The sequence below is a fragment of the Mytilus californianus genome, unplaced genomic scaffold, assembly GCF_021869535.1.
Source record: "Mytilus californianus isolate M0D057914Y unplaced genomic scaffold, xbMytCali1.0.p SCAF_1, whole genome shotgun sequence".
Classification (NCBI taxonomy): domain Eukaryota; kingdom Metazoa; phylum Mollusca; class Bivalvia; order Mytilida; family Mytilidae; genus Mytilus; species Mytilus californianus.
Window position 1 is genome coordinate 92307897 of NW_026262581.1, and position 275054 is coordinate 92582950.

General features: G+C 32.5%; 7 protein-coding genes and 1 long non-coding RNA gene across 25 annotated transcripts; 6 read left to right on the top strand and 2 right to left on the bottom strand.

Annotated features, from left to right (window-relative positions):
* Positions 1-13569: 13569 nt before the first annotated feature.
* On the top strand, positions 13570-55063 carry LOC127726179 (dihydropyrimidine dehydrogenase [NADP(+)]-like). Of its 3 annotated transcripts, XM_052233452.1 has the most exons (23): positions 13570-13637; positions 18458-18568; positions 19097-19179; positions 23364-23451; positions 25141-25302; positions 26224-26420; positions 27240-27321; positions 27680-27767; positions 28078-28185; positions 28583-28752; positions 29648-29858; positions 30125-30309; positions 32878-33093; positions 33614-33778; positions 35486-35554; positions 35756-35839; positions 36513-36633; positions 37280-37542; positions 39001-39180; positions 41555-41701; positions 48449-48532; positions 49508-49619; positions 50260-55063. In XM_052233452.1, exons 1-23 carry the CDS (start codon positions 13599-13601, stop codon positions 50400-50402), a joined length of 3108 nt encoding a protein of 1035 aa, XP_052089412.1. In that variant the 5' UTR covers positions 13570-13598; the 3' UTR covers positions 50403-55063. The 3 variants fall into 3 exon arrangements, with proteins under 3 accessions (XP_052089412.1, XP_052089421.1, XP_052089431.1); XM_052233461.1 differs by lacking the exons at positions 41555-41701; positions 48449-48532; positions 49508-49619; positions 50260-55063 and adding an exon at positions 41226-41500; XM_052233471.1 differs by lacking the exons at positions 41555-41701; positions 48449-48532; positions 49508-49619; positions 50260-55063 and adding an exon at positions 41273-41500.
* LOC127726265 (uncharacterized) lies at positions 42343-44367 on the top strand. Its single transcript, XM_052233580.1, has 2 exons — positions 42343-42604; positions 43174-44367. Exons 1-2 carry the CDS (start codon positions 42520-42522, stop codon positions 43686-43688), a joined length of 600 nt encoding a protein of 199 aa, XP_052089540.1. The 5' UTR covers positions 42343-42519; the 3' UTR covers positions 43689-44367.
* Positions 55064-57490: 2427 nt separating the features above from the next.
* LOC127726190 (uncharacterized) lies at positions 57491-135268 on the bottom strand. 15 transcript variants are annotated; one of them, XM_052233483.1, is made up of 21 exons: positions 134662-135268; positions 121315-121344; positions 120550-120594; positions 119635-119655; positions 78077-78219; positions 77297-77429; positions 76875-76904; positions 74813-74839; positions 72408-72437; positions 70708-71301; positions 69810-69940; positions 69199-69219; positions 68068-68227; positions 67142-67236; positions 66223-66394; positions 64981-65094; positions 64684-64791; positions 64121-64237; positions 63634-63741; positions 59135-59246; positions 57491-58707 (listed from the first exon to the last, which is right to left on the bottom strand). In XM_052233483.1, exons 1-21 carry the CDS (start codon positions 134914-134916, stop codon positions 58526-58528), a joined length of 2628 nt encoding a protein of 875 aa, XP_052089443.1. In that variant the 5' UTR covers positions 134917-135268; the 3' UTR covers positions 57491-58525. The 15 variants fall into 15 exon arrangements, with proteins under 15 accessions (XP_052089443.1, XP_052089438.1, XP_052089474.1 ...); XM_052233478.1 differs by lacking the exon at positions 72408-72437 and having other exon boundaries at positions 69151-69219; positions 134662-135267; XM_052233514.1 differs by lacking the exon at positions 64121-64237 and having other exon boundaries at positions 69151-69219; positions 134662-135267.
* An 18399-nt stretch (positions 135269-153667) lies between these two features.
* LOC127726266 (uncharacterized) lies at positions 153668-162374 on the bottom strand. Its single transcript, XR_007993463.1, has 2 exons — positions 162313-162374; positions 153668-153914 (listed from the first exon to the last, which is right to left on the bottom strand). It is a non-coding gene; the product is annotated as an uncharacterized LOC127726266 (long non-coding RNA).
* Positions 162375-210167: 47793 nt separating this feature from the next.
* Positions 210168-211437, top strand: LOC127714353 (opine dehydrogenase-like). Its single transcript, XM_052220420.1, has one exon. It carries the CDS (start codon positions 210168-210170, stop codon positions 211383-211385), a length of 1218 nt encoding a protein of 405 aa, XP_052076380.1. The 3' UTR covers positions 211386-211437.
* A 6431-nt stretch (positions 211438-217868) lies between these two features.
* On the top strand, positions 217869-222032 carry LOC127726270 (opine dehydrogenase-like). Its single transcript, XM_052233582.1, has 2 exons — positions 217869-218031; positions 220698-222032. The coding sequence occupies exon 2, from the start codon at positions 220718-220720 to the stop codon at positions 221921-221923; it is 1206 nt and encodes a 401-aa protein (XP_052089542.1). The 5' UTR covers positions 217869-218031; positions 220698-220717; the 3' UTR covers positions 221924-222032.
* An 18809-nt stretch (positions 222033-240841) lies between these two features.
* Positions 240842-249220, top strand: LOC127726287 (opine dehydrogenase-like). Of its 2 annotated transcripts, none has more exons than XM_052233607.1 (2): positions 240842-240994; positions 247537-249220. In XM_052233607.1, the coding sequence occupies exon 2, from the start codon at positions 247546-247548 to the stop codon at positions 248758-248760; it is 1215 nt and encodes a 404-aa protein (XP_052089567.1). In that variant the 5' UTR covers positions 240842-240994; positions 247537-247545; the 3' UTR covers positions 248761-249220. The 2 variants fall into 2 exon arrangements, with proteins under 2 accessions (XP_052089567.1, XP_052089576.1); XM_052233616.1 differs by lacking the exon at positions 240842-240994 and adding an exon at positions 242582-242678.
* A 110-nt stretch (positions 249221-249330) lies between these two features.
* On the top strand, positions 249331-253536 carry LOC127726278 (uncharacterized). Its single transcript, XM_052233595.1, has 2 exons — positions 249331-249609; positions 251335-253536. The coding sequence occupies exon 2, from the start codon at positions 251353-251355 to the stop codon at positions 253276-253278; it is 1926 nt and encodes a 641-aa protein (XP_052089555.1). The 5' UTR covers positions 249331-249609; positions 251335-251352; the 3' UTR covers positions 253279-253536.
* Positions 253537-275054: the final 21518 nt, after the last annotated feature.

The following is a 275054-nucleotide window of genomic DNA, read 5'->3' on the forward strand; positions in this document are numbered from 1 at the left end:
TTTAAAAAAGCATGAGTTTAAACGGAAGACAAGACTACAGCTAGGAAGAACTCATAAAAAGTAAAATAACAAAAATACCGAACTCCAAGAAAAAATTCAAAACGGAAAGGCAAAATCAAAAGATCAAACACATCAAACGAATGGAAAACAACTGTCATATTCCTGACTTGGTACAGGCATTTCCTTTTGCAGAAAATGGTGGATTAAATAAACCTGGTTTTATAGCCAAAATCACCGAAATAGCATTTTCATAAGACCCTTTTTTAAAGACCCTGGCTATTCGTAATATGGGTTTCCCCGATTTAGACTTATCACCGGGTTTGTACTTACATGAGCAACACGACGGGTGCCACATGTTGAGCAGGATCTGCTTACCCTTCCGAAGCACCTGAGGTCACCCTGGTTTTTTGTGTGGTTCGTGATGCGCATTCTTTGGTTTTCTATGTTGTGTTTTGTATGCTGTTGTTTGTCTTTTGGTCGTTTCGCGTTGAGTGCCATGGCTTTGTCAATATTAAAATAAAAAGATGTGGTATGATTGCCAATGAGACAACTCTCCACAAGAGACAAAATGATACAGAAATTAACAACTATAGGTCACCGCACGGCCTTCAACAACGAGTTAAACCCATACCGCATAGTCAGCTATAAAAGGCCCCGGAATGACAAATGTAAAACAATTCAAACGAGAAAACTAACGGCCTGATTTATATACAAAATAGTGAACGAAAAACAAATATGATATAGGTCTACAGCAGTTTGTTTTCGATTTGAATGTTCCTTTTGGTATATTTCGTCTCTCTTGTATGTTGGGCGTACAAGCCTGCAGCTGCACACATCGTTGTTTGTACTGTTTTAAAAGAATAAGAAATGATACCATTTTTTGCCAATCTCTTACTGATCAAACGGGACCTTTTATATGTTTATCAATATTGTTTTTATCTGCACGCAAGATAAATTTTCGTCGAAACTCTAGTTTTCGAAAGTACCTAATCGCCTAAAATATTCGTTAACATTTGGGGAAAGATGAAAATGTGGAATTTGGATATCTTCAGAAAATAATGCATTATTTTTAATTAAGAGAAAACCGAAACCGTAATACTTGTTATCAATTATGTACGAATTATAATATATTTAGTTCGTTCATAGAAAAGCAGTCGATATATAAAGTTTCAATGTAAGAAAGAAATGGGGTACACATCAATGAGTCAGCAACCAAAAGTCATCTAGAAGTCAACACATAAGTCTTCAACAATAGACAGCTGTACAATATGTCAAGCTCTAAATCTGTCGGCGTAAAATAAATTGGACGGATTTAACAGAGACTATCAAAGATGTACCATAAACACCAAACTCTCCAAATATAAAGAAATTATTTAGATATGACAAAAGACAAACACTAAGAAGTTTCTGTATACCGGTGTATATTACTTCTGTGTGCATTGTTTTCTTTAAGTTTATCTACCTCTTTTAATAATGGGTTTATGTTTTATAGACGTATAGTAAAGTTGGAGAGTACATTGTATATATACCTATGCGCGTGACTTGCAGATCTGCCTATAAAGTGTACAAAACAACACCAATATTTAAAAAAGGAAACAGTAAAGTATCAATAAATATTTCGTTTCGAATCAGTATGATAATACAAATTAAAAACGAACTCTAACGAAGGTTAAGTAATTACAACAGAGACTGCGTATATATGCATCCAATTGCAAAATGAATAGCATTGCTCGATTTGAACCCAGGTACTTCTAACATTTAAAAGTTGACGCGGGTGACGTATTTACATCTGCAGACTCAGGGCCGTAACTAGGTATCGAAAACAGACGAGGCAGGGGTTTGGGGGCCGCCAAGTGAGGCCCCCAGGTTAACAGGGAGGTTACCCGAAAATTGCAATATTAGGGTCACTATACAAATCCTTGTCCGTACAATGGACGTGAAGCATGGCTAATTCACATAATCTGTCCTCGGTCATTGTTGACCTGCACCATGTCTTTAAAAAACGCCGAAGGGCAGAAAAAGATCTCTCACATGAGAAAGAACCGACTTGAAATGTCAATAGTAGCTTCTCCTGGAAAACCAAAATCTCTGACGTTCGAACTTGTTCAAGAGACTTTTTAGCGGGAAATAAATAATTGCAGAACCAAATGCCGGTTTACAGGGGAATGGCGATGGTAATCAGGCAGAGAGTTCGATACCTAACGTGTTGAAATAAAAGTACAGAAGCTGCACGTCAACATTAATTACTATTCGAAGTATGCATTACTTAATCCTTGATATGAAAATGGAAGGATGTTTTCTACCCCTGCATGCCTAGCTTTCTCCATTTTCTTTTTTTTTTCTTATTATCATTTTTTTGCTAGAAAATCAGACGAGGCAATTGCCTCGTCTGCCTCATCGTTAGCTACGGTCCTGACTGACTGCGTTCTTATGCATCCAAAAGGAATTTATATATTTATAGCACTGTGCGATTTGAACTTTTATAATTCTGAAATTTCAAAGTTGACGCGCAGGTAATGTATTTATAACAGAGACTGCGTACTTGTGCACCGAAAATTAATAGCTTTTCATTTTAGATGCGTAAGTACACAGTCTGTGTTATAAATACTTAACGTTCAGCCCTCCAATAACCTGGTACAGTGATAACACAGTACAACATGAGAACAAATGTAAAACTCAGTTGGAAAAGGCTTGACTCGTCAGATCGGTACTAAGTATATACAAAACTCTAACACATAGACAAAAAACAGAAGGTACCAATCCTAGAGTACTTCCATTTACTGAAAGTTAGTTCAAAGCCATTTCCAATCAACAGATAGGCCCATTTTCCCAGATGTAAACTTCGATCAGTACACATCAAATGGATTTAGTTTTTCAATAGTGACACGTCAAAAATAGTTTGAGAGAAACATGGCCTTGTGCAATGGCAAAACATAAGCATCGACAGTATGTAGGACCAAATGTGTTATCATTTTGTATAAAGCCATACATATTTAGTTATGAAAACAAAATCAATGTCACTCATTGTACCGATGAAGACATTATTAAAAGATCCAAGTATACAGTGTTAAATCAGTGACCTTTTTAATGCAAGTTATTCAATTTTCCATATTGTTTATATAGTACGACATTTGCGAAAAATTTAAACATTGGACTATTCCTTTCTGAATTTGACGGTATTTCAAAGGAAAATCACTTATAAAATCTATCATTTCATACTTAAATAGTCTGAAGGCTCAAGAATCCGAGTGAAAACTGTTAATTTTCCGAATTCCAGGGTTATTTAACGGTCCGGCGGGTTTTTCAAAAAATCTCGGATGAGAGGTGTATTAAATTTACGGGTTCACCCGCAGAATACGGGTTAGTTGACAGGTATGCTTACATATAAAATGTAACTCTTTCTTTTTCTGTAATATTGCATTTCTTCTGGATAAAGGGAGGTAACTTTGAAATATCACTACGATATGATGGTTTTCTAGGAGAAATTATCTATTTTAATGTTTGAAATTTTTATTATCATTATTCTTTTGTCAGAAAAAAAATCACATATATTAATATTCATATCGGGAACAATATAAATAGAATTATGTTAATATAACATTTCAAATGATCATATTTACACCAAATTGAGGTACATCAGCCAGATAAGATCTCTATAAATTTGAAAGGTCCAGATAATGCCACAGTATTTATATATGTCTTAAAAAATCATAATAAAACTACTTCAAATGTTTTATTATCTTGTTTTCTTACCCAACGAAGTTCAAATATTTTCCTTACAAGGTGAAACATCATATTGTCATGTATGTTACTTTTATTACTTCCATTTAAATATTTGTGTAAATTGTAGAGAAGTCGAATGTTTTATACTATATTGCAAGAGAAAAGAGGCTTAGATTGAATGTACTCAAACAGATCTTTCGATTATTTAGTATCCACATCTGATTCACACCAGATTAAGTAGTTTCACAGTAAATCTAAAACCCGACTTTGATTGCAGATTCAATTGATGTTTATAGTTTGGAAGGAGATTTCCTGGAGCACTTGGCAGACCCAACAACTTTGTTTTTAATGATACATATGTAATTTTGTAGTACACAGTACTGTGAAGGAAGAACCAGTTTTTCATGTTTGGTTGAAATTCCAAAGGTACATAGTATAGACCTATAATTTGTTCATGATTTCCTCTTTAAAAGTGTCGTCGGGAGAGGAAATGCTGAGTTTCCCAGTAAATTATCAATACCTAATTTCGCTATCAATATGAAAATATGTGGTATGGTTGCAAATGAGACAAATATCCACCAAAGTTCAAATGAAGTGGATGTAAGCAACTATAGGCAACCGTACGGCCTTCAACAATAAGAAAACCTCATACCGTATAATTGGATATAAAAGGCTCCGACATGAAAAATATGAAACAATTCAATTGAGAAAACTAACGGCCTAATTTTTAACAAAACAATCGACGAAAAACAAATATGACAGACATAAACCAAGGACAACCGCTGAACTATAGGCTCCTGACTTGGGACAACCACAAGAAGAATGCGGCGGGGTTAGATATGTTTGAAGGCGCCAACCCTCCCCTAACCTTGGACAGTGGTGCAACAGTACAACATAAGTACAAACTATTAAAATCAGTTGAAATGTCTAAACAAAGCAGAAAAACATCTAACAAAACACATACCGGACGTGGCAGGGTACTATAGTATTTATAAATCCCTTACATAAAAAAAAACACAAAGTACAGATCTCAGAGAACTCGCAGTTACTGACAGCTAGTTCAAAGCCAATAACAACTAATAAAATCTAAGACTAAAATTTTAATCAGTACACATCCAACATCCAATGGATTTAGTGCAAAGACGTCATTAACAGTCAGAGAAAAACGTGACCTTGTGCAATGCCAAAATATAGGTATCGACATATTTGTATAACAATAATATGTAGTATGCAGTTTATGTAATATGATTTTCACACAAAAGCGATGTTGTTCGGGGTTTTATCTGCGGGGACAACATATTTGTCATGGAGGCAGGACAAGTGCTTCGAAACATTTCGGTCTTTGAAGATAGATGTAGCATTAGTGTTCAAAGACCTATCGGGAAGAGTATTCATGTTTTTAACGCTTTTAGCATATTGACTGGCACAAACCTCGACTGAATCCATTTAGTATTCAAAGTTGTGTTTTCGATTTATAGATTTACGCTCACAGTATTTCGTTCCTTTGCATGGTTAACACATTTCGCAGAGAAGTGTTGTTGACAATGTTCAGATCAACAGTAATAACGTGGCGAGCCGGATTATATACGAATGAGACACTAGTACAATTGCAACCACGAGGTTAAGACTTGCAGTCGGCAATCCTACAACACGCGATTATACTTCTAAATGACATTTTAGTCGCAATCGGTGTGGTATAGATATAACATATGATAGTACCCGACTGATGATGTTTAAGTAGGGAGGTATTTTTTTATTGAATTGATCTATGATCAATGATATTGCCTAAATTAATGCATCGAGACCTTTGTTGGCAAAGAAAAAATTTAGGGAAGATCGTTTCTCCCTAACATGTTTTTCCAATGTCAACCGGTCTGAAAAGTCTGTGACGGGCAATATCCGAGATGGTATAGAGCTGTAAGATTGCATTGATTTGAATGGGGATTTGTAAAAGTGGTTTCAAAACATAAGTGTACAGAGAGTGAAATTTCGAAAGGAGTAGGGACTATAGCTTTGTATGGATGTATTCATACCCGACGAATTCTGTATAAATGGCAAAAAGCATCAAGATGATTATTTAATTCATAAATTCATAATGATGGACATGACTGCGTCTACGTCGAGGAGCAGAGTTGAATATTCATAACATCCACCGTGCTATAGGTTTATAAATAGAACATCGTTACCATCAATTTTGTCATTGTAACTATATGGTGTCGCAGTTCCCAGTTCTCCAAGCTGTTAGTCATCCTTTGGTCTTCGGAGAGGTGGTGCACGATGAGGACTGTTAGTCTTGTAGTATAGACAGCAATGTTTGAAGAACGGGTGGGTTATAAATTTTAAAGAGATTCGTAAATGTATTAATTAAACCAAAGTTTCATAGAAATTGGCCTTTCAAATGATTTTTTCGAAATTGCGTGGAAACATTTCCCCAGAGTTTCTCATTCGCCCTTTTTCGGCAATTGTTCCATTGTAGAATCTTTCAGAATTTGTTTACTTAAAGATTAAATACCTAGTTATTACATACAGTCAAATCTCAAATGGGACAAACATATCTTTAGATGACATAACACTTAAAGGTAAAAAATCACTGGGTTTTCTAATATGTAGCAGTAAAAAATAGCAAATCAACAGACATAAATACACAGGCATACCTAGAACTCGTAACGGTTCGACTCAAACTTGAATATTCTTGTTCTGTGCTGGTCTTCATACAGCCGAATCGGTATCAAAATTGAGATGGGTTAACGACAAACTGCTCCATATGTATGTAGGACTGGTCACGCTGAAATGCGATGGTTTGACGCTGAAGTGCGTTTTTGATCACGCTGAAGTGCGATGGTGGCATTGTGACGCTATCTTGTTTGTAACTACGCCGAAGTGCGATGGATTACATAAACTATATTTTCGATGTCGATGAAAAAGTCAATTTGTTTGTTAAAAGCAGCTTTTCATGTTTATTAAGTAAATCATCAAGAATATTAACCCGTTTAATTAAACACAGTCATGATAAATATTTCCAGTCCTAATTGTAACGTTGAAGTTTACTTTGGACAAAAATAAGCCAACGTTCATGCAATTTTTCAAGACGCTACATACAAAGGTTATATTCTATAAAAACCAGTGCTAATTTCAATAGAATATAAACCAGTGCTAATTTCAATGACTAAAAATGCGATGGTTGTTTAAAAATTCAATATAATAAGGGCCTTATAAACTTATCACCGTCAGTGGTTTTTACTGCAACTGGAGAAAATATGGAATGTTTTATGCATACTAGTATTCGACATGAACACAACTTGTAAACAGATTTTAATACTACCGGAAAAGGGAAATAATTAGTAGACAGGGTAAATTTAGATTATTTAGATCCTTTTTCAAAATCTACAGAAGTTCCGTTTTTTCACTTAATATGGAGCTTCAAATTCTCTAACTACATATGGGTCCGGAGAGAGACTTTCCGTATTATGACATTACGGTAAACGTGGAACTCATGAGAGCTGAGATTACGTAAAGATAAACTGTTAAAGCAGGATAATGTCCCCATGCAGCTAAATTTAAAGAGAACGATCTCTCATTTAGTATGAAACTGTAACTAATGACATTTATAGACCATCGCACTTCAGCGAACATACCATCGCACTTCGACAAAGACCATAGCACTTCAGCGTGACCATCGCACCTCCGAGTCCTACATATATCTGCAACAGATATCACAGTATACAAGTAGTCTTTAACAAACATACTACAATAAAGTTACCATCACTGGCATAAAGTAGGCTACGCACAAGATTGGTAATGATGTACAAGATAACATACTGTCTGGTTGCTATGATTCTATCTGACACCCTCGATCATGGACCGACAGGAAAACCCATACTCTCAAATTCAGACATGCACATATATATTTACATCCAATAACTCATGCAGACACTCACTGCGACTTTCTATGCACAGTACGCATACCACAGTGAAATTGGTTTCATGTATTACTTCTTCGTGCAACAACAGTTGATAGCTTGTACTATTGTCTAAAAGCTATATATATACATCAAGATTTTATTTTGTTTTGATCACAATTTTTTTTTTAATTTTCATTACACATTTAAAAATTTTATTTTCTGATTAATTTGGGGTTAATAGTCCACATATGCAACAGTATGTATAACCACTTAATTTAAATAGGTTTGCATGCGCAACTAACTGTTGTCTATACTCGGGGGGGGGGGGGGCACTTCCAACAAGGTGATAGGACGTGCCGCTGGAATAGGTCACATTTTCGAGCTTGAAAATATGCGAATGGGTTGGGAAAACTATCAGAAATATATGATGAGGTCAATAAAGTTTCCGGTTGGGAAAACTATCAGAAATATATGATAAGGTCAATAAAGTTTCCATTACTTGTGATATGAAAAGCCCTGTCATTTTTTTTCATATCCGAAAGTCTCGCCGTAAGTAAACATTACTTAAGGAATCTTAGCCTCAAATATTCCCCTTTTCAACACACTATTCAAACCCAACCAATATGGGAAAAGGGTACATTTTTACCTACGCAATATATGAAAGCATACATTTTTAAGATTAAATTATATGAAAATGGTGGGGTAACAGAACCCCAGAGGCACCCCCTATCAATTAAGTTTTGAAGTGGCCACCCGAGTGTTTATAGTAATCGGGCGTCGAAAGTACAGTGGCGTAGGAGTAGACTGAAATGTGTGTGCCTGTGAGGGGGCAAACTTCTGAAAATGCAATGACAAGAAATATAATAAAGAAAAAAAACTTCGTCTAATAGTCTAGGAGACATATGTGTAGTCTAATAGGGCTTATTCTCATTTCGCCTTAGCTGTCAAAATAATTATATAAATTAATCCCAGTTTGCCTTAGTACAAATTTTCAGGTACACAAGAATTAACTAAGGCGAAATGGGAGCTTCTGTAAACATTGTAATTAAGTTATGTTTTGTTTGTATTGCAATAAGTTGATATTTGTTATTTTGATGTCAAATTCTACCATGAAATATTTTTTAAAAGAAGATATTTTTTTTTTATTTTTGGTGTCCCACTTTTTAAATAATTCTTTTTTATAGTTGCTCTTCCTTTTCTGAAATTTTTTTTTATTCATGTGTTATATTTTGTAAATAAAGTCTTATTAGAGATGACAAATTGGATATGGATATTCCATATTTTAATGAATAAATAAAGATAATTATCATACTATCATAACAAATATTTTATTTCTGAATCAGCACTGAATTCAAAGCACAATTTTAAATTAGCATACTAATAGAGAAAATGTACATTTTATAAATAATAGCATGAGAAAAAAGCACTAATACATAAAACATAAGAATTATTTCCATATAGTTCATATTGTGAAAAACAAGGCACTGATGTACACATTTGAATGTTCAAAGTTCATTTTGTTTCCAAGTTTGAGGATGTAAGATGCTGCATCACCATACTGAATATAGTCAGTTGTACCATTGTGTAGGGTTTCCTTCAAAGTGGTGAATCTTTCTTCTATTTCTCTATACTTCTTTGCTTTTCTCCTCATCTTGCCACCTGCTGCATACTGTACTTTCTTTACCTCGTTAGCTGCTTGCTCTTTCTTGAACACATTGATAATTTCAAATATGTTTTTTTTTGTCGGGACAAGAAAAGGGGTGGGCTTATCTCGCCCTGTTAACACAAAGATAACAAAGGATATTTACGGGGGGTTTGCATGGGCTTATTATCGCCTTTATTCTATATAAATATTTATTATTTTATTAAAGTTTCTGTAATATATGTAAACCAGGTTATGGGAATACATTTTTTTTCTTTCTTTTTAACTTTTTGTGTTGCACAATGTAAAGGATAATTGAATTATTAAGAATTTTCTAATTGCATAAAATTTATACAATTGAAACTTATATTAAATTAAGCATAAAAGAAGCAACTTTCCTACTGACTAATGTTTAATTGTAGATTTTTTTCTGATTTCACAACTTTTGAAATCATAAAAATGGTCACTTTTATTAAAAATAATAATTCATGAGAAACAATTCCCTACTTAAATGTTGTTAAAATTGCTATAAAAACACAGAGGTTTAATTTGTTTATTTAATATTTTTATCTAATTTCACATTTCGCCTTAGTTCAATTCCCATCTGGCCTTAGTATATTTTTGGAATTTCTTTAAAACAAAAACAACAGAAAGTATCCAAAAGCATATACCAACTAAGCTAATAGGTAATTAAACCCACCTACCATGGATAGATTCAAAATTGAAAAAACTTATAAATAAGAAAAACAAATTATATAAAAATTATTATTATTATTATTATTTATTTATTATTACAATTTTTCTATAGCGCTAAATCTAAAACAATATTACTCAAAGCGCTTTACATCACATGTTAAACGAAATATACACACAGACAGTGATAAAAATATAAAACATGAACACACAAAATAAATATTTAAGTGTTAAAACTTTTCTAGATAAAAGGATTAATAATGTGGAAATTTTTACAAAAAAGTGGAATATATATATCAATGAATCAAAATAAAATTATACTGAATAAAGTTGGTAAAATAAATAGCCAAAAAAGTCTAAAATAAGATTGCTATTATAAATTATCAAATATAAGTTAAAAATTTGAAAACATATTCAAAAGATGAAAAAGGAATATTACCATGTAAAAATATAATTACTGAAATGAAAAATATGTGTGCTACTAAAAACATACAATGTACATATTATAAATGAAACATATCTCCAGTTAAAAGAAAGGTTCGATAAATCAAAAGCAGGTTAACGTCTATGGCACAATGTATCACAGAAACGAATTTAAGGGATTAAAAATGCTTGTCGAAAAAAGTGAGTTTTTAAGTTCTTTTTGAATACAGGCACCGACTTTGCATTTTGAAGTTTTTTTGGTAATGCATTCCAAAGGATGGCCGCTGCTTGATCAAATCTTCTATTGCCGTAGGTTTTGGTTCGCACAGTAGGAGTTACGAGTGTTAAGTTGTTTTCAGACCTTAATGATCTTGATGGCCTGTATAAATTTACAAGTTCACTAAGATATAATGGCGCTTCATGTTTCACGGACTTGAATACATATAATAATATTTTGTATTGCACCCTGTATTGCACAGGCAGCCAGTGAAGAGACTCCGAAGTGTCGAAGTAATGTGTTCGTATTTCTTTTTTCTTGTAACCACTCGCGCAGCAGTGTTCTGAACCCTTTGTAGAAAGAAAAAACATGATAGCAAACATATTAAAAAGTTCAAACAAATTAAAACACAATTACAGAAAGAGATGAGAAATGCCTATTGGAATTATATCGAAAACATGATTTTTGACATTGAAATACAAGAGCCTGAAAATCCGAAATTTAACAAACAACCTAAAAAAACTCTTTTCATACATAAAAGGCCAAAACAATGAAAACACTGGTATTGCACCTCTTAGGAGTGAAGGTTTACTTTATACAGATCCCTTGAAAAAAGCTAATATATTAAACGAACAATTTAAATCAGCTATTACATCTGAGACTAATACAGTAATCACTGACAAAGGTCCATCAAAACATCCAATAATGGACAACATAGACATCAACAGAGAAGGCATCTTTAAATTAATTAAAAATATAAATCCAAAAAAGGCAACAGGACCAGATAACATTACTGGAATAGTGCTAAAAGAAAACATCAACACATGCACAGACATACTCACTCTAATTTTTACAAAATCAATGCAAACAGGAAAAGTACCTCACGATTGGAACCACGCAAATGTAACACCTGTTTTCAAAAAAGGAGACAAACATCATCCTGGTAACTATCGTCCAATTTCATTAACATGTATTTCCTGCAAATTATTAGAGCACATAATTGCAAGCAACATCATGAAACACCTTGAATCCAACAACATACTTTATGACTTGCAACACGGCTTCAGGGCAAATAGATCATGTGAATCCCAAATAATATCACTAATTCACTAGCTGTGTTCAAATAACGACAAAAACATACAAACCGATCTAATCATCATGGATTTCGCAAAAGCCTTTGACAAAGTTCCACACAACCGTTTACTATATAAACTTAAATTTTTCGGTGTATCAGATCAAGCTACAAACTGGATAAAATCTTTCCTTTCAAATCGTTCACAAACAGTCATGCTAGAAAACCATTCCTCTGACAACATACCAGTTACATCAGTCAGGTGTTCCTCAGGGCACTGTATTAGGTCCAATACTATTTTTAATATACATTAATGACTTACCTGACTATTTACATCACAGTCAAATCAGGCTCTTTGCTGACGATAGCATCATTTACCGACAGATAAAATCAACATCAGATTGCCTTAAACTCCAGGAAGACCTAGAAGGGGCAATCAAATGGGAACAAGACTGGCTAATGCACCTTGACAAATGCAACATACTTCGAGTGACCACAAAGAAAACACCTATCCATTTTTATTATAACATGCACGGTCACATTCTTGAGTCAGTTGAAAATGCAAAATATTTAGGTATAACTATATCATCAAATTTAAAATGGAACAAATACATTCAGAACATGACATCGAAAGCAAATAAGACCCTTGGATTCATCAGAAGAAATTTAAAATAAACTCAGTAACCATCAAAGACCGAGCATACCAAGCCCTTATTAGACCAAAACTTGAATACTGCTGCACTGTCTGGGACCCTTACACAACAGAGAACATTAACTCCATAGAAAAAGTCCAAAGACGAGCAGCGAGATATGTATGCTCCAACTACAAATATACTGAAATTGTAACAAACATGATTAACACACTTCACTGGCCAACATTACAAGAAAGGAGACTCAAAAGCAGATTAAATATGTTCCATAGAATAACAAACAACAAAATTGCCATACCACATACTGACTTACTAATTAAAAGCAAATCAAACACCAGGTCTAGCCACGAACAAACATACCGACAAATTCGATGCAGCAAAGACAGTTACAAATTTTCATTTTTCTGCCAAACTATAAAAGACTGGAACAAATTACCTGAACCAATAGCCTGCAGCAACACTACTGAGTGCTTCAAGGAGAAACTCACTAGAGAGATGCTCCTTGACACTTACAAACACCTACATGTTTAATATGTATCTTGTTTTTATCTTATGCCAAAAATTAAAAATAAAAATTGAAAAATATTACTTACATATACTTGTTTATATAAAAATTGAAAAATTATTATGAAATCAAAATATATTTTTAATCATTAACAATATTGTTAAACCAGGCATGCGCCAGAAAGTAATCATCAACCAGTTGATGTTTTTCTGTATATCATTGAAAGAAGAAGACTAATAGGAAATACGTAAAAAATTGAAAAATATTGATTAAAAAAATTGAATGTGCTAACAGAGTCCCTGTGGAAAAAGACTTCCGTATTTTGCTATTTTAATTAATAACGGACACATGTCATGCATGTACAGGGACTCCGTAAATGGAATATTTACAGTCTATTTTTACCGACTGTTGTAAAGTACCACACAACGTTTACTGCTAAATCTGAACGATTATAAGGTATCCGTAAGACACAACATTAAATCGATTCATTGGGATTGTGTAAACATCCTAAATGTAATACTGAAAATCGCACATTGATAATAAACGTTTAAATCTTGGTGATTCGGGTAAAAATTAAAATAAAAATATATAGGAAATAAGACAAAAATACAATGTTTTAAAGTGCATGTGCACTGGAATATGTGCACTTGAATAGTTATCTAAAGGAACAGAAAAATCCTACTTCCCCTCTATGATTAACACGAGAAAATGGACTAGCTCAATGACTGAAGGGTGACCTGACCGCATTTATATGTAAACAAGTTCAGCATCATGGCCACGTTGTTGAGCAGGGATGTGCAAGATATAGAGGTAGGACTGAATTGACAATACATACAGCAATATAAATATATTCATATTGTAACATTCTTTCGTTTATTTTAACGTTTATTTGCACGCACGGACTTCATAGTTAAATGCGTTTACTTCTTGGACACAACTGACCCAGATGATGGACATTATATCAGTGTTTGCATAATCTTAAAATGATTTGACATTGAAACAGCAACCCATGAATACAAATGAACCAAAATTGGTCACGCTTTTTAATGGACTAGCCCTGGGAAGAATAGATTATGTCATAGACTAACCTTACATATTTATTTTTTTAACCAGTCATATGAAATTGATCCCTTTTCGATAGATATTGCATTCTGTATTCTGTAGCCAATATAGGCACACCTTCAGTATGATTGATTTTGCAAAGATTGATTGTGTAATATTTATGTCAGATAAAATGGGCAACCAAACTCAAATCTCAAAACTGGGTTAAAATTAAAGAAACATTAACCAAACCACCAGGAATAAATCTTAAATGAAGTGCTTGGTACAGAATAGGGCCATTTACTGATATATATTTACTGCATAAACAAGTCTCCAAACAAAAATATTTATTGTGTAAAATACTAAATTGTAAACCATATTTTCAATTCATTCTGATAAATACAGTCAATATGAAAAACAGAAATATATATATATATATACATGCAGAACAATGAAAATACTGAAAACATAAAATGCAGAATAAAAGTAGCAAAATATAATGTATATTAATGATTTGTTGGTGCAAACTCATTAAAAATAAATGGTTTATATAAAAATAAGAAGTTGTGGTATAATTGCCAATGAGACAACTCTCCACCAGAGACCAAATGACATTGAAGTTTAACAACTATAGGTCACTGTACGGTCTTCAACAATAAGCAAAACCCATACCGCATAGTCCGCTATAAAAGGCCCTAAAATGACAATTAAATGTAAAACAATTCAAACGCCTGATTTATGTACAAATTAATAAACGAAAAAACAAATATGATATACAACAACAAACGACAACCACTGAATTACAGGCTCCTGACTTGGGACAGGCACACACAGAATGTGGCTGGATGAAACTAGTTTGAAGGCGCCAACCCTCCCCTAACCTGGGACAGTGGTGTAACAGTGCAACATAAGAACAAACTATAAAAATCAGTTGAAAAGGGCTTAATTTAACTCATCAGATCATACAAAGCAGATATACATCTAACAAAAAAACAGACTGGACGTGGCAGGGTACTTATACATCCCAACAACAAAAAAAACATTCAAGTACAGATCTGAGACAGAGAGTACTCGCAGTTACTGATAGCTACAATGTAGTTCAAACCCAATAACAACTTACGACTTATTGTATATATATATATATATGAATCTTTCCTTTTTAACAAGATAGTTTGTTTCATTATTATATATTATACTCATTTGACTTTGGATTGGCAGCTTATTTTTGAAAATACATGTAAACTGAAGAAAATTAATATATTTTATCAGTATTATATATTGTCTCATCGTGATATAACACATATGCTTTTGAGCATGCATAGACAGTGGACCTTGGATATGCATTTAAACTACATGTATGTATCTAATTAAACAAAGTCAAGATGAAGCTGAGGAAGAGAATTGTGGTTAATAAAATAGAGTTGTATGTGTCCAGCTTTCTCTATGTAGGGATGTCAGTTGAAGTAACTGTTTCATTCTGAACAGTGGTAAAGAATGCAATCAATACATTTTTCTAAGCTGAGCAATCTGGTATTGCATGTCTGATTATCTGGCTTGGTTCAACGTCTCTAAAATCAAGAATTCTTTGTACTCTTTGGCAATGACCTAAGGTTATTTGCAATTTAGTGCACCTTTGGTGATATACACTTTTTTCCCCTTTTCTAACATGTCTATGGCTTGTACAAATAAATTTATATTTATTTTTCTACAATTTATGCATAGAACCTATATTAAATGCAATTAAACTCTTACGTATGTCATGTATGTAGGCTTAAACGTTTACAACGTTCAGTTTTTACTTCCCAATATTTGTCTTTAAATTTAATGAAATCAACAATTTGCTTAACCGCAGAACCTGTATAAAATTCAAAGGGACTGTGATGTTAACAGTAATATTTATATACAAGTTCACTCAGCAGTAGGACAACATCATTAATTTAACGTGTTAGACATTTATAACAGTTATAAGACAGTAAAGACACATCATAATTTTCATAGAACTAAATTTAGTACAATATTGTTGGTCAAGTTTATTTGTATACTGAATTCCTGTAAAAATGCTACACCTACATTAATTTTATTGAAATTACAATGGACGTGTCTTAGTAATTTGCATTAGTTTTATATATAATCATAAATTGTCAATAAACAGAAAACTTTCCTGTAATGGTGTCTCCTTTTACGATTTAATATTTTGACCATTCCTCCATGTACAATGATGTAAAAAACATGTTATCCAGTGCTTTCTTATTAGAATGTTCGGTGACAGGTAATGTCTCCTTTTTTTTGTGAACTTTTGGGGACATTAAGGATTGTTAGATTTAGCTGTCACCAAGGGATAATGATTTTGTCCCTAGTCATGATGATCACTTCCCACCAGTGCAATCATCACCTTTGAAATGGAATGTCAGTTCCTGGTTATATCCTTAAAATGTTTTTTTTGTATAACATGTATAATGACATTGATGTACTGAAGAACATATAGTGTTGTTATTAGACATATTAAGTACAACATCATTAATTTAACATATTAGACATTTATAACATGTATATATAAGACAAATTATTATTTCATTGGACTAAGTTTAGGACAATTTTGTTTGTCGGCCAAATATGTATACTGAATTTCCTTTAAAAAGCCTCATCTACTGGTTCAAAATTTTAATGAGTTCTTATTAGACAATCATGTTCAAAATTGAATACGACCGATGAACTTTCCTAGTAACTTGCATCATTTTGCTTATTATGCAAATTTTCTGTCCTTTTTGCATTTAACCTTATTCTAAGGAATTGTAGAATTGAACATTTATTTACAGCTTTAATTCAAAAACTTTTAGCATTAAAATATCTGTACCATATTATAATTTCAATGTTTTATATATAAGTAAATAGCTAAAATGGTGGACATCAAGTCATATTCTGTGTGTGCTAGTCCCAAGTCATGAGACTGTAATTCAGAAGTTGTCGTTTGTTGCTGAATATCACATTTTTTTTTATTTATTTTTTTGTACATAAATCAGGCAGTTAGTTTTCCTGGTTTTAATTGTATTACATTTGTCATTTCTGGGCCTTTTATAGCTTGCTATACAGTATAGGTTTTGCTCTTTGTTGAAGGCCATATGGTGACCAGTAGTTTCTAACAGTTCTACATTATTTGATCTCTGGTGTAGAATCGTCTCATTGGCAATCCTACCACAGCTTCTTATTTTTATAATAAACATATACTATACTTAGTCAGTGGTTTTCCTAAGTCATATCTTTATTGTCCCCAGTGCAACACGTTGCAGGGGACAAAGAAATACAGGGCGTCTGTCTGTCCCCATATTGTTACCACTCTCACTCGTACAATTCTTGCCTAATTTTTATAAAACATATCATAGGTTTTATATCAGCATTGTCTCGGACAAGTTCGAAAATCAGTGCCGATCAATAATTTTTTAAAAAGTTGTGCCCCTTGTAAATATTGATAATATGGAAAATTGCATTGTTAGCGCTCTCATGTGTACATTTCTTGCCAGATTTTCATGATACTTATATCATAGATTTATATTATGAATGTCTCAGACAAGATTGAAAATCTGAGTGCCGATCAATGATTTTTCAAAAGTTGTGCTCTTGGAAATTGCGTTGCATTTGCTCTCAAGTCTTCATTTCTCTAAGATATTTATAAAAAAGTTTTTGTTTTAGTTATTGCCCTTTGACAGATAAAATATGTGCAATGGGGAGAATATTGAAACTCTGTTTTTTTATTTCCTCTGTCATTTTGGGATTTTGATGTTGATAGATATTTGATTGTGTCTTAAATTTATTCACAATTATTTTAGACTTCTGGTTGATTTAAAGCTTGACATTCTTTGTAAATACCTGTCTACTTTTATTAAACCTACATGTATGTTAAGGACTTCAATAGTGCTATACTAAAAATTTCTGATCTCTAACAGTGGTTTTATCTTGAAAACCAAAATAGATAGAGAAAATCAGATGCGATCCAGGATTTTGAAAAAGAGGGGTCCCACAGGCCCCCGAACTAGACAAAATTTGTAGTTGAACCGGTAAATAGTCTGGATTAACCATAAATGAAGCTCCATAAAGGGGGCGGTCACCCCCTAAATCCGCCCCTGAAAATCTGACTGGCAAAACATTTTATACACATGCATGTAGTTCCATTCAATACATATAATCTTGTTGCATTGTATCAATTTATTTTTGGCCTGGGTGCCTCTTGTTATTGGAGTTCTGGGAAAAATGGGACTTTTAACTATTTTTTCAACTGTTGTACCATGATAACATCATATTCAGTGTAACAAATACAAAGCTTAAATTCAATTTATAATGTAATTTATGATCCTGTTCTTGAATTCTATACTGTACAAATGTATTCCTCATTTACACATTGTGGGGGAAATTTCCATGGACATAGCAATATTGAAGTCAATAATAATGAATAAACCCACCTGCCCCATAACCAGTTACTAAAAAAAATATAGCTATAGATACATGTGATATAAACATTTAGTTTAATATCTTTCTAAGACCTTGAAACCTGCATTATTTTATGATAAAACAAATCTTAAAATTTTTTGTTCCAGAACATATTGGCTCTCAATCCTAAAATTCATCAAAATGCCAATCTGGTTCCAAGTGCTTCCACCAAGAAGAACAAACAACACTGGAAAAGGAACCAGGAAAAAGGATGTAATGTAAGTGACTTTGATATGATTCATTAGTGTAAACAAATTCCAGTAGTTTTGATGGGTGATGTTAACATACATGTAGTACATGTATTTAAAAGTATGTCATCATGGTCATTTGACAAATTATTTTTATTGTAACAGAATTTTTTTTTAGTTCAAAGCCATAAGACACATTTGAAAGGCAGCCATTTTTAATTTGATAAAGCACAATGTTTTGTTTAAACCAAGTGTTTCACAATTTAAAGTGTATGTACGAATACATCTAGACTTCCTTTTTAAAGATTTCTTCGAATTTCACAGCAAGCAGCTCCCACAGAAATGTCCATTTTGATCTCCAGCAACATTCAAAATACAACTGACTTGGTTATTCAATTGTGATGTCAAGCACACACATGCACCTTATTTTTGAATTAGATTTGTTTACAAATGAAAAGAAGAGTGTCATATAAGAATGTTTTATAAACATCAAAATATTGTAATTACTTCTCATAAACTGATTGAAAGATGTCTATATCATGTATATATTTGTCGTAGAGTTGTGAAACAAAGGAGAAGAACTTTGAAGATATAAAACATACAACATTGAGTGAAAGAGGTGCATTAAAAGAAGCATCTAGGTAAGTTATAAGTATAGCTCAATAGCAATCCATCATTACAGTTCTAAATGAAAATTGTTTAATAAGATTATTAGTAAATGGAAGGTAAATGTCAATGAGAGAGGTTATCATGATTGTTATCTTCCATATTCACCCATATCAACCCTGAAGCTTCCAGGTTGAAATAGAAGTTTTTGGCTGATACAATAAGTTGTATGGGAAATTCTGTATAATGATTTACAGTTGGTAACAATTCATACCTGAGCAAAACATTAAGCAATCTACTGTTTTTATATATTGGCATCACGTTGTCGTCGTCGTCCATAGACATTTGGTTTCTGGACAATAACTTTAGTGTTAGTAAATAGAAATCTATGAAATTCAAACTTAAGGTTTATAACCACAAAAGGAAGATTGGGATTGATTTTGGGGGTTATGGTCCCAACAGTTTAGGAATTAGGGGACAAAAAGAGGCCCAAATAAGCATTTTTCTAGTTTCATGGCAATAACTTGTGGAATAGTGTATGGATTTCTCTGAAATTATACCACAAGTTCCATACCACAAAGGGATGGTTAGGATTTGCTTAGGGGGTTATGGCTCAAACCGTTTAGGAATAAGGGGCAAAAAAGTGAGAAAAAACAAGGGTGTCCTGGTTAAAGGACAATTACTTAAGTACAAATTACAGTGTAAGGGAGGTAATTCAAACACAACTTTGAACTTCCTCCCTTACACTGCTTTTAAATTATGTATTAAGAAATGTTGTATTGTCTTGAGGTGATTAGCTGTCAATTCATTTTTAGAAGTTACTATTTTAATATTTTTTAAAATGCTGATTAAGGTTAATTAATTTTATCTATGATTATGTATGTCATTTTCTATTTTAAGAATTTTATGATGTATTTAAATGGGTTATTATGGTTGCAAGCTCCATTGGAAATTTGAATTGAGATTATGACCATGTCTGGAGGGAAAGAATATTTTTTTGGAAAAAAGGGGGGGGAGGTTAAAAAAAATTGGGGGGGGGGGGGGGTCTTGACTGAATTGTCGTCATTTAAAACTGATAAAAATTGAATGTATTGAAAAAAATTAACAATTGGAATACTTTTTATGCAGAACTTTTAAACACCTTATTCAAATTAACCAATTTTGTTGTTTTTATGCACTGCCTACACCTGGGAACATTATGTATTCCATAATGTGGATGAGTTTGTCTGTTCATCTGTTAGTCAGTTGATGTCCGTCCTGTATCAGGGTAAAGTTTTGGTTTGTCTGTTCATCTGTTGGTCAGTTGATGTCCGTCCTGTATCAGGGTAAAGTTTTGGTTTGTCTGTTCATCTGTTGGTCACTTGATGTCCGTCCTGTATCAGGGTAAAGTTTTGGTTTGTCTGTTCATCTGTTGGTCACTTGATGTCCGTCCTGTATCAGGGTAAAGTTTTGGTTTGTCTGTTCATCTATTAGTCACTTGATGTACGTCCTGTATCAGGGTAAAGTTTTGGTTTGTCTGTTCATCTGTTGGTCAGTTGATGTCCGTCCTGTATCAGGGTAAAGTTTTGGTTTGTCTGTTCATCTGTTGGTCAGTTGATGTCCGTCCTGTATCAGGGTAAAGTTTTGGTTTGTCTGTTCATCTGTTAGTCAGTTGATGTCCGTCCTGTATCAGGGTAAAGTTTTGGTTTGTCTGTTCATCTGTTAGTCAGTTGATGTCCGTCCTGTATCAGGGTAAAGTTTTGGTTTGTCTGTTCATCTGTTAGTCAGTTGATGTCCGTCCTGTATCAGGGTAAAGTTTTGGTTTGTCTGTTCATCTGTTAGTCAGTTGATGTCCGTCCTGTATCAGGGTCAAGTTTTGGTTTGTCTGTTCATCTGTTAGTCAGTTGATGTCCGTCCTGTATCAGGGTAAAGTTTTGGTTTGTCTGCTCATCTGTTAGTCACTTGATGTACGTCCTGTATCAGGGTAAAGTTTTGGTTTGTCTGTTCATCTATTAGTCACTTGATGTACGTCCTGTATCAGGGTAAAGTTTTGGTTTGTCTGTTCATCTGTTAGTCAGTTGATGTCCATCCTGTATCAGGGTGAAGTTTTGGTTTGTCTGTTCATCTGATGGTCAGTTGATGTCCGTCCTGTATCAGGGTAAAGTTTTGGTTTGTCTGTTCATCTATTAGTCACTTGATGTACGTCCTGTATCAGGGTAAAGTTTTGGTTTGTCTGTTCATCTGTTAGTCAGTTGATGTCCGTCCTGTATCAGGGTAAAGTTTTGGTTTGTCTGTTCATCTATTAGTCACTTGATGTACGTCCTGTATCAGGGTAAAGTTTTGGTTTGTCTGTTCATCTGTTAGTCACTTGATGTACGTCCTGTATCAGGGTAAAGTTTTGGTTTGTCTGCTCATCTGTTAGTCACTTGATGTACGTCCTGTATCAGGGTAAAGTTTTGGTTTGTCTGTTCATCTGATGGTCAGTTGATGTCCGTCCTGTATCAGGGTAAAGTTTTGGTTTGTCTGTTCATCTGTTAGTCACTTGATGTACGTCCTGTATCAGGGTAAAGTTTTGGTTTGTCTGTTCATCAGTTAGTCAGTTGATGTCCGTCCTGTATCAGGGTAAAGTTTTGGTTTGTCTGTTCATCTGTTAGTCAGTTGATGTCCGTCCTGTATCAGGGTAAAGTTTTGGTTTGTCTGCTCATCTGTTAGTCAGTTGATGTCCGTCCTGTATCAGGGTAAAGTTTTGGTTTGTCTGTTCATCTGTTAGTCAGTTGATGTCCGTCCTGTATCAGGGTCAAGTTTTGGTTTGTCTGCTCATCTGTTAGTCACTTGATGTACGTCCTGTATATGGGTAAAGTTTTGGTTTGTCTGTTCATCTGTTGGTCACTTGATGTCCGTCCTGTATCAGGGTAAAGTTTTGGTTTGTCTGTTCATCTGTTAGTCACTTGATGTCCGTCCTGTATCAGGGTAAAGTTTTGGTTTGTCTGTTCATCTGTTAGTCAGTTGATGTCCGTCCTGTATCAGGGTCAAGTTTTGGTTTGTCTGCTCATCTGTTAGTCACTTGATGTACGTCCTGTATATGGGTAAAGTTTTGGTTTGTCTGTTCATCTGTTGGTCACTTGATGTCCGTCCTGTATCAGGGTAAAGTTTTGGTTTGTCTGTTCATCTGTTAGTCACTTGATGTCCGTCCTGTATCAGGGTAAAGTTTTGGTTTGTCTGTTCATCTGTTAGTCAGTTGATGTCCGTCCTGTATCAGGGTAAAGTTTTGGTTTGTCTGTTCATCTGTTGGTCAGTTGATGTATGTCCTGTATCAGGGTCAAGTTTTGGTTTGTCTGCTCATCTGTTAGTCACTTGATGTACGTCCTGTATATGGGTAAAGTTTTGGTTTGTCTGTTCATCTGTTAGTCACTTGATGTCCGTCCTGTATCAGGGTAAAGTTTTGGTTTGTCTGCTCATCTGTTAGTCACTTGATGTCCGTCCTGTATCAGGGTAAAGTTTTGGTTTGTCTGTTCATCTGTTAGTCACTTGATGTCCGTCCTGTATCAGGGTAAAGTTTTGGTTTGTCTGTTCATCTGTTGGTCAGTTGATGTCCGTCCTGTATCAGGGTAAAGTTTTGGTTTGTCTGTTCATCTGTTGGTCAGTTGATGTCCGTCCTGTATCAGGGTAAAGTTTTGGTTTGTCTGCTCATCTGTTGGTCAGTTGATGTCCGTCCTGTATCAGGGTAAAGTTTTGGTTTGTCTGTTCATCTGTTGGTCAGTTGATGTCCGTACTGTATCAGGGTAAAGTTTTGGTTTACGGTAGTTTACTATGTCATTGCGGTCACATCAATTTGAAAGCACACCCAATGATGATGTGAATTTTTAAAAATATATGCCAAATGAGGGGTATAACCCAGATTCCACTATTCACTGAACATGGAGACAAGACAGTGCTAGCAACCCATGGTACTTTTTTTTATTTAAATTAAATGTCCTAGTCTTTGCTGTCAGTTGAACATTTTCAATACCATAAGTAGAAATTTTGCATTGTTATTTAAACCAGAAGAATATTATTAGTAAACTGTCAAAAAATTTAAATACATACAGAACTTTAGCATTTTGATGCTTTTGAAGGGTCAACCTATACAATTGTTGTAAAACAGGTTTTCTTAGACAAAGTAAATTGCTGAATGTGTAAAATAACATTTTAAAAGTGATGGAATATTTGTCTATTTAATGAACTGATTTAAACTTTACAGATGTTTGAAATGTGCTGATGCACCATGTCAGAAGAGCTGCCCAACTCAGCTTGATGTCAAGGCTTTCATTACTAGTATTTCTAACAAGGTATGGTACATGTTTTATTTTTACTTGTACAATCTGAAGACAAATTTTATAATAAAGTCATTATGCCTTATTTTGCTTGGACCCATACTACAATAAGTCACAATTAGTTAGTTGCACACTTTTCTCTGACATTCACAAATGAATACTTTATGCGGTGAAATTTATACATTGAATGGATTACTGTTTAAAACTTTTTTTGTTAAATCTTTGTCACAAAAAATTGACTCGATCAATTAAACATTTTTGTTGTGTTCAGCAGTCAGGGGCGTTACTTAAACAAGTGATTTTGTTAGTTACTTACATAGGTAATTTCTGTTTTAAAAAATTATAAAATTACTTAATAGAGTTCTTTTAAATTTTAATAGAAGCATGGACTAGATGTAGTTTTTATGAATTTTTACATTGTTTTGTTACATAAATTTAAGAAATTATTATATTTGAGAGAAGCATAGAGATACTTTAAAAATAATGACAAAAATATTATCTGTATAAGTTATTTTATACATCTTTGAAAAAATTAGTTATTACAATTATTTAAGGAACATATGTAATTGTTTTGGGTTACACATGATAAATAACTTCAAGTCCTTTAATTAAATCACAATTTTCAATATATTCATATCTGTCTACCTTTAAGATTTTCAAGGAAAATGATATTTTAATAGTCCCAAGAGACCAATTTTTTATACATAAGCTTTGATATGAAATCTAAGTGCATCAGAAAGGCAATTAGTGTTTCAGGAGGATTAGTTTTTATATTTTATGGGAAAAATAACCAGATGTCTGTGAAAATTTGTTAAATGTAGTAAAATCTGTATAAATGGACACCTAAAAAAATAATGTTTACAAAAGTTACTTATATAAGTAATATTTAGAATAGCCTCATTTTCAACATAACTTGTATGGGTAATTTTGAAAGTTATTGTTTAATTAATGCCCTTGACTGTTTAGTAGCATTTACAGATAATGCTTGGCGGGAAAAGGGGGATAATTATATTTTAGAATTTTTTGTTATCAGTGATGGGCAAATTCTGTATTCTCATGCTTTCTCAGCACTAGTTGGTTAATCAATGTCTTTGAGTACGGATATACAGTCAATGAAGTTGTATAAATACATATGATCAGGTTAAGCTATGCCTCTAAAATTCATCTTTCAAGTTGAGATGCATTTACCAGGGACATTAAAAAAATTCTTGAAAACATAGCTTAAATACTTATGGAGAATGCTTTGAATACATGGGAATTTTCTTAAATTTTCCTTTTGTGCTTCCAAGTGCGACAGTTGTATTCTAATAACCAATGTTTTCCCTATGTATATAATGAGATGAAAATCAAGTGTTGCCTCCTGTACACCATATATTTGACAATTTCAAAACTAATTGGAAGTAAATTTCGGCAGTCTGTGTGGCGGTTCATATTTTGTGTAAGCTATATTTTCATCAGATAACAGTAAAACACAAAAATTAAGTGAATTTCACCCAGTTACAGACTTACAAAACTGTGCATGCCAATACATTGACTGAAATAAAAAAAGATAAAAAATTGGTGATAAGGCTATGTGTAATAAGAGTGAAATATCTATAGTTAGTACTTGATCTGATCATGGACGAATTATCTCAATAAATACCACACTTTTTTTTGCACACGAAGTGAAAGCATATTTGTTTGTGATATTTCCATTTTTTGCAGAATTATTATGGATCTGCTAAATACATATTTTCTGACAACCCTCTGGGATTGACTTGTGGTATGGTATGTCCTACATCTGACCTTTGTGTAGGAGGATGTAATTTATATGCCTCAGAAGAAGGTCCCATAAACATTGGTGGACTACAACAGTTTGCTACAGAGGTAAGTCATGTTTTGGTAATTGACATTTGACCTTTGTTTAAGAGGATGTAGTTTATATGCCTCAGTAGACAGCCATTATCATCATTGATTTCAGTTTGCTGCACAGGTACGCTAACAGGAGAAATGGTGAAGAAATCTTGGATATTGCGCTCAAACTTAAGAGATATATATTTGAAGAAACATGATCATTGAAATATACCTCAATACCACTCATACCATATCTACTTGAATATTTATCGCATGTGTAATTTCTACATTTCTGTAGGTGGATGTTATTTATTACTATTAGAAGGTACTGTTAGAGATAAGTATGAATAAAAGAAGATGTGAGGTATAAGTTAGTGATATTGCAACAATACTAAAAAAAACATGACATCTAAAGGTCAATTTATGGTCTTCAGAAATAGGTAGGTTTGTATACAATTTGTCAAGCTCTTAATTGCCCTGAGTGTAGATATTAAACTGATATCAACAAAGGTGTGCTATTAACACCAAATTCCCCAAAATATCCCATACTAATACATAAAAAAAACGGACGAAAGAGGAGAAAAAAACCACCAACAATGTTCCTGAGTTGGAGTAGGCACATGAATATGTATTGGGGTTAAACTATAGTAATAATGAGTAACAACCTTCCCCCTTTTAAAATTGATCATTGATAAAATCGATCAGTCAACTAACAAAATGTACATAAGAGTGAATACAAACAAAATCAGCATAGAAACAACACTTCACTAAAAAAATTATGATAAAATAGATAACAGAAACAGAAACAAAAGTACAAACAAAATGAATAATAAACAATATTATATAGTTATCAAGGCTAGAATGCTTGCTCTTACTGAAAACTAGCACACAGTAATTAGCCAGCTAACATGATGTCATGTAGATTTTTTTAAAAAGATAACAATTTTGTTTTAGGTGTTTAAGCAGATGAAAATACCTCAGATAAGAGATCCATCATTACCTCCTGTTGACCAACTTCCTGAGAGTTATCAGGCTAAGATAGCTTTGATTGGTTGTGGACCAGCAAGTATTAGCTGTGCTACCTTCCTAGCCAGACTTGGGTACACCAACCTGACTATTTTTGAGAAACAAGAATATATAGGTGGACTAAGGTAGAGAAAATATATATAAGGCGATTTGAAAATTATTTTTCTGGTACTCAGACTTAGGAAAAAGTTATATGTGAAGGAAGGTATTTAATTTGTCTATTAATAACTTTTTTGACATCAGCAAGTATTTTATTTAACACTGCATCTATATCCCTGTATTAAAATTAGACACAAAAAAGGCAGAAATCACCTAAGTTGAAGAACAGATAACACTGAGGGCAAAAGACAAAAAAAATAAATAAAAGTAGCATTTGACTTCTTTGGTCATGCGCATAGTGCTTTCATAGTTATCTGAGCCCATATATATCTGGTTGTAGTTGTTCTCTTTAGATATATTAGAAAGTCTGCTCAATCCAATTACTCCCTTGAGAGAATTCTTTTGCACAGATGATTTATAGTTGTTCCTCTTTTATCTTAAAGCATCCAGAAATGATAGCAGAGTTTCCTGTAAGTTAAGTTTCATTAAAATTTGTGGACTCTGATGTCTGTCAGAGTTATTGCACTTTGACTAGTGTGAAGACAGCTTAATATGAACCACTGTGTATTCTCTTATTTTTATGGGTCTCAATTTTAGTTGATTGAAGAAATAGAATATTTTTCTTGGATACTTGATTTCCTGTTTAAACAAATTCTGCATACAAGCCTATAGGAAATTTGCATTTTGTCGAACCCTTGAATTTGTGATTAATACTTCCCTAAGAAATTCTATTACATCTTCCTATTAGAACTTAAGCATCTTAGTCTCTTTAGAGATCACATGTTCAGTTTTGGTATGGTTAATTTTACACAATTACTCATTAACTTGTATTTTGTATATCTCAGCTCTTCAGAAATTCCACAGTATAGATTGCCATACAGTGTTGTTGACTTTGAAGTCCAATTGATGAAAGATTTGGGAGTTAAGGTAAATTAATTGGTGTGAAAACCTGAGAGATGAATATTAATACAAAGAGATGTGGGGATAACATCAATGAGATAGCAATTAAAATTTTGTGGTTTTTGCCTCTATTTATTGAAACAAAATTGGGGAATGAAATTGTCCTTTCTAGTATGAGAAATTAATGCTCTTTATAGGTTAATTGTTCATTTTGGTTTTAATTTCAAGGATAATTTGTGTTCACAAAATATACAAAATTAAAACCTCAACAAAAACATCTACGATTACCTAATGCACCTCCATGATCAGTGCAAACAAAATTTAGCACAGTCTTTATACATGGAAACGTGATTATATATGTTACTGAATTTTATTTTAATTTCAGATTGTGAATGGTAAAGCATTGGACAAAAATGATATAACCATACAGAAGTTAAAAAATGATGGTTATGAAGCTGTTTTCCTTGGCATAGGTAAAATATTTTAGGCTTTTATAATAAACTATACTTGTTTTATAACATTTTTCTCAACAAATTTTTATTGTATATTCCAGTTGACTGAATATTAAATTATTGATTTGTTTTAATCATTCTCAGTTCTTGACATATGGAATCTTATTTCTTGGCAATATGTATATCTATGGTTTCCTCTAGCAAAGAGATTTTATACAACAGATTCTATCCAACCAAAATCTTTTTAAATGCTATACAATAGTTGTTCCTTTTCAAGGAACTGTGTTATGATATTTGATAAGAGTATAATGTAACAAATGTATTATTACAGGTTTACCGGATCCAAAGAAGATACCTATATTTGAAGGCCTAACAGAGGATATGGGATTCTACACATCAAAAGACTATTTACCAAAGGTTACATCAAGTAGCAAAGCAGGTTAGTACAAAAACATGTGATATACTTTATAGGTACATGTTACTTCTGTACTTTTGATAAAAGATGATATGGGGTATTTGTTAATAAGTCACCTGATTTAAAAGTTCAATTTTGTTTTTGATTCTATTGTGGGGCTTGGATATAGTATGCATAAAAAAGCACATTTTTGCCGAATTCTATTTGCTTTCTATACAAATGCTTACCTAGGTTGAAAAAATTCACTAAGTAATATTTCAGTGCATTCTTTTTTTCGAATTTCAGTTAAAATTCAACAAGCCAAAGTTGTATGCAAAATTTTACCAAAATCTGACATAACTCATTTACTGTACTTTGACCTAAAATATAAAAAAAGACTTTGTTAATCAATTACGCAAGTTTTTCTGATAAAATTTTACAGGGATGTGTGCTTGTAAATCACAGCTTCCTCAGATGTATGGAAAAGTAATAGTTCTAGGAGCAGGAGATACAGCCTTTGACTGTGCTACTTCAGCCCTGAGATGTGGAGCTAAGAGAGTGTATGTTGTCTTTAGGAAAGGCTTTACTAATATCAGGGCTGTTCCTGAAGAGGTACGTTACTAGATACTGTGGATTCACTATTATTCGTTGGATACCAATTTTCGTGGATTTCGTGGTTATAGGTTAACCACGAACTTAAATGTTCAACGAATGGCAAATTTACTATAGGCTTGTATGCAGACATTGTCAAAAACCACGAAATTAAATATCCACGAACATGTAAGTTTTCCTTAATCCACGAAAATTGGTACCCACGAAAATAAATGAATCCACAGTAAATGATGTGTTTGATTCCTGTAGTTTATGTTAATAAAGAAATAATATTGTAAATTCAGAAATTATTGCGTGCATTCATTATTTCGATTTGTAAAGAATGGACAAAAATGCGAGATTAATTACCACGATTTCAGGAAAAGCTGCATACAGATATATGCATCAGATATCAGAATGAGAGTTTTTATTATTACGATACTCACCAGGTCACATTATTTACATTAATAAAACCTTGCAATAATTTCTGAATTTACAGTATATGAAAATTTTGAAATCAATTCAAGGTAGAATTAGCAAAAGTAAAAAAATCTATGGTCTCAGTGAAAAAGATCTGTGCCATCAAAGCTGACACTAGAAATGTTTACTGAATTGAATCTTTTTATTTAAATGTATTTGCATTCATTTAGAACATATAAATTAAAACTGAAACAAAAATCTACTTACAATGAGAAGCACTTGAAATAGGTTCTTAATATTCTTAGAAAATCAAGTTTTTTGCAATATGAGAAAATTATGTTTGAAACCAAAATGAGACAGCAACACACAATGAAAAACACAGAGTTGTTGCTTTTATGACAGAGTTATTTTTAAAATTTTTTTAGCTTTTATAGAGCTAAAGATTTAGTTCTTGTGACATGTATATTGGAATTATTTCAAATGATAATGTTTTCAGATGGAACTTGCCCGGGAAGAAAAGTGTGAATTCTTGCCTTTCATGTCCCCAAAGAAGGTCATGTCTAAAAATGGTAAAGTATCTGGCATGGAGTTTGTAAGAACAGAACTAGACGATGATGGTAATTGGGTAGAAGATGAAGAGGAGATTATCAGGATTAAGGCAGATTATATTATATCTGCATTTGGATCAGGATTAACTGATTCTAAAGGTTAGATTAATAGTTGCCTGGTATGATACATGCGTTAGATTCAGTTCTTGATATTTTTTAATATCATATTTTCTATGGCATTGCTCGAAAATATGCATGCACTCCAAAGGGATAAAATTAAATCCTGAATATGGTGCCTATCTTATAAAAAAATCTTTCATATACAAATCTTCAATTTTATTTTTATATGTCTTTAAGTGTTTTGGTTTCAGTTATATGACAGAGTTTGTTCCATTTTAAAATATATACATATCTTTTTCTTTTAGTTGTTGAAGCTATGAAACCAGTTAAGTTGAACAGATGGGGCTTACCAGAAGTGAACAATGAAACCATGCAGTGCAGTGAACCATGGATATTCTGTGGAGGGGACATTGCAGGTGTGGCACAGACAACTGTAGAATCTGTTAATGATGGCAAAACAGCATCATGGTATATCCATAAATATTTACAGGTACAATAAAACTGTAGACAGTTATGGATTGTTTTATGAGAGATATCTTATTGTTATACTTATATTTTAAAACTTCATGTTGGGCAAAGTTAAATTATTTGGTCAGACACCTCTTTTAATTTCCTATTTCTATCATCATTTCTTTTGTCAATTCTTCTTACCAATATTTTGGTGATGACATATAAGTGTCTGTATGTTTACATTATTTTAATAGTATATTGTCAGACAATGAATATTAGAATTTGTGTTTCAGGCTTACCAATTGTTTGTGAAATTTATCGTTTGTTCCTGCACACATGTAACTTCTAAAACATATGTTACATTTATTTATCAATAACAAAGAGCACAACTGATATCAATGCTAGAGGCCACTTGGCTAATAGTTGAAGGCAATACCTTTCAATAAGAAAAATGGTTTAACTTATCATATGAACTCAGAAATTTACATAGAACAATCAGGCTGCAGACAGGAGTATTTGCGTCATACCAACACATCTGGTTTTGTTTGATAACTTGTTAAAATCTGATACAACTAAAAATATGAATAAAGAAGACAGTGGACTATACCTGTGAGACAGTAACCTAACAATAACATACAAAGATATGACATTTAAAGGTCAACATACAGTCTTCAGTGTGCAGACAAGTCACTATACCATATATCTTGACAAAAGTTCAGTTTGAAGTTGATACTGACTAGCAAAGACATATTCTAGGAACACAAAAATTCCTTAAACAATAAACTAAAATATTATTGATGACTTCACAGTTGAAACTACTACTGGAACTCTGTTGAAAGAAGAGTTAGATATCATGTTATGTAATACAATTTCTATGTCTGCTTTATTATACCCCTGCTTTAAAAAAATGGGGGTATACTGCAAGGCTTCCAAAACGGTCATTTGTATAATGTCCGGTAAAAGTCTGGCTGGGCAAATCATGAAACGGTCATATACTTTTTAGTTTTCAAGGCTTTCTTCAGAGACGGTCATTTTAACATAATTCACGATCTTTTTGACCCAACCTTTTGCCTTTAACAGCAACACATTTCCGGTCATAAAAGTGACATGATCATTAAGTACTATCAAAACAACCCCTACTTTAATACCTTCTCATTTTAATCAAGGCTAATAAGTTGTCGAACAGCTGAAATTTACCTGTTCAGGTGACAGGTAAACTATTTTGAACCGGACATTGATCGGTCTATTCAAAGTTATTTTTTTACATTTCAGCGGTTTGCATCTAATTAATTTAGTCAAAAAGATTTAAATTATCAGAAATACGTTTACAAATATGATTTGATGATAAAAATAAAAAGGTGAATATGAAAAATCGTCATAACCACGTTGTTTGAACCAGAGACATGTCTCTGTTTGAACTAGTACACGTGTGCGCATGTGCGCAGGTATGAAATTTAATTATGCATCCTAATTTCTTCAAAAAATGCTTAAATTGTCATTGATACCTTTGTCTCACGTTTATTTCGAATATTTTCTTGAAGAAATAACGTAGAAAGAGCTACGTACACTCATTCATGCTTTGCAAACGTACACGGAATTTACGTATCCGTCTCTGATCCATGTTTTACCATTGTCAAGATAACATCCGGTATAAGATTTTAACGAATGTAAAGTTTTTGACAACGTTATTTTGCACAAATAAAGAGTCTAAAGCAGATATAAGTACGCTGATGTTGCACACTTCGAATGATGCACTGCCAATTTAACAGTTTACGTCAGAACTTCGAATTTGAATCAAAGAAAGTTTAATATCGTGTTTTTTTAATGTCAATCATTGGGATGGCTAACTCAGCAACTGAATACCATAATTGCCTTTTGTTTATTTAGTCTTAAGGGATTAAAATCGGGATAATATATAAAATGTCCGGCTGGCTAAAAATAATTTTGGAAGCCCTGGTATACTGTTTTATCTCTGTCTGTCCATCTGTCCGTCCCATGAATATTTTTCGTAGCATCTTTCTCAGGAACTACATCATAAGGACTTCTGAAATTTGGTTTCAGGGTTTATATAAGTCAGCCATTCTGTGTGATGCGTTTTCAGATTCATCACTCAACAACTTCCTGTTTACTGAACACTTACATATTTTTACACTATTAAAATTATTCATTTTTACACTATTAAAATTATCCAGTTGCGACGGGGGTATCATCAGTGAGCAGTAGCTCACAGTTTCACTTTTATACCCCCGCTTTAAAAAAGTAGGGGTATACTGTTTTATTATACCCCAGCTTAAAAAAAGGGGGGTATACTGTTTAACCTCTGTCTGTCCGTCCGTCTGTCTGTCTGTCCAATGAATATTTTTCGTCACAACTTTCTCAGGAACTGCATCATAAGGATTTCTGAAATTTGGTTTCAGGGTTTATATAAGTCAGCTATACCGTGTGATGCGTTTTCAGATTCATCACTCAACAACTTCCTGTTTACCGAACACTAACATATTTTTATACTATTAAAATTATCCAGTTGCGGCGGGGGTATCATCAGTGAGCAGTAGCTCACAGTTTAGCTTGTTAATTTATAATGTCTGTATCTAATTACTCATTTCAGTCACTTCATGGAATACCTATACCATCCGAGCCAAGCCTACCAACATTCTTCACTCCTATTGACCTTGTAGACATCAGTGTTGAAATGTGTGGATTGAAATTTCCTAATCCATTTGGACTAGCCAGTGCTCCACCAACTACCAGCAGTCCTATGATTCGTAGGGCCTTTGAAGCAGGTTGGGGATTTGCTTTGACTAAGACTTACTCTTTAGATAAGGTGAGTGATATGTCTATAGTTGTAGATTTTAAGTCTTTGTTTTACTAAAGAAAAAAATGTTATTTGTACATGAATATAAAAGCAAGCACTTATGGTAAAAATTTCATGAAAATTCTAAAAAAATTGTAAACATTGCACTGGTTTCAGATTTCAAAGGGATTATGATATCATAACTGTATTAGATAATAGTTTGATATAATTGTACAATTATAAGATTTTGATAAAAGTTTTGTTTTTTAGATTATAGTTTTTAATCCTTATTTAAAGTGAAAGTGATGATATTTGTAGATTTCTTTTTTTTTGTTGAGTTAATGGATTTCTGAAATTATGACATTTTATTCACAAAGAAATATAATATTTTTTTTATGTTCTTTGCGAAGTGGAAAAACCAAGAATTCTGAAACCAATGAACTTTATGAATAAGTATGTTTTTTATTAATATTATTAATTGCATAGTATCCATTCAAGTCCTAGCTTTGCAGCATATTTCATTTAGTAATAATAACAAAAATCTTTACAGGACATAGTGACCAATGTATCTCCCCGTATAGTGAGGGGAACTACATCAGGACAGATGTTTGGACCAGGACAGGGTTCCTTTCTCAATATAGAGTTGATCAGTGAGAAAACAGCAGCCTACTGGTGTAACAGTGTTACAGAACTGAAGAGGGATTTCCCAGAAAAGGTACTGTGTATTTCTATAATAATGGTCATTACTAAGTTTTAGGGTTTTGATTTATAGTGTAAGTTTCTTATATTAAAAGGCAAAAAAGAGTCAGATACTTTAATTATAATACTGGATCATATGAAAATCATAACCAGTCTTTACAGTGTGAAGTATTTTTGTTATTGTTCATGGCAGTGCATAGTAGAATTATTAATTAGTTTAGATAAGATTGTTAGAGACAAATTTCGTAATTTTTTCTGGTTAATGGAACTGTATTTAATATTTTCTCTATAATATCTCTGGATGCTTTAATTAATAGGTTATACAATATATAAAAAAAAAAGAGAGCACAATTAATCTTCCTGAAATTTCAGCTTAGAAAGCAAAGGATCCTATCAAAAACAAATTCTCTAATAGTTTACTAAGTATATTATAAGTTATATGGTTTGCTACTGACCACCTACAGATCCATAGAGGGTTAGTAAAATCCATAGGGGTGAGACGAAGGCCGAATCACCTTTGGATTTTACTAACCCTCTATGAATCTGAAAGGGTCAGTAGTGAATCATATAACGAATTTATTGCACACAGACTTTTCCTGCAAGTTTTGTATAGAAATAAACACTGAAATACAATAATATTAATAGATGACGTCACCATTAATAATTCTAATGCAATTTATATATAATTTTTTTCATTGGCTTAAATTACCATCAAATCCACGGTTGACATGTCGTAACTAAGGAGTGAGCCGCCATATTAAATTGCTTGGCCACCATATTAAATTGCTTGGATCAGCAAAAGTTTGATTAAAACAATATAGTCAAAAATAAAACAACACGTTCCCCAAAACAGCCATTTTGATGTGATTTAATTCAAAATTGAATCCTAGAAGTAACATAATAACCTTCAGTTTGAATGTTGTCATTTGTATTACATCACGTTTAGCCATGACGTTTATGCGCCAAAATCATTCATAAAATTTCGTGGCATTTTATTTTATTTCATATTTATAGATGTTCAAGCATACAAATCTGAATAGCAGTATTGTAGTTGAAGAGTTGCAGATGTGTAGCGGAGCCAGTAAAACTGCATTTGCGACCATCCAATCGCCAATTGATGACGGCAGCTCCTCAACTACAGTTCTGTTATTCCTTAATAGAAATGACGTCATGAACCCCATATGAAATCTACTGATCCCATACAGTTCCATGGGGGGTCAACATGTGACGGCGTTAAACTAATTACAACATCATAAATTACCAGAGGTGCCATAAATATCAATATGCCTGATGCAGTAAACTTTAGCAACAAGAGACTAATTCAAAATTTTCTTTGTTCTTTTTTTTATAATTGACACATAACATTTTTATTGTACCTTTTAGCTGATTTAATCTAGTTATCTCCCTTTGTAAGCCAACTATTGATAAGAATCTCATGTTTTTATTTTTTTTCTCAATAAAACTTCATCAGAATTTGAGCAATAAAATTGTTTTATTGATTTTCATGACATTTACTTTTCCTGATTTGTTTCCCTCACAGTAACATATTAGAGTGAAGTATATTATGATATACAGTTTGGAAAGATACTACTTCATCCTCTTTCTAAAAACTGCCAAAAATATTTTCATTATCATAAAAATTTTGACTTGCATGCATTAATCGCCAATTTCTACTTAAGACTTTTACTTTTTCTAATTTGATACCTATATTTTGTGTATCTAGATTTTGATTGCCAGTATAATGTGTAGCTACAGTAAGGAGGACTGGACACAACTAGCACAAATGTCAGAGGTTTGTAGTAATAATTTACTATGTAGTAGTTTTGATGATGTTTAAATTATTGATTTTATGATATAAATAGAATTTGTCGAACAATCGAAACAAATGAAGTAAAAAACTTAAAGTTCAGTTAAATCTGCACTAACTATGATCATTCATAATATTTTTTTTCCAATTGACATATTTATCTATTTTATTATATTTTGTCAATAGAAAGCTGGTGCTGATGCTTTGGAGTTGAATCTGTCATGTCCTCATGGAATGGGAGAGAGAGGAATGGGACTGGCTTGTGGACAGGTAAGATCGTAAAAGTTTTTTATATTGTGTTGCAAGAAATGACACAGAGGGATCATATGTCATTTTGCTTTCCTGCATTATCTGTCGTCTGCACTATTCATTGACGTCACAGTTTTGTTAAACCAAAATCCTGCTAGATCACTAAAGGGTAATACAGTAAATTCTTGAAATTTTGCATGTACTGTTTAAATTTATAATTGATTTGATTCCTTATGTACATTGATGCATATTTCTGTTAATTGACAGTGCGTCATTTGAAGTGTGGAACATCAGGTGATTTACATTTCCCCTTTACTCTTTATTATTTGCAACCACATATCGAGAAGAAACTTTTGCTATTGTTGTAAAACACATGTTTTCTAAAACCTTATGTTGACTTTAATAAGGATAAAGCTGTGAATAAGACAGAAAATAAATCAGTGTATTTTTGTCAAGCATTGTCAAGTTTAAATCATTCTCTCCACATTATTTTTTCAAGCAAAAACATGAAATGAACATATGATAAATGGTATAAATTATTTATATAATTGTATTTTTCTTCATTTAAAAAGCTTTAGAATGCATAGTTAAATGAATTGATTTAATTGTTATTTTAAAAGATATTGCTCTCGACATGAATTTTACAAAATTATTAGTTTATTGTCAAATTCATAATACATATTTAATTTTTCAGGATCCAGAGTTAGTTCGTAATATATGTAGATGGGTCAGGGAAGCTGTGAAGATTCCATTCTTTGCTAAGTTGACACCAAATGTTACCAAAATAACTGATATTGCAAAGGCTGCTCATGAAGGTATAAAGCCATATAATGAAGCCACTATTATTAAATATCAGTTGTTAATGAACCTTATTTGACCCTGACGTGACTATAGTTAGGAAGGTGTCTAATTGAAATTAACTCCACATGTTATATATATCAAAAAATGCTCACAGTAACTTAGCATTGCCTAAGTACTTAACCTGCTGATATAAAATCATGGTGTCGTACACTCTATATATAGATTGCTTTACTTCAGAGAAGATATACAGCAACGTCATAAACAATACAGGAAGGCATAATAGAATGATAAACCTGGTATAGTGGAATATTCATCGTAAAAGTATAGGAAATACATAACAAATCAAGGATCTCCATGGATGTAAAGATAACCATGGAGAAGCAAATTCTCCAAAACAGCACATGATGCTTCAAGTTATATAATGCACTTACCACTGGAAAAATAGTGCTCAGTCTCAGATAATTATTCCACTGGTATGGAATTAATTGGTTTAACAGAAATAAATATGTTGAAATTTAATTCTCTTGAAAGCTTATCTTTGATATCAGTCAAAATTAGTTTTTAGACTGGTGTAAAGAATGCAGCCAAAAAGGAAAGACCTATTCAAATTGATTGTACTAGTATAGATGTAAAAAATATATATAACTTTCCATTATAAAGGTCATGCTGATGGAGTAACAGCAACCAACACTGTATCTGGATTAATGGGTTTGAAAGGTAATGGAGCAGCATGGCCAAGTATTGGTAAAGAGAAGAGAACTACATATGGTGGTGTATCTGGTAATGCTATACGACCTATAGCTCTCCGTGCTGTGTCTGCTGTGGCCAATGCTATCCCAGGATTCCCTATTCTAGCCACAGGAGGTATTGACTCTGCTGAGGCTGGGTTGCAGTTTCTGCAAGGAGGTGCATCAGTGTTACAGGTATAAAAAACAACAAATTATACATCCAAGAGCCGATAAAAGGCATAATCAATATTTGTTAGGTATATATCCTACACTAAAATTATTAAAAACTTCATATGTCCATCATTTGAGCTGACCCTTACAGTTGTGCAGAATATTATGTTGTGTTTTAGTCCCCTACCGACGAAGTTGAAGGGGACTTTAGGTTTGCACTCTGTCCGTCTGTCTGTCTGTCCATCTGTCTGTCTGTCCATCTGTCAGTCCGGCAAATCAGTTTTCCAGACTTTTTTTCTTCGTGCTTGAAGATATTGATTTGATATTTGGTTGATTGATTTATCATGACAAGTTACAGGTCAAGTTCAATTTTCACAATTTTAGCTTTTCTCTTTGTTCAGTTAAAGCCCTTTCCCTAGAATTAAATTTTTGATGAAATACTTATTAATTAGTAGATTTCTGTTCAAAGGGAAATAACTCATTTTTTAAAAGATTTTTAAAAGACAAAATTACATTTTGGATTTTTTTCCTTTTCTTTGGTAAATTGTTTGAAGAATTTAGTGATAGGTTTGTTTGTCATTCTTGAAGATTGATTTGATAATTAGTATATAGATTTATCATGACAAGTTACAGATCAAGTTGGAATTTTGTTCCAGTCTGATAATTTTGTGCAGAGTTATGGTTTTGGACATAGAAAATTCACTTAAATAATCAGTTTTCAACAGTTTTTTCATCATGCTTGAAGATTTTGACTTGATATTTTTATGTAGTTTACACCATGACATGTTATAGATCAAGTTAGAATTTCGTTCCATTATAATGAATTTGTAACCAGTAGGGGACTATGTATTGCCATGCAATACTCACAGAATGCTTGTTTTAATTGAAATCCTTTTGCATGCCATCACCACAAGAAATAAAAGTCTACTTGATTAAAAATTACTGCCTGTACTTTTCCTTTTGTGAAAAAAAAAATGTGTTGTTTTTTATCGGTTATTTTTATTTTTTTTACTCCAGCCAGATTATGAATTGAAATGCTTGAATAAATTTGAGTGCAATGCCTTCCCTAATACAAATAAATAATGACATCATACAACTGTACATTTCATATTTAAGTTGTCTTTCTTTGGTCAAACAACAATGTTTAGAATTTGTTTCATTCATACCTTAAGCAGTCTCAGTTATGCTACTAGTTTCTACCAATCATAACACACATTTAACTTCCAATTTCTTTAGAATATGCAGTTCATCAGTAATGTTTATAAAAATCATGAAAAAAAAACAAAAACTTCAGGTTGTTTGCATTGATGTTTGTTTGGAATTTAGAAAACTGCTACCCAACAAAAAAAGTTTTTTCTAGTTTTATGAATTTAATCACTTTTGAGTTCTATCAAGATTAAATGGTTGCAAGAATATTTGTTGATTGTGTCAGTTGTTAGGTTGGTGGTTTTTTTTTCAGTTTACATTTAATTATTTTTTTAGGTGTGTAGTGCTATTCAGAATCAGGACTTCACCCTGATAGATGATTACATCACAGGATTGAAGACACTTCTCTATCTGAAGAGTATTGATGAGTTACATGACTGGGATGGACAGAGTCCTCCAACAATCAAACACCAACTAGGAAAACCTGTACCTAAATTAGCAGATATTCTAGGAAAGGTTGGTATTCCTCAATAATCAAACACCAACTAGGAAAACCTGTACCTAAATTAGCAGATATTCTAGGAAAGGTTGGTATTCCTCAATAATCAAACACCAACTAGGAAAACCTGTACCTAAATTAGCAGATATTCTAGGAAAGGTTGGTATTCCTCAATAATCAAACACCAACTAGGAAAACCTGTACCTAAATTAGCAGATATTCTAGGAAAGGTTGGTATTCCTCAATAATCAAACACCAACTAGGAAAACCTGTACATAAATTAGCAGATATTCTAGGAAAGGTTGGTATTCCTCAACAGTTTAAAAAGTATTTAAAGAAAACCTGAAGCAGACTTTTATATAAAGACAGAATCGGTTTTTGAACATACAATATATAGAACTGTTAAGTTAGACACTACAGATGATTGCAAATTTCAATATATTAATTTATTTTCCCAATTAAGCAAGTTATAGCTGGAAACATAGATTTAAGAAGTCTTTTTAAATTCTCACTATATAACTGTATAGCTATTAATTTTTACAATACTTTGTTTTATTTTGTGGTTAGCTTCAGGAAAAGTCTGCCAAAAATTTATACCAACTTTTATTGGTATTTTAAAAAAAATTTGGATCTAGTTGATTTAATAATGATTAAAAAGTAAATCATGTTAATACAGAGCATGCTCTTAGTACATGTAATTGTAGCAGACGACAGTCAACTATATTGTTGAGTTTGAAGATCAATTATTAATAAGTTTTCTTCTATATTGATTAAAAAATCACTCGTCTTTTATTTTTAAATATTGGTATAAATATACTGAGTGCCGTATGTTTGGGGTGTAACAATGATGTGTTTACTTCATTTGACATACTTCCTTCTCTTCTCACTACACAATAGCAAAATGTTACTTTAATGAAAAGATTAAATGGACTTTTCTATGATTTAGTGAGTGGATAAATAAGTGATGTGAACTAGACTAAGTCCTCATACCCATAACATCTATAACAATCACTATAAATAAAGGCAACTGTAGTATACCGCTGTTCGAAACTCATAAATAGATAGAGATAAAAACAAATCTGGGTTACAAACTAAAACTGAGGGAAACGCATCAAATATAAGAGGAGAACAACGACACAACAAAAACACAACATTAAAATGTAACACACACAGAAACGAACTATAATATAACAATGGCCATTTTCCTGACTTGGTACAGGACATTTTAAGAAAAAAATGGTGGGTTGAACCTGGTTTTGTGGCATGCCAAACCTCCCGCTTTTATGGCAACGTCAAACACAACACCAAAACTACAACATCACATGACAGGACCACAATACAAATAAATGGGAGAACATACAGGACAAAGAAACACACGAATAATAGCTAACAAAAGGTACTAGGCTTAAAATTCAATACGCCAGACGTGCGTCTCGTCCACACAAGACCAACCAGTGACACTCAGATGAAAAAAGTTTGAAAGCCAAAACAAGTACAAAGCTGAAGAGCACCGAGGACCAAAACTTCCAAAAAGTTGCGCCTAACACGGCCAGGGTTTTTGCCTGGGACAAGAACATCCTTATTATTTAGAATAATTTATAATTTTGCAAACAGTAAATTTTATAAAATGACTATATAATAGATATACATGATAAAACCGAAGTGGGGACTAACTACAGAATAAAAAACAGATACATTACATAAAACAACTTAATCCAACACATAAAAATACACAGCCGAGTTAGCCAAAGCCTAAACGCACAAAGTGATGTCACATTTGAAATTCTAAAAAAACACACAAAGTGAAGTCACATTTGAATTCGTAAAAATATTTCCCAAAAAAAAGATAGGATTAGGATTGATTCAAGATAAAATTTGTAATACTGACATTACATTTATTAATAACAATGAAAATTACAATACTTATTTATATCAAATTGTGGTAGTAATTAGATAATTAATTGTATTATCTAGATATGTCTGTGTTTCTTCTGAATCAAACTGTAAACCAAATATATCGTATAAATTTCGTTGAACCAAACTATGATTGTTTGTTTTACAGCACTTACCATCCTTTGGACCACACAAGTATGATTGTTTGTTTTACAGCACTTACCATCCTTTGGACCACACAAGTATGATTGTTTGTTTTACAGCACTTACTATCCTTTGGACCACCCAAGTATGATTGTTTGTTTTACAGCAATTACCGTCCTTTGGACCACACAAGTATGATTGTTTGTTTTACAGCACTTACCGTCCTTTGGACCACACAAGTATGATTGTTTGTTTTACAGCACTTACCATCCTTTGGTCCACACAAGTATGATTGTTTTTTTTACAGCACTTACCATCCTTTGGACCATATAAGTATGATTGTTTGTTTTACAGCACTTACCATCCTTTGGACCATATAAGAAGAAGAAGCAGGCGGTAATAGCAGACCATTTTAAGAAATCTGATCTTTTGAGCGATGAGAACAAACCAGAATTGTTACGTCCACCACTGGAACCAAAGAAACCAGTTCTTGCTATCAAGGTTAGTGTGTAATGGATAAATGTTTTAACTGTTTTAAAAAAACATTGCTTTGTTTAGTTAACATGTTATTTTAAAATTATCATTTACAAATCAAATCCAAAAACTATTCTCATAGTTTTTAAAGGCAGTGCTTTAATGCCTTTCTGGTTGCCGGGTTAATCCTTCCTTCCGCAATATCCAACTTATCTACGTGGGGGGTCATTAGGCTCCAAGTAGATCCGGAAATGTTGAATTCTCTCCTCTTCTTATTGTGATATAAAATGTTTTTTGTTTCATTTCATTTACATTGGGAAATAGAGAAACGATCATTGTGTTTTGTTAGTTTTAAAAACTTTTGATATATTTGTATTTTGCATTATAAGCAGTCAACTGATTGACCAACTAGAATTATTTAAATCCCGTGTGGAAAGAGGTCGGGTTAATTTCGAGTGTTATCTGCAATCTAGATGTTTATAAATCATTTCAGTCGTTGATATAATAATTAAAGGTCGACTGAACATGAATTATATTATAAAATTTAAAGCGCATTTCTGTTTATGCACGTGAACCCGTCTAACGTTATTGTTATGTCGCAGTTATATAAAGTAGCAAATTATCGTTCCTGAATAGGTGGCGCCGTGGTAGCCGATCCTGTTCCTCAACTTCCGGTTTCTGCACTGTGCAACTATTTCAGTTACATTTTTATTTAACGATGCCAAGTACTTGTTGTTGTGTACCTGGATGTCATTTAAGAGGAGGACATGCATTTCCAAATGACTTAAAAAGAAGGAAAAGTTGGATCCACGCCATGGCCCATACGCAGATTGGACGAGAACACGATGAAATCGTGGAGTCCATCTCAATCAGCTGTTGTTTGCAAGGCACATTTTACTGAAAAAGACTACGTGCAGGAAACTATTCATGGTAAAACTCTATTTTCTTTTTGAAATATATAGTTATATATGTAATCGCCATGCGAATAAACAAAGTCTGTTTACAACCGCAATTATCGTTTTAGAATAAAAGGGGGTGGTTAATTCAAGACGTCATAATTTTTTGAATTACGATTCAATGTGATCTGTTTGAGATTTTTTGGTGATTGCTACAATTATAATGATTTCTTACAAGAGGTATATCATACTGAGAATTATTTTAGCAGTAATTATGCTAATGTAGTAATGACAGGAATGCATAAGCTATGCCTCATAGACTTTCTTGAAAAATATCAATGACAATGTTAACAGGAACAAATCAATGACATGCTCTCATCTATATTATAGTTATTTAGGTACAAACAATGTACACTTGTTGCATAAGTCTCTCATTGTTTGTCCTTTGGATTTACATAACATACATTGAATCAGGCAAACATAGTTTTATCCAGATTGTAATGAATAAATCTAGTTAATATTTCGCCAGGTAATACAAAGTAAATATTGCTAATGGAAGTTCATTTAATTATCAAAAAACTAATGTTTTATAACCTTTTTCAGGGCGCAAACCCACCATACAGAGACTTAAGTCTACTGCCATTCCCAGCCTATTTTCCTGGACCAAGCAAGAGACTGAATCGTCCACAAAAAGAAAAATCAGGGCAGTTTCCTGTGAAAACAAAAGAACTAAACTTGATGAATATTGTAGTAGAAATCTAGAGGAAAGTTTTGATTGTAAAGTTGGTTTTCCTGAAGAAGTCATTCATACTGCAGAAAGGATTTATGACTGTCCACCACCAACTGCCGAGCTAATGTTGAGCTTCACAGATGGAATAACGCAAACACCATCAATGCCTATGTTTTCAGCAGAGAATTTTGAAATGAAGACACGTGACACAGCCATGCATTTTTATACCGGTTTAGAGTTGTATACTAAATTTTTATTTGTTTTGACCACACTTGGTCCAGCGGCACATTGTTTGAGATACATATATTTTCAAATTGATAGGGTGTCAGTTGAAAATCAGTTTTTTTATGACTTTGATGAAATTGAGGCATTATACAACCAACTTTGAACTTTCTAGATTCTAGATTGAATCTAGTGTTAAGAATATTGTGTATACATGGATTGTTTTTATGTCTAAACAGTGGTGTGAGACTAACACTTGGCCATCTAGTGGTTTAGTCAGGTATTTTTCGCCATCCAATTGCAACTTCAAATTAAAGTTTCCTACGACTTGGATTATTATTGACAGCACAGAATATCCCGTGATAAAACCTAAAGCTCCTAGAGCTCAGGCAACCTTTTCATCATATACAATGTAAAAACAGAAACACTGAAAATACTTGTATGTTCGACACCTGGTGGTTTAGTCAACTATGTCTCTAATGCATAAATGTATGTTGGTTCTACCAGTGACTATGAAATAGTTGAAAGATGTAGAATAGTTCAATTATGTGATCCAGGTGACAGTGTGATGGCAGACAAAGGTTTAAATGTGCAAGATTTGTTTGTAACTTTTTTAAAAAAAAAGAAACAGAATTAGTTCCAAAACTCTTATACGGGATAGAAAAGTCTCCAATTAACATGTGCACATAGAGCGAATTATTGGACTTGGCAAAACATACAAAATTCTAATAAATCCTATGAATGGAACTGAAACAAAACTTTCATCTGAAATAACATTTAGTTGTTTTATGTTGTGTAATTTTAGAACTTGTATAATATTGTGCCAAAGGATGCATAAATAAAAGTGACGCAATGAATTTTGTTCTGATATATATATAATTATAATTACATGCACATGTAAATTGTAATGCATATAAAAATAAGGAGATGTGGTATGATATTCAGTGAGTTTATCGAACTAAAGTGCATAAGAAATGGGTTTAAGCAGTTACAGGTGTTACTGTCACCGTACAATCTCGGAGATTCTCCAACAATGAGAAAAACTTGTACCGTGTAAAAAATTTCAGAAATCTTACCACTAAGTTTTGTTGTCTCACCTTGACTTGGGTGAATTTTTTATATCTGTTGATGTAAATATAAAAAAGAAGATGTGGTATGATTGCCAATGAGACAACTCTCCACAAGAGACCAAATGACACAGAAATTAACAGCTATAGGTCACAGTACGGCCTTCAACAATGAACAAAGCCCATACCGCACAGTCAGCTATAAAAGGCCCTGAAATGACAATGTAAAACAATTCAAACAGGAAAACTAACGGCCTAATTTATGTACAAAAAATGAACGAATATAACAAATATGCAACACATAAACAAACAACAACCACTGAATTACAGGCTCCTGACTTGGGACAGGCACATACATGTACATACAGAATGTGTCGGGGTTAAACATGTTAGCGGGATCCCAACCCTCCCCCTAACCTGGGACAGTGGTGTAACAGTACAATATAAGAACTATAAAAATCAGTTGAAAGAGGCTTAACTCATCAGATGGATAAATACAAATACAAGTGGACGTGGTCGGGTAGTTGTACATCCAAACAACAAAAAGACACTAAGTACAGATCTGAGAGTACTCACAGTTACTGACAGCTAGTTCAAAGCCACTAACAACTGATAAAAAAATCTTGCATCTAAGACTAAATTATCAATCCGTAAGCTCCCTTTAGAACTTTATAAATTTTAGATTTTACATTTCTGAGTTATGGGGTTTTATTCATTAAAAAAGGGGGGATTTTCCAGTTTTTGTCGAGCCTGCGACTTTTGTCGCAGAAAGCTTGACATAGGGATAGTGATGTGGCGGCGGCGTTAGCTAACTTCTTAAAAGCTTTATATTTTAAAAGGTGGAAGACCTGGATGCTTCATACTTTGTATATGGATGCCTCATGTTACGAAGTTTCCGTCAGCCACATGTCCAATGTCCTTGACCTCATTTTCATGGTTCAGTGACTACTTGAAAAAAAAGTTAACGTTTTTTGTAATGTTAAATTCTCTATTATTATAAGTAGTAGGATAACTATATTTGGTATGTGCGTACCTTGCAAGGTCCTCATGCCCGTCAGACAGTTTTCACTTGACCTCGACCACATTTCATGGATCAGTGAACAAGGTTAAGTTTTGGTGGTCAAGTCCATATCTCAGATACTATAAGCAATAGGTCAAGTATATTCGGTGTATGGAAGGACTGTAAGGTGTACATGTCCAACTGGCAGGTGTCATCTGATCTTGACCTCATTTTCATGGTTCAGTGGTTATAGTTAAGTTTTTGTGTTTTGGTCTGTTTTTCTTATACTGTATGCAATAGGTCTACTATATTTGGTGTATGGAATGATTGTAAGGTGTACATGTCTAGATGGCAGGTCTCATTTGACCTTGACCTCATTTTCATGGTTCAGTGGTCAAAGTTAAGATTTTGAGTTTTGGTTTTTTTTTCTAATACTATATGCAATAGGTCAACTATATTTGGTGTATGGAAATATTTTATGATCTATATGTCAGTTGCGCAGGTTTTATTTGACCTTGACCTCATTTTCACAGTTCATTGCTCAGGGTTAAGTTTTTGTGTTTTGGTCTGTTTTTAAACTATAAGCAATAGGTCAACTATATTTGTTATATGGAAGAATTGTTAGCTGTACATGCCTGCCTGGCATGGTTCATCTGACCTTGACCTCATTTTCATGGTACATTGGTCAATGTTTAGTTTTCTTGGTTAATGTTAAGTTTATGTGACAGTTGTAATAAAGCTTTATATTAAGGACTATCAACATGATATCAGTGATTAGTAAAGAAGGCGAGACATTTCATCGTGTGCACTCTTGTTGGACAACAACTCAAAAATGCTTTAAGCAGTTCGCATGAAACTTTGGTGAATTATTTATAGCTATTGATGTAATCTCCCTATAGATTTTCATAAATTTCAAATATGACATTGAGAAGAAATTGAACTTTATATTTGTTTATAGTCTGGCAACAGATTTATTAAGTATTGCGCAACAGCACAGTGTATTGCACAACAGCAAGAAATCTTTAATTGAATATAAATTCAATTCATATAACCGATTTCAAGTTCTTTGACTACATTTATGCAGAAACTATAATATGTCAAATATTTAATTACAATCCAAATTCAGACCTGTATCAAGCTTGAATATTGTGTCCATTTTTGCCCCAACTGTTCAGGGTTGGACCTCTGCGGGTGTATCCAGCTGCGCTCAGCGAATCAGTTTATTTCTTAATTAAGAACTCCTTTTTTCATTCATAAATTACTTTAAACTTGGAAATATAATTTTGCTTGGAGTTATAGTTTCTAAAAAAAGTATTGTCATTGAAAGAGTTGACATGTTGCAATGTACATTTATTCTACATAGTTCTATGGTACCAAATCAAAAGTTTATATAAAAGAAAGAAGTCAAAGGTTTCCCATCAAAGTTTAGTTACATACATTTTTTTTGTACCTGATGTCGTTGAATATAGATCATTATATATATATAAATAAGGAGATGTGTTATGATTGCCAATGAAACAACTATCATCCATACTTAACAGTAACAAACCACATTTGCAAAGTACAGTTGATAACATTTACTTATTACTAAAAAGAAAATGCCTAACTATTTTAAACAGTATTTGAATATCAATTATATGGTCATTTTTATAAACTTCCTGTTACAAAACTTTGAATTTTTCGAAAAAACTAAGGATTTTCTTATCTAAGGAATAGATTACCTTAGCCGTATTTGGCACAAATTTTTGGAATTTTGGGTCCTCAATGCTCTTCAACTTTGTACTTGTTTGGCTTTATAACTATTTTGATCTGAGCGTCACTGATGAGTCTTATGTAGACAAAACGCGCGTCTGGCGTATTAAATTGTAATCCTGGTACCTTTGATAACTAATTTGACTATAAACATAGATAAAAAAAGGTACAAACTGGACATAATGCACTAGTTCATAAACAAGTGAGAACAATTGCCTTCATATAGTGCTCAAAATATGACATTCATATAACTTGTTCAATATCATTAGAGAACTCTAAATCTTAAATACTGAAAGCCACCTCTGACAAGTACACTGTACTATGCAAGATAATGATATAACTGGACTAAAAATACACACAACCTGTAATTAACTGCCTTTACAGCGCTTTCACGCTTTGATTATATAAATATGTATGTAAACCATTTAAACCTACATGACCTAGATTACCATAAAGATCACAAATTCCAATGTGTTAAAAAATGAAAAATGATGCTGTCAAATTGATTATTCACAAAAATATTAGTTTACTAGTTTCAGATATCTTACACATTTTTCTATGGATATAAATCAATAAGCCACAAAAAGTACCCAAACAAAAGTACACATTTACAATTAAATTGAACCTGTTTTAACTAATCTCATTGTGTCAGACAGAATCAGGTTAGAACTGAAAGTTTTGTAGTAATTTAACTTTTTCAACAAAAGACATCCAACTTTTCAATAACAAAAGGAACTTAGGTTAGACAGAATTTTTCTCTAGATGCTTGATCAAATGAATAAGGATTTACAAGTAAGACTCATCACATAAGGATAGTTTTACCTCATTAGGACTGCATTTACATATGTCCTGCATTTTTGAAGATAAAATGAAGCAAAACTATTAGAAGTCAACACTTATTAGAAAAGTCATATGAGGAACAGTAGTTTGTTAAGTTTTATAGGGGAGACAACTTAAGTTTTCTCCCCTATAAAAGTAAAAAGAAAAAGACTTAGTTATCTCCCATTGTTTCTTCATAGATAATTGACCTTAAACATTTCTCTTTCAACTTGCATGCATTTGTACAGTATATAATATACTTTATAGTAATTATTGTATATTTTCCAGGATATAATAGGGAAGGCCTTACCAATGATTGGGACTTATGGTCAGTTGGACAACACACAACAGGTTGTGGCCTTGATTGATGAGGTCAGTGTTTAAATGTTTATCTTGTGTTGATATTTGTACAAAATAATGGTAAAACAGATTTTTTGATATCTAAAAATTACATGATTTGTATCTGTTTTGTCAATTAGCTGGAAATTGAATCATTTCAAATTATTTAAACATGCCAGATGTTCATCTTCCAGACAATAGTCAAGAACCTTGACAGTGACTGTCTTTTGTTATATCTTACTGGTTTTTTGATTGTCTTTTTGTAAGCTCCTAGAAAAATCCTAAAAGATTTGTTGCAACCAAATGTTGGTAGTTATATATGTTTGGTCCTCTTTAACAATTGTTGTTAACCACAACTGCTTCTAACCTTGATTGCCACTTTACTAAATATAGAAAATTTGTCTAATGTAGAAAATGTTGAAAGCTTTTGAAAAGATCATTTTCTTTACAATCTTTGGGTAAGGTTAAATGACTACAACCATCATCAAATATAGTCATTACTGTTATTAAAAAAATAGAAAAAATACTATTAAAAATTCATTAAAACATTATGAAAAATCTGGTAAAGTGACAGTTGCTACAATTTTTGGGAAATGAATGATTTGTGATCCTATTAAGAATCCTGACTGCTAACAAACATCTCCATTACTTTTATATGCCCATAGCCAGAGCAAATCTGAAAAATCCTGTTCAGGCCAATTTGATTCCAGATTTGATGGGAATTAAAGCATTTATTTGAAAAAAAATCTTTGTAAAACAGTCCTAACCATTATTAAACATGGTTGCAACCATTACTGAAAATATAAAATTTGACACACAATTATTTGGAATTTTGAAGCACCTGTAAAGGTCCAATCTCTCTTGACTTTCTGAGGAGATGAAAGAAAGTTATTATTGTGTTATGTCATTTTTTAAAATCATCTGAATTTTTCAATAAGATTTCATCATGTTCTTTGAAGTTGCCACTTAAAAACTATTTAGTGATATTTAAATGGTTTGAATTTGTAGGAGATGTGCATTAACTGTGGCAAATGTTACATGACATGTAATGATTCAGGCTACCAGTCCATCAAGTTTGATCCAGAAACACATCTTCCAACTGTTACTGAGGATTGTACAGGTTAGTATTTATTTAGGTACAAGATAAAAATAAAAATTTGGTGTAAGGTTACAAAAAATAATGTAAATTTTATTGCTTCTTTACTGTAGTTCTAATGAATAGTTCCAACACAGATTTTATAGAAACATAGTTCAGTGAATTGACATGATTTCTAGCTACCATTACATATTTCTTTCCTATAATGTTATCAATAAATACAGTACCATTTCATTATAAGTTGTTTGCTTTGAGCATAATGAAGGGTAATGCAGAAATGTTACATTTTGAGAAAAAAATGTATGTATTTATATAACTGCAAGTCCTTTCCCAAGGTATCACAGACATATCTTAATAGATTACTTACGGTATGCATACCTTAATGGAAAATATAGTTATATTAATGATAATGTAAGGGTTCAACATAAATAATCATATTACATTTCAAATGAATATTTAGACATCGTACTAAAAAATACTAATTTTTATGCTGTTTCTAAAGTTTGCCATAGAAATCAGAATTTTACCATAATAGTATACTGACATTTAAATAATCACATGGTCAGTGGTAATAAAGATATTGTGATTACAAAGTCACACAAATTAAACTATGTGATGCCAAAATTAAATTATTTATTAAGTAAAAAAGAAATATTTCTTTTAGGATGTACTTTGTGTTTGTCTGTCTGTCCGATCATCGACTGTATCACCATGGTCAAGAGGACAACACCCTACCTACCCAAGAGAGGAATCCCCATTCAGACAGGCTTCAATCCCATGCCAGCTGTTTTGTTGGAAACCAACTAGACTATGTTTTATCAGTTTAAGATGACCAGAACTATATTCATTGCAGATGACAATGGGTAGAGGGGATTGTTTGTATATATAAGCTATAGGGAAAGTATCGACTTGACATCATATAATATAACTTTTTTTATGCCCCCGCCGTAGCATTGGTGGCATTAATTTTTACCCTTGTCCGTCTGTACATACATACGTACGTACAAACGTACGTCCCAAAATTGGTTTCCATTCTCTAACTTAAGTTTGCCTCAACCGAATTTTATGAAACTTATACACAATACTTATTACCACAAAACACAGATCAAGTTTGAATTTTGGTGGCGTCACTTTAACCTTCTAGAGTTATGCTCCTTTTGAAATGGAAACATTGCAAAATTTTTAGTTTCCGTTCTCTAACTTAAGATTGCCTCAACCAAATGTTATGAAACTTATACACAATGCTTATTACTACATAATACAGATTATGTACGAAATTTGGTGGCGACACTTTTACCATTCTTGAGTTATGTCCCTTTATAAACATAAAAATTGCTGAATTTTTCGTTTCTGTTCTCTAACTTTAGTTTGTCTCAACCAAATGTTATAACACTTATACACAACTGTTCTAGAGTTATGCGTGTTTACAAATAAAAAAATTGCTGAATTTTTAGTTTCTGTTCTCTACTTAAGTTAGCCTCAACCAAATGTTATGAAACCTACACACAATGCTTATTACCACAAAACTTGGATCAAGTTCAAATTTGGGTAGCGTCACTTTTACCGTTCTTCAGTTATGTCCCTTTATAAGTATATGATATGCAAGCGGGGGCATCATCTGTGTCCACATGTGGACACTATCCACATTTATTTGGATGTTATTTCCCAAACTTATTTTCATATTTTTTACCAATACAGACACTTTCCTCATATTCTATTGATAATCATGCTAAAAGGTTTATTCTTAGATACTATGCAATGAAAAGAAGTAATGTACATTTTACTTCTTATTCACTTCAAAAAATTGTTGGAGGCAGCCATAAACACTATAACATCAACATGTTTTTGCCTTTTTAATGTACTTTTCTGCTTTGATACTTTCTCATATCAACAGCTGATAATTTCTTTCTATAAACATATCAGTGTTTTATAATTCGCCATTTCAGAATCTAATGGATTATGGGTCAATTTTATTGTTCATACCCAAAAATTAAAATAGTGTAACATGGTTGAATTTCCATTGGTTAGGATGTTATAAGTCAGTCACAACATTTTTGTGAATGCTTTTTTAAATATTACCGAGGATTCATTAAATTCTGAAACGGCAAATGATATTTTTGCAAATATGTAGTTCACAAAACAGGGTTATAATCTTTTATAGTCACAATGTAATATTCTTTGTCAACAGAATTTTCAGGGGGAATATCTAAATTGTTTTTTTCATTTATACAATTGTTATACATTTTATACTTTTTTTTTTTCCTTGTCTCTTAATCTGTTAGGACTGTTTCAGACAATTTAGAAGAGACAACTGACAAAGGTGCTCACTTACATATGAATCTTTATGCATCTGAATGTGCTCACTATGACAGTTAAAGCCAAAATGGTAAAATTGTAGATATTTTATTTACTATTTCAGAATTCTACTCTGGTTTGTTATGAATATACCAGTGAGCGATAAAGCCTTGCTATAGTTGAAATTAAATAAGATAGTTTCAATGTAGATCTACCAAGATTGCTACTTTTACCCTTATTTCCCAGATTGCATCAGTTTCATTCAGTATGATGTCTGGCTAGCTCAGCATAGTATACTAAAGATAAGACCTAAGAACATTGCCAAAAAGATAACAATAAAAACATATTGCTACAAAAATTAACTGTCAATACTAAGATAAAATGGGTTATGCCATTGAGAAATCAAAGAAAAATTGATAAATTGTCACAATAAAACATAACTACATTGTAATTATAAAAGTAAGATAGCAGCTTATGATTGGAAAGTCGGTTACAAAATATTTCATTTTTTTTTTCATTTTATGATTATTTTTTAGTTAAACTATACATGCCTTTAGAATAGATTATTGTATTAAAAATGATTAACTTTGTTAATTTTATGATGAAATATGTTTTATATATTAAATTTATATTGTGATGAACATTTTGTTATATTAAGATCATATATATTTCTACTCAAATTAGATCTACATATAGTTTTTGTTATAATTTACAAGAATTTCAGGTACCACTATGATAACAATCAGTGAAATCTATGAATTATTATGTGATTCTACTAAAAATCTATATGTTAGTATCATATATATGTTCTTATAATATATTTGTTATTCTGAGATTTAAATTATGGTGATGTATGATAAAAAAACCTAGTCATTGTTGACCTTTGTTTGCTTCTAATACTTGTTGGTAGGTTAACTGTGGACTTGATTACAGTAATTGTTTTCTTTTTTTCAAGTTTGTTTTAGTTTTCTTTTCCCTTTTCACCCCTGTAATGAGTATTTTCAAGTTATTTTGCTTGAAAGTTAATTGTGCAATAACATATTCAGGAATATATACCTAAATATCTCTATCGGTATTATCAATCCTAGTCACAAACTACCTTTTTGTTAAGTTAAAAGATGAGTTTTTGATTTTGCAAATACTTATTCCTTATAGTAATAATCCAGCAGACTTATACCATGACACTCAAAAATATTGATGAATTTTGCATAATATTCAAGTTCAGCATATTATTTTTTGTTGGCTTTGTTTATATACATGTGAAATAAAAACATTTGATATATTTACTTTGTAAAGAAAAAAAGGTTAATGTGGTATTTGTAGTAAACTTATTTAGAAAGTTATCAGACAGACACATATCAAATATTCTGGTTTTTCAGATTGTTGTACAACTTTTTTTTAATGATATTTGTATTTATTCTCATGAAATTTTATATCCAACAAGCATCATCTGAAATTTAATAAATTAAGCTCAATTTGCTCTTAAAAATTATTTGTTATTAACATGTGAGAGCAGATTTTCTGTTTTGCTAGTTTACTGAGAATTTATTTGGATAAACATTTCCCTAAGCTATCAGTCATTATGATAGGTAAGATGTAATGGTAAAATTCATTGTATCCCAATACTTACATGTTAAATTAAGTAAAATTAGGTGACCAATTAACTAATAATTAAACCAATAAAAACTATTTTCATTCATAATACTTAAAAAGAGAGAGTTACATTTAGTGATAATATACCTCAAATAGGACAGGTACATGTGAGTACTCAATGTTATTTCACTTATGTCAAGAGGTAAGATCATACTGCAGTTATCATTATTATGTAAGTAAACTATTACATGTACTGTTACAATTATTCATTGGAAACCAATTTTTGAGGATTTCGTGGGAACAGGTGAACCACGAATTTGATCGTTCAACGAATTGTAAATGTTCTATAGGGTTGTATGCAGACTTTGGCAAAACCATGAAATCAAATATCCACGAAATTGCAGGTTTTTCTCAATCCACGAAAATTGGTACCCACGAAAACAAATGAATCCACAGTAACAATTATTTTTAATCATCATGTTACAAATAACAGAGCTTTTACTGATATCTGTATAGTATTTCAATGATTATTATAACTTTAGTTGTATAACAGCTGCTGTATGAAGAGATCACATTTGATAGAGATTAAAATGATAGTTCATTGTAGACTTGTGCATGCAATTGTATCCTATATGATTGATAAGGTCAGAACAGTTAATTATTATTATATACTAGAGGTTCACTAAATAACAATCCCTATTATTATATAAGGAATTATTTGTTGGGTTTATATATCTTTATTTAGTCATATTTTGTTTTGTTTTTGTTTTGTTTTATAGATACTACCAGTTAACATTACATATACACTTAATGTCTATTGTAATATTGATATATTGCATGAATTATATAGATACTACCAGTTAACATTACATATACACTTAATGTCTATTGTAATATTGATATATTGCATGAATTATATAGATACTACCAGTTAACATTACATATACACTTAATGTCTATTGTAATATTGATATATTGCATGAATTATATAGATACTACCAGTTAACATTACATATACACTTAATGTCTATTGTAATATTGATATATTGCATGAATTATATAGATACTACCAGTTAACATTACATATACACTTAATGTCTATTGTAATATTGATATATTGCATGAATTATATAGATACTACCAGTTAACATTACATATACACTTAATGTGTATTGTAATATTGATATATTGCATGAATTATATAGATACTACCAGTTAACATTACATATACACTTAATGTCTATTGTAATATTGATATATTGCATGAATTATATAGATACTACCAGTTAACATTACATATACACTTAATGTCTATTGTAATATTGATATATTGCATGAATTATATAGATACTACCAGTTAACATTACATATACACTTAATGTCTATTGTAATATTGATATATTGCATGAATTATATAGATATTACCAGTTAACATTACATATACACTTAATGTCTATTGTAATATTGATATATTGCATGAATTATATAGATACTACCAGTTAACATTACATATACACTTAATGTCTATTGTAATATTGATATATTGCATGAATTATATACAATAAACAGAATGCACTTTGGTCATTTTCTTCTTAATAAGAAAAAAGTAGATGTTGGGTGTATCTAAATAACGAGATAGCAACCAAACAAGACAATATAAATCAAAAGACATGAAGATGTCCATATATGGTTTTCCCTGAAAGACCAGTTTAAATACTATATATTACCCAAAAGACATGTAGCGGTTAACATATGGTTTTCAGTGAAAAACAAGTTGAATAACCATATTTCCAGTTCTAAACCACTCAGTTGAGTCAAGATGTGACTGAATTTTACTAGCCGCTTATCTTTCAAAGCACTTGAGCTGACCCCTATTTATTAGTCGGGATTCAATTTGTGTTGCTCAATCTTCAGTTTTATGTGATGTATTTTGTGGACTGTTAATCAATTATTTTCTAGCAATGTTGTCCGTCTTTATTTTAAGGCTGTTTTTTATTTATCAAATTTTATATATTGTCGTGTGAGTGTTATAATGATGTATTTCCTATTTTTGTAAATGTTGGGAAATTTAAAAGAATTTTTAAAGCGCAATATCATAATATATGACTGAGATATAGAAAGTTATGTAGAAATCAAATTTATGGACATAAATAGTAACTCTTTTTTTCGATTGTTTTTCGGCTAGACAAACTTGAATGAGTTCTGGAGATCAAACAAACAATGTTATTTCTATTGGGGATTGGATTTTGGAATATCCCTTATTCTGAATTGCTTGAAATTTATGAAGGACTCAAATTTATGGACATAAAGAGTAACTCTTTTTTTGATTGTTTTCGACTAGACAAACTTAAATGAGTTCTGGAGATAATTATCAAAATTGGACATAGAACAGTACGAGACTCGCATGACTAACATTTTTACTAAGAAATTTCATCAACACTAAGTTCTTTGATTTTCAAGAAAAACACAAAGATATTAACATTGTATAAAACTTATAAAATTCATGACATTTGTGAAGTACATGGACTAGATTGGTTTAACTAGTTTGTGAGTACTCAACTCTCTCCATTTATTTATTGACCTATTGATAGAACTGGACGATTATGCCAAAAGATGTAAAATAACTTTAGATGTTTATACTATGATATTGACAACAAAAACTATAAAATAAATTAATTCACAAGTATAATATAACATTTTTGATATACTCAATGTAACTATTTTGTTTGAGAGAGCAACGAAATCAATTCAAAGCCGCATGCTAAAAATCAGAGCGACAAATAAGATGCAACAATAGTATATCCATGTTCGAAAGTTGTATTTCCAATTGTAATATACAATTGAATAGATTGTATAAGAAAAAATGGAAGAATTGCATGAACCTCAAACGGAGTGAGACCAGATGCTTCAACATAATAAGCGTCTTCTGCTATGAATGCATCACCCGACAGCAAATCCCAACTAAGAAAATGAAATGAAATAAGGACGCTGTCGGTAAATTAACTCATCGGAGATACCAGGCTTAAACATTTTGTACACCAAACGCGCGTTTCGTCTACAAAAGACTCATCAGTGCAATAGAATAAAAAAAGCAGATAAGATTACAATTCTGGTATATTACTTATACCAGGGAAACATGTCCCTCGTAAATTTAGATGCAGACATGTCATATCAGTATATCAAATTGAAATGGTGATCGTAAAACTTGTTTAGTTTTGATTTCAGCTGTTTTCCTCATTTTGTTAGTAGCAGACCCTTGTTAATGAAGTCCGTATAATTTTAGAACCGTCAGTGTACACTGAAAATTTTCGTCAATCTTTTCTCGGCTTCTATGGAAGCGAATAATTTCATATTTGGTCTTGAGCTTGAAAATGTTAAGTTGTAACCATTTTTTACACCTGCCGTACCGCCACTTCCTATTTACCATTTGTTTGAAATTTTACCATACTCAATGTACAAGAAAATTTTCATCCGTAATATTACATTAATGAAAGTATTTTATTCAAGTCCAACTGAACATAGTCTTAAAATAATTTTCGTTAACTATGCATCAGCACACATGCTCCCCTCAATATATTGCTTTCACCGACGCAGGTCCTGACCCGGTATTGGTTTTTTGTCCTGTTTAGGCCTTTTCGATTTTACATTTCAAACGCTATATATTGCTTCCAAAATTTTTGGTCTCTATTGTACCCAACAAAGTGCCTGAAGTTACCTTCACTCATCACCCAGTGCTTCGATAGTAATTTAAATTTGCTCCCCAAACATTTAATCTCGAGCGTAACTGATGATTTTTGTTCCATATAAATATGTGTCATGCATAAAGTTCACATAACAGAGGTCAGTATCCAAAACAATATCTAGGACACAATACCATAAACACTGTGCCTTCTTCTACCCTTTCGTTTCAAAAATGTCAACGATTCAAGTTTGTTTTAGTAAACTGTGAAGATATGTCAACAATGTCAGCATGTAATTGAATTTCCAAAAATAAGAGAACAAAGGTGTTTTAAACTATCTTCAATTATGATCATATATAAATATATCACAAAATGTCTCTTTTAAATACAAATGTATATATATCACAGGTAATATCACAGATTTAAAAATAAATAAAAATTAGCAATTAGTAAAGTATTATCTTGTTGGCAATTCACGGATATAGCGTAATAACTTTCTGTTTTACAACCAAAGAACCATTTGGGATTTTTACATTTAAATTGAGTAAAATGTTAAATTCTGATGTCCACATGTACTATTCAAATTTGCAGTGTTCAAAGACATTTTGATCCCTTCGCTCTTAGCCACGACTTCGAACACAAGAGTGGTTTCTTGCGAAAATTTCCAAAAAGTAGAAACCACAATCTTGGAGTTCGTTAATAGCAACAGATAGATGCAATTCAGATATAAAATTGTGGTCTTGTTCAGGGGACAATAATTTTTAGTGTATAAACTAATATTTTTATGATACTCTTTTGTGTCGGAAACGTAATAAAGTATAACATTAAAACCACCATACTACATCTTTCATTGATGTATGATATTCGTTGCTAGCAAACAATAACTAAGACCATTTTGGATTTGTTAACATTGAGATTCTTGTTAGAATAGTAAGGACATGTTTTACATGTGAGAGACTAACAATTCCTTTTCTCAACTAATTCCGTATGCCAAACTTGCCGCTGTGATAGATGCAAAAAACAATTAAAAACGAATGCATACTAAGAACCTAGTTCCAATGTTAACATTGTTACTGAAAATTCATAAATTTCTAGATGTGCGGGGCATCTTATTGACTTGAATCACTGACATGTATATATTTTACATACTACAAAAATAAATAACTATATAAAATGTAACAACATTAAAAATCAAAAAGTATGATAAAGATAACTTCCCTGGTTCTTTAGACACTCTCATTTATATATAAAATCTACAAGGACGGAGATAAGACTAACATTCATACAAAATGTCAGGGTATGCAGAATGGTTCATATAAATTTGGCAACTAAAACATAGTCATGTTAACATATCATTCTTTGTTAAGCTTTGTACCAACGATATCTGTTTCCTAGATGGTCAAGGAATTTGAAAATATCTACTTGGTCACGTTGGTTTTTATACTCCTGTGCAAGGCGCACAATTACGTCATAAGGAATGTCCATGTGAGCGTACTTATTGAATTCCATCGTCTTATCAATCATTACTTGGTAAGGTATTAAGCCTAAAACAAGAGTACATTATTATCTGATGTTCATTTTTCATTTGATATATAACTTTATATGCTCTTATTCTATTATAGCTGTATAGAGTGGAGGTAAAAAAAACTAGTTTAACCCCGCCACATGCAGTTATGCTTGTTAAACGTCATTAGCCTGGTCAGTGGTTGCGTTTAGTAATTTTGTTGTTTTTCTGGTAACAAATATAGTAGTTTATGGCAGGATTTGGCAGTCTCTGTTAAATTTCATTACAACTTTTCTAGACTTAGGACTATTTTGAGCTCGACATATGGTGTAATCACTTTTGTATTGTAGATGGTATGTTGGCCTTAAGACATCTTTTGTTTTGTTATATTTTTTTTTCTTTTGTTTCGTGTCCAGGACTTCTATCTCATTGATTTTTTCCCTAAATCTTCTTTAATTAATAATTACCTTCGGATTTTCCTCTCTGCTCATCTATAGCGTAAAGTTGTCCACTAAGTTTTAACAGTTTATCTGACCAGTTGTATCCCTTTTCGCTGACCTCCATACCTTCCCTCATTATCTGTAAACATGTAACAATTGTTTAAGCATACATGTAAAGTTAAGAATTATTCATAAATAGAACACATATATTTTAAAGATTTATTTGAAAACTCAAATAAGAAACTCCAATTAAGTCAAAACACAAGAATTATTATTTAATGAATCTTCTTTGACTATCGCCACTTTTCTTCAAGAAAAGTTATAAATAGATGCGTTAAAGGCGTTTACGTCAAAATATGAATAAGAAAGGTGCATAGGTCATAACATCTAAATTCTTACCACACCCAAAACATAACTTGTCCTACAAAAATAGTCCATTCTAATGCCGAGCCTTTAAGGAAACTCAACACCCAACACCACATGCTGTATATATACTATCTAATTTATTGAAAAAAAATATCAAGCCATATATGTGTGACCATGGCAAATTTTCACTAAACAAGAAATGCTCGTTCCTCCTATGTAAATTCATTTATTGACCGTCATGATTAAAAAAAAAGAAACAAACGAAAACAAGTATTGGCTGTTGGTGCAATACAATTGGTATCGTATATGATATTACTACCACCGGGACGATGACACTACTGGTGGACTGTTAAAATCCCGAGGTATCACCAGCCCAATAGTTAGTACTTCGGAACTGGCATAAAAATACGGATATTGTTTTATTAAAATCGGTTGTTTTAAGATTATGGAAATCATTTAATTTTAGGAATTTACCTTTCAAATGCATATCTCTGATACCTTGACCGGGTTTGGCTATACATATGATGTTGTTTTTTTCATTTTTTTACCAGCTCTTCACCGTTTCAAATAGGTTTTAATTTTCAAATATTTTGTCCACAAACATTTAAAATTGTCGAAATGCTTAACTGGTGAAGTAAAATGTGCATCGTTAATATCATTGATGAACATTTTTTAAAAATACATAATTTGTTTCATATCAACAAAAAACCTTTAAATTGTTTGGTTTTTTATTTTGTTGTGAATTAGAAAAAAATATTGACAATTATTTACGTTTGCATATAAAATTGTTTGGCCTTTTCGACTGTTTATATTTCACCAGTGCTAATACAACAATGACAAAACAAGTGTGCTTTAAACAGATGTACCATATTACAACAGCAAAAAACAATGTGCAGTATTTATATACCTGGCCTTTTGTGTCTCGATAGAAAAAATCCTACGACAAATCAGTTTTAATACATGAGAATATTCAAAGACTATACACTAGGATCAAAGTAACATTAATAAGATATAAATCAAATAAAAATAATTAGACTAATGACAAAAAAAATCTATTAACTGAATTGCAAAGAAATGCATTTTTAATTAAAAAGAGTTAATGAGCTTGACTTTTAAAAATGAAAAGGTTATGTACGATTTATAAGTACTATCAATTCTCTTGATATTTACATACAATTCAAAGTCATTATGTAGTTATTTACTATAGAAATAATTAGTAGATTGATGTTAGTGCTCTGTGAATCTAGAATGTCTGTCATCTCTTTGAACAACTTCTGTTCACATAGTTCCTAGACTTGGGTTGTTTAGTACGATAGAAATGTATTATTTTTGGAAACTGTACGGATAGTTCAAAGACTGGGGTTGTGTAGCATTAACTAAATATATTATTATTTTTGGAAACTGTTAACTATATGTTCTGATGTATTTTTGTCTTTATCTTTTATAAGGTGTACCGGGGAAAATTCGTGCATCGCACCAACACGGCAAACTTTTATTAAATACCTTTCCTGGTCTGTCCATATATGGCTGTTTGTGAAATAAATGGAATTTATTGTTATTAAGTTTATAGTTAAAGTCTGTTGTATATCGTGGATATTGCTTTGTGCTTTACACTGGTTCAGAAGCAGAATTCCTGTAAATATTTGTGTTGGTTTACAGAAAATGTGCAAGTCCTTCACCAAATGAAACAGAGCATGGTTCCCAAAAAGCCTAAAAACTAAGAAGATAAACACAAGAAAAACTGAAAATAGTCGATTATAAGTCTGTATGGATGATACATCAAATTAATAGGTGAAAGGGATTGATATCAATATAAAATTTGTAAAGGCTGTATGAGCGTAAATATATAAATAACAAACGAATAGTTGGCACAGCAAACAGTGTATACCATGAATTTCAAAGTGTATGTATCCGAAAGAATTTGTTAATAAGTAGAAAGTATTGTTCTTTTAAACATCACATTTCTTTTTAGCAGAAATGGTAAATAGCTGTTAACCTATCTTGAATCGTATTTGATAAATATCTCCAATCGTCCATAATATCAAAGTTTTATATTAACAAAACAGAGTTGATCAACTTGAAACCTTCAATTGTGTTGATTTATATATTTTTGGGAAAACATTCATTTTTAACAATAGATACTGGAATACTGAAAATTGAAAATATCTATGTTTACTGTATGTTTGATAAATAATAAGAGATAGGGCAAAAAGGTATTTAAACTTGTAAGATCTACAAACTAAATAAATGATCAACTTATAAACATAAGGTTTCATTATAGAGCACATGTTCACCAAAACTTATTTCGATTCACACACAGTGGAATCACATGCACATTTTTCGTCTACACATGAACAAACCTGTTGTTGTAGTGAAACCTACAATCTGAAAGAACATTTACAAAAAACCTTGAGAGTATGTTGACTATAAACTGTATTTCCGTTTATCCACAAACAATATGCTTATAAGAACTAACCACAAGGACAAGTTGAAATCAACCTATAAACTGTGCATGTGTACATCAAACATCATCGATCAGGTAAACAGAAGAAAAACCTCTAAACGGCGTGATTAGAAATTATGGGAGCAACAGCCCAAAACAGAAAGCAGAACAGTCATATTATGTATGAACACAACGAAAAAACGTAAAGGACAAAGTGATATACATGTACTATAAGCGAGGTCAACCGTTATGCTTAAAGGACAATTCCTCGAACAAGGTGATATCAAGGGCAAGTAAAAGGGACGCATATACATTAACACATTATATATTATCAACAAAACAGAAATAAATAGATATGAAGATGTGTTAGTAATTGAATGTGGTAATCGATGTATCAGACCAAATTGTCTTTATTTAAAAAAATTTACAATAGCCACACTACTTTACAAAGCATTTTAAAAATAAAGTATATATCAACAATAAGTATTGCTGCTCTATTTATACTTTTTGATGCATTACAATTTCCTAAGATTATTAACGCTACATAATAGAGGAATAAGCCTGGAGTATATATCTTTTTTATCTAATTAAAACGTGCATAATAATAATCTACATCTAGCAAGAAACACATAAACATAACTATTAAAGAGAATATTTTTTTTGTATTTTTTACTGTATCTAATAAAAACAATATACAATAGTTTACACTACAAAATATAGGAATGGTAAAAGTTTTAATTTGAGAAAGATACACATATATGTCTCGCTTGCTTCACAAGAACTCTTGATCACATGATTGGCTGCAATATAACTGGATGTATTCCAGTTTGTAAATGTTACCAAGTACGCCTACAATAACTGGTTTAGAAAAACATACGAATGAACGACGTAACTACATGAAATGGAGCAGGGAAAGACTTATAAGACTAAGACGTCATAATTTAAAAAAACAGAGTTTTCCAAATATCAATGGTGTATAATCAATTGAATAGGACGACATTCGAGATAATGGCCCATGGGATAACTTTCTAATGAAACACTGGACAAAAACAATATCTCAAGTGAACTCTACTTTTGTTGTATTCCTCAATTTAGTCCTAACAAGAAGAAATTTTACCGATGTAAAAACTCGATAGTCACTGTACTGTGTCTGTTTTTAGATTTGACTAAAGAGAAGGAACTTGATATTCTGTTTGAAACAGACATGCATGAATGATAAAGCAAAGTCATGACAAATTTAACATTTCATCAATGTATAAAAATTAAGTCATTGAAGTTTAAGTGATAGGCTGGTGTCTTTTATCCAGCCTTAAATTGAAATTAATATATTATTATACAATGGTATACCAAATAAACGTAATTTGATGTGATGACTTCTTAACAAAACAAATATATAATTTGATCAGTGATAAAACTTCAAAATAAAATTAGCATGACTCAGAACGGGTCCCATATACTGCAGGTAAATTGAGGAGATAGTACGAAATGGACCTTAACAAAATACAACATTCTGGTGGCAACGACAAAGTAACACCTATGTCCAGGTATGCAACATTCAGTGCAAGCCAGTCGAAAAAAGATCATACTTTGTACAAATTTTCCAGTATTGTATCATTTCACAACACTCAAACAAAGCTATATATATATATATCAGATACATTCTATTCACTAATAGGATAACATAGAAGCATAGCTGTACAACATTTGCATTGGTTACCTGGTTTGTAATTTTAATATCATCAATTGTGTTCCGGGTCTTGCTTATTTGGTCCAAAATACGTTTTTCCTTATTTTCCTTATCTATACCGTTTTGTGGTTGTGATTCCTATTGGCACAATAACTTCAATTAATATCTTAAAAACCCAAAATACCGGAAGACAATGGTATTTTAAAAAGTAGGAGGAAACTGGCATCATTTAAAAAACAAGAAAAAGAAAGAAAAAACCCACAAGATCAGATTATGTATTTAAACCAAATACGAGGCAACTAAGTGTTACAAAAATATTTAGGATCTAACTATACATAAATATAACCATATGTAAAATCAGTATTTATAGAAAGCTCAAAATGGGTAAATCAGCATGGTTTATATGTAATTCGGAAAATCAACGTGGACAGTGCGTTAATATTTCTATATAAAAAGCTATAAAATTATCTAATATTAGTATATGAAACCAATATAATTCAGGCGGTGATTGAATTACCTGATCCTTAAATTTTAGTTCATATATTTCGTCTTCTATTTGATTTATTTTTTCTTTTACTCGTCGTTCCCGTTCAGTTTCAGATTCATGGTAATGAACTGGTGACGGTGAACGGTCCTATATTATAAAATGCATGTCTGATGTTAGACAACAAAATGCAAAGTGGCAGTAAATTATTCTATCTTTATTTACTACAAAAAGTCAAAGATAGTATAATATTGTGTTTATTGAAGAATTGTCAATGTTACTTTTCCAATAAGCTTCATCTAAAAACTCTGTTAGAAATAGCAAACTTTCGCAAACTCTAAGTACAAAATAGTTTTATTTTACAATTTCGTAGTCTGTTATAAAAACAATACTCATAACTGAAAATGAAGGGTTAGTTATTGCTAGAAAACGCTATGATTAAAGGTAGACAATAATACACATGAAATTATATGCATGATTAAAAATGAATAAGCACCAAAGATAAGCCCAACTGATAGCTAAGAATGAAAATATTTTTAGAAATTTAGATTAGTCTAGACTGAATAGAAAGATATAATTTGAACAGTTTCTGATACCTTATTTTTATGCTTTATATCGTAAATTTCGTCTTCCGTTTTTCTCATTTTTTCTAAAATTCGTCTTTCTCTTTCTGTTTGAGGATCTTCCCGATAAGAGTTGTAGCCCTATTCGCAAAAATGTTCAGATGAAATATATAAAAATGCTCTCTTTATCGGCATAGTGTGTCTGATGATTCATACAATGCAATTTAAACTAAATTTGATTAAAAAAAAGAAAATGGTTTATTTTGCAAGGGTTAGTCAAATGCTTGACAATGAATTAATGGTAAATGAAAATGGAAAATATCCATTTACCTTATATCTATGCTTTAACCCATTTATTGCTTCTTCCGTTTTTCTCAATTTTTCTAACATTCTTCTTTCCCTTTCAGTTAAGGGTGGATCTCGATAATCATTCGAGTCGTAGCCCTATTTATAATATGTTTCATTTAATATTTTCGAAACAAAATTAAACAGTTTCATTCATGTGAAATTCTATCAGGGGTAAAAAGGACCACATCTGTTTATTTCAATGGCATCTTCTTCCACCCACAATACAAAATCCCGACAAGAATAATGTTTGCACGGTTCCTACCATGCATGCTATTTTAGCACTTGATTGCATAGCATACAAAATAAGTAAAAGATTATACTGGTAATTTCGGTTAAGTAATAAAAAATCTTTTCTAACGGGAAAAAACATCAATAACAAGCTTAAGACCAACTTCCTTGGCTAATAATTTTATCTTCATTAAAATTTTAACTTATTCGGAATAGGAAAATTCATCTGGGGTTAAATAAGGAAATAAAGTATGCAATAAGTTTGATTAATCCAAATATTGTTCAACAGATGCATCTTGGAATATATTAGTAGCTTAGCATGAAATATAAATACGTGATAAAAGGATTTATAATGGTAAAGTCATTATTGGTCATGCAGTTTTTATTTACATGTATGGTCATTAATACTTTATTCCTGTTTATTTAGTGCATGTATGTAGTGAGATACATGTTATACATGCAGCAAAAGAAACTATTTCATGAAAACCATAAAAAATATTTGGAAAACAAAAACATCTGTGCATTGCAAACAAAAATCCCAGTGGGTGATTCAGTGCTCATTTAACCCTTCACCATAAATGGATAATGATGCCATGTAGTCCTCTTTGCCCCGACTATCAGAAATATGTAACAGTGACACTAAAAACTTGAGGTAATACTATTACGTTTTATCATTGTATTTCCAAAAAAACGAAAATACAATTATTATGACATTTTGTCACATAGAGGTATATTTCACAGATACAAAAAATGGCATAATTGTCAATTTATAATTATAGTTAAGACAATATTGTGTATGCTAGTCAGTTTCATGTTTACAATATTATATAATTGATGAAATATATTCTATTGAATACAAAGAGTAACAGAGAAGAACTAAAAGTGCGAAGAAAGATTTTTTTTTGAAGTTTACGTGTTTATAACTAATGCATGTTTTTTTTTTTAACTCCGATAGTTGTTTTCTTTATATCAAATATGGGAAGAGGACAGACTTACGTTTCTGTTAGATGGTGGAGGTGATTCTCTAGGTGACTCCTTTGCCCTTGGCCAACTGTCATGAGGAGGTGGGTATTGTTTGGCGTACTCTAAAGGTCGTTTACTTTGTGGAATTGGTAAACCTGTTTGTACTGATTGAACTTTCTCCAGAAAGCTAAGGAACTGTTGCCAACTAAAATAAACAACTTATTCTTACTGTTTTGCATTAAGTGAAATTGATTTTTTTCTAGATTGTCATTGTAGGGTTTTTTTTACTGTCTTTGGTTTAAACTGTTACACGATGAACTCTAAAATACCAAAACGAATTTATCGACCTGGCGTTTGTATTGGTTCACTGATACAAATCATTTCACATGAGAATAGTTGCTGCTGCTGAACTCTTATAAAGAAACAACGGCGAAGACGTAAAAACAATTTATTTTGCTCTATCTTGGTGGCTTGTCGTTTCATTGATATATGCTCCTTTTCCATATTCATAATGTTATGGTTCGAAATAACAATTTATTTTTTCATAATTAATATGACTAAACTGAACTCGAAGGACAATGATTAGGTCGCATTGTGATGAGTTTTAAACTTACTATTTTGTAAATTGAAAATAAACAGCACCCATTTCCTCCAACTTATAAAGCAGCTATTTTGTTTGAAATTGACAACCCTTAAAATAATTTGGATCAGAACATAAAATATAACATAGAATAGATGATGTACAATATATGTATACATACGATGGTGAGGAATTTGAAAGTCTTTATTGACAATTCAATCATTGTTTTAGGAGGAGCTGCGGACAACTTTTCCAAATACATGTATAGCAATATCATGACACATTCTGAAAGAAGATCTTTATTTGAACGGAATAACTAACAGTACGTCTACAATTGCAAATATTTCATTTGTATACCACCAAATTACATACTTGTATTGTCCGTTGGACTGTTGGAATTTGTGAAGTATGTGGTCTAACAAAGAATCTTGTAATGGGACTCTGTTCTGATATAAAACATCACTAATCTACAAATAAAATACAACGTGAGAAATCGGATCACAAAAGGTTTTTTTATTTTAAAATAACTTATCTTTTTGCTATTTTCCCCCCTTTCAATTTTTGAATTTAAAAAAAAAGAAAGAAAAGAAAATATAAAAAGAAACACTTATAACAGACAAACATATTGGCAATCATACATCCTCTCCTTATTTTTTATATAGTCATCATTATGTTATAGGTGAGTTTAGATATTTTTAGTGTTTGTTTGTCTTTTCGTAGTTATTCATTTTTTGCAATGATTTTGTCAATCTCTTCCACTTGTAAATTCTGATTACTTCTTTGCTATCTTCCGCCTCTTTTTACACTGTGTGTGTGGTGATGGAAGAGCGAGAGACTAACCTTTACATGAAACAATTTCTTGTTCATATAATTAAACAATTATCAATACAAGCTTTCTGTTTGAATCTCAGATGGTCAAACAGGTATTATTCATCAGTAATTACAATTTTTTGTGACAACTACATTGTAGTTTCCAAATCGTGCATTTGTCTCATCTCTGACCTGTGATTCTGATATTGAATAGTTTCCTTATCAGAAACCACCGTAACAAGTTTCGTAAAGATTGAGGTAAGTGGTCTAAAGTGTTTAAAAGGTGGCATAGACACAGATGCATGTATTCAGACATATTAACAAAACGCGTAGTTGTTATCCGTTCGACAAACTTATTACAATGTCATAAAAGCCACAAAATACCTTTTTTTCTCAACTGCATAATACTTTATCGATATTGTTTTTTTATTTATTTTATATTTCTCTGAGGTGATTCTATTTGAGCATAGTAATCACTTTCTACTAACCTGAGCCTTTGATAATGTTTCCCTCTTATTATCTACAGACTGGAAATCTCTATAAAGTCTCTCTATATCAAGGCGATATCCGGTTTCATTTAAAGCATCGTGCACCATCCTGAGTAATTTTGCTGTTTCTTTTTCCTTGAAAGGCTCTAAACCATGCAGACTGATAATAAATAAAATCTTATCACTTACAAATTTATTTCATTTTCGTTAAATATATATAATTATTTCACGAAACAATCATTAATTTAATTGATTTAATTATGAAGTATATATATTTGTTATACGAAAATGTATGAGGGGTTTTTCTCCCAATAAATACACCATTTTACTTCTCTTATTTATTATGTTTTCAAATCACATTTGTATAATGTAAAGCAAATATAGTTGAGAAGTAAGTAAGTCTTTTGTAAAACGCCAAAGTACAACATCAATCAATATTAGCAACATGGAACAAAAAAATATCTAATGAAAAAGAACACTACACTAAAAACAACAAGCAGAACAAGATTATAGATAACCCCAGAATACATGTATAGTATACTTTTTTGAAAGATTTTTTGTTCATAACAGCCTTTTAGATTTTCATTTGAAAGAAATGATAGATCGTATATGTATACTTAAAAATAAATTAAAAATAAAAATCTTATTAAATTAATCTGAATCTAAAATTTTCTTTGCCATTCATGTATATCTGATATTCGTTAAAACCTACAAAACAACCACGTACAATCACATAAAAACATACAACATAACCACATTCAAATAAAACATTCAACACTAACACATAAAAACACTAACAAACAATTATTTTCGCTAATCTTATTAATAGTAAATCTAGCATTATATCAGTAAACTGATTCCGAGCTTGTCCATAGCAGCGAACTTGTTCGGTCGTCGGATTATTGATAAAAGCTGCTTTAAAACAATTACATTACAGAACCGTTGGTTTTGGAAACAGTAACAAAATAGCAATCCTCACAATTAATTCAAACGACTATTCGACGGAAATCCAATGCAAATAGGTGCAATGACAGACAATGTGTTTCACACGTGTTGCTCACAGACAAGCTCGAATCAACTTACGAAGAGTTATTTTGCTGAGATGAATTGTAGTATTTAGAATTTCCGTACCCGTCTTGAGTTTTAGTAAACCTGTAAATTAAATATTACAAATGTGTTATATTGTGTTGATTTATATAAGACGCATGCCATATAAGCTGTATATAATGTAAAGGTATGGAAATATGGAGAAATGATCTGGTTAGAATATAATGATTTGCCTACATGTAAGTAACTATATGTATACTGGAAAACAATTCTTGAAATTGACATTAAAGAATAAAATAAATATCTATACTGGATCAAAAGTTTTGAAATTGACATTGAAGAATAAAAATATGTGTGCAGAATTTGTAACTAAATTGTGATATGTATGATAGATTTGACAAAAACATACCGTTTACTACAAAATAAAACATTTGTTTATTAAACAATTAAATTCTTTAAAAAAAAACAAACAGTAACGACAATTACACTACATTTTTCAATTAAAAAACTAAAATCTACAGCATTCATAACATTTATTTTTGTTGACATACTTGAATATTTCACTTTAGCAAAACCAATTGAAATAGCCTGAACAATATCGGTGTGATCGATTAACTTGTATGAAAACAAAGGAATTAAAGCTAAAACATATTCTTGAAAGGATAAAAATGCGATGTAACAATAATATTACTTACAAATCTGGATAATTTCTTTTCATAGCATATTCTATAAACTTCAATATTTTTTCGTAGTTCACTTGGCCAGGTATACTAGGGTCTATAAACATAGATGCAATAAGTCTAAGTGTATCTGGATGAGGTGCAGCCTGTAATATAGAAGTTCATACCCATAATTCAAGAATACTACGTATTTTTTTGTCAAATTACATAATAAGCTTATAGAAACGATATAAAATGAAAAACAAAAGAGTTCACAATAGTTTTTATGTTTTTACGTGTTTGTTGTTTTACAGATACTTTAGTAAAGGTTAAGTCTCCATATTCAAGGGTCTGTCCCAGACCAGAAATCTAGTCGGAATGATTTTCAAAGTTTTATTTGTGTGTGAGTTATTGTTTTGTATATGGAGAATTTTGAATTGGGGTCTGGTAGTTGGTAATTTTAGTTGAATTTATTCACAACTTGTCTAGACTCAGGACTGATTAAGAGCTTTTCATACAGGTGTGGGGGCTCGTCCCGGATTGCTTTTGACCGTATAATGCCTCTTGGTGATTTTTGTCAACGCAAGTTGCTAGTATTGTTGGCATATTGAAGTTTAATTCCTTCTTTTCTTGGTGTTCACACTTTTTTTTTAAATACTTTGAAATTATGACTTTCTTTAATTTAGATGTTTCAGTAGTTTTCGTTATGGATTTTGTTCTTTGTTTTTTACTTTATCATTTGGCATCTGAAATAATCCTTATCCGTTGCTTCCATAATCTTTAAAATATTCTTCACTATTTTTACATTTCCATGTAATGACTCTTTGGCCTTCACCCGAATTCAAAACTCCTATTTTTCTGTATATTTATTTCAAAACCCGAGTTGGATTGTATGCATGTTTCATATAAAAACCGTTTTTCTATTCCTACTTACGTTTTGAGACAATAAGCTCTGATTCACTCTGTCAAACGAACACCAACCCATAAACTGTTTATCGAATTTCGTTGCTTCAATGTAAGCGTTGTATAATCTATCTGGTTGAATGTGACTCAATTCGTCTCCTATGATTTTGACTAACAAATCTTCATCGGCTGCTGAAAACATGGCGGAATCAGATGGTAATTTGTATGTATCGTATCTGTCTGTAGGTAGATATCTTTGAAGTAGGAATTCTCTTTCGCCGGATGCCCCGTAGTTCCCGTTATCACTTTGTGCTTTTCTTGGAGGCATAAAATGTGCGTCTGATTGGAAATTCATTTTGAAATTGTTCTCTGAATGATAACCGTTTAAAGGTCGATCACTGAGCGGTCGATCAAGGTATGAATATTTGTACTCTGTGTCGTTGGCTAGCTTTGGTGATTCTCCTCTTCTTATCCAGGGTTCACTCTCAAAAACTGTGCTCATCTGATTCTTGTTCCTATTAGCTCGAATCGGTGGCAGGTTATTATATGGCGATAGCGTTTTGGAGTCTGGTCGTGTTCTATTTGCAAAAGTTGGTTTACCGTGTAAGTTTGATGAAAAGTTATCCTGTAAAAATACATACAAGTAAGAGCTCTCATCAAGTGTAGGCAACTTTTTTTTTATGATGTGACTGGTAAGATCATGGTTTTGGTTTTTGCAGGTCAAGAGTTTTCATCTGAACTACTAGTATCTAAAGTTCTTATTATTCATATTTAATTATATTTAGTCCGATATTACATTCTTAGTGACTTCGTTAACTTGTAGTTACAATTGATTTAGACATGTTAACCTCTCCCCTTTTCCTCAAATTTAAACTCTGGTATCAACAGAATCATAGTCAAGAGAATAAAAAATATGAAATCCAAGACATATTTAGGTAGAATATATCGTTTCAAAAAGTACTAGATACCATGCTGATGTCGTTATAATTTTCCCCTAGTTATTGTTTGGTTACATGTTAACTGTTTTAAGAAACAGTGGCAGTTGTTATCAAATAAAATTGAGAATGGAAATGGGGAATGTGTCAAAAAGACAACAACCCGACCATAGAGTAGTCCATTTCTATTTATGTTGGAGTTTGTTTTTGTTGCAGTTCATTTTTTTCCTCTAATAGATGATGTGTTTCCCTCGGTTTTGATTTGTGACCAGGATTTGTTTTCGCATAATCGATTTATCGACTATTGAACAACGGTATACTACTGTTACCTTTATTTAACCCACGAGTAGGTTTTTTCATTTTTAAAATTATATGTTTTATTGCTGGTCTTTTGTAAATGTCTTCGGGCCAGACAAACATCATTTCAGAATAGATAACTTAAAACTGAACACAATTGGTTAGTGTTGGAACTTATGTAATGAATGTTCTCCTTGTTATCTTATCACTAACCATGTTAAAGCTCAAACAGATCAACCCATAAGTAAAATACGTCTACTTTCTACGTGATTAATAAGAAAATATCAATATATATAAAAAAAAAAACAAATTATATAAATTAGAAAGAGGGGTGCTAATGATAACATTTAAAAATTTGCAAAAGGATTGTTTGTGGAATATGTTACATTTTTTATTGATCATGCTATACCGAGGTGATTATTTACATACAATAGAAGCTGATATATGAGGGCTATGAATACGACTAGGTATTCTAAATCTAACATGTGGGTTTTCCTACCTCTTCGTTTTCTTTATTGTTTGGTGAATACTAAGAAAAACAAACAGATATAAATACTGGGAAATGTTTTCATATAGCAATGTTTTTGTCTTTTGTTGTTTGTTATACTGATAATTCTATAATGATGTAAATGCTTATTTTCAAAAAAACTTTCTTTATTGTACGTTCGTTAGCTTCTCTCAACAATAAAAGAGAAATGTTGAGAACCCAAAATATGTTTATTACTGTTTACTAATTATATAAATTACTTCGTCCTTTTAAGAGTTTGTTGGTGGTTTGGCATGCCACAAAACCAGGTTCCACCCACCATTTTTTTTCTTAAAATATCCTGTACCAAGTCAGGAAAATGGCCATTGTTATATTATAGTTCGTTTCTGTGTGTGTTACATTTTAACGTTGTGTTTTTTGTTGTGTCGTTGCTCTCCTCTTATATTTGATGCGTTTCCCGTAGTTTTAGTTTGTGACCCGAATTCGTTTTTATCTCTATCGATTTATGAGTTTCGAACAGCGGTATACTACTGTTGCCTTTATTGGTGATGTTGAATTCACTAACAACTTATTTATACTGAATGATGTACAGCAATAGAGCTTAGCTGTTAGTCCTTTGTTTAAGTCTGCCTATTTGAAATAGGTCTGTATCAAAACAGTTCAATCCATGCTTAGTTCCAGAGTTTTGGTTCATACAACAAAACGTTTATGTAAAATCAATATACTTAAAATTCTACAGAAATGTATATGTTACAACGTTTCTGATGAATAAACATCTATATTTGTATTAATATAATACTATTTAAACAAATTCTAATGACTAACGACTATAAATCTAACTATCAAGTTTTTATTCAATCTTTTGTGCTCTACCATCGTCTGTTGTAAACATATAACTCCATTCTACGGTGAAAGCTCATGTCTATTAGAACCAAACTTTACCAAGATCATTGTATAACAATAAGAAGTGGTATGATTGCCAAGTAGATAACTCTCAAGCAGAAACCAAATGACGAAGAAGCAACTATAGATCACCGTAAGGCCTTCAACAATGAGCAAAACTCATATCGCATAGCAAGCTATTAAAGCCCCAGAAATGAAAAATGTAAAACAATTCAAACGAAAAATATAACGGCCTGATTTAGGAATAAAAAAAACCCTAAAAAGCCATACGTTATACTACATTATTAATTACACTCAGGGGAAGGTGCCCTTTCGGTGAAATCGTAATAGTTACACCCTACGATCCGGGACATTAAACTATTTTCGCCGGAATATTTTTGGATGATCAATTGTCATTTATACATTGAAAAATCCTTCACAGGCATTAGAATATTCGGAGTAGTATATTAAACAACATCTCCTCTCGAAACAAACAGGACAATTTAAATACGTTTGACCTGGATTATCACAAAGGTGTATAGTCCGAAGACGCGATTTTCAACTAGACAAAATTGTCTTACATTACTGTTACGCAAAAATGAGTAAATATCTTATTCATACATGTTATATGTGAGGGATAACAGTTCTTCTAGGCCTTCAGTAAAAAAATGCATATTAGTCTTGGTTAAATGGAAAGGTAAGGTCAAAAAAAGAAATCCCCACTTGTATAAAAACAAATGGTATTAATCTCAAATGAAAGAATGTGGTCTTCTTAAAGCTGCAGAAATATAAAAACGGAAGCAGGAACATAACCCATTGAAAAGAAACTTCTTTAGTCTTCTCTGTTGTGTTTTGTGTACTATTGTTTGTCTGTTTGTCTGTTTCTTTTTTAGCCATGGCGTTGTCAGTTTATTTTCGACTGATCAGTTTGAATGTCCTATTGGCATCTTTCGCCCCTCTTTCAAAGGTTTACCATACTGATAAAACCGTACAATGTATTGATAGAGATAACTAGAATAAGTGGAGACCAAATGTAATACTCATTGCCTTGTACATGTATATATTTTAAAAGAATGGTATAAATGATCATGTTTTATGGCGCCAAACCTCTCAGATGATAGTTCAGATACTCTCTGAATCACTCGAAGACTTCAGGCAACACAACACACCGATAAAAGTATGTGTATGTTAAGGAAAAGGCAGCAAAAGCAATCTTAAGTACTGAAGTTAAACATAGATAGGTTTTAAGTCACATTGATATTATGACATCATGCAAAGATGGCTAAATGCATTTTTTTTTTGTTGAAAATCCACAGTGAAGATTGATATTGGTCCTATAGCTCTATGGCATGAAAAAAAAACCATGAAGCTCTACAGAATAAACGCTCCACACTCATGCACCTAAACAGAATAAGGTATTTCTAATTAAAAATCACACCACCCAGTGCATAAATAAAATAGACAGTGAATTAAAGGTAGCAATTTTATGTAAGAAATAATTTCAGGTTTGAAAAAAATAGGAGGACTGTACTTACCAGGCGCATTAATGGCCGAAATAATCTCTAAAGAAAACAAAATATCGCTGTCATGAAGGCAAGCAATTTCAAAAAGGGAAATGAAGGGCGTTTAAGAACAATAATCTGTTAATCTTTTAAAGAAAAATTAACATTAAAGTTTTAAAAACTAACTACATCTTAAATAAGCTAACTACATATTAGTATAAATTATTTAACACTTTATCTAGTTTTAAAATGGAGGTAGGTGTGTCTTTACCCTTTGTATGCCCCTCTATCGCGGTTAAAGTTGTTAAAGTTGAATTTAAAAGTTTCAGTTCTATTATGGAACATTGATTATAAAAAGAAACATTGGAGCATTTAAATAAATTTAAAAATATTATTTCATATAGGTTTTAGATAGTCGTGTTATATCATATAACAAGTGAAATTTTACCCTCAAGTAAACATATCGTCTCACGTCAGAACAATATCAGGTATCGTTTCAAAAGAATTATTTTTATATCTTATTGTCTATATAAGGCACAGATCAAAAGTCTTCGTCTCGAATATTACAAAAATGAAATATTGTCATTATATTGTTCATTGGTCTAATACAAATGTATTTCTAAAAGAATGTCATTTTATTCTACAACGTTTTCAATGTTATATTTCGGCTTAGATGTCATTGGTCAATGCCCTAAAAACAACAAAGACTTCCATTGCACGAGTTCTTATGCAGACAAAATAGTCCTTTATAGGATTTTATTGCATTCATGAGTAAATAACATTAACACTTTATAAATTTGGTGCGTACGCTCTTGAAAATGGTTAATTGTATGGAATCTATTGATGTTTTTATATATAGAAAAAAAGCCTTGCACTCACACATACACTTAACATAAAGTATCGATTTTTATTCATTTTCTGAATTATGTGGCCGGATTTACATATCATAAAGTTCTTCAACCCGGTCTTTGATTCATTAGATAATATTTTGAAGTTAAGAGTTAATACATTGACTGCATTTTGTCATTAGTTAAATTTGTTACTGACAATATGGACGAACAGATACCTTATGTTAGGTATTTTGTCAAGAAAGCATCACTAATTTAATACAGAAATAGTTGTTATGGTACAAAAATAACATGTTATTGTCTTTCATTTTTTGTTAGAAAGCCAGTATGTTAGTTGCATACAATTATGTTTACATGAATTTGTTCTATTTGTATTTGTTTTATAATCGGGTAGTACTTTAGGAATTGATTATTCTGTCGCGATACATGCAATTCATGCTTCGTTAAACGTTCTCTATACATACCACGTTGTGTCTAAAGTATTGGAGTTCTTTCTGTCTCTGACATAGAACATTTTCAATTTCATAAGTGCGTTGACAAAAGCATTAAAAATGAAACTGCATGAATAACTTCTCTTGTAATCATTTGTTTGTGGTGCTGTGTAATTTAAAATGTATGATCGAAATAAAAGCAGACATTATGTTTTTGTTGAATTTCATATTTCGTTTAATATTCAAATGATACTTCTTTTATTTTTTCTCATAATTACAAAGAAAATGACGACAAATGATTATGCAAAGAAGAGTGCTGAATGAACATGATTGTAACGATTAATGTGGACTTAATACCACCAGTGCTATAGTGTATTATTTCGAGAAAAAGGGGGTGATTTTGCGATAAATTGTGCAAATTGTGCTTATTCATCTACCATGCTATAAACTTGCATTGTCTCCTTAAGTTTTTTTGTTAACTGTTAGCTTACGGTTTCACAATAATGCATTATAGCAAAACATTTTTAAAACGTCGTGAAAGGATAATGACGTCATGAAAATAAACATTCAAACAATGACGAAACATTATTTTCATTTTTACGGTCAAACTGTTCCATTGAAAGGGCGAATTTTCCTGCAATGAATTGATCGTATTCAATGTTCTTAATCACATTTTTTTCAGTCAAATAAAGGAACTGTAGCAGACATTCGACGAGTATATAGCATCGATGAAATTCACTCAGACATACAGAAGCTGGTACATAAAGGCTGTAAACTAAGACAAGATAATCTACGTCTAGCACGTGGTTTGCCTACCTCTCCGTATTCTATGTTGTTTGATCCAGGCTACGAAAAATAAGTATACATATAATCACATGAAGAATGTGGGGTTCGAGTTTATTCACTCTCATCATTAATTTTATATGAATGAACATGAAATGTTTAAGGTTGAATAAAAGTATAATAATATATGTATGTTACCAAATTCAGAGCAATACGACTATTGGACTCCGTTTCTTCATCATGTATGCTCAAAACACAAATTATTGGGGAACAAATAGGAGTCGTATAACTGTATGCGTGTTATTGGGTTTTTATCATGATGCCTCTAGATAAAATTGAAACTGGAAATAATCTGAACTATGACCTTTTAATGTACCTTGAAATTCAGAATATTTATTATTACTTGTTCTTGTACAAAAATATTTAGATAACTGATAGTTAATTAGTAGACTTACTCTTTGTGCGCTGAAATATCCTTTGGTTCCTTCAGCAAGTAATCTAGGGTCTATCTTAGTAGGGTTCTCTGCTATGTTCTGTATTGGAGGTACTCTTGGTCCATACCCACCAGGAGAATTCTGTCTGTCTTCACTGTAAACAGTGCCACTAAGTTACTCAAGTAAATAAACTACCTACTAGCTTGTAAGAATTTTAAAGGGAAGATTAAACAGAAAATTTGTATTTTAAGCCTTAAGCGCTCACTACTTATTTACTTTTATATATGTATACACAGTTTAATTATAATCGAGAAATTAAATGTTAAACCTGAGTGGTTGGAAAATAGATTAATGAAAGTATGTTAATGTGGTGAAAAAGAACTGGTGATCCACATATTTAACTTTTTAATCAAGGACATAAAATATAATTCCAACAAACCATGACAAAATAAACATGTCCTATAAACCAGTTCTAATTGTGTTTAATTATTCAAAACAGATTAGGCAAAACTAAGAACACTTTCAGGACGTTTAAACATTCAACAAAGTGTCGTCACTTTCTATTCCAAGTATAAATGATATTTAACCATTAGCAGCTGAGTAATAATAAATACTTTCTACATAAAAGTGTACAAATGAAAAAATTTGAGGTAGATATACCCGAGACCTCTCAAACATAGACATGGCATCGATGAATAATGAGTATCTGATAAAACAAATAAGAAGATGTGGTATGATTGCCAATGAGACAACTATTCTAAACAAGACCAAAGACAAGAATGTAAACCACTGTGAACTCACATTGTATTTAAGTTTTCTATAACTGGAACCCGTTTGCTTCCTATTATTTTGATACCAATCTGTGGTGTATGATTTGTGGCAAATGGAGCTGTGGTCGTAGTGAGATTGTTAGCACGCATGAAATCATATTCCATCCGCTCACTCTGAAAAGATAAAAAATGTTAACGTGGATAAAATTTATCATATCATATCAAATCCACTCATTCTGGTGTCACAAGTTTGACGAATAGGACATTTATCAAGTGTATATTATATTCCATTAGCTCATTAGAAAACAAAAACAATAGTTTATAGAATTGGCCGATTGGTTTAGAATAAGCTCGTTATAGAGTACAAGAGAGAGGTTGTTGCTTGGGAACAATAGTATAAAACAGTGAAGAAATAAAATTATTGAGGCTTTACTTTGTGTTTAGTCAACTACAAGTGGAACAGTGGGTTTTGAATTAAACCCCAACAAAATTTGCACTATAAAAGGTAAATGCCTATAAATTTATTGCATGGTGGTGTAAATCTTTCTTTGATTGATGGTTTTTGGTTGCCCCTTTGGTATCTTCCTACCTTTAAATTACCTACATAGTAAATAGTGTAGTATTCTAAAATCATTTTAACTAGTATAAATTGTCAAGAGGATTATCCTCACTACCGCTTAACTTCACATTATCATCTGAAAATTGTACGAGTTTTTTTTTATATAATTAAAAATATTTTTAGACACTTTTAAATTATTTTCAGTGTATTCTTTTATTATAGTTTAAGTTTAAAACTAAATACTCCGGTTGTTCCGGATGTTTCAACTAATAAACAGGTCATAGGAGACGGAGAGGTGCAAGGAGGGCACCCCACTTTCAAAAGTTGGCAAACTGTGCTCCCCACCACCCACACACATACTGATAGAACTATTAGACTATAGAAGAGGTCTTTTTTTTTGCTTATCACTTGTAAGTTTATTCCTACGCCACTGTTAACCTAAAAAGACTGTCTTTCTAGTATGACGTTTGGTGTAATCCAAACATTTTCCCATGGGAAAGTGCCTGTACTGTGGAGGAAATATAACTCTTTCTATGTCATACCTTTTTTTTAAATTTTTGACACGACCTTAACTGGAGTTTGTTATTGTATATTGCTCATCTTATTACTGTGTGTTAACAATTGAAAAAAAATCCTCTGTCAGTTAACTGAAGGTTACACATTTATTCTTAGTTATGAGCAACCTATTCCTTGGACTTCATTGAGGACAACTTAGCTGAAGGCTTCTTATCTAAAGAATTGAAAAATGCTTTCTTTCGAAACTTGATGAACTGATGAACTGTTCTTGTCAGCTAATGAGTCGTATTTGGAAATATGTGTAAGCCAAAAAAGAGAAAAGGATAGCATGATTGTGGCTCAGACAAACGGAATACGCCAGTGGTCATCTGTGACATAAATATTCCGTAACGAGCATGATGCCTTCCAAAACATTTTACAATTAACAATTATTGGTACATGTATTTAAGATAAAGGAAATTATAATTTGCTCAAAATTAATTAATTGGTTGTTGCCTAATATTAGTTGCATATTCATGATGATAATTCCATAAAAGAAAACAAACCAAAGTTCTGCACAATCTGGCAGAGCTATATTTAATGGTATGAATTTAGTAGCATTGATAGTAAAATAACAGTCTTTCTTTTGGTAACGTATGGTTGCTGTCTATCTGATGTTTACTCTACAAATTTCTTTATTTTTATAGGAATAGGAATAGAGGGATATAGAAAAACAAATTTATGTGTAGATAAAAATCATTAATTATCGGTACAGCGAATTTGAGAAGATAACATTGATTTCAAAAATTGAAAAAAAACAGTAATTAAAAAAAAAACAATCGATCAACCAATTAAGCAAAACTAGATACATAACAAAACGAAAATTAACAACCAGTAACTGTCAAAGTAATCGACTTTCGCAAGGAAATACAGTTATACGTGTATCTTATCTAAAAGAAATATACTAGGGACAACAATACCTTATTTTGTAATGTATGTCACTAACATGAAAGCTAGTAGTTTATCAAAATATAGTCGTCTATTAATTTTTTGGTCTTCAGATATTAAAAAAAAAAAAGAAATTAAACTATTTCAATTTTATGACAGCGTGAGACCAAGGTTCAAGACCACATCTAAATTGAATTAATAAATCCTTGAAAAAAAACAAATGTTTCTTAATAGTTTGGTATTCAATTGATTAAAACTTAAAATATAGTAGGCTTTAGTACGTGTCAGCAAATAAATTGGATACAGCTAATATTGTTACAAATACGGAGGAAGTACAAACGTTTCTAAGTAAATTTTTATGTCAATTTGTTTAACATATGAACGATAAATGTTGCAATATTTCGACAAAGGTTATTAAATGATTTATCATAATTTAGTTGTTAAATATTTAATCTTAAGAAATTAATATTTAGTTCCGTTGTTATGTACTAAATATTCTCTATCCAGCATTTATATAAGTTACAATGTAAAAGAGTAACAATATCATAGGTAACTCAGAGACCGTTTTTTGAATAGTTCAAGGTCTTCCTTATATTCGAAAATAAGCATTCATTGTTTTTCCTTTGAAAATATGGTCGCGTAAATTTGTCTAGCCTGTTTGACTGTACCTTTATCTTTATCTTCCCACTGTTTTACTTTGATAACAGGGCTCGTCTGTATGTGATTGGAAATAGATTAAGTATTTACATATTTGAATGTCAAAGGTGACTGTGATAAAAGTTCTGAACAATTGAAGGTGAAGATCCTGTTTTTGTAAAAGTTTTAACCAGTTCTGTACAACCACAGAAATAACAGAAAGCAGTGGAATATTTGTTTTTGAAAAATAATATGACTTGACTTCGTTCGTAAAATGAGATCATTACAGTTTGCCATTTCTGAAGGGCCTCAGTTCATCACACATTTTGATGTGGTTTGTGCTGTTCAATCTGAGGTTTTCTGTGTGGTGTTTGAGGACCGTTATTTGTCTTTTTGACCTTCATTTTTCCTTTAGTCATGGTGTTATCTTCTATCATTGTCTCTTAATTGCCTCCTTAGAAACTTCTTACTTCAGTTTAAAGGAAATTCGTTTTAAAGGGAACATATTTTCATATAATTGGAATCACTATACATCCGTTTCAAAGTCGAGCAAATTCTAAAAACATAAACAATTCTATATTTTATATTGGAAATGGAAATTTTGACAACATATAGATGTGTAACCACCTGATCTATCATTTAATATCATTAAATCAAATCAACAACCTTACAACTTCAATACTTGTACTTATGCATCCCCAAATAAAAATGCCATTCAAAATCAATATTTAGCTGAAGTATTTAATAAATACGAATTGTCAAAACCCAACTATTTAAATCGAACATTTCAAAGGGTTTTATTTAAATTCATATGGTATATCGCTTCCTTGTTGTCATTGGCTACCTATGTTGATCAATGTCAAAGTGCGGTATGGTTTAAATCGAATTCTTACAAAACTTTTAAAAGTTATTCCTACATATGTATTTCATAAATTTAAATTGTTTGTTTACTTGTAGCTTATAATTATACTATTAAAGTTTTAGTTTTTAATTTTAACTCCGAATTTGATCAATTGCATATGGGACAACATATCTTATTCTTTTAAATACAAGCCAGACTGTTTTATTGCAAGACGATACTACATTACAAGACAGTTCTAATACCTTAATCGAAGACTGATACCACTATCATCAGTGGAAAAACATGAAGACAGGATGGCTACCTAAAAACAGCACCTTATATTAAACTATAACCAAAGACAAATGCCTAAGGTTCACAAAACATTGTAAAGAAACCTATAGAATGATCACCCACTAAAAATGCGGAAATACCACAGATACCCTGAATGGTGCTAAAGCGCAAATGGGCCATGAATGTGGAAAATAGAAAGGTTTTTGATCATGATAAACCTATAAACTATGACTGACATTTCAGTAATTGGAAATTTAGTAACTATGATTTGGAAGAAAATGAATATTTAAGTTTAAGATGGAAGTCGCTCCATTTACTTTAAGATCAATGTATACATGTCTTAGTTGCAAGGTTGTTTCAAGGAGAGCTTCTCTGACAATCTGTCTGTGTGACTATTTGGGCAAGCATCGGTAAAACAGTTTGACAAGTCTTTTGTCAGAATTTTTTTTTAGAACAACAATTTATAGAATTAAATGAATTCCAAAAACGATGTGAATCAAAGACATCTTTTGATGTCATTAATTTGACGGGACGCTAACTAGACTATATGTACCTAAGCAACAGCAATGGTTAGGAGGGCAAGTACATATTTAAAAATTTCTCTTTATAACGAGTTATCGTGTGTTTAAGAATTTCGGGAAGTTGTATTATAGGATTTCGTAATGTAAAATATTAAAATAACGATAGGAAATTTGCATAGTAAGATTCATCATATCTAGATGATTAAATATATACTATCACCTTTATATCAGCTGAAATAGCAGCTACAAGCTAAGAGTTGTGATGAATTCTATGTACAAAAGAAATATTTTGTAAAGAATAATTGAAACTATCTTTAACAAAAATGCTGCAAAACACATTACACAACAATCCAAATTGCAACATGACGCAAAAGCAAAAAACTCAAAGACAAAGTACTGGATAACTCGCACACTGGATCATTACATTTAATAAAAAAACGTCAGTAAAATTAATCAAAGGAATATTTAATTGAACATAAATGAAGTATAAATTACTAGTAATGTAATAAATAATTTCTAAATATTGGTGGCTGCCTATTTTTATGTTCAGCAGGTAATGGCTCTTGCATATTCTTGAAAAGAAAACAATCGCATTTTGTAAAGTTGGCTACAATGGACGTGCATTATATCACTAACAGAAGAACGGGCAATACGGGTATAAGTAAAATGTAGCTCGGGGCAATACGGCCTTTCACAAAAAACTGAAACTGATATCATTTGCCTTGGATAGATGAAATGCTCATTAATGATTCAAGGCTTATAAATTGGTAAGCAATAGGCGCGGTTTGTCTACAAATTAAAGACTCATTGGCCAATTTCTCCATGTAACAACCGTTGTATTATTGATACATTTCTTAGGTAAACTGTTGTTTCAGATAATTCTTTTATCACAATATGTATGTATTACTATTCAAGCACGTTTCCGTTAAGACAGTTTGACACGAATCTTTTGTTTGAACAGCTCTATCCAAAACGATGTGAATCATCTTCAGTAAAAAGTTAAAATCAGTATTTCTGAAATCGTCAATTATGACACACTCAAATGATACAGATAACCCGATAGAGCTGTATATTTCCCTAATTGTGTGGTTTACGTGACAGGGTACAAGCTTTTAAATAATTTATCAATTTCTATTTGAAATAGGTATTTATCTATTTTGAAAGGCGAGATTTACTACTTGAAAACTAGAATCAGCAATGTCGTTATATAGTTTTATTTCAACTGTAAAAATTCCAATAACAATTTCGATTGATTTGATGATCTTACTTAAATACTCCACAGGCCATGGGTCTTTGAAAAGTGCAACCCTTTTTTATAGCTAGGTTTTAAAAAGTGTACAAAAACGTGTTTAAGATAAACAAACAATTTTAGGAGGTTGCATAATCAGTGATGCATGACTTGTGTCACCTTCTTTTTCTTCAAAATTTGGAAAATGGTGATTTGCAAGCTGTTCAAGGTTTTGCTGCTCCTAAATAAATTGTATCCATTAGAGTAAAGATCCCTACTCGAAGTTATGTATTTAAAATCTGGCATTTGTATATTGTTTTTATGACATACACCTTAGTATGGACATAGATTAATCAGAGGAAATTTAATACATGCAACCACGTAGATCTCCTTTTATGGTTAAACAAACTTATTCATTAGGGCCAATTGATATCTGATATAGCCTTGTAGGAACGTTAAAAGGTTAATACGAGATAAAAATTGTCAAAATAAATTCAAGGTCGTGTTGATGATGTTTGTGGCATACAAGTTTCCTAATACCAAAATAATTTCTGCATACTGGTGATTATAAATAATATGAATTGTGAGGTATGTTTCAATGAGACAGCAACTCAACCACAAAAGCATAACAAAGACACATAGAGGGCAACAGATCGTCTTCAACAATAAACTTGTGTCTATACAAAAAAGTAGTCTGTTTTTAAACGTATTTATCGAACCGAACGCGAATGCCAAACGAACGACTTTTCAGCAGTGGTCTTGTCATGAATGAAGTCGTATCTCTTCACCTTAACTAGCTACTACCGGTATTTGAGGAAAGGCTTGCTGTACTGTACAAACTGCAGTATTGGACATTTAACCGTACGACGTTTAAGGAGCACTTGAACAAATAAATTAGATTTCAATGAATATCTTAAACACTTTATTGGAACATTAAAATTTTCTTCTTAACAATAATGTGTTTACAGTCATCGCAAGCATAACGATTTATCGTCAATATAAGCCTTTTGACAAATATTTACAAACCAGCAAATGATTTGCTCCGTGACAGAGCTTTGCTTAGCAACAAGCTGTTAAATTCTTCTCTTGATAAGGGAACGACCACTTAATAGTCCTTACAGCAACTCAAAAATTGTCTTTGGAAAACAGTTTTCATATATAATTAAAATTGTACTTTGAGAGGAGATACGATTGAAGTGGTCTCTAACAAGAAGAATATTTAAAAAAAGAATACCAAAAACAAATCCAACTTAAACGACTCTGCACACTTCTGATGTCAAACAGTTCACACTTTCATACCGTATTAAATTATTTTCTTTTAAATGTCACGAAATTCGGTATTAAAAACTGATTATAAATAATTGAGATCGGTGCTAATCTTTGCGTTATGGTAAATACAGCTTTAAACATAAGCGTGTTTGCTTCTTTTTAAACTTTTCTAGAATTTGATTTTATAAAATTCATCCTTAAATTACCCCTTCTACGCACAAAGTGTCAACATTTAAATAGCTACAGGCAGCAAATACGCTTAAGTTAGACAGTAAACATCGTATATTCTAGTGCATATTGGACTAGACAGGCATTGGTTATACTTGTTTGATATTTGTTGGAAATAATCCAAAATCTGTGCATGTGTTTGTGAGTTCGTGTCAATTCAGAAGTAATAACATTTGTTTTAGTAAGTCCAACCTTTGACATACATTATAGGAAAATAATTAGGATTTCAATAGACTGCAGCGAATTAAAGTACCGAACTATTCCTAAAATAAGCTTCATCGGACTAAGAAGCTAACTGATTGGTCATAATGTTTGAACTTATTCTTGTTCTGCAACAGATAACTTATAAATACCATTGTGCATACATAGCATTGCCCTCTACTTGTATCTATTAATATGATATGTTCATGAAATGATCTCGTAGAATTGTTTTAAATGTAAATTACAGTAAAGTTTTGTCGACTTAATATAATTTGATATAATTTCAAATACCAATAAAAGGGTCATCCTTACACGATTAACTGTAATTATATATACCTACCTTGGTGTTTCCATTCTTTCGGGGATTCTGAAGCGAGTTATTTTCGCGAAATGAAGAGGACATGTTATAGTTCCTGTGCTCTCAAAACAAGATTCAAATAGAATTCTTCCAAAATAAATAGCCCTACTCTATATTCATTTTACAAGTTTCTGCATATCTGATGTACAAATAAATGGCTATATTATTGATATCATCTAACGTTCAAATTTCTTCAATGTTTCAAAACAATTACAAGTTTAAATCATCTTAGTTTTGGTATTTAATATAGAACAATACAGAGCGTGTTACATGTCAATATAATGTACGTTTCTTTGTTAACATTGACATATAGTATCATCTACCAACTACCATATATGTTTGTTTCAGTATAAAATTACCAATTTAGGAACAAATATTAGATTTGAGTTTTCTATTGTGTAAACATGATGAATCTATTTGTCGTAAAATAAACAACAGTTGTTATGGCTGCATTGGAAACTGTTTCAAGAAGCAGATACTGCAATGATATAATGAACAGAAAGAAAAAAGTATATATAAAAAGCCAGAAGTTTAGATTTCAAATTAAGACTGCAAGACAATAAGCTACAAAATAGACACAAATATTACAAAACAAAACATTTCTGTAATTCTCTAAAACCCAAATCCGGGTCCTCAACTCACCGTAATTCTATTTGAATTGTTTACCTTTTTTGATTCCACATTATTTTCTCCCCTCTGTCAGTAAAACCCTGACGATAGATGTCCGTTTGATGGTGTGGGATGTATATAATACGCATCCACAATCGATAGGAATTAGAAAATTGCCTCGTGTAGGGAGAGTGCCATGCCTTTGTACGTTTAAGAACCTTTGCAACAACATTTCGAGGAGTCCTTAAGTGGTCTATTGCAATGCAACATTTATGTCCCTATCCATCATTCCATCAATTTCCAGTGTCATTTAACCTGGCTGAGCCACTTTGCTGAACCTACCTATTGAATTTATTGTTAATTGTTTTCGCTCTGAATATGCATGAAGTATTATTTTGTCACAGGACGCGTGGCAAACGTCTTAGGTTTCAACTGTTTAAAGCAAAATTGACTTTAAAGACATTTTTTTTTTCACAATTAGAAAGATTATAAGATAACTAAAAATCAATTCATATGTGATTAAAAAGTGATAGACTTGGTAAATGGAAACGCACATTCGGTTGTCGTAGGAACATAGGTGCATGTTGGGAAAGGTTGAAAATTTGAGCTACTACCATGGACCTTACCAAGGTCTGCTACGTGTCATTTGGATTCGCGACTTCGAATCAAGTGTCGCAATGCTCACCAGTTGACCCAAAGAAGTGTTCTTGGACGGGGGAAATTCCAGCAACAATTTCTATTAAAAGGGTAAGTAAATAATTATGCTCCATTTTTCCTTTTATTCAGATCTTAATAAAGGGGCATTAGCTGTCAAATTCATGTTCACCGATTTGACTCAAATTCCCATATTTGATTTATAACATACTAAAACGTATATCCAAGTTATAAAAAGTCTAAAATAATCAATTTACAATGCATTGACTCAATAATATGTATCAGCATTTCGTGTGTATTTCAGTCTAGACGCCATCTAACTAACCACCGAGGTGGCCTCCGAAGACTGCCCACGGTCATATAATCGGATGTAAACATAAATATAGCGAACTCGTGAAAATGGATTTTTCTAGGTCTGTTTGATTTCATATTATAGGTTACAACTATAAGTTAATCATCGTGTTTACCTGTATAAGAATGAGTTTTTGTGAATCGAATCAGTCAATCAAATGGTTTACCCTTGTTTCACTTTCAATGTTGACATTCTTTTCCTTTGAATAACTGAACACGCTTAATTCATGCGTAACCCAAATCTAGCTAAGGGGTTAAATTGAAGGTCACATGAATACGGATTCAATGAGGTCGAATTATTCACTTGCAAGTGAATAATTCATCAGCGATGCTTCTTTGCTTATTTTGACTAAATTGAACCAAACTGGCTGCTAAAAGCGAATTATTATCTCACTATTTCACGTTCATTAAAGATTGAACAAAAAAAAAAATCATATCTAATTCTTTTTTATATATCTCATAGCTAATGCCCCTTTAAAAGTCTGATTTTGTGAAACAGGTTGATCAAAAATCGGGGTAAAAATCGATCATAACCCCCCCCCCCCCCCCCCCCCCCCCCCAAAAAAACAAAACCAAAAACAATAGTGCAGCGAAAATCTCTGTAAAAGTTAATTGCTTGGAGAAATATACATGAATAAGACAGGGTTAATCCAAACAAATACACCCCCCCCCCCCCGCCTTGATGAGTGGGTGAACAAGTTAATTCAATATAATGTACTGTGCATTATTTATTTCTATTGTACCAATTTTCGTGGATTGAGGGAAAATTGTGTTTCGTGGTTACTTGATTTCATGGCTTTGACACATTCTGCATGCATTCAAATCTATAAGAAATTTGAATTTTGTTCAATATTGAAATGCGTGCTTCACCACACTCACAAAAATGACATATATTACCCTAGTAATAACAATGAATCCACATTAGGATGAAGATCCTGTTGATATACAACACATCGAGTATCAGGACGATAGAAAGACGGTATACAAAAATTACATCTACATTAGACAAAAACCTTGTAAACTTTCAAGCTTTCTCATCTGGGGACAACGGTTCTATGCTATCTAACATTCAAAATTCAGTTGACAGAAACTGTTTGTGCTCCATTTTTTGCTTTAACACTATAACCTTTATCGTTTTGTATAATCCTTTCTATGTGTAAGTTATTTTACAGCTTTGTAGTATGTCATATCTAATATAAAGTACTTGTTTGATTTAAAACTGCTACAAAAATACTTCAAATATGACAATGGGGTGTCTTAAATTCATTTGCATGTCCTATATGTTTAACATAGAAATATTATCGGACTTTCGTGCATCCTGTCGCCTCAATTGGATGATAAATATCATTCAATGAATAAAATAAGTGTGAACAACAAGGACAAAGCTAATGCATTATTCTATGAAACATGCCGAGACGTATTTTTAGTTCTCAAAGGGACAATTTAACCGAATAAATGTACAAGAATTTCAATTTAAATGTTGAAAAAGTTTGAACCTTGCTTGAACAGGTGATAAAACTGACAAAACTGTAAAACATAAAGTACAATTGCTTACGATACATAAATCACAGTAAACATATATCATTTTATCAAAACGAGAGAAATTCTGGTATCGATTTAGTTGCAGAGAAGAATTATATGTGTCAATTTAGTTACACGTGTCTATAAAATATAAACATATTTTGAAAAGGACGCTCGAAAGGTAGAAAAATCAAGCACAGAAAATTGAACACAAAAAAGAGAACATAATTGTTTTTTCGTTTCAACTAACTAAATAAAAACAAACATCAAAAACAATTCCAACATGTATGCTCCTTAGTACAAAGCATAAAAAAGTAACAGTTGACATATGATATGAAAACATTACATACTTTTGGCCTTTTTGGTTGACTTGTGATAGAAGTTGGCCTTGTAGTCTTCTTGTAAACTGGGGTGTCCGTGGGCCATACCCATGCCATCCTTAATATTTATCTCTAGTAATCCAGATACGAGATTAAAACAAAGCCCAATCACACGAAGAACAATTTTTTATCCAGATATTTGTAAACAAAGGTCTCCTCTTCCGATCACAGATTTTGAAAAGAGAATGTCGTATCACCTAAAATCTTATGTTTTCACAATGCTCCTTTAAATACCAAGGGTAACCGTGTCTGCTTGTAAATGTAGATCAGTAAAAACTTGGTAAAGTAAACACTCACTAACAGTTTGTAAAATAGAAAAATGTTTCGACCTAGACAAATGAATGTCGACGGGATGCCGCAGAAATCGTTCTGTTTGCCTTTGACTTATAGGATTAAATGTTTGATTGATTTGGATATCATTGGCAAACAATCTTCAACATCGAACAGTTCCTTTTGAGACCAATACACACACATTTAATATGTAATAATATTCTTTATCGTATCTATTGGTGAATCGGTCCATGTTTCTAGCATAGGATGGTGTTTATTTGTAGTTAAACTTGATCATTATTATATTTGAATGCGACGGTTTAATTCATTCTGCTCACTCGTGTTGATATTTTTTGTACTTGAATAATAGACCAGGATCAATTTCAAGTAATTCTGTTTTAAACTTATTGTTCGTAACTTTTCAGTGAAGTAAAAAAAAAACTAAAATGATTTACTGATCAGTGTATGTAGGGTTATACAGGGGTATTTTCACAAACATTCCTGCCATAAACTAATAAAATTATGCAAGCTATATAACTTAAAATACTTAAGTTAATGGTTATGTCTGTTGTTTGAACGACTATATTAGAAAAGTGCAAATCTTTCTTTAAAAAAATATTATAAAAAATGTACGATACCATTTTAATTTAAAAGTCAATCTTGTAATAAACAGTACTGTTGCCATTATTTGAACAGATACAACATTAATTCAATAATGTACGATGTTTATGGAAACATTGTATTTCAAATTAACCCTTGGAAACAATAATATAAATGGATAAAACTTCTATTGACTTGATTTGTGTTTGTTTTCATATCTATGTGGAACTAAAACAAACGGCTACGAAGCATTGGTCATGTTAACATTACAAACACAGTATATGTAAAGCAGTTTAATTCAATCGTATCTATTATTTTAGTCCTTTGTTGATCACCCCCTCTAGTTACCTTATTATAAACTTATAGAGGACAGCAGTTAGCTGTTTAAATTATGAGTTTTGTAATTTTGACATGAAAATGATTTTTAACTGATGACCTCTAATTGTCTTCATGTCATCCACGAGTTTCAATACACAATGTACATTTAAATACCCTTATTAAAATTCAAACATAAAACGTTTCACTTCTATATAATTACAGAAACTATAAACGCATGTAAATTTAAGATAATGAAATGAGTAATTGCGCCAAATGTGCCATATTTTCTGGTGTCTTAGACAACAGTTGACCCATTGAATAGAGGATATTTATTGCCCCCTAACAATAACAACAACAACAATAATAATAATAATAATACCTGAAAATGAAATTCAAAATCAAACTAAACCTGAAAAAAACACATGTAATCATGTCTGGGTTCATACACCAAATTTAGTTTATCTATAATCATAATGTATATTATTTTAGTTAGATAACCAATCCAAAAAAACTGCACCCGAACACTGGAGCGTGAAATGTAGTCAAGGCCATACAATATGTCAATTGTATGGACATTTACAATGTGTACCGCATAAACATACCAAACAGTATTAAGCTCGTTTAATGTACTTCAGATACCCGTGATATAAGTTAGTGCATAGTTAACTTCATATTTAAAAGCCCTTACCATAACTCGTGAGGACGGTAGATACGTAAACTGTCGAAACATTATTTCTGACCTTTTTCAAAACATGCCTTTTTTATTGGTAGGCATAACCCTCACTGATATTTTTAACAAATATTGAAAAGATGTGATACTTGGTATAATTTCGCGCGATAACATTGAAATAAAAGGAGCATCACAATATTCTTGCTATAAATTATCCCGACAGGCTCTGTACATGAATCCAGTTTTTATATATATTCTTTTTGTTCTGTTTTTGTACGTCAAGTAGCAGTAGGAACTATACAATCAAAAGTGTATAGATTTCTGAGAAATTACGCTGTCTTTGTGTTCATTGATAAGTTTTTTATATTAAAATTTTGTTTTTGGCAATTCATAATTTTAGAGTTGTTATAGTAAAATCATGAATTGCCAAAGACAAAAATTTAATATAACAAGTTTAACGCACAGGACAAAGATACAAATCTTAAGGCCTCGAGTTTTAAGGTTTATTTTAATTCAGTCATAAAACTGTTATATTAAACTGAAATTGCAATATTTTGGCGTATTAAATTATGATCCTGGTACCTTTGATAACTAATTAAACAATGGTACACAAATCAATGACTGACTTTATACATGTATGTCACTATATAGACCTGTACCAATAACTATTTACACCACTGGGTCGATGCCACTGCTGATGGACGTTTCGTCCCCGAGGGTATCACCAGCCCAGTAGTCAGCACTTCGGTGTTGACATGAATATCAATTATATGGTCATTTTTATAAATAGCCTGTTACAAAACTTTGAATTTTTCGAAAAAAACTAAGGATTTTCTTATCCCAGGAATAGATTACCTTAGCCGCATTTGGCACAACTTTTGGAATTTTGGGTCCTCAATGCTCTTCAACTTTGTACTTGTTTGGCTTTATATATATTTTGATCTGAGCGTCACTGATGAGTCTTATGTAGATGAAACGCGCGTCTGGCGTATTAAATTATAATCCTGGTACCTTTGATAACTAATTAAACAATGGTACACAAATCAATGACTGACTTTATACATGTATGTCACTATTTTTCAAGTACATTTACTAGTTATACGAGTTGATGTTTAAGTATCGCCTAATTTACTAGTTATACGAGTTGATGTTTAATTATCGCCTAATTTACTAGTTATACGAGTTGATGTTTAAGTATCGCCTTATTTACTAGTTATACGAGTTGATGTTTAAGTATCGCCTTATTTACTAGTTATACGAGTTGATGTTTAAGTATCGCCTTATTTACTAGTTATACGAGTTGATGTTTAAGTATCGCCTAATTTACTAGTTATACGAGTTGATGTTTAAGTATCGCCTTATTTACTAGTTATACGAGTTGATGTTTAAGTATCGCCTTATTTACTAGTTATACGAGTTGATGTTTAAGTATCGCCTAATTTACTAGTTATACGAGTTGATGTTTAAGTATCGCCTTATTTACTAGTTATACGAGTTGATGTTTAAGTATCGCCTTATTTACTAGTTATACGAGTTGATGTTTAAGTATCGCCTTATTTACTAGTTATACGAGTTGATGTTTAAGTATCGCCTTATTATAGTTATACGAGTTGATGTTTAAGTATCGACTAATTTACTTATAAATGGTATTCTACAAATCATTTTATTTTATTAATAGTAAAATAAGAAGATGTGGTATGATTGACAATGTTCAATCAGAGACCAAATGGCATAAAAGTTAGAATTTATAGGTCACTGTACGGACTTCAACAATTAGCAAAAACCATACCGCATAGCAATCTTTAAAAGGACATGACAAATGTAAAACAATTCAAACGAAAAAACCAACTGCCTGGTTTATGTACAAAACAATAAACGAAAAAAAAAGATATACAGCAACATACAACAAGAACTGAATTATAGGCTACGGAATTGGGACAGGCACATATTTCTTTAATGTGTGAAAGTTAGACATGTTTGTGGGCGTACAACGATACCTTAAAAATTGAACAGTAGTGTGACAGCACAAAAAAGAACAAACAATAAAAAAATCAGATCGACACACAGCACACAAAAATACAGATAACAAAAAGACTTAAGACACAAAGTACCGATTTGAGAGTACTCGCAGTTACTGAAAGCTTGTTTAAAAGCCAATAACTACTAATAAAAAAATCATGTATTCATGTATAGCGAAGAATTAAAGTACAAAATATACCACATAATGCAGACTTTGTCACGAAAAGAAATCATTGCTGTTGTATATTTATATTGGTAACTGGTTTGCAACATGTATCTGCTGCTGGCTAGTTATTTTTCTTCCTACTGTAACAATAAGGTCATGTCTTCAGGAAAAACAATAGTTGTTTAATCGAGTCATTTCAATGTTATGTCGTCAAGAAAACAGTAGTATTCTCAATGTTTTGTGTTCAGGAAAAATTCAAGTTGTTTAAGGAATGCATCTACTATGTATGACCTACAACAAAGCAGAAGAATATAGATGCGTGTGTCCCTTGTGATTGAGTAGTATCTCTGAAGATGACTTTGTGTTATACGTATATCCATTAAAGATCTCTTGTGGTTGAGATAAAACCGTAAAGTTTAAAGTTAAATTTTTCTTTCATAAATCGAACAATCAAAACCCTATCTAATCTGCAGATAATATTATATATTTTGATTGGTTACTGCATAGAAAAGTAAAAAAAATGTTCTTGTGTTTTCATTCCCTTTCAACTCTCTCACCCTGCAGTTTGTTTCATACAAAGGGAAATAACTCTATTTGAATTGAAGATTTCATTAATTGAACGTAGCTTCGAGTTTTCATCGCACTAATGCATAAATAATATTAAAAAGTTATTATGGTCAAAATAATGTAGAACAATGTACAGAAAGAGTTATTATTTTAATACATGAAATTCACTGAGGGGGAAAGATCTTTTCTGTTTTAGGCATTTTTAAACTTTTGTTAACTGTTATTTTGAAAATATATGTGCTGTTAACTGTTATTGACTAATTAGTTGCTATCTGTTTTCTTAAAATTGACATTGTTGTTAACTGTTATTATAAAAAAAAATGACCCCTGTTAACTGGTTTTTTTTTATTTTCTCATTTAAGATAATTTAAATTGCTGTTATCGGTTATCACTAATTTAAATTTACTGCTATTTGTTTAGAGCAAAAAAAAAAAAAAAAAAAGCCTGTTGAAAGTCGAAGTTTCTGCCCTTTATCCTGCATACCATTGTTTTACAGTGGCATTACAGATTTCCCGCCCTTTTTCTCTGTCGTCAAACCTTGCAGAACCTACTTGTAAATGTACCTCAAGTCCTGAATTGGCACTGCACGTTAAAAGAAATACCAACCAATCAATTAAGCAATCGTATATAAACTAGTTACTTATAATTTATAATTTAAAGTATCATAAAACAAATTGGTACAGAAACCAATTTTAAAAAATATTTATATTGAACCACCACCTAATAAAAAGAGAAAACAAATGGCATCAATGACCTTGCATATTTACTCATACTGCACTGACACACGGAAACCAACATTGAAAGTACGTCTAAACTAATTTTAAATAGTCCCTAGTTTTATAATGTGCCGAAGCTATATAACAGTAGTTTAAATTAAATTAAACTAAAGTAAATAGTTGTAAAATCTCCCCTGTATTTTTCTTTGTACAGAATGCCTACAAAATGTTAAGAATATGAGAGATCCATTCTAGTTATTTTTATGATAATGTTTTAAACGGCGTGATTAAACTGGTATTTTCCTTCTTACAAGCCATGAACTAGCCATATACTTTTTGACATACTGAAATGTGTACTTTTTCAGTTAGGAAAAAGAATAACTCGATATACAATATATTTAGGTTTCAATCTGCACAAATTGAGTATCTCCAATATGACCTGCCAATGCTTTGAGATATATAATCAACCTTGAAATGAGAATTCCGAATACATAATGCAAAAACCCTCCATCAATTAAACATAGTAAATCGGGTGGAATTTATCTTCCTTCATACCTTTTAAAAAACTTTAAAACAGCACAACACTCTTTTATTTTGAAACCATTTCATTTTATTTGATTTAATAAATATTGTTTATACTTATTAAATATCTGCTCAAGCTTTATGAAATATTTTATTTAGATTTAGTACATAATGGCCTCCAGCAAACTAAATAAAACGAAAGAGATTTAGTCTCAATACACATTGGTATCGAACATGAATGCGAAAGCTATTACTCGTATTCAGAGGTCCAAAATGTTATACATTTCATCACATAAAGCCAAATAATTGTAAATATACTGTGATAGATAGTTATCACTTGGTTTAAAGAAAACATTTAAAGTATATTAATTTGAAATAAGTATTTGATATACAAACTTTTAAGCGATCTCTGTATTATTATACTGTTGTGGTATATGTTTTTCATTAAGTACATTACATATTTGATTCATAACAGAAGTCATTTATTTTAGGTATTTTGAAAATAATTGAGTTTGTTTCATATTTCAAAATACCTAAAATAAATTACTTCTGTTATGATTCAAATAATTAATGTACGTAATAAAAACATATTCCACAATAGTATTATAATAATACAGAGATCGCTTGAAAGTTTATCTGTATACCAAGTACTTATTTCAAATTAATGTACTTTAAATGTATTTTGAAATATGAAACAAATTCAATTATTTCCAAAATAAAAATCGAATTTCCATAAATCTGACCAAAATAGATATGAGGTAAATGTCAATGACACAGAAACAAAAAACACACTAAAAGCAAAAAGACATCTTCAACTAAATCCATGTTTTCATTAAATTGTCTTAAAACAAGGTTGAAGTACACTTTAATGTTGTGATAGTGTAATTGTGACACACTCAGTCTAATTAACCTTTCACATGTGACCTTAGTCTAACATGTTTGATTTTCGTTGTCATGAAATTTACAAACGTTTCCTACGTGTTTAAAGTGAAATGATGCCAGCTTTGTTGGAATCAATAATAATTTATTCATTACATATACGTAGTTATCTATATTAATTTGATAACTATAGTAATATATAGATACAATTATAGTGTTCATTAAACTTTTATACAAATATGTTCTATAGATTCTCTGTAATGCTATTATTCTGTATTTGATGTTTTATAAACACATTCTATCACTAGGAAGGACTTTCAAGTTGTGAATATCTGTAGAACGCCCCTAAATAGATAAGCTGACAGAACGCTACAGGGTAATAAACCTCTCAAATCAGCTAACACGAATCAAATATGTGCTTGTGCCGTTAGTTTTCCCGTTTGAATTGTTTTACATTTGTCATTTCGGGGCCTTGTATAACTTACTATGCGGTATGGGATTTGCTCATTGTTGAAGGCCGTACCTATAGGTGTTAACTTTTATATCATTTGGTCTCTGGTGGAGAGTTGTCTCATTGACAATCATACCACATCTTCTTATTTTTATATTGATATCCTCAAATAAACCAACTGACACAATGCTGTATATGTGTATATGATTGATTTATGTTTGCTTAATGTCCACTGACAAATATTCCTTACATATTCACATCGAGAGCACATCAGCAATCAATACTATTGGTAAGTCCTGGGAAGAGGGTTGACCGGCATTGAGGGCGGGGAATTTGGTCTGCCACTGGAAAAAAGGGAATGTTGAATAATGTGAGGAATTGTGCCTATCAACAGGTCACCTTAAATCCCCTCAAAGAGTTATTAAAAGGATTGTCATAGGTAGAGAGTTTGGAACTTCCCATACACAAGGCGATATATTGTATAATGCTTAAAAATAAATCAACTGTCACAATGAACTATACATGTAAGTATATTTTAGTTATTTTAGACCAACACCAAACAACCAAACAATATCGGTAAATTGTGTAATTTAATTTATTTCGTGTTTGCATTGTACATAAATATTATTCGTGTCCCGCTGCTAGTTGTATTGACCTAATATGGTATGACCTTTATTTTGAACAGGGTCCTCATGAATACAAGACACAAAAAGCAGAATCGAACTTTTAAACAAGCGGATATCATAACACATAAAACGAAAACAGGTATTAATACAAATACTGGTCAGTACAATAGAACACATTAACAACCTACGCCCGACTCCAAACAGCATGACTAGCTACAGGTACGACATGTTGTTAGTGTAAACCAGCTCAATGTGCGCAACCCCCCCCGGTTCGGCTATCTAGTTCATAATGTCGTAAAATTAAAACACACATTAAAAACCCTGCACAAATGACCTCTAGCATGAATTCATCATGTATTGGTGAACTATTGCATCAAGTTAATTGGGACCTTGCTTGCAAGATCTACTGTACCTCGTCTCTCCAAGTGTGCTTATACCACGGTCTAGAATATCAGTTGGACGGACTTTTCGCGAAAATTTTTCAAGAAAAACAAAGGTAGGTGATCTATTTCTGACCTCTTTACATATTTTATTACAATGTGATCACTTCAATTTGTAAAATGGCTGTTCGTATTTGTTAATATGAAAATAAGAAGATGTGGCATGATTGCCAATGAGGCAACTCTCCACCAGAGAGAAACTGACGTAGAAGTTAGCATCTACTAGTAAAGGTCATTGTACGGCCTTCAACAATAGACAAAACCCATACCGCAGAGGCAGCTATAAAAGGCCCCAACATGACAAATGTAAATAACTCAAACGAGAAAACTAACGGCCAGATTTATGTACAAAACAATTTCAACAAACTAAAATCACTGTATTACAAGTTCCTGACTTGGGACAGGCACATACAAAATGTGGCGGGGTTAAACATAGTTGCTGATCCCCCCCCCTTCCTTTCACCTGTGACAGTAGTGTAACAGCACAACATAAGAACACAAACTAAAAACGTAAGTTGAAAAGGACTTAACTCATCAGATAGATACAAAACACAAAAACAGCTACAAAACCCTTAAGACACAAAACACAGATATGAGAGTACATGCAATTTAGGAAAGCTACTAGTAGTTAAAAGCCTATAATAACTAATGAAAACAAATCATGTAGCTAAGACTAAAATATCAATCAGTACACATCGAATGATTTAGTGTTAAGACGTCATAAACAATCAGCGAAAACCATAATCTTGTCCAATGCCAAAATAAAGGCCTTACTTGGGACTACAATCCGTTATGGACGCATATCCCCAAAGTTACTGATAAATTGGAGAAAAGAGAACGAAAATCGACAAACGGCATAGAAAAAGATTTCATGTGCATGGTTAAACGAACAGTCATAACAACATATAAGTATGCATTTTTATCGTATGTTTCAATACATTTTGTACTTTGTATTGTTGACGCATAAACAGACAGGTGAACCAAAACGTATAATTTTGGACTTCAATAGATAAAGCTTTTTCCTGAATTCATGAAAGATGAGTAGAAAGATAGAAATGTATTTAAAATTCTTTCAATAACTTGTGTATATACATTCTCTTTAAAAATCGGTATGTAACGGTCTTTTGATAAGTTCAGCTGTACTGAATATCATATTACCAACTATTTGATAACTAAATTTGTCGAGATTTCGATTTTTAATAAAAGGAAACAGAGATATATACGAAAGAGTATTAAGGTAAACAAAGTGACCTATCTTCACTGAGGAAATTCAACAGGATGTGGACAACCTATTTAAACTTGGTGCTAAGGTTGTGATGATTATAAATAGTCAAAGAGTAAAAATGTGACTCCTCCCTGAAGCTTTGATGTTAAAAATATAACCGAAGTTTCATCAATTGCATGAGCTATGGTGTTTTGGTAAGATTCCATGTTTTCTTTTATTTTTTTAGAGTTTTAAATAATGTTAGTAATGTGCTATTTTTTTCCAATATGGATTATGTTTATTTCTTAAATATTTTAGCATCATTTGAAATGAAACATCATATTAAATTTGGGTATGCAGTAGAGTTTAAGTTTTTTTAAGTGCAGAAAACGTTTGTTATCCACGCTGGGCATTGGTTTAACCATGGGAGTAATATATTAATATTACTTCCATGGTTTAACATTCACATATCCCTACATGGGTATGGCCGCCGCCGTATGCTACTGTACTTATTTGGGTATCTTGTTAATAGCATAGAATGCAAGTATTGGAAAATAAATAAAACGGAGAAATCAATATTATAACTGTGACATTTATAACCTTATTTATAACGAGGATTAATGATAAATTTGAAATTACAGCAAAAGTAGTGAAAGTAGGAAGTTAACTGCAGACGTGCAAGATCTGTTTTCATTCAAATGCAAATAATAGTTAATCTTCGTACCATTAAATAGACACTTGATGAAAATTGCAAACTGCAAGTGTTTAGTGCGAAAGGTACGTTATACAGTTGGTTATGACAAATACTTGTTACTACAACAAATCAACGTTACTAAGGAAATTAAATTCAAGTCATCGACTTCTTTGTTAATTAGAATTTGAAGTAATTTTGCGTGATTAAATAAGTATATTTTTCAATTTTGACACTGTGCTTCTATGGTTTGTAGAGGCTTTGCAAGTGAAGGTTTAGATTTAAACTAATGTAAACTTAAGTGATATTCGAATAATGTACAAGTGGTTTTTTTTTATAACCTTCTTCTGTGATCAACGAACGCTAACTAAATTTGAACAATACTAACTTCCATATGAGTGATATCAAGTATTTCGAAAGGATAAGCATGTTCTCAAGTTTATGTCACCCCTGCATGTGTGTTGCATTACAGTACAAGCCTATCATTTGTCAAATCCTGTGCCATAACATGTCACTTTTTAATGTCTCCAATCATCTCGTAAACACAAACCGCGTAACGATCAAATAACTAGCGAGGGCAACCACAAAATGCTATTGACAACAAGTAGTCTGACTTTTACTTTTACTCTGACTGAGCAGTTCCTCTTATACAAATTTAACTCTGCCAAATCGCTATGTTTTACACAAGTCTTTGGGCAGAAGATTAATTGTGAAATGTAAACACCATGTACAGTAGATCTATATATATATATTACAACTAAGAAAAGGCTGATAAAGGAATATATATCTAAATATAAAACAGACTTGCATTGTATACTTTATAGGGTGTATAAACTAAGAAGATGTGGTATGATTGCCACATGAGACAACCGTCCTATATGTCACTGTAAGGTCTTCAACAATGATCAAAAACTCAAACCGTATAGTCAGCTATAAAAGGTCCCAACATGACAAAATGTGAATCAGTTCAAAAGAAAAAGCCAACAGCTTGATGTATAACAAAACAACAAACGAATTTGGTGGAGTTAACGAAGAAAACCTTATAAATCGGAAACGTATAATCTAAAATTTATAAAAATCGAAATGGAGCTTACGTCAATAGATAAAAACAATTCACCAAAGTTGCATGCACATTGGTTAAAGCGTTTTTGAGTTATTGACCGACACAAAAATCATAATCTCCCAGAGATGTAATCTGAAGGTTCATGTGGACCCATTGGCTAAGATGGCTGCGTTTTCACCTCAAAATTTACTCTGAGCACAGACTAACCTGTGCATCTGTAAAGGTTTTAAGGCATAGCATGCCCTAGATAAATAAAATTCAAATTTTAAAACTTAACTGGATTTTGCTGTGCACTTTTCGTCCATGCAGAAGATGATAAAATTAACAATCAGTTGAGTTTCACTTGATATGGTCCACTCAGGTACACAGTTTAAATCACTAATTATTGTCAGGTATCTATTGTCTTTCTATTGTCCATGTCAATCAATACAATTCACTTCAATTATTACCTGTGGGGAACTTCTCAAACCTCTTTTCCAACTTTGATTATTTTGGCACCTTCTGGAGGAATGAAAAAAAGTGCACTGCGAAATTCAGTTAAGTTTTTAATTTTCTAAAAGAGAAAATGTATATGAATTTTATTTATCTAGAGATGCTATGCCTGAAAATTTTTCCAGATACTCAGGTTTGTCTGTATTCAGAGTAAATTTTGAGGTGAAAATGCAGCCATTTTAGCCAAAGGGTCCACATGAACCTTAAGGTTACCATCGAGTTTTATTTTGTTTTTGCCCGTGTTGGTTGCAAAAATGATTAACGAGGAACTCGTGGTTCATGAGGAACTAAGGATATTTACAGATATTCACCTTTCTTTTTATCTGTGTTGCCGGGTCTGTAGTGTTACCCGTAACGGGCATTCTGAATTCAAAAGTTCAAAGTTATCTGGACTTTTTTCGGTATGCTGTAGATACAGATCTTGCTTTTGGCACAGATCGAGTTTCCAGTTAACGCTTTTCAGAATCCCTTGCACTAAAAACATTTCATGGGAAATTGTACTTGTTCGAATTTTTACATGTTGTCCACAATCATTAAAATTGAGAATGGAAATGGGGAATGTGTCAAAGAGACAACAACCCGACCATAGAGCAGACAACAGCCGAAGGCCACCAATGGGTCTTCAATGCAGCGAGAAACTCCCGCACCCGGAGGCGTCCTTCAGCTGGCCCCTTCCTACAAATATGTATACTAGTTCAGTGATAATGGACGTCATACTAAACTCCAAATTATACAAAAGAAACTAAAATTAAAAATGATACAAGACTAACATAGTTTATGATTTCTCGAACATACAAAATTTAGATTGCTGAAAACGTAATTGAAATATTAATATCAACACCCGGCATCATTTGGGATATTTTTCAGATAATCTTTTATTTTGTTTTAAACAAAATGTTTAATGAGTCAAAGTGTTGACGTCATGTGCAGATATGCTTATGTGTGACCAGACTTACTCAAATGTTCCCGATTCTTTATTCTTCTTTTAAAAAAGTGCGTATTTAGATAAGGTCTGCTTTGTTTGTTTCATTGCACAAATCTTTTATAAGGAAATAACGGCTTCCAAATATTAGTTCTTTGAAAATACAAAATTTATTGTGTTTGAAAAATTCTATGTCCTATTTACCTGACCTTTTGACACCATTTAAAAAAATGAACAGATAGATTTGATCTTGTTCTGTATTTTCAATCAATAAAGCTTTGCACTTTTACCCAAACAAAGTTCGTAAGTACTGACATTATCCTATAGATACAATGACGTATTGTAAGTCTTCAAAACACAGCGGAGACTTATGTGTTTAATTCCTTTATCAGTTATGTTTTTCTTTCTATCCCCCACCTTGAACATAACCGAAGCCCTTATCAAGAACATCACAAGTCCATATAGTATTTTTCGGTTCTCCCTGTGGCGTTTTGTCAAAATAGGAGGGCGGAATATTGTTTCACGAACATAATGATATAATTAACATTAATATATGATTTATATTAATACACAATAGTTCAAGTTATAGGACTTGAACTCCTACATGAACGGGGTCAGTATTTTATGGCATCACAATGCTGTGTATTTTGTCATGTAAAAAGCTTACAAAGGGAAGCACACACAAATGACGCTTTCAATTGGAGCTATAAGTGTTCTGGATGAAAGTGGGTTGACATGTAGACACCTTTTAGTAATTGTGTCTTTGGGTTGCTGTCTCATTGACATTTACCACACACTATCTGCTTTCATAATAAGTATACATTCCTAAAACATAGGAAACAAGCCGGAAAAATTCACCTGACACGACTACACAACCACAACCCCACTGAGGTGGCCGACCAAAAGATTTAATGAAAAATAATGTACCCGTCAGCAAAGTGTTATGTCAAGATCTTTGAGTCACAATTAAGAAATTGAAAAGTGACAAACCCTTTGTTTGCGTTTGAATTAAATTAAATACATTTATATCTATGTGGTTATTGAATCTCTATGGCCTTGTAAAAGATTATCTAATATATTAAATGGACAAGACATTAACTTAAGATATTGAACTTATTTCCACTACAGGGTTAAACTAATGTTACCACATAATCCATCACGGTGCGGATCGTGCCGAGCTAGGTATGTACATGTGATCCATTCTTATCTATGTCTACAATCAGAGCCTGTAAGGTTCATATATACTTTTCAAGTACGTTATATGAACACTTATGGACAAATATTTATGTTTAAGTAACCAACTTATTATGGTGCATAATCTTGAAATTTATGAATATCATTAGTTTTCTCATTAGCGTATTTGAAAATAGGCATCTTGAGATTGAAGATATTGCATAAGCAGATACATACTGAGAGCAAATAAGACAATGTACATTTATTCGTCTACTAATTGTAAAGCCCACCACATTTAGATGTATCCGAGCCTCCGAGGTAATCCATAGAAAAACTATATGAAGCAAGACACATTCTTTCAAAAACAGTTTTATTTTCAAATATACATTAGTCGTGACGCCATACTACAATTTTTAATTGCACATTTTAAATGGTTCTACATAACCGAAATTTACTTTAAATAATGCACTTAGCTTTTAAGTAACCAATATTTATAAAGCAATAGGACAGTTAGTTTTATATTAAGTAGACGATTGAATGACATTTTATAACTCTATTGCATTATGTTTATTTATCATTACATAGAAACTATCATCAGCTCTTTGAAGGTTCGTCATGAATTACTCCACAATACAGCTACCATAGTAATTGACGTTTTGAGGAATATTTAAACGAATTTTTTTTATTGCAAAACAATAAACCACTATCTATCTTTTAACACATGTTGTTTATTGTATTGCAAATCATACCACGTCTTTTCACTTTTATATAAGAACTCCAAGGGTCGTTAGATGGTGGTAACATCTGAGATATCTCCATCCAGTAATCGGTAGCAGTGACTGACTAGTTTTTCTACGTTTAGAAATTCTCCGATTAAACGTAAGTTGCGCGATAGATGTTTGGACGTCCATCATGCCAATTATTTTTACTATCTTATATCGTTATTTAATGAAAAAATGCTTTCTTTGTATCTGTATAATTGTAGTCATGAAAAAATATAGTACTAGTATGATAAAGATTTTGGAAGTGACGCTAGAATAAAGGTGTCTGACATACAAGTCACTGTGTGTTGCCAAGCTAGCAATTGTAATCTTTTGATTCGCTTGTATGGTTAACTTTACGATTCAGATGAAATAAACATTTACCATGAATAGACAATTTTTACTATCGAATAATAAATAAAAAATCTTTTCAACATTCATGTTGAAGCATCATTACCATTTAAATCATGTATTTATGGAAATAATAAAATATTTCATTTCAAATTCTTTTTAGAGTGCTTTATCATTTGTTTGTCATTTTAAATAGATAATACAGAAAATCATACGACTTAATAATTTTTCTTTTGAGTAGCTCTTCAATATGAAATTTACGCATTTACATCAATTTTGTGTAATTATAAGTACTTGAATATTATTTGAAACTTATACAGTAAGATTTATGAATTTTAGTTGTCAAAATATTACTAAGCTGTCTTTTTACCGATCAGATCAGATGACCTTTGCCATTCAGTGTTATTAGTTAAAACATAAATAAAACTGGATTTAAACATTTTAGATCGAAACATGCCAATATCACATTTATAATTCTTCAATAATAATCTCAATTCATTGTAATATGTGTTTCTTTTTAATCTTAGTTAACAATCTTATATCTTTTTTTTATATTAAAAACTTCCTTTTACTTCAGTTTATTGTTCGTATAAATCTTTTTTTGGTATTACTTATGGTCCCGAAATCGATTTAATGCATGATTGCTCGCATTGAAATACATTTATGGCTCATATTCTGATGAATACGTATTTGGGTCTCTTGGCTATGCATATAATCTATATAAAACACAGTCAATGTCCGGCTCGTAAAAATAAATGACACGTAATTAATTTCGTGCGTACATCTCGAGTTCCATTTTTTTAATGTACCATATAATCAATATCTAGATATTAAAAGAAAACATCCAAGACTTGAGAATGATGACCCTTTTACAAAAAAGAACTTTATTTTTCATCATTTGATACAAGAGTTATTCTTCACTATGGCTTGTTACAAGCGCTTCAGGTCAGGATACTTACATCGACGGTACCAGTTTTATTGCACCAGATGCTCATTTCAACAACTAATTCTCTTCTGTAATGCTCGATGCAAAATTTGCTTTGTGTTAGATTGATTAAATAGTTACCCACAAAAACGCATACCTACAACTGAGATGTAATATATACTTCGCCTTGGTGGAATATCTTATAAATATGTAAGCTTGAAGGTTAATCCAGAAAACGCTTTTTTACATCGCGATGACAGTGAGGGCATTCCGATGTATTGTTGCCACAGAGATTTCTACTTACGTAACTTTCGTTTTTGACTGGTAACCGATCTATAAATACGCGGACATTATCGAGTGCAAAATAACATTCCTTATCGCTTGTTATAAATTCATTTCTTCAATGAATACTTCTTTCAAAACATAGATTAATAATATGAAATTTTTTTGTCGTTAGAAATATATATAGAAGTAAAAAATCATTAATATCTATGCAAACGTATAGAAAAATTGTGGTAACGCACGCGGAAGAATATCTCAAGAACATTTTGCAGGAAAATATGAATGCCTACTCAAATCCAATCTATTAGAAAAATCGAATTATTACAGAAGAGTGTCCACCATGCACTTGCCCTGCACTATTATTAGAGATGTAGAATAGAATGATATATACAAATGGATGTAAATTATATATACATGTAACTGTTATATACAAATATTAATATAATATATAACAACAAACCAGAGTATACTGATTTGTATCACTACAACATAATAGTTATAACGGTGAGGTTGAATTCCCTGTCATTTATCCATCATCCACGCACGAACTTGTCTCAGAAAAAAATATATCTCTGTATATTAACCAAACTTTCAGGTATAGAGATGTGATTTTTTTTTCTGAGACAAGTGCTTGTGACCATCCACAAGAACTTGCGTTCATCCGATGTTCAGTACTTTGATACCTTAACTTATATTAAGTGCCAACGAATGTAATCTATAGTTCGCTATCATTACTTATTTATTATCAATCCCTGAAGGTATAATCCAAGTGGTTGGTGCTTTAGTAATAGCATGACAAAAAAAAAACCGCAGCTGATTTATTTTTGTTCTTTTATCACAAAACTGATCTCTTAAGCAAATGTGACTTTGTCATGTTTTATCTTTTCTATTTAGATCGTTTGCATTTTTGTGCTCCATATTTTTCTCAACAAGTATTTTACAATAAGGTTTTTTTCTAGACAAAAATACATACAAAATTGTCTACGATCGAACATCTTTTCTAGATTGAGCTTCATTAACACTCACAGCAAAATTTCCAGCAAACAAAATATGCGCACATCTTTGGGAGCAAAACAACATTAAGAGGGTAAATAGTCCACACTAAGGACATTGTGTCAACTTTACTGATGGAGTTAAAACTTCAGTTTTTGTTTTAAAAAAAAGCATTCGAGTCTAGTCGGATTTGAATGTTAAATCCTATTCTCGTGTTGGGAGAGTGTCAGTCTCTGCAAGTTAAAAAAGCCTTGCAACCTATATTACGGAGGTTCGTATGTGGCTTGTTACAAGTCTAAATTTCTGCTCCTATCAAACATACACACTTCTCCCCGCATTTATCTTGGTCCTCCCACTTGCTGAACTTTCTTATTTGATGTCTTGTTTGATTTGTTCTCGTCCTGAACAGGCATGAAATATTTGCCACTAGACGATAAGCAAACAAAAATCAATTAATCAGTCGTAAAATTACAATTTTTACCTAATTGGACATTAAAGATCAAATATAGAGAATATATAATTCATTTTTAGGCAATATTAAATTATGTACTTTTAAGAGGTAGTGAAAATGTGTAGTGCATATCTATTTCATCTCAGTATTTACTGTTATCTGCATACCATTTACCCTCTGTCATTCGCAATGCAATTCAAAAAAAGAATAACATTTAATGTGTGAAAAGTAAAGACTATTTCCACATACTGAGGCCCATTTCTAAATTTTAATAGGTTTGAAATATGATATAAATCATAAATTTAGGATTGTTAACTAAAGTGTTTGTAAAACCTTGACTCTGAATTATAGTTGTGCTATAGGACAAATATTGTACTTGTTGAATGTTGTTTCAAGTATGTAACAAATGGTTTGGTAGTATTAAACAACGTTCACCTTGTAACTTCTTCAAGTCAAGTGTGTCTCGAGCATTAATCATGGTTTTTAAGTATCCAATCAAGCAATCGAAAGTTGGATCGATAGAAAATATGGAACGATTATAAAGAAATTCGGTAATCTTACTTTATCAAGCAAATATCTAGACGTCTTTTTTGTGTCGTTGGGATGCGCTTTCATTGGCGTATACCCCACATGTCTGCTAATGAAATCGTATACCTGGTAAGGATCGAACAGGCTGCACGTGTTCAAACATACATGTATGAACACATGCAGCTTATTCGAATTCGAAATTTTCAATTACATGTATAATACATTACGTGCTAGGTTTACCCATATTATGAGTTTGATTTTTAAAACTGTCAGCTCAAGTATCTTTTCGTTTATTAATTAGAATATTTATTTCCCCTATCGCCATGTTTCAATTACTATAGTCATTTGATGTGCATTGGTTTTTAGTGTTTTACTTTTTTGCTTTTCTCATATTTCCTGTCCTTTCTTAACAGGAAAAAAAATAACCTATAGTTATCTACATAATAATAAGACCCTTTCTTATACTTAAATTAAGTTTTTCAAATTGTAAAAGAATTTTTGTTAACATGGATAGCCTCATCCTTTATTGGTTTGCTATCGCTTTTTAACAAGGTGACGATACATTCTTTTTAATGTTAAATTATTTAATATTGCCTTTAAATTCAGCTCTCAATCAATAATTTAGAGCTGATACTAGTAGCTACCTTTAGATTTGTGAAAATGAAATGTTTTTGAAACTGGCGGGGAAACAATTTTGCAAAGAAATTTTGACAAGAGTGCCTCATACAATGACATTTTGTATAAGATATTAAATCTGTGGTATTAACGTGACAAAAGTGAATCAACTGAAAAGTGTCTCCAAAGTATGAATCTACGTTGTAACTTAGATAAATTTAGTCCAATCTATTTTTCTCTCCAAAAATACCTGAACAAATATTCTTTTAAATTTGGCCACCCAAACTAATCAAGTTATATCATGATTGTTATATGATTCCCAATTCAAATTCACAAACTAGCTACATTTTAAAACATGAAATGAACCATGTGGATTTCTTTTCTTAGTCCACAACTTGTTCGTGTTATTTATGGATATTCGATAAAATACACGGCAAGTGTTGCTCCGGAATCCGTTCATTACCAGTAAATACTCTATTACAAAAATTCATATCGTTATTTGTAAAGATTTAATTTCCTATTAAATGTTTGACTTTGTAATGATCCGGGAGAAAGGAAACATCCGAGGACTTACGAAATAAATCTGTATCTTTATAACCACATAAATATTTCATATTTGTTGTTAGGAGGGTAGCTGTGATATTTACATAGTTGATATGATATAGCAGCTGTTACGACATGTACACAATTTAATACAATTTCATATCTTTTAAGCATGCAAATGAAAGAAAAGTACTGTTTGAAATGTGAATCTTATGCAAAAACTTTGATAGTACACAATTTCATTAGCAATATATATTGAAATTTGAAAAAGTAAAATTTATAACCGATTTTTTTTAAATCGAAACTTATTGCACTTATTAAATGTTTTTGATCTTTTCTTCTCAATATATCAATCATATTTGAACAATATATAGTTTAAACATATTGAAATCTATCAACCTAGACTACCAATATATGTTAATGTTCACATTACCAATGGGCGAAGTAGTTATATATTATGTAAGTGAAATGAACCCATACAATACTTTAATTCCGATTACTCTAAACTAAACGGTATTACTGATAGCAAATTAACACTTGAATCATATTGAAATTATATAAAGTTTGAATGAAAGAGAGGCAAAAGATACCAAAGGGATATTCAAATTCATAAGTCAAAAACAAACTGACAATGCCATGGCAAAAAACGAAAAACGACTGACAACAGTACACAAAACACACCATAGAAAACTAAAGACTTAGCAACACGAACACCACCTTAACCCGGGCTGATCTCAGGTGCTTCATTATGCAAAGTAACTATTATACATATGAAGTAAATACAAATCAAAGTAGCTTTACTGATTAGGATACACCTGCTATTAAAATTCGATGCCCTTTTACATTTGTGGGGACTTTTTGCACATTCATGTTTAATCTAGTAATTTTCAGAGTTATGAATATACAAAAAACTTGTATATTATTTCTTTAGTATGATCATTCTTTCTATTCCTATTCGAAGATTCTATAAGGAATGGTTTACTACATGGTGCAAAAGACACTTTTTTCAGTGTTCAAAACTCTTTTCTGGGTAAGCATTCACTGCACGAGACACACGAGATCATGAAACTAACGGAATGTGTTAACATTCACTTGCATCCTACCGAAAATGTGAATCGGCACCTCGCGGTAATGATAAAAGAGAACAAACATGTCTCAAACCCTCGCTGTATTGCGACAAAACATTAAAAATATGAAACATGTCTCGAACGCTCGCTGTTTTGATAGAATACATTTAAACAATTAACATGTCTCAAACCTTCACTGTATTTAAAGAGTGCATCCTTACAATACAAATAACTCGCTGTATTGATAGAGTAGTATTTTTTACGTTTTTGAAAGATGATCTATAGATTAAACCCATTATTGTTTTCAAGCCCAAATCATGATTTAACAAATCAGTATCAAAAATGACAAATGTACTGTTCAAGTATATTACTAATAATATTACTAATACAGTAAGTTCAAAGTAAATATGTAATTGCAAAACTTTTAACTCACAACGAAGTATTTTCGTTACTGCTTAAAAGAATATTACAAAACGTTTCCAAATATTTTATGTTACTTAGGTGGCAAGCAAATTATCTTATCAACACTTTTGTCTACCCAGGGTAGCCATGATTAATTGTGTTTATATATGATAACAACATGTTTGATATTAATCTTTCATAATTGTTCTTGTTGAAAAGAGTAAAAATATTATTTAACTTTAGACAGAAGTAAAGACTCAACTCCCCTTTACTTATTTTACATAATGCACATTGTCTAATAGTATGACAGCTTCATATATATGCATGGGTGCTGAAACAACATAATGTGAATTTATGTCGTACTTCTGTTCTGAACATGCAACCAACTAACATAATAACAATAGGTCCAAAATTTAAATTTGGAACTTAAAAAAGGAGGGGCAAAGACTGATGGCTCGGAATCAGAATAATGATTCGGGGTAGGGTGATATGTCTTACTTTGAATTGTTACTTTGTAAACTAACATGTTTAAATTCCGGTGTTATATAGCCATTTCTCTCAGGAGGGAAACGTTTATCCGTTAATAGGGATAGATTTTTCACTTAGAAATGGCCCGAGATAATACCAAATAAAAACAGACCTGTAAAAATAATTGATCCAGATCGCTGGAAGGTTATAAATGAAAGGGATAGAACAAGAACACAAGGTGTTCATAGTATTATGCATCACTGCTTCCGACAGTATATGTTTCATCGAAGTTGCATTACTTATTGGTGCAAATATCTTGAAAGGACTTTGTACTTATATGAATCAGAATTATGGACCTATAAATCTACAGGCGATAGAACTTTATACTTAAGAATGCTGAGAATTTTGCTGTATACCATTTATGAATGCGGAGCTTGAAAGCAGACAGAACTATTCCAGCAAATACTGAGATTACCTTATCATTCAAAGATATAAAAAAGGACAAGGTTTTTATCGTTGTTGTCGTACGGTGGCTTACTATAGCTACCACTTCATTTTAACTCTGGTGGATAGCTATCTCAATTGCAATCATACCACATCTTCTCATTTTCATACAGAAAGTCACGTAACACATACCCAGGTTTAACAGAGGAGAATGGATGTGGTCATGGATAAATATTTTCCAGCTGAGGTCAACAACGTTACTACAAGGGGAAAAATGAGCTTTTCTTGCTACTAGGTGGAAAACTAGGCCTAATTCTGCATGGTTCCCCTGCCCCCATCACGCTGAGGGGAAAAGTGGAATCATGCCAATTTTTCCGGGGGCGGATGGTTTTCCCAGCGAAAAAAAATTGGCATGGGGGGAACATGGCTATAGGACACCGGCTCGGCATACAAAGCAGTGCTCATTTTCATTTCACATCAATATATTTTCGTCTCGATATACATAGTAAATTAGTCACTGAACGTTAAACATACAACCATCTATCAATTCCCCTACGCTTTGTTACTTTTTTTTTCCTTTTTACCCCCTCATAAATCTGGTTTCTCACACAGTAGACACCAACATGACACAGTCTAAAGGTATTTCATATAAATATTACAGCTCTATACAAGCAAAATTGAAATATTATGTTCAATTTCAGATGCCATGAGTATCATTCATATTCAGTAAGAGAAGGTAAGCAAACTCAGCGAGGTATCTGCTTCACTAGTGGGTCGATAGGAAGAAGAGCGAAAAATTTGTTGTTTCACAGGTTCCTCGTGAGAGTTTTGTCAATTTTTTCTTACCTGAAGACATAACAGCAATTTTCAATCGAAGAGCACGGATTTTAACGTACCCATTTTAACTGGACGTAGCTGTGTATTTATGCATCCCGCACATTTGTCAAGGTGGCTATATTTCTATTACTAAATCAACACTTATGCTCAATCAATTGTTATGTTTCCCTAAATTGCCATGAGGTTAAAGTATAGAAACTTTTTTTTTTCTTTTCTTTCGTGTTTTTGAATTTGTTGTAGTAAACTAGAACATTATATTTCATCGTTAATTTTCTCCTCGTTCTATTTTGTTTTTTAAATACCGAGAGCTATGAAGTTTTAACGGTACGTGTCCTGTGCATACTGTTGGATTAATATTTGGTCTACTTTTCACAAATTTTACTGAATATATTTATGTCACCTGTCATATTTCCAGTTTTTATTTTTAATTTAATTGTTAAATTGAACAGATGACAACGAAAAGACATATCTATTGTGTCGGTCTCTGCCCAGCTCTTAGTTACGGGGACGATATTTGAAAATTAAAGCTTGTAATATGACCAATCATCACGACCCCTTGGTAGGAGACATCACTTGAAATAATTCTCTTTTTTAAATCCTTAACGTATAACTATGCAACGACTACAAAAAACGATAGGTTTTATATTGTTAAACATACGTAGTTAGTGTATGTTCTCGCTTTCGACGATGTGTTAATTCGAAAGAATTTCAAGAACACCAAGGCCATCGCAAAGTAGAGATTCTCCTGGCAATTTCATAATTTGTAAAACTGCTTTACTGTGAGGTTATCAAACCGCCTTGATCTTTGACCGTTTAATTTGAAATTAAGTAAGATTCAAGTTCTCACCAAAGGCAAGCATATAATGTTTGATTTAATTGAGTAAATATTGGAGCTCTACTGTTTTTCCTAAGTCATGGTGCGAGCTTGGCCTTGAAAATTTAATAAAGATTCAAACGATTGCTAAAAATATAATGCAAGTGTCGAGCGTTAAATCGAAGAATATGGTATACACACAAACGAGCACCTTCGTTACTATGTATCTCTTTCATAACTTCGTTGCAAGACCACAATAGACAGGGCATTCGAATGAAACAATTGTTCTTGATGGGATATACTAATACTTAATTTTTTTTTGATATTTTCTGTTAAATCTACGTTGTACAATCACGACTGGTAATATATAGGAACAAAGATGCTAAAAGATATGTCATATGAGAGAATTGATTTCCATATGTGAAATTTGATAGCAAAAAATATTCTAAAAAGATCGAAATGTTCAAGTGGAATCGGGATCTCGTTGAACAATCTCGTTCAATAATGTTCACTAAGCTATTTGAATGAAAAACAATACTGATTATTTGAACAAAAACGACAATTAACGAAGGTCATATACGACTATTTGTTCGGAATCTGTCAATGAACTTTGCGTGGATCTATTAAAATATTGAGAATTTGATATAGAATATCTCTTTTCGGTAATTAAAATGGTTCATCCACTGATTTCAAAGTCGGTTTTAATCGATATTGATTAGACAATATTAATGCATCTAATATATCTCTACCAAATAGTTATCAAAAACTAAAGTTCGTTTCGAAAACAATACATAAATGCGGAGATATGTTTTTTAAACTCGGTGAAAAAAATCTCTTTACCCTGAAAAATTATAGACAATTGATTCAAATGAAAGATCGCGATGAATTTCTATGAACTTGAACCCAAACTACAAAGTTTGTAAGGAGTCAAATGTCATAGAAACGCCCAAAAAATCCACACTGCTGTACTTTTTTTATTTTTAATAATCGTATGTAATTTATCAAATAGCGATTTGGAAATGTAAATAATCGAGGAAAAAAAACTCTGCTTGAAGTTGAAGCTTCACGCAAAAAGGGGTTGAGATTATTGATAAAAGCAACATGCCAACTATACATTTCAAAGGACTGTCGATTGTAAAATTGAAATTTACATTTATGTCAATAAAATATTCAAATATTGGGACATATACTTTAAAAGTATGGAAATCGACAATCTGTCAATAACGTTTAATATTATTGTAATAAATCATCCATTTCATATCAGTCATGTAATGTGGCTTGGTTCAAAGACTTTGAGAAAGTTAAGACCAAATCGAGTGCAAATTATGAATATAGCAAAACACCATGCACGAAAGATATAAATATATTCATCTTATGAAAGTAGATTTTTTTTTACTGAAACGAGTTTTTAAATGTGAATAATGTCAATGTATTCTAGCTAACATGTCTGAACGAGAGGCACTAGAACGGTCCACTATGGGGGAACATAAAACATCTTCATTTTTCATTATGACAAATGTAACTGATCAATATTACAATAATTGAATACAACCAGTGAATTCAAAATGTCCAATCACTGCAGATAACGACCTTGTACGCTGATGAATACAAATGTTGAGCCCCTTTACCCCCTGTGCATTGAATTATTACGATGTTAACCAGATCACTGATTATTGACAAATACGCAAATTTGGAGTATGAATAGTTGTATTTGATAAGTTTTGTCGAATGTAAACGAACAAGAATATCTATGAATAGTTCTGTGATAGGGAAAGTAAATCAGTGTAACTGTAGTGTTTATCTGATTGCTTGACGACGGAATGATTGGAGAACAGCGATCCCGACATACTCTAGATTGTAGAACTTTTCAAAGCATATGCCATGTATTATCACAAACGGGGTTATTTATCAAGTGACTTAATTTCGAACTTTATTCCTATTCAATCTTTAAACTTTAAGCTATTATATAGAATTTGAAAGTAGATAATAGTTTTATAAATGTTAATATCGTCAATCAATTTGTAACTAACAAGCTTCGAAGTGGCAATCTAAAGAAAACAGCTTTCATGGAGACAACTTATATAGTATAAATACTATATACAATGGGTATTTTTTTTTTAGTCGTCATTCCTTGTATCAGTAATAAAAAGTAAGAGATAACCAGGAACACTCAAAATTATAGGTCGATTGACAAACAACACCGTTTCCAAAAAGACGCAAACCAGTCTACGAAACGCTACATTGACAAATTACCAACGACTTGTTTCTTTGTTTCTCATGACAAGTAAAAATCCGGTTTTTAAGTCGAATTCGGTAATGGTCATACATATAAAGATGATATAGAGATTTGTTTTAATGTCATGAAACAGTAAAACAACAGTAGAGAAAAAAAAGGATTACTTTTATTCTCATTTCAACATCATTACAGCCAAATATAGCCGAAGGTCAAGCATCGGTTATAGAACTAAAATAATGAAATCCTTTTCAATCTTTAACTGGAAACAACCTTATACTTCATACTTTTGTTATCATTACATTGCATCTGAGAGTAGTCGTCGTAGAAACCAATCAATTCAAAAGAGTTTTGTGATTTTAAAAAGTATCAAATGTGTGCGTATTTTGTTAAAATATATTGGATTGTAGTAACTAAAAATGTTCTTAACTGATATATATATAAATATATATATATGTTGGAGCTTTTGTATGGGTTATAACTGCACCTAGGTTCCGCTTGTGACTCAATATATCATCTATTGGATATCATTTCAAATCATACCATTTATAACACAAGAAATGTTAGATATATTTCAGATACCTTATATATTTATGAATCAACACAGGATCCATATGACATCTCGACAAATTAAATGTTTTTGTATAGTAGCAAGATTAACTTGTAAGATCTATCCATGCTAAGTAGATCAATTGTTACAAACATGCGAACTTAGTAATATAATCTGTTCTGTTTTTTAAAAAGTTGAAAGATTAAATCTGAAATGGATATTTAAAAAAAAAGAGTTACAATTATACATACCCGCCGTCCTTTTCTCGGCATGTTTTCAGTTTTAGTATCCAAATAATTTCACTAAAATATTTTTAGTACATATTCCTTAGATACCTTTTTCACGAAAAAAAAATCACTTGCACTAGTTAAACAAATACGTAAATGCATTAATTGTCCGGTAACCAACTTAAAATTCGAAATATATTTCGATTCAATATACGATTTCAAAGGTAAAAATAAAAATTTGCATCTGAATGAATTTAAACCACTAAATGAATGCTCGTTCAATCAGCCACGACAAACGCAAATGTTTACCAAATAACACATAGCTTTACATGTTAAACAGAAGCCGGAGTTTCGCATTCAAATGTCCCAATAATTCTTTCAGTGGGTTACTATTTAATCAATAAAAGTAGAGGTTTAAACTCTGAAATTATATTGATAAGGAAATAAGGTCTTACGTTAATTCTCAAATAAAAAGGACGAATACTTTCTGGTTCTTTTTGGTACATTGTTAATTATATGGATAAACTAGATATTAAAAACCGCTAGAATATATTCTAGACTCCCATATCCTTTATAAAATGTAAAATTTTAAACTCAATTAATGTTTTACTATTTAAACTACCATATCCACTGAATGAAAAAGTACAGCGGATATACCTTTTTAGTGAAACTGTATTGATAGACCACAAAAAATTGCAATTATTCGAGACATGTAAAAGTAAAAATAAAAAAAAACATCATTCCTACAACAATCCTGTAAATAATTTCTAGAATAGTGACATTGGTCGGAAACATTTTTGACTGACCTATGGTGATAATATGTAGCATAGAAACTCTGTTAAAAAAATTCATTTAGTGTGCTTGTTAATTTGTCATACTTTTAAAACTCTTTGTTAAATCTGAAATCTAAAATACACATGAAAGAAGAACGCAATCAAATGTTTACAAAAATCTATTGTTGCCATCTAAGACACTTAAAATATAAGCTGATTCCTCATTTCAAAGCAGCCACAATGTTGTAAAGAACCTATTCTGTAAGGTAAGCTATAAAAGACCGTGGGTAAACCAGATGTGAAAGGTTAAAAAGAGACACTAAACTGTAAAAATTGAAGTCAATTAAATAAAACGTAAAACAAACAAAAAGAGGACAACGAAAACCACTAGAGAGAAAAGACTTGGGGCAGGGACACTAAAGAGAGAAAAGACTTGGGGCAGGGACACATTTAAGACAGAACAGACTTGGGGCAGGGACACTAAAGACAGAACAGACTTTGGGCAGGGACACTAAAGAGAGAACAGACTTGGGGCAGGGACACTAAAGACAGAACAGACTTGGGGCAGGGACACTAAAGACAGAACAAACTTGGGGCAGGGACACTAAAGACAGAACAGACTTGGGGCAGGGACACTAAAGACAGAACAGACTTGGGACAGGGACACTAAAGACAGAACAGACTTGGGACAGGGACACTAAAGACAGAACAGACTTGGGACAGGGACACTAAAGACAGAACAGACTTGGGGCAGGGACACTAAAGAGAGAACAGACTTGGAGCAGGAACACTTAATATGTAAGCATACAGCTGTAATAAATGTGTTTAGTCGTAAAACAAGGGTGTCACAAAAAAAAAAAACTGAAATTGTCCAAATAAGTAGACCAGTCTCGATTTTCAAAGAAAAAAATCACTAAAATAAAGGTCAAAAGTCTATTCGAATATAAAAAAAAATGTTTGATAAAATAGTGAAAATTTGTAGTTACGCTTGAAAATCGATGTCGACGATCTTGAAAGATTTACTATAAGCATGATATTTATCTAAATATTTGATTATCTTTTAATTATTATCAATAACAGGTTCATACATAGTTGTAAAAGAGCTAGTCAACAGCAAAACATGTCATCTATAGAACAGTTTTTCTATACAGAAATGGAATTTTGAATTTTTTTATTTTTTAGTGTTCAGTACTTATATAAAGTTTGAACTTTTTAAAGGTTCAGAGGTACAGTAACTAGTACAAACAGGATTATTTCAATGTTGTTGTGCTTGAAACCATATTACTAGTATGTCTTTTTCTGCTCTGACAGTTGTAACATTTATTATAAGTCAAACACATTAGTAGATATTCAATTACTACAACTTGGGCGATATTGTCAGTCTGTAAATAAAATAATTCTCGAAATGACAGGAGACAGAAATTGTAAAACCTTTTATTCGAGCATTTTTTCAAGCATCTATAGACTATTATATAAATAACACATAGCTGAGAGGGTGATAGAGCAGATTGTTTCCACGAGAAAACATTGTCAACTGAGGCGAAGCCAAGGTTGACAATGTCTTTTCGAGGGGAAACAATCTACTCTATCACCCTCTCAGATATGTATTATTTAATTTATTATACTGAATGTTCTGTTATTACTTTATATTAAATTTCAAATTCAAAGTAATAAACTATGTCGTCTTGTACATAACAATCATCCGTATTTATTAAAGCGCACATTTGAGCAAGCGTCTCTGTGAAGGGTAATAGAGTAATTGCCATGGGATAGAGTAAATTGTCTCCCTCGTATTAACCAATCAAAATCTGGCATTTTGACATGAAGTATAATAAACAAAAATGAGCTATCTTGACTTGATTCATTGTGCGGGTTTGGCTTTACTTTTGATCCGCTTTTGGTTTAATCAGCTATTCAACGTTTGTATATACATAAGGTTTTGAAGTTTCAAACATTTTGACCTGAACATCACTTAAGAGGCACTAAATGTCAAAATACGCATCGGGTGTAGTAAAATTGGTACCGTTAATGTTATTTTGACTATAGTGAACTTTGTGTTCTTGTCAAAGGTGCAAGTTATCTTCACACAACTCTAGATACCATTACAATAAAATCAATACAAACAAATTTTATACTAGAAAGGAAACATAAACTATGGTTCTTCATTTCACTGGACACACTTTATTGTTTACTTAACTTCTTATGTATATTATCTTTCGGGTGACGAAAAAAATACTTTAAATGTATTTGTGAAGTTCATTATCAACACGAAGTATTTAATATGATATCAATAAAAACGAAATTGAATGGACCGTTATCTACTTGCAAATAATTCTAAATTAAACAATATGCTTAGCTGTGTAAATTCAATAACACAATAAATACACAACAGAAGAGTTTTGGCACTGTTTCTATTGTTTCTGTATTTGGATAATACAGCCAGTGAGAGTTCGTTCAACTCGTAATTGAATTTAGGTCAGAAAAATGAAAAGAACACGGGCTTTTTTTTAATTCCCCACATTTAAACATACTTTATTTGGAGCTTCAGAGTTTACATGTACGGGACACTCCTTGTAAACCCAACCCGATGACTTTGAACGAACAGTTTAAATATTCAACACAGAAAACACTTTGACACAAGGGAAACCGTCACAACGTTATGCTAGACTTTACACATAACATGTCAGATATCAATTTAAATTTTCTCATTGCATTCCGAATCCTAAAAAAGGTTATAAAACAGTGTTTGTTCTGCTTAATATCATATACTAACTAATCTTCCCCGATTAAGGAGCTACTGAACCACTCGCTGCACTATGAAAATCGTTATGATAGATTGCATTTGGTCTATCAGTCGAAACTGTTAATAGATTCAATATCAAAATAAATATATGCAGTTTTGGTTATACATGTACATTTAAATTTTGAATATACAATAATATTGTTTTTTAATCAAAAGAAACATGTGTCCTTTTGTCTTGATGAAATCATATTTTTTATTATTATAAATTATAATAGTAGGCAGTGAAAATCAGTTAATTAATCTACCAAGGAATTGAAAAGCTCTAATGAAAGCAATCTACTTGGTATACGAGGTTAAAGATTTAGGCATTTTAGGGATGTATAAACCTATAACATGAGTAGGACAACTGCGAGGTCATTCGATACAAAATGCAGATAGCATAATACACGGTTTGAAAAATCTAAATAATCTCTGAAATCCCGTTTCTTGTTTAGGAATAATAAAGGACGCACTCATCATCGTGAAATGTTTAAGCTTTCATTGCTAAAGACAAATTTGAGTCCTTTTACTTTTTAAGATGTTGTGAGTAGGAATGTAGAATTCTGGACAAGACACGTTTTCCAAACAGTGGTATAATAATAATATATTTGCTACCTACATAGCCAAAGATTAGCACTTATTACAAACACGAGAACATACTTACTTTGGGCCTTGTCTGCAAACTCTGAATTTAAAACGTACAAACTGATTTTACTTTTTTAAAATACATTTTTAACATTCAGTAATTATTTAGCAACAACAAAAAACTCATTAACATTCCATACCGGATACAGTCTTAAAGGTTAATCATTTCACAAAATTACAAAAACTATTTGTCAATTCAATATTAAATTTATATTAATAATCTTAAAAACGATTTTCAATAAAATTGTTGAACTCCCTAGTAACAATGTAGATACAAGTAAAAATCAATCAGGGATCCATTTGATTTTAATTATATATATACATTAAAATGTCCCATTAACGTTCACAGAATTATTTATTTCCAATATCTCTTAAATAAAATAACGAAAGTATGCAGATTAAAATTATAGGTGTCATATGAAATAGATAGTATATGTATACCATAATCTGTAAATGTCAACTATAGATTATAAATAAAGAATATAAGAACTACTGTATTTTTTTTATATAGCTTTATAGTAAGAACGTCTCAAGCTAGAACTTTAAATTGCATTGATGTAGTTGCATTTTACCTGAAAATATCACCGCAGTAGTATGATTTTATATCAGGGTAAATATTGCCTTCTGTGTAAACATTGTCTTATTTACTGACATGATTCAATACAATAGCTGCAGTATGTTCGGCAGAAGTAAACATTTTACAAACTGACAGGTTCATTTAGCTATACTTTCTACTTAAGATTTCCTTTGAAAACAAAATACATTTGTGTACATACTACAGAATATTATGCATAAAGATTTAAACTATTTGCAACATGCAAGATTTAAACAATTTAAGTTGTGAACCGGTGAAATTATGGTGCATTTCAAAACCAATATACCAGTGCGATAAGTGTGCATTCTACCCTTGTAAACCAGACCACGGTTAACTTACATATGCCTTTTGCTTCTTCCTTTCTAGCAATGGACTCAAAGCCCTCTGTTCATTCAGAGAATAAGAAATAAAAAGAAATAGTACATTTTTATGGTTTCATGGCGACAGGAAATTATAACCTAATGAAGACCCAACAACAATTTTAGCATGCAATTACAATGAATATGTATTGATTTCAAATAAAAGCAACATCTATTGAAATATTTAAACAAAACTACATTTGCTGCAATATGCTTTAGAATTTCAATAGATTACAGAAACCCATTTATCGTAGTTAATTTCTAAACCCCAAAAAAATCACGTATTGGTGAAATTGCATAAGGAAACATTCATTGATGTTTTAGTTTGGAAAAAGTGCATTTCAATTTTAATTCATTAATATAAAATGTCTTAATGGTCTTTTATGCACTCCGTGTCCATTATTAAAGGTAATTAGGAGACTTTAAGATGTAGGTTTGGTAATTTTTTGTTGTTGGTTTGCTGTCTTATTGAATAAACTTGTCCACATATACTTGTATACTACATGTACAAGAAAATCTTCTCCTCATATCTTGTTTGTATTACCTGCCAGCCGTTGAAGACATCACAGTTAGACCAGTTTTGTTTCATACACTTGCAAATATATTAATACACACACACACAAAAGCAACACGGAAGCCAACTCATTTTTTAAAGTTAATAAAGTTGATGTATAATTCACTGAAACATTAATGTTACGAATGAACGAAAAGTACTATATAAAAATAATGGTATTATCTAAATTACCTGTGATGGTTTCATCGCTGTTGGGATTTCCTGGAAAAATAATAATTCTATAACAAACCTAGAAAAGACAGTAAGTTACATGTACAATAAATATTGTTGAAAAAAGCTCAACTGACGACTGAACCACTTTGATCTTGTGTAATTCTTAAGGACTATGCAACGAATTTTCTAACTTTGCTCTGTGTTTTTTTTTTTTTTTTTTTTGGTATTGGGTATTTTCAAGGGATCAAAAAGTTAGAAAATAACTCAGATGGCAAGAAAAAAGACCTTCAAGTCGATGAAAGTCAAAGCATTGTCTTATTATTTCCTATATATTTTCTATATATTAAATTTACTTCTGGTAAGTACGGAAAAAATAAATTATAAATTTGTAGGACAAATGGTGTTACTGTTACGTATAAGAGGAAATGTTTGTTAGACAGTCAGGTATCAATATATTTATAAATACTTAATTTCTTAAACCCATGGTACCTTTTTACTGGAGTAAACTACTACTGAGAACTGGTATCTTTGATGTTTCTACTACTACCCTCAAACCAAACAATTCGGACAAAGGTTAATCTTCAAAAGGCTTCTTCGCTTACGGAGAATACAGGACAAAGGAATGGATCAAAAAGTCTTATTGGTATGAAGTTAAGGGGGTTTATGTTAATCATACAGACTATACAGTAACGAAACAATAAAACAAGGAAAGACATTTAGAGGTAAGCATACGGTCTTAGACACAGAGAACTTTATATGAATTCGGCATAATACAAAGTTTTTAAACATAAGCTCTGCATGGTGAGCTTTTTACCAAATATAAGAACGTAAACAAAACAAATAAAACACGACATCATGTACATATATAAAACATACAACTGAATATAGTCATGCATAACCAAAATATTGATTTGTAGCAAGCTTATATAAAATTTAGATAGAATTGTCTGACATTCTCGCACAACAGCCCATTATGGAAAGCGCCTCTCAGGGCAGTTGTCTGCGACGGCCAAAAGGAACGGTAAAAATTGAAAAGTTAAAAAAAAAATAGCACACGATAGCAAAGCAACTCACAAAAGCTTTTACACAAGAGTTCTCTAATCTGTAATAGACGATTCTCCAGGAGCGCATGATACGACCGTCATATGTTATTAAAACTGTTACAAGAATACAACAGAATATTGTAATAGACGTAAAATCAATAGAATGCCCCTGCAGAAAAAACTTTACATGGTGTAAGCGTAAAAAAAGGAAGATTTAAGTCTTATAACTCGGAAATTACAAATCAAAAAAATTTAAAATTCAAAAAGGAAGCTTCCTTTTTACCAATACAATGAACAATATGCAGTTTAACGTGAGTTGAACAGGCATACTCAAGTTAGTGTGTGACATTTGAAAAAGTTCTTAAAAATTATACATTTTTTGTAGTTAAAGTCCAATAACTCTGAATTGACAAATTAAAATTGAAACGTACGCAAAATGTTGTGTGGCTCTCTCAGGTCCAACACATTTAAGCCAAACTACAATGTACTAGTATAATATATAAAATTATCTTGTCCCCTTCCTTAATATGAATGATTTTCTTTAAGTCAGCTGTCAGGCTATAAATAAAATTTATCTATTGTACGAGAGCATAAAATCCTCGACAGCCTCGTATGTAACTCACAGCCATAGAAACAGTAAAGATCGAGGGATTGTCATTGTTCCCCTGTTTCAGAAACCACATAATCTGCTTTGCTTAAGCAATGAATAATTTCAATATGGATTGCTACTTAGATTTATCTCTACGTCATTATCACTGTTTTGGTTTCCATTAAACTCTCCTTTCCAACATGCCGATTGTTTCCTTACACCAGTTGGTTGATTGATTGATTGTTGGTTGTTTAAATATTTGCCACTTGATGTTAAGCAACCAGCAACCAATCAATTAAAAAGCTGATGTAAGGAAACAATCGACATCATGGTTTCAAACTCGTGGTAAAAGGTTTTAAAAGATGTCACGCGTAAATACAGGCTTAGAAATTTAATAAAGTTTTTTTTAGTTTGATCATTCGGCAAGATATGATAATGCTCACAGATAACTTGGAGGTTAGTTATATCCATTTGACTGTCTAATAAAGAAATATCCAACTAGAGGCTCCTTGTAGCCTGAATCGCTCACCTGGAATATTTCCCCTTGTTTGACCAAGATCGGATAACTTCTAACAAAATATCTTCGGATGGCTTGCTTTCATAAACCCCCTAAATTTCATGGTAAATGTCCTTGTTATTCAGAAGAGAACTTTTTTGGAAAATTGACTAATCAGAATCAAAGATTGCCTATGGTTACCATACTTTTTATTTCATTGAGACTAAATGCGGATCATTTTAAAGGACTTTTCATGCATCATTTCTGTAAAGTTTGGTTAAAACTGACATTGTTATATCAGAGAAAATGAAATTGTGATTTCGCCTAGAGGTAAAATTTGAACTATGTGCTACCAATAAGCGACGGACGCCAAGTGATGACAATAGCTAAATTGGCCCTCGAAAACATAGATCCTATACCGCAACATTTAAAAATGCAGGAATAGTACTAGTGTGTTTAAATAGCAGACACGAATCGATAAGACTTCAAATTAATGAAAAACAAATGCATTTTCATGATAATTGTATTGCAACACCATTATGCGATTCATTTGGGAATAATCAAATCCGGTTCGGCAGGAATTTTATAAACATTGATATACTGTACAATCAAATCAAGCTTTCATTTGGCAGTAATTTCAAATTACAAAGTTTAAACGCCAACGTAAAAATTAACAGGCAATTCGATAAGATCGATTATCAATATCAAAAACATACCACATCACAATATAACCCCAGACATAAGAGAGAAGCACACTTCAAACATCAGAATGTTGGTATACCATTAAATTTGAACAAGAATTCTTCGAAATTTTTGCATTTAGACTTGGTAGATTTACAGTGTGCATTTATATATAAATTAAATTTAAGCATGTATCAATTTAAAAAAAAAAATAAAACACTATATTTTTTTAAAATTTGAAGTCTAGTCCAATATATAGAAAAAGAGGAACAACTCTAAAAGGAATTTGTCTACAATTTTAAAGTAAGAGTTGTCTCTTTTGTAATGGATATTCAACTCTACGTTGTTGATGAGACGTATCCCGAAATAAATTAATCAGGCATATCAGTTTCTTGAAAATATTCTCATGTCAGTTCTCGGCGCGAGACAAATTGTGAACAACGCTCAATGATGGTTCAATCACAAAAGTGTATATTATAATAAACAATAATAATATGTTGGTGGTAACATTTTGTTTAAATATATTTTGTCGGCCATAAATGCTTGTATCTTTTACACCTTTCCAAAAAGCTGATATATCATGTCTGCCTGGTTTTCATAAAATTATTAAATCCTCTTAAATAACTTGTCAGACGAAAAGTTCTATTTCTTTCTGAGATAGATGAAATTTTCTTCTGAATTCAGAAATAAGTTGCATTGTTAAGCAACTTATTAATGTATACAATGTCTCGAGAAACAAAGTCCCGTGTCACAATGCAGTGAATACAAGGTTTCGAGAAGCGACAGTTACTTTGTCACAGGGAATTCATTATGTTCAAAACTATACGACAATACCAAACAAGACCAAAGTATGGTGGCCGAATAAGGAGCCACCGTCAGTAGAAATTAACATTTAACTAAGTCAATGTTTAGTTGCTCGAGGAACGAGAGAAAACTGGAAGAAATAATAAAAGGGCAGATCATGCGGACACTGAACCGAAATTTGGAGTTGGACAACCCGTATGCATCTTCATCAATACCAGATATGTCAAACGCTATACACAAAGAAATGAGTAACGAGGATGATTATATTAAACCAATAACTAATGTTTGGAGAAAAGTCAGGAGAGTTGTAGATTTGGGGTTTTTGATGACAATCTTGACTGTAAAATGCGTGGCCTTTCTCTACAGTTGAAACATGAAACAAAGATTCCAAAGTCATCAACAATCAAAAGTTTCCCAAACATGTCTCGTTATTATCGCTTCCTTTTTTTAACTGGTTATGTTTCCATGGAGAATGTAACATGTTTACAATAGACTGAAAAGGTTTTCCTGTAGTGTGTCAAGGAACGACTCGTTATGCTCTTACAGGATAGTGCGGTATCAGTCCAATTCCAATTAAAAGTGCGCTGAAATAATATCAAAATTTGGATTTTTATCAAAAACTACACCCACTACCAACCCTTAAATGTTGCAGCTTATAAAATGCCGAAAGCAGAGACGACAAAACAGATTGGCATGCATAATGCTCAAATTGGATGTTATGGTCGCAAATAATAAAGAGTTTAGCAATTGCCGCTTATATCTATAGGTTTTCAAAAATATGACATACCGGTGAATTTATTAATAGTATATCCGTTTGACATTAGAGCGATATGTAAATCTTTGCTGCTAAGAGAATGCAAAGCTACAGAATTTCATAACCTGTACTTGTCCTCCGATGAAACCAGGCCTGTATTGATGTCAATTTATTTATATTAGGTGCCATTATTTCCTCCTTACAACTTTTTAGTCATTCTTACGGATGGTCGCCAGTTACGATTTTGCCAAGTTGGCCTACTGTAATGCAAAATGAACTGTCGTAAAAAACTATGGTTTTGTCAGGAATAAAATTTAAAAAGGCTTTTATAAAATCTCATATTTCCCCTAAATGTTTCTTTTATAAATAAGAAATTAATCGACAATGAAACGTAAGTTTCTGCAACTTCGGTATTTTTACTTACATTGCCGACGGGAAGAAGTACTCTGCAGACGATGGGTTTCACTCGTGATTTCTATAATAGCGTTTTGATACTTTTTCTATGTTTTATACAGGTCTTTGAAGATTTTTACATTACTGAATATTTTTATATACTTTTAAAAATAGTTAGGAAGCTAAAAAATGAATTTAATTCCTCGAGGGACGAAGGTAAACTTGGTGCATAAGGAAAAGAGCAGATCAGGCGGACATCGAACCGAAATTTGAAGTTGGACCACCCATATGCACTTTCACCAACAGATGACATGTCAAGCGTTAACACCAAGCAGTGATTGACGAGGATCAAATACTGATGTTTCGAGAAAAGGCAGAATAATTGAATTTGGGGGTTTTAGCTGACAATCTTGGCTGTAAAATGTATAGCCTTCATTAACAGTTGAAACATGCAGTAAACAATAAATACTGAGAGTGGTGTAATGTCCATTCTGAAATGATATGCATGATCCAAAGTTGTAACACCCAAACAGTGTCCCAACAGGAAGACATCATGGAAGAATTAGGGATATCGATAGTAAAGTTGCACTAGGTAATAATAATAATAATGAATATTGCATAACATTTAAAAAAAAAAGCAATATACAGTTGAAGCTTGATAGATAAACTCATCATAGATACCAGGATTGGTAGACTCATGACAACAACCAATTTCTGACCAACCACTTTGGCCATGTTTACAGTCTCAGCAGTGTATATAAGCAATCAACACCATGTATTTTGCACTTAAGTATCTTTAAATTGTTTGATCTGGCTATTTTAAGAAGTCTTAATTATCCTAACCCAACCTCCAATTCAATGTTATATTTTATGATTTTTTTAATGATCTAGACTATGTACCATTGCTCAATAATTATCAAGTTCAGCCTACTTCTTTTTTTTCAATCTATATTATAAATATGCCTGAAAAGTGCATATAGCAAAATGTTATTTTAAAAGATGTCTGACAAGTAGCAAAAAGTTATTAGAGCAATCTGTCTAGTTAAAAATTAGCCCTGATTTTTATAGCAAATAACCATTGCTAAGAATGTTGCTTTGTCTATATGCCATTTTGTTTTTCTTTGTTGACATATTTGTTTGTTTTTTATTGTGATTAAGATTATAACACAATGTTGATAGCTGTACCCTATTGTTGACATTTTTACCTATTATGTCTGTTTTGTTCACACATTTTTGTCAATGTAATGGAATTTTATCCGACTGTCATACAAGTGAGAGGTTTAGCTAGCTATAAAACCAGGTTTAATCCACTATTTTCTACAGAAGGAAATGCCTGTACCAAGTGAGGAATATGACAGTTGTTTTCCATTCGTTTGATGTGTTCGAGCTTTTAATTTTGCCATTTGATAAGGGACTTTCCGTTTTGAATTTTCCTTCGAGTTCGGTATTTTTGTTATTTTACTTTTTGATAATACAACAAACCCAGTGTTCCCAACAATCAATTTTAAGTTAGGCAGTGATTTGGTAATATTTGCTGAAGTCAATAACGATTATCGATTGTCGCATTAAAAAGACATTTGTGAAAGATAAACAAATAATTAGGTCTGTTTCAACAATCAACAGCGTTTTAAATATTCTATAGGAGTTTTGATTTATGAGCACATGCCATTCATTTCTCAGGCTGGCTTTATTACAATTATTATACAACAGATATTTTTGCTTTGTATATGATAAAAAAAGTATTTCAGGTAGAACACCCGATATATTACAACTATCTGCTAAAAGAGATGAAGAGATGCTTTCTGCCTTTGTATTTCCATCATGTCAAGTAACACCGAAGCCGCTGAAATTATGGAAATTACATTTGAGAAAGGTCAGATCCTATTTTAAGGAAATGTTTCGCCAGCTGTTAGTATCATAAAGGGTTTGAGTGATTTTATTTGTTTTCTTAAAAAGTCACTTACTAATGTTATTGTAGACCACAATATATATGTAATTAACATTGCAGGTTATTATACAGCTTTAGAGAAGTGTAGCTTACTTGAGAAATTCAAGATTTTTTTGTCAGGTTTCATAGATACATTATTATTTAAAAGCGTCTCATCAAGTCCTCAGTTCCTATTCTCAACCTAATATATGTCAAACATTATTGGACCAAACTTATGATGCTCACAGATTTAATGAAGATATATTTGCACTGTATATACTATTGAAGATAATTGTCATTTGCATAAAGTACATGTTGCAAATTATTTTATAATGGAAAAATACTTGTTGATGAAAGAACTTCATAAAAATCTGCCTTCATTGAAATTGATGGTTGACAATAATATACCACAAAAGAGATGATTTCAGTAATATACTGTCAATAAGTATAGTCCGAAGACATAGCCTAGGGTGGGCTATGCTTACAGAATTTGAAATTAGCCTTAACAAGGAATGGTGCAAAAAGGAAAAAAAAACAGGGAGACGAAAATCAATCAAAAAGACGAACAGCAGTGTAAAAAACACAAAATATAAAACTAAAGACAGAGTAACACAAACCCAACCAGATCTCAGGCGCTCAGAAAGGGATAGCATATTCTGCTCCACATGTCGCACCCGTCGTGTTGCTCATTTAAGTACAAAACCGGTGATAATTCTAATTCAGTAGGTCACATTCGAGGAAAGAGGAACATTTATGTCGTCATCTGTAAAAAAAATATTCCATAACAGTCAACTCGTGATGGCGTCTGTACAATCTTCAAAGGGATGATTAAACATTATGGTTTAATAGCTTCCTTGTAAGCAGAAACCCTCAATCAAGGAAATCATGATAGGAAAAAGGTAAAATAACAAAAATACCGAACTCCAAGGAAATTCAAAACGGAAAGTCCCTTAACAAATGGCAAAATCGAAAGTTTATATACATCAAACGAATGAAAAACAACTTTCATATTTATGAATATTCCTGACTTGGGATACAGCAGTCAACATTGTGTTGTAATCTTAATTTTGAAAATGAATTTCCGGCTGAATAAAAAAACTTTTTAGCCCTAGACAGAATGAAAATGAATAAACTGCAACATATTATGCAGGAGTAAAAAGTAAAATAACTAAAATACCGATCTCCAAGGAAAATTCAAAACGGAAAGTCCCGATTAAATGGCAAAATCAAAAGCTCAAACACAACAAACGAATGGAAAACAAATGTCATATTCCTGACTTGGTACAGACATTTCCTTATGTAAAAAATGGTGGATTAAACCTGGTTTTATTGCTAGCTAAACCTCTCACATGTACGACTGTCGCATAGAATTCCATTATATATACAACTAAGTGTAAGCAAAACAAACAGACATAATAGGTAAAATTTTAAAAATTGGGATAATTCAAGCTCTGAAATTTTGTATGAACTGGGAGATATATACTCCATATATAGGCACTGCTAGAATGTTGCTACACAAAAATGAAAAGTTCACAATTGGGAAGCTGAAATTATCTCTTTTGCCTTAAAATCTTGTTCTCACCAGACTCCATTGTCTATTTCTAGGTGTAAGTCAAGACATTTCTAGTTCGATGGGATAGATGTGTTCTACATAGTCACCAAACTTTGGATTGTTTACTGAGAGGACATCATCTATATATCGGAATGTAAAGTTAAAGGATAATACAAGCTGTTTTTCATTCTTCCTCAGAAGTCCAGTAAAATAGAAAAGTCAAATGTTTTAATATTATTGCAAGAGGAAAGAGACTTAGGTTGTATGTACTCTAACCAATCTTTGGATTTTATTTAGTATCCACATCTGATTCACGCCGCCTCTTGAGTAGGTAGTTTAACTACGTTTAGATAAAAGATATTTTCACATAGAACTGTGTGACAGGTGTACTGTTATTATTACATTAAAATAAAACTATGTACTTAACGGGGGTTTTACTAATGTTGAATGTTTACTATTTAAGAAAAAGTTTTAATTATTCTTCACATAAAGGATATTTGATTTTCTTAAATAACAATTTAAAGAAAGTAGTCAAAATTTAAAGATTTTCCCAAGAATACCGGGGAAAATATGGTCACCATTGGTCTTCCTCCGACCGGCAGTAAAACCCTCGCCAAAGTGGGGCGTACGTTTGGCTGTGCGGGATGTATAAGTATGCAGCCACGTCCGGTCAGAATGGGGACGTTAAATCCGATGATCGTGTAAAGAGAGTGCCACGCTCTTTGATCTTTAAGAATCCTTGCAGTAACTCTTTGACGGGTCCGTAGGTGGCCTGTTGCAAGGCCAAAATTCTGTCCCTATCCAATATTCCCTCATTTTCCAGTGGCAGTCGAACTTATCCCGGACGACCTCAATTACAAGACCAACCTATTGTATTTATTGTTAATTTGTCCTCGTCCTGAACATACATAAAATATTTTCCACTGGACGTTAAGCAACCAACAATAAATCAAAGATTTTTCTTGTTTTGCTAAAAGAATTGTTTTGAAGAGTTTTTTTTTAGATGTCATACATTGTAATGTACTTTTTTGTTTTAGATTAAACTAAGCAAAAAAACTACTGTGACAATGACCTGTTCACAAATATTATTGTGTTAATGAAACAATGATATGCTTAACAACATTCAATAAAAGGTGTTTTTTAATTCTTTAAAAGAACATGCCCTAATTTCTGGCAAATGAAGATTTTTATGAATAAAGCTATTATCATGAACAATATAGGGCTGCGGTACGGAAACAAAGAGTACACGGACCTGTATATTATTTTCACATTTTTTCACTTGCCGATGCAAAAACCTTTCTGGTAATTTTAAATTGGAGCAGCGAGCATATTTTAGTCACCACAATCATTGAATAAGATGTAGGGACAGGTGGGAATTTGTCCCCTGTAATCAGTAACTAATCGGATTTTACAGAATCTACTGATCATCTGGTATGCCCCACCCCCATCCATCCTTGCACTTTAGGTCACAGTATATGCCTTGACACCTTGGACGTAACTACGATAGCAATGCGAGTTTGTTTGATTCTAAAATGTTTATGCCGTCTACATAAAATGTAATCCAGTAATACATTTTTGTTAAATTATTCATCAGAATGGATACGTTAGCTTAATCGAAATGATTAATAATCAATTAAATGCACATAAATTCGACTGTATATAATTAACGAATCATTTCGAACCATATTCATGAATTATTCACATCAGTTATCCATTTTTTTTATCGTTTATTTTATTATTATATCGTTCTCAGATTGCATGTATTTCTAGGGTTACTGACTACTCCAGCATTTTACATACTTTTGCACAAGGATGTTTTTAATTCTATTCTTTCTAACGGTGAATCTAACTACTGTGTCAGACTTGAATGTATCCGATGACCATTATTTAAGAAACAATGGTCCTGATCACGGAAACCATATGTTTCATGTTCTTATACCTTCATGTCGGTACTGCTGCTGGTGGACTATCAGTCACCAAGGTAATATCCGCCAAGTAGCCAGTGCTTTTGTTTTGGCTAAATAATACATTTTTTTCTATCCATTGCGTCAAATTATGTAACTTTTATAATTTTGATGATTTTTAACATTGCAGTAAATGACAATTCTAATGTCTTGCAGGTTTACCAAGTTCTTTCTATGACATCATCATTAAGAGGGACTTTAAAATGATATCAACGTAACTACAGACGCCTATATTTGGAAATTCGTAGAGAAACGGATGCTTAAACCTTCCCCTTAAAGTGTTTAATTAAGTTAAAAGGTAGAATAACAAAAATACCGAACTCCAAGGAAAATTCAAAACGGAAAGTCCCTTATCAAATGGCAAAATCAAATTAAAAGGACATGAATCATAAAGTATAATCCCGAGTTTATTTAAAGGTAACCATCCACCTATTAGAATTGACCACACATGCACTTCAGCGTTTCATTTCAAAATGTCACGGTAACAAACTTCACACTGTACTTAGACGTCTGATCATCGAATTCTATCATGATCATTGGAATATGTAGTCTCACATAAATCTGCCAATACCCGTTTTGACTTCAATGTACATTCAAATATTTGTAACCAATGAAATTTGAAGTAAGATCTTGAGCGCAAAACATTTGCCAACAAGTAAATGGTAACACACAGAACAGCGGTATACTACTGTTGCCTGTATAGACTATTTGATGATTTAAGGGATTGCTGTTTGATTGCGGTCTAGATGCAAATAGTTAATGCACAGTAATTACGAAAAAAAATAAACAGTAGATCCAATAGGTAGGATCTGCAAAGTTGGTCGACCGGGATAAAATGAATAAATTTTTTACTGCCACGTGGAAAAGAGGTATGCTGGAAAGAAGCAGCCACATTTAGACTCCTAAAAAATGTTGCAAGTTATATTTAAACGTACGCGATCATGGCTTTCTCCCTACATGAGGTTCCGAATTAAATAAACTCATCATAGATACCAGGATTGAAATTTTGTATTTGCGCCAGACGCGCGTTGCGTCTACAAAAGAATCATCAGTGACGCTCAAATAAAAAAAAGTTAAAAAGGCCAAATAAAGTACGAAGTAGAAGAGCATTGAGGACCAAAAATTCCTAAAAGTTTTGCCAAATACAGCTAAGGTAATCTATTCCTGAGGTAGAAAAGCCTTAGTGTTTCAAAAATTCAAAGTTTTGTAAACAGTTAATTTATAGTTATGACCATATCAATGATAATTCATGTCAAAACAGAAGTGCTTTAAACGTCTCCATTTCGACCGGACGTAGCTACATATTTATACATCCCATGAAGCCAAACGGACGCCACCACAGCATGAGTTTAACTATCAGTTTGGATACCATATTTCTATACCAAGTCAACCCTTTTGGGGTTACACATATCTCAAACCTCCGAGTCTGACTCAGATTATTTCTATGCGGCCCTAAAAAATGCCAGAAAGTACGACATAGAGAAAATAACCGTGTAGACGTACTAAATTGTGTTCTTCGCACAATTCCTTGTTATCCTATTCGAATTTTAAGATTGATAACACCTTGGTTATTATTGGAACAGAAATTCAACTACTTAATGTAGTGCATGGACGTCGTAAACTTTCCCCATTTGACAAAAAGACTTTTGCTAAGGAGCGTGAGATGTAAGATACGAAGCCAGGATTAAATGGCGATGTCAAAACCAGTGCTTCATATTTAAAAGTTCCGATCTTTTTGTGCGTTACAGGAGTCGTTTTCACAAAAAAACTTACGACTAAGATTGATCGTAAGTCATGAACAATTCAGTATACTTAGTACGATCAATCTTAGTCGTAAGTTTTTTTGTGAAAACGACTCCAGAGTCCAAAAGCAATTGATCATGTAATGTTCATACGTGACCTGTTGTAAGACAAAAATTCTTTTACTAAAAAGGGGGAATCATATCAAAGGGGCAATCAACATGCCCAATTAGTGAAGAAGATTTTACAAATTCACCCGTTATTTTAGTTTTTTGTTGAATAATTGCATACTGAAAATGCAAGTAGGTAATTGTCACTGGACGTTAAGTTTATTTTTTATTTTATTCAAACAAATTGACGACCAATTAAAATGTTATTACAATCTAAGGGCACAGACAATTTTATATGTTAAATATAAGATTAGTATTCTATGGTGGTTGCAGTCGAGTAGGATCAGCAATTTGGTTCAAAGGTAAACTATGTCTGCTTCGCTTTATATTTTGGCACATAACAAATCTTTCTCTATTCAACGTTTCAGACTATACATGAAATTGATGATTTATCAATTGTGTTTATTTAAACTTTAGTATTTGCAATTCCCGTATGATATAGGATAAATGTCTTTTAAATATACCAAATAAATTGAATAATATTTAAACAAGTGTAAAGTATCCACCTATTCAATATTTATTTTGTCACTTGTAAGGGTAATTTCAATGTAGATCAATATATTTCAAATGGGCCAAAATTAAGCGATACAATGTATATAGGACAGTACTAATTGTACCATTTTATGTCTCGTCCAAACGAACATCTCGTTTATACGTGCACATTTAGTAAACTGAAAGCGATTACTATTTTAACTATGCGATTCAGATGTCAAGTCTATTAACATATAAAGCTTGAAAGTAACAATATTTAAAAAAATATTAATCCTGTATGTAAAATAATAACAACTAAGATATTATGGAAGTTAAAGACATAATCAATATTTTTATAACATTTTAAGAATTTTGATGATTGTCATTCATCCAAAACTTTAAAATGGAACTTTGCTAACAAAGCAATATATAATTGTGTGAACTATATTTATAAATTCATTTACGTTGACAGCAAATAAGATGGTTTCACTTGGAACGTTAATTTGGAAACTACTATTTTCTCTCTCCAATTATAACCTCTAAATCTAAGCAGTTATAAGACTTCCAATTTCAAGTCTTAGCTAGCCATACAAGATATTCTACACGTCTTTCAATACATAAATAACCTTCAGAACATTTTTTTCTTTCATTAAATGTTAAGTTCAACGAGGGATGGCAATATCTCGACAATGTACCTTTATCCGACCATAATTTTTAACTTTTAAAATAGCAGCACGTTCCAATGCAAAAAACAAATAACATTAATACTATATCTATATACCTTGCTTTCAAATCTGTTTTGCCAATTTCGTCTGATAGGCCAGTGATGGTATCGTATAAGCTCCCTATTTTTGTAATTAATCTTATTGTCATATCCAACATATTCCCCTGTCCGTCCAAATATTCCATGTAGTTCTTCATCACCACCTCTTCTGGGAGACATTTGGAAAGCATCGTTCCTCACTGAACGAGTCCAGTAATCTTTTCTGTCTGGCCAGTGATGGTAACGGTAAAGGTCTCTCACTACCCCGCTCATGCTTACTGCTGTATACCTATATATTTCCCACGGTTTAATTTATGTTCGGCATATATTTAATTATATAATTAAATCCACTGCATATCTTCAAAAATCAAATGTTTGCTTTATTCTTATGAAGAGTGAAATTTAACACTTTAGCGAACAATGGCGCCGTTTCTATGGTAAGCATAAATGCATGAATCGTTATATCCAGAATTCATCGTGTTCCTCAATCTCATATCAGTCGGTGTTTTGTTTATATATTTGAATGTGTGAAAGAGCTGAATATTTAAATAATATGTTTGAATTGAAGAACGAACGGTTAAAATCCTATATACACAAATGGCAGTCTCGGGCCATTGCTTGTACAATACCCGAGTCGAGTGCAAATAATGCTATATTGTTAGTGTTACTATTACGTGCGACTTAGCTAATTAGTTACGATTTCAGATAAAATTCAACTGTTTCAACTGTAATAAGAATAAAATCACACTGTGAGAGGTAAAATGCTTAATATTTATAAACATAATTACAATTTAAATAGTTTACTTTTAGCGTAATCGTTTAAAGTGGGGTTAAGTATAAGCTGATATTCAAAATAAAAAAAGTAATACTGGTATAGTCATTGACACTTATACACATAAACAGTTCATAAAGGGTTAGATTATTTTGAAAGATTTGCTTCAATGGAGCCAATAAAATGTCCTTGTAATTGTATGGATTGATTTAGATAAAAGAATTAATGATTTATTTAAATTTGATCTTTAGTTTTATATTACGAAATATTTATTTTTGTCTTTCTTTTATTTTCGTTTGTTGACAAGCGAAAACTGGCCTGGATTTTTATTTGTCTTCTTAAGAATAATGAATACCTTCACTTTTCGTGAAGACATAATCGTTATCCATTTGACATGGAAGCTTAGTAAATACAGACATGCTAAGCTTAGTAAATACACACTCTCTACCCTCTCTGCATGTTCAAAAACCATAATTATTCTTCGTTAAAGCTCCGTAGCTGAAATTACCTCTAAATATATTCAATGTCAACTTGGAAATGGTGGGATATTGGATTGGGGCAGAAATTTTTCCTATCCACAGGCCACAAGCGAACCACTAAAAAGATGTTGCAAGGGTTCTTTAACGTACAGAGAGCGTCGCACTTTCCCTACACGGGACATCAGATCCGTTGTCCCAATGCCATTCCTACCGGATGCACTGTGTCTATCCTTATCGGATCATTTACTAAAAGAAATAATTCACAATGCTTTTATATAAAAATGGTAGCATACGCTATAAATTTATTGCTTTGGGATACCATACGGCATATTTTGTTAATAGTGAACAAAAAGGTTAAACATGTTACACAGAGGAACAAGTGATCTATATGCTGGAGTTTCGTATTTGTTGAATTTGGAGGTAGACTTTTTCAACAAATTGTCGGCAGTCCTATGGGAACGAACTGTGCATCTCTCCTTGCCGACCTCTTCTTATTTTCATATGAGTCGGAGTTCCTTCAGACGCTTATCAAATACAAGAAGATCAAAGAAGCCAGATCATTTAATTTCACATTCAGCTATATTGATGATGTTCTTTCCCTTAACAATCCAAACTTTTCTGATTGGGTTCCATTAATATATCCTCCAGAACTAGAAATTCAAGAAACAACAGACACGGCTTCATCGGCCTCATTTTTTTTAACTTATTCCTCGAATTTGACATAAGTGGTCATCTCACTACCAGAATATGACAAACGAGATGATTTTAATTTTGAAATTATAAATTCCCCCACCTTAGCAGCAATACACTAACTTCACATGCATATAGGATATACATTTTCCAACTCATTCGGTATTCAAGAGCTTGCAGCTGCTACTCAGACTTTATAAAACGTCACCAGTGTCCGTGCAGTAAGTTGAAGAACTAGGGTTATGTCAAAGAACGTCTCGTCCTTTTTCTAAAAAAAAGTTTATCGGAAGATACCAAGACCTTGTTGATAAATATTCCGTATCAACTTCACAAATAATACAGGATGGTCTTGAAGTATAGATTCTAGGTACTGACGTAGTTTATCATCTTAATTACATGTTATAGTGTTCTTTTTATTTGTCTTTGTATGTTTTTAACCTTTACTGTTAAGTCCATTTTTGGTATATACTTTTGGCGTGGCTAGGTATTTATACATCCCGCCATTGTGTTATTATACATGTATTATTGTCATTTTTGTAATCTTGTCTTTCATTTTTGCTTATGTACTTTGTCTATATGCCATTTTGTTTTTCTTTGGTGAAATAGTTATTTGTTTTTATAGTGATTAAGATTATAACACAATGTGGACTGCTGTACCACAGTTTTTGACATTTTTACCTATTATGTCTGTTTGTTTTGCTCACACATTGTTGTCAATATAATGGAATTCCATATGACTGTCATACAAGTGAGAGGTTTAGCTAGCTATAAAACCAGGTTTAATCCACCATTTCCTACATAAGGAAATGCCTGTACCAAGTCAGTAATATGACAGTTGTTTCCCGTTCGTTTGATGTGTTGAGCTTTTGATTTTGATAAGGGACTTTCCGTTTTGAATTTTCCTTGGAGTTCGGTATTTTTGTTATTTTACTTTTTACTTAGTTTAAACAGTATTTATTATTGAAAATTATATCAATATAATGATACAATTTTACATAGCAGTCAAATATGGGATTCGGAAGCAAGTTTGGAAAATTAACTTTTAAAAATCCGTCTCCCGAAAAAAATACAATTGTATAGCAAACAATATTACGTGCCGACAGTATATACGGTTAAGGTTAAAATATATAAATTACAATAAATACCCCCAAAAAACAACGAACTATTTTTTCCGAGAGACAGTCACTGGATCCACCACACATGCCCGATTATAGTTGATTTGCCGGCGGTCCATTCGATTTTGGGTCAATGTAGAAAGCTAATAAATACATATACAGTTTTGCTTTATCTATATATACAGAAACTTTATGAAATATTAGCTTACTGTCCTCACCAGACTTTAAATTGTCCCCATATAATTTACAAGAATTGTCCCAAAAGTGACCCTTCGAGATTCATTATATTTTTGACATTTTAAGGTAGTTTCTATGTGACCACAGGAACACAGTGCGCTTTCGATAAGATTTGTTTTTGATATTTAAGATGGTCCCTTAAAACACTACTCTGGAGTCTGAGTCTTGCAAAATATACTTGTTCTCTTCTAGAGACTAGATGAAAAAACAAGATTGATTGATTGATTGTTGGTTGCTTAACGTCCAGTGGCAAATATTTCATGCATATTCAGGACGAGAACAAATTAACAATACATACAATAGGTAGGTTCTGTAATAGAGGCGTTAGGGATAAAGGTCGGAGAAATTTAGACTGCCACGGGAAATGAGGGTATATTGGATAGGGTCAGAAATTTAGCCTTGCAACAGGTCACCTACGGACCCCTCAAAGAGTTGTTGCAAGGGTTCTTAACGTGCAAAGAGCGTGGCACTCTCTTTACACGAGGCATCGGATTTAACGTCCCCATTCTGACCGGACGTGGCTGCAAATTTGTACATCCCGCACAGCCAAACAGACGCCCCACTTTAGCAAGGGTTTTACTGCTGGTCGGAGGAAGACCAATGGTGACCATACTTCTATTCCCCAGTCACCCTTGGGGAATGAAAAAACAAGGGATTTTTATTAATATCTTGGAAAAGAGGCGTCTTAAATCCAGATTTTGATTGATTAAAACGAATGTCGAAATATTATTACAAAGGTTCATAAATGCAGGTAAAAAAGACTTGTGGAAAAATAGTTTGTAAATTTGAAGACCCCTTAGTCCTGTAGATCTAGCCTCTGATTTGAAACTAATGCAGAAAGATAATCAGGACAATCATGGTGACATTTTATCAATTTATGTGTATTACGTCGAGACTGGAGAGTTTCCCAACCCGTTTCTTCTTATAGCAACTGTCTTTATGTTATCATTGTACGATTCTTATTGCTTCTAGTTGCAAACGATGTTCTAAATAGCCAGGGATATTGTCCCAGACAATTTTACCATATTCTAAAATTGGGCGTATACAAGATAAATAAATGATTACTAAAATTTCCCTTTTTGCTTCGCATCATGGTGCGAAGCTATTAGTTTCATACAATATTCACGCCATCTTGAAATTATTACGTAACAAGTATCGGTTCTCTTTGGTTACATGATGAAGTAAGAAAGGTTCTATTGGCTAGAATGAGATATAGAATTGGGATCATGTTACGGATAGGAGAAGATATTAAATACCAACAAAATTACAATATGGGTATTCGAGATCCGATCCGATAACCGATCAATGAATAATTTTGCTTTTACTGTTTTAGCATGCTTATATGATATCGAGTTCAATCGATATGGATAAATAAGCGGAGGGGCAAAGAAGACCAAGTTTCTGAGTGATCATCGGACTATATATACATATACACAAACACTTAAAATACATATTACTGCTAATGATCTTCATTGTATTTCATGTTATAAAGCCAAATATAACTAAAAAAACAACAGCTTCTCAAAAAGCACATAATATCCTCGAATTGTGCATTAGAGTTGTCGTGAGAATTACATATTATTATTTTGGAAGCATCTAATAACAAGTTAGTAAATGGCTGTATAGCAAAAACATGCATGAATGTATCCTTATAAAAATAAATATTGCGTAAAAAAATGAGTGTAAAAGTCTCACAGCTCTAGAACGACTTACAATAAAATTTACAATTCCAAAGCGAGTCTAGATTCACCAATACAAACAAAAGTGTAAAATGTATTAAATTGATCTAAGCATTTTAGATCTAGTTCATGCATGACATGTAGAATATTACCTTTCATCAATCTGACTTAAATTTCAACAAGATTGTAAATTGGTGCACGCACCAAATGTTTGGGCCGGAAGTAAGGAGGTTTTTGGTGTAAAAGAGTGCAAAATGCTTATATAAACAATCTGTATATTGAGTTGACTTGAATCCTCAATTGCCAGAACTGTTCCAATCCAATTAGTTATGATAATGCTATAAAATATTACTAAATTGTGCACTTGATGAATTCGAATATCATTTAAGTGCAGTTGATGAAATGAAATATCATTTAATTAATTTTCAAGTCTTGATTTTGGAACTCGTGACTATCAAAGTTGCATCTACTGACAAAATATTTGTATTCCTCATCTTAGATATGGACTTTAACGCAGCCTTTCATCTCATTTTCTCATCAATGAATTTTATGTCAAGATGACTTATTTTTTAGGACCCTCCTGACTATAAAAGATGCATCTGCTGACAAAATATTATTTCTCTACGAGTTGTATCTCAGATATGGACTCTAAGGCAAACTTTAATCAGTCACTCATATATTAAATGTAGGTCAAGATGACCTTATTTTTATCAGGACCCCTTGGTTATTCAAGACGCATCTATGAACAAAAACTCATGAACTATGACTTAATCTTCCACAGATAGATGGACTTTAACATTGTGACGGACAGATGAAACACTATATCCCTTCCCCAACTTCGTTTGGCAAATAAAATCTTAAACCAAACAAATGTCAAATTATTCCACTCAGTAAAGGTTGAGAAATCCTCGACAAAATGTTGTCACTTCTATTCGGTTTTGGTGAAATTTTAAAGTATCAACAAACAGACATAAAAATATGGATGTAGCTTTGTATGATATTTAACAATGAATTCTGCTCAAACCAATGCGAGGGGTCAACTGGAACTTATTACCAGTTATGAGGAATATTGCTCATTGTTGAATGCCTCATGGTGACTTGAAGATGAATGACAACAATAAAAACGTACAATTTTTGGGTTTTACCATGTATTGATATTAATATTGTCTCATGTACATTTACTCCATATCGCTTCATATTTTCATTGGATATACGAAAGACTAAAAAACTGCTTACATACTACAACTAAAAATCAGAAAGCTTCAGACAGTATAGCAAATTATTCTCTTCGTAACAGCTGAGAAATCCTTGACAAAATGTTTTCATTTCTGTTGGATTGCAGTAAAATTGCAAAGTATTAACAAACACCAAGTGGATATTTGAGAGGCTTGAAAATCACTTTCAGTTACTGAAGTTAAAAATCCTTTTTGCGTGAACCCCCTCACGAGTTCACGCTTATATATTGGTGAGTTTTGGAAGTGTCTATGGGTCATTCGATATCCTCAGAATCAAGATTCTCGGAACGTCTCGAAAATTTTTGATCATTTATACAGGTAGTTATCTATGTCTTTGATACGGTCCCTCTGTGGATAGGCTACCACGTGACATTTTATATTTCAACAATCAAAGTTCATTTGTAGATTGGAAAGTAAAACAATAAAGAATAGGTTGCGTTAAAAAAATCATTTATATGTTTAGAACCTATTTGCCTTTCGACAAAACATGTGTTTTAATAATGTGAGTTTTTATTAAATTTATAAAGCAAACTGAGTGCTTAAATTTATATTGCGATTGGTTTGTGCAGTTTGCATTAGATATACGGTTTGTAGAAACTGGGATTTGCAAAAGGGTTATGAAAAAATAATGTGCACTCCCAAGCAATAAATAAAATAGTCGAGCCTTAAAATGTATATTCAAATAGTAGCTGTACAACTATCCAACATTTCTTTCAAATGACTTGTGCAAAAATCTACACACAATTACATATTTTCAATAAAGGTGTTTTAACATCATCATTATATTATTCTATTCACAGTCAATTATTTCAATTCAAAAGCAAACAATTTTCAGCAACAATTTTTTGGTGACCAGTCAGTGGTCTTGGGTTCACGTATTGCTTTTCTTCTTCTTCTTTTTTTTGAAAGAAAGCAATTTGTATCTGTGCGATGTTTCTGGATTGGACTGATGATAATCTCCGAGAAAAACGAATAGCTTGAACTTTGACATTTCTGTGTCTTTGTGAAAAACCCGCGAAACATGGAAACATGTTACCTATAAAAACTCCCGAGATCGTTTACGTTGAAAGTAAAGATATCTTTATTATGATTATTTTTCTTAGTGATGAAAACTGTATATATAATAATCAAAATAGATTATAAAATAACTATTTTGAGAAATAAAACGCAAACTATAAATCATTTCCCATGTTCCGACGACGAGTTGTTGTAAGATTATGGTACCTTGTTTACATTTCTAAAAATAACCCGGTTTGGGAATTTACGCAAATATGAGTCACGCATTCTGTGCATAAAAAAACAATGAACATTCATTGTTATAAATATATTTAAGTTTTTTTTTTTTGCATCTTCTTCTTTTATAAAAATTAATAAAAATGTATTTACCTAAAATCTTTAATTTTGCATATACAGAAAATAATATAGCTCCGCAGATAATCATGTAACAATCTCAAACCCATATCATATGATGGACCGGCTTAGTGCCGGCCCATAATAAACTGTGGAATGACAAATCATAGATTATTACCATCAAACGGTATCTCTTGAGATGACGTAACCAAAAAAATTAAAATAAAAAGGAAGTTTCTTTCTACCGTTAAAATATTGTGGGAATTGGTTAAAGCAAAATTTGAGTTATTGTAGGGAATGTTCATGGACAAACTACAATATACATAATACCTTATGGTGAGTATATGCACAAACGAAATAAATTACACCTTTCCCATACTTAAACAATCACATCTTTGTTAAAAGTATGATACAGCGAAACACTCCAAAGCTTTTTAGAAAGCTAAAACTTCAGCTTTCGGAATAAGGCTTATCGTTTTACATGATTATTCCAGCTTCCGTCTTCATTTATAATAACCTCTAAATGTATGTGCGACTCTACTTCTCTGATAATATTATTATTTATATAAACTGGTGGATGATGAGGTTTATGGTGCTTTTTTGAGATAGTCATTATTTCTTTTTTGTTTGCGTTGAAATGAAAAAGCCATTGATTACACCAAACATGTATCTTCTCAACCTCTTTATTTTAACTTTTCTGCCGCATCATATTCGTTATCAACCGTTATATAAATTGATGTATTTTAGCAAAAGGTTTAAAATCACATTCTACATTAGTAACTATGGCATTTATATATAAAATTATCAGAAATAAAATGGGACCCCAGCTGCTTCATGCTCAGTGTTTGACATTTCTTCACCAATGACAACTTGTCTTTTTGAGTCCCAGTAGCTCTCAAACCAAAGTAACAAAACTCCTTTAATTCTCATCTTTTTACTTGCAAAACAACGTTACACAACTCATTTACTATCTAGCCAAGGATACTTCAGCTTGATAAAAACAAGGAGGAAACGAGTGCGTAGCGCCAATGAAACAGAGTGTTCCTTGTCGTAATCTATTGTTTCACAGAACTGTGTGTCTATCTTTTACCAATTTAAGTTATTTGCTACAATTTACGTGTATTCAATTTAAATCCGATCAATATTTTTGTTAACCAATACGTAAAAATTAGCCAAATGAATGAGAAAATTGGTACTACAACCTTCCCGACTAGCTTATTTCCGTATGCATATTGTTCGAAAATCAAATAATTCTATAACATAAAGGGAACATAAACCCTGTTTGCTATGGAGACACAAGCCAAAAAGAAGTAGCATAAAACCCTCTGCAAAACTCTGTATGGCATCCAACAAAATTGAACATGATGCAAAATACAAACACTTAGCGGAGGCCGTTTTAAAAGTCATCCTACCAATCAACGAGAATCTTATTGAAGAAATACAGGACACAGTTCCAATCATACTGAGGCAAATAAATAAAGAAAACATAATGGCAGACTTTGTCTTCTTTATTTTTTTTTCGTGGTGTCTCAACGCAAATGACCAGTTCCTAATGCATAGTATTATTCATGTATTCTTGTTGCTTTATGAAATTGCTAGGTGGCTTTACCTTGAAAATATATTTAATATGTTTTAATTTTAAAATACAATGACATTTTCGAAGTTGATGTTTAGGTTATTTCCAGGAGAAAGTATTGAGATTCATGACAGGCATTTAATCTATTGGCGTGATGATCGCAAAGGATTTGTTGGCAACCATTTTGAAATTTTAGTGTGCTTTTTTGATGGAGTGAATATTTAGAATTCACTAAAATGAAATTATTTTGAAAAATAAAAACTAATCAAAACGTCATCAATACATAACAATTAAGAAAAAACGTATATGAATGATCTTCGTGATTTTCATGAAAAGTTTTCACTTGTGGTAGCAAATACTTCTTTAACGTTTGTCATTACAAAGAAAAATAAGGATATTCACATACTTTAATTGTTGATTTCTTCTGTCATCATAATTGGTAAATTATTACAAAGCAATAAAAATATCATAAAAAAGTAACATATGCGACAGCTTACCGTTGTTTATATTCAATGCAATCGTAACTAGATCGTGAAGGAGCCGCATAAAGGATACAATGTTGATAGAAAACGTCGGACGTGACTGCGTATTTATACATCCCGAACATCCCAACGGATTCCCCTTACTAGTATTCTTTTTTTTTTAGATGGTAGAAGTCAGAGTTACCATATTTCTGAACTACATTCAACCCTTGGGATCCCAGTGTATAAAAATCAAATACACTCGCACTTAATATTGAACGGGATGGTACAGATTTTTACCTTTATAAATCATCCGTTGATTGCAATGATAAAATAGAAGACATATTCATATTCATATGTTGTGCTGTTTCACCAGTCCCAGGTTAGGGATGGTTGGGCACCCGCAAACATGTTTAACCTCGCCATATTATGTATATGCCTGTCCCAAGTCAGGAGCCTGTAATTCAGAGGTTGTCGTTTGTTGCTGTATATCATATTTGTTTTCGTTCATTGTTTTGTACATAAATCAGGCGGTTAGTTTGTTTTCTCGTTTGAATTGTTTTACATTTGTCATTTCGGAGCCTTTTATAGCGGACTATGCCTTATGGGTTTTGCTCATTGTTGAAGGCCGTACGGTGACCTTTATTTGCTAAATTCTATGTCATTTGGTCTCTGGCGGAGAGTTGTCTTATTGGCAGTCATACCAATTCTCCTTATTTTTATATAGAATAGATAATTGAAACAGGTATGTGACAAAGAGATATCAACCCGACCAAATAGCAGAAAACGACCAAAGGCCACCAATGGGTCTTAAACGCAGCGAGAAAATCCCGCACCCGCAGGCCGCGGAGCTTCGCCTCTAAACAAAAATGTGTACTAGTTCAGCGAAATGTACGCCACACTGAACTCCGAAACAAATACGTTTTCTTTCGTATTGTCTTCTATATAAAAAGCTCGGAGAGAAATATGGTTTATTTGTGAATTTGTTAAATGATGGTGATATCAAATAAAATCAGTTACGTGCTTGACACCTTGGTGAATGCCAAACAGATCTGCACTAATTTGAACTAAACTGATGTTCGGAACAAGACTTTACCATTATTAATGAAACACAGTATATTTGCATTGGTTTTCATAGTCATAATATTTATAATAATATTGTCGCATTACATGTATTATTTAATTATATGTCAATTTTACGTTACACAACATAAACGGTACCAATTTTTCTGCACCAGATGTGCATTACGACAATCAATGTCTCTTCAGTGATGCTCGGGGCCAAAATACATCTGATGCCTGTCGTGCTCTATGTCTGTACATTAAAGAAATTCTTACAAGATCTTTTTGTTGGTTCCGTAGTTGACCTATTGCAAGGCAATATTTGCTTACTCTATTATAACTCCTTTGTCCATTGGCAGTTCAAATGTCCTGTCCTTCATCTCGGTCAACACATTATGTTAAACCTACGTATCGGTAATAGTAGATAGATGTGTATTAAGGTTATTGTGGAAGATGAAACACCATACATGGATTTCTCGTTTTATTTATTTGTTCTCGTCCTGAATTACATGAAATATTTGCAACTGGATGTTAAGAAAATATCAATCAATCACTTCAGATTTGCTAGCTTTCTTCCGTTGAATTTTTGTTAGGATTTACAACAAATAATATATACCATGTATACGTGTAGTTTGTTCAGGATTGGTATGCCGTTCAATCTTATAACTAATAACACATGCTGGTAGAATGATGTATTTATGTTTGACTTATACATTCGACCATACATTTCGCAACATCAATGCATGTCATTATAATCTGTAGTAATTAACGCAGTCATATATATAAACTGAAAGTCATACATAAAGAAATGTATTTTGTAAAGTATGTGAATTAGAATATCTGCAAAAATCTTCATAATGATTCGTTCAATAAAACATCTTCAGAATTGTTTATCTTGTAATTTTGACTCGTAAAGACGTATCTTAGCAAACAAAAGAAGAAAATAAGGTGGTCTAATAAACTAAGACGGTATTGGTGTGCAGCTTCCAATAAAGTAAGGATGGATATTCAATGCAGTGGAACAATCTTGTATATTGAATGGGTATAACTGGTGAATGGTAAATATCACATTTGCAACAACAACAATAAAGAGCTGCGCCATGAGCGCATGATACGCACGTCGCTTTTTCAAAACATAACGTTCCATAACTTCTCAATGTCATATCAGAAATTTATAAAAATAAAATAAAGGGAGGTTATTTAAATAGATATAAACCAGTCACCAAAGTTTCATGAAAACTACCCAAAGCACTTTTGAGTTATTGTCCGAAAACTGGAAAAATTCACCTTTTTTATAAAATATTATATTAAAATCAAAAGGGAGCTTACGTCAACAGATATAAACAATTCACCAAAGTTTCACGAAAATTGCTCAAAGCATTTTTGAGTTATTGTCCGAAAACTGGAAAATCCCCCTTTTTTAATGATTAAAATCCCATAACTTGGAAACGTAAAATATAAAATTTATAAAAATCGAAAGGGAGCTCACGTCAATAGATGTAAACAATTCATACAAGTTTAATGCAAATTGGTTGAAGCGTTTTTGAGTTATTGTCCGACATGTTGACGAAGGACGGACAGATGGACGGACGGACGGACAACGTATACCATAATACGTCCCTTAAACGGGCGTATAAAAACGAACGTTCTAATAACCTGTTTAGTATGATCCATGACATTGCCTTTTGCCGAATGGTCAGAAAATACAAAACTATTGATATGGCATGTACTTTCAGTGTCATGGTTTCCCATTGTGTACTCTAAAATTTTATAAATACATATTGCGTCAAAGTTTGTACTCGGAGAAATTCAAGACCATGTTCTGTTTTTATCGCGTTGCTGTCAGTATACGTACCACAAAAAAACATTTCACACAAATTAACAAAAAGATATTGCATAAAGAACATATTGCTTAAAACACGATATTTAAAACATTTCACTGGAACATCCACTGACGCAACACAAAATAGCATTTAACAGAATAGAGCATTTGGTGCATCACTAAATAACTGTATAACGAACGAAAAGATCAAAAATATTAGCACATGATAGTACATTATATGACCTTTTTATACAGGTTCATCTGCAATAGAGCAAAGTAACGTAGATTCAATGATGATGGACATTTTGATATGTCGTTATGTATATAGATATACTTTCCTGGTGTCATTAACAAAATTCTTTGGCACTGTCAGTATTGCGTAGTATAATACATGTAGTACAAGAGTTTTGTATGAGTAACAGCCAGAAACATCAACGCAGTAGATAGATGTGTATTTAGTTAATTGTTGAAGATAAAAATAAAAGGAGCTCAGTATCCTTCTTTACCGTTTATTCATTCTATTTTTCATTTCAGGTATTCCTGTTTCTTTATCAGATATGCTCGAGTGTTCATACGGTTGAATAGTATTGTTTAAAAAATCATGATAAAGACAAAAAAGACCAATCATTAAAAAAGGAGTTAGAAAACCAAGCATTTCAAATGAAAAATACAATTAAAAATCCAATCAAGATCAAAGTACTGTTGTAGCGTACTGGGCATCTACAAAACATATTTTTGATATTTGGGGAACAAAGAAATATTATATGTGATCTGGAAAATGTAGCATCCCCTTCTGGGAATGATTTATTAAAATATACATACATGAAATTATTTTTTTATTTGGGGGAGAGGGTCGATAGTCTATGACAAACACAGTTAACGCATTTTGTTAGGACTTATTTCCCAAACTTTGGTTGAGAATATTTCCAACTTTTATATTTATAATAGTTTGTTTATCATACATGTACATATGTATACATTTACCTAAATATTCTATATACGTTTTAGTATAAAATATTTCATTTCCCAATCTTCGGTTGAGAATAATTCCAACTTTTATATTTATAATTATCATAATTGTTTGTTTGTCATATTAATTCACTTCATTATTCAATATACATCATATTATCAATATTTCACCTCTTAATCAGTACAGAAACAGGATAAATATACGGAAATGTTGTGTGATTAAAACAGATCATCTTATGTGGTTAGACATCAGACTAAGTTTTTTTCTTCATTAAGTTATTAACATTTTATTGAAAACACCCGTTGACTGGGGAGTTTTTACATGAAATGTTGCAATATTTACGAGCCATTTCATATTACCCATGTAATCACAATAATTACTATAGCAGGTGAATTATGTAGGCTCATCATTTATTCTACGGAGGTTCGTTTCTAACTAGAAATTTCGAAACACACGCATACATCAGAAGGATCAAATAAAAGAAATAGTAAGAACATGGTATAAAGTAAAAAATAAAAATAAATACTTGATATAAATCTGAACGAAAAATGATAAAATAGGTACAAGATAGAAGAAAAATACACGCAAACTCTTCAAAGGGAATAGTAGACGTGTCTTGGTATTTTCCCGTCCGTCAAGTCTTGTATTGGTCAACTACATGAATTACTCAACAGGTTTGTATTATGACCTAACAAAAATATAAAGCAAGGAGATGTGTTATGATTGCCAATGAGATAATTTTCCATACAGAACATTTATTTATTAAGGACAAGAAACAATTACAGGTCATCATACGACCTACAACAAAGAGCTATTCTCAAAAGAATCAGCCTCGCAACTTTTTCAAAAGCTTTCCCTTCTGAACCATTTATAATTAAACTCTCCCAGTGCCATTTAGTTCCTACTGATTATCCCACGTAGACAATAAAAATAATATGGGGAATGAATTAAAAATGAGACCAATTTTTCTGCTGTAAAACTCAAATAGCAAAAGGCTTCAAAAACCTGCCAAAAATATATCTTGTATTCATCATTTTTGCTGTTTACAGTTTTAACCTATCTATTATAGTTATTGAGATACTAGGCAAAGTCACGAAAATAGTCCAAAAACGTCATTTTAGGGCAATATTTTCTATGAGGAATCTTCTAATGGTTACCGGTCAATTGACATTTTTGTAAATGGTATCCTCTCAAAACGGGCTTCGAATTGACTGTCAACATTTTTACCTAACAGGACTACGTATTTATATATCCTGTTCACCATGGTAATTCTACCGGTTGTCGAAAGTCCAGGTCACCATATTTATATACCTCACGGCATTCTTGTGCGAAACAAAATTCTGAAAAACAGTTTAAAGAGCCAACCGGCATTTTTAGCAGAATAAATCATACACGAGTTTTCCTCGAGATTTGGTGCACCTTTAAAGACCAGGTCAGACATTTTTAAATTGATAAACTGATTTTTCTTTTATTGAGCCACCAGTAGTATAGGCCTTCTTCCAACGGGTTAAAAGAGAATTCAATGGTACATTAAAGAAACGGGTACTTACTTTGTTGAATAAATGAATGTTCACGACATGCATATATAGGAATTTCATGGTTGCTAATATGAGAACACCTAGCAACAGGTTATCCAATAATTTGCTAATGCTTCTGAGAAAGGTTTCCATTACCAAATATTACACGTAATGAGGACCATGAATTATGCAATATGCCCACTAATAGACCGAATTTAGAAAGTTTGTCATTTGGCTAGGAAAAATTTGAAACTGCGTCTTTTCACCAGATATGACAGTTGTTTTTCATAAAGTCAGTCTACTAACGGTAGTCTTGCATTTCTAATTTCTAATAATTTTTTTCAATTCATTAGTAGAAGTTCAGAATGATAGATTAGTCCTTTTGAGTAACAGAAATTTTAAGTTCAATAATTTGAAAATTAGTAATGATAGAAAATCTGAAACTGTTCGTATAAAGATATACCAATTAGATGAGGCAAAAGTTAAGCACCACCTAAATATAACTGTCAATATTTTTTAACTATTGCGAAAAAAATATTTATGTTTGGTGTTATGAATTGCCTATAGCATACACTAAGAAAATTCATTACGACCAAAAAAATTAAACTCCGGTATACCCGCCAAGCAACCTTTTATTAAAGGTCATCTGCACTTTTACAAATACACTGTTTCGATGCCTTTAAATCATCTTCCTACTGTCCCGCGTACAGGTGAAATTTGACCTTCTCCAAGTCCCTGTGAAATATGACAAGCAGTAAGTTATCTGTGACTGAACGTTGACAAGCAATTGGCATGTTAAATGTCTGTAGGAGCACTAGGAGCATTGGTAACCAATTCAATGTTAATCGCACCGTCATTGTCAGATTTTTACAACGTCATATTGACACAGGAACTGTAAATGATAGACCAAGGTCCGGAAGTCCCCGTTTAACTACCTTTCGTGATGACAGACTACTTATTGGTCGTGATAAAGCCAACCCATTTACTCCTACCCCATAGTTTAGACACCACTGGCCTCCAGGTGGTCGTGTTAGTGTTCGAACATTGGTCCGTCGACTTCGTAGAGGCTACCTAAGAGCACGTCGTGTTGTCAAAAGACGAACCCTAACATCCAGGCACCGTATAATCAGGTTTCAGAGGGCTTTTGACCATCGACGATGGAACATGAGAACCTGGCAAAATATTCATTGGTCAGATGAGACTTGGTTTCTGTAACGACCAATAGACGGCAGAATACGAGTTTGGCGGGGAAATAAAACTGCCAATCACCAAAACAACAATTGCCCAACGACAGCAATCGTTGATGGTGGTGTTACAGTATGGGGTTTCTTCTCATACTGTTGTAGGCTGGGTATGCATATTTTGCAGGGTAACTTGAACAGACAGACATACAGGGATTTGGTGCTTAGAAACATTGTATTCCCTCATTTTGAGAATCCCCAACTTGCGTCAAGACCCTCGTACATTGGCGACAACGCTAGACCACACAGGGCAAGGATTGTAACCGATTACAAAGATCAAGAAGCCATTGACACTATCTTTTGGCCTTCCATGTCTCCAGACTTTAACCCTATAGAGTATGTCTGGGATGCCATTGGCAGAAATCTCAATCGCAGAGATCCACCTTTGCAATTGTTGATGAATGGAATAAATTTGCTCAACTAAAGTTCAGAAGGCTTGTACAGAGTATGAGACGCCGTGTTATGGAACTGTACCGGAAGAGAGGTGGTTACACATCCTATTGACTTAACTATTGTCATTAAATTTGCCGAACATACCAAAGATTATTTGTAGAGACTTTTAATGATTTGGGGTGATTAATTGTTGTAAAAAAATAAAATCAAAGTAAAACTTTAAATTCCGTTTCTGATTTGTGTAATTTTCACTATTTCTATGAACGCAAAATTCAAAAGTTTTACATTTAAATTTTATTTTTTACTTCAATCTAATGACTACGGTGTGGGTTTTGCTATTTGTTGAAGACCTACTGTGGCATACAGTTGCTTACAATCACGTGAACGGTGATTTGCATGTTCTGTAAATATTATTTGGTTGTATTATGTTTTATGTTCTTGTATGAGAAATATTTAAATATTTCAGAGAATGGATTTGGGATCTAAAATTTGTTCTTTATTGGTTAGATAACACTGTATTTGTACTTTTTCGCATGAACTTTGTAAGTCGACTGGAGAAGGAAGGGAAATTTGGACTGCCACTAGAAAATCACGGATTTCGGATAGGGTAAGAAAATTTTGCCTTGCAAAAGGCCAAAAACGGACCCCTCGTTTTCAAGTAAATGATTAAAATGAGTCCAAAAATGCATCTTTTCCCAAATATGTCACAGTTTGACGTCGGGGAAAGTAACATTTTGCGTTAGCGATATATGGCATTGTCCTGTATTCAGCTGAGTGCAATGCAACTCGGTATCAATACTTGCGTTCGTCGAAAATTGAGTTAAAAATAGCTATTACTTCTTCACACTTTATTTTGTGAAAAAAAAATGATAATGATGCATCTTACCACTGAATATAGGTTATGCTGATAATTATGAAACCATCACAAATGAATCACTTTTAGATTTTTGTTTTTCATCGTCATCCATAAAAACATCGTCATTTTCGTCGTTTTCATTTTCTTCAGTTAATACTTCTAAAGTTTCTCTGCTAAAATAATCCGAGTTTATAGGAGACGTTGGCGTTACCGCACTTGAAACATTTGTGTCCTCGCTTTCGTTTGAATTCTTTGTTGCTCCTCCCGAGACCACCATTACCGGAAATGCTACATATGATAATATACCCTCTTGAATAGATTTTTGTTTTGTTTTAGGTTGAACCGAACCACCGTGTATATTTTTCAGTAACATATTGATTGAAATTAGTCTATTTTTCCTTTCTAGGTTAGTACGAACATCATCCATATTTTTTACAAAATATCTAGCCTGTCTGTCTACGTCATAGTTCACAGGTTTACGTCGACTAGCATAACTTACAGCAAAAACGCCAATAACAGCAACACCATAAACCATCACTACAGCAACTGTAAACTTCATCGCCCCTTCTGCATCGTACGGTTTTATTTCCGGTACAGTCGAATTTGTCACGTTACATCCAGTTACATTGTTAAATTCAGTAGTTGAATTTTTCAATATCATAATTCACACAAACAATAAAAGAAGGTTTCCACTGTGAAGAAGAAAAATAAATTACATATTGATAACGATAAAAATATTCACACATATAACATGCATCTGTCAAGATATTATGTGACGCTTATAGTGTATAAATCAGTAACACATGTTTCACCGAAGATACAATAAATAAATGCATGTATTTTCCATCTTATACTAAGTTCACCCTACTACGTTAATTGATTGTACAATTATGCACAGTACATAGTACTTACCGGTAACTTATAGTGATTTCAGCTTACAATAGGAGTCTACTAATGAAAACACACAGTTATATTAAATGTTACAACATTTAACGTTTACATAAACTGCTGGAAATTTTTCATAAAGTTTTATTTTTTCACATTTTGAACTTTAACATTATCTGAATATATGTAGATATTTTGACACATGAACTGCATACCTTATCCTATCAACTGATTTAAAGGTGACGTAAAATGTCGATCAGTAAAATTGTGGTCGCATGTTTTAAAATAACTGAAAATCCTTTGGTGAGCATAGAAGTAATAACCGTCTAGTATCTTGAAATTCAGCTGTTCTTGAAAACTAGAATTAGCAATAAAAGATCTACACACAATTCAACATTGTCAAAATGGTCAGTCGACTCCTTATACGAGTTACTGTCCTTTGATGACGATTCTTAACCACTGTATGCGTTTTTTGTGTGTGCTAAAAACTATATAAGATCTACAAATGTGTCTACATGACCAACTTCTAAGTTAGTAATTGCCTTGGTTGCGATATTTTGACAAATTTTTATCTTTTTTTTGCGGAAATTAATGTAAATGAAGCCTACTGTAAATAGCAGCAATGGTGAGCTCAATAAGATAAATAAGTCAACAAGACCGCAATAGTCATTTGTCTCTTAATCATTTTTATTTTTGCTGTGTTTTTTTTTTTTTTTTTTTTTTTTTTGCTATTATCATGAACTATATAATAGCTTGGTTTAACTTATAAAAGTGAACGGCAAGAAATGATCTACAAACAAGACAAAACCAGCCAGATTCTTTTTTTTTTGTCCTCTCTACCTCTCTAGTCAAGAGTCTGTCAGTATTTAGAAGATGTCGTTGTTGCTTCTTTCAATGACTATTCTTATCAATTGTATTTGTTTTGTTGAACCTGGAGTAGAAAGAACGAAAGTAATAACATGACCATGAATAAGATCTATAGATAAATAAAAATGGTCGAAGTCGTCAGGCTTTTCCTTGTAAGCATTGGGATAAAGAGTCCACATTGGCTATATCTTTTTGATCTGTTTTCATCGGAAAATGCCTGTACAAAGTCAGGAGTATGGCAGTTGTTTTCATTTGTTCCATTGATTGATAGCGTTTGATTTTGCCTGTTTTACGGACTTTCCCTTTTTGAATTTGCATTTGAGTTCGGTCTTTTTGATTTACTCTTTTAACAATATTACGAGGGATGTTTGTATTCTATATTGTAAGGGAATATTTCGTACCTTACCATTTGAGATTTCAGCTGGAAGTATGATTGATTGTTGGTTGCTTAACGTTTCAACTGGAAGTATAACTTCTTTATATATCCGAACGACTCTGTAATAGCAATCTTTTTAAAACCAGTTTTTCATTAAGTTGCTGTTGCTATTTGTAACGTTGGCTACTGCAATATTTGATAAACGTTCATTGGATAGCATTTCTTGCATATTGAAGTCAAGTCGTCTATATAAAAAGGCATTCAACAAATCTACCTTAGAACTACTGACTTCGTCATACAAGGCACACATTTCTGCGACAAAACCTAATAACACCAGTCAAAATATTAACATTCAAATATATCATATCATATCATTGTTGTCCAGTCCATTTTTGACTTATTGTATATACTTTCTTGTGTTTTATGAAACATTTAAACTTCAGACTTATTTATTCACAATGGAGTAAGCAGACATGTAGTTGGTTTTTTTATTTGTTCCTCATTAGATTTATGTGATATTTGAGTAATAAGTACCTAAATGTGAGAAAAATATTAATGATTTTTTTTTTTCGAAAGTGTATATTTTCAAACGTAATGTGATGTAAAATTGATTATATACATTAAACTTACAAATTATTTATCAACATGAGCAAAATACGAAAACATCAACCGATTAATCGTGGAACAAACCAACTATCAGCAAAACTAATTGCATTCTCCAATAGCATCTACGCGTCGTTGATTTAACGATCCTAATCATGAATGACGTGACTGAGCATTTATACATCCCGTTCAGTTTAACATATGACTCACTTTGTCAAGGACTGAAAAAATCTCAACATTTTTATACCCAATCTACAATAGAGTGAAATTTTCTGCATTAGAAACAAAACATTGAAATAATTGGCAACAGTGGCAGTCATCTTTTATAAACAATTAAAATTTTGACCACGTTTGATCCAATACCAATGGAAGATTTTAAAAAATTGTAAAGGAATTCAAGGAGATTAACCCATATGTGGGGTAATGGACGATTTCCATCACTTCCATCCTTGTAGACTTGTCTGGATTATAATTATGCTGTTTACAGTTTCCATCTTCTATTACGGTTCTCAATGTAATAGCCAAAACGCACAAAAATAAACAGCAAAAGTGCAAATAAATCATAAATTAAGGGCATTAACTCTTAACAGGAGCCGATCGGCAATTTCAGTTATTATGACCTATTTGTAGATCTTAGTTTGCTGATAATTTTTTATGCCTACTGTGTCTCTCTGGCCATTGTAGTCTCTAAATAGCAAAATCTCAAAAATGGGTAAAATTGTTTTTAAGGCAATAAACTCTTTATATGAATTCGATCGAACATTTCGGTCATTTTTATTTATATGTAGAATTTGTTGTACTGATAATTTTTTGCTGTGTACAGTTTGTCATCTATTATAATTTTCATGATAATTGCCAAAACAAAAAATCCTCTAAATCGGTCAAAAATCATCTTTTAGGTGCAATTAATCACATAAGAAGCCAATCAGCAATTAAGGTTGAGTTGGCTTATTTGTAGATCTTATTTTGCTGAACATTGATGCTTTCATTAGCTATAAAATGTTCCAGAAATGTAGCCAAAAACGCAAAACATTCAGGCCAGACGAGTACATAAATTGAATTGTGGAAATACGCGAATAAGACAACTTGAATAGTTTCCACATAAATATCACCAACAAAATAGCATTGGGAGATCCTCTTGTCCTGGAATGCAAGACTCCACGGACGTGATTATTATTCTTCATGATTTTTGCTAATATGTATGTTCTGCAAATGGTTCAAACGGGATGAAGGGCGGAAAATTTGAATGCAACTAGAACAGAGGTATGTTGGATAGGAAAAAGAAACTGTGCACCTACGTACCCTTCAAACAGGTATACATGCATAAAGCGTGGCTCTCTCCATCAGATTTAAGATTTACCGACCGTTCAAGGGCTGTATAGCCAATCAAGGTCGTTAAAAACTTTCATATATATAGATTTTAAGATCCCCATTCCGGCGTGACTGCGTATTTATACATCCCCTACAGCCAACACACTTTTAGCATAGAGTTTACTGCCCGATTGGAGAAAACCTGTGACCAAATTCTACACCTAAGTCGTCCGTTGGGATACATGCATAATGTATGAAACAGCTAGTAATAAATTAAGAAGATGTGGTATGAGTGCCAATGAGACAACTATCCATCCAAGTCACAATGTGTAAAAAGTAAACAATTATAGGTCAAAGTACGGCCTTCAACACGGAGCCTTGGTTCACACCGAACAACGAATTATTAAGGCCCCAAAAAGACTAGGTACATAAATCAACGCAGGAAACAATATTAATTTTCATAAAATCTATGAGTGATCGGAATGAAGAAGATAACAACCGTGACCCTCTGTGGTAAGAGACAAGATATGGTTTATACGTAAAGCTTGGTAAGAGCCTTGAATACCAAAAGCCTGCTCGTTTTGTTAAAAAATGAGTCATTTACGATAATATAATCTGGACAGTTTAGAATAGAAATTGCAATTGGGATTAAACATTAACATTTGTATACAAGATAATAGTAGCAAAATATCTTTTTTGTAAGGCCTAGAATCCTTTAATTAAAATATGTGACAAGACCTAACGAGATTATTGTGTCAGTTTTTGTAGTTTTCCACAAAATACAGAAAGTTCGAGCGCCGATAGCAAATATGAAATACACAAGTCAACAATATAAATACACATACCAGGAATCTGATAAACTGTTAACACCTGAAGCATATTATTTGATATTTTGTGAGGTCGTTGATACAAATCCGAATTAAGAAACTAAATGGGTCTATCAATACCCACGCTACGTCAATTTTTAAAGACCCAAAAGTTGCAAAACACTTGTCCTACCTCCATGACAAATATGTTGTTGTCCCCGCAGATAAAGTCCCAAACAACATCGTTTTTGTGTGTAAATATCATTACATAAATTGCTTGATAAATGAATTAGGTATTGACAGGTATTGGAAACTCGACATATACCCTCACGACACTTACCAAAGAGGAAAGCCTGGATAATCATAGGTCTGTTCTATATTCCTTTGGAATTTCAACCAAAGATGAAGAACTGGATCTTCCATTACTGTATTGGATACCTAATCTACTTAAGTGTCCTCACAAACAACGGCATATTGCTGGGTCTTCCAAGTGCTCCACGAAACCTCTTTCTAAATTATTAACATTTATTTTATTAGCAATCAAAGCCGGGCTCCAAAGTTATTGTGAAACTGCCTATTCTAGAGGTGGCGTGAATCAGATGTGGATACTAAAAAATTCCAAAGATCTTTTAGAGTACATACAATCTAAGACTCTCTCATCTTGCAATAGTATTAAAACATTTGACTTTTCTACACTTTACACAAGTAAACCCCATTCCAAACTAAAAGACAAATTGAAAGAGTTGGTATTACTTTGTTTCATTAAAAAGAAAGGCGAACGTAGATACAAGTATCTTGTCTTGGGGAGGGATAAATCCTACTTTGTAAAGAATCACTCTGATTCAAACAAAAAATTCTCTGAAACTGACATTATCAAGATGCTTGATTTCTTGATTGACAACATATTTGTTACGTTTGGAGGACGTGTTTTCAACAGACTGTCGGAATTCCAATGGGAACCAATTGTGCCCATCTTCTTTCCGACTTGTTTCTTTTATTATTATGAGGCTGACTTCATACAGGAACTTCTTAGGAAGAAAGATATGAAGTTAGCAATATCCTTTAACTTTACGTTCCGCTATATAGATGATGTTCTCTCACTTAATTTGGTGACTATGTTGAACGAATCTTTCCCATCCAACTAAGATAAAGAATACTACAGATACAGATAAGTCTGCCTCGTATCTTGACTTACATCTAGAAATGAGGGTCGGTTGAAGACAAAACTTTACGACAAAAGAGATGATTTTAGCTTCCCAATTGTGAACTTTCCATTTCTATGTAGCAACATTCCAGCAGCGCCTGCATACGGAGTATATATCTCCCAATTGATACGATATTCCCGGGCTTGTATTTCCTATCATGATGTACTTGGTAGAGGATTGCTGCTCACAAGGAAGCTATTAAACCAAGAGTTCCAAATGGTGAAGTTGAAATCATCCCTTCGTAAATTTCACGGACGCCATCACGAGTTGGTTGACCGTTATGGAATAACCGTTTCACAGATGATATCGGATATGTTCCTTATGTCATAACTACATATCCTTCCCTTTTCACGAATGTGACCTACCGAATTAGACTATTTACCGGATTTGTAATATTATAAGCAACACGACGGGTGCCACATGTAAAGCAGGATCTGCTTACCCTTCTGGAGCACCTGAGATCACCCCCAGTTTTTGGTGGGGTTCGTGTTGCTTAGTCTTTAGTTTTCTTTGTTGTGTCTTCTGTACTATTATTTGTCTGTTTGACTTTTTATTTTTAGCCATGGCGTTGTCAGTTTATACTAAATCTATGAGTTTGACTGTCCCTCTGGTATCTTTCGTCCCTCTTTTATAACACTTTTGAATTCAAAGGGCAAAAACGTGGCCCTGTCATTGACATTAGTACATGCTGGATGAGCACAGGTAGCGTATCACCTTCTAAAATAAAGAAATAATTAGTATCGAGATCGCTGCGTATACAAAAAGTAAAATAACAAAAATACTCCAAGGAAAATTCAACACGGAAAGTCCTTTAACAAATTGCAAAATCAAAAGATCAAACACATCAAACGAATGGAAAACAACTGTCATTTTCCTGACTTGGAACAGGTTTTTTCGTTATGTAGGAAATGGCGGATTTAATCTGGTTTTATAGCTAGCTAAAAATCTCACTTGTATGACAGTCGCATAGAATTCCATTATATTGACAACAATGTGTAAGCAAAACAAACAGACGTAATACGTAAAAATGTCAAAAAGTGGGGTACAGCAGGCAACATTGTGTTATAATCTTAATCACTATAAAAACAAATAAATATTTCAACAACAAAAATGAAATGGCATATAGACAAAGTACATAAGCAATAATGAAAGACGAGAATACAAAAATGACCATAGTAAAATAACACAATGACGGGATGTATTAATACAGAGCCACACAAAAGTATATTACCAAAAATGGACTAAACAGTATAAAGTTTTAAGATATACAAAGTCAAATATAAAGAACAATATTACACATTACTAATATGATAAACAACGTCAGTACTAGAATCTATACTTCAAGAATATAACGAACAATTTGTCAATTAAAAGTTTTGAAAAAGACTGAATCCTCACATTAGAATTTGGTGAAAAAGAACTTCGGGAACGGCAGGTTACATCTAAGGACATAACATAGAATTTGGAATCGTTTTAAAAGAAATTAAAAGAAAGCTTTTCAACTTTTGTCTATATGTTTATCAATAATCATAATAAAATAAGAAATACACACCTTACCATAGATTTTATTTGTGGTCAAGGGGGAGATAATCAAACCTTTTAATTCCACACAGAACAACGAAGAAAGTAAAATAAATATATCAAATAGTTTCATTTGCACTAGATAATTTCATAAAAAAAGACCTTATAAATATAAAATAGAATAAATAGTTAAAAATGCAAAAAAAATATGTCAAAACGACCGCAGATGAAAACTTTCAAGAAGAAACAATAAATTTAACAAAGGTTACACACCTTGGAATATCGATTTGGAGTTTTAACCAGATACTGAAGCGGAGCTTCCAAATGATTGAATCACAGTCAGAGTCAGTCGACCTGAAATAGACATTTACACAGCTGCAGTAGCACAGTATGACGGAGCAGAGAATACAGTGCCGACACACACGAACACGTTATTGCATTCGAGAAAGTGAACAGAAGAAAAAGAGGACTCTTCAGAAAACATAATTGTAACTTTTCAAAGCTGGATTTTATTAAAAAGTGCATACCAATCAGGCCCAGGAACACATTCAAGGTAGATATTGTTATCTCAAGGCGTATGGGCATATTCTCTACATGTCGTTACTTTGTTTTGTAAAGTTTTCACAGGCTGGCAAAAAGAGAGCAGAGGACAAGATGCCGGCTACCTCCACGACGCAATGGCACTGGCTGAATTGAAAACGAAAATGGGAGGAATATATTTTCAAATGACCCTAGCATGTTTGAATATTAGGATGCCAAGTTTGCAGCTAATATTTCAAAATATAATGATCAAATAATTGAAATGAATGAAGAGGCAGTGACAGAAAATCAGATTTGTGCAAGAATCCATTATCTGCATGTCTCTGTACAGAAAATGGAGTACGTGTAGAGACTGGCAAAGCTTATAACAATAGGAGAACCAAGCCGAACATGAGGCTGAAACAATCGTTTAGCCCACTGTTTGAAAAAATACCATTGAATATGTCAACTGCATACGTACTTTGCAATAAGAACAGTAACTGTAGTCGTAGCGAAATGGGAAAATGTAAGAACACCTACAATTCTGAAGAAACAATTTATTCCAAATAAGGCAAGCTTGCAGAAAAGATACTTGCAAAACATTAATGACCTTAAAATCTTTAAAGTAAAATCAAGGACCAGTAAATCAAGCGCCCAATTGAGTAACGTTGTCAAAGTAACAACTCCATTTGGAACTATCAAGGTTTTGTACATCGAATGCGCACTGTTCAAAAGAATAAAAAATGTGATTTTTTTCTAAATTACCACTAGATAATGACAGATTTTGTTGTGCAAAGATTGGAAGATTGAGGCTCGAGTTATTGCACATTCACAAAATTGGTACAGAACAAAATTGTGCAAACTTAGCACAGTCAGCAATTAAAAATATTTGTTTTTGTTTTAGCGGAAATCATGCAAATTGCAAAGAATATTTTGGATCTGTAAAATATTTTATATTGTTTGCTTAATATTTTGGATTTAACTTTTCTAAAATTGCTTCTTTCTTTTAAGTAGATATTCTTGATCTCTACTTTTCTCAAAGACAGAAGAAATAAAAAAATAAAATTCAATTTTTTTTTAGCAAAGTGTAAAGAACAAAACCGAAAAGTAAGACTAGATTCAATGTATAGTAGCGGTTGTAATAATAAAAATGAAATCCATAACTATGGGATCAATTTGACAATTGAAATGTGAAACCAACTGAACTGGTTTTTTTTCTGTTCTTACCTCAAAATATACATTTCTCAAATCCATTATGTCCTTGACATGTACCAATAGATTTACACTGGTTTTTTCATATTTATCTGAATACTAGTAGCTTCCAACATGTCCAAGGATAAATGGTCTTTATTCAAAAACTTTTTTCTGTGGCCTAAATGGGATACATGGTGACTTATGAAAAAACATTCTTGAAAGCGATGTATGGTGATATTTTACTATTTGATCTCAAAGTTGGTCTTACAATGACATATCCAGTTTCGTTTATTGTTCCATTCTAAATATGACAGCCATTAATATTATTAATCCCTTGTCGGTGCAGTTTCTCGACAAGGACAATGAAGACGAAATTTTGATATAAAGAGCATATGTTGCAAGAGGACAACGTGATTACTTTAATGGCATCTGGGTGGGATTAGACAGAGACCAATGCCCACTAGTCTATGGCCGTCTCCTTTGTCATAATCAGTAAACGTTAATCGTATTTAGAAAAATGGACTTTTATGATAAAAAGTTAAAGAGTATAAAGAGCAAAACCCATACCGTATAGTCGGCTATAAAAGACCTCGACATGACAAGATGTGAAACAATTCACAGAAGAAAAAAACCAGCAGCCTGCTTTATGACAAAACAATAAACGAAAATAAATATGACGGACAGCAATCACCAACAACCACTGAATTACAGGCTCTCGACTTTGGACAGACATTTAAATATTGTATCGAGGTATAATGGTTTTCTTTTACAAATTGTGACTTGGATGGAGAGTTGTCTCATTGGCACTCATACCACATCTTCTTATATCTATATACCGTTAACATGTTTATAAGCGCTCAACCCTCCACCTCCTGGGACAGTGATACAACAAATACGAACAAACTGTAAAAAAAAGTTTAGACATACCTGTGAATAGCTTATAAAACACGTTAACACTGTCAAAGCCGGTATGATAATTTCTTCTTCAATCCGGGAAGATATTTTAGGGTACAAAAAATGTTTACGGAAGAAATATTAAAATTTTACGGAAATGATACTTAAAATAATTTCTAGATGATATATATTATTGTTAACTAAATAAGTTTACTTTATTTGTTTCTACTAATTTAGATGTCACAGTCACCTTCGTCAAAATAATCATATGGTCCACACTGACGATCTCCTCATTTTCTCCTTTAGATGTAAGATTAGCCTTGGAAAGTAGCCTTTTCAAATTCGGCGGTTATTTACGGTTGTTAATTTTTTTAAGGAATCAGTTCCTTTAGTCGTTCAGAAAATGCACGCATGAACTGTAAAACTCGCAATCTGTTATATTGCGCAACATACCAAACGTGTAAAGAAAATTATATAGTTCAAACAGAAGATGCCCTTTTTGAAAGTGTCAAAACGCCCAAACACCATATAAGGGACCCTGCAGTGAACATTTTGACCGATGCGGAATGGAAAAATTCCGTATATTCCCATGTTTTAAAATCTTTATTAAAATAAATCCTTCCGAATAGCTAAAGAGGAATACTTTATATTTGTTTGTTTTTATAGTGATTAAGATTATAACACAATGTTGACTGCTGTATCCCTATTTTTGGAATTTTTACCTATTATGTCTATTTGTTTTGTTGTCAATATAATGGAATTTTAAGCCACTTTCAAACAAGTGAGAGGTTTAGCTAGCTATAAATCCAGGTTTAATCCACCATTTTCTACATAAGGAAATGGCTGTACCAAGTCAGGAATATGACAGTTGTTTTTCATTTGTTTGATGTGTTTGGGCTTTTGATTTTGCCATTTCATAAGGGACTTACCGTTTTGAATTTTCCTTGGAGTTTGGTATTTTTGTTATTTTACTTTTTATTCGGAAATTTAAGCCAAAGCAAAATCGAAAGTAAAATGATGCTGACGCAACGTCACAAACCAAATTGTCGATACGTTACCACAGATTGCCAGATTCTTGTTTTAATCGAGCACTTGAAAAAAACGGGACAGAACAGATGTTCGAAGTTAAATACGACATAATTTTATTTGTTTACAAAAACAAGAATAAACAAATTTTGGTAATTTGTGTAGTTTATTTAAATTTTATTGTACCACGGAAATAACCGAAGTTTGGACGAACAAGTAACCTTTAACTTATCTTACGTGATGATTATCGTCTGCTTCATCTTTCCAATGTCAGTGACAGCGAAAGCAAATTTCCAAAATAATTACAGGTACTTCATTTAAAAGTCATAATATCATAATGATTGATCACATTTATAGTCTAAAAGTTCCGTCCAGCCATGGGAACACAGAAAAACCCTCTGCAAGCAATAGTTTTCGGGAGAAACGTAGGTCATATGCAGAAATAGTAAAATCCGGTGCTCTGGTTGACCATGACTACTATTATTCATCTGATACAGAATTCCCCATATCAAGTAGCAGTGGTAATGACGTTGATTATACTGTGGTAGGTGATCACGGTTATTCCTGAAGCTCACAGACAAATGCAGGTGAAATTCCCAATAACATTTCTATTCAGCAGCAGTCTCCAACTTCACAGAAGCTTTCAAAAGTTAATAAAACAAAAAAATTAAATTCAAATTCACAATCTGCTAATTCTGTACTTTCTTTGGCAAACTTAGATTCACTGCCATCAACAAATCTTGTCATTAATAGTGACACATATTTATCTTATACAGTCCCAGGAGATGGAAACTGTTTTTTTTTACTCTCTTACGTTTAATCATAAATGGAGACTTGAGTCTTAAGTGATACATATAGGTATATTGTATGCTCCCATATTGTCGAAAATTTGATTTTATGGGAAGATAGAGTTAAGATAACCGATGATAATACCATGACTTTTGATAGGTATATACAGGGCATGTTACTTGGAAGTATGTGGACTACATCCAGTGAAATTCAAGCTGCTGCCACATTATTTGGATATATTTTATGCGTCAGTTTAAACCTGATCAAAACATGTTCACTCTACCGGATGTGGATATACTTTTATAAGGTGCAAATTTCAACCCTTTAAAGAAATCAAAACATATGGCTATACCAACTTCACCACTACAAATTAATGTTCATGACCAAAAGAAAAAAAGTACCAACCAAAAAGCAAAAACTTGAAAAGAAAGTGTACCACAAAAAATCAGCTACAAAACCAAAAAGCAAGAAATTACATAAAACTGACTCTGAATTAGTACATGAAATTGATGTAGAAAAACCGCAAACAGAAGATGATCATGAATACATTTATACTGCTGAGCAGTGTTCTCCTCACAAATTTCAAATAACCTGATCAAAACAATATTCTAAACAGGCTCACTGTAAATTCAAACTCTTCTTTTAACAATCAGTATGATCCTCTTGCTGATCAAATATATATGAGATGCAGGAAACTGGGAATACAATATGAACAACCAGCTAATTTAGAAAGAAAAAATAATTTAACAAACAGAAAGCGTCGTTTGCAATACATAATTAAAAAACAGCTACAACTTTTAGATATTGATGAAAAAGATATTCCAAATCCTCCACCTCTTCATGAAAATCAACAATTTAATAAAATTATGGATTGTATTCGTAGTTTTGAAATTAAACAAATGTCTTATTGTTTTAAATTTTGTAATATTTGCAAAGAAAGAAAAATGGATATGAAAATGGCACAAGATAATGCATGTAAGCATTGTCATTTAGATAAATCACCAATAAAATTATTTTCAGCAGAAAACAATATGGACCCTAAACATATTCCATCTGAACTTGCCGATTTAAATGTTGTTGAACAACAACTTATATGTAGAATCTCACCTTGTATAAGTGTTCACATGTTAGGTCATGGGGGTATTGCTTCTGATTGGCACATTTCCCCACAAGAAGTAAATGAACCAGCCAAAATATTTCCTAGCCTTCCTGAAGAAATTAATATTATTCGTGTACGGAAGCAGGGCAAAAATTGAACATCTAAAGATTTTGTAGTAAGAAGGTTAAAAATACAAACTGCTCTTTTTTTTTAAACATTACAATCTTATTTTGACATTATTATTAGTAAAGAAAGGTTAGCTGCATTGCCTATTGATGGTGAACTATCAGATACACAAACAGTTGAATACCAAACCAATACTGTTCATATTTCTGACAATAGCCCTGCCCCTGATCAAATAGACTGTGGTGAAATAGAAGGTAATACACAAGTGTAATTGTGCCTGACCCACATATTGATATCAGGAAGAAAGTAAAAGATATTGTGAGTGATTATTGTTGAACAAGCTCATGGTGATGTTACAATTAATAAAAAAGGTACAGTTACTTTACTTTGGCCAACTAGGGAAAACACACCAGTATCTGAATTTACAACATACCATTTTTTAAACTCGCCTTTCCTTGTTTGTTTCCTTATAGTACAGATGAGTTTTACATGAATAGACCTAGAACTGTTTCCTCCATGTGTGATTGGACAGAACATCTGCTCTGGAATGATGATGGAATCCTTATTTTAAATGTGTTGTTCATAACATGATTTTGAGAAAGAGAGCTATTGAAAATAGCAATTTTGTTGTACACCAAAAGCTAGGAGAACAACATGTATCTATTTCTAAACTTCGAGAAAAAATCTCAAAATGGTGACAATTCACTCGCTAAAAAAAATTTATACTTTGGGGCACCATTACGTGGCACTTCACAATACTGGGCGCAGAGGGCTAAAGAACTTCGGGCACTAATACAATTTCAAATTAATGACAAAAAAGGCCTACTTGCTTTTTTTACACAGGTAGTTGTGCCGAATACCATTTCAAACCACTCAGAAGATTACTTTCTATTTATTTAAAAGAAACAAGTGGGACAGATGTAGATTTGTCTGACCGCTCAAAAATATTTGAACCCTTCAAAAGAAATACACATATTGTGGCAAAATATTTTGACTTGAGGACTAATGATTATTTTCATGATGTTATGTCTCCAGCTTTTGGTGTCACAACATACTGGTATAGGCAGTCTAGGGGAATGGTGCACTGGCATGGTCTCTGCTGGAGATCTGACAGGGAACCACATAATCTGATAAATGAATATAATGAGAAAGGTTTATCAGCTGCAGAATGTGCTGCAACATTGTCTGATTAGGCTTCAATACATTTTGGCAGGGCAGGATGAAAATGGCCTTTCTATAAAAAAAATTATGGCCCCCTCCTGAAGGTACCGCTCCCTTACCACCAGATGACAATAATCCCATAATTAAGCTATTAATGGATGTCAGTTTATCACAAGAATCATTATTAGAAGACCACTTACTTTTAACCACCCGGTTTAACATACATAGGTGTTCAGATTATTGCTTAACATCAAACAAGGGTAAAGAAAGACAATGTAGAATGGAATTTGGTACAGATTTATCCCCTGGAAAACAGTTAAGAGAGACCCCTGTCATAGTAAAAGACAAACATGGCTCTTTACGTCTCGAAATGGCCAGAGACCATCCAGCATTCCAGATTTCATTCACAGGGCTGGCGGGCCAATGGAGATATTTCTTTAATTGTTTCGAAAAGTGATGCAGACAATCCATCTGTTGATGATATTCTTGCCACTGAAAAATATGTGGGTGGTTATGCATGCAAGGGTAATCAGCCTACAGGTGCAGTGGTTGATCTCTTAAATGATTTAGTTAATTGTGCAGATGAATCTACTGGTGCACCAGCTAAGTCTTACTGTACGAAGCTTCTGATTAGTACAGTCAAAATAGATATTTCTGCTGTAGAAGCTTCTTATGAACTTTCAAGTCTACCTTTATATAGATCAAGTCATTATTTTCAAAATATAAGTTTGTCTGGCTCAAGGTTATTGAATAAAAATGGTGATGGAATTTGTGTTACAAAAAATACTCCTCTAGATAGATATCTTCAGAGAAATGAAATAAATACTTCATCTTTTTTATGATTTCATTTGTAAATAAAGGCAACAGTAGTATACCGCTATTCAAAATTCATAAATCGATTGAGAAAAAAACAAATCCGGGTTACAAACTAAAACTGAGGGAAACATATAAAATATAAGAGAACAACGACACAACAGAAACACAACACTAAAATGCAACACACACAGGAACGAACTATAATATAACAATGGCCATTTTCCTGACTTGGTACAGGACATTTTAAGAAAAAATGGTGGGTTGAACCTGGTTTTGTGGCTAGCCAAACCTCCCGCTTTTATGGCAATGATAAATATAACATTAAAATGACAAGATTACATGACAGGACTACAATAGAAATAAATGGGAGAACATACAGGACAAAGAAAGTAAAAGGTGGTAAAGTTCCTGTTTAAACTTTCGGATGTTAAAAATGACAACATTTCTTGGGTACACCAAATGGAATCATTTTTACAAACTGATGTTTGTCCAAACTTTGTAAAAGCTGATATTGAAAAAGCTAGAAAAACACATCAGTGATGATAATCAGGAAGATGATATTCCTATCAGTTCTGAACAATGTGAGCAGCCAGAATGGATGGAATTAGTACAGCCTAGTCCACTCTATGAAGATACTTATACTGATTTTAAATACCCGGTATGACAATGGGGGCCCTGAATATAATTGGTGTTAACCAACATACAATTATCCGCCTGATTTGGGTATTTCTTGGCCACAAAACCTACTGTCTTACATTGATACAAATGACAAAAAATTAGATATCCCACATTTTGATGTATTGAAAATGAATAATGATCAAAAATTTGCTTTGTTATGAAAACAATACAGAGTTACACTAACAAATCTGATCAGTTTGAACCTTTAAGGATGATTGTTTCTGGTACAACTGGTTCTGGCAAGTCTTTCCTTATTAAATGTTTAGTTAAAGCAATCAGAAATATTTTTTCATCTAATAAATCTGATCAAGTTTTATGCCCCACAGGAAATAGTGCAAACATTATATAAGGTGTCGCCTTGCATAGTTTTTTGAAAATTCCTACACATAAGAAAGGACAAGAAATGAAACCTCCTGAGGGCATTTTAGATGAAAATTTGCAAAGTAACTGTGATGGAGTTGAAGTTCTCTTGGTAGATGAAAGGTCGCTCATCAACTACACTTAGTTGGATGGAATTTATGTGTCGATATGGCATGCAGAATGGCGAAAATTTTGAAAAGTCATGGAGGGACTTCCTGTAGTTGTTTTTTTGGGGGATGATGTTCAGTTACCACTTGTATTAGATTCTCTTGTGTTTAATTCAACAAGTAAAATACCAGCATCACTTCATGGGGTTCTTGTTTGGAATGAATTTAATTGTGCAGTTAATTTGTCCGCCAAGGAAATAATGAACAACAGTTAAAAAATGTGCTGCTTGCCTTCAGGGAATACAAAACTACATCTGAACATGCTCATTATATGCAAAAGTTTCAGTGGCACAATTCCCATGGTGAATATTTACTGAAACGAATGTCTGCTAATGGGCGTTTTGTGTTTCCTACCAACCAGGAGGTATGGACACACAATAAATTAAAATTAATTGAAGTGAATGCACAATTTTCTATTGCTCGGGTTAATGCTGTTAGTTGTGGATTTCATTCTAAATCTTCAGAAAGCGATAGGGCTGGTGGACTACAACAAACCCTTTACCTCTGTAAATCAGCAAAAGTAATGCTTTCTGTCAATATATGTGTACCATTTGGTCTGTTCAATGGTGCTATTGGTAATATTGTAGATATTATTTACTTAAATGAGAAAAGACCAGACGATTCCTTGCCTGATGCTGTAATGGTTGAATTTCACAGTTACACAGGTCCAGCTTTTATAGAACATAATCCTAAATTAGTTCCTGTTGTCTCAGTTGAAAGAAAGCTAGACTGCAGCTGCAATAGTTGTAGAAGAAAACAAATCCCCCTAAGACTGGGTTGGGCTTCAACTATTCACAGATGCCTAGGAATGACAATTGCGAAAGGAGAACCAAATTCATATATAATTATTAACCCTCGAACAAGAGCTTTTGAGTCAAGAACCCCGGGTTCACTTTTTGTTGCTTTGTCCAGGGCAAAATCTGCTGGGAATTATAAATTGAACCCAGATTTTGCATGGCATCCCTCTGTCTTGATTAATGAAGACCGCCTATGTCATGTTCTGACTACACCTACAATTAAGGCTAGAAATAATGAAATAGAAATAATTTCAAGACTATGTATCCAAACAAATAACAAATATGCTATCTAAGAAAAAGATCAAGGTCTGTTATATTTTATTGAACAATCTCTTAATTTGGCAACAGGAGAGTGAAGTAAAATTAAGATTTAACAAGGTGGGTGACATGATAGTCGCTAACCTTTTTTATTCTTTCAATTTTCATAATTTTTCCTTTCTGTAACCAAAATGAATAATGAAAGTCCAAAATGATTAGCTTTACACATTGATAAGTAAAATTTTACCTTTTAAATGAAACTTGAGCATTACAGCTTGATATTTAACAAGGAATCATCTACCTCACTACTAACAGTTCTAATTTCAAATGTTGGGTCGCTTACCTTTCATTTTAAACACAGGAGAATCAGTCTTCAAATCTTTTGAATTATTTTCTTATTAATCCTCTGCAAAAGAGGGACGAAAGATACCAGAGGGACAGTCAAACTCATAGATCGAAAACAAACTGACAACGCCATGGCCAAAAATAAAAAGTCAAACAGACAAATAATAGTACAGATGACACAACACAGAAAACTAAAGACTAAGCAACACGAACCATACCAAAAACTGGGGTGATCTCAGGTGCTCCGGAAGGGTAAGCAGATCCTGCTCCACATGTGGCACCCGTCGTGTTGCTTATGATATTACAAATCCGGTAAATAGTCTAATTCGGTAGGTCACATTCGTGAAAAGGGAAGGGTATTGCAGTTACGACATAAGGAACATATCCGATATCATCTGTGAAACGTTTATTCCATAACGGTCAACCAACTCGTGATGGCGTCCGTAAAATTTACGAAGGGATGATTTCAATCTCACCATTTGGAACTCTTGGTTTAATAGCTTCCTTGTGAGCAGTGATCCTCTATCAAGGAAATCATGATAGGAAATACAAGCCCGGGAATATTTATTTCTTCTTTTTAAAATGTTTAAAATGATTGCAGACAAGTAAATAATCTCCCTTTTCTTATGAATTTTTATTATTTTGTTTTAAATAGCTTGTCATAAGATATGGTATTTCTTCATTGTTGAAGTCCCTACAGTGACTGGTGTTGTATATATTTCTCTCTGTTTTTTGGTTTATATTTGTCTTTTTGGCGACCATGCCTAATCTCCTTATTATAAAATTCAATATTTTTTTTGTGAAGTTATTCTGTTATCTTTTTTCTATGTGTGATTACAATGTACATATACTAGAAAACTCTTGTTTCCTTGACTTTCATCAGTGATATCAATGGTTGAGATTTATGATATACTTCCGATTTTCATTTAATCTTCATTGTAGTCAACTTTTTTTTTTGTAACATCCACACCAGTCAACAAAGGTGGGTGGTGTGAAAATTGCTAACCTTCTACTAAAGTGCAACGATTGAGCAAGAAAACTTATTTCTAAACAAATGCAACTTTCTTATTTAATAATTGCTGCCATACATGTAAATGATCTCCTTTTTTTAATAATAGCTTCTTATTTTTATGGTCTTAAGCTGTTTGTCATAGGGTGTTGTATTTCTTCATTGTTGAAGGCCCTTCAGTGACTGGGGTTGTGTATATCTTTGTTTCTTGGTTGATATGTGTAGTCTTTTTGGAATGCCATATCTACTTATTATAATCTCAAACATTTCTAGTGAAGTAATCTTTTTTCTATGCGACTTGATTACCTAGAAAACTTTTTTTGGGGAAATGAATCGGGGATATATATGACGTACTAATGTTTACCAATTGCAGTGAATTCTTTTTTTTTTTTTGTAACATTAACCGTTAACAAAGGTGGGTGATATGAAAATCGCTAACCTTTTATTTTGTTTCTCAAACAATTGCATTTTACATTCTGATGTCATGGATGTAGCAAGATATATCATGTAAATCTTTATAATCTGAACACTTATGTCATCTTGATCATACACTATGATTCGTTTTTATAATAATCTAGATTTTTTCAATTTCTTTCAGTCCGTTTTTGTTACTTGCAATTAGAAGCAAGGTGGAAAATCTAGAATTAGTAACTTTGTGTAACCTTGTTTAACCTTTAGATAGTATCTAATTGTATCACTTTATAATTTAAAATATAAAAGTTTTCTTCAATGATACTATTCCTATTGCTTTTATATTCAACCAAATGTATGGGATAAATATTTCAAGCAAGCCTTAATTTTACATTTATATAAACCAAAATGGTGGTCAGAGGTGAACTTTTATCTAGATTTTTCCACTTTCTTGTATTGCAGATATTCTAATAGTGATAAACTGACATCCAAACCCCTGAGTGATTCTCTAGTTCATTTACTTGTTGCTACAAACATGTCCTTTTCAATTACCAACTTTATTCATTAATAAATATAAGGTGGGTGATGTGCTAATCGCTAACCTAAACATGTTCCATTTGTTTTTTTTTTGCGCATCTTATTATATTCTAAAAGCTGACAAAAATTTTTCGACTCTTTTTTTAATTCAGTAATAAAGATAGTTGATATACGTATACAACATTTTAAAGAACATTTTACTCTTAACAACAACCATAATAATCCTATTTCTCAAACATAAACTAAAAGAACTAGCCAAGGAATTTGTTTTTTGTCCCGGCTGATAAAGCTGCTAATAATATCATTATAGTTTGACGTAAATTTTACATTGAGGTTCTGCAAAAGGAAATCACCAATTCACCAACATTCAAACTGACTTCATTTTCAGAAAACGATATCTGTAACAAACATAAACTATTAGCTACTTCTTTACAAGCAGAACCAAATACAATGAAAGTCCCAACTGTGTACTGGCTTCCGAAGCTACACAAATCACCTTACAAATATAGATTTATTTCGTCTTCAAGTCATTGTTCCACTACTAAATTGTCTATTCTACTTACTAGTACACTCGGTACAATAAAAAAAAACTTTTGGAGTGTCAAAAAATCTTTGGAAGTACTTGATAAATTGCATGCATACATTGGTGATTTTGAAACTGTTAAAAGTTTTGATTTTTCTATCCTATATACCACTTTGCTTCATATTCTTATTAAGAAAAAATTCACACACCTATTTAAATGGGCATTTAAAAAGTCGGAATGAGAATACATATGTTCAAACTCTTTTAGGTCATTTTTTAGTAGCAACAAACAAAAGAACTATGTCAATTGGACATGCTTTGATACTATATCTGCCCTTGAATTTTTACTTGATAACATTTTTGTTCGCTTTGGGGATTCTGTATATCGTCAAGTTATCGGAATTCCAATGGGGACTAACTGTGCACCACTTATTGCGGACCTATTTTTGTATTGTTATGAGTTACAATTTATGACTAAAATCAGCAAAGACCCATCGAAACAACAACTTATACAAAAATTTAACAATACTTTTAGATATTTAGATGATATATTGGCTCTCAATAATGACGACTTCAGTATGTATACTAAAGAAATTTATCCTGTTGAACTTACTTTAAATAAAGCTAATACTAACAATGACCACTGTCCTTTCCTCGATCTTGATATCTATATCATTAACAGGAAGCTTAATACAAAAATTTATGATAAAAGAGATGATTTTTCATTTCCTATTGTTAATTATCCATTTTTAGATGGTGACGTTCCCTTGTCACCATCTTATGGTGTTTATATATCTCAACTTGTACGATTCGCTCGTGTATGTAACAACGTATTAGATTTTAGCGAGAGAAATTTATGTATTACTGAAAAATTATTACATAAGGGTTTTCGATATCATAAACTAGTCAAAACATTTACTAAATTTTATCATCGGCATAAGGACATCATTCGTAAATATAACTCAACATGCAGACATCTTATACGTTCGGGTATTTCACATCCAATCTTTTATGGTAATATTCTTTACAAAGCACAAAAATGTCAGACTTATTAAGAAGGGATATAGTTACGATACTTTTTTCAGGTCATTAAAGATTGCATATTTTGGCTTTAATATTGATTCACTTATAGGGTCTTTGCATCGGAATTAACACATTTATTCTAAAACCAGTTGTTGGCATGACACGGATTATGTTCTTCTCATATATTTCATGACGGTATAATACTAAACCCCTAACAGGAGGGATTGTGCCTGATATTCATATGATGAAGACATAATCTTTCAATCAGTTTAATTGAGGTCTGGAGCTGGCATGTCAGTAACTGCTAGTAGTCTGTTGATATTTATGTATTATTGTCATTTTGTTTATTTTCTTTTGTTTCATATTCTGACATCGGACTCGGACTTCTCTTATACTGAGTTTTACTGTGCGTACTGTTGTGCATTTGTTTTTTCTACATTGGCAAGAGGTATAGGGGCAGGGTTGAGATCTAAAAAAACATGTTTAACCCCGCCGCATTTTTGCGCCTGTCCCAAGTCAGGAGCCTCTGGCCTTTGATAGTCTTGTATCATTTTTATATTTAGTTTCCTGTGTATAATTTGGAGTTTAATATGACGGCCATTATCACTGAACTAGTATACTTATTTGTTTAGGGGCCAGCTGAAGGACGCCTCCGGGTGCGGGAGTTTCTCACTGCATTGAAGACCCATTGGTGGCCTTCGGCTGTTGTCGGCTCTATGGTCGGGTTGTTGTCTCTTTGACACATTCCCCCATTTCCATTCTCATTTTTATGAAATGATATTAGGCAATACAGCTACTAACTTAATAAAAATGTGTCATATCCTGATAAACTGACATTTAAACCCCTGAGTGATCTAGTCTATGGTTCATTTACTTGTTGCTACAAACCTGTCCCTTTTAATAAACAACTTTTTTCAGTATAATATAGATATAAGCCAATAAGGTGGGTGATGTGCTAATCGCTAACCTTAAACATATTCCATTGAATTTGTGTGTGCATCTTATATATTCTATGATATCATAACAGGCAATGCAGCTACTAACTTAATAAAAATGTGTCATTTATACAAGGTGAAATGCTTTATTAACATATTTTTAATTATATTTATTGATCACTCATTACATGTAAGAGTTGGGTGATGTGAATATCGCTTACAGTCAATTTGAAAGTATAATGATTTATTACAGCATTTTTTAAACTTATTCTGCATTTAAATACATTAATTTTGATATCCTTATAACATGTATAAGTTATGCTACTTAGGATTCAAAGCAAATAAAAATTCTGTAAAAACTTTAAGTACACCATTTTGAAACCCTTGGTGTTGATAATATTTTAATTAAACACGAATGATGGCATCTCAGATGTAAGTTATTTTCTGATAACTATGTCTTTACTGTTTTTAAGTCGAAATCTAAACTTTTAATTTAGTAAGGTAGTGGTACAAAGAGAGATAACTCAATTAATACATACTGTGAATACTGAGTTTACACAGTTGTTTGAATATATATTTCCGCAAATTTACAGATCTAACATTGTCGGGCTGTTATTTAGACGAATTGCGTATACAGGATGTGTTTTCAGCCTTGTATCACCATCACTGGTGATCCGATGGATAAAATCTGTCGTAGAGTTGTCACTGGTTCAGACGTACTTATAATATAACTATTTCTGTGACTGCATCCTACATTAATTTGTAAGATCCTCTACGTTAGATAATTCAGCTGATCTGTAATATTCCATCTTTATGTCTTATATATCATGTACTGTGTTACGACGCTAGACAAAAACTGACGAGGAAAGGTAACACCCGGCCACAGAAAGCTTGATTTTTGTCGAGCCTAGGTGGTCAAGTGGTCTAGCGCGTCGGGCATAGTGCAAGGCGATTTGGTACCACGATATATCAGTAGCATGAGTTCGAATCACGGCCAGGGAAGAACAAAAAATTTGCTTCGGCAAATTTACAGATCTAACATGGGCTGTTATTAAGACGAATTATATATATATATGTATATATGAAATTTTTTTTTTGGTAAATTGAATTAAGAACTAGAAATTAAAGACAAGGCTTCCTCCGCCTCATTTTTAGACTTATACCTCGAATTTGACATACACAGTCATCTTAGTACCAGAATCTATGACAAAAGAGACGATTTTGATTTTGAAATTATCAATTTCCCCCACCTTAATAGCAATATACCAACTTCACCTGCATATGGGATATACATTTCCCAACTTTTTCGGTATTCAAGAGCTTGCAGCACCTACTCAGACTTTGTAAAACGTCACCAGTGTCTGAGCAGAAAGTTGATGAACCAAGGGTATGTCAAAGAACGTCTCGTCCTTTTTCTAAAAAGGTTCATCGGAAGGTACCAAGGCTTTGTTGATAAATATTCCGTATCAACTTCACACATAATACACAATGGTCTTATAGATTCTACGTACTGACGTTGTTTATCATCTTAATAACGTGTTATAGTATTCTTTTATTTGTATAGTATTCTTTTATTTGTGTTCATTAATACTACTTTTACTGTTAAGTCTGTTTTTTGTGATATCCATTTGACGTGACTCTGTAGTTATGTATCCCGTCATACTTTGAACGACAAAATTATTTTATATCTACCTGTGTGACGTCAAATGCGCGATTCTACGCCAGTACTTAAAACCTTCCATCCTTCATGGGTGGATTTTACATAGATAAATAAAATCGTATAATAAAAAAGAAAAATGAGGATGTTAAATTTGATGTATGCCTTTTTGTGCTTCTTTGCCACATTTGTTTGTTTTTATAGTGATTAAGATGATAACACAATGTTGACTGCTGTATCTTTATTTTTACCTGTTGTGTCTGTTTTGTTCACGCATCGTTGTCAATATGATGGAATTTGATGCGACTGTCATACAAGTGAGAGGTTTAGCTAGCTATAAAACCATGTTCAATCCACCATTTTCTACATAAGAAAATGCCTGTACCAAGTCAGGAATATGACAGTTTTATCCTTTCGTTTGATGTGTTTGAGCTTTTGATATTGCCATTTGATTAGGGACATTCCTTTTTGAATTTTCCTCGGAGTTCAGTATTTTTGTGATTTTACTTTTTACATCAATTGTCATAGATACGGAAAAAAATAAAAGGTATGGCAGCAGCAAAATAATTTCATTTCTTTTGAGTCAAGGTACTTTCCATATATAGGATATATGTCTTAATTTTGATATTTATTGACTCAAACATCATATATGTAATACAATAATATTAGCCATTAAGGTTGGTGATAGGACAGTCACTAACCTCAAGTAGTATTTCTAATTTTCGTAAAAGCTAAACCAAACAATTCTAAACTGTCATATACACCACATTATTATAAGTCGTTTCTCAAAGCATCAGGTTTATTGCAATGTCAGGTCCCAGAGCATCACGTATAATGTAACTCTTTCTTTGGTAACGTGGTACTCTGATATTATGTATACACCCTGGTAAGGTTGGCTCCTCTGGTAAGGTAATGACTCGGATATATAAGGGTAGATTGGAGTATAGGTTTTTGGTCCGTGAAAGCGTGGTTTTGTATGGAATCTCTCCGTATCGATGTTTGTAAGAATAACAGACTCGTTAAATAAAATCAACTGATATTAACTTTAATATGCATTAAATATCCACAATACATATATATTTTAAATAACTGAACAGTGTTCAATTCTATAAAATAGACATTTTATCAACTTTCTATCGTGGATTAAAGAAAATGGATAGCGGAAAAATATACACATACAGTTTACTAATTGTAATTTAGTAATCGGCAAATGGCATATTTCAATACTAAAAGATTCGTTTTAAAGTTTCTTTCACGAAGTTATTCTCTAAGTGTAACTTGTAAAGGAATTAACATCCCACATTATACAGACTAGGTCTCCTCGAACATGGTAATATGTCGGATACCTGGTAACTGGTATCTATACTTATATTACAATCGCTTGATATTCGCGAGTGTTACTTGCCCAGGGTAAAATCGTGCTGAAGACTTACTTGAATTCTCCGCCGTATTTATACTTAGATAAACCAATTTACCGATTTGGTTTACCATTTACCATTTTGTTTTACCATTTACCATTTAGGAAAATACCTAAATTACCAAAACCGGAACTAGTAATTACCAAAAAAGGTAAAACGTCATTGTACGTCAATTGAAATAAACAATTCAGAGGTGTTCAGAATGTAAAAACAAAGGCAAGGACAATACAAAGTTTTAGAGTTAACAATGTTTAATCATACTTATACAAGAAATATATAATAACAAAAGTCATTTATCGGTACAATTAAAACAACGTCAACACACAATTTTAGGGAAAACAAGTTCCATTTCAGGGAACCGATATTTCGTCACACTAAAACATTTTTTATTAAGGTGGGTGATGTGACAATCGCTAACCTCAAGTAGTATTTCTAAATTTCGTAAAAGCTAAGCCAAACAATTCTAAACTGTCATATACACCACATTAGTATAAGTCATTCTAAACTGTCATATACACCACATTATTATAAGTCATTTCTCAAAGCATCAGGTTTATAGCCATGTCAGGTCCCAGAGAATCAGGTATAACATATGTTTTTATTAAGGTTGGTGATGTGACAATCCCTACCCTCAAGTAGTATTTCTAATTTTCGTAAAAGATAAACCAAATAATTCTGTGACAATCGCTAACCTAAAATAGTGTTTCTTAACAGCTAAACAAAACAATTCTGTATCAAGCATATTTTTCACATTAATTTTCTCAGAGCATCAGGTTTATTACCCTGTCAGGTCCTAGAGCATCAGGTTTATTGCCGAAGTCAGTAACATTGAATTATTTTATAATGCTCAATTAATTATTGAAATTCCCTAATGACTGTCCAAAATTTTAGTTTTTATTAATGACTGTAAATTCTTCTATTTCATCAATAAATCAAATGAACAATACCAGGACTGTAAGATGGGATAAAAATCATATGAAGAAAAGAAGAACACATCAAACCCTAAAAAAATTGTCTAGACTTAATTATAGGCATTTGTATGATGGAGATCACCCTTATATGGAATTGGCATACAAATGGGATTTTGCCTTATGCCAGTCCATTACGAATGATATAAATGACATGCAAATTCAACATTTAGATGTTGGGGTAGAGGAAGATGATGAGAATATGGAAAGTTGGGATTTCAAAAGGGTTGTTAATTTTAAATTTTTTCAGGAAGTTTTTGTTTTGTTAAAATTATTGGTTTTCTTATTGTTTTGTTATCAAATATAATCTGAAATTAGTTTTTTGAATATGATAGAAAACAGTTAATTTAGAAAAAAACATTTACACATTTATGTCTGTGACATGTGTGTGGTCTTATCTTATACAATTTTTATCTTTTTTTTTTAAATTTGAAAAAAAATTGATGCAAGCAAAACAGAATTTTGTATTGATTTTTGCTTTAATAGGAAAAAAAATTCTTAGCTGTGTATACTGTGTTTTAAAATTAAAGGTCTTCCCATCTTACAGTCCACTTTTTTAATGATAGGTATACTATGGCTGATGTGACATTCCCTTACCTTAAAATACAAAAAACAAAGCCCAGTTTGTAATAAAATAAAATATAAACCCATCTTAATATTTATTAAACATAAGGTGGGTGACATGGAAGTCGGAATAACGGTTTTGATGACTATTTTTTGTAATGATTGAAGGAAATGTTTTTAGAGTTTTACGTTTTCTAGGATTTTTCTTATTTTTCAGAAAGAACTATACAATTGATGAAACTTTTAAAATCCTCTTCTCTATAATTACTGTAGTTTAGCATGTCAGATGAAATATTTGGTGAACATGTTTCTCCTGTAAATATTTGGTGATATAGTTTTTGGGTACCAATTGCAAATTAAGATGAGGTTTCGTGACTTTTCATGTATTCCTTGGTGGTTTTCTTATCGTTTGCCTAATTGATATTTCAATAGTTGAATTTTGGTGCAAAATTAAAAGTTGTTTTTTTCCGTAGAACTATTGTTCTAAACGGCAATGGATTTTGAATTTTGGACTTGCAAAATGAGTTTGTATTTCATGTGCTTCATCTAATTCCACACAGTTGAACTCAGTGACAGCAATGGACACCGCAAAATTCTCTAATGAAAAGATATATTAAATAGGTTGTCGAAAGGTCCATAAGTCTGCTAAATGATTAGGTATAAGTTTCAGATATATAGGTCTGTCAAATGCATGGAACAGAGGACATGTCATTTGTAAGGAGGCCATTCTCAGGTTTTAGTTCCTTGAATAAATTGAAATATGAAAGAAAATCATCGTGTATGAAGTTGTCCCAAAATCTAAATGTTTTATCTTCTCTTTTTGAAACGCCCGAGTTTAAATCAGAATCTGAATTAAGACTTGATATAAATCTTTGTAATATATAATGAGAAATGAGAAGCCTCATCTAGGAACTCGTGTTCAGTAAAGAAAGCTTTGATGTTTCAAAAACAGATACTATTATAAAATCATTATGACCTTTTTGGTACATTTTGATTTGATGTCTACAAAGATTCCAAGCCTGTTACAAAAAATTATGAACAAGAGAAAATCTTAAACAATCAGTAAAAGATTTTAATCTAGAGCCAGCAAGAAGAAATTTGTCTATATCTTTCTGACCTGCCTTGTAGAATATCTTCATTTATACAGGTTGGACATTTTTTGTATATTCCATTCACCAGGATAAATCAAAAGCCACTTTAAAGCATCTCCATATTCAAATCTGATTTTCATAAGTGTGTCGTATGATTTTCCGTCACCACAAAGTATTACATGTTCTACATATTTTCCAATTTGCATTTTGGAATACAATACATTAAAAATGTTTAACACTATCTATCGTGAAGGTTATTGCTAGTATCGCTTTGATTGATAAGACGTGTGCTTCATACAAATTGAATTTATGTAATGACTTGTTGCGCACAAGGCAACGTTACGTGAACAAAGGATCTTACGGGCGTCAAGATTTTAATGTTCCGTGTCATCAGTTTCTATTAAGTCCAATACCTGACTGTACAACTGCTGAAGAATATCTCGCTTCTTCTCAAGGTCACCAATGATGTATGTAATTCTTCGGTACTAATGTCATTTTGCTTGATTTTGTCGTCTGTCCTGTAGATTAATCTCGATATTGCCCTTCTGTGTAAACCTCGTTTGGCTCTCTATTTCTCCATTAGTCACGGCACCAACATCATGCAGATTGTGGCTAGTATTTCGCTTCGATTGATAAGACGCGTGTTTCATACAAATTGTATTGATTGATTCACTTGTTGTGCACAAGGCAACGATACGTGTACAAAGGCGTTACGTAAACAATAGGTAACGTTAGTTACTTATTTAATGAATAGCGGCAAATCCTTGTCGATATCTTTGTCACTAGAATTTTCTATAGCACTGCAACAAGGAATGTTTTAGATTTTTCAGGTGAAAATTTTCAATATAGTGCTTAGACAGGCTGTCATCTATGCTTAATTCCGTTTTAAATTGGTTTATTCAGTTAAAAGCAAGCACCTCCATGTCATTTGGTCTCTGGTGGAGAGTTTTCTCATTGGCAATCATAGACATACCACATCATCTTATTTTTATATGTCACTTTGGAATGATTTGTAAGGCCTTTTTGTCATCTTCTGATATTTGAAAATTGTCAAAAGTTAGGTCGGAGTACTGATTGTGTTAATGTTTTATCTAGTATTTCAGTATTGACTATTTAATTTTCATTACAATAAGATGTTAAATGACAACAAGTGTAATTTGTAGATTCACCTTGCTGAATACAGTTTGTAGAAATTTCACAATGGGAATTTCATCAGTTGAAGTGGAAATTTCACTAGTTGAAGCGAAAGAACTAAACAATGTTCTATGTTGTACATTCATTTTAATTGCAACATTTTCAGCTGCTGTATTTGTAACAGTATGTATTATTTCAAGCAGAGGCTCTACAGTCTAAACAGAAGTACCTCAAAACCAGAATTTGATTTTCCTGCTGTAACTGAGGAAAATGAACTTGATTTTTATCAATTTTGTCATAAGAACCAATTGCAAATAATTTGAAAGGAGTTGATGTTGTATTATTTTGCCCAATTATATCAGATAAGAAACCTTTATGTGTATCTGTCGAAACATCATTGCTAAATCTAAATAATATTGCAAGAAAATCAGAAGCGTTTGAGTATTGGTCTGTAGCGTCAGTAATAAGCATATGGAGTGGTTGGGTGCATACATCGTTTTGAGTATGAAATATAGAACTTAAAATGAATAAACTTTGTAAAATTCTAGACCTGAAAAATATGTTATCTTCTTGATGAAGTATGAAATGAATGTTCATATTGAGCTAATCAAAAGGCAATTCCTTTTTTTCTCTGCTGCTGTAGCTGTAACAAAATTCCACAACACAATTTTTTAACAAATTCGAACTTTGTTATATCTTCTTGAGTATTTTTTCCAAATGATGTGTAATCGGAAACACTGTATTTTGGGCCTGACGCTAGGTTTTCTATATTTCTATTTTTATTATGATTGCTATTGAAATCACATTCAGCGTCCTGTTTAAGTCTGTTAGTATCTGTGAGTATAGCATTGTACGCACATCATGTCATATTCATATCTGTTTTGTATAACATTCTTCCACCTTTTCTGATCTGGAGTATATTCTGACATTGTTTTGCCAAAACTAAGTTTTAACATATTAAATAAACAGCGAGTGCGGTAAACAAAGATATTTTTGTTTATTACGCCTATTTGGTCGAAATGTGACCAAAATTTTGATTATAAAGTAGATGGCATGACAGGTTTATCGACTAGAAAATCATTGTGAACCTAATACAATTTTTTTGTTTTATATCATATCAGCATTACTATTATCTTGTTCAAACTAATTCTTTATTAATGGAATTTGTCATATAGCCTCTTCTTGTCACATTACAATTCATACATATGACTTTTTTGTAGATTTTGTATTAGTTTCATCAGCCAGAGATCTGAGGGTATTAAATTGTAATTCTGTCTGCCTTTAATTGTTTTATCACATGCAACGCATGTATCCTGAAATCGACTGTCCTTTTTATCCATTTACAGTACTGTTGATGACATAATGAAATATGTAAATGATTACCTGAAGATGTATCTAAGTCTATATTGTATATTTGATAAAATTACACTTCTGTAAACGTTTTAACTGTTGTGTTGTGGATACTTCTGCTCGTGCAAGTACAAAATGGTAAAAACATGGGTAAAAGCATGATGAATCATCTGAAACTGAAGACAACGAATTAATATATTTGTATTATTGCTGCGTTTAATTTTGTAAGGTAAAGTGTCATCAGTTCTTGTTTTCTGCAGTAAAACATTTTTTCTCACTTTAAGTACACATCTTTGGCAAATGCTATCCTTTTCCATAATGTTGTGCAGATTACAGACAAATGCACAGAACTCTGGCAGGATTTTCATTTTTTCTTTGAGGTTAATATATGTGGATAAAGATTAAGGTGCTTTCCCGGGGTGGACAGACGGGTAGCTAGGTTGTAATCCTGGCATATTTACAAGTTTAACTTAAAATTGTAGCCGAAAAATGGTAATAATCATTTTTAACACTTAGAGTGAAGCTTACCATGTGTATAGTTTATTAATTTTGCGGTAATGTTGGCCCCGAAAAGCATAGCATATTAATATTATTTCATCGTATTTCCTTTTCCTACGTGTCAACTGCTTTTTTTTTAATTCTTTTAGATGTTTAATATATTGTCTTGACTGAATCAACATAATAAGTAAATAATACATTTTTGAGAAACAGACTAGGTCTCTTCTTTCTTTCTGGAAGATATTTTTTTTAATAGTTAACAATTTCCTTTTCCGTGTTGTTGGTTGAAAGTCATCAACTTCTAGAAGTGTTCCATCATTGGCCTTCTGATTCTTCACTTTAATTTACCTTGTTACATTGGGGTCAAGTTCAGTTTTATCAATTTCAACTTTTATAATTCAAATATTTTGCCTTTTCACTCTAATAATGGAACAATGGCATTTTATGTTGTTTCTTAGAAGAAACAACTAGAGAATGTTTCTGTTAAACTTCTGATGTTTGAAATGACAAACTGGGATCATTTTAATGTAATGTTTTTTTTTTACATTTTAAGCTCAATTATGAATGTCCTTTATTGCATCACGTTACATTTGAAAAGAGTTGTTATAGAGATTTATTCATGTAAATAAAATAATAAGGATGAATTATTTCAAACAAGTAAGGGCTTTACGCTCTCCCTATACAATACATCCCCATTCTAACCGAACGTTCCTGCGTATTTATACACCCCAAAACAAAACAAGATGCCATGCTAAAGCATAGGTTTTACTACCGGATTGGAATGGTCCTGGTGACCATATTTCTATACCAAAGTTAACACTTCGGGGCTCACGTCTTTAATCTAAATTTACTTACATCATAGGCAATTTTGCTGTTTACAGTTTCTATATTTTAAGGAAAATACCGTCAAAGAGTACGGTGACCTATAGTTGTTAATTTCTATGTCATTTGGTCTCTTGTGGAGAGTTGTCTCATTGGCAATCATACCTCATATTCTTATTTCAAATATGCTCAACGCCCTCAACTTCACATCCGTTTATATTCGGATCGTTGCTTTTCATAATCATATGAACTCATATCGGTTGCTGAACCCAAATTTATAAACATATATCGAATTTAAAATGGCCAAACCGAATAATGTGAAAATATATCAACAACATGCAAATCCAAGAAAGTTTTAAAATCTAAATCTCGATTTACTTAAAATTGTATGATTTCAAGATTACTGATGAGAAATATTATCAGCGTCTTCTAAATTTCTTTGCAATATAAGCGTATTTTATTTTCTTTATACATTTACCTGGTTAAAATTTGGTTAATAGTTCAATTTGTTTTAATTTTTTGTTCTTAACACGTTAGTTATTTGGTTAATGAATCCTTTAACCCTTAGAGTGCCAGGGCTTTTTTTTTGTTACAATACTGTTGAGTTCCATGGGATAGGCCCTAGATTTGAAATTGGAACGGAAAACGTCATAAAAGAAGCGTAACAATGCACAATGTCATGCAATTGTTTCCGTCTGGAAGCAGTTCTGTGTTGACTGTTGGCGTACATGTCAGTGAGTTATATTTCTTCATCCTCAAATGTATTTGCTTTATCTAGCAACATGATTTTGCCATATTGTTTTCAGTTTCTCTTTGAACTTGTGAGTTTTGGGTGTCCCTTTGGAATCTTCCGCATCTTTTTTAAAGTCAAAGTTGCTGAAACGATATTTAAATAAATTCTATAATTTCTTACCTCAAATTTCCGGATATTTAATTTGCAATATAATGTCTGCCTGTTGACTCTGATCTTGCGCATCTAATCAACAAGTTATCTTGATGAATAAAATATTTGTCGTTGGACCTTTAGTAGAAAATAATCAAGTAGTTAATCCATAAAACGTGTGTACTTTGTATAAAGGCTTTTAATCACTTTCATTTAATGTTTGATTTTTCCGCTCTTTTGTCCAATTATTTTTGTTTGATTTGATTTTTTATTTACTTTTAACGCTGGATACCAAGATTAGCATTATATTGGCCACTTATATAATATGATAATATTTTTTTCAGGTTTGAGCGAAATACATTGCAGTCGCAGTCGTCATTATTTTATGGTTTTTTTTAGTGTTTTGCAAAAAGTATTCGTCATCTACAATCTTTTGCTAAATCTTTCAAAATGATAACACATTTGAAAAAAATATTTTGAACGCCGGTACAATAAATGCTTATATTTTAACAAACTATGAGTTGAAAAAAAAAGAATTGTATTAGTCTATTTGATCATAACTTTGTCTTCTTTTGTTTTTTTGCTTGGTTTTATCCTGGTGTTATCATGTATAATTATATATTTTTTTACAATTCAATTTGGTTGAACTATATAGCAAAAAATTTCCTGTCAAAAATAATATTTGTGTTTATATCATTAAATGAGGAAAACGCTTCTCATAAAAAATATAAACAAATAAGCAAATAAAACCTATGACAATGGTGTTTCTATTGGTACCAAGTTGATTAAAATCAAGCCAGAATTGACCTCATAATATTTTGTTTTTGAAAATACGTAGTTTTATGTGAAGTATATGACAAAAAACTGTAGGTGACGAATATTCATTGCATAACACTGTAAACGTTTTCGGAACACGACTTTGTCGGTAAGTATGTTTGTTTTCTTTAGGTGTCAGACCACCAATTCACTCCCTCCAATTTAGAACGTATGTAAAAGTAGCCCTACTCTGACAAGAAATAGTGCTTTTGATGTCATTGTTTACTTAAACTAACCAACAAATTTGCAGAAATGAAACTTTTGGTGAAAGAGAAATATATTTAGACCATTTTGAGTCAAAATTTACTTGTCTATGAGTTTGTATTAAAAATCAATAGTTGATACAGGTAATTTTTTTAAAGTTATTAATGTTTATTTTAGTATTCCTGAACAAAAAGAACAAAAAATATAAACGCGACATAATTTTGTTTTTATCATCTGAACATAAAGAATTTCATATACATGTATCAGAAAATCAGAAAAAAATCGATATCAAACATGCAGTTTTCTTTAAAATAGTAATTCCTTTGAAGAACACACATTGTATGTACCGCATTGTTGAATTACACTGAATTGATGGTACGCACAATCCAGAATAGTTAATTAAATTAATTATATGGAAAGTCAATTTCAAATTGAAAAAAAAGAAGGGTTTGATTACAGATCCAAATACAAAAATAAGATGTAGTATGATTGCCAATGACTACACAAGAGACCAAATGTTATATTTAAAACAGGTCCTTTGGATCTACAAAAACTAGGCAAAGTGAACAAAATTGCTATGAGAACGACCAATTTATTTCTTTGGTTAGGTTTGGGCTATTGAGCAAGAGGTTTTGCGTGGACAGAATAATTTTTTTCACCCGTTATAAGGCTGGATTACTTATTTCACGAAAAAAAAAATCCGTTGTGTACACACCTGTTCCTATATTCAAATGGTGTGTGCATCTGAATGTACAGGGAAAAAATATTTTCAGCATCTCTTGGACAAAATTTTTGATCTTCAATTCTAGACACCATCACATTAATTTCATTCAGCATCCTTTATCCCCATCACAAAATATAGAATGGTCATTTCCTAGCTAATAGAACTACTCTGAATCCGCTCAATTGCTACTTTTGTATTCTTTGGATAATGTAAAAAAAAACTCCTTCTTAAAATCAAATACAATGTGTGTTCTGTTTTATTTTTTTCCTATAGATTTTATCTTGGTGTTCACATTTTCTCCCTATCTATTATAGTTCTTAAGCTAATGGTAAAATCTCAAAATTTAGCTATAAAACCTTTTCGGGCAATAACTGCTAAAGAAAGTTAAGATTCACAATTTCAGCAATGTTAACCAATTGGTAAATCTGATCTTTAAGCTAATTTAAACTGTATATCGCCTCTCTTTACCTATATAAATTTTCAAGGACGGCAAAAAAAAATAATGACAATTTCAGTTATGTCAACGTTTTTTAACTCTTTTCTCGTTGGTCTGTTTTTCTGAAAGTATATCTCTATGTATTATAGTTCTTAAAATAAAACCCAAAACGCAGAAAGGGAGAAAATCATTATTTAAGGACAATAAATGTTAAGTTGATTTCCAATTAAGTTATCTTAACTTATTTGTTGATCGTATATGGCTGATCTGTTCCCGCTAACATTTTCTTCAAATCTATAATACTTTTCAAGAAAATAGCCAAAAAACAATCATTGTTGGTAAAATTAACTTATATATATAATGGAGATTGTTGGTAAATGAATGTGTTAACAATACACTAGTTCAAAGTGTGCCTTTTGTATTGAAATGATAACACTAACTATAATACCGAGGCACAAGTTATTTCATTAAAATGTATACATATCTACAAATAAGCAAATTCGACTATTAATAGTAATTACAATATTTGAGATAAACGGTCAAGTTTGTCTATTCCGAATAAGTTTTTGTTTTTGTTTGATTTAGCGATCATTTTGATAAAATCATTCATATCTTTCTTTAAAATCACGGAGGATGGATGTTTCATTGAATGCTGTTTTGTTGAATTTAATGTCGTTCCGACCTTTCCATATACTAAATTTCCCGAAAACACTATTGGAATTTGAAAATATGGTTTTATACAGAAGCTTATTTTTTATTTTAGTTTTATTTTGCTGAACATTGTTGCTTATTACAATTAACTCATCATGTCTGTAAATCTTATATAGCTTATTGACTTTGACGTTTAAAGTTTTTGTTTTATAGTTTTTTAACATCTTATTTTTGCTGATTGTTTTATCTGTGTACAGTTTCTCTTTATCGACCATAAGTTTTAGCAAAACACAAATGATACAATCATCATCAGAAAGGGGAAGTTGACTGAAGATTCATCCATGCCGGATTTAACTTTTTTGTAAATCTTGTCTGGCTAATTACGTTTGTTGTATAAAGTTTTTTTCTCGATTTATTGCAGTTTCAATATTCCCTTCAATTAGACTTTAAAATGGGTAACAGTCGTCATTTAAGGGCATAGCGCCTATATGGAGTCAATAGACAATTTCGGTCATGTTGATTAATTAGTCTTGTTGGAAATTTTTGCTATTAAATTTTCCATCTTAAATATGCTAAATTACTTTACATCCGAGGCCCAAGGATGCTGTATGCTTCACCTGGTATGTTTGCGTTAAATTGATATAACATTTCCCGCGATATGAGAATGGCTACTAAAGACTACTGTGACGATATTGATCACTTACTCACTTGTTGTAAACCTATTTATATGCCTGGTAAAACAGCATTGGTACTTATTTTGAATGATTCAAAGTTTCGTGAACACAAAACATATCTGATGTTTTAAGCCAGAAGAGGAGACAACGTAATTTCCTTTTCTTAAAAGGAATTTGACATTCTATTTGAACGAAAAAATTACATTTTAGTTTAAAAATTTCGGAATTTTGTCACAAGGAATCAAAACATTTCAATAAGGATCTATATAAGAGTTAATATTAGTCTGATCCCAATTATGTATGGTTGCTAGGTACTTTTATATCAAGTAAGGATCTTTGCCAAGAACTTTTGAAATGACCTTGACCTCTGGCATTTAACCTTGTTACCAAATAAAAGCAATACTCGTTCTGATCATTTTTTCTATTCAAGGCACGGGTATATTTGTAATCATTTCTGACAAAATCTAATAAAAAAGACGAGGTCAAAGGTCGAGGTCATCAATAACCTTTAACCTTTGGATCAAAAATAAGGTCATTGAACGCGCAACATTTTTCAATTGATGTTCATCCTTTAACTGTCATAGTTTATGAGATCTTTTAATAACAAGGTCAAAACTATTTTACAAAATAATAAAACTTTTATTTTTTGGTTCCCTTAGCAACCACCCTAGCAACTTGAATCCTAAACCTTTACTTGTAAACTATCACTAGGCAACAGTGTTAGTTTACATTAATAACTTTATTGTTAATGGGTGTGGATGCAAAAGTGTGTAATAAATACATGCAAAAACCTATAATTTGCCTTCTTGAATACAACGAAAACTCCTTTATTTTAATCAGTGTTGCCACATTCTCCCCTTTTCATTAGCATTATTTTTATCTTTTATTTAACTAATCAAATGTTATGTTTTAATGAACAAATGTTGTAATATTCATCAAAATTGAAATGTGTTCATGATAACTGCCTGACAATGGTAATTTTCTACCTCAAAAAAAAACGGGACCCGTTACCATGGCAACGGGGACATAAACAATTTTTTTTCTTATAGGTTTGTCGATGGCTACAGAGAATTGCTATGAAATAAAGTAATATGTAAATGAATAAATAAAAATTCTTTATAACTCTCTTTCTAGATTATCTAAAATCAAGGGACACTAATGCAGACTTTACGCACCTTTACCCTATTCAAAGTTTAAGTTCATTTTACTACTATTATCAGAACATGGATATTTAAAGAGACAAGCAAATAAAAAAAAATCTGACTCCGTTGAAAACTGGAAACTTGAACACATAGATTCCTTCAGAGAAACTGCTATGAATAATAAAACTACATGTCTAACGCAATATTCAGGAACTAAAACCTTCTGAACCGAAGTTGTCCCTTAAAATTTAATCAGACACGTCAATATTTATTAGCTGCAAACTGGAGATCGGGACAAGCTGGAGCAGAAAAAAATACTATAAATCTTACGCTTATGTTTACATCGCGCGCTTTAATTCCAATTAAGGTTGAAATGTATGACCAAATAAGGAAACTTTCTTATTGGGCAAATATCTTTGACGTTAACGTCAAAGTAAATGACGTAATTCTAACCCCCATTTCCGGTGCAAAAATAGGTTATATAGAGCAATTTCTCTCATTTAAATAAAACTCTTTTCTAAATAAATTTTGCTTAAAATCATTTATAGTCTTATCAATATTCTTAAAAACATACATAAATATAGTTTTATTACAGTCTAAAAATTCTACGATATCTTTCACATGTTTAAGAACAATACACTTAACGTTCGCTAAAAGCAAAAGTGAAATAGCCCTTGTAACAATGTTGCCGCTAAGAAAAACAAACATTTTCTTTAATACTGGATTATACAATATTAAAAACTGATTAAATAACAGGTAACTATATAATAAAATATACAAATTTAATACTATAATGCATAGTCCAGTTTGCAAGACTAGAGACAAATAACATCAACACACTTCAAGTAACATACGAAGTCTTCATTACACATAAATTATTCACAATTTACGTTACCTAAATATCTGTCCTAGAAAATACCATACCAACAAAATTTTTTGGCACTACTATCATCCAAAATCGCCACAGTGCCCCCTCCATACAAAAAGTGATCGTCCCGAATGCGTATACCGTAACGGTCTCTATTTTATTACTCATTTCAAAATCAGACCAAAGTTTTATATATAGTAACTAACATAATAGTAAGAGCAACAATTAACATGTTAATTTAATACCTTTAAAAGAGATGTATCTCAACAGATGATAAAACAAAACCCTTCAGAAAAATTAGAGTAGTAAGCTGTTTTCGCTAAATACTATTCCAATAAATGTATCCTTAATAATTATATCAACACAGGTAACCAATATTCTTCTTTATAATCCCCCTCCCATGTTTAATATTTTTTTATACAATTTCCAACAATAAATATAATGATTATACATTATGTCCTTAGTGGTTTCATGATTAAGATATCGCTACCAGAGAGTCAACTAATATCTTCTTGTTTGTCATCAGCATTACGGACGCGATCTTGACACATCTGATGGCTACCATGAAAGTCAGATCTTGAAGTCAAAGATCTTTTTACAAGTGTTAATATATATAAATCAAATAATGGTAATATTACATATGGTCATTAACAAAGCACCAACATTCTTTTGTTTATAGACTTTATCACATATACTGTTATTATATACTAGTAGTACGATACTTATTTTGATCAAAAGTTAATCATGTACGTTACTATAATATAAGATAGATTTAAAAGAAAAACATTTTAATACCAGGCTAAATATTTTAAATTTAGAATTTCCAACACAAAAAAACAATTTATAAAAAGAAAATATTACATAATAAAACCTTCCCAAATTTTATGATTCACTCTAACTGCAGGCTTGGCCTGCAACCAACACCAACCGGTTTCTGGAGTAGGAGTCTGAGTGTCAGTTGTTTTGATCTCCTTGTAGGAAGGATCAGAAACATATGTTGGTGTCAATTAATAAACAGTACCGTCCGGTAGGGTTGCTCTCTCTTAGCTAATGGGGTCCGTCTCCGGTCTTGTTTTATAGGTGCCGCGTTACCTCTATTATTTTTATGCGTAATCAGGTCTGTCCTGCCTAGATCAGTTTTGGATTTAGCAATAACATTAAAATGTTTAGCTAAAAGTTGCTTAACCCTAATCATTTTCTCATTTGACAAGCTTTCGCAAGATTTTAGAATAGGCTCCATTTATTACATTTTGAATTTTCTCTACACAAGTTTTATTTATTTCTCTATATTCACCCTCCGAAGAGTAAATAGAACCAAAAGGTTCGCACACAGCTACTTGCATGTTTTTCCCCCTGTAAAACTTGGAGTTGCTTACTTAAATAAATAAATACCAGGAGAACAAAACCATTTTTCGGTTTAGCTACAGTACGAGCCACCAGGAGAGACTGTTCACTCATACTGGCAATTATCAAATGAATCACCCTAAAAAAAAGATTTAATTACTATTTCAGATTTTGCTGGAACAAAAACCTTTCCAGCAACTCGGATTCTGAAAACAGATTGCACTGCAATTTCATTATTACATCTAGTTGACTTATTTCCGACACGTAAAATTTCTTTTCCAAGTCCAAACTACATTTATACTTGGACAAAAAATAGTATAACTTGGGACTCAATATCCGCCACGGTCATTTCATGTTTTACTATTTTTAACCTATATAAAAAATAAATTCAGCCTTTCCCAGGGGATGTGCAATACAACAGCCGGCCATTTTTAAACGACTTGTTCTCTCAATTCAGGTCTATCAGTCTGCGGAATCTCGTAAAATTTCCTAGAGTTTAAAACAGTTATAGTAGAACCTGAGTAAATCAAACAAGTAGCGGAAATACAAGCCACCCGGGCTTTTACATACAAAGCATTATAACATCTACTACATTTCATTTTAAAAGTTTTGGACCCGTTATCGAGATCAGGCGCTGCTGGAATAGGGCCCTTTACTCCAGCCGTGTCTGGTTTCCGGACAGGTTATAACTCTCTGCACTTGTTTGTGTTCTGATTTAACTGGTGCTGACGTACATTATTCTCTAAATCCTTCTTTTCTCTTATTTCAATTTTTCCTATAATGACCTTGTCCCCCATAATAATGACACTAGTTATAATTGGCTTGTTTCTCACTTTTGTTAGCAGACCCTACTAATTGGGTTTGTTAAAAATACCTTACAGTAACCGCCATCAAGTTTTGCATGGTTTCAATCTCGCTCTGAGCTCTGACTGGTATAGACGTACCCTGCTTTTTGCGAGATGAAAAAAATGCTTCATACTTCAGGCTATTGAAACGGCATGATCCACTGATTTTGGTCCATTTTAATAGACGGACTACTGCATCTCTGCATCATCTAACGACTCTATAAAACAATCAATTGATCATTTAGTTCCACCCAGCCGTTGGATATGCAAATCTAACCAGCCGCTTAACGTCCTAAGCTAATTCCGGTAAAGTTTCTCCCTTTTCTCTGACCCTACTTTTTACTTTAGACCTAAACATTTCTGATTGACTTTTAGGTTCAAATCTTTCAATTAAAGCCGAGATCAAACAATTATAATTTTCCCTTTCCGGCGCAAAATCGCTTAATAAATTATTGACACAGCCGCTCTTCTTAGCTAGAAGCTAATTCCGTAGCTTTGTCTTCACTGGTCCATCGATTTCGTTTACCCAATAAATCAAACTCAACTAGATAATCCTGCCAGCTTGGTGTCCCATTATAAACAGGGGGCTTTTTATATGTGTAGTTGTTTGTAGCAGGCACGCCAGGTCTCTGATTTACAACAACATTATAAGTAAGGATAGAAAAGTGGTCAAATTTCCATTGAATTAGCAGGAGGTGCACAATTCGGCATGTGAATTTGACTGTCACCAGCTGACGAAATCTGGTACCTGCACCTTTGCTTCGCCGGCTCCTGCAGAAGCTCGGTCGTGGTCTCACCATTATAGGGTACAGATCCAAGTACTCTCCCCTGTAATTGGAACCCCTCAGCAGCATTAACACAACCCTGACCTAAGGTAAGGCCCTAACATCAGTACCACATTGTCGGTGCAGCCCTCGTTGCTCGATGGCGATGCCGCCAGGCGCAACAAGTTTAAAGGGGTTCAGTCCCAGGTCGTCCCTACCACCAGTATAACTTCGAACCCGCAGAGCCGTTCTGTACGTCATTTCACTGTAGAAATGCTACTATTCTCTCACCAATGTGAATCACAAATAAAAAAAAATAAATACATTTATACAGGATCTTTTTATTCCACTTTGAAACTGCAGAATCCTGTCGACATCGCCAAATGTAACGTGTTCGCCAACCGGTGAGAACCTTTCTTCCCTACTAGATCAACGAAAAGTCAAGACAGACACCAATGGAAACCAATCACTGACAAAAATAATTAAATATACCAACCAAACGCTCATAATAACTACTACTGCATTAAACATAAACATTCAACACGACTTGGCTCAAACAGACTAATATTAATATAAGTCTCGTTTCTCTGTAGACTCAGTATCCTTTTTATGTGGTACGACGGGTTACTTGTATTTTTATATGTATTTCAAGAAAGCATCATGTTCTGTAATTATGGCGATATTCTGAATTTAAACTCATAAATGAATCAAATTTAACAGCCTTTATTTACCATCTGGCATAGTAACAAGTGCAACAGTTGTAAGTGGTGTAAGTTCTAGAATCAGCAATTGCCGTCTATATTAAACGAACAAGTATCAATTATACTTAAATCTACCAAATAAAGGCAATAGTAGTATACCGCTGTTCAATAGTCATAAATCGATTTATCTGAAACAAATCCGGGTCACAAACCAAAACCGAGGGAAACACATCAACTATAAGAGGAAAACAACGGAACAACAAACACTGAACTGCTACAAAAACAAACGCCAACATACATAGAAACGGACTATGTGATAACAACTGCCATATTCCTGACTTGGTACAGGACATTTTAAGAAAAAAATGCTGGGTTGAACCTGGTTTTATGGCTAGCCAAACATGCCGCTTATATGACAATGTTAAAAATACCGCTAAATTGACAACATTACGTGACAGGACTACAGTACAAATAAATGCAAGAACATTCAGGACAGAGAAATACATAAATAAATAATATAATAGAACATTTCAACATGTAAACCACAGAATAACAACAAACACCTAAAACTAATTTACGACAGAACACAAATACAGCACAATAGAATAATGAACTGTACGTCACACGCCACAAAAAGTGACGTCACAGGTAAATTTCTAAAAATAGAATATAAAATTGGGATTAAGTTTGTAATGGTGTTATTTGATGTATTTTCTATCCATTACAAGAATATTAATATAGAATTGTGTAAGTAATGGTTTAATTATACCCCCGTGGGGGTATACTGTTTTACCTCTGTCTGTCCGTCCGTCCCATGAATATTTTTTGTCGCATTTTTCTCAGGAACTACATCATAAGGATTTCTGAAATTTGGTTTCAGTGTTTATATAGGTCAGCTATACCGTGTGATACGTTTTCAGATTCATCTTTCAACAACTTCCTGTTTACCGAACACTTACATCATTTTACACATGACATCCAAGTAGTTGAGAATTTTCGTCACATTTATCTCAGGAACTACATTACAAGGATTTCTGAAATTTGGTTTCAGGGTTTATATGAGTCAGCTATACCGTGTGATGCGTTTTCAGATTCATCACTCAACAACTTCCTGTTTACCGAAATATTTGTATCATAAGTGAGCAGTAGCTCGCAGTTTCACTTGTTATTTGTATTTTATAACCATGTCGGTTTTCCTTCTAAATCAAACTGTGTAAAAACAAATAAATCCTGTGCATATAGTTGCTTTAAACTAAAAATCATATAAATGAACTAGGTGATTAATATCTTTACTTTTACATACATATAGAAAATAAAAATAGAATTAAAACCACAAACGATAAGACATAAAACAACATCCAACCAGAAAAACAAATGAAACATTATAGCTAAATACATGAATGTTGGATGTACAAATACCGAGACACGTCTAATAGCAATGCGAATTTACACTCAGTAAAACAGTCATATTCGGGAATAGGTCACGTTCGGTACTTAGAAGACCAGACGACGTAGATGGTAAACCACAATCTTAGACGTGGTAAAAATGTTAGTTAGTTTAGACACAGACACATCGTATAGATCAACCAATTCGTGATGGTGTCCATAAAATTTACGGAGTGTCATTTTTAATCTTTCCTCCTCATAACTCTGTTGGAGCAGTTTCTGTGTAAGGAGCACACTCCTGTATATGTAGTCCGTATAGTGTGAAAAAAAGCGACATTCAAGGAACACAAAGGTTCCTTCAGCAACTTTCTATAATATTAAATAAAGTAATATGCAAATGAATAAATAACAATTCTTTATAACCCTCTTTCTAGATTATTAAAATAGATTACCGGTAACCCAACAATTTTAAACCAACGGACACTTATGCAACCAATTCGTGATGGTGTCCATAAAATTTACGGAGTGTCATTTTTAATCTTTCCTCCTCATAACTCTGTTGGAGCAGTTTCTGTGTAAGGAGCACACTCCTGTATATGAAGTCCGTATAGTGTGAAAAAGCGACATTCAAGGAACACAAAGGTTCCATCAGCAACTTTCCATAATATTAAATAAAGTAATATGTAAATGAATAAATAACAATTCTTTATAACCCTCTTTCTAGATTATTCAAATAGATTACCGGTAACCCAACAATTTTAAACCAACGGACACTAATGCAGACTTTTCGTACCTTTACCCTATTCAAAGTTTAAGTTCATTTTACTACTATTATCAAAACATGGATATTTAAAAGTACAAGACAAATAATAAATACTCTGACTCCGTTCAAAACTGGAAACTGGAACAAATAGATTCCTTCAGAGAAAATGCTATAAATAGTGAAACTGCATTTCTAACGCAATATTCAGGAACTTTAAACTTCTAAAGCGAAACTACTTTAAAATTTAATCAGACGTGTCAATATTTATTAGCTGCGAACTGGAGATCGGGACAAATGGAACTGAGAAAAATACTATGAATCTTACACTCTTGTTTACATCGAGCGCATGAAATTCCAATAATGTTAAAATGTAGTTTAATTATTTATAGCAGTTCCTCTGAAGGAATCTATTTGTTCCAGTTTCCAGGTTTCAAACATCATAGACTTCTTGAAGTTACTGAAAGTAAGTTCAAAGTTCTTATTCTGCGGATTAACAATGAAATCACGTATTCTGACATCGCACTTCAGAGTTTTAAAATACAGCAACGCCATGAACAATTTAGAAACACACGATATTGTACAATGTTCAAGGTAAGAAAATGTTACCAAAAAGTAAAATAACAAAAATACCCAACTCCAAGGAAATTTCAAAACGGAAAGTCCCTTATCAAATGGCAAAATCAAAAGCTCGCACACCAAACAAATGGAAAACAACTGTCATATTCCTGCCTTTGACAGGCATTTCCTTATGTGGAAAATGGTTTTATAGCTAGCTAAACCTCTTGTATGACTGTCGCATAAAATTCCATTATATTGACAACAATGTGAACAAAACATACGGACATAACAGGAAAAAATGTCAAAAATAGGAGTACAGCAGTCAACATTGTGTTATAATCTCATCACTATAAAAACAAACCGAAATATGTCAACAAAGAAAAACAAATGGCATAAAGACAAAGCACATAAGTAAAAATGAAAGACAAGAATACACAAAAATACAATGGCGGGATGTATAAGTACCAAGCCACATCAATGACTCGCAAATTAATTTCACACCAGTGCCGTAGAATAAAATTTTTCCATCTTTAATGATTTTCCCAGCATCACAACTTTACGGGTGTACTTTAAGGTTCTACCACGAATACGGTATATTTTAGAAAATGCGAAACATTATAATGCCTTAAATTGGCTCAAACTTCAACAATCTTTGAAAAAATTTAGCATTCATAAAAAGAAAATGGATAAATGGAATTCATAGAAAAAAAAGGAAAAATCTATGCAAGATAAAAAATTTATTTTGTTATTTACGAACCCCAATGGTTGACTGAGGTATAGAAAAATGGTCATCCCTTGACTTCTCCCTTTTGGCAGTAAGATTATTGCTAAAGTAGGGCATCCGGTCGGTTGCGTGGGATGTTTAAATACGCAGCCACGTTCAGTCGGAATTGGGCAGTTAAATCCGATGCATATTAAACATACCCTATTTTCCAATGACACTCTAAATTCCCCGCACTTCATCCCAGTCAACCCACCATTTGCATTAATTGTCATTTTGTCCTTGTCCTGAACAACCACGAACTATTTGCCATCGGACATTAACCGTGCATCAATCACTCATTGATTATTCGGTGCTTAAATAAATTCATCTACGATATTTACATCAGAAAATGCAACTCCTCTGATACCTTTGATAGAAAGCTCTCATACTGAATGAGTTGTTTGCCGTCATGTGCAGTTGGCCACATTATACCGTCATTTTGATTTGACAATTTTTATGGGACTTTCACCATTTGTACCACTACAATTACACACAATGTAATTCCCCATTTATACACCGGGAGAGACATTTCACTTCGGCGGTACAGTCCTATTGATTTTCAAATATTTCGGCCTAAGCCATACCTAAAGAGACATTAATTGTCGAAATGTGCATCTGGTGCAGTAAAATTGATCAATATCTCTGCTGGTTGACTGTAAGTCCTTGGGTGTATTACCAGCCAAGAACATCGGTACTATCGTAAAAATAGGGATATTGTTTTATTGAAATTAAGGAAAGTATCTTCCTCATTCATAGGACTGATTCCTTGTCCGGCTTTGGATATACCTTTTGGTCCTTTTCGATTATATCAGCTCTTCAACGTTTGTATTAGGTGTTTTTATTTCAAAACACTTTGACCTCGAGCATCGCTGAAGAGACATTAATTGTCGAAATGCCATCTAGTTCAATTAAATTGGTAACGTTTAATGTGTTAATACCACTGGGTCGATACCACTGCTGGAAGACTGTTAGTTCACGAGTGTATCGCCAGCTCAGGATTTAGGTATTGACTTGTAAGACGCATATTGTTAGTTTTTTTTTTTAATTTTCTGTTGGAAAGCTTAGGAAATCTTATTAAAATAAGTGAGGTTCTGCCATCACGCAAAGCACTGATTCCTTGACCGCCTTTTGCTAAACGTTTTGTTCTTTTCGGTTATATCTGCTGTTCAACGTTTGATTGTTTTTTTTTTTTATTTATTTTACAATATTTTGACTTTAAACATTACTGAAGAAACATTAATGGTCGAAATTCGCATATGATGCTGTATAATTGATACCGTTTAATGTTATTAAATACTGTCTAGATGCCATAATTCCATTTGATTGGTTAAACTTTTCGTTTTTTCTAACATGCTTTCAGTTGGACCGTTTCGGAAATTTTCATCTTTAATATTCATTTTTAATTTCCTATTTTTACTAAATTGTGTTGGTCAAACAAGTATAAATCCTTCTTCTATGAAAAAAATAAATAGGCCATAATATGAACTGGTACAAGTACTGTGATGCGATAACTGAAGCTGTAAACTTTCACATTGATAACATCTATGTGCGTTTCCAAATACGCTATGTAATTACACTACTATCCCAGGTTATGGTACCACCGCCACATTCTTCATTTGAATGTCACAAACCTGGAGCCTTTTGTCTAGTGGTTGTCGTTGGTTTGCTGTCGGCACTATTGTTTTTCGTTCATTTTTGTCATCTGTATGAGACAACTATCCATAAATGACTAAGATATGTACAATTACAGGTTACTGCACGGCCTTCAATAATGAGCAAAATTCATACCGTATAGTAAAGCTATTAAAGAACCCTGTATAATAAAATGTGAAACAATTCAAAAGAGAAAAATAACGGTCTGCTTTAAACTAAAACAATGATCGAAAAACAAATATGACAGACATCGATCAACTACAAAATAATGAATTCCAGGCTTGGGACAGGCCTATAAAGAATATGACGAGGTCTAACATTTTTGTCTGCGTTCAACCTTTCCCGATAAAAGACACAAGTTACTGAATGCTAGTTCAAAGCCCATTTCACTATGTTTGCTGTAAATTATATTCTGTTCCAAATAAAATTATTTTTCTTGACAGATTATTGATTTCCGAGTAAGGACGGATTCCTCGTTTTGTTCGTTATTAGAACAGTTTTCCTTTGCGCTCATTTCATTACCAACTTGTAAATTTAAAGACTGAGATTGTTTAATATGACAACAAATTTCCTTGAAATCTTGATTTTGATTACAACTTTCCAGTTAACGGAATTCCTTTGGTATTTGTAAAGCATAGTTCTATATTGATTGGCATCATCCGATGACCTTAACTATACTACGACTGTTCTGTATCTCCTAAGTCAGCAATAACTGATGAATTAGGAACGACATCGCTATATGTTAGACAGGATTTTCTAACTGAAGGCTTTTTGCTGTTGTAGAGGATTGTATGTTTAGCAAAAGAGGTATGTCTTTTTTTCAGATCAGATCATTTAAAACGATATGTTTTACATATGCATCTATTTAAAAAAAAAAAGTAAAAGCAATAATGTGTGTGAAATACGTTATTATGCGCCATGTTTTATAACTGTATGTCCGATTTATTTTCATTATTTTCTTTCCGTAACTAACCTACAATTTTAAGAGAATAGACGATTATTCTTTACTTTGGTATGACCTTTTTATGTTTGCATTATTACAGTCAATATTGATAGCCTTTTTCTTGTAGTGAAACGGCTTAATTTCTCTTGTATGGTAAAAGTCGATAAAGACAAAGATATGATCAAATCTAAAGCGTATTCTTAGTTTTCTATGTTGTGCTTTGTATACTATTGTTTGTCTTTTGGTCTATTTTTTTGCCATGGCGTTGTCAGTTTGTTTTCGAGTTTGAATGTCCATTTGGTATCTTTACCCTCTCTTAGGAACACGCATTTAAACACCAATTTAAAAAATGGAATTTAATGTTAATCCAAATAAATGTTGTCCATTTTTTTATAAATATACCAGTAAATAAATAATTCTATGCTATTGAAAATTTTATTCATAACAATGACTTGTTTTCATTAGTCTGGCATTATCTTCTTCTTATTTTTTCTCATGAAAAATTACAAAAACAATTTATTAGAAATATGAGTTCCGACATTATACTACATATAGGAGGCACACTAAGTTCTCTACAAAGAGGAAGATTGACAGTTTCATAAATTGTATATTGTTAGCATTTCTGTCGAGTTATGACAGGTGTCAGTGGAAATACATATCATGACTCGAGATTTTTTTACTCTCATAGGCATGATATTTTGCTTGGCCTTGAACTTTTTTTGCTCTGAACATTTACTGGCCTTTTTCTCGTTTGACGTTTCCAATAAAAAAATATTTTATTCACTTTATCTTGCAATCAGTCATCTATTGTACAAACATCAGGTTTACAATGAATGTTTGCTTTATTTGTACAAGTACGGACCTGTTTTCCTGCTTCAGCTTTGAGCGGACGACAATGTTAACATTAACGTTTACGTAACTGTTCATTTTTATGTCCTTTCCACGTTCCGCGTTTTACCATGTCGATTTAATTTTTTTTTAAACAAAGACACTAAAAAATATGGAATTATAAAACTAAACGTAATAGTGTCCGGGTTAAATTTCACGATAAAAAAACAATAGATTGCATTGTCGAAAATATATAATTTATTTGTACATGCTACGAATCAGGAGAAACGCTCGGCAAGCGCCTCTTTTCGTCAATTTATAAATATTTTATATGTTTGATGTGTGTTTATGTTTTCCTTTATTACGATGTGGTATGATTGCCAATGAAACAGCTATCCGGCAAAGACCAAATGGTAAGGATATAAACCACTACGGACGCATTGCATTTGAGCATATTTTTGAAAAATACAGTATTTCATTTGTGCCACAGGGTTGTGTTTCTTTTGCGCCAAAAATAAATACTGCTGTTGCGCCTATTTACAGGTAAAATATATTGGAAATGTGTTTAATGTTTTCATTTTGTTTTATTGATGAATTGGGTTTATGATAAATATGTCATATTATGATATTACAACTATGTTGTAACATTATTAGGTCTTTCCACTTTTCGTGGAAAGACCTTTTGCTTTTCTTCTGATTATTTTTTTTTTCTTCTGCCGTCTGAGATGCTTTTTTGTTTTACAACATATCGAAAGGATTTTTAAACAATGATTTTGTACAGTGATGAGAATTTCAAAACTCACCCTGTGTAACCGAACACTTATTCTTGTAGGAGTTATCTCCCTGTGTCCCCTTTTTCTTGTTATCTTTTTTTCTCTGAAACCGTAAAAGATTTCAACAAACTGTTTTCACCAAATTGTTTGTCTATTCTTAAGAATGGTTTGGTAAAGTTAAACTGATGTGATTGGATGACATCTTATGGGAGTAATTTCCCTTTGAAAATTTAAAATAGGTGAAATGTTGGATAAATTCATACATTATAATTTGTAGAGGCCTAAAGTCTATCGATATGAAGTCCTTGGTCCATTTAGAGGAAATTGAGGTCAAGGTCAAAGGTCAAAGTCATGTTCTAAATTTTGAATTTTGCTTGTTATTCAAAAGAAACCATAACAGTTAATGATATGATGTGTTTGCCAAATAACTATTTACGATAGGGCGCAACTTCAACCTATTTAAGTCGAAGTGTTTCGGTCAACCCTTATAGGAGTTTTCTCCCCTTATGTATTTGAAATCAGTATTACTCCAGAACCATACAAGTGATTGACCTGGGTTCTTTCAATTTGAGATCACTGACCTTTGACGTTCTAGATTTTGACCTTTGCTAAAAATTCTTACTGGTTCATTATAAAATAATTAAGTCTTTTGCATCTGGTTGTAGACATTTCATCATTTATCAGGTCAACCGGAAATGACCGTATTTTAACCGGCAGTTGCCTATTTCAGGCTTATCCCATGAAAAAGAACCTATAAATCTTATTTTTTTTATATCAGTTTGAAGTAACAAATAACATCAACCAGGAGTGACATTTTCCAGCACTGTTTTTTTAAATTCCATTCTTATTATCGAGGTGGAAAGACCTTCAGTTGTTCTCTGAAGAATTGGTTTTTAATATTTATTAAAAGTCTCTTTTCAATAGAAATCTATTATTAATACTATTTACCTGTATTATTTTGGCGCAAATGCAATATGGTTTGTGGTGCAAATGAAAGATTTTATTTTTTTTGGCGCAAAAGCAAAGAATCGAACAGCGATGTTTTTATTTCTTTTGTTTATAAATTGGAAATTGAATGATTTTTTTCATTATCTTGCTTTGCAAGTGTATTTTATATGTGTCAGTAAGGTTTACAGTCTGTAGGTCGTACGACGAATATCATTTGGTGTAATTTGAACCATATCAAATTTCAAATGATTTTTTTTTAATTCAGACTTGTTGACATAAATAGACGTCCGAGTAAACTTTTTGAAAATATTTTATACAACTACTGCTGGTTTTGTGCTTATCTTTGAAACGAATTTTCCTTGTTATATTCGTTTTAAAGTTGTGCAAGACAATGTAGATTCGTCCTTTACGCATGAATCTTTTATCGGTATTGTTGCACAAATCTTGAAATTCCTGTTCGCGTAGCTTCGTCATTACAAGACGATCCGATAGTACCGATAAAGTTTGCTGGTTGGTTGTTTTCTTAAGACTATTATACATTAAACCATGTTTCCCATTTACAAGAAAATAATTATTGCGTGTGTAGCTAGTTTATTTTGTCCATGAACCATATTACTGTCAGATACTTTACCACATAAGCTTCACGTTTACAAACAAGTTTTTGGTCCAACAGTTTAATTGTAATACAGCACTGCATATTCTTGTTTTAATTCACATTTCTACCTGTTTATGACAATTTATAATATTCTACCTGTCCTAAGTCAGGAGCCTGTTGTTCAGTGGTTGTCGTGTGGTTCATAAGTGTTTCTCGTTTCTCGTTTTTTATATAGATTAGACCGTTGGTTTTCCTGTTTGAATTGTTTTACACTAGTCTTTTTGGGGCCCCTTATAGCTTGCTGATCGGTGTGAGCCAATACTCCGTGTTGAAGGCCGTACTTTGATCTATGATTGTATACTCTTTACACATTGTGACTTGGATGGATAGTTGTTTCATTGGCACTCATACCACATATTCTTATTTATATATATATATATTAATATCAAGTTTTCAAAATTAGAAAAGGAAAATATAAAAATGGGTTAACTGGCTAACACTAAAGATCGTTTTCTTTAAATTGATCAAAGTAGTTAAATGTTTATAATACATGGCCTGATTCATCAACTATTCGCCGGTTTAATTGACTTCGTGTGTCGATGAAAACCAGCATTGCATCTTATTAATAATTTTCTGCGAATTCTTACTGATAGCGATAAACATTACTACAATTAATGTTAACAACCTATTGTCTATTCTCTGTAAAGAGCTTCTTACTTGCATTAATATACTCAAACTAAATTAATACTGACCTGCCGCCTACAAAGATTCGCAGTAAATTTCTACATAGTTTACTTTGTACTACAGATATATAGGACCTCATAGTAAAATTCAGGGCTGATATGAATAACCATTTTTAAGTTGAGATTTTCTACATGTACTACGATAAATTTGTACTACGATTGGATATCTTAACTTAAGTGGTTTTATGCATATCAGCCCAACATTGTATAAGGAGTCAAATGATTGGCTAGTACTTTGGACCAATGAAGATATGAGTTGTTTTCTGTATATTTTTTTTTTCCTTTCCTATAAGATTTGTCTTCCTTTTTTGTTTTCAATTGGATTGTCAAAATGTATTAGATGTATTTTCATTATAGGCACTAGTCCAGTTTTGGACATTGGAATTATCTAAGGAATATGATTAGTTTATTTCTTAGAATAACGTATTTGACACAATCACATAATATGATCTGAATCACCATAAAAACGATAATGTTCTTGCAGAAGTTTCCCCGCCTTCAACAGTTTCAAATAAACAGATCTTAATTTAACATCATTGTCTCAGAAAACACAATTAGCTTAAGTCTGTTCTTATGTTCTGTGGATTACAATTTTCTGTTCGTGGTTCATGCATCCGAGTTCTTTGAGTGTTTAAGAGATTGAGAAGATACAGCCTTCGATATATTATGTCGGGTTTTCTATAATTTCCACAAATTGTTCCATGTTTTTCTTTTTACCTAAATAATATTTTTGCATTGTTTATGTCATGTATTTAGGATTTCTATCTCACCAAATAGACAATCTACATTGTTTATCTCTTAATTTGACACTTTGAAGATCGTTAAACATTGAGGCAATCTACACACGAAGAAAACATATTCTTACTCATTAACAATAATCGATCATCTGTTTCACCGAATCGGAAAACATTCAATGCAACGTGAATACATTTGTCAGTATTTTCTGTCCAGTTATGGAAATGAATTGTGCTATTAAGTTTTTTTTTTTCGCCTCCGAGATTAAGAATAACGATATTTCATCAATGACGTCTTTTTCAATAGATAATGCATAGAATATTAAAATCATGGAAGTTATTTACAAATAAAGATGTGTACGGCCATTTGAAAAATTGTAATTCTTGGCTTTAAAAAGATGTTTGTATCTTTCATATGAAATGAATGGGGAAATTAAATGTTAAACTGTAAGAAAAATTATCTGAAATAATAGAATTTCTAACGCAATGCGTTATATTGATTGAGTCTTGCTTAATATGAATAAGAAGATGTGGTATGAGTGCCAATGGGACAACTCTCCATCCAAGTCATAATGTATAAAAAGCAAACAATTATAGGTCAAAGTACGTCCTTCAACACGGCTCAAGCCTTGGCTCACACCGAACAGCAAGCTATAAAGGGCCCCAAAATGACTAGTGTAAAACAATTCAAACAGGAAACCCAACCTAACATTATATTACAAATACTTCATGCATTTCCTGAACGAGAATTTTTTTGTTTGCCAAAATATATTTCTGGAAGTGTATTTGAGATAAACATTGAGATATAATAAAGGTTTACTAGGTAAAATGTTCAATGTATAGCCTGTAAATAAGCCAGAGGAGGTCCAAGATATCATGGTAAAATGCTTAGAATGTGAGAAGCGAATAGCATACATTCGTTACATTTAACAAAATGGTAAATACAATTATATTTTATAGTGCAAAAAGCAATGTAGATTACTATGAAAGGAAGTATATCAGATTTCATAAAGTCTTGATTGGATTCGTTATAAAAATCCTTCATCTAGATTTTGATTCGGATACATAATGTAAGGTTAATATAAAAATCGGGTAATGATAACTTAATGATCTAAAGATTAAGAACAATTTTGCCGGGCTTCCAATCAATTACAACAGAAACCCCAAACAAAGCATTAAATGAAGAAAAATTAGATTATTTACCATTTGTGGTGGTGAAATGAGTCGCAGTCTTTTCTCTTACATTAAGTGCTTGACGGAGAAGACTATTTGTAAAGGGTGCAATCAACAGTTTTTTTCTATGACGTCATATTTTAAGGGACCATGTCTAAGTGACCCTTAGTGGTGGAATGGTTAATAAAGATACTTGTATAAAACTAGATATCACTGGAATCAGAACTGTCTCTAGTTTATATTGAAATAAAAATATAGTGTACTTTTAGTATATTAAAAAAGTTCTATCCAGAGAAAATGGGGAAAAAGTTGCCTAATCTGAACATAAAAAACCTGAAATCAGCTCATGTGCATATCCATGTAAACATGATACAGGCACATTTCCCATAATCAAAACTGTATGAAATTCATAGGTTTTTACCTGGCCTTTAATAAAAATCATGTTTCAGGGTACGGTTTCCTGCTTCGAAAAGAGCTACAGTGGCTGCAAATAAGTTTTCAATTTTCACTGCCAAAAAAACAGGATGTTTACAGTGTTGTCTCCCCTCAAAACATGTATATTTAATCTAATTTTTAAAATTATTTTAATCATTTAACCTGTTTAAATTGAAAGCTAATTAACTAATTTATGCAATCAAAAACAAAAAACATGATACTTTTTCACCAATTATATGAATAAAAAGGGATGATGGTCCAATTTATAATGAAAATGTAAATTTAATATTTTTATTTGATTTCATTTGTTTTTACAAGCAACGTTACGGTACTGATGCAGGCATTTTGGATTTAAGGCTCTCAAAGAAAAGTTTTATATTTGCCAAGACAAAAAAAAACCTAACAACTTGTGTATGCCACAGTGAAAAACTATTGAACCTGATAGGTAATATTTTAAACATATCAGTCAATTGAATAGCGTGTTATATTCTGAGTATCTCTTAAAACCCAGGCCTGATTGAAACAGCCAAAGCCCGCTACTTAAGATGAATCAATTTCTATGTAGCTGTCTCCAAATCATATCATTTAGACGATGACATGTTTAACTCCTAATAATTTTGCTTTCTCACTATTCACGCTATTTTTATGTAGATATCAAACCACAAATTCAAAATCCCTATATATTCAACACAAGTTTTTCAATTTTCACAGCTCTCTAAATAGTTTAAGTTTAACTTCATATATACCATGTTTATCCTAGTAAGTAAGTAAGTAAGTAAATTGTATTTAAAGTCGGCATATATATACGTAATAACAGAGAAAACATGAGCTATGATGAGCTTTTTAACCGACTATCATACCATGCAGCTTCATGCAAATACTAATAATAAAAATAAAATTTCCATGCAAATATAATTAAAGCAAATTTTGTTTGATTTCTGAACCTCCAGGGTTAATGCTCATGCGGCTAACACCTCTTTGGGCATTGAATGAGGGAACCAGCAATCACTGAAATATCATAAAATACTAAAAAAAAACTAAAAAGCACAAATAAATAAATAAAGCACTGGCATTTAATATCAGCTATATATAATAATGCATAAAAAAGCAGAGCAAAAGGCCAGAAATAAAAAAGAAAGAAATTTCAACTATGAGGCAGCACTGGATGGAAACGACACGAATTGCAATTGCATTTTTGACCATCACACAAGGAATTTATATAATTCCTAAATTGGTCAAAAGAGGTCATAGTTCTGGCCTCATTGGGAAGGGAATTCCATACTTGTGCTGCCTCAAATCTAAAAGATCTTTTACCCTAACTTGAGGTTCTTGGTCTAGGTACATCAGCAGTGTTCACATACTTGAAATTATATGAATTTTTTATTATAACAACTAGATCTTGAATAAATAAAGGACATTTTTTATTGATTATTTTAAAGGACTCCAAGTCAATTGAGAGCGCTCTACGAGTTTTTAGTGATGGAAGGTTTGAAATCTGCAGGAGTGTTTCGTACGAGTTCTGATGGTCTTCATAAATAAAACGAAGCGCTCGTTTCTTCTTTTTTTTCTGTTTTTCTTGTATTTTGTTCCCCACAGAAATGCCACGCCATGGACAGTAACTAAAGTTAGACATAACAAATGAGTAATAAATTGTAAGTTTACTAAGTTTGTTTAGGTGTTTCCAAATTCTTTTCAAAATATTTAATTGTCTTGCAGCCATTTTACAGATATTTGATATGCAAATTGAAGTTTAATTTAAAATCAATTGTAACTCCTAGTAGTTTTACCTCATTCTCACATGATATAGAAATACCATTCAAATCAAACACAATCTTTTTATCATGTGTGATCCTAAATCATACACGTATCAGGTATCTTCATTCCAGTTTTCAACCAATGCTTAAAGTCTTGTAGTGATACATAATGTTCAGAAAGTCCCCTACTAATACCAATTGTACGTTGGGGTACTAAAAATCTGCCCTACATTTACGTTGCAAGCGCATGCAAAACTAAATTTTGGCTCAAAATTATCAAAATATATTTCTCAATAAAAAAAAGTTGCATTCATAAATTCATTTGCTAGTTCAAGTAAACAATGATATAAAAAGCACTATGTTTTTGTCAGAGTAGGGCTATTTTTTATGTTCTAAATTGGAGAAGGTGATTTTGTGTTCTGACACCTGTAGCGTACTTTCATTCCGGCTTGTAGAACTTAGTAAGTTCAACTTACGGTACATTGCACTAGTATATTCCTTCTCCACACTTCTTAATTTATTCCGTCGGAAATGAAACCCTAGGAAAAATACGTCATAGAAGTTTTACACTAGTGTATTTCATTCAAAGGGAAGAGAACACTGTCGGAAAAGATTCGCCGTTACTTTTACAGCTTAATATGTGTTATGAGAAAGCTGATATTGTATGACAACAAAACCTACACAATCAGAATAAGGAATGATTCCTGTATTGATATATTCTCTGTACCATATAATATAAGAAAATATGCCTAACTTAATTGGTGCAATTAAACAATGCCACCGTAGTTTAAACCTAGGTTGCGCTGTCTCATTTTTCCTGCAATATAAACTTTTACGCCTTTTAAGTTTTTTTATTATTTTAGTTGCAACTTTTGTGTTTTTTAGTTTTTTTTGTTGTTTTTTTTTTTGCTAGCCTTTTGTTATATATATTTATTTATTTTGTGTTTTTGTTGTCCAGTCGCTTTTTTTGTCACGGGCAAAAATTACTCGTTCAAGTTAAAGAAAATCAATCAGAATAAAGCTGAAAAATCTGTAATTGGCCAAATGCTACCAAGTATTGTACATTTTGGACGTTTTTCAGAGCAATGTTTACTGCTCAAAGCATCATAAAAATGGTCGCCGCTACTAAAAAGAAAATTGAAAAAGTATAAATAGTACAATCAGAAAAATCATGTAAAGGAACACTTGATAACATTAACAGTATCTATTTTTCTGCATCAGATGTGCATTTCGACAATAGATATTGAACTTCTGCTTAATGATAAATTTATTGTGTCATTTCTAAATTATACTTCGATTCCAACTACAACTAAAAATGGATGCTAAAATTGTATATACATAATGGATGCTAAAATTGTATATACATGTATATATAAAAAACGGTAAATAAAAATCAATATAAAAAATTTGAAATGTCTAAGAACTACCAACTTTGGCTAGGTGAGATCTTTGAGCAAGTTGACCTTGAACGGTGTTTGGCTTTTCAATTTAGGGTTGTTTTTTTCTAACTTAAAAAAAGATTAATTATGGTATCTAGCGTTACTGGTGGAGGTTGTTCCAGAAACGCGCGTAGTGCGCACGAAAATCTTTATCATACAGTTTTCTTAACAAAGAAGAATCCTTGATGTCTAAATTAGCTTATTTGTAACAGCAAGGTCCTAAAATAAATAACAAACCTATTGATACATTGCAGGTAAAATAGCAACACTACAGCATTGTTAGGCATGTCTCAAGTCATTTTAGATAAAGTAATGATGGTCAAGCTGGTTAACAAAACCTTTCAATATAATATTAATTAAGAAACTGTATTCAGTTCCAACAAAAATATTTCTTTATATGTTTGTGATGTGACAAGTCGAGATAAAGCTTTTCCTTTACTTTTCATAAAAGATCAATGTTTTGATACCCGTAAAATAAATTTGCTTTTTACCAACAACATTTTGATCCGTTACATAAGTGAAAAGATACCATGGACATCATTTATTAATAGAATTTAAAAGCGGATTCCACGAAAATTTAGGACAAACAATAAGGAAAAACGTACTTGTCAAGAAAAGTGAGTGAAAAAAAAAGACTTTTATAACTCCCTGTTATACTTGTTATGGTGTATTCTTCATGATATCTAAGCTATCTACCGAATATTGATACGAATATTTAAATACCCACGGATGAAAACATGTTTCTTTATATGTATTTTTATTTTTCTCGTTTCAGTTACCGAAGTGATGCCAGCAGGACCTGTTAAACGTAGAATACTTATTTGTGGCGGTGGTAATGGAGCACACTGTTTATCTGCTCTCGCAGCTTCTCGTGAGAATTTGGACGTCAATGTTTTAACACTGTTTCAAGACGAGGCTGAGAGATGGACAAAACTTTTGGAAGACAATGATTTAAAAATCTCTGTGACTTACAACGATGGCAACGAATCAGAAATTCATTCCAAACCATCGATTATCACAAAAGATCCTGCAAAAGCCGTGGAAGGAGTTGACATAGTTTTCCTCGTTGTCCCTGCATTCGCTCATGCACAATATTTTACAACTATGACACCTTACCTACAGCCAAATACGTTAATAGTGGGATTACCAGGTCAGGCAGGATTCGAGTTTCAATGCAGGAGTATGTTGGGCAAAAAGGCAAGTACCTGCACTATTGCGTCGCTTGAATCCTTACCATGGGCATGCCGAATATTAGAGTTTGGAAAGCATGTACAAATTCTTGGTTTTAAGGAATCACTAGGAATGTCCTTTTTAACTGGTAGCGAATGTAATCTTTCATTTCCAGTCGTAGAAACAGTTCAGGAAATTCTTGGAGAAAAGCCAAAAATTCAAGTTATTCAAAATTATATAGCAGTTAATTTAATGGCAAAATCTATTATTCACCCGCCATTGTTATACGGTAAATGGGGAGACTGGGACGGAACCCCAGTACCCGAAAAACCTTTATTTTATCAAGGTGTTGACGACAGGCAGGCAGAACTATTGTCGAAAGTCAGTGACGAAGTACTAGCAACTGCAAAAGAACTTGAGAAATTAAGGAACAGATGTGATATGTCAGAAGTAATTCACATCTTTGATTGGTACAAAATTTATTATAAAGATCAGGTTTCGGACAAAAGTTCTTTAATGATGGCAATGCGAACAAATAAAGCATATGATGGACTTGTACACCCAATGACTTCTACTGAGGATGGGAAATTTGTTCCCGATTTTACTTACCGTTATACATCAGAAGATGTACCATTTGGTCTTGTAGTAATGAAGGGGATTGCTGAAATTGCAGGAGTTGAAACACCAACAATTGACACAATCATTGCATGGGCACAGAAAAAGCTTGACAAAGAATACATTGTTGGTTCGGAACTTACTGGGAAAGATATCGCTTCTGCAAGAGCTCCTCAATCCTATGGCTTGCATACTATAGATGAACTTTTTAACATGTAATGTTGTTAAAATTAATTCCTTTTTCAGGATATGTTTGAGCTCAGGAAAATGCTTTCTCTATGTCTATTTAAAGGCAAATGCCTAAATAAAATTTCTTAAGTTATTTTCATATTTGTATGGAATCCTATCACAATCAAAGTCTTCCATGGGCCTTGGTGTCCGAGTCGTCTAAGTAGTTCAACTATGGTATCACTAGCCTGTAAAACACTGAGGCTTTGATTTCGAACTCCGCACGCGGCAGGTTTGTTAGACCCCAATCTTAATTGACGAAGATGGTCAGATTTCTTGCCGAAGGTCGGTGGTTCTCTCTGGGCAATCCGGCTTCCTCCACCAATAAAAACTGACCGCCAAGATATAGCCAACAGTGCTGAAAGTTGCGTTAAACACCAACTATCAATCACAATCTATCAAAGTCTTCCAGAACTACTATAGATCCATAATCGAAACCCTTGTTCAATGGAGCATCATCCGAAATAGTAAGTTAATAGGTTTTCAATCAGAAATGCCTGTAAATAAAACAAAAAAAGCATAAACGATATTTACAAAAGCGATAGAAATTTAAAATTTACTGTACTATTGAGAAGTTTATAAGAACAAAATATCTGATAAAAAATTAATAAATATTAAAAAAAAAAAGACTCCTGACATGTTATCGCCTTTTGTCATGTTAAAAGTGATTGGTCGTTACTCGAATTGCACCAAAAACATACCTCTACACAACAAATAATAGAATTACACTGTTAACTTCTTAGAGAGTGAGCTTAAACATTATTCTCTCCGCGTAAATAACATCATCAGAAAGACGACAAGCTAACAAAACCTTGATTAACCAGTGTGTTGTGAAGATATTAAAATCAATACCAACATACATGACTTTAAGAAACCTGTTAGGACTGCATTTTCTGATTTCAACTGTAAAACTCGTTTAACCCCTACACGTGTTGTGCCTGTACCGAATCATGGACCATGTGTTGTTCGTTCTTGTGTGTGTCTTTGTTTGTATGTCTGGGTTTGGGTTTTTTTAGGAATTTTGTGTTGGTGGTTGATGTTGTCTGTTGTATTGTTCAGTATTTTCGGCGATTTATTTTATCCTTTTTTATGTATTGTAGCATATCAGCGACAACCTCTTGCATATTGTATGTGCTATATGTTATAGGGTTATATAAGATATACCCAAGAAGAGCTTGCATCATGATGTTCATGTTAAAAATAACCCAAAATATCTAATCTTTGTTAGAATTGGTTGCCTCGTATAGTAAGAGTTCCACGATTTCCGCACGTTCAAGAACTCTTGCAACAACTTTTTGATGGCTTGTAGCAAGGCAAAATGTCTGTGTCTTTTTTAATTGGAAGTTAGATTGTCCGCAATACATACCGGTCGATTAATTGTTAATTCGTTTTCGTCCTCAACATGCATGTAATATTTGCCGTTGGAAACGATCACGTAACAGTCAATAAAGAAATGGCAAACTGTTAAAAATATCAATATATGTGCCACAAATGACCATGGATGGGTTCCAATTAACGTAAACAAATCGCGCTACTAAAACAAATGAAAACTTGAGGGTTTATATGAGTAAAAAGGACCTAAATAGAATAGATAAATCCAGCTGAGGTCAACTTTGCCTTTTTTAAGCTTCTTAAAATATTATTCGGAAAATTATTGGTCTTTTAGAAATATTTTGATCGAGAGATTGCTTTTAAATAAAATGTGTACAAGAAAACTACGCATGCCTTTTTCCAAAGCTCATATTAAACATCGGGTTACATTTAGAGTAAATTTTCTGTATTGTCAGATATGCAAAATTAAAAGAGGGAGTGTCGACACGTTAATCAAAACAGCATATTTCGACCAATTTGTATATTCGTTTTGCTTCTTCCAATCATATTTGTTTCTTAATATTAAGCACACGCACATAATTTTACAAACGCGCAGATCAAGTATAATATGTGATGATCTGTGTCAAGATGACGCATATTGCAGATATAAAGCGCTATATTGTTTCCGCTTGAAGTCGGTAGCTTTGACAGCGGTATCAGTCGTACATCTTTTCCCAAAATACTGTAATCCCGTCACATGTTGATGAGCCTGTCTAAAGCCAAGAGTCTCGTCAGTGGTTGCCTTTTGTTAAATCATATTGTATTCAGCGCAACAGGACATCAAGCAACCAACAATTTACAAATCAAAGTTCTGAGTTAGAAAATTATTTAGTTTTTCAACGCTATCACCCAAATATTTTTTTTCGAAATTAGCACTATTATATACGGTATTCGGAAAATCAGGAATCAGAACATAATTTTGTCATCTGCTTGATCACAATATATTTTTTCTCATAAAATTGGGGATCAGAAATTTTTTTTAGGAAAAAACAATAACCCCCCTTTTGAAGTTAAATGGTCAATCCCTTAGTGTACTGATATGAATAGTAATACACGGGAATTGTTTGAAAAATATATATAGTTATTGATGCCAACGTAAATATTTTAATAAAAAAGACAGGAAATATGTCGGTGGAACAAAAAGTTCAAATCCAATTAAAATTTAAAGTGCCCTATAGCTCTGCTGGGGGCAAAGTCGTACAACCTTTAAAAGGTAGACATCTAGATTAGAGTTATCATTTGTCTTGTTTCTGTTACGTAAAATGTTCAAAGAGAAGTAACTCAAACAGACACCTGTATATTCTTATTGCAGTTTTACAAAAAGACACACTTGAAAGTTTCGGGGAATCTGACAGATGATTACATAACAAATACGATCACCATTAAAAGTTATTTTTAAGTGATGATTAGGGGGCAATATTCGTTTATCTTATTTTTAGATACATATGTAGAATTGTCTTATTATCAAAAGTTAAGAATCTGGCATTCAAAATAATCTTTCTGAATTACAGAAAAAGTCCAATTTGAAGGATAATGAAGTTAAAACGAAATAGCACATAATTATTTTGCAAACTGTCACTGATGAAAACCGTTGATAAGTCAATAAACATTGATATCTGACAAACAATGTTCACAACCTTGGTGTCCGAAAGGAACAGCTAGTCTGATATCTGATATATCGACACTTTGGCTGCTTGGTCATAGAAACAGGAGTTATACTGATTACTGTAAAGTGGTTTATTTTCGCGGTGTATATATTTCAGTTCGCCGGGTTAAATTTTCGGCGTTTTCTTGTCCCGGGTTCGGGTCTATCAGTATCTCACTTTCTGCACAAGCAAGAAATTACACGCGGTATCGTGCTTAGTATACCCCACCACGTAATTCGACGTATCGGAAAACTGATAGTGGCTGTCTGACAGATCCTAGATCTAGTAGAAGCGCTCAAACGTCAAGCTGCAGACCAATATATGACGTCATTCATTCTGTTAAGCAATACATGAGAAAAGTGGAACAACAATATGTGTTTTCATTAAAAATATTGAAAACCAAAGTATCGGCAAACATGAAGTAGATGTCTGACATTTTGCTTCTTGGTGTGACTAGCTGATGATTTACGACTTTACATACAGAAAAACACAATACCTGACTAATTTAGTCATGGCAAATGACGAATCAAAGCAGCAATTAATAAAGAGGCGGAAGATACCAAGGGGATATGTCAAAAAAAACGAAAGACGACAAAAAGACAAACAGATACACACACACACATAATTTTATTAACCATTACCCCATGAAGGGCAGATTAATTAAAATGTAATTATTCATAACATAATAAACAAACTAAACAATAATGGTTTATTAGAGTAATAATTGTATTGATTGTATGAAATAAAAACACTTTTAACTCAATCTGAAAAAATAGAGAAAGAAAAATAATGTCAACATTTATGTATAATATATTTCTTTCTTTTATATTGAGGATATCCAGCTAGATTTGGACAAAGAGAGACAACTCCATTCTTCTTATATTTCATATGTGGGTTTTAGTTCACATATGATATTTGATACAACTTTTAAAACATAACTTTCTTAATTCATTAGTCATTAACCATAAAAATTTATTCTCTATTATATATATATTATACACGAAAGGATAATGACCTGATACAACAGTTCTTATTCAATTTAAGTTCAGCAGATCTGACAATACAAAATTAGAGATGTACTGGTCATTATATTAGAATACTGAATGGAACTTCTGCGTGTCGAAGCGTTTACTTGTGATAAATGCAACAAAAAATAAAACGAAGGTATGATTCAGTCCACTTTGTTTGCCCCCTAAAATGAGAAAATCAAAAAGTATAATAAATATACCAAATAACACCCCTCTGATGTTCCATAAAGTAAATCTGACACATATTGATATTTTTATCCTTATATACTTGCTTTAGGACTTCAAACATCTTGCTTTTTTATGCAAAACCGCCAAAATGACCTCATTTTGAGAGCTAGTCCTTCATATTTGAATATGAGCTTAGACTTTTCCCAAAAAGATGTCTTATACAAAGATGTTAATGTTATTTGGGGTAAGGTCTTGGATCATACTTAATTTTGCCAAAAAACTACACGTAGAATAGTCATTTTAAGTCAAAAAAGTAAATTTCTACATGTTTATAACGCCACAGTGGCATCAAAACTGACATTTTTGTACAATAGTGTAAAGATTTTAATAGGCCTTTTCCTTTATCAATGAACTAACCTAATTTTGAAAGGATGTAGGATTTTACTATTTTTGTTATTTAAAGGGGCATTAGCAACGGGATATAAAAAAAATTGAAATATGATTTTTTTTTTTTTGTTCAATCATTAATGAAAATGAAATAGTGAAATAATAGCAGCCAATTTGGTTCAATTTTGTCAAAAAAAGCTAAGAAACATCGGAGATGAATTATTCACTTGCATAATTTGAATAATTCGACCTCATTGAATCCGTATTCATGTGACCTTCAATTTAACCTCTTAGCTGGAGATGGGTAACGCATGGATTCAGCTATTAAAAGGAAAAGAATGTCAACATTGAAAGTCAGTGAAACAAGGATGAACCATTTGGTTGACTGATTCGATCCACAAAAATTCATTCTTATATAGGTAAAAACGATGATAAACATACTTTTTAACCTCCAATATGAAATCAAACAGACCCAGAAAAATCCAATTGCACGTGGCCGCTATTTAATTATTATATTTATGTTTATATCGGGTTATATGACCGTCGGCAGTCTTCGGAGGTCATCTCGATGGTCAATTAGATGACGTCTAGACAAAAATACACACGAAATGTTGATACATATTATCGAGTCCATGCATTGTTAATTGTTTATTTTCGACTTTTTGTAATTTGGATGTTATAAATCAAATATGAGAATTTGAGTCAAATCGGTGAACATGAATTTGACAGCTAATGCCCCTTTAAGGGCCAAATATTGGCTCTTAGCATACTTCGTCTACTAAAAGTCCAAAAATATATCATATCTGAAAGCAATGTTATTATCCGCGCAACTATGTCCTCAGTTTATGACCAAGTCTGGAAAAAGAACCCTCAAAGGTTTTTAAAGCAAAGTGCTAGTTTTTAATATAAAAGCTTTGTATTACATGAACCTTGCATTTTTTAGAAAGTAGTCTGTCTTTCATTATGTTCTTCGTTGGATAAGCGTGATTCACACTCGGGGCAATACTTGTTGTAGACAGTTTACAACTTCCGTTATCACAAATATTTTTATGTAAACACAGTTGTCACTATAAACATTGCAAACTGTCTCTCCATCTTCCTTTATGCACGAATTCCTTTTTTTTTCTCATTTGGGAAAATGTAATGCATACTATTTACTCGTTTGCGATTTTTTTTTTTTTTTGTCTTTAATACTTGTAAGAACACAAATATTAGTAATCAAGAGGTTGTTCTCATCATTGGAAGAACAAAGCTTGTCAATGTGAGTTAGGGGACAACCTTTTGACTTTCGGGTGGGGGAAGGGGGAGGGGCAGGAGGATTTTGAAAATGAATATTCTGGCCTGGTAAGAGCTTAATAATAATAACTTTGCCCAAGACAGGATGAAAATGAGTATTCTGCAACACCAACCGTTCCTTTATTTCTTGTATTTCTATAATAGCTGTACGTATCTATTATAATAGGCAAAAGAACAGCAATAAAAGAATTGATATAACTTTTTTTTTGTACAGTGTATGTAAAATGACCTTCCAGAACTGAAAGAATTATTCCTTTTTTGGATTTGGGAAAGAAGAAAAGCTGTTGGGTGTTATAAAAGTTTCGGAATAACTCCAGTTCGAGTAAAAATGAGTCACGGATCAACTCAAAGTAGTCCCATAACATATGACCTTGGGAGCATTTATTTTCTATTTCTATTTATTTTTGATTTATTCTTTTTACTTATTTTGCTTCTTTTTTTTTTATTATTTACTATTTTTTTATTATCAATGTGCCTTCAAAAAAATGAAAATATCAGTATAAAAACGTTAAAAACTGAATAAGAATGTGAAGTCATATGCTTTAGGACTACAACTCAAAGGTGATAAAGAGGAATTAAGCTATTATAATGTCAACATCGCATTTTATACATGTTCGTTTATCATAAAGAGCCAGCGTAGTCGTCTGCAACTGATTGATAAATCCTCCCCAGTATCGATTGTGACTTTGACATTGCTATAAGGACGGTTGAAGGTTGAAGCAATCAGTAAGGTTTCCTAAGGTAAGTTGATGATCTTTATATTAATCTAATTTAACGTACCCGTCATACAAATATTAGATACACCTTGAGGTCGTTTTCCCGAATGGATGTATCTAACTTACACCAAGATATTATTGTCAATGTAGAATGATAGTTATCAAAGTTAGGAGAGGGTCTTTCAGCGGTCCAGATTTGATCATATGTTATTGAAAGACATGACAAATGTAGGGTATCAAATTTCATTTAACGACATCTTGGTGTAAATATACACATAGTTGAAAATCTTGTATGTGTTATAATAGATTCACACATAGTTTGTGAATATTGGTAACAATGATAAATAACTGTTTACTGCTACAAAATCGAGGCATATGTTGTTCTCACGTGTGTATGTCGGCACGTAATCTGTACAAAATATTATTTTCAGAACTTTACAAACCAAATACTATATTTTGTCAGTACGTTGTCTTGTGTATATAAGATATTAGTGTAAACAAAGGCCCGATAAAAAAGGTACTCGTGATTAAGGTTTACACACGGGAAGAAATTTGAGGTCTGCCATTATACTCAAGGTAAACAAAAATTCCACAATAAAAAAAAGAGGAAATCCTTCATACCTAACCTTTTTCTTAAGGAAGAAACCAAACCCACACATATATATATATATGTGTATGTGTTTTTATTTGGCCTAATCACATTACTATTTGTGTAACGAGATAAACTTTCCCCATTCAGTACTTTCTTATCAGTGCGATTTAAGGGTAGTTTTCGGGTCCTTTAAGTAAAACTGGGTCAAAACTTTTTTTATCCTGTGACATATGCTACATGGGCGCTACACCTTAAGTCGACGAGTCCCGTATCAATAAAAGTGCCCTTTGTAATTGACTTTAGACCTCAAGGTCTAATAATTATCTTTGATTAGTTTTTTTTAATTTTGTTTGTCCTACCTAAAACCGCATTCTTGCTTTCCACGGATAAAATTTTCAATGCACAAGCATAATTCCCGAGGGGGGGGGGGGGGGGGGGGGGGAGGGTAATGCACCGGCTCCTCATATTATGAATTGCTAAATATCGCAAAAATGATTAAGATACCCACTCAAAACCATATTTTTTCCTAGTTACCATGATAAGATCGTTCTAGTGTGTCATATGCTTTGTCCCCGGAGAATATGTTCTGCATCTTTCATATCATTTATAATAATAATTTTGAATCTTATTCCTGTCCCCTCCCTCAACCAAATATATATTATTCATGACAAAACCTTTACATTGCACCATAGGTTTTGACCTTAGCTGTCTGCCCCTAATATCGTTATTTTTTTATATAAATATAAACATGTACACAACTGGTTCCGATAATCACCTTAAACAATCATATATTTTGAATTGCAACGATATGACCTTTCAAGTGCACCAGTCGTTTTGTTCCTGGGGGTTATGCCACGCCCCTCTTATATCTTAGATAGTTTGAATTACTATACCACTGTTCAAAGTTCCACACATAAACCATGTATATTCGAAATTGCATTACCAAGGTCTTTCTAGTGGACTTATTTACCGAGAAAGAAAAAATCTTCCCATAGGCGTAATAGACAAAGATCAAATAATGTAAATGGATTTGTTTGTCCGAATATAAACTAGCAAACAGGAATGAATATACTGGACGTTATTGATAATTTCGAATTTCATTTTTGTCTCGCCTCGACGTGGTCACGAAGGCCACTGCATGCTGTTTCCAGCTGCGGCGGCGGCCTCGTCAACAATGTAATATTTTGTGATTAGGTCAGTTAAAGCGGAGCCTCTAGTGGTATATCAATGGTATTTGGTATACATTTGTATTACAATTTAGCATGTGCTCATCTCGTTTCCATGGAGATTATTTAGCCCCGCCCCACAGTCATGGTCTGTTGACTTTTTTTTTGTACAGTTTAAAGGGAACCTCTAATGTTTGGTATGCAGTTGTGTTAGCATTTGCCTTCTCATATATCCATGGAGATTTCCTTGACTTTGAAACTTTTGCATTACAAGTAGTTGACATGTCAATGTTAAGATCTAAAAGTGTCTCAGTACAATGTGCTTAGGATTGTGTTTAGAATCGTGTTTAGCTTAGAAATAAGTGTTTAATTTCTAAACACTTTCATTTTCAAACACATTAAAAGTGTTTAAATTCAAGACATGTTTAGATATTATGTGCTTAATAAGAAATGTGTTTAGAAATTAAACACAATCCTAAACACGTTTAGATCTAAACATGTAATACAAGTGTTTAATTTCTAAGCACGACTTTTACAGCGTAGGTCCGTTCAAAATGAACCACTCGTGGCCAGTCAATGATACATAATTTTATCTATGTCTCAACAGTTTATCTAAATGATCTGAATAGAAATATCGGATGTATGCTTAATACATATAAAAGTAGATTTATTAACAAGTAGTTTTAGGCTTGTAAAAAGATGTTAGCTTTTATGCATCGTTAAACGCCATAGAAAACGAGATATATAAAAAGTTATGAAACATATTAAATACGACAAAAAATTGCACAAATAACAAAATCGTCCACGAAGGAAAACAATATCAACAACATTTTGTTAGATAGCATCCTTTAGTTCTTTAGTTCAGCCATAACATATAGTAAAAACAGTTGATTAAATAAATGTTCACTAAGCATTCCTTTTTTATTTTTCTAGGTTCTTCAGCATTATACAACATGTCTGAAAAACGACGAATACTTGTGTGTGGCGGTGGAAATGGAGCACATTGTTTGTCTGCACTCGCAGCTTCTCGGGACAATTTAGACGTACATGTTCTGACATTATTCCAAGACGAGGCGGAGAGATGGGCTAAACATGTTGAAAATGAAAATATGAAGTTAACAATAACCAAACAAGATGGAACTCAATATGAAATATTTTCGAAACCTTCACTTATAACAAAAGATGCTGCTAAGGCCATGTTTGGGGTACAGATTATTTTTCTTGTAGTTCCAGCATTTGCTCACGCTCAGTATTTTTCCGCCATTGCGCCACACTTACAGCCAAATACACTAATTGTTGGACTCCCTGGTCAAGCTGGATTTGAACTTCAATGCCGTCACATAATTGGTGACAAAGCAAGCAGTTGTACAATCGCAGCATCAGAATCTTTACCATTTGCATGCCGAATTGTTGAATTTGGGAGACATGCCCGGATACTCGGACTGAAAGATTCCCTTGGCATGTCATCTTTAAAGGGTAAAGCATGTCAACTATCCTTTCCTGTGGTAGAAACAATTCAAGGAATTCTTGGAGAATACCCTAAATTAGAGCTACTCAAGAACTATGTTGCAATAAATCTGATGGCGGATGCTAATGTTCATCCTCCAATGATGTACGGAAGATGGGGAAACTGGGACGAGAAACCATTGAAGGAGGAACCCTTATTTTACCAAGGTGTCGATGAAAGACAAGCAGATCTTCTATCAAGGGTCAGTGAAGAATTGCTTGCAACTGCAAAAGCAATCGAACAAAAAAGAAAAGACGTTGACATGTCAGAGGTTATCCATTTGTTCGATTGGTTTAAAATTCATTATCCAGATCAGATAACTGACAAAAGTTCCCTAATGATGGCCATGAGAACGAATAAAGCATATGACGGTCTGGTACATCCAATGACAAAAACTGATGAGGGTTATGTCCCAAATTTCAACTATCGGTACACATCTGAAGACGTACCTTTTGGAATGGTAGTTATGAAAGGAATTGCCGATCTAGCGGGTGTATCTACCCCAACCATGGATGAAATACTTGCATGGGGACAACAGAAACTAGGAAAAGAATATATAGTTGGTTCAAAACTTACAGGAAAAGATATAGGATCAGCGAGGGCACCACAATCATTCGGAATGACCAGTGTAGATGAACTTTTTGATATTTGAAGAGGCTATTCTTGTATTTCAGTAAAAGTATTATAAAACTTTCTAGATTAAGCTTTAATTATGTAAACGGGTTTGTTTGTTCGTATATAATTATAAAAAATTTAATGCATTTTGTAGTATTATTGATAGGAACATTACACTGAATGTTGATGTAAAGTTCGATGGTCACACTGAATGTTGATGTAAAGTTCGAAGGTCACACTGAATGTTGTTGATAAAAAAATCGATGTTCTTTGTTTAATGTTCTGTATAATAATTTGGGGTGAGTTATTAGATTGCTGAATTATCAGACAATTTGTCTAACGTACCTTCAATTTTTAGCTATTATACATTATACAAAAAAGATAACAAGCACTATCAAAAATAATTCCAAACCACAAGTAACTGCACCAATACAGACAAAAATAAGTACAACGTAAACGTTTCAGTGACACACTTAGGAAGAAACTCTAGTGAAGTTGTAAATAACAGAAAAATTATCAATAGTATAAGATCTACAAATGAATCAGCATAGCCAAAATCGTCGGTCGACTTCTTATGGGAGTTATTTTTCGTAAACGACGATTTTGGCTATCATCTTGAAAACTATAATAGATAAAAGAAATTTGTAAATAGCAAAACTGATTAGATTGACAAAATCTAAGAATAGGTCAAAAGGCAGAAACCGTCGATCGACTCTTTATAGTAGTTATTTTGAAATGACGATGTACACCTAATTTTGAAAAAAAGCAGATAGAGAGAAACTGTAAATAGCGAAACTGATTAGACTGACAAAATCTACAAATGAGGCCAGGACAAAATCATCCGTCGCCTCTTTATATGAGTTATTGCCCTTAAAGGGAAACTTCGCAAAAAAATGAAAAATTGATATTATGTTCGTTATGTATAAAAAAGCACAAATTCATAAATATTAAAGTTTTATTCTGCTAGATAAGAGATCACCATCGATTTTAAATTTAGAGTATCAATTCTCCGCATGCGGCCATTTTGACATCCTGTCTGAATAGAAACCATGATATATCTATAAACCACAAAGTGCCAAAACAAGCAGTAACCTAACGTAGCCGTAATTGAGTGTCGATATCTTGTCAAGCGTACGGTTGTTTTATCCGACAAGGAAAGCATAAACAGTTTCCCGGGTCACAAAAAAGATTATAATAGACATGGTTGTGCAACCTTTCCTAACTAACTTGATACGGAAAATGTAATTATATATATATTTTTTTAAATAACTAGTACTATGGTCTGTCGTTTTAAAAATTACTGTTTTTTTTTTAACTAAGTTTTTGAAACAAAAAATTTAATGGAAATTAGTTAATAGTCAAAGTTCAAAGTCATAAATAAGTGTTCCGTGTAAAATTGTTTTCGAAAATCTAGTTTGTTCATAATTCTTTTATGTAATAAACTTATTTAAATAAATTCGGACCTTCCCTTATCTGCACTAGCATGGCTTAAGAAATCCCAGAGGTATTGTGAGGTGACACGTCCAGGTATTCAAGCGATTTCCTGTCGGGCTTTAAAACTCTTATTACACAATTACGTAAAGCAAGTTCGTGCATTACTTCACTTCTGAGGGTATTGCCGATAACTTGTAACTTTCCATTTTGAAACTATCAGGTGTAATATACATCTTTGTCTTGCGTGTCCGATAGTGATATACTAGTCATTACTAAACTCATACGCTTGTTTATAAATAACCTTTCTGGTGTAAAGAATGATATTTATGAAAACCTAAATAATTCCAAAAAAAAAAAAAATTTGATAAAATAAAAAATCTATTTACATATTTTCCAAGGGTAATTTGGGGAAAATGTAAGTATATACTCGTTGTCAATAAGTATGGACATCTTGAAACATACAAATATTGATTTAACAAAATGTACGCACTTGTCGATCATTGGTTTATACGCCTAGATAGAAGGTTACGGAACTATAGATAGTCGCAATTTAGAATATATACATGTAAATTGAATATACGAGAGAAACATCCAGAACCAATCTATTTAAATACAGTTCGATATATTACTTGCTTTGGTTCATCGAAGTTATGGACATAGTAAAATCACAGATTTATTTTTCAATAAGATTATTTTGAACAGTTTAAGAAATTCGTCATCATCACAATTGTTGGGTATAATTTATAATAATGTGAACATGGTTCTAAAAGTACCTGATGTCAATTTTCCTGTTCCGACATGCATGTAATATATATGCCACTGGACGTACACTAATGATCCCCAAAAAGCCTATTTGAAGAAATAAAGAAACTTCACTGCGGATAGACTGATAGTAGTTGTATTAACGTCTGGTCAGCTAGAGGGTTGATTAATTTATTTAGTTAACTTGTGGTGGTAATAAACCATTCCCAATATTGCACTTATGCATAAATATCAAATGAGAGTAATATAAGAGAAAATATAAATACGAAAAGTCGCATATCTGGTACAAAAAGTCTCACCATGAACTATAGGATTTTACGTACGATTGTCATCGAAATAACGGACAGTCATTTAAATACATGCATGTACGCTGTGATAAAAAGGGGTGTCGCAGTTGCAAAGTATTCATCATAAATCTATTTCAAGTTTATACTTTCCTGTTATTTTTATAAGTTAACGCAGAGACATGTATACATCTCTAGCTAACGACAATCAACTATATAAATATCTGAATCTGATGTGATTTACCGTTCATGTCTTTCTTTTTCTCCTTTTTTGTTACTTTTGGCAGGAATATATACATATAAGATAGGTAAACGGACAGAAAGTCACAGGAGAAAAAGTCACAGGACATAAAGTCACAAATTTGATAGGACAAAAAGTCACAAATAGTTTGTTGACAATTGTTTGAATATATAAGAGAAAGATCTTGAAATATTTTCTTTTTATTACATATATTCATTTTTAAGTTTAGGAAATTGTTCATAAGCCTTGATAAATGAAAATTTATTAAATTTTATTGTGCAAAGGATATATTTGTTGGCACCATGAAGCCATAAGGATCAAGTCTCTTTGACATTTTGTTTTCATAGCAATTATTTGATCATTATTAATATTTATTGCATAAATTTTAATTACAAAGTTGCTTTATAAATAATAGTTTAAGGAAAAACCAAAATATTTCTTTTTAAATTAGTTTTTTCTTGTTCAAAGAAAAATAATCTCAAAACTGAATTGTGACTTTTTGTCCGTGACTTTTTGTCCTGTGACTTTCTGTCCTACATTCGTAAGATATACTGTTCCTGGGGAGGGGGAGGGGGGTTGGAGTTCATGTCTATCGAAAGTTACAAAATAAGAACGGTGTATTTATGAATTTACAAGAAGAATTCTGTTCTTGGGCGTAGTTTTCTTCTTTTTATTAGTTCAGTGATTTAAATTGAGAAAAAAAAAATCTAGTCAGAATTTAAATTTAATCGTTCCGGCAATCCCTCACCTAAGACGCCTCTAAAATAATGAATGGTCATGCTTCACAATCATCAGAATTTTCGTTGCATTGGTATATTCTGTATCAGTAGTGATTAACCTTGACATTTCCGGGTATAACAGAGGTACTTGTATATTACCTGTATGTGGTTAGGTGATCTTAGGTGACGTCCCATGAGGTCTTACGTATACAGGTTCACATTTATAATGGTTTCTGATATAACAATTAGGTTTTATGACATTCACACTTCTGCATGTTCTGTATACCAAATTCTTATCTTTTTTTCAGACCGAATGAGGATGTGAATATTTTTCAGGAAAAATATTGAGTATCAAATTAATTTCGGGATTTTTTTCTTTCTTGGTATTTAATCACAGAAATTTAAAGAATATACTGCTTGTCCGTTTTAGGAGTTTTCTTGTAAGTTTAAACAGACGTATATATGTCTCTGGTTTAGAGTGGGTTTATGAATGAATGATAAGTCTTGCAAAGGTACAAGATATAAAGCACATTGAAAATTTATTCCGCCGGTCTTTCTCCATTCAAAAAAGGAAAGTTGACGTTAGATTGATTCTGTTAATTTTTTAAAACATCGTTGGTCAAATAGCTAAAGAATTTATACGTTGTGAGATTTAGAATATTTTAATCAGGGAATTCCCGATTAGGTAAATGTAGATCGCTTTGGACGGACCAAACTATATTAATGTAACTGATAATTTTCTCTGCACATTTAAATAAATATTCAAGATAACCGATGATAATTTGAAATAGTACAGTTTTGATTTATACGCTCGTTTTCGTGAGCCATTTTTATCTATAAAATTATTTAATTGAAAGTAATTCAGAATTTCGATGTTACAACAAAATGATCACTTATTTATTAAAAAAATTGAGCTAACGCAAACTATTAAAAAATATAAAACGGCGATTCAGTTATTTTGCCACCATATTCCTCCCCAAATAATAAAAAAAAATATCCTGTCTCAAACCCGCACTTCTGTTTTATCCTTTTTCCCCCCATGTTTTTCATACTTACAACGGTGAACCCTTGAGGCCAAACAAAACTCTTGTGAAGATCAAAAGATTAAAATTACATAATGCTAATCTTTTAATAACCGTGAATTTAACCACGCCTTTACCAGGTGGTGTCAGTATAATACACATGCATTGTATTTACACAGTACTAGACTGAAGCAAGGATTTGTATAGTAAGACAAATCCTCGACTGAAGTAATAGGTGAGAATACAAACATGCATTTTTATTACACTATCAGTTGTATATGTTTGTTCAACATATCCGTCGGAAACAAAATCATAAAAACATTCTATTGTATGATTTACTTTTATTACTATAATCATATCAGAAATCCTTAAAATATAAAAGGTGTATTTTAATTTTAAAAGTTGCACGGCTGATCACTTTTCTTTCTGAATTATTAGTTGGTTAATAGCTACGCCAAAAGTCGTCGATGCGCTTTAAATCGCGTTATAAGATGATTAACGAACAAGACTTAAAATGAGATTAATCCACTCCCGGCATGCAAAAAGACTTAAACTACGTCACAGAAGTCAGGAAGTTCGAATAAATAAAATTAATAATTCCCAATTTTCTTCTTTATTAGTGTTCATATCCAGATAAAACTTGGTGAATATGTTTTTTATTGTATTATGAACATAATAAGATGATAAGTAAAAAATCGCGAATTTTCCCTTTAAATCACAATTTTTCGGGGTTTTTTTTGGGGTTGCGGAAACTGTAGTAGATAGAGAGAAACTCTAAATTTCTAAAAAAGGATCAGCAGGGCAAGATTTACAAATGAGTCAAACGGCCAAAATCAACTGTCGACACCTTAATATAGATATTGTCCTTGAATAACGATTTTTACCCATTTTTTGGTGTTATTTTACAGAATCTAGAACATAGAGAGAAACATAAAGCAAAAAAATATCTACAAATAAATCAAATAACCGAAATCATGTTGACTGTACTAAGTTTGAAATTTTGTCCTTTGAGAATTTTTATCCATTGTTTTGGTGGATTTTTTTGTACAGAAAACTTAATAGCAAAGAGAAACACTAAAAAGCAAACACACATGATAAGCAAAATAAGATCAACAAAAAAGTAAAAATTACTAAAACGTCCAGTTGACTCCTTATAGGAATTAATTAATTTTTTCTAACTAATTTCAGTATTTTTACCTAATATCTTGAAATCGATAAAAAGAATATGATGAGCAACATACGTTTTACAAATATGGCCAAATGGATGAAATCGCCAATCGGTTCATTTTCTTTTTATCTGAAAACTATAATGGTATATAGACAGAATCTCGGTCTAGCAAAAATTATCGCTTAGACAAGATGGCTCGCATAGTGTCCATTCAACACAAATATTCTTATTGCAGTGATGCATTTCAATGCAAAATACCAGGTGAGCAATACAAGCTCATTGGAGTCTCTAGCTTCCTCGAAATGGTCAACGTCGAAGGCACACAGCTAAAATTGAGAGCGAAGCTAATCTAAAAAACAAATTAAATTGTTATGTCTTAGTCCGTCTCCACGTACAATAGCATAAAAACATTTGATTTATCCTCCCTCTACACAAGTACTCTTCATTTCAAACTTAAAGACACATTGAAAGAATGAATAATAACAAAAGGCTAAGATCGATACAAATATCTTATTTTCGGGTGGGATAAATCATGCGTTGATAATAAAAACTATCTGATACTAACAAAATATTCTCTGAAACTGAATAAGTTTGATTTTTTTTATTTACAGCATATGGGATACCTTTGGAGGACGTGTTTTTCAACAGACAGTCTGTATTGTAATGGGATTCAAATATGTCCCTTTATCATAATGAACCAGACTTCATAAGGAGGATGAAAGGGCTATCACTGTCCTTCAACTTCAGGTTCTGTTAAAAATTCCTCTTCACTTGATAATTCAAAGCGTGGTAACTATGTGGCTGATGTCTATTGCATTCAACTCGAAATGGATAATAGATACAGATGTTTGCTTCATATCATGATATACATCAAGAGTTTGGCACTGCATCATACACATTCTTTACGCCAGTAAGATTGTAGATTTTCAATGAATTCTAAAAATAAACTTTGTTATAATGAAAATTAAGCTCTAAATGGCTAAACTTACTAAGAAATAAGATAGGAGCAAGATGAGTTGTGAGATATTCGTCAATGATATAGCAACCAAACGACACAGAAGTAAGATGAGTTGTGGTGTACATCAATGATACAGCAACCAAACGACACAGGAGTAAGATAAGTTGTGGTGTATACACCAATGATACAGCAACCAAACGACACAGGAGTAAGATGAGTTGTGGTGTAAACATCAATGAAACAGCAAACAAACGACACAGGAGTAAGATGAGTTGTGGTGTATACATCAATGATACAGCAACCAAACGACACAGGAGTAAGATGAGTTGTGGTGTATACATCAATGATACAACAACCAAACGACACAGGAGTAAGATGAGTTGTGGTGTATACATCAATGATACAACAACCAAACGACACAGGAGTAAGATGAGTTGTGGTGTATACATCAATGATACAACAACCAAACGACACGGGAGTAAGATGAGTTGTGGTGTATACATCAACGAAACAGCAACAAAACGACACGGGAGTAAGATGAGTTGTGGTGTATACATCAATGATACAACAACCAAACGACACAGGAGAAAGATGAGTTGTGGTGTATGCATCAATGATACAGCAACCAAACGACACAGGAGTAAGATGAGTTGTGGTGTATGCATCAATGAAACAGCAACAAAACGACACAGGAGTAATATGGGTTGTGGTGTATACATCAATGATACAACAACCAAACGACACAGGAGTAAGATGAGTTGTGGTGTTTACATCAATGAAACAGCAACAAAACGACACAGGAGTAAGATGAGTTGTGGTGTATACATCAATGATACAACAACCAAACGACACGGGAGTAAGATGAGTTGTGGTGTATACATCAATGATACAACAACCAAACGACACGGGAGTAAGATGAGTTGTGGTGTATACACCAACGAAACAGCAACAAAACGACACAGGAGTAAGATTAGTTGTGGTGTATACATCAACGATACAACAACCAAACGACTCAGGAGAAAGATGAGTTGTGGTGTATACATCAATGATACAGCAACCAAACGACACAGGAGTAAGATGAGTTGTGGTGTATACATCAATGATACAACAACCAAACGACACAGGAGTAAGATGAGTTGTGGTGTATGCATCAATGATACAGCAACCAAACGACACAGGAGAAAGATGAGTTGTGGTGTATACATCAATGATTCAGCAACCAAACGACACAGGAATAAGATGAGTTGTGGTGTATACATCAATGATACAGCAACAAAACGACACAAACAAACAAAAAAATATCTAGCGGGCAACACAGTCTTTATTTAAATATACATTTGATCATGAAGCGTGGAAATTTTTAAAACCCACAAAAATAAGAAAACAACCATTGTTTATACATTTATATACTAGAATTTAGTTTTATTAAATATTATTTCAGCTGAAATGTCTATGAAACATTTACCATTGGACGTTAACAAAAAACAAGCCTGCTTCAAATTGTCTCCTTTGATTTGTACATATTTTAGGCGAGTACAAAATCGTTACAAAACAATAAACTACGTTATAAGTTGACTTATTAGGAACTGCATTCCATCTTATGAAGCGATTCATAAATAATATTTGTGTATTGACTTGACATAATATACGGTTGAGGCTTAGAAACTGGGGAAATACGAAGCTTTGTCGATCATTTTGTCCCGTGTTGTGCCGGGCTAGCTTTCAGTTATCTAATATTGAGATTATTGATACACAGTAATAGCCCTGATAATTACCGGTAGTGACCACTGTCGCAAAAGAATGACCTCGTATTGTTATGACCGACTCCATTTGAGACAAAAAGATGGTTTTCTGCACCATTGTATCAGGTATAAATACTGGTATATGGTGCAATCTATCAGGTAACAACATTATAAATACTAGTATATGGTGCCATCTATCAGATAGCAACATTATAAATACTAGTATATGGTGCAATGTATCAGATAACAAAATTATAAATACTAGTATATGGTGCAATCTATCAGATAACGAAATTATGAATACTATAGTATGTGGTGAAATCTAGTTTAGAATCTAAACTTAAGAATATTGTTTATCAGTATGGTCCCCAAACAATCAAAATCTTAAAACTAAAATAAAAAAAGAAAAGTAAAGAGAAGGCATAGGGCTGCATGGTAGATCACCAACAAATAACATTACATTAACCGAGGAGAAATGATGTATGAAATTACACACAATCTTGAAGCAATAGACCAATACCTTAATCTTGTCCCTTAGTCAACCAAAAAACAAGGTACACCAGTAATCACCAGTTTCAAACACTAAGCACTAGAACAGACTACAGCAAATACAGATATTACCAATTTACAGTTGTTTTGTAGAATTCTTTACACAAAACATCCCCAATCTCTTTATTTATCAGTTTAAATCACTGTTCCAAATCCAGTATATTCGGGAGTAGACCTTTAGATCAGTTTACAAATATGCAAATGCGTTATATAGTTTTGGTACTTTTTTAATTTTTGCTGTAATACTCTACCGTATAGAAATAAAATTTCTTAACTTACATTAATATAGTCATATATTTAAATAAACAATTTGCAAAACTTGAAGTTGTTAGAAAAAATTAAGGATTTTCTACCGCCATGAATAGATTACATTCTGTTTGTGCCTGTCCCAAGTCAGGAGCCTGTAATTCAGTGGTTGTCGTGTGTTGCTGTATATCATATTTGTTTTGTACATTAATCAGGCAGTAAGTTTTCTCGTTTGAATTGTTTTACATTTGTCATTTCGGGGCCTTTTATAGCTTACTATGATGTATGAATTTTGCTCATTGTTGAAGGCCGTATGGTGACCTATAGATGTTAACTTTTACGTCATTTTGGTCGGAGAGTTGTCTCATTGGCAATCATACCACATATTCTAATTTTTATACCTTAGGTGTATTTGGCAAAACGTTTCGGATTTTTCGGTCCTCATCCTTTTTTATTCGAGCGTCACTGATGAGTCTTTTATAGACGAAACGTGCGTCTGGCATACAAAATTATAAGCCTAGTACCTTTAATAAGTTTTATTACAACGCCATGCATTATTGTGTCATTGACGTCGTCATGGCTACTTTCAATGACACTGAATGTTCTTAGCATTTTGTCTTCTGTCGAGAAAGAACTGTAACGTAGGTTAGATTTTAGTAAAACGTGTTGAATTACGCCATATTCTTTAACAACAGCTGCTGTGACAATCTAGGTAAGCTGAAAAGTCGATTATCTGCGAAAATAGTGATACAGTTAGTGTATTATTCGCCCGTCCGTCTATCCGGCCTTTGTCAAAATTTTCGTAATCGGTTATTATGCTTGAAAGACTATACAATGTGTACAAGTTAATATATGATATACCTAACACAAAAGTGATTACAAGCTTAAGTAGCAAATACACCATAATTGTATCATCATGGCTTAAAACATTTCATTTATATTATTAGCGATCATTTAGTGTGCCGATTGTTTTTGAAAATGATATATACCATATCATTCTTTTCTGAAATGATCTTAGCAGTTTTCATTTTTTTAAGCAAATTGAAAACAATTTAAGCACAGATCTTTCATTGTAGCCTACTTTTTATTCACAACTAAAATAATAATTTTTGACATCTCTAAAAGATAATTAACTATGCTGGGCTTTTTTTGTTATTTGCTTTTGTGCTTTGTATCGATCTGATGAGTTCTTTTCATAAGTTTGACTATCCGTTTGGTTTCTTCTGTCTCTCTTTTTCAACTGATTTTTACATTTTGTTCTTATGTTGAGCTGTTACACAACAAAAAGGGGCATGAAATGTCGCATGTTCCCCAAAAATCTGGTTCAAAGTAGAATTTCAATCCCCTTGATACCTTTTCTTAAACTATTGAAATTAATCTATCACATGACCAATAAAAATTGGGTGCCTTGAGTTTCGCCTCATTTTTTCGTAAAATGGAATCAAAAAAATCGTGAGACAAAAAGGTGGAAAAAAAACATTACCGAATAAAATAAATTTTGGATCAATGTCTGGTATGGATATGAAAATACGGACTGTCATACAGAAAACATTAATAAAAAAAAACATAATACATACATTACACAATATTCATATTCATATAAACCCAATGTGAAGGCTATACTAATCTTCAGCTATCCAAAAATGAATTTTATTGCACACTACCATTTATATTTGAAAAATCTACCGTGGCCAAAAAGCGAAACCACACATCTAACTGTGGATTGCTACCTTATTGTTCTTTGGGATATTTTTTTTGCATTTGCGGACTAAATGGTACTCTATGGTCCGAAAATGCAAAAAAAAAATCAAAAGGACCATAAGAGCTACGGTTCCGCAGCTATTTCTGTGTATGCCTGTCCTAAGGCAGGAAGGGGCCTGTGTTTCAGTGGATGTCGTTTATTGATGAATATCATATTTGTTTCTCGTTTATTGTTTTGTACATAAATCCGGGTCGTCGGTTTTCTCGTCTGTTTTTTTTTTTTTTCATCATGCCTTTTTTAGCTCGCAATGCTCATTGTTCAAGGCCGTACTGTGATCTAGACTATAGTTTCTAACAACTACGTCATTGGGTGTCTGTTATATAATTGTCTCATTGGCAATCATACCACATCTTCTTATTTTTATAACAAATGATCGCTTTAAAAAGTCTATCGTTTCTTTTGTCATGTAGTTCAGTTTTAAAAAAAATAATAAAAGAATTATAATACCAAAATCTCAATCAAATCTTCATACTGACAATGAGAGTTTTTGTTTCTCCATTCAAAAAATGGATTAGAAATATTGTGAAATATCAGCTAGCTTGGATTCCCATTTGGATATAATCAAGGAGGATATAACCTCCTTGATAGGAATTTTATTAGTCAAATTAATAGTCTAGACTGTAAAGACTCGAAGTCCTTTTGGAAATCAATAAACAGTCTTACAAATAACAATCCATAGGCATCCAGCCCCATATCAAAGTAGGAATGGATTGAACATTACAAATCTTTGTTAAACTCAGATTTAGAACTTAAATTTTCTAGTGAATTTGAAAACACAAAAACACCCATTGTTTTCTGGATTACCCATTTACTTGTAATGAAGTTAAAAAAGGTATCAATAAACTGAAAAAAAGTCTGGTGATCCTGACTTGATACTGAATGAGTTTATTAAATATATTGCCTCTTCTATGGTTCTTGTTATTGTAAAACTATTTAATAAAATATTAAAAATTGGGAAATTTCCAAAAATATGGAATCTTTCGTATAGTTCTTCAATTTTTAAAAATCAGGTAATCTTAACTATTGTAATAACTATAGAGGTATATGTGTTTCAAGTTGCAAAGGTGAAGTATTTACCCTTCTGCTGCAAAAGAGATTGACCATATTCATAGAGTCAAAAGATTTACTCAGTGTCAATCAGTGTTGTTTTAGAGAAGGATATAGAACAAGTGACCTCATATTCATTCTTAAAACTTTAATAAATAAATATTTGAATAAATGTAAGACAAATCTTTACAATGTAAAGTTTACATCTGCTTTGTGGACTTCAAAAAGGCATTCGATATTGCTGTAAGGAAGGCATTACTGCATAAATTGCTCAAAAAGGGAATAGGAAGCAAATTTTATGACTTTTAAAATAAAACATATGTATAGTAATACATTATATTGCTTTATTAATTAACTACACTGTTATTGGACTTAATATGATGAAAACTGCCTATGCAATATAAAGGTGTCAACTCGGCCAATACAGAATAACTCGGCCAATATAGATTTTTTTTCTGTATTGGCCGAGTTCTGATATGGCCAATACAGGATTTCGGAACGTCTCTAGTTTTTAGATCGAAAGTCACGATAAACACAAACTGAAAGTAAACAGTTGTTTGGAGGACGCAGTTTTCATTTACTCACCATAAACATGCTGAAACGTTCAGTATGGCATATCTTTCAGGCTTAAGACGGTCACATTCATTTAAAAAGCATTTTGAAAGCAGACGATGGAATTATTTCAGGTTTGGGAAACGAGTAGATTATCACAAAGTTCATTTCTTGTCGACCTCTGGTACAAATCGATTTACTGTTTACTTTCGCTTCTCATGTTTTGTAAACTGTCATTTATTTTATTCCCGAACCAGGCATATGCATTCTGGAAGGGTGACCTGTAATTGTGCAAATCTTCGTTCTTTGGTCAGTTGGCTTATGGATAGTTGTATCATTTTCAACTCCTACATTATTTTTTCAGTTTGTTTCTGCATAACACATGCAATGGCCGTACCTTTCCAATTACTATTTATGTGTTGTGTCTAAATTTAAATTGTAACACTTTATAGTGACTGGAAAGGGTAGAAAAATTCATCAGATGAGAAAATGCTGAAGACACCTAGAAACGACACCAGATCATTAGATAGAGCATCTTATAAAAAGAAACTGAGATTTGGATAGTTCCACTTCAAGGTAAAAATGTTTATCTCTTGTGAAATGAAATAAAAAAAATATTGTAACACTGTAGTTAATTAATAAAGATACTATTACGTGAGTATTTCTGTATTGGCCTTGTTATTGGTCCTCGGCCAGCTGTATTGGCCTTCGGCTTCGCCTCAGGCCAATACAGCAAGCCTCGGACCAATAACAAGGCCAATACAGAAATACTCACGTAATAATATCATAGTAAAACAGATGATTTCATAAGTGAATCGTTCCAGGCTGATTTAGGGGTCAAACAGGGGGGTAGCCTTAGCCCTACCCTATTCAATATGTTTGTTGATGACATAGGTTTCCTATTTTAACCCCATTTTAACTGATCCATTTAATCTGAATCAAATAAATCTTAATCATCTTCTTTAAGCAGATGATTTGGTATTAATTTCAGAGACATTAACTGCCTTGCAGGATTGTGTGGATGCCTTACAGTCCTTCTGTGTTGATTGGGGTCTTAGCGTGAACACCAAAAAAACTAAGATTATGATTTTATCTAAAAGCAAAAATAGATCTCTAATAGACAGAAATTGTTTGTTTTTTTTTGGTCCACAACCATTAGAATCAGCTACAAAATACAAGTACATAGGTATTGTCTTCAACAATATTAAAGGATAAACTAAATATAGCAGCTGAAAATCTTGCTGATAAAGCACGCAAGGCATATTTTGCCTTACAATCAAAATTATCATATTCTGATTGTTTTGCAGTGAAAAATGGATGAGACTTTTCAACTCGTTAATTTCACCTATAATGACTTGTGGATCTGAAATTTGGATCTCAGATTTTAATATAAACCTAGGCACTGCTAAGGGAAGCCGTTTTACTATTTATTCTAACTTCAAGATATCTCATATAATATATAAGATATCTCAGATATCTTATATATTATATGAGATATCTTATATAATTTATAAATATATTTATGTACGGCAGGCGTATGAATTTTCGAGTATAGGAAGCGGGCTAATTGTAATAACAATAGAGTAAGAAGTTCCGTTAGTATTTAAAGTCGTGCGTGCACGAGAAAAGTTATCGACAAGGGCGGAGACCATCTAACCAGTAATACGTAATTGTGTATAGTAAGATTAATCTTCAGTATAACAGTTCGTGCATTATATATGTAGTGTTCATATTTTAATAATGCGCTTCTCTTTTGTAGATTGTATGTTATTTGAAATAACTGATGTCATTTGTGGTGAATACTAATGAGGACATTTGTCTTGTTGTGTTTTATGTGTATAATAAATTTCGAAGATGGTCACCGCACATGACAGTCTCTATAATGTTTGATACAGAAATAATTTCATTGCAAATATTTGAGACATACGTTTTATTTTTTCGTGGTTGGTATTAGGGTGTCATCAGAAAATTAGAAGCCAAGTGTACATAAATGATTTATTTTCGATTGAACAGAGTGAATTAAGAAAATAAGATATCTTATATAATTTATAAGATATCTCATATAATTTTTTTTATAAGATATCACATATAATTTTTTTTATTAGATATCTTTTAAACTTTATAAGATAAATCATATACTTTATAAGATAAATTATATTCTTTATAAGATATCTTATATACTTTAAAAGATATCTTATATACTTTAGAAGATATCTTATAAACTTACGAAGATATCTAATAAAGTATATAAGATAATTCATATAACTTATACGATATGTTATAAAAATTAGATTATATATAAGATATCTTATATATTATATAAGATATCTCATATAATATATATGATATCTCATAAAGTAAATAAGATATCTTATAAAGTTTATAAGATATCTTATAAATATTTTTTTATATAAGCTATCTTATATACTTTATAAGATATCTCATATATTTTATAAGATATATTATATAGTTTAGAAGATATCTCATATAGTTTATAAGATATCTCATATAATTTATAAGATATCTTATAAAGAAAAGTATATGAGGTATCTTATGAATTATATTAGTATCTTATAAACTATATAAGATATCTTAAAAACTATATAAGATACCTTATAAAGTATATAAGATATCTTATGAACTATTTAAGATATCTTATAAACTATATGAGATATCTTATAAAGTTTATTAGATATCTTGAAGTTAGAATAAATAGTAAAACGGCTTGCTATTCACTGCAGATAAACTTCCATTTGAAAAGGTTCAGAATATGATTATGAAAAATATTGTTGGTGTCCATGGTAAGGCTTCCAACCTAGCTTTACGTACAGAACTGGAGCTTTATCCATTATATTCTATATCATATGAATTAATGTTTAAATATTATGTTAGGTTAACTGACATTGAAGTTGGTAACGACACAAAAATTGATCTATTAAGATCTTCATTCATAGAAGATAAACATTTGTATTCGCAGAAGAGCTCTTGCTGGAATCATTATATAAACTAAAAAGGTTACTTAATTTGGATTCACTTCAGGTATCATATATATAGCGTTTGATGATGCATTAAAAAACTTTTATAAATGCAAGATATTAAATCAACTTGAGCATATTAAATCTAATAACACAGGTTAACTCAGATTTTATAGTAAAATTTGCTGATTGTTCATTTATGACACAATGATTTGCTGATCATTTGACTTAAAAGCTTACCTAAGCCTCTAATACCAAAATATGAGCGATCACTTCTCACAAAAATTAGAATAAGAGCACATTCACTTGCCATTGAAACTGGGAGACACAGTAAACAAAACACTTTAGCAACGGAAAGATTCTGCAGATCCTGCGGAGATAAAGTAGAAGATGAAGTACACTTCCTTTTATATTGTCCCCTATATAAAAAAAATTTCGAGAGAAGTTTACTATTTTTCAAAATTTGATTAAAGATGATGATATCAAATCAGTAATCTATTTACTTAATCCAAATAATTTGGCTAAATCCAAAAACATATGCAATTATTTGAGACAAGCTTTTGAAGTTCACAATGACGTTTATCAGTTGGTCTACCATAAGTTATGTACTATACAAAATATAAAAGAGACTTTTAGTTATATATATATGATATATGTCATATCATTCATTGTCATTGATTTTCTCACGTTATGCATTATGCTTTATATTACGGATTACAAATGTGTCGAGTTTTGTGATTGGATAACAACACGGAGATGTCAGTATATATTCTGGAAACTGCCGGGGTATATACGACGTTTTTATCCCTATTTAGAACCTCAAAAATGTCATCATAACACCTGTTACTATTAACGTAGTCAAAAGCTATATAAGTTTTTTTTTCTAGTTCCAAGGCAGGTCTTCAAAAACGACTTGATGGTTTATCCAAATTTTGTACTAAATGGTGTTTAGAGGTCAATCTATCTAAAACCAAAGTTATTATATTTAACAAACCTGGTAAACTTTTAAAAGAATATTTTTATTTCGAAAAAGATACAATAGAATGTGTTAACAATTATAAGTATTTAGGTTTAAAATTTATATCTAGTGGACTTTTTAAGCAAGGAAAGGAAGAATTATACAAAAAATCACTAAAAGCTGTATTCAAATTGCAAAGATCTTTATCATCTTCCAATCCAAGTATTTCTACTCTATTACATATATATGACCATACAATAAAACCCATTTTAATGTATGGCAGTGAAATTACAGGTATGTTTAAAACTAGCTCTGCAGCATGCCAGAAAGAAAGTGAATATTTATTACAGCACATTTATATGAATGATTTTTTAGATAAACCCAATTTAAGATATATGAAGTATATATTAGGTGTAAAAAAAAAGTCTTCTGACCTAGCTGTGCTAGGAGAGCTTGGTAGATTCCCTTTATATTTTTCAGTTGTATTATCAATGCTGAAATATTGGTTTAGAATAAAAAAATATGAAAGATGGTTTACTGTATGATACCTATATGTGTAACAAAAACATTTTTAATAATAATATTGAAGGCTGGTATTCATCCATACATTACATTTTTAAAAAGCTGAATATTCATAATTTGGAGGTAAAGCTCAACTTTTTTATCAAGTCAGTTAAGCAAAAACTTTGTAATAGTTTTGTAAAATTTTAGAACACAAAAAGAAAAGATACAAAGAGTAGTAAATTAGATACTTATTTCAAACTTAAAACTTGTTTTTCGAAAGAAATGTATCTATCTTTAAACAATTTTCAGTTGAGAAGTGCCATATGTAAAATCAGAATCAGTGCACATGATCTCAAAATAGATAGAGACAGTTATAAAACTTTATATATAGAAAGAGACCAAAGGCTTTGTAAGAAATGTACTCTAAATCTGGTTGAAGATGAACAACATTTTATTACTAGTTGTCCAGCATACAATAATGATAGGGAGATATTTTTCAAGGAAATAAACTGTATCTGTCCCAATTTTATATATCTTTCAAATGAGGCAAAATTTGTTTGGTTATTTACCACTGAAAATTTATCTATATTTAAATATTTAGGGAGCTATATTATTACATGTCTAGATGTTAGACGAAATGTTAATTAATGTATGCAATAACAATGATAATTGTAATGATTTTATAGTTCTGATCCTGCCTGGAATTAAATGTATGTGATTTTTATAGAATGAAGATAATAACATCTGTCTGAACTTTTTAATGTTTCATTTTAATATATAAAAATGTTTTTCTGTTACAAATCATGATGTATTGTTTTATGTGTACATGTTATGCTGCCCATCAAGGGCCCTTGATTGGAATAATAAATATTCTTATTCTTATTCTTATTATACACTAAGGAATGTCAGAGGCTCACAGAGGGAAAACAATGACGTGCATCCGTCAATAATACATTTTTAATACAAAATCACGCAATTTACACTTCAAATACTTAAATCTAATGTTTTAAAGTGTTATTATAAATTATTACATAAAATTATTTCTACAGCAAATTACAAAATCCTTCACGTATGCGGAACAAATCAGGTTGGGTTTTTCAATATATGTGTTGTAAATAACAAAGCCACACACACACATACAAACACAAAACATGAAATCTAAAAACTTTACTGAAAACATTTTCTTAACGGAAAAAAAAATTGTCAAGATAAAAAAGGTGCATTTAAATGGCTTACTCAAAATATTAAGAAAAAATAAACATGTAATGAATATACATGCTGCATTGTGAATGTTTAACAAATACCTGCACTGGAAAAAAAAACATTAAGACAGGGGTAATCCGTAATATACAGAGGCGAATTTAGGGGGGGCAGGGGGCCCGCCCCCCCCCCCCCCCCATTTTGTGGGAAAAATTTGGTTGATTATATAGGGAATCACTGAAGCATGACTGGAGTGGGCCCCCTCTTAGGCAGTCAGTGGGCCCCCACTTGTGAAAATTTCTGGATCCGCCACTGATATATGTGTAATTCAAGTCTCAGACAGGGTATATACTGTGACATTCCCGTCTTAAGCCTTATATCCCCTTCGCCTTCGGCTCATGGGATATAAACTCTAAGTCGGGAATGTCACAGTAAATACCCTGTCTGAGACCTGAATAACATATAATATCTTATTTACATTATTTCTCATGTTATATATCATGTGTTGTACACTTGGATTACGCAATATTCAATCTTTCATATGTGCTTTATCCAATAAAGTATTTGAATATTTTAATTTGAAATTGAATTTGATAAAAGACTGAGTCAATGGATCAAAGGAACGATATAAGGACATAACCAAAATATGTAAACGAATATTCAACAGAACCTAGCAACTTATGATTACATAAGGGAAAGAAATTTTTTTAATTTTCCAGTGTTAATTTTTTGTTGTTGTTCTCCATGTGATTTAATTTTAATAGAACTAAAAAAAATAACGAATAAACGGGGTAAATTACAGATCAACGCCCCAAATCTCGAAGTGCGCAACTGTTAAAAGATAATTCATTATTTATTTAACATTTAGAAAATAGGAAATAAATTAGAGGTTCGAGAAGGTTAAAATATCACCCGGATGTATATAAAGACTTGCTCTTCAAACTTGCGCAATACTGAAGTGCGATAATACCTCTCATTAAGTGAAGTAAGTATTTACTGTATATTTTGTAATTGATATGATATATAATCTATTAATTTGTACACAGTGTATATTTTTTAAACAAGAAATGCCATTTGATATGTTTTTATAGTTTAGTCCATTTAAACCAAGGCATATACACACCTTATAAAATATTTTTCATAAGGGAGAGAAAACAATGAGAATTTTAAATATCCTACTATATGATTGTGTTTTGATGTGTGTATTCATTCGATGGTGTCTATTGTGCTATAGTTTTGTAGCAGAACAATGTCGGTTATTAATTTGCCACTGGACGTTGAGCAAACAACGATTAATCAATTAATCGGTTATCGTATTGATCACTAGAAATGGGAATCGACTATTCTATAGACATGTTATTGAAATTGTATCTACACAGAAACTTCTGAATAATATATTAGACAAATATTCACAGTTCTATTTGGGTATATATAGAAATTGATTTTACAAACATGTTAAGGGTCGGCTGGAAGTATTTTTTATATCTTTCCTGTTTTTTCCCCCGACGTATTTTTAGATTTTTATTTAATTTATCAGAAATTGAAAAAGTTTTATGATTGTTAACAGGGACAGTCTATACTAATATAGACTGTCCCTGTTGTTAAACGACACTTTGGAAAACTTCTAGCAATCGATAGTAATCATATTTCGGCGTACATTTACAAAAATCTGTGGGATATATTACTAACCAGACGGAAATGTACTAAAGTTACGGAAATTGTGAACAATTTTAGTTCCTTGAAAACAATGTGTATGTTCATAACTGATAACACATTGATTTATTGAGGCATATTGTTGGTTTACACTGAAACGCACATATTGATTGATAATCAACTTCTGAAGATTATTGAATCACTTACACTGTTCTACTGCAGTAATAGTCCATTAGTAAGAATAATTTAAAATGTGGAAATTGTGATATACACCTCATGAAAGTCTACAAATGAGTATTTTTGTCAACCAGTTGCATAATGAGTGTAGATGTTAGAAGAGAACCGAAAGATACCAAAGGGACATTCAAACTCACAAGTCGAAAATAAACTGGCAACGCCATGGCTAAAAAAGAAACAGACCAACAGACAAACAACAGCACACAAAAGTAATATGATTAATAATTACCATTTACTTCCTTACTTCGGAAGATAATTTGTATGCATTTTACAATAGATTACAATAGAGATGTGTCTCCCTTATCGTGTTATAGTGCGCTCTATAGAATTTATATCTCACTCGGTAAGGGTCTGTATGAAAAAAATCATTTATGAATTTCAAAATACTTTCATATTCTATATATGAAGGATATAAAAGAAATCATATATATATGCTTTTGACCATAGAATCAAATGTTGCGGCATTCTTAAATGGTTCAGTACTTAACTTATAATAACTTCCGTTTCTCATTTAATGATTGGCCTTTTTATATTAGTGTAATAAACAGAAGTATTATATTTTTACGGTGAAATTTACAGAACTTATTATCTAATCTAAGTCATTGACAATCTTCAAATTAAGCATATTCTCATATTCCCCCCTCCCCGGGCCTCACTATTTTCAATATTTTTTTTTATCCAGGTGGTTCTTTAACTTCAACTACCAACAAAGCAAACTGTTTTGTGGTTTTATCCTTGCCAAGTCGACATACATGTGATGTATATTTAATTTCTTTTAGGTATGAAAATTTCTATTTAATAAATGTTTGCACTTAGCTCTTACAGTTCACTTGCATATTACGACTGTTGACATTTTGGAAGCAAAAACGAAAGTAGAATTATTATATTCTCTGTTTAAACTGCTTATCTATCTTAGACACAATGAATGTCTGACTCTCAGAAATACTGGTTTCAACAGCAGTCACAGTTATTCACCTTCTTCCTTTTTCACACAATTTAATGTACTATAAGCTTATCGATTGTTATTTTACATATAATACAGTATTATATGGTTCTGTTATTATCCTGAAAATGTGTTAAATATTCGCAAATTACGTAAATCAAAAGATATCTTGAGGGCAACATATAGTTCAACAATAGGCTGATGTCTATATAGTTCAACAATAGGCTGATGTCTATATAGTTCAACAATAGGCTGATGTCTATATAGTTCAACAGTAGCTATATAGGCTGATTTCTGTATAGTTCAACAATAGGCTGATGTCTATATAGTTCAACAATAGGCTGATGTCTATATAGTTCAACAATAGGCTGATGTCTATATAGTTCAACAATAGGCTGATGTCTATATAGTTCAACAATAGGCTGATGTCTATATAGTTCAACAATAGGCTGATGTCTATATAGTTCAACAATAGGCTGATGTCTATATAGTTCAACAATAGGCTGATGTCTATATAGTTCAACAATAGGCTGATGTCTATATAGTTCAACAGTAGCTATATAGGCTGATTTCTGTATAGTTCAACAATAGGCTGATGTCTATATAGTTCAACAATAGGCTGATGTCTATATAGTTCAACAATAGGCTGATGTCTATATAGTTCAACAATAGGCTGATGTCTATATAGTTCAACAATAGGCTGATGTCTATATAGTTCAACAATAGGCTGATGTCTATATAGTTCAACAATAGGCTGATGTCTATATAGTTCAACAATAGGCTGATGTCTATATAGTTCAACAATAGGCTGATGTCTATATAGTTCAACAGTAGCTATATAGGCTGATTTCTGTATAGTTCAACAATAGGCTGATGTCTATATAGTTCAACAATAGGCTGATGTCTATATAGTTCAACAATAGGCTGATGTCTATATAGTTCAACAATAGGCTGATGTCTATATAGTTCAACAATAGGCTGATGTCTAACCAATATGTCAAGCTCTAAATCGTCCCGAGTCTATACATTTGTTAATGATTAAAACAGAAACTACCAAAGATCTGCCATCAACACCCAATTCTCCAAATAACAAAAATAAAACAACAAAATAAGGACACGGCATTAAACAACCACTGATGCATGAGGTTCCTGAATTGAGACAGACACATGAATATGCGGGATTCCAGTATTTTCAGTTGTTTTAGGTATTAACCGTCTCACTTTTGATTTCGATCAGCGAAGTAGCAAAAGGTACACATATGAATGTAAAAGCCGGGTTCTTCAGGCTTTTATTAATAAATAACTGCAACAGTGTGATACCGTTTCAAAAAATTGCTCCAGGTAAAAAGAAGAAACTAAAACAATTGAAATCGCTGTCCTACACTTGGTTTTGTGTATGTTATTATGACAACATATTTTGTTAAAATAATAGCATTCAAAGAAGATTCGCTACTCATTCGTTGATTTCAGTAGAACAAAAAGTAAACGAAAGCATCTTACGATTTGTTATACTGGAAACTACTCGATTGGTAGTAAAATTGTTATTAAAAAAAGTAAGTTAATATTCCACTATAATTGTTGGAATTTTATTTTGTGCCATTTTCAATAATTTATGATATCAACGAAAAATTGCCCATTTATGACTAACCTTCGTAAAATTTGGTTTGTTGATTAGTCTGTTGCGAGTAACACTGACGGAATTTGTTTTCTTGGATATGCATCGGATATTAAGAGGTTTTGTCAAGTACGTGTTAGGCTCCTGTGAAATTTCAGGTATAAGCCTTTGCATTCTTAGAGCTCTCACAACACCGAAGCAAAATTTGAACCAAATTCAAGAAACCAGCTTAGTTAACTGTAAAGGTGATCCGAAAAAGTTTCACATTGTATTGTCAATTCTATAATTTAGAAATTTCTTGTAGGTCTGGGCGAGTTGTTAAAATATCACTTACTAAAACATTGGTTACCGTGCTAGTTTTCGAGAAAATTGAGGCTGAACATGTCGGACTTTAGCATTTTTGTAAAAAGTAGTTAAGCAAAGTTATAAAATTTTTACAGTAGATATTCTTCTCATAAATTAATAAGATTGGACTAATTTTGAAGCTGTTGTAAGTGGAAATAAGGGTAAGCATAAATCTGTATAAGAATGATTGGTTTATAATTTAAGCTATGCATAGTAGCATATGTAGAATTATAGGGACAGTTGACACCCTAAGCCTTGTTAAATTCCATTCCCGATCAGGATTCAAAATAAAACCAAAAACTACTGTTTACTTTTCAATTTACTATGTATTCTACTGTAAATACCAGTTCAGAAGTACTGGCTACTTAGCGGGTGGTGTCTTCGGAAACTGTGTCAACCAGCAACGGCATATTCATGTTGTCTTTTAGTTTCATTCAGCAATAACAAAATAAAGTGTTTTAAAAAATAAAGCGTTATTCATTTTTTGAATCTGGGCCATTTTATCGGACTTTCAATATTTTAAACATAAGAAATAAGAGAGAATCTGTAAAATGACAAAAGTCGACAAAATGGTATTTCTAGCTACTAATCAATCTAATTAAAATATAGAACTCTGATTTCGTTATCTCTTATGGATTATGGAGATAATGAAATCAGAGTTCTATATTTTAATTAGAGTGAGTTACTCGTCGAACGAAGTTCTGGATAAACATGAAAACTTTCTCAAATTTTGATATATATATAGATTGTTGATGTGGTTCATAAGTGTTTCTCGTTTCCCGTTTTTTATATAGATTAGACCGTTAGTTTTCCCGTTTGAATGGTTTTACACTAGTAATTTTTGGGGCCCTTTATAGCTTGCTGTTCGGTGTGAGCCAAGGCTCCGTGTTGAAGACCGTACTTTGACCTATAATGGTTTACTTTTATAAATTTTGACTTGGATGGAGGGTTGTCTCATTGACACTCATACCACATCTTCTTATATCTATGTATGTAAATTGAGAATTGAAAACAAAATCTTAATGTGTATTCACTATGAATAATTATATGTTGAAAACATACATACAGACGAAGGAGGTACTTTAACGAACAAAATAAACGCCAATAAACATTAAATGGGAATTATTCACCATTTTCTATCTGATTTCATTTTTTATTTGTAATTAGTTTTACCGCTTACCCATTGTGGTTAGTGTTCAATTGGTTTATATTTAGGGCTCTTAGAAGATGTAGACCTTCTTTTTTCATCATATATGCAAACTTATATGTTTGGTGTAGAAGTTTTAAAGGCTACATGTAGTGATTTATTAATGAACTCTGTAATACTAGTAGATAACATATCAGAAAATGAAGCCACCCGGAAAATATCAATTAAAATATAGAAAATGCCCTTCAAGAAAACATTGGGATTGTGTTCCTGAACAAGATGTATTTTGTGAAAGTTTTAATCAAACTATAAATCCTTAGTATTTAAACATGGTTATCCAAGTTAAGAGTTTGACTCTCGCCGTTTGAAAGATATTCAATTTTCTCATTTCATGCATTTAAAATTCAGTTTTACAGTTTGACAATTAGGGTCGACCTCCTATTACAGAAATGGAAATGTCATCAGTCTTGATTTGCCTTTTTTCGTATTGAATATTTTGATATTTGAAAAATTCGAACTATAAATAACTGCGACAGTTTTGACAGACATTTGCATAACAACAAATACATTTTAAGAAACATATTTTTAATCACACTATATGGTTTTAAAATATACTGGCGAAATAACGCAGAAAGTCATACATCCCAAGTTGTTTGGTTTTAATCATTCACAAGACCCGTAACTTTTATTAAGAATTCGCCTTTCCTTATATACATTTTAGATCATAAAACACAAAATTTGTTTTTATAGGTGTTTTCACCAAATTTGATAAACAAAAAATCGTAATAGTCTTCAGCGTTATTTAAGGAATGACTGTAATATTTTTTCTGTCTATCATGGAAGAAATAACATAAAAAATATGGTGCACACTGAATAACCGGCGTAGCGGGTTATTTTAAAGTGTGAACCACATTTTTTATGTTATTTCGAATAGACAGAAAAAATATTAAAGACATTTCTTATAATTTAATTCTAAAAAGGAGTAAATATGATAAAAACGTTGATGACGTCGCGGTCACATGACAAAATCATGTCTATGAGCTGATAGACAAAACACTTTCAGCAAATCAGAAGACGTGTTACATCCAAAATTAAAGTATTGCCAGATGGAAAATTGAAGATATGTCATTCTCCATTTGACTGATTCTTAGATAGTATTATACCAAATTTATCATTTTGATGTGAGTTTTTAACTCCTAATAGCTGTAATCATAGTTTTATTGTTTCACTGTATTTGGAATATAAGAGCTTTATGCTTTCATTATGTGGATAGGTAAAATGTATATAATTCTGAAAATTACATTCGAATTACAATCATTGTTTTCAGTTTGACTCGCAGGAGCCGTGTTTGTTTAGAGAAAGTTAGTTAACCTTTAATTGTAAACGATCAGATCATCAATTATAATTGTGTCCCAATTGGCTAAGCATTTTATTGAAAGACAACTTACGAAGTTTACGACAGGTGAAGACAAACGCCGAATTGGCAATTGCTCATGCTTCTTTTTACCAGATGAGCCAAAAGGAATTCCAAATTTGTTCCAGTTCTGTCAGGTAACATTATAATTGTAAAAATTTATTTTCTTACAGGTGTAAATCATGTCTTCGAACACATTAAAACAAAGAATACTTGTCTGTGGGGGAGGAAATGGTGCACATTGTTTATCCACGTTAGCTGCCTCACAGAAAAAATCAGAGGTACATGTTCTGACTTTATTTCAAGACGAGGCTGAACGTTGGACAAAACTGTTGGAGGATTCCGATGTAAAATTGACAATAACCGATCTAGATGGAAGCCAGCGAGAGCTATTTGCAAAGCCAACCCTGATAACGAAGGATTCAGAAATAGCGATGGCTGGTGTTCAAATCATTTTCCTTGTCGTTCCAGCTTTCGCTCATGCACAATATTTTACGGCTATAGCACCACACCTTCAACCGAATACACTGATTGTTGGGCTTCCTGGGCAAGCTGGATTTGAATTTCAATGTAGAAGTATACTAGGTAACAAAGCGAGCACGTGTACTATAGCATCATTAGAATCACTGCCGTGGGCGTGTCGTATATTAGAATTCGGTAGACACGCTCAAATCCTTGGGGCAAAAGAATCTTTAGGTATATCCTACATTAAAGGAAAGTCGTGTAAATTACCCTTTCCAGAAGTCGAGTCCATTCAGGAAATTCTTGGTAAAAAACCCATAATTGAAAAAATACAGAACTACATTGCAATCAACTTGATGGCAAAATCTATGGTCCATCCTCCCATGCTATACGGAAAATGGGGAGACTGGGATGGAAAACCTTTACAGAAAGAACCATTATTTTATCAAGGTATAGATGAAAGACAAGCAGGATTGTTATCTAAAGTCAGTGACGAATTGTTAGCTACTGGGAAAATGTTGGAAGAACTCAAAGAAGGCATAGACATGTCACAAGTAATACATATTTTTGATTGGTATAAAACTTACTATACAGATCAAATAACTGACAAAAGTTGTCTAATGATGGCCATGAGAACGAATAGTGCGTATGATGGACTTGTTCATCCCATGATTAAAACTGAAGAGGGCTACATTCCAAATTTCAATCACCGATACACAACCGAGGATATTCCATATGGTCTTGTTGTAATGAAGGGCATTGCTGAAATTGCCGGAGTAGATACTCCCGTCATGGATGAAATTATTGCATGGGCACAACAAAAACTAGGCCAGGAGTACATCGTGGGATCGAAGCTTTCAGGGAAAGATGTTGACACAGCCAGAGCACCTCAGTCGTATGGACTAAAAACAGTCGATGAACTTTTTGATACTTAATGACCATTGAATTGTTAAGTTTTCGTGTGCCATAATGTTAATTAATTTATTTTATTTTTTTATAGGTAATATATTTTATGACCAGTATCATATTTTTTGTTTATGCTACCCTATACAAAAACATATTACATTTTTATTACAATAGATTATAGTATCTTAGCATTAACAGACTACATGTATAATTATTTATGTAAATCAGCATCAAATTCCCTCTTTCTTGAATTTAATAATTGCAAAATGTTTGTGCAATACTATGCTTATGGTAAAAGGATAAACAAGTAATTATCAGCCAATCTGCATTACTTTCTTAGTTGCAATGGTAATGGTTTAATATCCGAGCTATTTTCATATTTCCTCTATGTGCTACATGTATAAGTTGCGGATTGTTATTTGTTATACTTGGGATGTTGTAGTTATCTCCCTTGTATCAGATATTTTATTAAAGTTTGATTTTAGAATACTTTTTGCAGTCTTTGTTTTATTTCGCACTTCACTTGTTTTGAAAGAAAGATATGTCAAGATCGTTGACAAAGCGAAAGGGTAACAACCATTGTTTGCCGGCAACAATGGTCGGATAAAATTTCAAAAATTGTCTTATTTATGTTTATTATTCTTAATTTCCAAAGACGATAACAAATTTATTTTGATGAAAATTCAATTCATAAAAATAGTCAGACTTGATATTTCTTGAATAACTAGATACCTTCAAAATGCACACAGCTATAGTTACTTGTTTTGCGGAAGAAAAACTTTTAGCACCGCTCTAAATAGATAAACTAATTTAAAATTAGATTTATAACAGAGTATTACTTTTAATCTAACCATGCAAAACCAACAGGCTAACTGAAGGTAAGTTAGTATATATTAAATAAGCATAAACATATATACATACGGCAACATACATGCATATAAATCAATAACATTGACCAGCAAACGTGAAAAGAAGAAATACCACCATTTAATCGACTTTCGTGTACAAAGACAAAATACATCATGAAAATGAATGCCTTTTTCTAAACGCATAGTATGGAACACTTGAGTATAGTAATGCTGAATTAATAAACTTGAGAGTTTACAGATAGAGATTGAAAGGATCAAGGCTAGCTTCTATAAATGTATTGTAGAATGAAAATTTCGAAGATTCTTTTCTTGGCGTAGTTTTATAAAACAACTTACCCTATCGCAACTTTAGTTCAAATATACTACCCAAATGTCTCAATGCATTTATTCTTATAATTACAAAGAATTCCAAATCCTTTACAACCGATAATTATTAATGATAAATAATTACTATAGAAAAGCTTAAAAACATCATAATTGTATATCGTGCAATGTGTTGATAAAATGAATAGATTTGTATAGCTTTTCATCAATAAAATAAAATTTTAAGATTGGAAACGCGTCTGATGTGTTTTCGAGTCCTCCAAGTTAAAAGAAATTGTTATTTTTCATAAAATGTACATTTCTTTGGAAAATAATTGATGTTTTCTTCAAATTTTATTTTTATACCACCGCTCCAAAAGAGGGGAAATATGGTTAACATCTATCCGTCCGTCAGTCTGTACTTAACACATTTCTGTCGAACTTTTTCTCAGCAACTACACCTTATATAGCTTCTCGATCATTTGACACCAATCTTCATCTGGTAATGCAATAACATGTGACACGTTATCAATTACTTCGGTGTTCTTCTTCCTGTTTGCCAAATTCGTATAACCTATAATTATCTAACCCCAAAACATGTCCGAAGGTGAGAGCTTTATATAACACTTTTCCAGAACAAAGGATAGACAAGATTGTTACCGGTAGAAACAATACAGACATTGACAAACGAAATAATACAAAGTATAACACTGAAAACTAAAGCAAAATGCAACACGACTTCCTTTTAATGCAAAACTAGCGATAAACTCCGGTGCTCCAGAAGATTAAGCAGTTCTGCACCACTAGTTACAACCATCGCTTTGCTAGTTTAAAGTAAAAATTCAGTGTTGTTACAACCCAGGAAGAGGACGGGATTGTGGCTGCAACAAGTGGAACATGTCTATATATGTGTAGGTGTGTTTTTCTGTTGTATCATTGGTTCACTATTCGAGATTATAAGATTGGGTTGGGTACACTTTTAACTAAGCCGTATGATAACCTTGTAGTGTCAGTGTGCGAAATTGTATTATGAATTGCTGTCTCGTGTACGTTTACCTTACTTTTTCATTCTAAAAATGTCCGAAAATATAAGTGTAAATCACCATTCACAGAAGAAAACCTGTTGCAGCTACACAGAACAGTAAGATACAAAGGTAATTAAAATTAACCCGACAAACTTTGAACCGCCATCATCACAAATGTTGATCGGTAATCCGAATACATAACCAAAAAAAAAACATGTCAGAAAGTCAGCAACGTAACCCTTATTTGAAAACGGCAGTAAATGTTACGGGTTTAATGAAAGTTTTATTTAAGCACTGAACAATACGATTATAAGATATTATTTTGTATAAACGTTATCAAGCATTAAATTGGTGAAATTTTAATCCAGTGAGTCGCTCATTGTTCTTCAATCATTTTCAATTTTAGGGGAAAACTAATTCCAGTATGGAGAGAGTAATATCGCCTATCAACTGTATCGAGCATCCAAAATTGCTCTTGAGTTATTATTGTTCTAGTCACGATACAGTATTCTGTGATAATTGCAAAACTGAAATACATGGATCTTGTGCTGAAGTCCACACTGTTAAAAATGCATCCAAGTCAATCAGTGATGGTGACATTGTAAAAGCCCTTGTATCCCGTATAACGGAAGCAAAGGAATCACTATCAGGTACAACCGACAAACTTGAAGACAACATAGCTACTTTAAGCCGACAATATGACAGAATTAAGCAAAATATTTTCACTGCACGGCAATCTATCAATGAGTATTTTGATTCTCTGGAGGCAGAATTGACCAATGTTGTGCATGAACGCTGCATTAAGGGCGTAGAAGAGAAAATAGTAGAACTGGAGAGAAGGAATTATACTTTAGACCAATGGGAAGACGATCTACAGTTAGCCATGCGCAATGATGATGAAGAAATGCTGTTTACAGTAGTAAAGATCTTAAGTAAATTACATAATGATATGGACTCATATTTAAATGACATTTTTAAAGAAATAAAAATAAAGCATGTTAGATGGACCCCAATTAGAACAGACAAGGCGTCAATAGTATCCTTTGTTGGCAAAGTGTCTTTGAGCGAAATGTCATCCACAATACAGAGACCAAGCTCTGGTAAATTTACGAAAGCCTTGACTCGCGAATCAAGTCGGGTTTCTCCAAGGAGCATTGGAGCCGTTAATATCACACAGGAAAGTAAAACAGAGCAAGGTCTAGAGAAGGTGTCAATAAAAACTAAACAGGGATGGGATGAGATTTCTAGTAAAGTTAAGGACGAGGAAGTAGAAATCACCGGTGTTAATGCGGGCTTAAATCGGGCAAGTACAAAAAACGACATGAAATCAACTGAAACGTCCACGGTTATTGATTTAGAAGATGGAAGTTTGAAAGGCACCAACGTGTCTAATGACACAAATAACCGAACGGAAATAAAAGTAGATGAGAAAATTTGCCAAGAAAACGATAGTGAGCAAAACCAACACATTGGGAATTCACTTAACCAAGAGAAAGGCGATACTGTTCCTGATGGTGGCAGAAAAATGACAAGTACGAGAGGGTCTAGTCGATGTAAACCTGAGCCAACCATTTATAGTGCAAAGTCTAAATTTGAAGCAACTAACTTAGGGCGGAAAAGTAGCACAGAGATGCAGAGAGGATTATTTTTGAGAAATGATGGTATGCTATTCATGGACAAGACTAACAAACACATTTTTATATGCAACAAAGAAGGGCAGATGCTGCATAAAATTAGCCTCAATTATGAACCCCTGGATGTTACAATGTTGGATGAGGGTCGTGCAGTGGCAACTATAGGAGACAATGGAATTCAAATAGTCAACATACACAGCCTACGAAAAGAAAAAGCTCACGATGTCGGGGGATTCTGTGGAGGGATCACATCATATAAAGGACAAATAATTGTAAGTGTAGATAAGAAGTTGCGTTTACTCGACGCTTTGGGGTATACACTGCGTCGTTTACAACATGATGGGAGCGCCTCATTTGTCTGCTCAGATAATGCGGGTAAGATATATTATACCGACTCAATGGATCATGCCGTTCATTGCATAGCATGGTTTGGAATCCCAGTGTTTACCTACAGCAACAAGGGCTTAAAGTGTCCAATGGGAATCGTTGTTGATTCTGATTGGTTCGTCTACGTGGCTGGGTTTGAATCGTGTAATGTGCAAAAGCTGTGGCCAAATGGAAGATATCATTCTGACTTTTTGACTGAAAAGGATGAATTGCATGAACCATCATCTCTTGCATACAACGAGAATGAACATGAAATTTTAGTTATAAGTGACAATAACCAAACTGTGGAATTGTATGATCTGAATGATGGCATTCGACATCAACAGTAGGAGTTTTCCTCATGAAAGGATTTGTATAATTTTCAAACTTCTTTGGTCTCTTGAACTTTAACAAAAATGGCAACTCTCATTCTATGTGAAGATATTAATGTTGTTTTGTTTCCAGTATATTAAAAAGGGAAAATGTGTACATTAGCACAGACATAAATATATAACCATGATAAATGTCCCTCGTATATATATATTTTTAATCAATCTGCATACAGTATAATAGTAACTGGAATTCTTGAATAAATATAAAAATAGTCATTCCAGGAATTTGTCTTTGCCATAATTCACTTTTTTCAAACCCAAGTCATTCCAAATGACAATCAATTATTAGATTAATGGGAAAGGGTTAATTGATCTTAATTGTTTGACAATCTGACAAAAAACGATAACGATATATTTTTTTTTCAATTTGACAATAACCGGGACAACTAAAGGAGTGAAAAAATGATACGGGAAAAATCGTTCTTTGGCACTAGCTAGCGAAAGCTAAATAGCCTCGTTTGACGAATGACAACAATTAATCCAGGCCCATATGAGGGTCATGATTGCAAACTAGAGATTCCAAGAATGCAGTGTCATTCAGTGGCATATGCACATGATAGTTTTTGTTTCTGAAATAAATTTTTGATGCTTTGGCAGTTGAAAGTGGATAAAAATGCAGAAAAAAAGACCCTCTTCTTGACACTTTATTCAGAAAATGTTTGGGAACGGGAGTTCCCATATCAGCTGTATCCGGAAGATTAATAAAACTGCTGAGAAGCAAACATTTAACATGCACATTTTTTTTTTGTTATTTGCATTCATTTGAGCCCCTATTTAATAGCAATTCAACAAAATAAGTTGAAATAAACCTCCCAAGTATCACATTCAGAAAATTCAAGGATTCTCCACATACGGCAGGTTCTTAAGTTGGTGTTAGTTTTGCAATGTTACCGAAAAACAGACATATGGCCTCTTCCGAACATTTGAAAGTCCCTACTATGTACTGGTTACCTAAATTGCACAAAAAACCATTTAAATTCCGTTTCATCTCCGCATCTAGTAAGTGTTCTACTACTAATCTATCCGTGCTTCTAACTACCTCCCTTACTACTATCAAAGAACTTGTTATTAACTTTTGTAATAAAGCTTATGAAAATAATGGTATTAATTATTTTTGGAGTGTTAAAAATTCTTTAGAGGTTTTAGACAAAATACATGCTTTTGATGGTCCTTTTAATTCTGTTGACAGTCATGATTTTTCTACTCTCTATACTACACTTCCACACAATCTTATCAAGAAAAAGTTTTCATATTTAATTAAATGGTCTTTTGAAAAATCTCATTACAAATTTATTTGCTGTAACTCGTTTAAAGCCTTTTTCTGTAACGAAAAAGGAAAGTATGCTAGATACACTTACTGGAAATGTGAAGATATGATTGAAGCTTTAAATTTTCTCCTGGACAACATATATGTACGTTTCGGCGATAGAGTGTATCGACAAGTAGTAGGTATTCCTATGGGCACTAACTGCGCCCCTTTAATAGCAGATTTATTCCTGTATTGCTATGAATCTCAGTTTATGACCAAACTCAGTAAAGACACGTCATTGATACATTTGGTTGATACATTCAACAATACCTTCCGTTATCTAGATGATATTTTTTCGTTAAATAATCCAGAGTTCTCTAAATATACTACCGAAATTTACCGAATAGAACTTACTTTAACTAAATCTAACATAAACAGCAGTAGTTGTCCTTTTCTGGATTTGGACATTTCAATCTCTAAAGGAAAACTCCATACGAAAATTTACGACAAAAGAGACGATTTTTCATTCCATATTGTTAATTTTCCTTTTTCAGACGGCGATGTTCCTTTGGCTCCATCATACGGTGTATATATATCCCAACTCGTTCGTTATGCCCGTGTGTGTAGTAATGTCATAGATTTTAACGAACGTAATCAATGCATCACTGGTAAATTATTAAATCAAGGATTTCGTTACCATAAATTACGTAAAACATTTTCTAAGTTCTTTCATAGATACAAAGATTTGATTAGTTAATTTGGCTGTACTTGTAGAAAACTCATTAAAAACGGTATTTCACATCCTAAATTTTACGGTAATATTGTACTTAAAGCGCGGAAATCACTATGAGATCCGTGTAAACTCATCGAACCTTTAAACAAACTTATTAGTAAAGGTTATCTTACCAATGTTGTAATTAGATCTTTGAATATAGTTTACATTGGCACTAATATCGATTTTGTCATCAGCAAATTAAAACATGACTAAATTTGTATTTTTTTCAAGTGGGATGTATAAAGACACACCCACGTTCGTTTAGATCTATAAAGAGGTTAAACTCTTAACTATCCTACTGTCTGTCGATACATTATTTTTTTTTGCATTGCACTAGTCATGTCTTCTTTGACTGTCCATGACGTTAAAATACTAAATCCCTGGGATGTGTTTTAGTTGATTTTAGTCTCTGATGCATGATTTTTTATTATTAATTGTTTTGGCTTTTAACTAGCTGTCAGTAACTGCGAGTACTCTCAAATCGTACTTTCTTGTTTATTTGACCTGTTGATACTAATTGTATTGCTTTTTTGTTATTTAATGTTATTCAGGGTTATATCTGGTCTATATACCAGCTTTGATAAGTGTTTGGTATAACTATAAATTTTCACTTCGTACTATGAACATCAAAATTATTTATTTTGTAAAAATATTTCCTTTCTCTATTGGTACTGTACACGTATACCTAACAACAAAATTATTTTCATTTACCTGTCTTTAAAGTTATTGCAAATGGCTGATATTTTTGTTCGAGCATATTGTTTTTCTTTAATTGTTTAACATTTCTTACCGATATAATATGTTACTTTTATTATTCTTCCCTTAGTTTATTTGTTTTGTATTTACATTGTGTCATAGGTCAAATTTATTTGTTCAGTGTATGTTCAATGGTGTTAATATGTCCTTTGATTGAGTTAAGCTATTTCAGTTGATATTTTATAGTGTGTCTTTCTATGTTGTGATGTTACACTATTGTTTCAGAAAAAGGGTGAAGGTTTGGTACCATTAAAACGTTTAAACCCGCTGCATTTGTTTGCACCTGTCCTAAGTCAGGAATCTGATGTTCAGTAGTTGTCGTTTGTTGATGTGGTTCATAAGTGTTTCTCGTTTTTTATATAGATTAGACCGTTGGTTTTCCCGTTTGAATGGTTTTACACTAGTAATTTTTGGGGGCCCTTTATAGCTTACTGTTCGGTGTGAGCCAAGGCTCCGTGTTAAAGACCGTACTGTGACCTATAATGGTTTACTTTTATAAATTTTGACTTGGATGGAGAGTTGTCTCATTGGCAGTCATACCACATCTTCTTATATCTATATATGAAATATAAATTCAATATGTAATTTGCTCTAATATGAACCCCTGAAAATGAAAAAAAGACGTGGAACCCAAAACAATAAAACGAAATGACCATGAGTTCCCACTGTAAAATCTTAATCTGTGATTATGTAAAGCAGGTAAGCGATATTAAGGCTTATAACGCTAATGAAGAATATTGATGTTCAAAAAACACAATTATCTGTTTAATGAAGCAGAAAAGTATCATTTCCTTGAATTTTCTTAATCCAAGGGGTGTTATTGAATCCATGGTATAGAGTATAAGTATATTTGGTATCTGCACATACTCGTTGCATAATGAAACCGAGCAGAAAATTGTCAATTTTATGATAATGTCAAAGATCAAGAAAATATTTGATATACCAGATATATAGATTCCACCACTGCATCAAGTGTAATACGATATTTCTCCACTCGAGACAGTTAAATTTTAAAATTTAAAACGCGAGGTTTGCCGAGCTTTTTAAATATTTAAATTTAAGTGTTGAGAGTGGAGAATTATCGTAATGCACGAGGTATAGTGGTGGAATCTGTTTCTCTGATGATTTTAATAGATATAAAAACATGTGGTATGAGTGCCAATGAGACAACTCTCCATCCAAGTCACAATTTGTAAAAGTAAACCATTATAGGTCAAAGTACGGCTCACACCGAACAGCAAGCTATACAGTCCGCCAAAAGTTAAGCACCACCTATCTTTGTTGCATCGAAAAAAAAATTCATTTAAAAAAACCAGTTAATCCTCGGAAAAGAGAAAATATTCATGTAGCAATTTTGCTAACATATGCCATAAACAAACCATAAACTTAAGTTTGGTCACTGATGCAAGTTCTATGCATTTTAATTTTGCGTTCATAGAAATAGTGAAAATTACACAAATCAGAAACGGAATTTAAGTTTTACTTTGATTTTATTTTTTTACAATAAGTAATCACCCAAAATCATTAAAAGTCTCTACAAATAATCTATGGTATGTTCGGCAAATTTAATGTCAATATTTAAGTCAATAGGATGTGTAACCACCTCTCTTCCGGTACAGTTCCATAACACAGCGTTTTTACTTGAGCAAATTTATTCCATTCATCAACAATTGCCCCTCTTAAATCGCCAAGATTTTGCAAAGGTGGATCTCTGCGATTGAGATTTCTGCCAATGGCATCCCAGACATGTTCGATAGGGTTCAGGTCTGGAGACATGGAAGGCCAAAAGATAGTGTCAATGGCTTCTTGATCTTTGTAATCGGTTACAATCCTTGCCCTGTGTGGTCTAGCGTTGTCGTCCATGTACGAGGGTCTTGACGCAAGTTGGGGATTCTCAAAATGTGGGATTACAATGTTTCTAAGCACCAAATCCCTGTATGTCTGTCTGTTCATGTTACCCTGCAAAATATGCATACCCAGCTTACAGCAGTATGAGAAGAAACCCCATACTGTAACACCACCATCAACGATTGCTGTTGTTGGGTAATTGTTGTTTTGGTGATAAGCAGTTTTATTTTCCCCGCCAAACTCGTATTCTGCCGTCTATTGGTCGTAACAGAAACCAACTCTCATCTGACCAATGAATATTTTGCCAGGTTCTCATGTTCCATTGTCGATGGTCATTAGACCTTTAAAACCTGATTATACGGTGCTTGGCTGTTAGGGCACGTCTTTTGATCAGACGACGTGCTCTTAGGTAGCCTCTATGAAGTCGACGGACCAATGTTCGAACAAACACGTTCTCATCTAAAATTAGAAATTCTCATTAACGGTCATTTGCCATAATTCGTACTCAAATAGGTCGAATTATCGCTCATAAGACAAACTTGTGCAAAAACGAGAAAAATAAAAGAAAAACACGTTTTTCTTTTTATCAAGCACTTGAAAATCGTGAATCTGACATATTGAACACCTGGTGTATGCTGAACTGAATTGTAATAAATTAACTTGCATTTCTCAGGCCTGTATGCCAGCATACGAACCTGGTGTATGCTAAAGTCTACATTTGATTTATACATTGTATTTCTCAGGTCTGTATGCCTGCATACGAACCTGGTGTATGCAGAACGGCAAATATTGAATCAAATGTTGTATTTCGCAGGTCTGTATGCTAGCATACGAACCTGGGTGTTTCCAAAAAATCCTTTACTTCAGTAGTTGTGTTTTAACGCTGATTTCGATTTTTTTTTTAAACTAAAAGCCTACCACTGACCTCTATATTTTCTCCCGATAGGTAAACAGAAAAGCGTTAATTTGCAGGGCAAACCGGTAAAGCGTTTACTGTTGTAAATCTAAAAATGAAAACCGATTCTCAAGTTCCACGACTATGATCACTTTATTGACATGACAGTTATCTGTTTGTTTGCAAATTAAATTACGGAAAAATGAGGCGATCATAATTTGTACAAGGTTCCAAGTTGTTGACAAAATTTTAAATGACGTCAGGGACCTTCTGACGTAAGGCGGAGGGAATTATAGACGGATAGCACTTGACTTACACGAGTTACTTTTTACCAGTACACTAAATTAAAATAATAGCAATTGATTACAAAACAAAATGTTTTTTTTATACTTTGTATTGGTAAATGATAAAAAGTCAAAGAACAAATGGACTATTTATCTGCGTTGAATGACCTAATAACACCTTATGTCACGCACTCCTATATGACGTCATTTACAAATGTAAACAATGTGAATGATCAATGAAGGAGTTCCCGTCACGGAGAAGAAAATGGACAATTCATTGAAAAATACGCTCTATTATCTAAATTTTAATATACCAGAAGCAAAACAGAATGTCAGATACATTTACGGTAAGTAAACCTAGCTGTTTTTGTACATTTTCCACGAATTCCATAGAACACCCTCTTTTTTTAGAAGTGACTGACTGATTTAATCCGGCTTGAAAACTATAATACAAGATTATTGATTACGCTAAGTTTGTTTTCTCAAGAGGTTTGTTCACTTCAATCAATTTCATGCTAGACATCATGTGGCGAAATTTACTGCTGTTTTACTATCAAGCTACCCCCCCCCCCCAAAAAAAAAAATAGCCTTGCAAGACGTCACAAGTATTTGGACTACCCCCCCCCCCCCCCCGCCCCCCTTGAAAGTATTTAGAGAAAAAATGAATGGGAAATACGATTATGTGTACATCCATAGTGATGTCTCCTTGCATTAGTTACAATTTTAAGGATTTTAAGGGGTGCTTTGTGGGAAAAATTTAGTTGTTTTATTGAGGGAAACAATACTGGAGCGGTCCATTTCTAAGGAATTCAGCGCCCTCCCCAGCCCATCCCCCTTATGAAACTTCTGGATCTGCCACTGAGTTAAAGTCTCCCGGATTTAAAAAAAAAATTGAAATTCAGCCCCTATCCAGATTTTCAAAATGCATGGCCAATGCCCTTCAGTTCTTATTCTAACAACTTTTAGGGAAACAAAAGTCCAAGGTAAAAGGGGGGGGGGGGGGGGGGTGAGCGCTCACATGTTAAAACCGGCCACACTAGTCTTTATGTGCCTGTCCCAAGTCAGGAGCCTGTAGTTGAAGTTGTCATTGGTTCATGTATGTCGTATTTCTTTTTCGTAAATTGTTTTGCTATAAATTATTGTTTCTTATTTTTCATGTTGGGTCCTTTTATCATCTGACTATACAGTATTGGTTTTTCTCATTGTTGAAGTCCGTACAGTTGCCTATACTTGCTTACATCCACTTCATTTTGGACTTTGGTGTACAGTTGTCTCATTTGCAATCATCCCACATCTCCTTTTTTTTACAAGGAGGTTGTATGATGTGTCCTTGTTTTGGAAAACTGTACAGTACATTTGTCACATGATCACTGCAGCATTTTGTGATGTGTGTATGTAAGAAGCTGTTACTGTAACAGGGTAATATGAAAAGCTATCAACAAAATCGAAAGACAGACAGAAAATTTTAAAATATAGTGAGCAATAAAAAACAAAAAAAGAAGTAATTCAAACAAATTAAACATACATTTATTGCAAAAGGATCAGAACAGCACATTTCAAGAGTGTTCAATTGGAAAAATGAATGTTAATAAGGAAATGACATATTTTCATTGATCTTCAATCAGATGCATGGCGACAAAAATACTTTCAACTTCAAGGGAACGACTTCAATTCAACCACTAAGAACCCTTAGTTCATATACATTCTAAAATCAGTAATTGTGATAATGTTAAAGTTGTGAAGTGTATAATATTCACATATATATATATATATATGTATATAATATGTAGTTTCCATTTCTCGTTTCAGCATTTTTCAAACAGTGGCTATACCTTTCATGTAACTATTTATGTGTTGCTTATGAATTGAATTGTAACACTTCTTAGTGACTGGATAGGTTAAACCAATGCCTTCCTAGAAAAGTACGACATCAATGAACAACACCTGACCTTTTGCTGTTCCTGCTAATAAAGTAAAAATGGCTTCACTAGAAAAGGACGACACCTAGAACATGTAGAAAAAGCATCAATTCTTTGGCTTTCCTGATTGAAGGATTTATTTTTACAACTCCAGTGTATAATATGCCATTATAAACAATTTTTACCATAGTATAATGCTATAAATTCACTAATTTCCATATCTATTAGCTAATCCAGTTAGATATCGACTTATGATATGCAGTGAAGACAGATCATTGCAAATTGTTTACATTACCGATAATTAAAATAAATGTATGCATGTTTGGCATACATCTTTGTAAAGCAAATTATATACAGACATCCCCCTAAAAGCATTAAAAAAAAAAACAAGAACTTTGGCATACACCATGTTGACAGGCAGAGATGCAAACACAATGACTTAAACACTTTGTTGTATCACTGTCTATTTAGTATGCATATTGCCAACTATATCAGATTTTAAGACAGTTTCATTTTCTCTCCATCAATTTCTAACCAAGAGTTCCAAATGGTGAAGTTGAAATCATCCCTTCGTAAATTATACGGACGCCATCACGAGTTGGTTGACCGTTATGGAATAACCGTTTCACAGATGATATCGGATATGTTTCTTACGTCGTAACTACAATCCCCTTCCCTTTTCATGAATGTGACTAACCGAATTAGACTATTTACCGGGTTTGTAATAACATGAGCAACACGACGGGTGCCACATGTGGAGTAGGATCTGCTTACCCTTCCGGAGCACCTGAGATCACCCCCAGTTTTTGGTGGGGTTCGTGTTGCTCAGACTTTAGTTTTCTATGTTGTTTCTTGTGTACTATTAATATTTGTCTGTTTGTCTTTTTCTTGCCATGGTGTTGTCAGTTTATTTTCGATTTATGAGTTTGACTGTTCCTCTGGTATCTTTCGCCCCTCTTGACACAATGCTTGAAGTTACTAACTTAGAGCATGATGAAAAATAATAGTTTTACAATTTAAAATATGAATACATGTACAACATACAGCTGGTTAGAATGCAAACCATTCAGCTTGCTAAATATCCAATAAGTGCCACAAAATATGCAGAAATTTTAGACTGGAGGCAAACCCTACACAAATACACTAGCTCAATGAACACCAGCTTGGTTTGACAATACTAAAATGTATGTAAAACTATAATTTAATAGAACATAGGTGGGTATACAGGCAATCAAATCTTGTATATATCCAAGTAAAAAAAAAATAAGTGTTCACCGTACACCAGTGTTGTATGCAAGAATACCGTGAACTGAAAATGTCAAACAAATATGCAAACTTTTATGTTCCAATGTCGGTATGCCGACAATCAAACCTATGAATTCCATTTTTTTACAAGAGTTTATTGAAAAGCGGGTTGATATACAGGAATAAACCCCTGAGTGTTGCAGTTAAGAATTGAGAGCTTTCTTTCAAATTCAAACGAAGTTGAAGGCTATACATAAGTAATTCCTTACATCGATGTAATTCGGCCTTTGACATGTTTGATGGAGATACATTTGTATGTCTCTTTCAAAATCATACACATCTCCTTATTTTCTATGGGGGGGGGGGGGGTTGGTTATGCAAACATAAGTAAATAAGAAATGTTACTACACAGTAAATGCTTAGCATTCAGGCAGACAGACTTGCCAATACAAACATGAATCCAGAATAAAATTTTAGAATCCATGCAGGCATACAAGTACCTGGCAGAAAAATGCCAAAATAAATAATAATTTGAGTCTATATGCAGGCATACAGACCTGACAAATACTAATATACGCAGAAAGTGAGAGTTTAGCATACGCCAGGTCGGTATGCAGGCATACAGACTTGACAAATACTAGTATACGCATACAGTGAGAGTTTGGCACACACCAAGTCAGTATGCTGGCATACAGACCTGACAAATTCTAGTATACATGTGTACACATAGAGTAAGAGTTAAGCATACACCAGGTCAGTATGCAGGCATACAGACCTGACAAAAACTAGTATATGAATAGAGTGAGAGTTTAGCATACACCAGGTCGGTATGCTGGCATACCGACCTGACAAATTCTAGTATACACATAGATTCAGGGTTTGGCATACACCAGGTCAGTATGCAGGCATACAGACCTGACAAATACTAGTATATGAATAGAGTGAGAGTTTAGCATACACCAGGTCGGTATGCTAGCATACCGACCTGACAAATTCTAGTATACACATAGAGTGAGGGTTTAGCATACACCAGGTCGGTATGCAGGCATACAGACCTGACAAATACAAGTAAGAGAAAAAAGACTGAATTTAGCATACTTTTCATTGAAACATCTGAAATAAAGATGGGCAAATGCTATGTTATGTATATATTTCAAAAATGGCATAAAAGTATAACAAAAATGCAGAATGAGTAATTTTTTAAGGTTTATTTGCTTCAACTATTTCCTGGGTGTTGAAATAGTTCATTCTAGCATCCTATGAAAAAGGTTTATGATAAAATGATGAAGTTTTGGATTCGCATTTACAAAAAAAGACCACAAATCTTGCAAAAAAATGACAGACAAATATTAATAATGCTATACAGTGACTTTTTAACGCGAAATATATCAATCACCCCAAAAGATGTAGCTTTTTCACACAAAAATCAGTTAAGTGGCATATGAGAATTTCTAATTTTAGATGAGAACGTGTTAACACTAACACGACCACCTGGAGGCCAGTGGTGGCTAAGCTATGGGGCAGGAGTAAATGGGTTGGCTTTAGCACGACCAATAAGTAGTCTGTCATCACGATAGTTAGTTAAACGGGGTCTTCCGGACCTTGGTCTATCATTTACAGTTCCTGTGTCAATATGACGTTGTAAAAATCTGACAATGACGGTGCGATTATCATTAACACGTTCTCATCTAAAATTAGAAATTCTCATTAACGGTCATTTGCCATAATTCGTACTCAAATAGGTCGAATTATCGCTCATAAGACAAACTTGTGCAAAAACGAGAAAAATAAAAGAAAAACACGTTTTTCTTTTTATCAAGCACTTGAAAATCGTGAATCTGACATATTGAACACCTGGTGTATGCTGAACTGAATTGTAATAAATTAACTTGCATTTCTCAGGCCTGTATGCCAGCATACGAACCTGGTGTATGCTAAAGTCTACATTTGATTTATACATTGTATTTCTCAGGTCTGTATGCCTGCATACGAACCTGGTGTATGCAGAACGGCAAATATTGAATCAAATGTTGTATTTCGCAGGTCTGTATGCTAGCATACGAACCTGGGTGTTTCCAAAAAATCCTTTACTTCAGTAGTTGTGTTTTAACGCTGATTTCGATTTTTTTTTTAAACTAAAAGCCTACCACTGACCTCTATATTTTCTCCCGATAGGTAAACAGAAAAGCGTTAATTTGCAGGGCAAACCGGTAAAGCGTTTACTGTTGTAAATCTAAAAATGAAAACCGATTCTCAAGTTCCACGACTATGATCACTTTATTGACATGACAGTTATCTGTTTGTTTGCAAATTAAAATTACGGAAAAATGAGGCGATCATAATTTGTACAAGGTTCCAAGTTGTTGACAAAATTTTAAATGACGTCAGGGACCTTCTGACGTAAGGCGGAGGGAATTATAGACGGATAGCACTTGACTTACGCGAGTTACTTTTTACCAGTACACTTAATTAAAATAATAGCAATTGATTACAAAACAAAATGTTTTTTTTATACTTTGTATTGGTAAATGATAAAAAGTCAAAGAACAAATGGACTATTTATCTGCGTTGGATGACCTAATAACACCTTATGTCACGCACTCCTATATGACGTCATTTACAAATGTAAACAATGTGAATGATCAATGAAGGAGTTCCCGTCACGGAGAAGAAAATGGACAATTCATTGAAAAATACGCTCTATTATCTAAATTTTAATATACCAGAAGCAAAACAGAATGTCAGATACATTTACGGTAAGTAAACCTAGCTGTTTTTGTACATTTTCCACGAATTCCATAGAACACCCTCTTTTTTTAGAAGTGACTGACTGCTTTAATCCGGCTTGAAAACTATAATACAAGATTATTGATTACGCTAAGTTTGTTTTCTCAAGAGGTTTGTTCACTTCAATCAATTTCATGCTAGACATCATGTGGCGAAATTTACTGCTGTTTTACTATCAAGCTACCCCCCCCCCCCCCCCAAAAAAAAATAGCCTTGCAAGACGTCATAAGTATTTGGACTAACACCCCCCCCCCCGCCCCCCTTGAAAGTATTTAGAGAAAAAATGAATGGGAAATACGATTATGTGTACATCCATAGTGATGTCTCCTTGCATTAGTTACAATTTTAAGGATTTTAAGGGGTGCTTTGTGGGAAAAATTTAGTTGATTTATTGAGGGAAACAATACTGGAGCGGTCCATTTCTAAGGAATTCAGCGCCCTCCCCAGCCCATCCCCCTTATGAAACTTCTGGATCTGCCACTGAGTTAAAGTCTCCCGGATTTAAAAAAAAAATTGAAATTCAGCCCCTATCCAGATTTTCAAAATGCATGGCCAATGCCCTTCAGTTCTTATTCTAACAACTTTTAGGGAAACAAAAGTCCAAGGTAAAAAGGGGGGGTGAGCGCTCACATGTTAAAACCGGCCACACTAGTCTTTATGTGCCTGTCCCAAGTCAGGAGCCTGTAGTTGAAGTTGTCATTGGTTCATGTATGTCGTATTTCTTTTTCGTAAATTGTTTTGCTATAAATTATTGTTTCTTATTTTTCATGTTGGGTCCTTTTATCATCTGACTATACAGTATTGGTTTTTCTCATTGTTGAAGTCCGTACAGTTGCCTATACTTGCTTACATCCACTTCATTTTGGACTTTGGTGTACAGTTGTCTCATTTGCAATCATCCCACATCTCCTTATTTTTACAAGGAGGTTGTATAATGTGTCCTTGTTTTGGAAAACTGTACAGTACATTTGTCACATGATCACTGCAGCATTTTGTGATGTGTGTATTTAAGAAGCTGTTACTGTAACAGGGTAATATGAAAAGCTATCAACAAAATCGAAAGACAGACAGAAAATTTTAAAATATAGTGAGCAATAAAAAACAAAAAAAGAAGTAATTCAAACAAATTAAACATACATTTATTGCGAAAGGATCAGAACAGCACATTTCAAGAGTGTTCAATTGGAAAAATGAATGTTAATAAGGAAATGACATATTTCATTGATCTTCAATCAGATGCATGGCGACAAAAATACTTTCAACTTCAAGGGAACGACTTCAATTCAACCACTAAGAACCCTTAGTTCATATACATTCTAAAATCAGTAATTGTGATAATGTTAAAGTTGTGAAGTGTATAATATTCACACATATATATATATGTATATAATATGTAGTTTCCATTTCTCGTTTCAGCATTTTTCAAACAGTGGCTATACCTTTCATGTAACTATTTATGTGTTGCTTATGAATTGAATTGTAACACTTCTTAGTGACTGGATAGGTTAAACCAATGCCTTCCTAGAAAACTACGACATCAATGAACAACACCTGACCTTTTGCTGTTCCTGCTAATAAAGTAAAAATGGCTTCACTAGAAAAGGACGACACCTAGAACATATAGAAAAAGCATCAATTCTTTGGCTTTCCTGATTGAAGGATTTATTTTTACAACTCCAGTGTATAATATGCCATTATAAACAATTTTTACCATAGTATAATGCTATAAATTCACTAATTTCCATATCTATTAGCTAATCCAGTTAGATATCGACTTATGATATGCAGTGAAGACAGATCATTGCAAATTGTTTACATTACCGATAATTAAAATAAATGTATGCATGTTTGGCATACATCTTTGTAAAGCAAATTGTATACAGACATCCCCCTAAAAGCATTAAAAAAAAAACAAGAACTTTGGCATACACCATGTTGACAGGCAGAGATGCAAACACAATGACTTAAACACTTTGTTGTATCACTGTCTATTTAGTATGCATATTGCCAACTATATCAGATTTTAAGACAGTTTCATTTTCTCTCCATCAATTTCTAACCAAGAGTTCCAAATGGTGAAGTTGAAATCATCCCTTCGTAAATTATACGGACGCCATCACGAGTTGGTTGACCGTTATGGAATAACCGTTTCACAGATGATATCGGATATGTTTCTTACGTCGTAACTACAATCCCCTTCCCTTTTCATGAATGTGACTAACCGAATTAGACTATTTACCGGGTTTGTAATAACATGAGCAACACGACGGGTGCCACATGTGGAGTAGGATCTGATTACCCTTCCGGAGCACCTGAGATCACCCCCAGTTTTTGGTGGGGTTCGTGTTGCTCAGACTTTAGTTTTCTATGTTGTTTCTTGTGTACTATTAATATTTGTCTGTTTGTCTTTTTCTTGCCATGGTGGTGTCAGTTTATTTTCGATTTATGAGTTTGACTGTTCCTCTGGTATCTTTCGCCCCTCTTGACACAATGCTTGAAGTTACTAACTTAGAGCATGATGAAAAATAATAGTTTTACAATTTAAAATATGAATACATGTACAACATACAGCTGGTTAGAATGCAAACCATTCAGCTTGCTAAATATCCAATAAGTGCCACAAAATATGCAGAAATTTTAGACTGGAGGCAAACCCTACACAAATACACTAGCTCAATGAACACCAGCTTGGTTTGACAATACTAAAATGTATGTAAAACTATAATTTAATAGAACATAGGTGGGTATACAGGCAATCAAATCTTGTATATATCCAAGTAAAAAAAAAATAAGTGTTCACCGTACACCAGTGTTGTATGCAAGAATACCGTGAACTGAAAATGTCAAACAAATATGCAAACTTTTATGTTCCAATGTGTATAGGACTATAGGTCGGTATGCCGACAATCAAACCTATGAATTCCATTTTTTTACAAGAGTTTATTGAAAAGCGGGTTGATATACAGGAATAAACCCCTGAGTGTTGCAGTTAAGAATTGAGAGCTTTCTTTCAAATTCAAACGAAGTTGAAGGCTATACATAAGTAATTCCTTACATCGATGTAATTCGGCCTTTGACATGTTTGATGGAGATACATTTGTATGTCTCTTTCAAAATCATACACATCTCCTTATTTTCTATGGGGGGGGGTTGGTTATGCAAACATAAGTAAATAAGAAATGTTACTACACAGTAAATGCTTAGCATTCAGGCAGACAGACTTGCCAATACAAACATGAATCCAGAATAAAATTTTAGAATCCATGCAGGCATACAAGTACCTGGCAGAAAAATGCCAAAATAAATAATAATTTGAGTCTATATGCAGGCATACAGACCTGACAAATACTAATATACGCAGAAAGTGAGAGTTTAGCATACGCCAGGTCGGTATGCAGGCATACAGACTTGACAAATACTAGTATACGCATACAGTGAGAGTTTGGCACACACCAAGTCAGTATGCTGGCATACAGACCTGACAAATTCTAGTATACATTTGTACACATAGAGTAAGAGTTAAGCATACACCAGGTCAGTATGCAGGCATACAGACCTGACAAAAACTAGTATATGAATAGAGTGAGAGTTTAGCATACACCAGGTCGGTATGCTGGCATACCGACCTGACAAATTCTAGTATACACATAGATTCAGGGTTTGGCATACACCAGGTCAGTATGCAGGCATACAGACCTGACAAATACTAGTATATGAATAGAGTGAGAGTTTAGCATACACCAGGTCGGTATGCTAGCATACCGACCTGACAAATTCTAGTATACACATAGAGTGAGGGTTTAGCATACACCAGGTCGGTATGCAGGCATACAGACCTGACAAATACAAGTAAGAGAAAAAAGACTGAATTTAGCATACTTTTCATTGAAACATCTGAAATAAAGATGGGCAAATGCTATGTTATGTATATATTTCAAAAATGGCATAAAAGTGTAACAAAAATGCAGAATGAGTAATTTTTTAAGGTTTATTTGCTTCAACTATTTCCTGGGTGTTGAAATAGTTCATTCTAGCATCCTATGAAAAAGGTTTATGATAAAATGATGAAGTTTTGGATTCGCATTTACAAAAAAAGACCACAAATCTTGCAAAAAAATGACAGACAAATATTAATAATGCTATACAGTGACTTTTTAACGCGAAATATATCAATCACCCCAAAAGATGTAGCTTTTTCACACAAAAATCAGTTAAGTGGCATATGAGAATTTCTAATTTTAGATGAGAACGTGTTCATTGAAATGGTTACCAATGCTCCTAGTGCTCCTACCGGCATTTGACATGTCAATTGCTTGTCAACGTTAAGTCACAGATAACTTACCGCTTGCCATATTTCACAGTGACTTGGTGAAGGTCAAATTCCACCTGTACGCGGGACAGTAGGAAGATGATTTAAAGGCATCGAAACAGTGTATTTGTAAAAGTGCAGATGACTTTAATAAAAGGTTGCTTCGCGGGTATATCGGAGTTTAATTTTTTTGGTCGTAATGAATTTTCTTGGTGTATGCTATAGGCAATTCATAACACCAAACATAAATATGTTTTTCGCAATAGTTAAAAAAATATTGACAGTTATATTTAGGTGGTGCTTAACTTTTGGCGGACTGTATATAAAGGGCCCCAAAAGTTACTAGTGTAAAACCATTCAAACAGGAAAACCAACGGTCTAATCTATAAAAAGAACGAGAGACGAGAAACACTTATGAACCACATCAACAAACGACAACCACTGAACATCAGGTTCCTGACTTAGGACAGGTGCTAACAAATGCAGCAGACTATATCTAAACAAGTTTATCCTTCCTTTTCAAAGATTTGCAGAAAGTTGTGTTCTTTATATGTGACGGCATCAGGCATGGTCGCCTTTTTCATGACGTCCCAATAGGAAATTCAGAAGAAATCAAGAAATTGACGTCATAATTGAAATTTAGACCAATCATTTGCCGAGAACAGTTATTTCACTAGTGAGGAGAATTATTTTTTTCACAATCGGTTGGGAAATGTGAAAATAGTGAAAAAAAATTGAGAAATTAGCTTATTATCTGCAAGGGATGGTGACGACGGAGAAAAATTTTGTTCATGCTTTTTTTTTAAGTAATCCCCATAAAAAGATCAAAAGTAGGTCATACACGAGTAAAAATTAAAACAAATATCAAAGAAATCCAAGAACACTACTATATTGATTATGTTTTACCTTCCATGTTTTTTTAGTTATAAACAGCAGCAACGTTATATAAATCGACAATAACATGGAGCGTAAGTTTAAATTAGAACACCAAAGAATACTTGTAGCCAACATTACTTTCAAGTGACCCAGTAGTCTCAGCAGAGAGTATAGACAGGACATTGCATGGACGCCAAATGATCACTACAGTTTACACTGACCATTTTGTACAAGTTGTCGCGTTTAAAGGGATTTGATATTGACGGTAAAAGTGATTCCCGTTGTCTTATAAACATGTGATATCAGTTCTCAATATTTTAAACCGCCTCGGTGGTCTCGTACACATGTGGTATCATGTTTAGCTCGAGTGGATGAGGTCCCCGGCCGGGTCAAACTAAGACTTGAAAGTTGGTATTTGCTGTTTCTCCGCTAAGCACTCGGCGTTAGGAGTAAAAGCAAAGACTGGTTGGCTCGGAGTCAGAATAATGTCTTCCAACGTACTGTTACTTCACTTAGCAAATCATGAACGTTGCCGTTGTTTTATCTGGGGTACCCGTTTTGTATCCGCAACTCCTCCTAAACCCTTATTGTTTTTTTTTTAATTAAAACTTTCTAAGAATCTTTACCGTATAATGTCATTTTGCACCTTGTTTTGATCCAAATTATTTTTGGGGTTTCCTTAAGCAATTCATTGACATTGTTTTATGTGGGGGCAGCGCTGTGGTACCGTCCAATAGTTCAATGTTTAACAATATCGAAGGCATACTGAATATTTTGTATATTTCGAAGGCATACTGAAAACTACGACAAAATAGGTAGCTCCGATCTTTTTAAAAAAAGGTCATGCATTTTCGAGATGTGCTTCTTTTGTAATTGAATTAGATATTTCTTGAAATGAAAGAAGGTGCTAAATGTAAATCTTCGTCTTTAACAGTCCAAATACTGATTCTTACCGAACATATACCTATCAATTTATGCATGCTAGCTTGCTGAGCGACCTAAATTTAATCTCAATAAATGCATTAAACATATTGTGAAAAAAGGTTTAAAAGTGGAGTAAAAGCTCGCCTTCAAAGAGAAATGTATTTTATATTAAAAATTTACCCGCCTGGATGAATTGGCGTTTATAGTCTGCAATGTTTACATTCTGTTACACGGTATGACTTCTAGATGTAAACTTTCGATGAACTTTTGTTAAAGGAATACCGTGTAAATAACATTTACCCACACCTCTCCTTCTATGCGTGACCTTTTCAATAAATGTGGACTTTTTGTTGAACTATTAGTATCTTTCAGGACACTAGAACCATTGATATTATAAGAGATTTGAAACTATTCTTGGTATGGCAAACTTATACAAATCTGAGATAGTACAATTTACAGAGTTTCATTTATTAGAACTTAAAAAATTGGAAAAGAAAAGGCAAGGTGTCAGGCTTCGCAAGAGACGTAGTCAACGGAAACGTAGGTACCATTTCAGAAAGTCTAGCCTAGAAGTTTGAGGATGTCAAAAGGGGGAGTTTTAGTTTTAAGACCTTCTTTTATCTTATCAACGTTTGTACGTATGTTTATGGAGGTTCCATATCGTCTCTACATAACTTGTACAAAATTGGCTCACACCTTTTTAATAACGGATCTATTTTTAATTGACTATGTTTTGCCTTATGACCCTATATGTTAAACAACCATTCAAAAGGTCTATTTGAAATCATAAGAATTCAGAAGACGGTGGCTTTGTATGACCTACAGAATATTGCATGTAACCACAGTATGCAGAGGCGGATTTAGGGACTAGGCGCCCCTTTATTGAGCTTCATATATGATAAATGCATAGACTTTTTACAAGTATCTCTCCAACCGATGGCTTGCCAGGGGCCCCCTTTTTTCAAAATCCTAGATCTGCACCTGGTGTGGTCTAGTGAAGGCTGGATATTTACTAAGTTACATTAGATCTTCAAAATCACACAATGCATGAAATGTAGGTCACTATAAGATATGATGAAATACTATAAAACGAAATTATATGCCGTGAAGTATGTAATCTCTGCCAGCTAGATATTTTGTTTTGATATGTTATTATACATTAAAAAGGATAACAGGAGTCACCAAAATAAGTGGACAGTACAACAAACTACATCAACCACCAACGCTCGACATGAACAACACATCATCCAAAATAAGTGGGCAGTACAACAAACTACATCAACCACCAACGCTCGACATGAACAACACATCATCCAAAATAAGTGGACAGCACAACAAACTACATCAACCACCAACGCTCGACATGAACAACACATCATTCAAAATAAGTGGGCAGTACAGCAAACTACATCAACCACCAACGCTCCACATGAACAACACATCATCCAAAATAAGTGGGCAGTACAGCAAACTACATCAACCACCAACGCTCGACATGAACAACACATCATCCAAAATAAGTGGGCAGTACATCAAACTACATCAACCACCAATGCTGACATGAACAACACATCATCCAAAATTAGTGGACAGTACAACAAACTACATCAACAACCAATTCTGACATGAACAACACATAATCCAAAATAAGTGGGCAGTACAGCAAACTACATCATCCACCAACGCTCGACATGAACGACACATCATCCAAAATAAGTGGACAGTACAACAAACTACATCAACCACCAACGCTCGACATGAACAACACATCATCCAAAATAAGTGGGCAGTACAACAAACTACATCAACCACCAACGCTCGACATGAACAACACATCATCCAAAATAAGTGGGCAGTACAACAAACTACATCAACCACCAACGCTCGACATGAACAACACATCATCCAAAATAAGTGGGCAGTACAACAAACTACATCAACCACCAACGCTCGACATGAACAACACATCATCCAAAATAAGTGGGCAGTACAACAAACTACATCAACCACCAACACATCATCCAAAATAAGTGGACAGTACAGCAAACTACATCAACCACCAACGCTCGACATGAACAACACATCATCCAAAATAAGCGGACAGTACAACAAACTACATCAACCACCAACGCTCGACATGAACAACACATCATCCAAAATTAGTGGACAGTACAACAAACTACATCAACCACCAACGCTCGACATGAACAACACATCATCCTAAATAAGTGGACAGTACAACGATCTACATCAACCACCAACACTCGACACAAACAACACATCGTCCAAAATAAGTGGACAGTACAACAAACTACATCAGCCACCAATTCTGACATGAACAACACATCATCCAAAATAAGTAGGCAGTACAACAATCTACATCAACCACAAATTCTGACATGAACAACACATCATCCAAAATAAGTGGGCAGTACAACGAACTACATCAACCACAAATTCTGACATGAACAACACATTATCCAAAATTAGTGGAGAGTACAACAAACTTTATCAACCACAAATTCTGACATGAACAACACAGCATCCAAAATAAGTGGACAGTACAACAAACTACATCAACCACTAATTCTGACATGAACAACACATTGTCCAAAATAAGTGGACAGTACAACAAACTACATCAACCACCAATTCTGACATGAACAACACAGCATCCAAAATAAGTGGACAGTACAACAAACTACATCAACCACCAACGCTCGACATGAACAACACATCATCCAAAATAAGTGGACAGTACAACGATCTACATCAACCACAAATTCTGACATGAACAACACAGCATCCAAAATAAGTGGGCAGTACAACAAACTACATCAACCACAAATTCTGACATGAACAACACATTATCCAAAATTAGTGGAGAGTACAACAAACTACATCAACCACCAACGCTCGACATGAACGACACATCGTCCAAAACAAGTGGGCAGTACAACAAACTACATCAACCACAAATACTGACATGAACAACACATCATCCAAAATAAGTGGGCAGTACAACGATCTACATCAACCACCAACGCTCGACATGAACAACACATCATCCAAAATAAGTTGACAGTACAACAAACTACATCAACCACCAATTCTGACATGAACAACACATCATCCAAAATAAGTGGGCAGTACAACAAACTACATCAACCACAAATTCTGACATGAACAACACATCATTCAAAATAAGTGGACAGTACAACAAACTACATCAACCACCAACGCTCAACATGAACAACACATCATCCAAAATAAGTGGACAGTACAACCAACTACATCAACCACCAACGCTCGACATGAACAACACATCATCCAAAATAAATGGACAGCACAACGATCTACATCAACCACTAATTCTGACATGAACAACACATCATCCAATATAAGTGGGCAGTACAACAAACTACATCAACCACTAATTCTGACATGAACAACACGTTATCCAAAATAAGTGGACAGTACAACAAACTACATCAACCACCAATTCTGACATAAACAACACATCATCCAAAATAAGTGGACAGTACAACAAACTACATCAACCACCAACGCTCGACATGAACAACACATCATCCAAAATAAGTGGACAGTACAACAAACTACATCAACCACCAACGCTCGACATAAACAACACATCATCCAAAATAAGTGGACAGTACAACAAACTACATCAACCACCAACGCTCGACATGAACAACACATCATCCAAAATAAGTGGACAGTACAACAAACTACATCAACCACCAACGCTCGACATGTACAACACATTATCCAAAATAAGTGGACAGTACAACAAACTACATCAACCACCAACGCTCGACATGAACAACACATCATCCAAAATTAGTG

What these genes read in the sequence shown, in the direction of transcription:
- LOC127726179 (XM_052233452.1), top strand. Translation starts at nt 13,599, where the DNA reads ATGGCCACGTTGTTGAGCAGGGATGTGCAAGATATAGAG. An exon ending in ACCAGGAAAAAGGATGTAAT is followed by an intron (nt 18,569 to 19,096) that starts GTAAGTGACTTT and finishes TATTTGTCGTAG; the next exon opens with AGTTGTGAAACAAAGGAGAA. An exon ending in GAATATATAGGTGGACTAAG is followed by an intron (nt 26,421 to 27,239) that starts GTAGAGAAAATA and finishes TGTATATCTCAG; the next exon opens with CTCTTCAGAAATTCCACAGT.
- LOC127726287 (XM_052233607.1), top strand. Translation starts at nt 247,546, where the DNA reads ATGTCTTCGAACACATTAAAACAAAGAATACTTGTCTGTGGGGGAGGA.
- LOC127726190 (XM_052233478.1), bottom strand. Translation starts at nt 134,916, where the DNA reads ATGAGCGGGGTAGTGAGAGACCTTTACCGTTACCATCACTGGCCAGAC. An exon ending in CAGCGATGAAACCATCACAG is followed by an intron (nt 120,595 to 121,314) that starts GTAATTTAGATA and finishes CTGAATGAACAG; the next exon opens with AGGGCTTTGAGTCCATTGCT. An exon ending in AACTAAAATTTAAGGATCAG is followed by an intron (nt 63,742 to 64,120) that starts GTAATTCAATCA and finishes TTGTGCCAATAG; the next exon opens with GAATCACAACCACAAAACGG.
- LOC127714353 (XM_052220420.1), top strand. Translation starts at nt 210,168, where the DNA reads ATGCCAGCAGGACCTGTTAAACGTAGAATACTTATTTGTGGCGGTGGT.
- LOC127726265 (XM_052233580.1), top strand. Translation starts at nt 42,520, where the DNA reads ATGAAATCGTGGAGTCCATCTCAATCAGCTGTTGTTTGCAAGGCACAT. An exon ending in CGTGCAGGAAACTATTCATG is followed by an intron (nt 42,605 to 43,173) that starts GTAAAACTCTAT and finishes AACCTTTTTCAG; the next exon opens with GGCGCAAACCCACCATACAG.
- LOC127726278 (XM_052233595.1), top strand. Translation starts at nt 251,353, where the DNA reads ATGGAGAGAGTAATATCGCCTATCAACTGTATCGAGCATCCAAAATTG.
- LOC127726270 (XM_052233582.1), top strand. Translation starts at nt 220,718, where the DNA reads ATGTCTGAAAAACGACGAATACTTGTGTGTGGCGGTGGAAATGGAGCA.